The following is a 282,838-nucleotide window of genomic DNA, read 5'->3' as shown; positions in this document are numbered from 1 at the left end:
TGCGTTTGTACTGGCAAGGTGTCACCACAAAACTGTGTGCAAGAAACCAGCACGTAATGTCAGCAGCATTCAGCAAGAAGCATGGATTGAGCTCAAACATCTGGGGTTAATTGGGGCTCAGCAGATCTAGGCCAGGCCTGGCTAGGGCGGTTCAGCTTTGTTCCACGTGTCTCTTCTTCTTCCTGGGACCCACGTGTCTCTTCTTCCTGGGACCAGTCAGCTGGTCTGGCTGTGTTCTTGTGGACACAGTACAAGCAAAAAGAGGGGGAATTAACTTCCCAAGTCCTGTTCAAGCCTCTACCTGTGCCTTATCTGCTAACAACCCATTGGCCAAACAAGTCATTGGCTGAGCCAGAGTCAGGCAGGCATAGAAGGGTCGAGGGGGTATACCCTATTGGCTGGAGGGCACGGCAGAGTCATAGAGCCTAGGGTGTGGATATGTAACCCTGTCGTTGAGGAGAACATGAAGAACTGGGGCAATAAACTTACATCCCATAGAAGTAAAATGTATACTTTTCTGAGCAGTTGCATTTCTACTCGTTGAAGTTGGGTTTCAGGGTTCCCAGGTACATGGTCACTCGCCTGAGCCTCTGCCCTTCCATGAGTGTTCTAGTTTTTAAAACCCCGGGGCCACTGGTAGTGTGCCATGAGTTTGATGTGTAGGCCTGTGTGTTTCACTGACCTCTCTGTTTTCCTTTATTGTAGGAACAGCCAGTGTGGCCGGGGATGCGATTGCCACCAAGATTGTGGAGCTGTCCAAAAAGAACCGGGTGCTGACAGCAGAGTCGGAGGGGGCAAAAACCAGAGTGAAGCAGCTGGGCAATCGTGTCCGGGAGCTGGAGCGGGAAGTGAGGGGCCTTGGTCATTTTCTTGCCTCCAGTGGGGACTCCCAGGACCCTGGTCTACTCCTCCAGAGAGGGAGCCACATGTAGATGCTTTGGGTCCTTCTGAAGGGCTGGTGGGTCAGTGTTTACAAAGAGTTCCTCAGTCTTTGTCTTGTCCTGAGAGGGGAGGGAAGTGTGTCTAGAAGCAAGGGGGACACAGGGCACAGGGAGGCAGCCATCAGGGTGGTTAGGACTCAGATCTGGAGCCTGACCACCTGGGTGTGAATCTCAGTTTCATCACTAACCTGCTTTGTGACTTCCAGTAGGTTATAAATGCACTGTGCCTCAGCTTCCTCCATCTGAAACATAGCAGTACTAACAGTACTAACTTTAAGGTTTTTCTGCCCATTAGGAGATGTAACAGTGTAAAACGTTTCAACCTGTGCCTGGCAGGTAACAAGCACTAGGTAAACATTTGTACCTAGATTAACAGGGATCCTTGTGAGTATGCAGCACTCCAGCAGCTGGTCTCACTTTTGCCCATCTTCCTCTTTCTGCTGCCTCCTCCCCTCCCACTGCTAATCACAGACCCCCCTCCAGTCTTGCAAGGACACAGCCCAAGCAGTTCATGGTACCTTTGGAGCTGGGATGGAATCCACGTGCTAGAGAAAACCTATGTAGCTCCCTTATATGGCTTATATTAAATACTAATTAACTTAACAATAATATGACTATATTATATTAGGGGGCTTTCTTGAGTCACACAGCACGCAGTGGTGCCTCATTGTGACCCAAAGTCTGTGATCCTCCACAGTCCCCCTTAGTTGTTATATGCTGCCACTGAATTAGAACTTCATTATTCTGTAACAAATGGTCTGAGAACCACCTCGAGCTCTGTGCCAGGCCCTGTGAGGGGAGCAGAATAGGCATGGGCCTTGCCCTCCTCAGAGGCAGACCCAGCACTGAGGGCCCCTTAGAGGAGGGATGCACACAGTGGGTCCCTGGAGGGAGGGGAGGGGCCACACCGGCAAACATGTGGGATGTCCCCTCTGGCCCCGGTGCAGAGGGTTCAGCAGGCGCCAAGGCCCTGAGTGGAGACGAAGGTCTGAGAGGAAACCCAGGTGGCCAAGAGTAGAGGAAGAGGAGGTCAGAGGGGTGGGAGGGCAGGCCACCCTTGGCCTTGTTAGACGTGGTCTGGTCTTTGGGTGAACAACCGGGAAAGCTTTAAAGGGGCTGTTTGAAGCTCTGGGCTTGGCTCAAGGCCCTGAGCCAGTGGGGCAGTTTCTTAGCATCTCTGACCCTGTCTTCCTGTCTACCACATGAAGTCCATTATCCCTTTACACTTGTGCCTCCCAGATTATGGACGGAGCTCCAGGATACGGACCACGGCTGCAGTATTAAGTGTGAAGCTGTTAGTGAATTCTAGTATGTGACTGGGGAGTGGGCCAGAAGATCCATTAAACCCTCTCCCATTGCAGAGCTATTGGTAGGGCGAGTTCTTCCCTGAATGGTCCTAAAGTGAGCTGAAAGGTGAACCAGTGAGATTCAGTAACCACACACCCGGCGGTGACATGGAGCACTGCACTCAGGCCTCACAGTTGCCAAACAGAATCAAATATTAAGTGCAAGGTTTGTTTTGCAGCTGCAGGCAGCCCTGGCCAAACTACCAGCCACAGCGGCCACTGACGGGGGAGCCAAGGCGTCGAGGGCTCAGATGGGCGACAGAGCCTTGGTATGAATTCTCTTCTCTGCTGGGGAGTCTGTGAGGCAGTGATGGGCCTGGGCCTCCTGTCTTCTGTGGGAGTGTAGGCATCTCCGTCTGGGGTCCACCCCACTGAGCCAATGCCCACCAGTGAAAAGCATCCTCAGCATGGCCATCAGGGAACAGTAACCAAGTCTGTGGCCTGAGGACAGGAATGTCCGCAGTGGAGGTTAGTGAAGGTCTAACTGATTCAGTCCCCAGAGAGGGAGAATAGGAAGGGCCCGAGGACCCTGGAAACCTAGAATTTCAAGGCCAGCAGGGAAGGCCTGGTCCGAATGGCCTCCCACTCTCAGCTGTTTCCTTTGTAGCATCCTCACTGGGGAGACATCCAGCCGCTTACTTACCCCAGGACAGGGAGCACACTACTGCCCAACTGAGCCCTGTTGGGGATGAGGGGACATTTCATATTCTGAGAAGACTTCCCTTTTTGGAGCTCTAAATCTACAAAGTTGGGAATGGTGGCTTGTTCCCCAGATTCCATTCTACTCAGCCGGGGAGTAGGGCCTGGAACCCAGGCAATGGGAATTGCGGCTCCGTGAAAAGAAGGCCGTGTCTCTATAGGCTCCAGGAAGGGGCGTGGGGCCCGTGCCAGATAATAAGGAACCTCAGAGTCTTTAGAACAACCCAGAAGGCCTCCCAGTGGTGGTCTTGGGGATATAGGATACAAGGAGCCAAACCTTAGGACTCCCTGTTCAGTGCTCCTTTTCCAGCTCCACCTCCCTTTGCCTGCAACTCAGGATTAAGCCACCGCTTGCCTCTCTTGGGGAGAATTCAGCTTTCAGTCTATAGTGATAGGCCCCCAGAGTTCCCATGGGGGCAATCTAAGGGGATGAAGGCTAGTCTTGGGTAACTCTGTGTCATTGCTGGAGAGGTGATAGAGGGGCTCTGCCCTTGACAGGGGCTGTTCTGTAGAGCTTTTCCTGGTTACAGGGAACATTGCTAAGCGGCTCCCAGTTTATCCAAAACATTGAGTGTTGCCATGTCCCTGATAAGGCCGCCATTGACGGAAGGATGCTCGTTCAGTCACTTGTTGGGCATGATAGGTTTTTCTGAGCCTTGTGACACAGGGAATCCAAGACAGGGCCTCTTCCATAGGGGAGCCCAGGAAGGGAGATGAGTAGCCACACCAAAGGGAGGTGGGGACAGGGCCTCCGAAAGAGCCCCAGGGCCTCAGCGTTCACAGAGGGAGCTCACCCTCCCTGTGAGGCTGCCAGGAGGTGGGCTGGAGAAAGGGGTCCTGGGGTGGGCCTTGCTGCAGAAGGGGGAAGGTGTGGGAGGGCCCTCCAGCAGGAGCGGTACAGGCCAAGGCTGAGAGGCCGGTGAGCACTTAGTATCCCTATTCTGTTTGCTAGCTGGGTATTGGCTGGACAGTGTTCTGCTGCAGCCCTGGGCCCACAAGGGGAAAGGGGAATGTAAGCCACACAAGGCTAGGGTGGGGTCACCCACGGAGGGTGGCCTTGACTGACCGGCAGCTGGAGCTGGAGCTCTCAGCTTTGCTCAGTGGCCGCGGGGAGCCTGGCAGGCTTCTGACAGAAGAGGAGGTGACAGGCGACAAGCCTCCATTCAGCCGTACCCTGTGTTTTCCAGGGCACCTTCTGGTCAGAGAACCAAAGCAGCGTGCACCCTCACTTCCTCGTTCAGGGTAGCCCAAGTCTGAACCACACTTCAGAGGTCTATGCGGGGGCCAAAGCGCATTCCAGAGTGGAGCTGAATGGCCTGCCTCCACATGGCGTGGTGGGCGCGGGGCTCCCCGAGGCTGAGCTGCGAGAGCACTGGCATCATCTGTTCCCCCAGCACTGCGTTGCAGTTACTCCCTCACAGAAAATAGCCCAGGGAAGGGGAGGATTAGGCCCCACTCAAGGTCCCCCACAAAGCCTGTGGAATTTTACTCTGAGCTGAGGCAGCTCTGAGATGGCAGTGATGTGGGGTTGGCCCAGCTGTCCAGGAGGGGAGGATGGGGCTTGGCAGAGCAGAGGGGAGAAGGCTGCCACGCACGTGGGCCCAACCCTCCCTAGGACACTGACTAGCCACTTTGCCAGCTACCCCAGGCCAGGCCAGGCCAGGCCCCCAGCGTTGCCCTCTGACAGAATCTGTTTTAGACAGCATACTTCATGTGCCTCCTGTCCCAACACTCACAGGCCTCCTGGGCCCTGGGGTTAATATACCCCTATTTTACAGATGACGAGACCAGGCTCAGAGAGGGGAGTCATGGCCTGCGTTCTAGATCTGTCCACAATGCGTGCTCTCCCTGTGCTCTGAGCAGGATCACGGTCATCACATGGGACGCTCACAAACACAGTTCCTGCACCATGGCCTGTCAGGGCCAGCGGGCCTAGTGGTACCAAAGGCCCATTAGGCAGGCAGCGGCGGGGACAGGCATCCAACAGCAGGGAGCAGGAATGGCAAGCAGCAGTCAGATACAGGGACAGGGTGGGGGAGGACACACACACACACATACCTTATTTTTATTTTTTATTTATTTTTAAGATTTCATTTATTTATGTGACACAGAGAGAGATCACAAGTAGGCAGAGAGGCAGGAAGAGAGGGGGGGGGGGAAGCAGGCTCTCCACCAAGCAGAGAGCCCGATGCGGGGCTCAATCCCAGGACCCTGAGATCATGACCTGAGCCGAAGGCAGAGGCTTAAACACACTGAGCCACCCAGGTGCCCCTATTTTTAAAGATACATTTGTGTTTTATGTAAGTTGCCAGTTTATATTCTGTTCACACTGGGTATGCTGTTGAGCCTTGTGGTGGTGCTGTGAAGAAACAGGACAGAGAAGGATTCTTGTACCCATTCCATAAGTGAGGAAACCAGATAAAACTTCTCGGACTATGTGTCTGGTTCCCCTTTCCTTTCCTGATGATTTTCACCTGGGTTGTCCACAACCTCTGGGGACCAGCGAACTTCCCAGACCCAATATCTGCAGATCTGCCTTCCACACCAGTGTCCCTGGGAAGATTCTGTGTGTGCCTAGTGAGGAAAACTTAGAAAGTCGCTGCAGCACCTACCTGGCTTCCCAGAAGTTCAGCCTACCTGGTCTGTCGGGGCAGGACCAGATGGTCTTGGTATCATTGCCTGATGGGCTGCTCATCATCACCCATGATGCTGGGTGCCAGAAACAGCTTCAAGGGAGACAATCAGCTAGGGCAGGGGAAGGACCGGGCCCCTTCTAACCCGATTCATGTCATCCCCAACTGGCTGTGTGCCCCAGGGCAAGTTACTCCCCCTCCCTGGGCCTTATTTTTATCACTTATAGAAGGGGTTGCAATGGGCTAACTGTGGAATCCCTTTAATACCAACCTTCTGAGAGCCTCAGAAACTTCTACTGAAGACAGAGACATGGGCGGCACATTTGAAGAAAATTTACATCCAAGTAGTTTAAATCAAACATAATTAAAAAAAGAAAAAAAGACATGGCTAAGAGTTCCAGCAGGCAGAGTTTTTATGGTTGCTGCAGTTCTTCAAGCCACAGAAACAGAACATTTGGCAACGAAACTGGGTCCTTATTTCTGCTGCAGGAGCTCCTTGCCAGGAAGGAGAGCTCAAGGCCCAAGCTGATGGTTTCAGGAGAAGGAGACCCCAAGATAGGGTGGTTGTTGGGGGTTGCCTTCTGTGATGGAACTAGTCTCCTCTTTATTCTGAGTGGAGATTGTTTTGCTGTGATTCCACTCTCCCGAGCATAGCAGAGAGAGCCCACGCCTAGGGTGGGAGGGGTGGAAGGGGTGGAAGGGTCTGGAAGGGGTGGAGCTTGCAGGCCTCCTCCAAGGACTCCCCCTTGGTGGCCACCACCCTCGTCCCCGGTTGTGCAAGACTCTGAGGAAAGGCCTCAGCCCCCAGAGGTGGGCTGTCATGATACATGTCCCTGCTCCACCTGTCCCAGCCAGGTTCCCCGCCCCCAACCCAACTAAGAGGACTCCCCCCTCCTCTAGCCTCTGCTTTGCACATCTGGGGGAGGTTGACAACTGAACCCACCTCACAGACCTTCCTGATGATTCAATGACTTGCAGCACCTGGAGCCCTTAGCCCGGTGCCTGGCACAGCCCTGGGTGAATGGAACCAGGATTGTTGTGATGATTTCAGCAATAAGTGACCACTCTCTCCTCTGTCCTGCCCAAATAGCCAGAGACCCCAGAGGTGAAGGCCTTGCAGGACAGGCTGGCGGCCACAAACCTGAAGATGAGTGACCTCCGCAACCAGATCCAGTCCGTGAAGCAGGAGCTCCGGATGGCCCAGAAGGTATTCCAGAGCCAGCGCTCAGGTGTTGTTGTGGGGCTGGGACTGGGAAGAGCACGGCCAGGACAATGGGTTCCATTCAGGAGCACCAAGTGCTGGGCCCTGTGAGTATCATGCTCTGGGCCAGGCTCCAGATCCAGTAACTTCCTTCTGTCAACTCTTCCTACACACCATTGGTGAGTGGGGTTGCTGGCTTGCTGAGGGGCCCTTGTGGTGTCCTCCCCAGCCCGGACAGAGGAGGACAGTGCCCTCTACCCAGGGAGAGTCCTGCAGATTTCCCTTGAGCTACGTGCGCCCTAGTGGATCCTAGGTCTTTCCTTCATAAGGCACCTTGGACTTGGAAGCCTGCCCAGACTTGCCTCCTGCCCTCTGCTCTCTGTAATATTAGAAAATGAATAGGTTGTTTGTGTATTAAAGGCTCCTTTCAAAGGAAAATACTCAGACTTGGGACACAGTCCCAGCTGGTTCATTATTTATTTTTATTTACATAGTGAATTCTCTGGCATTTGTCTTCCCTGCTGGAACCACTCAGACTAGCCAAGATTTCCAAAACAGTGTTCTATTGTGGAAACAAGCGCCAGAGACTCGGGGCGCTAGATTGGTTCCCGTGACAGGCTTCAGGGGCCCAGGGCACCCACTGGAGGGTTTTGTTTCCACCTCAAAGCCTTGAGGTAGGGCCTGTGCCCCATTCTCCAATAGCCGCAATGTTGAAACTTTCTGGAATCAAACATCCCCAGTTGACATTTAGGGGTCACTCAGGCATGGCCGCTAGTCAGAGGCTTTTCACAGAGGGCGAGGAACTGTGGTAGCATACTTCCTGCAGCCATCCAGATCCAGAAGGATCTCAGTGAACAAATTAAGGAAGCAGATTTTGGTCAACTTTGTGGTTCACTCATCCCAGAATATGTCAAGACCAGAGGACCCCATCTGGGCACTGTTGGCAGTTCCTTGCCTGCTAAAAGCATCATCAAGAAATGCAGGGGACAAGGGGATGGCTACTTTCCCAGGGACCGCTGCTCTGAGAGCATGGTCTACTGGCCTTTGAAGCAGGTGGCCGGGGTGCAGATGGGGGGCCAGACCCTCTGGGAGCCCCACGCCCTCAGAGCTGCTTCTGAGGATGCACCAGTTTTAGGGCTCTCGTGGGGGCCCTCTCTCCTGGCCTCCATAAAGGCCCCTCCCTTTTCAGGTTTTGACCAGCGAGGTCGGCGAAGACGTGAATGTCCAGCAGCTCCTGTCCTCCCCGGGGACGTGGAGGGGCCGGGCTCAACAGATTCTCGTGCTGCAAAGCAAGGTGAGTGAACTTCTGTCAAAGGCCCTGAGCAGAGGGCTTGAAATACCCCCAGAAAGGTCATGCCACCCCACGTGAGAGACACAGAACCCTAAAAAGGCCCTTAGGCCCAGCAGAGCATACTTGCAGGGCTGTTGTTGAATATTCTCCCCCCCCACTGGCCTGATTTTAATTTGTTATTTGATGAACAAGCATTTATATAACACTTACCACGTGCCAGGCCCTGGCGCTTAACACATGCCAAAACCTTTGATTTATTTTACTCTAGGCATATTTTTCCCCCTAGTTCATGTAAATTCGCGTGACTGTTGTACTTGCCGGCTTTTTCCAGTTTTGTCCAGATGCTTATAGACTTTTGAAAGTTTGAGTTACCCAGTAAAGACTTAGCTTTGTCCCCCTCCTTATGTTCTAAATATTTTGGACCAACTTTAGAGGCTAAAAGCTGGCGCTCTGGAGCCAGGCTGCTTGGACTCAAATCCCAGCTCTCAACTCAGCAGCTGTACAACCTTGGGCAAGTTCCTTCACCTCTCTGTGCCTCAGTTTTCTTCTCCCTATACCATGGATAATGATAGGGGCTCTCCCACAGGGTTGATGGGAGGACCGAATGAGTCAATTGCATAAAATGGCCAACACAGTGCCTGGCGCAGAGCGAACACTGTACAAAGGTTGAATGTGGTTATCTTCTTCTTTCCCCTTCAAGCCAAGAAGCCAAGAGTAGGAATGTGACTTCCCCTATTGGCCAAGCATATGGCCCTCAGCCCCAGGGACTTCAAGTTCACAGTTCCTGGGTCGCTTGGATCCTTGGGGCCTCCTGTGGGATCCTTGAAGCCAACACGAAGAGGGGATGGCATCCAGAACACTGTGATGAATGACCGATGTGTGGCCTTGGGGTTCAAGAGACCCCAGTTTGAGTCTGGCCTCAGTCACTGGTCTACAGTTTCAGTGACCTTAGACAAGTCACTTTGGCCCTCTGCACCTCAGTCTCCTCACCTGCAAATGGAGAGTGTTGTGGGCTAAATGAAATAACATCTGTAAAGTACCAGCACAGTGCCCAGCCATAATAAGCACTGACACATTAGTTGTTAGTTGTTATTGTTAAGCTGTGTAAATAAACGATCGAGAGTTTCATACTGTGTTCTCTAATGCTTAAATGGAATTACCACACAGTGCCACACGAGGGCGCTGATACGTGCCTTCAAAACGATGGCACTGCCCTTTACTGGGGATCCTAGGGAATTTGGGCCCCGCACAGATTTGCCCAAGGTATTCCATCATTTATGTTGTATCAACATGGAAACCAGGATTAGAAGGACCCTAGGAGTTATTCACTTCTACCCCAGTGCAATAAAGCCATCGTTCTGTGGTGTGATATCTACCTGCCACTTGCTGAGAGCCTGTGAGTGCCGGACGGTGCTGAGAGCTTCACCTGGGCCATCTTGGGGTTTCTTAAAATTACCTAGCCCTAAAAAGTGCCCATAGGACTTGTTTAAAATGCAGATTCTCCATCCTTCCCCTGGAGCTCTGACTTGTTGGTCTGGAGTGGGCCCCAAGATTTGTCATCCCAAGAAGCATCTTGGGGGTTCCCAGACTCAAGTTCAGGATACTGAATCCTTACAACATTATGTGGGGGTAACCCATTTCACAGATGAGGGGGCCCGAGATTCAGAGAGGTTAAGTAAGCTGTGGGCAGTCACACAGCTAGTGAGGCTTTGAACTGGTCTCCCAGCTTTTAAACCCCGCCCTCCCTCTGAAGCGTCTCTTGCAAGAGGCCAGGACGCCATATCTCCCAGGGAGCGCACCTGGTTTTGGGCCAGAGAGTCCGTCCTTGTACTGAGGTCCTCCATCCTATTCCTCCCAGGTTCCTGGAGTCACATCTGCTTCTTGGTCTCACAGAACCCTTAAGCAAGGGGGTGATTTTTCTCATTCTCAAGCTAAACCTCCCTCCTGTCCTCCTCTGCTTGGCTCAAGATGCCACCTCAGACCTCCCACCCCCACCTCAGTGCCCCTCACACGGGGATCCTGCATCCACCTTGAATAGCAGTGTCCTCTGTCTAGTGGGGCTTCGTCGCACTCCTCAGGGCAGCCCCAGAGTGGCTGAGTCTGTGAGGGCAGACCTCCCGTGCGATGACGAGTTTTACCCCCTCAGGTTCGTGAGCTGGAGAAGCAGTTGGGACAGACCCGGAGCCAGTCTGCAGGAACACCCCGTGATGAGCTGCCTGTCTATCCAGACCCAAGGAAACTGTCAGCACAGGAGAAAAACCTGCTGAGGATCCGCAGCCTGGAAAGGGAAAAACAGGAGGGCTGGGAGGTAATGCAGGTCCAGGGAAGAGGTCAGTGGGGCCCATGGGACCGGGAGATCGTGACCACCTCTGCAGGGCCCTGAGGCCCATGTGGTCACGAGCTCTGAGCCACTCCTTAGAGGCAGGAGACACCTGGGGCTTGGGGGTCCCCCCAGTGCCTCTTCCTCATGTACTATCTGTCAATCCAGCTGGAACTGCCCGACTGGGTCATCAGTCCATTTCCTGAACTTCGGGTGTTCTGGAGATGCTAGACCTGAAATTCTTACCGTAGAAGGAGCAGAGATGGTCAGGGCCCAGAGTGATGATGGCCCAGGGACAGGGTTAGGTGGGCCTGAGGGGAGAAGAGCTCCAGACTGCTGAAAGCTGGGGGCCACATCTCCCTGACTATGCCAGGAGTGGCAGGAGCCCGACTCTACCAGGCTTGTGCGACAAACAGAATTGATTGGCTTGTGTAGATGAGTGGTGTAGAGGTGGCCTAGCTTCAGGCACAGATGTGTCCAGGGATCTGGGGATGCGGTCTTGCTGCCGCTTCTTCTAGACCAGCTTCACTCTCTCCCATGGGGACGTCCGGTAGTCCCAGCCTCTCTCTTCCAGCCTGGCCCCCACAAACCAAAGGCTGCTTTTTCCCAGTGGTTCCAACCCAGTCCCAGAATGAAGTGTCCTCTAGCTAGCTTAGGCCATGAGCCCATCCCTGAGCTGTTCATTGCCACTGACGGTCCAGGCTGCTCTGATCAGCCGGGCTTCGGATCCCTACTCCAGGTCTGGGAGCTGAGTCAGCCTCTCAGAAGTGGGGAGCAGGGCTTTCTCAAAGAAAGTAGAGGAAGAAGTGGGACGGGATGCTGGCAGGTAGTGAGCTTCCTAAGAGTGAGGCCTTACCTTTCTATCAGGGGACGTCCATTTGTGAGTGCAAATCCAGGACTAAACCCTGTGTTAGGAACATTGTGACCATGTACACATTGTGATCTGTAGTACACCCCCTAGTACACCTCCTAGATCATCAAGTGTCAGGAGGGAACAGTGGGCCTGGAGAGGCTGGCCAGGCCAGGTCCTCCTCAACCTTATATGTCAGCCAGAGGTTTGGACTCTTATTTGAAAGAAGTGGAGAACCACCAAAGTGTTTTAAGTTGTGGAGGGACATGGACGGCTGTGCATGTTGGAAAGGTCGCATGGTTAGGTGGGGGCAGGGACACCTAGGTTGGAGGACACATGGAAGGCAGAGGCAATAATCCACTTGAGACATGACCAAGGACCTGAGCCAAGGCAGTAGGACTATAACCAAAGGCCAGACACCTGCCACATTTGACGGTCGACTTTACAGGGCTCAGTGATGGGATAGAAAGGGGAGAAGCACAAGGATTGTGCAGGACTTCCAGTGAGTCTAACAGGTGGGTAGGGGAGACAGAGAGGGAACTCAAGGGAGATGGGAAATTTGAAATGCTGGGTTTGAAAATGTTGGATTTGAGGTGCCCCTAGCTTAGAGTTACACATTCACAGAGAATAGAATATATTGCGGTCATTGAACCAATTGTAAGCCACAACGTGGGTGGAGGGAAGTTATTCCCTGTGTGTCCTTCCTCTGCCAGGTGCCTGCTAGAGCCTAGAGTGTATAGACAGCAGAGCATCAGGTACACAATGGCTGCTTATGGCAAAGATCAGTGGTCTTCAGGATTCATCATCTACTATTTTTCATTTCTGTAATTCACTTCCACAAGGATCTGAAAACACTTTTCCAATGATAATTAACCCTCAAGACCAAAGCAGATTACATCACCTCTTGCCCAAAACCCTCCTCAGGGTCTCAGTCTGGGCTCCTGATGGTTTACCTCATCTAGTCTCTGCCCTGTCTGACCTTGCCCCTGACCTGTCCCCTCTGTCACTGTGCTCTAGCCACACATGTTCTACCCCAGGGCCTTTGCTCACCCTGTCACCTCCTTTAGTCTTCTCAGATGTCAACTTTCAGAAAGGGCTTCCCTGGCCATGCCACTGTCCTTCCCCACCCCATTCCCTTCTGCAGTTTTCCATAAGCAGAGCAACCGGTAAATAATGATAACAGGTAAAATGTTTAATATCTGTCTCCCCAGCTAGGGTGTTAGATCCTTGGGGACACACAGTTTTGTTCTCTGCTGTTTTCCCAACACCTATAACAGTTTAAAGCACACGGTAGCCCCTCAGCTGAGGCCTTATTTGAGAAGAAAGGAAGGAAGGGAAGGGAAGGGAGAAGGAAGGGAGGGAGGAAGGAGGGAAGGAGAGAGGAAGGGAGACTCTGAAGGCATGCCCAGCACTTGAGTTGCCCGTTAGTAGTTGACCAGAGCACGACACAGTCTGGGCTGACGTGCTGGACACGCACGGAGGAAATGAGGCGGCACAGCAGGGTGGCCCCTCCCTCTCTTTCTTGCTCTTGGTGGGGTGAGTCACTTCTGTTTGAACCCTAGACTTAGCCTACAGTTGGCAAGTGGGGCTCTTCTCATGTCTAACTCTGACAGAGCAAGGGCAGCTGCCTTGATGCCTGTGTTCTTGGGCTGACAGAGGAGTATTGTCATCTATTAGTGATGTCTGTCACGTACAGGGCAAGATCCCACCTGACACCCTGGAGAGGTGGGGCCCGGGAGCTGGGGTTCCAGCTCTGCTGCCTTGCTCTCCAGCCTTCAGAAGTTTCCTCCTGTCCCTGGGCCTCACCTGTGAGCAGGAGCCTGGGATCCCTTCAGCATCACTGCCCAGGACTCTCCTTTCTGATTACAGAAACTTGTGGCTGAGCGGAATGCTCTCCAGAAAGAGCTCGAAGAACTGAAGAAGAAGTTGGAGGGCGTCAGGTCCCGGAATAAGGTGCTATCCAGTGAAGTGAAGACCCTCAGGAGTCAGATGGGGACCCTGGTGGAGAAGGGCCGGCATGATGATGAGCTCATCGATGCCCTCTTGGTATGGCTCTGTCGCTCAAGCCTGACGAGAGCCAGTGCCCAGTGCCTCCAACACGGGGCCCCCAGCCCTCCCGGAAGCCCGTGACCCAGCCCCAGGCAGAGTGAGCCCTCACAGACCCCAGAGGCTGCCACTAGCATCCTTCAGAAGCCCATGGCCTCACCTGGGTGCCAGCCCCAAAGCCATGCCTTAGGGACAGGAGCAGCTCTGAGGCTGCCCAAGCACATGTACATATCGTGTTGTGTGGTGTCGGTGCTGGCTGTAACGTGTGAGAGCCTGGCACAGCCACTGGACCTGTGGACCCCAGAAGGGAAGAAGTGGGTTTGGGGGGAGGAGACGGGAGTACACACTGGGTCATTCCATCAAGGAACGAAAGGGACAACTGAACGTTCAGAACAAATTCTTGTCCATGTGACAGCACACAGTCCCTTCTGGGTACTTGGGGTACATGTGGTTCATAATGGTTAGTCACCAAGACAACCCCTAGGGTCATCTGTTCTAATCCCCTTTCACACCTGGGGAAACTAAGACTCCAAGATTAGTTTTAGACTAAGTCCAAAGTTGACTAGTTGGACTTAGTTGACTAAGTCGTCCAAGATTGTACAACTGAGTTCAAACCAGGTTGCTCTGACCATAAGGCCCACTGCTCTCCTGACTCCTAGCCTGGCCTTTTCTCTCTGGGATCTGTGCTGCCCCAGGATTTTGGTCTCTGAATCCCAAATTATGCCCCAGGCCCCCGGGGTGGCCATGCCTGGCTTGCCTGGGGGGCCTGGGTTGGTAGGTGGAGTACACCTCTGGGGATACCTCCCTGGGGGACACTAGGCCAGTGGCACCCCCTCTCTGAGCCGCAACTCCCGGTTTTTAAATAAGCTGTGGAGCTGCATGTCCTCGGCGATCGCTGTGTGCCATCATTCCATGTTACTGCAGATGGCAGGATGAAGGCTGCAGACAAGCCCCAGCCAGGCCATCCACCAGCACTGTGCCCTTGGGCTCTCTGGGCCTCAGTTCCCTCCGTGTTCCCAGTCTCCTTCCTGTCGACTGTCAAGTGAAGCCTCCAGACTGCTAGTGTCCTGGGGGCATCTGCAGGAGATGGGGGACCTCAGTCAGGTGCTGAGGGATCCCTGGCCAGGGGTCCAGGTACTGCCTTCAAGGCCATCTCCCAGCAGAGGGATAGGGTGTCTTCTTCCCCAAATATCTCCCCCACTGGCTGAGATGCTTTCTGTCATCCCGAGAGTCCCTTCGATGTCCTTCTCTACCCCATCTCAGAGACGGAAGTTGAGGACAGGAAAATGGCATGGTCCCCACCTACCTGGTGGGTCCCCCAAGGGCAGGCAAGGAAAGTCCACCTGCTTCTCAAAGGAACAGGTGGCATCCCACTGTTAGGGTCCTGCCGCAGCAAGAAGTGGGTGAGGGAAGGCAGTCTTCCCTATCCTGCCTTGTCCAGGGGTCATGGCTGACCTTGTCTGTCGTCTGCCCTCCTGCCTGGCCCTGCAGGACCAGCTCAAGCAGCTCCAGGAGATTCTGGGTAGCCTGAGCCTGCAGGAGGAGAAGACCCGGGCGTCGCAGCGCCACCTGGACCAGCGGGTCAACAGTGAGGTTCAGCAGAACAGCAGCCTCATCACCCAGCTACGGGCCATGGTGGCAGAGCGGGAGGCCAAGGTGCAGCAGCTGGAGGTGGAGATCGGCCAACTCAGTGTGCAGGTGAGTCGGGCGCCAGCCCGGCCTGACATTGTCTCCAAGTCCCAGAAAGTCCATCTACTGTCCAAAGAAATCTCAGCAGCTTCCTCTGCTCTCCACTTATCTTCCCTCAGGCCACACCACGTCCTCCCTCGCTCCGCTCTGGCCCTCAGCTTCCATCTGGCTTCCCATCCCTTCTCACATACCCTTCCTCTCTTTCCTGGTTGTCTCCTGCCTCTGCACAAAACTTGTCTGTGGCTCCCGGTCGCCCTTGGCTTCAATCCTTAGGGGTCCAGGCTCCCTCCTGCATCTTCCCAGCTGTGGTCCTCGTCCTAACAATCCAAGATGGTGGCTGCAGTGCCAGGCTTCATGTTCGAATTCCAGGCAGCGGGAGGGTGGAAAGGAAGCAGTACTCCACCCAGCTTGCAGGGCCCCACATGATGAGCTCCTGCTGCCTTCCCTACTGCATCCCCTCTTCACCCTCCCTTTCCTCCCACACTCTGGCCGCATGACCACCATTTAGCTCCTCACACAGCCCTGCTTTCTCCCCACTCCAGGCCTGTGCGCATGCCTGAAGCACATGCCTTCCCTTTCCTCCCCCACTGCCACTGCCTGGCCGGGGCCCCCAGCCTTTAGGCATTACCAAGTCATGAGCTCCTCCAGGGAGCCCTAGGGCCCCCAAGCTGTACTCCATGCCCCTCTTGGGCACTCTCCTAACTCCCTGTGAGTCCCCAAGACAAACTGTTTTCACCCTGTGTCATCATTTTCCTGCCCCCCACTCCCAGGGGCGCATACCTCAGTGCCTCCTGGCTTGGCCCAGGACTGGGCAGCCAGTAAAGGCCCACAAATGCTATCCAGTGAGGGAGCTCCTGAAGGGTTGGACCTTGACAGATGCCTTACGGGAATAGCCCAGGCTGCCAGGAGTCAGGCCCCATGGACTCTCTGCAGTTCCTTCTAGCGGTAGTGGTGGTGTTCAGAGGGGAGGGGACTTGGCAACCTTGACAGGCACACAAGACTCCCAGTGACAGAGAAGCCTCACAGCCAGGCTGACTGGTATAGCCCAAGGCATGTCACAGAGCAGCCCTGCCCTTTATTTCCAGGGTTCTACGATCCCCTCAAAAACATGGGAGCCCTGGAGCCCCTCAGCTCCAGCCGTGGGCTGGTGTTGTTTGGGGCTGGTGGTTTGTCTCCCTCAAGCCGTCCATCCCCTAGGACCCCGGTGGCTGGGTGGAAAATGCTGAAGTCCCCGAGGCTGAGGGGAGCCCAGGGTTATGTCAAAGGCCTGGGGACAGCGTGTGTGTGACAGTGAGTGGGGGGCACTGCCTCGCCATCCTTGCCCTGCTTGCTTCCCACTGGGAAGTGAAATCTGAAGGAACACACGGGAACATTCCAGTAGTTTCACCTCACCACTGTCCTGCCTCCGGACACACAAAAGAGAAGCACTTCTTACCTCAGAGATCATCAGCCAGCTGGGGACCAAGCGTGACCCAGCAGACAGCTGATGGCTGCGTCTCAGGGGAGCTGAGGCTGGGGGACATGCCGGGTGGGCTGGCTCTCACACCAACTGTCCACCCCTGCTGGGGGTCCTCGAGGGACTCCTTCTTCAATCCGGCCTCACCAGCTATCCGGAAGAAGGAGGTGGAGGGAGGAGGAAGGGGAGCCTGGTGAGCCCAGCCTCCACCCAAGACTGTGGCCCTTGCTGAGGCCCTGCCAACCTCTCTGGTTCTGGCTGTCTGCCAAGTCCAAGTGTCTCCAGCTGACAAAGGCAGCTGGGCTCAAGTCACACCTGGCATTCACCCTGCGTGGGTGAGGCTGCCCTCGAGAGGTGGGCCCACTCAAAGTCATCAGTCTCTGATCTGGCCCGAATCAAAGGCCGTGCACTTCCCTTTGGGACCTGAATGTAGAACAGCTTCCCGGCCCAGTGTCCCCCTGGCGCCATGTAGCTCCCTTTCTGAAGAGAGTCATTATTAGACGCCATTATCATGCAAGGAGCGCTTTCACTGCCTTCACCAAACAGGCCTGGCTTTCCACTCCTGAAAAGAAGCCTCTTTCATATCCCCTCAAAGCCCCTAGCTCTAGCCAAGGCCCCCCTCCTGCCTTCTCCAGGCCTCTGAGCCAAAGCGCTGAGAATCGACCCCACATCTGTTCCCTGCAGTATCTTCAGAATAAAGGAGTGGGCAAGGGGTCTGGAGGGACCGAGGTCAACACCGCCTACACCAGGTTCCTGGAGGACCCGGGCCAGACCAAGTCCCCGGCCTCAGCAGGCGAGCACATTGGCAGGCTTGGATCTTCTCGGTAAGAAAGAAAAAAAATGGGATAGAAGGGTTGGAAAATGAATATTAATTATTCAGAAGGAAGCCTGCCTCCTCTGGGAAGCCACAGGTGCAATTTTAAGATGACTGTGGCATTGTCCTTGCAATATGAGGGCCTCTCGTATTCCATTAGCCTGCATCTGCTTGGGGGAGCCAGCTAGGCCCAGATATTATTATTGGTGGCAGTAATAATTACTGGTGGCAGCTGCCTGTGATATCGTCTCTGAGCTGGCCTTGAAACGCACCTGTTTCTAGGACTCCCCAAAAGACCTGTGTTGGATTGCTCAAGGCTCTGATGTCTCCCGGTTCTGTCTCATTTTGAGCCAGCAAGAGTCCTGGAAAGAAGGGCAGCAAATCCACAGGACTACCCAGTCCAGGTTGCTTCCAGGGCTGGTACTGGCCTCCTCCTTGGGCTCCCCGGATCCCTGCTGGCCCCTGCTCTCCCCCCAGGTGAGGCCCAGCCTGCCTTCCTGGGTTGATGAGCCCCTTCTACCTTCACACAGCTCCGTGACCAGCCTGGGCCACACGCTGGTGGAATCTGCTCTCACATGGCCTTCTCTGTCCAGTCCTCATGGGGCCTCACCCAGGTATGAACCCGGGACCTCGGGGCCCCCATGGTCCCTCCCACCCTTGATCGCTCAGCCAGTACTGCCATCCCACTGAAAGGAGGGGAAACCGAGGCCAGGCCATGTCCAGGGACTCCTCCAAGTTTACATAAGGACGTGGAGGGTCAGGGAGACCCAGTGCCTTGTTGGAGGTGATAGAGCAAGAAGCCACTGGACCCGAGTCTTGGCCTCTGGCTTGCAGTCTAATGTCCCTTCCTGCTACCATAGAGTTAACACAAGGAACCTTCCAGGGCCTGGAGCCCAGCTCCCTTTCTTGTCTTCTCTTCCCCACAAGAATCAGTCTCTAAGGGAAAAATTTCATGTCATATGGGTTCCCAATTTAAGTCACTGATATCCCCTCAGCTCTCTGGCCCCCTCTTTGTTGTTAGAATCAAGCCTAAGGCTTCAATGGGCTTTTTGTTCTTCCTGCCAGCTCACAGACAAATGGTGGCTTTGTCCTGCCTCTGAGCCCTGTCCTGAGCCCTGCCCCCTGTCCACTGGAGCCATGCTCCTGCTGTCAGCCCCCATCCCCACCCCTTAGGCAGGTCAGCTCAGGCTCTGGGCCAGGCCTCTGTGAGGCCCGAGTCCATGTTTGACTTGCTGTATGGCTCCAGGCAGTGATCATCTCTGAGATGTTATTTCCCAAGAAGGGCTTGAGACACTTTTGGCAGCACGGGGACCGTGGGCCAAGACCAACCCTATGGCTGCCCCACCCATCAGCCTGGGGTCACCAGGGCATTTGGGTGAGAGTGGGCTTCTCTGAGCCACAAGGATTCATGCCACACTTCCCAAAGTGGGAGGCCTCCTGGTGCCCCATGGAGAATGGACAGGATCTGTCTCCCTGAGGTTTTAGTCACAGTAGTGGGAGCAGGAAGAAGGACAAGATGGTCCTCAAGACCCCTTCCAAGCCTCTGTGGCTGTGACCTTTGCCCTCCACAGGGAAGCAGGAGCAGATGTGCTCCTCGGCTGTCCAGACTGCTAGTTCCCAAACTTCCGTGTTGTACACTACACAGATGCTTGCTGAACCCAACCATGTGCCGGCCCTATCTCCTTGGAGCATACCATCCTCTTCGTCAGTGACAGGACAGGCAGGAGTGACCCCAGAGAGAATGTCTACTGGGGCTGGTATGGTGACTGTGATGGGGTGTCTGGGAAGAGAGCCCCTTTCTTCTATGCCCCCCACCCCCTCTCCCCCCATGAGAAAATCCTGGCGGTGAGATGACCAGAGATTTTCTGAAGGTCAGCATGCACATAGACCCACAGGCTATCTGCTGGGTTACATGTGGGCTCTGACTCGGCAGGTCTGGACCCCAGCTGCTGACTCAGAGACCATAGTTGGAGCAGCAAGGCCTTAAAGTGTATTTAGGAGTCAGAACACGGAAGGGTCTGCAGTGCCAACACCTCAGTGTTCAAAAGGAGAACCCAGGGCCAGAGAGGGAAAGAGACCCCTGTCCAAGACCCCAGACCAAGTTAACCTCTGGTCTCGCATGCTCCAGCCCAGCTCTCCCTCTGTCCTGTGATCCTAGAGGAGCAAACCAGGGCCACCAGGGTCTCAGGGGGAAAGGTGAGAGCAAGGCAGAGAGCAGCTTGGGACTTATATGTGCACTCTGGGGTGGGGGTGGGTGGGAGGCAGGGCTCCCCTTCTGTCTGGGCTCCAACCTGTGGGTAAGGGTCCAGTAGGCAGGCCCATTGATAAGGAAGGAAGCGGAGACAGGCTAGATCAGCACTGAAGAAAACTGACCAAGTCACCAAGCCAAGTGACCATGAAAGTGGGCTGGGCATGGGGCCAAGTCAGGGGCTACAGGAGGGCAGGGCAGGTTGACAGGGAGACAGAGGTTGGGCTCACCTGGCAATGGGCAGGGCAGCCAGGCCCCTGGCCACACAGATACCCAGGCCACCCTAGGCCCTCAAGGGCCAAATTCTATAGCAGCTAGCCCAATTCCAGGCCCCATACAGGGACTGGACGGACAGAGGTACTGATGCAGCTCTAGCCCCGGTGGGTCAGCTGTGCAACCAGCTGAGTGAGATCTGGAGACTTCAGCAGGCACAGGAATGATGGGCTGAGAAGAAGCCAAAGGAGGAGGACCAGCAAGCCCAGGAAGGACCGGACTGGCTTCCTTCTCTGTGGTTGTCTCTGAGGATCCCTGAATGTTCTTCCAATCCCTCCCACCATCACGGGTAAGTGTACATCTTCAGATAACCCCTCAGATGACTTTTGACCTCTGCCCTCTGCCCTACCCTGGTCCTCAGGTTCTCGGACTCCCCGGAACAAAAAGGCTGGCAGGCACAGGTGACAGAGTTCAAGGCTCTCTGGCAGGCTGCTCAAGTGGAGCGTGACCGGCTCACCGAGTTTGTCAGTGTCCTGCAGAAACGGTAACACATGGTGCCCAGGCACGAGCTACTGTGGGCCCGTGTGGGCTGGGGGTGTGACAGCCTGGCACAAGGCTTGGACAGGGACCTGGTCTCATCTTTGACTGGGTCCACCTTCCTGGAGAGTTCAGCTTCCACGGTGTGGGTCTAAAGTATTCCCATTCGCTACTTGTTTGCCTACCTAGGTTTCCCACAACCTTGGGGCCCTATTGTCATAAGTGCGGTTTTCCCTGTCCTACGTGTATTCAGTGGGACTGTCGCATGCATGAGGACGTGAGGTGGGAGTCTCAGGGGAGAGGCTCTCTGGAGCAGTTCTATCATTCAGATCAGTCCACAAATAATCAAAATCTCTGATGATCAAGACACCTTCCTCAGGGCACTGGGGGAGTTGGTGGGAAGACAAAGGCTTGACGCAGAGAGTTGCTCATAGATGGCTGCTGAGACTTCTCTGGGGAGAGGAAGGGAAGCGCGTGGCCCCAGGCAGTGGACCAGGAGGCATAGTTTTCTCCAAGGGGCTGTTGACAGACTTCCATTCAGATAAATCAGTGCTCCATGTTCAAGTGACCCTTTTGGCGAGAATTGCAGGTACTCAGGCCAACGCATGGCCCAACTGTGTGACCTCCACACTGAAAAATATAGAGGACACCACTGAGTTCCTGCCCTACCAGGGCATGTGGCCAGGGCTCTGTGGTGACAGACAGTAGAAACCAATCCTGGCTACATTAAGGGGAAGGCAGATTTTGGAAGGTGCTGGCAGGCTTCAAGGGGTGGGACAGGAGAGGAGCCCAAGAAGTCTGGGAATCTTGGAAGCTGGATGCAGTGGTAGGAACCCACACTGGCCGGATGGTTTTTGCTTCCTGTGCCAGTGGATTCTGGGAGAGAAGGTCTAGCTGGCCTAGGTCGCTCACAGGTCCTTCCCTGAATGCAGGCCAAGCACGTTGAATGGAAGTACCTACAGGTGCTCACAGAGTGGAGGAAGGATGGCTTACCAAAGGGAAAATCAGACTGCCGTTAGCAAAGAAGGAGTGAGGGCTGCTGGGAAGTGGTCAATGGATGGCCAGTACCTAAGCAGTGAGAAGGGACCAGCTTTAATGGATTCTTGTGTGTGTGTGTGTGTGTGTGTGTGTGTGACCCATGAAGACACGAATTGCAGACATACTCAGGGATAAGAGAAAGGTAACATTAATTATCTTTCTGTAACTGAAATGTAGTGGCTGGTACAAGCCTCCAACCTACCAAATGGAAGAAACATTCTCTCGTTTCCCTCGAGTGGAGCCAGAGTTTTGGGGGGTTTCGTGAACCGAGGTGACTTCGTTATGTACTGTTGTGTAACAAACCACTCCATACCTCGTGGCTTCAAACACGATGGTATATTCCTTCTCCTGGCTCTGTGAGTTAGCTAGGGGATTCTAGTCCACATGACGTCCGCATGACTCACATGGCCCTCCACAGGAAACTCCATGGAGGTGCCTCGCTTCTCCTTTACTGGCCTCTTTCTCCACGTGCTATTCCCTCTCCCAGGGCCTCCCCATGCAGAGCTGGGATTCGTGGGAGGCAAGCAAGGCACTCAGGGCACAGAATTTAAGGAGGCACTCACTAGGGTCATGCAGGTGTGCTTTTCTCTTAGCTTGATCTTTTTGGGTTCACTCTGCTGCTCTGTGTCATTTTAGGGTGCGGGGGACCTAGCTCTCGGAGGCTGTCCCAGGCCCATGAGCCAAGACACATGGCCTTTCCCACTCAGGGGCATTGCTGTCTCCTGGCGCTCTAACCAAGCATTCAGATGCCCCCAAACCTGTTTGGATTTCTCACTCTGAAGTATAGGACCTGCCCTTCTCAGAGACCCCCAGTTTTTCCACTCCCTTCTTTCTCTGGGGAGTCTGTACTGGTCTTACATCAGGGAGGCAGAGCTTCACCTTTCATACTCTGTCCTACCACTGCCAGCGGCCTCAGGCCCCCTGCAAGTCCCCAGTCTGTGTCCTTATCCCAGTGAGACTGCTGTGCTCTGCTTGGGGGTCCCTTTTCCCCCTCTCTTTGTGCAGTCAGCCTAAAAATGACAATAGAGCTCATCCTTGTTTCCGTTCTCTCAAGTCCTGTGCCCAGGGTTCATGGCCTCTCGTCCTGTTGTCCAGTGTCTGAGAACAACTTATTTCTGATATTTTATCCACTTTTCTAGTTGTTTACAATAGGAGGGGCTAGTGTGCTTAGTCTGCCATGACAGATGTCACTAAACATGCTTTTTAAAAGCATATAATTGGCTTTGTTTTTAGTTTTTATATATTTTTTTAAAATTTCATTTATTTATTTGAGAGAGAGAGAGAAGGTGTGTGTGAGAAAAGGGGGAGGGGCAGAGGGAGAAGGAGAGAAAGAATCCCAAGCAGACTCCCCACTGAGCATGGAGCCCCACCTGGGGCTGATGTGGGGCTCAATCCATAACCCTGAGGTCATGACCTGAGCTCAAACCAAGTTGGACACTTAACTGAACAAGCCATCCAGGCACCCCTTGGTTTTGCTTTGAAATTCAACCTGAGACTTGGTGCTTGATGAGAGTTTAATCCATTTTCATTTTTGTAGTATTTGGAAATAGTTTGATCATCTCAAGTAATATTTTCTATTTGCCGTGATTTCTCTGCTCCTTTTTCTCTGTTCTCCTTTCTTTTGGATAGGTAGGGTTTTATTTCCCTCTCTTTCATACAAGTTTGGAAGTCATACCTTCTATCTCTATTCTTTTAGTGGTTACCTATAACTTTTAACATAGAATTTAGCAAGTCTAAAGTCAGTAGATTTCTTTATTATCCCTTTGAGCAATAGGATAACCATAGAGGTTTTTGTTTTGTTTTAGTAATCTCTACCCCCAACATGGGGCTTGAACTCACATCCCCCACATCAAGAGTCCCATGCTTTTCTGACTGAGCCACCCAGGTACCCTGAGAAGTTTACAGTGTTTAACTCTGACTCCCCTACTTGTGTCTTTCACGTTACTGGTTTCTAAATTTCTCTAATACTGCATTCTTCTTTCTAAACCTTCTGACATTAACCCTCCAAGTTAATCTTTTAAAAAATTAGCCAGGGGCGCCTGGGTGGCTCAGTGGGTTAAGCCTCTGCCTTCAGCTCAAGTCAGGGTCTCAGGGTCCTGGGATCGAGCCCCACATCTAGGTCTCTGCTCAGTGGGGAACCTTCTCCCCGCCCCCCTTCTCCACCTGACTCTCTGCCTACTTGTGATCTCTGTCTGTCAAATAAATAAATAAAATCTTTAAAAAAAAAATTAGCCAGCGTTCACTTACTTTGGCCAACTCAAAAATGTCTCCTGTCACTCTTGCTTCTTGTATCTCAGTCTCCCTTCTGGGTTCAGCTTCCTTCTTACTGAAGGGCTTCCTTTTGTTCAGCTGAGACCACGTGGATGGTAAGCCCTCCATGTCCTTTCTTATTTTGGAATCTTTATTCTGCCTTTCACTTGAAAGAGAATTTCATTTGGTGTAGAAGTCTAGATGGTCGGGTACTTTCTCTCTGCACCGGGAGGCTATGACAGCTCACTGTCTTTGAGTGTCCGCTGTGGCCAAAAAGAAATCTGCTGTCAGTCTAGTTGTTGTTCCTTCCTAGTCACCTCTTTTCTCTCTAGATGTTTTTTCAGATATTTCTTTTGTCTTTAGTATTTGGAAGTCTCACGGTGATGGGTCTAGGTACTCTATCTCATTGTGTTTCTGCTACTTGGGAATTGGTGTGGTTTTTCATTCCGAGGTCTTCAGTCTGTATATTGCCAAGGGCATCTATCTCTCCATGTGTTGCCTCTCCTCATTGTTTCTTTTCTTCTCATCTGAAATGCCTAGTCAGCCCACTGTAGACCTTCTTCTTTTCTCTGCAGCTCTTAAACCTCCGTGATATTTTGGGCTGATAACTGCATGGTTTCTTCAAATCTGGCTTCCAGCTCCCTAAATCTCTTCAGTTGCACTTCCTCTGCCACGAAACCTATTTTAATAACTTATTTTTTCACTTCTAGCAGTAAAAAGAAGCCTTCATGAGGAAGACCTCTCCTTGTATTAATTTTAAACTCACTCATCCCTTTAGAGTTGCTCTCTCCTCTTCATTACTTACAACCCTAAGTAATGTCTGTTGACTTCCCCTCCTAGTGAACAATTTCTCTATGTGGTTTGCACTTTCGTGTTATTTCTGTGAGCTTGTCTTCTGTGTTGTTGGTTTATTGTCTTTTCCTGTGGGAGTTCTCGGGTTAGGAAAGTGCTCCTGTGGAATGGTTCTGCTTTTGTCTCTGTGGAGATTTGGGGTTCAGTGGTCTCTGATTGGTTCTTTATGCTAATTTATTGGTTTAGCGTTTCCTGAGCGCATGAGCACTGGCCTTGTGTTTCAGTTTTCTCGTAATTGGTGCTTCCCCCCTCCCACACTTAAGGCCCTGATAGACTACAGGCTTCCTTACCACTTCCCTGGCTTATGGGTGTCTCAGTCTTTTATTGCAAACGGGGAACTCTGGAGACTTCCAGAATCATTCAGGGAGCTTCCTTGCAGTCTGCTGCCTTATAGGAACCTGGGATTATAGCTTCTGCCCTCACATTGGCATCAAAATCCCTGCTCTATGCGATTGGAAGTTTTATTAGTTTTTCATTACAAATGTATTTCTGTTATTGTAAAAAGCCTTCTTTTCCAACCTGCAGTTCCCCATTCCCCATAGAAAAGAACTGCCAGAACTTCTAAAATGTTTTATTTGCACATCCAGAAATGTACCTGCAGATATATGTATATACGTGCCTGGACATATGTGTACATATGCACATTTTTATTACAAGATGAGCTCACGCTAAACACATCTTTGCATTTTTGCGAGAGTATATCACTGTCAGTTCCTAAATGGAATCACTGGATCAAAGAATGTGTACATTTAAATGTTCACAAATAATGATATATTGCCCTTTTAACATAAATCCATTTGCATTCCCATTAATAATGGGAACTAGCTGCCATCTCCCCATACCCTCACCCCTACAAAGTTTTATCAATCCATAACATGTTTCCAAACTAATAAAGGAACACTATTATCTCAGTTGTTTTGATCTATTTGCTATAACCAAAAGTGGGGATGGGTATATTTTTCACATGCTTATAGCCTTTTTTTTTTTTTTTTAAGATTTTACTTATTCATTTGCAGAGAGAGAGAGAGAGAAATCACAAGTAGGCAGAGAGGCAGGCAGAGAGAGAGGTGGAAGTGAGCTTTCCCCTGAACAGAGAGCCCAACATGGGGCTTGATCCCAGGACCCTGAGATCACGACCCGAGCCGAAGGCAGAGGCTTAACCCAGTGAGCCACCCAGGCGCCCCACTTATAGCCTTTTTAAAAAAGATTTTATTTATTTATCAGAGAGAGAGATCATAAGCAGGGGGGAAGGTAGAGGGAGAAGCAGGCTCCTGCTGAGCAGGGAGCCTGATGTGTAACTTGATCCCAGGACCCTGGGATCATTACCTGAGCTAAAGGCAGATGCTTAACAGACTGAGCCACCCAACTGAGTGCCCCGTTTATAAACTTTTCTGTTAAATATCTATGCAAACTATTGCACATTTTTTAGGGAGTCATTTATATTTTTTCTTTACATCCATAAAGAGCTCTTTATGAATTATGTATACAGTATTATGTATGTAGTATAATATTATGTTTGTTTTTCATAAGGGTCTTGTATCATTTATATTAAATTAATACCTGGGTGGGGGGGGGGTGCCTGGTTGGCTCAGTGGGTTAAAGCCTCTGATCCCAGGGTCTTGATCCCAGGGTCCTGGGATCGAGCCCTGCATCGGTCTCTCTGCTCAGCAGGGAACCTGCTTCCGTTCCTCTCTCTCTGTCTGCCTTTCTGCCTACCTGTGATCTCTGTCTGTCAAATAAGTAAATAAAATCTTTAAAAAAAAATTAATACCTGGGTAGGGGGACCTCCTTATCTGAGTATTCTTTGTCAGTATCCCCACACTTATAGCCCTCATGAAAACAAAATTTTTACATGAACATATTCACGAATGATTTGCCTTACTTAATATCGTTCACTTTAAACTACCACTGGGTCAGTTTGGTCAGACTTTTGAACTCTAATAAAAATCAATTACAAAGGGGCGCCTGGGTGGCTCAGTGAGTTGAGGCCTCTGCCTTCGGTTCAGGTCATGATCTCGGGGTCCTGGGGTCGAGCCCCGCATTGGGCTCTCTGCTTGGCGGGGAGCCTGCTCCCCTGCCTCCTCTGCCTACCTCTCTGCCTACTTGTGATCTCTGTCTGTCAAATAAATAAAATATTTTTTAAAAATCAATTACAAAGTAAAATGACAAAGGAAAAAAAATCTGGTCTGTCAGAAGTTGGATGCACATGGTGTGAGAGAGCTGGTAAGAGTCACCCTGAAGCCATGACAAGCATCGAGATAAATTAGCCCATTTTGTGATCGAAGAAGAAAAAAATCTGTGAGAATCAAGACTGGTCCAAAGAGAATAATCAGAATCCCAATGGGAAGACTTGATTAAAAAGTGAAACTGTGGGACACCTGAGTGGCTCAGTCGGTTGAGTGGCTGCCTTCGGCCTCAGTCATGATCCCAGTGTCCTGGGATCGAGTCCCATATTAGGTTCCCTGCTCAGTGGGGAGCCTGCTTTTCCCTCTCCCTCTGCCTGCTGCTCCCCTGCTTTTGCTCTCTCTCTGACAAATAAATAAAATATGAAAGAAAGAAAGAAACAAACAAACAAACAAACAAACTGTGGAGGCCTGGGGAGGAGCAGCCCCAGACCAGGTGAAGGAGGCTGGCCCCGGTGTGTGTGCAGAGGAAGAGCTGCAGGGCCTGTGGATAAATCAGAAGCCGCAAGCAGCAAGGAAGAGAGAGAAGGCAAGAGTGCCGCCAGGTGTTTAAGCTAGGCTACCGTATGGTTGGCGGTGACATTTATCAAGATGAGGAAGGCACATTTGGGAAGGAGAAACCAAACGTTTGGTTGTTCCTAAACTCTGTGGGAATCATCAAGTGCTTTCACATTACTGTGGTGTTTGCTGTTTGTTTATTTCCTCCAACACAAACAGAATACGAACCTCAGTAAAATGCAAACATCGCTGAAATACACGACAGAAAAATGAAAGCCCCTCACCCTTGCCCCGCTGTCTAGTCAGTAACTGGTGCACATCCCTGTTGTCAGCGCATTGGCTGAGTTTCCTGAACGCTGGTATCTATTTGTTTTTAAATTTTTAATCTGTTATAAAATTTTTAATTAGGTTATATATTATGCATAATCTTCTGCTACTTCATTCACTCAATAATGTATCGCAGACATCCTCTTCAGGTCAGTACATATTCTTTTTTATGGCCAAGGAGCATTTTTATTGTGTTAACCCACTATGATTTATTTTTCCTTTATTTATATAAGCGGCATCATATTGTACGCATTCTTGTGGCACTTGTTTTTCTTCTCTGATCCCACAGTGTGGAGATCTGTGTTTGTATATGTAGCTCTACTTCATTCCTTCTCGTGGCCAGACCAGTGCTGTCCAGCAGAACTTTCTGCGATGGTGGAGGTGTACTATAGCTCTACTGTCCAGTGCAGGGGCCGTTAGCCACATGTGACTTGGATCAGTTGAAATGGGGCTGGTGTGACTGAAGAACTGAATTTTTAATTATATTTCCTTTTCATTGATTTCAGTTGAAATAGCTACCTGTGGACATAGGGCTGGCAGCCACTGTGTTGAACCCTGCCCTATTCTATCACATTCCATGGTATGAATATTTACCACTTATTCTGTACTTCCTCTATTGATGGACTTGTAGGCTTATGTGGGTTGTTTTTTGTTGTTGTTGTTTTTGGGTTTTTTTGACTTTTGCAAATAAAGTTTCAGGGAACATGCTTGAACAAGTCAAGTTAGTAGCTGAATAGCTCTGTTAGTATACAGCTTTGTGTTGGTAGTTGTATGCTGTTGATAATTGTCACCATTCTGCTCCTTCTTCACTCTTCACTGAAGTGGAAGATCACTTCCTCCAACACTGTAAATTTCCAGACCTCCACTCTGATTTGCATGTGTGTATGCAACCCTTTGCTTAGGTTACATTCCAGGGAGTCCTGGCCTTCTAGCTGAATCTTTTGTATCATAGAAGTCTGAAATGCCATACCTACCCACAGGAGAAACTGTAACCCCAGCCTCAGTGAGATTAGAGACATCTTTCATGTGAAATGGCCAAATGGCAGTATCTTCAAGTCCCATGAATTCATGATGAGCATATGGAAAATAATAATAAGTCATAACAATAAATAATAATAAACAGAAGGCATTCACTAACCCCGAGAAAAGCAAAAAAATTAAATAAGAAAGAAAATGTGATCATTGCCACGCTCCATGTTTGAATAATTATTCTAATGTAACTCCCTGTGGTAGACAGGATTTTTGTCTCCCATGCCCTTCACTCCCTGCTGTTGTGTCTGAGAACACTTTATGATATATGGCAAAAGGGACTTTGCAGATGTAATTATAGTTATGGGCCCTAAAATAGGAAGATTATCCTGGATTACCAGGTGGGCCCAATCTAATCACTTGAGCTCTTAAAAGCAGAGAAATTTCTCCAGCTGGGGTCATCCAGAGAGATGCTACAGAAGAAGTCAGATAGATTCAGAGCATGCTCAGGGTATCTGTTTGGCCTTGAAGCTATAGAGGGCCAAGGGACCGCTAAAAGATGAAAATCACCCAGCCAACAGCCAGCGGGAAACTGGAACTGAATGCTTTTAAATAACCTGAGTAAGACTGGAAGTGGACTCTCCCCCAGAATCTCCACGTAAGAGTCCGGGTCAGCCAACCCCTCTGATTTTGGCTTGTGGAACCTGGAGCAGACTAACCAATAGAGCCTGCTGAACTTTGACTTTCAGAACTGTGAGATAATAAATGCGTGTTGTTCTAAGGTGCTAAGTTTGAGGTAATTTGTTACAGCAGCAACAGAAAACTAATACACCCCTTACTATTAATTTAGCTGAAAAATGGTATGTAATTACCTTGGGAGGTGGAGGGGTGATTCTGTTTGGTAAGGGCTGACTCTGTTTGAGAGGGCTAAACTCAAGCTAAATTCTCGTGTTGCGTGACAGGAAGTCTAAAGATTATATTTAAACCTTGGAAAATAGCAGTATGGGCATCTGTAGAAATACGGCAGTAAATATTCAAAGAAACAGCTCAAAGTGTTCTAAGCGATTGCTTCTGGAAAGCCGGAAATGGGAGTGGGGAGGAGTGTGAGCGGCTGGCAAGCTTTTCATTTTAAGCCTTGGAGAGAACTATATGATTTTTAAACACATGTTCCTGTGTTCCTGCAGTAAAAATAAAGGACAAGTCACACCACCACTGGTGTAAGATGCGCCTGCCTCTCTGAGAGCCAGAGCCGCTGGGGTGGGGGCTGCCCCTACCTGCCCTGGGGTACAGCAGCCCTTCCTGTCTGATCCCCAGGGTAGAGGAGAGCAACAGCAAGCTTCTGGAATCTGAGAAGAAGCTGCAGGAGGAGCGGCACCGCAGCGTGGTGCTAGAGCAACATCTCGAGAAGATGCGCCTGGAGCCTGGGAGGACGTCAGTCAGCCAGAAAGCAGCCCCCAGGAGCAAAACAGGTAGGGGCTGGACCAGGGGCCCCAGTGTCGGGGCGGGGTGGAGGCAGCCTTGCTGCTAATGGAGGAGCCCATCAGCAGCACCGCTTCAGTCCCTTCGAGAAGAACATGGGAAACAGAGGCCTCCATCAGGGTGGCACTCTGCCTGCCCGTGCTGCTGGGGTCCTCTTTCCTTGGCCTCCTGGTCAGAACCAGGAGCCCCAACAGGCTCGCACGTGGCCCTGACTCAGACATCTGCAAACCCTTCTGTGGGGTGACCGTGCCTCTGCTAAATGACCTCAGCTGCCACCCCCACCCCAGCCCTGAACCCTCTGCCCCAAGCTGAGGCTGTTTAGAGTTGGTCCCGGAGCAAAGTTGGCCTGCAAAGAGGCCTGGGCAGCAGTGGCTGACCAGGAGAAGACTCTGTCTCTGCTGCTGGCTGCATTTGAGCAGGGATGAAGTACGCAGGGGTGATGGGGCTTCTCCATAGGCCTGGGAACGGGGCTGCTCCATCTTCTGTCCCACCATGCCCAACATGCACCCTCCATGGTCTAAGATGGTGCCTTTAGCTTCCCCATCAGCAGCAGGAAGGAGAGGAAGGACAACCTGCTCCTCACCTTTTAAGGGCACGAGGCTAAGTCTGCTTGTGTCACTTCTGCCTTCATCCCTAGGACAGATCCTAGTCACATGACCATGCGTAGCTGCAGAGGGAAATTTTGTTGTCCTCAACTAAAAGATTTATTTCTCTAACACAGTGATTTTTTTAAAAAGATTTTATTTATTTATTTGAGAGAGAGAGCACAAGAGCTGGGTAGAGGGAATAGGGAGAGGGAGAAGTAGACTCCCCACTGAACCAGGAACCTGATGTGGGGCTTAATGCGGGGCTCAATCCTAGGACTCTGGGATCATGACCTGAGTTAAAGGCAGACGCTTAACCAACTGAGCCACCTTGGTGCCCCTAACACAGTGATTCCGGGTGTGATCCCCAGACCAGCAGCATCAGCATCTTATGCGGCTGGGCCGAGCTAGGGGTGCAGGAGGCCAGCACCAGAATCCAAGGAGGGAAGAATCTTTAGTACAGAGGGGCTAGACCTGCCTCCCTCTAATGTCCCCATCCCAATCCCCAACAGGCTCTGGAGTGGAGGTCCATCCCCCACTGCCCTGCCTCTCCACACTGCATTCTATCCCCCATCCCCTCCCTTAACAAGGACACTCAGACCTTTGTCCCCAGCCCAGATAAGATCATAATGCTCCAGAAACACATGTCAAAATGAGGTACAAAGCAGAAGTTGTGCACTTTTCCCTTATCCCATCAGCAGAGCCGAGAACTCAAGGGCCCTTCCAATAGCTGCTGAGGTCCAGGCTGGGGAAGGTCCCAATAGGTTAGCCCTGCTGGACCTTCAAGAATAGGTCCTCTAGGAATGTGGTGTCACTAGGTCTGGGGCTTATGTCCTGAGTAACCCAACCATGGGGTGCTCAGCCACAGCAGAACAAATCATTTTAGTTCTGCCTGGACAGCAAAGAGCATCTGCTTGACAGAAAGTGTCCTTGTGGTCTTTTCCACCTGCCGGCCTGTGATGTGGGCAGAGCACCACTACTTCACAGATTAGAGCACCACCACCACCCCCATCTGTAGAAAGAGGAGACCTGAGTCTGGAATTTGGTCCCTCCAATGGCAGTTACACTCCAGTGAGGAAGATGGGTAATTTACAAAAACAAAACAAAACAAAAAATAGTAAGAGATATGCTAAGTCAGATGGAGGCTGGGGCTGGGGCTGGCAGCTGAGGAGGGAATAGGAGGCACTGAGAGAGCAGCTGGTTTCCAGGAGGCCTGTGAAGACCTCACTGAGGAGCTGGCATCCACACAGAGATAGCAGGAGGGGCAGGCGATGAGGTGTACAGATACTTTACAGAAAAGCAAGTGCAAAGGCACTGCAGTGAGAGCTTGGCTGGAGGCTTGAAGGAATAGCAAGGCATAGCAAGTGAGGTTGGCACGTGGTGAGGGGAGGGGAGCATGAGGCAAGCTCAGAGAAATGACAGAATTCTGAGGAGCTGGTCTGATCACTTAGGGCCTCAAGGTAAAAAAATGAATTCACCCAGGCCTCACAAAGCTCTGGAGGCAAGAACTATTATCCTCGTTTTACAGATGAGAAAACCAGCTCAGAAAGGTTGATGGTTTACCAGAGGCCACACAGCAGGGGGTGAAAACCAAGTCTACTGATGCCAGGTGATTTTCCCTGGGCCACACCATCCCTAAGAACCACGCCACCTCTGAAGGCCTTTTCTGCACAGGCTTTCTGATGCCGGATGGTACCCAAATTCCTACCAGTCACCTTTGATTTCTTTTTCTGAGTATTCTGTGGCCTCTGGCCCTGGCCACCATGGACCCCCTATATGAATGTAGGGAGCCGGTCAGGGTAGGCCTTGGAGGCAGGGAGGAGTCAGTGGTATGAGGGCATAAGAGACAGTGGTGATCTAGACTCAGGCTCAAATGCAGAGCAGACTTCAGGCCTGGCTGCCTGCCAGAAACTTGTGAATTGCAAAGATGGAGACAGTCAGGAGAGGACCCACCTTAGTAAGCACAATCAGGACTGTAGAAGAGACCAAAGCGTGAGTCCAAGGGAATACAGAGCAGGCATCAGGGAAGGGAGGCAGCCCTTGTCCTGCATCTTAAAGAAAAAAAAATTTAATTGAAGTATAGTTGACACATAGTGTTAGTTTCAGGCGTAGTGATCTGACAACTTAATAGGCTATGTGCCATGTCCTCCATCTTGAAGGAAGTATAATGTTTCAGAAAGTGGGAAAGCAAGAAATAGGCAGTGGAGTGGAGAGGGGGGAAGGAGAGACTTTACACAGGGCCATGGCCTCATCACAGAAAGTGGCTGCTGCTGCCCCACAGGTCTGCCCACCTCCAACACCAGGCTCAACCCGAACGGGAGTGAAAGGAAGGACCCATCCTTCACCCAGCTCTCCAATGTGCCCATGGAAGCTCAGATGGAGGAGCTGACCACCAGGTGCTCTCCTGTCCCATCTTCCTGAGGGTGGCATTGTCTGGGTGGCTGTACTTCCATGGGCAGAAGGATCATGTCTCTCCCCATTTGGGTTGTTTGTCCAGAAGGCCGCTGCCTGCTGGTCCTGGATTCTAAGCCTGCAGTTCAGCAGCTGGCTATCAGAGGGCAAAGAGACCCAGCTGCATCTCTGATGGCCTCCAAGTTCCAAGAGTTTGACTAAGCCTGGGTTGCTGAAGCCACTTTTCTCACTCAGTTAAACTTTCAGGGTCAAAAACAGTGATGTTCAAGGAAGGGTGGGGGGACCCCTACAAATTAGTACTCATCCTTGAGGCAGCCAACATTTGGGGGAACTACAGGGTGCCAGGCCCAGGGCTGTGGGCGGGTACAGAGAGGAATCCCACATGGTACTCCCCCAGGGTCCAGGGGAGGAAGGGAGAGGTCAGAGAGCTGCAAGAGCAGCCGTGCCACCAGCCCTGTCCCCAGTACCCCTGTACACATGTGTGCTAGCACATGTATGCTAGCGTGGGCCACACTGAGCCCTTTCTTCACGTGGCCCAGGCTGGCCATCCAGGTGGAAGAGAATGAAATGCTGAAGGCTGCCCTGGGCAGTGCCCTGCGTGGAAAGGAGGAGGATTTCCGAATGTACCACGAGACCCTGGGCCAGGTGAAAGGGGTCTTTCTGCAGGCCCTGCGGCAGCAGAAGGCGGACACTACCAGGATGGTGGCCCGGGGTCAGCCTGGCGGGACGGGCAGCCTTAGGCCCGGAGAGGCCTCCACTGCTCCCGGAAGCCAACCTGGGCCAACCAGCTAAGCCCCTTCTCCTGGAAGAGGTTTCCCAAGGGTGGCCAAAGCCAACACGTCAGACCTGGAGGGCAAAGGAGAGGCCCAAGCAGAGCCCCGGAGGTGAACCTTGAAACTGGACAGGCCGGACAATGGCAGTGGAGGAGGTCCAGCAGCCCTCTCAGCGCCAGCAAGAGATTGGGATGGCCAGCCAGCTGTGGAAAGACAGAGGCAGCCCCTGAGGCAGGTGCTCATCGCCCTTGGCCCCAGCCCCAGCTGGGAGGCCCTGCAGTCCCACAGGACTCCATCTGCACGGGACAGTCTGAGGGCTCCAACTGCGAACCTCCCCCAGCCTCACCCCTCCACCTTCCTAGGGCATTACCCCCACACTCCCCCAGCTACCCCTCCATGGCTCCATCTGTGGCCACCCTGACCTTTGAAGCCTTGGCGGCACATGCTCCCCACCACTTTGTCAGCCCACTCTTCAGGGCTCTTCCTCAGCTGCAGACCTTCGGACTGATAATAATAATGACTATTTTCACAATCGTCACAGGTCCCCAGTGAGTGAGCATCTGCTGTGGAAACCTGACCCCGTCTAGTCTTCTAGTGACCCAGGGATTTGTCACTCTCTTTTGCTGATGAAGAAACGGAGGCTTTTAGAAAGGAGTTGGGCTAACATTTAACCCTGGGTGGGGGGGCTGACTACAAAAGCAGGGTCTTCCAAGTTGAGCGATTCGCTTACCCCCAGCCAGCTGCTCCAGGAGTCCTCTCCATTTGCTCCCACAGGCTGCAGCTAGTGGGTGCTGGTGAGGGGCGGGGAGCGCTGGGCAGGAGCTTCAGGCAGGGAAGGGAGGTTCTGAGGCAGTGAGTCCAGTCCAAGGCACAGTGTTCCTCTTTCATGGCCAATTAGGGGTGAGCCCCCAATGTCCCTCTGTCACAGCGTCATCCCCCCACCTCACTACATTCACAGCCCTGGGGAAGGGTGGCCCTAAGGAAAGTCACCCACAGCCGTACAGACCAACCAGACCTCTTAACCACACGTGGGTACACAGAGGTCCCCACAAAGCTGCAGGTGCACAGAAATACCTAGACCCAGGAGCACCCAGCAGCATGGTGCATACACGCGCCCCCAGACCATGTCAGCTCCAAACTCACAGGCCTGCCACATGGGCACGTGCTCACACCCCAGCACACGAAGACCAGTCACTTGCATGGTGACTCACAGGTGCGGGCATGCGGGCCATACAGAGACCTCCTGGAGGGAAGCCCTCTGGGGCTCCTGGGAACTCTCCGCTCAGGCCCTTCCTCAGGGGGTGGGGCTGTGCAGGTACTGTGCGCTGCCCACCCCCCAGCCAGGACACCCCTAACCCCATCTGGAGTGGCACAGGTCTAGAGGTACCCTGGCAAGTACAATGAAGGCCATCAGGATGAAGCCACAATGCTGATGGGGTCCTAAGTGTCCCAGGAAAGGAAGAGTTTATCTCTGATTCCTTGTGAAAGGAGCTGGCCAGGTAGAGCCAGAGAACTGAGAGGCCCTGTGCGGGAAGGGACAGTGTGTGACGGTGAGGAGTGGCCTAAAGCAGAGTTAGGGCACCAGACCGAATAGACAGTGCCTTCCCCTGCAGGCATGGGGAAGCCCCCACAGGGGGATCTGAGTGTGGGCAGTGCATGCTACAGCCCTCAGTGGGGTCCCTGGGAGGGATAAGCAGGCAGAGGACCAGCTGTCCTTCCTCAGGGAGGCAGAGGCAGGGCTCTCCTCAGGGAGCGCCAGGATGGCATCACACACATCCTAACCACTGGAGGGTCGTTTGGCTGCCCTTCCTGGCTCGGGGGGCATCTGAGAGAGAAAAGGACATCAAGTAACAGGGTCTGAATAGGTGGGGGTGCCTCGGGCACATCTCTTTCCCCATTCATCAGCTTCATGACCTTGGGCGTGTTACTTAACCTCTCCAAGCCCCCATGTCTTCATCTGTAAAATGCGGACAGGAATAGAAGCCTCCTTAAAGGGCTGCTGTGTCAGGCACGGCGGTGTCGGCCACCGTCTACTCAGCTGGCTGGCCATCAGGCAGTGAGTGCCACTGGCACACCAGCCTCTTCAGGCCTGTGAGGGGCCCAGAGGTCAATCTGACTTGCTGTTTTCAGGGAGCTCCTGGTCAAGTCAGATGGCATAAGAAGTAGGGCCACGAGGAAGCAGGAGGTTATGGGATGCAGAGACGGAATGCAGCCCCTCAGAGCCTCTCACCACCTGTGCTGAGGCTTCCAGGCTCATCACCCAGATTTGGATGGAGCAGGGGCTGTTTGTATTTCCCTGAGGGGTTGGGGCTCGGGGGTGGAAGGGGAAGGCCCAGGAGAGCCAGGGAGCAGAGCTTTCTAAGGCAGGGAGGGGTTGTCAGAGGGACTAAGGACTGGGGCCCTGAGGATCTGGATGCAAGTGGGCCAGGCATAGAGTGGGGCAACCTGGTCTGTCCAGCTTAGTGCCCATGGTCCCTCCCAAGCCGCACCACCTGTCCCTGGGACCCTTCCCTCAGGCGGCGGGGCAGTGGGTGGACAGCAGTTGGGCTGGACTTGCCTTTCACAGATGAGAACACTGAGGTCTGTGCCCAGAGCCAAAGGTCAGAGCAGGAGGAGGAGGAGAGGTGCTTGGAGAGCCGAGGGGCAAGGACAAGTGAAAGGGCTGGGCTGGGGAGAGGCCTCACGTGAGGACTCTCCCTGGCTGCACCTCAGGCAGGTGCGGGAGGCCTGGGTGCTCAGGTTCCTCCACTGACAGGTGTGACCTGGTGGAGCTGTGGGTGTGGCTTGGCCACCATCCCCACGAAGGCCTCCGGGGCACCACCACGGAGCTGGACAAGGTAACAGCCTGGCTTAGGCTGATTCAAGCTCCAAATACATTCCATTGTCATGGGACCCCTCCCTGCTTTCAGCAGCTCAAGGCAGGATGGCCTGCAGTGGTGGTCCTCTTCTGAGCCCGCATATGCAGTGCCAGGAACCAGCCTCCCCTCTCCCTCTGCACCACCAGCGCCAGCGAGCCCACAGTCACCCCACCCATTCTCCACAGGCACTGCCTGCAGTCCCCAAGCCTTGCATATACCCACTACTCTCCATGCATTTTTACTTCGAGCAACAACACACCGAGAAATGAAAAGAGACGCTGAGACCTGAGAGAATTGCCCTACCCCTGCCCATTACAGCTCTCCCAGGGGCCCTGGCTGCCTTCGAGATGCTGACCCAGGCCCTTGTGCTGGTCTAAGCCCAGTCTGCTTCCTCCCCTTGTTCTGTGGGCTGATCACGCCAGGCACCCTTCTTTGCCACTACCCTCATACAGGATGGAGCTGGCCTTGGACTGTCCAGCGCCAGGTCTAAGAGACCTCCCGAGCCCTCTATCCAGCCTGCCATCCCCAAATGCCAGGCTCCCTGCAGACGCCACTGTGCACAGCTCCTGCTATGTGAGCCCTGCTTCTCTGGGCTTCTTGGGTGAGACCTCTGTGGCTTTCTTTATGAGTAATTCAGTGAGCCATGCCCTTCATGGAGTGAGTCATGGAATCCCCCCAAAAGCCCAATGTCAGAGAAGGCCCATTTACAAATGAAGATCTGAGGCTCTGAGAAGCAGATCCCACCAGCGAGGCAGATCTGGGACTCAGGAACAAGTCAGCTGGCTGAACCTGGCTCTTGACTGCAGAGCCAAACCCCCCATCTGCTTCTCTGAGCCATTCTCTTTGAGTCTCATGGGCATACCAACTAGATGGCTGGCCCAAGCTGGTCACAACGTGCACCCAGGGTGGATGAGTGGGGTTCTTGCCTGCAGGGTTATCAGCCCCAGAAGCTTACGGGGCTGAACTTCTTGTTCATCAGCATCCTTTTCTATCAAATGGGGGAAATGGAAACACCTTCCCTTGGGGTTGTGGTGTTATTAAAAAGAGTAAGTCCATGTAAAGCCTTAGAACCATGTCCAGCTACTGTGATTAACTTACTGCCCTTCTAACAACCATTGACTCTACCTTGGGACTCTGCTCAGCTTCACCCCGATGCCCACCCCTATCCAGAAAGCCCTCCCTAACCCCTGTATTCTGGCTGAGGCATCCATCCCTGATGCTGGCCAACTCGAGTGCCCATGATTCCAACTGCCGCCCTCACCCAGCCTCTATACTGTGCGGTAATCTTGGTGTACACTTCTTGGGGGTGGGCACCAGTGATGAAGGCCTCCATGTTGTTCTGTTGTGTCGTTCTGATGCTGAGGTCTCCTTGCTTCTTCCTCTGGGCCAAAGGGTCTGCTAGGGAGGAATCTCATTGCCTAAAGGCATTGTGGGAGGGTAGGGGACTCTCCCCTTCTCAGATCTTGGTCAGGCTCTGGAAGTTCCCTTATTAGGGGGTGGAGGAAGGTCGCAGGGCACACCACCACCTTTCCCCATCCTCTGCTGAGCCCATGGCTGGAGTCCAGGGATCAGCAGGAGTTCCAGGACCTGTCCTGTGACTTGTTACAGTCACACAGCTCCTTCAAACCCCCAGACCCCATGTCCCGCTCACTGCACATGCCTGAATTGGCCCCCACAGAGAAGGCACAAGGACACCCAGCTCCCCTAGACTCTGGGGTCCTCTTCCTAAAGGGTGTTCTTGTCCTCTTGGCAGGTTCTTTAGGATATTCTTACCCATTGGGAAGGAGGGGCTGAGGCCTTGGGTGCCCCTTGCATGAATGAGGGACATGTCCTGCTGCCCCCAGAGGGCTTCTGGTTGGTTAGGGACATTCAAGAGATTCCAGTCACTCCAAGAACCTATTTAAGCCTTGCCAGGTGACCCTGCTAGCACCTCGCCACCTGGACAACTGCCTGTGGGACTGGGCTGGGGTATGGGACCCCCTCCACCACGTGTCTCATGCCAGTTCCAATCCTACCAGTCAAGCCAGTCCTCCCCCAGACACTAACACCTGGGCAGCAAGGATTCTTGATATAGTGAAATGAACCAGGACAGGGGACTGGATGGGACAGCCCTTGGGAGTTCCCATGTAAAGATGTGGGCTAGAGTATGGAGCTGAGCATGCAGTGTGCATGTGTGTGCATGCGATGGGGGCAGGGCTCACAAGAGGCCAGTGCGGGTTTCCCAGAAGACTTCCCGGAAGAGGGGAGTTCTGGTCAGCAGGGAGAGAAAGGCACAGGCTCTACAGACCAAGAGAGGCAGGCTGAAGTGAGGTCCAGGTGTCCCTGTTAGAGCCTATGCCACTAGCCACCCCTTCCCCCACCCCTGCCCCACCCCCCCACGATCCTCCCTGCGGCTCCCTGTGGCCAGCAGCTCTGCAGCGCTCCGCTCTGCTCCACTCTGCTTCACTCCACTCCGCTCCAGGAAGGCCACCTCCTCCCTGCCCTCCTCCACCCTCCTCCTGCTGTCACCACTCACCGCTCATAGCCTTGAAGGGGTGGGGACCCCAGGCCTGGACACACCCCACTGTGGCCCCAGAGCCTAGCTGGTCGGACGGACGCACGGTTGGACGCAGGACCCCAGAGCCCCGAGGTGGGCAGTGTGCCAGGGTCCCTCACAGCCTTCTCAAGGTCAGTGCCAGCGGGGAATTCAGCTACTCTGGGGTCCTTGAGACCCGTGGAGCCCACCTTAAGCCCCTCATCCCAGACTTCAGGTCCCAAAGCAGTCTTTACCTCAGGTGTGCCTGAGGCAGGCAGGATCAGGGGGCAGGGGGCAGGACTGTATCCAACGGGCCCAGGTCCGGGGGTCTATTGGAAGAGGTCACAGGCCAGGGGCCAGCCTTGGTCCTGCTCATGGAGGCCTCACTGGGGACACCCCGCACCGGCCATGGGGAGCTAAAATTGGAAAGTAGCAAGTGGGAGGCAGCTGACAAAGCTATTTCTCGGGCTCTTCACTGTGCTCCGGTTTCAAGCTCCTGCTCCATTAACCTGATCCTCCAGGCCTCCCTCCCCCCACCTGGCTGATGAGGAGACGCCTCAGCCCTCAGGCCAGCACTGCTGAAGTCAGTCTGGAGAGCCCCCTGGTATGGGCAGGGGCGGAAATGCTCTTCTCTTATCTGAGATTCCAAAGGGCTCCCTGGGAACACACAATCCTGTCCCATGCTCTCTGTGTGACCTTGACAGGTCCCCTCCCCTCTCTGGTCCATGACCCCTCTGTATATGAAGTGGGGAGAATGCTGACTCTGGGGGGCTGGGAGAGCTGGTTACAATGCTGGGAAAGGAAATTTGGGGGAGGAGGATCAGGGTGGGAAACCGGGCCATGCCAGCCACCTCTTGGCCCAGTCCAGCCCAGCCCAAGAAAGTGCTTAGACACATTCTTCCCTTTAATTTGGCCCTGGGTCTGTTACCCAAGGCACCCTTGGGAAAGCCCAAGTCCAGGCTGGAGCATAGGAGAGGCATACAAGGGGGTGGCCCATCCTGGAGACAACTAGGCCCTGGAAGAAGGGAGTGGCTAGCCTCACCCTGAGCCTGATACTGGTCAGCACCTTGGACAGAGGCCAACGCCCTCCCTGGGGCCCTGTCTGGCCCTGCCTGGCCCCACACCCACTACCCCAGGGCACCTCTTCAAATAGCACCTCCTCTAGCCAGTATCCAGGGCCTGAAGACACAAGCACTGAGAGTGGGCTGGTGTAGTCACGGACACAGGGCAGGGAACAGGGAATTGGCGGGCTGGGGCTCAGGGGCTGGTTGGGGCAATGGGAATCAGTGAAAGGCTGGAGGCTGAATGAGAGGTAAGAAAGCTCAATACTGGGGACAGGACCTGGGAGGCCAGGAGATCTCAGGGAAGTGAAGGCAGCTCTGGAGGGGTGTGGGAATCCGAGAAGAGGGCATGGGCGGTGGGGGGCGGGGGGCATTGTCAGGAACTGAAGAAGGTTTACTGAGGGGGTTGGGGGTCCTGGGGGTGAGAAACATGATTGAGGTGACATAGATGGAGTCCCCCCCCCATGTGAAGGTCACCTGAGGCCTTGGCAAGAACCGTTCAAGCAAAGGGTGGGGACCAGTCCACCTGAAAGGTATGAAAGGGTCAATGAAGGTAGGCGGGCAGGCTGAGAGTGAAGATTACGCTTTCAAAAGCCTTCAAATGGATGGGCGGGAGCTAGAGCAGCAGCTAGAAACAGGTACTAGATGTTATGGTGTCTGGGACTAGTGGGGGACTGGAGAAGTAGGATAATAGCTTGAGATCCCATATGGGATCCCCACCATCTCCACAGGGGACCATCAGGTAGGGCGAGGCAGGGCTAGGGGGCAGCAGTACCCTCACCCAATCTGTCTCCCCCAGCGCCACCCAGGCTATGGGCATCAAGACAGCGTTGCCTGCGGCGGAGCTGGGCTTCTACTCCCTGGTGCTGAGTGGGGCTCTGGCCTATGCTGGTCGGGGCCTCCTTGAAGCTTCACAAGGTAACAGCGGGCTCTGGAGCAGGGAGTGGGATGCTTCATCCCCTGCGGGCTTCAGGGTTCCACCCAGCAAGGTTATAAACTTCAAGGCTTCAGACCCAGGATATTTCCTAAGCCCAGGGGTTTGGGCTGAGTTAGGTGAAGTCACAGGGAGAGACAGATGCAGAGGCCCTGACAGAGATCTGCACACAGAGCCACAGAGAGAGAAAGAGAAACTCTGACCCTTGGAGGTATAGTCAGAGACCTGGCCGGAGACACACAATGAGACCCAGAGAGAAGTAGAAGCAGAGAGAGAGAGACTTAGACCCATTTCCATCTCCCCAGGATCATGGTCAGCCCAGCTGTAGGGGCAGGTGTGGGTGTGGGCGTGAAGTCCCCCCAGCCCCCACTGAGGCCACACTCTGTTTTCAGATGGGGCCCACCGGAAGGCCTTCCGGGAGTCTGTGCGACCTGGCTGGGAATACATTGGCCGGAAGATGGTAGGTCCCCCACAGCCCTGGGTCCCTGACAGAGGTCCCTGATCCCGATATGTCTCTCACATCCCAGACCCTTTCCAACTCTCCCCATTCCAGATGTTCCCATGTAACAGAGGGCTCACGGTGAGGAGGGTCTCTGGCTTGAGTCTCAGAGTCTTCTGTTTCTCCACTGGTCCACCCTGTGTCTTCCTGGGGCCACATCAAGCCTGCCCCCAGGCACTGCTCATTTAGGAAATAAATTGAGACATGTTTCAGCAGGGGCCCCCAGCACCGTCTTTCCCAGGAACAGTGCCATGAATGGTGGAATGTCAGGCAATATGCCGAACAGAGGGGCAGGGCAGCTCACACACCCCATCCGTCATTTCTCTCTACCTACCTGGCTGGTACTTCCCCCAGAGGAGAAGGCGAGGGCCTCCAGCCATGGCTGTCCTCTAATGCATAAGAATACGGAGGTTGGGGAGGTGCTGGGGCTCTACTCAGCCAAAGTACCAGCCCATCCTGCCCCACTACCCCTCCTTAACTGCCCCGGCCTGCCCCAGGACGTGGCTGACTTCGAGTGGGTGATGTGGTTCACCTCCTTCCGCAACGTCATCATCTTCGCCCTCTCTGGACACGTGCTATTTGCTAAACTCTGCACGATGGTTGCCCCCCAGGTGAGTTGAACCTGAGCCACCCCAACCTCCCTTGCCAGCTCCCCCTGAGCTACAAGTGTTGGGGGTCCCACCTCCATTTGTATGGATAGATAAACCATCCCTTCTCCCTGTCCACAGCTCCGTTCCTGGATGTATGCCGTGTATGGGGCCCTGGCTGTGCTGGGCACAATGGGCCCTTGGTACCTGCTGCTACTGCTTGGCCACTGTGTCAGCCTCTACTTGGCCTCACTCTTGGGCCAGCCCTGGCTCTGTCTTGGCCTCAGTCTGGCCAGCCTCGCCTCCTTCAAGCTGGATCCCCTAATCTCCTGGCAGGTGTGCAGTGGGGAGGGGGAAGGGTAGAGAGGGGGAAGGACTAGGACCCCAACTTCTCACCCCATCCAAAGCCCTCATTTCCAGAGACTCCCCAAGCATTTCCTTCACTTCCCACCTGTCTCCAAGTCTCTGACTGGGGCACATGCCTGCCCACAGAGTGGTCCCCTCCGCCACAGCGAGGACATGTCCTGCTTGTTCCCTGTGCTATCCAAACAGTTAACATGAATGAGCCCTCAGTGGCTAGTGTTGATTGGCTCTGCAAGAGAGGAGGGAGAAGGATGAGGCTGGGCCCCTGTGGGAAGCTGGGTGGGCTTCCCAGAGACAGGGGCAACTGGTGAGCTGGCGGCCTGTTCTCTCCCATCCAGAGCGGGTTGGTAACAGGCACTTTTGATCTTCAAGAGGTGCTGTTTCATGGGGGCAGTGGTTTCACGGTACTGCGTTGTGCCAGCTTCGTGCTGGAGAGCTGTGCCCACCCTGACCGCCACTACTCCCTAGCTGACCTGCTCAAGTACAACTTCTACCTGCCTTTCTTCTTCTTTGGGCCCATCATGACCTTTGATCGCTTCCACGCCCAGGTGAGTGGACAACCTGTGGGCTTCCAGAGCAGGGCTGGGTCTCCCTCTCCAGACAGGGGCTCCCATCTCAGCTAGGGCTCCCAGGATAGGTTGCGACCTCACCTTCAGTCATGACTCCAGGATGAAGCTGTAATATCCAGCCTCCTCAGACCCCAGCTTGGGGCCACATTCCCTGCTCAGACAGGGGTCACAAGCCGGGGAAGTGACTCCAGGCTCAGGGAGGGCCGCCAGGATGAAGCCACCTCTCCCCTCACCCACGGATCCCCAGTTGGTGACCCCCCCCCCCCCCATTCAGACCCTCCTCCGGCAGGCCTTGCCTCCCCACTCAGACACTTCGCATCTCCCAGATGAGCCAGGTGGAGCCGGTGAGGCGCGAGGGTGAGCTGTGGCGCATCCAGGCCCAGGCCGGCCTCAGCGTCGTGGCCATCATGGCCATGGACATCTTCTTCCACTTCTTCTACATCCTCACCATCCCCAGTGACCTCAAGTTTGCCAACCGCCTCCCGGACAGCGCCCTCGGTGGGTGCTCGTCTGGGCCAGAACACGGGGCTGGGAAAGACAGAAAGACAGACCCTCTGCGCCCCAGGGCGTCATTGCTGGGGAGCTGACAGCTGAAAGGGCACAGCACCGATCCAAGGGTGGGGGAGCCGGGATTTACTCTATGAAATGCTTGGGACTTGGAGTTAGCTCTGCTCTGTGAGGCCAGAGCGATAGCTGCAGAGCCTGCCTCGCAAGGGCCTCGGATTGATTTCCACTGCCCCAATGGGGTCTCCCTGGGGCGGGCCGTACCAGCTCCTCCCCCAGGAAATGGGGGTGTGGCCTCCGTGAGTGCGGGTCAGCTGCCAGGGCCTCCTCTACGACCTGACCTGCGGAGAGAGGCTGTAGGGTAGGGCCCGGTTTCCTGCCTTCCCACCACAATTTGGGGGATCCTGGGAGCGGAGACCCACATGACTCCCCCCAGGCAGTGACGACACCCTGTCCCCAGCTGGCTTGGCCTACTCAAACCTGGTGTACGACTGGGTGAAGGCTGCCGTCCTCTTTGGCGTGGTCAACACCGTGGCGCGCCTTGACCACTTGGACCCACCTCAGGCTCCCAAGTGCATCACAGCGCTCTATGTCTTCGCTGAAACGTGAGTGTGAGATCCGCGGGAAACACCGCAGGGATCCTCACCCTCCCGTAGCCTCTTTCTCCCATTCCCCCTGAGCTCTACTCCTGGCTGATTCACACCCATCCGCTCTCCTCCCACAGGCACTTTGACCGTGGCATCAACGACTGGCTTTGCAAGTGAGTTGGGGTGGGGGGGTAGGGTGGAGTAATGGTCACAGCCATCTCCTGAGGTGTGTGACTCCGGCAGTGCAGAGATGGGTCCACGTTTTAAAAGATTCCCTGAGCCAGAGGAAGCAAAGAGGGGGTTGTGGCAGTGGGCTAGGTGAAAGGGGTTTGGACATGAATGGGGGCACTGGAGGTGAGAGAAATGGTTGGAGTCAAGACACACAGCAGGGACCCTGGACAGGACTTGGCCATGGATTGCAGGGATCAAGAAGGAGAAGGAAATGGCCCCTAGATTCCTTTTTGCCTGGGAAGATGGAGGGGCAGCATTAGAGAGGGGTTTTATGTGAGAAATGGTTGGAATCCGGGAGATATTCTTGTGGAGGTTCAGGGAGGTTGCTGGGTCTGAGGGTCTGGAGTTCAGAGAAGCCTGGAGGACTGATGTAGCTCTGAGCTTTATGAGTGTGGGACGGTGGTCTTTAGTCCTTGGGAGTGCATACGTCCCAAGGAGAGAGAGTAAAGAAGAAGAGAGAAAGTGCAGCTGGGATTGGAGCTGGAAGGACTCCCACTGGGGGAGAGAGGAGAGTGGTAGAAGGGACTGAAAAGTGCGGTCAGAGGAGCAAGTCAGGACAGCATGACAGTCTGGAAACCAGGAAGACCACCCAGGCACGGTGGGGGCAGCTGGGTCAGATGCTGCTGGGGAAGCTAGCTAGTGAGGGGGAGACAGAGGAGTTGCTGAAGGGAGACGTGAGGTGTCTTAAGACAGCAAATAGTGGAACATGCCTGGTTGCTAAGAGGAAGTCTAAGTTTGGGAGGCAGGATAGAGAGGTGATTGACAGAGTGAGGTCTCCAAGGAGGGAGGAGGTGATGGAACCAGTGCTAGGCACAGGCGTGGCTTCAGGACAGGGAGGAAGAAGAGAAGCCAGCATCGGTGCAGGGTGGCGGGTTAGTGTCAAGAAGTAAGGGTCCACCTGAAGCCTTCAGTTTTCGCCATGAAATAGGAGGCAAGGTCAGCAGCTGAGAGATGCGGGGTTTGGCATGGAGGGAGGCAGCATCTTCATGGCCCCTTTCTTCTTGCCTAGATCCCCCCACCACACCTACTCATCACTGGGGGGAGAGATAAGGGTGGATTAGCCACTGCAGAGCATGGCAGAAGAAGCTGACTAGAGAAACCTTAGCACTGAGATCCCGGGTGGGGTTGGAGGTGGTGGATTTATGGACTCTAACACGTGAAGGTATGAGATATTCCTCACCAGGGCTTAGCTTCTTGGGTGCAAGTGAGGAGAATGTGGGTGATTGGGCTCTTCCCGTTGGGTGGGAAGAAGTGAAGGATAAGGGGTTTTAGGTTATTTATAAAGATGACTCATTGGATTTAAGCCAGTTAAAGAGGATGGTAAAGATAGGATCTCAAGGTGAGGAAGAGAGGGAGGAGTCTATGAGATCCCAGTTCTCCAAAAGAACTGGAGCTGGGGGCCATGTCAGGAGGGGGGGGGGTGGAGAATGGTAACTAGGACAGAATGAAATTTCAAGTGGTGACAAAGTTGGAATATGGTGTGGAGAAGAAACCATTGGAAATGAACAGGTCAAGGCATGGAGAAGTGTTACTCAATGGGTCTTCTACTGAATTTATTTAACAAATATTTATTGAGTACCTACTATGTGCCAGGCACTGTTCTAGGCACTGGGGATACAGCAGTGAACATGGCAAAGACTCTGAACACATGGAGCTTACACTCTAGTGGGGAGAAACAGCCCATAAACAGGTAAACAAAATATATATAAGATAATTTTAGAGAGTGGTAAGCATTATGAAAAAAAATAAAACAAGTGTGATGGGATAGAAGCTGGCCACAGGATAGAAGCTTCTATAGTTGTGGTCTGGGGAAGCCTCTGTGGGATGATATTTGAATTGAGACTTGAGTGATAAGGAAATCTAGGGAAGAGAATGTCAGGGAGAAGGAGCAAGTACATAGGCTTGAGGCCGGAACAAGCTGTGTATATCTGAGAGACAGGAAGGCAAGAATGAGGGCTAACTGGTGGGTGTGAGGTCAGGGAAGGAGGCAGAAACCAGACATCATGGGATCTTCTAGCCTTAGTAAGGAGGTGGTCTATTCTAATCGTAATGGGGAGCCTTGGGGGCACATTTGATTGTGGAAGTCCTATGATCTACTCTGACTGCCATGTGGAGAACGGATGGTAGGGGGCCAAAGGCAGAGGCAGGGAAATGACTTAAGAGACTCTTGCAATAGAGAGGAGAAGACATGCTGGACAAGTAGTGGTAGTGAGGGTGGCAAGCAGCAATCAGGACTGCATAGAACCCACAGAACTTGCTGGCTTGGATGTGGGGAGGGGAACTGACAGTCCAAGATGGTGCCAAGGCTTGAGTAGAGGGAAGTGTCATTATCTGAGATGAGGATGCAGCAGGTTTCGACAGGGATGGGGGACTCGGTCATTCAAATGAGATGTCTAGTGACAGTTGGATGTGTGAGTGAAGAAAGTGAACTAAAGACCTAGATCTGGGGCTCATCAGCCTAGAGACAGTGTTCAAAGTCTTGGGTCAGATGAGATTGCTTGGGGAATGGATGAGAAGACACCGAAGTTCAAAGCTGAGCCTTCCTCATTCTGAACTTGGGTAGAGGAGGACCAGGCATCTGAGATCAGGAACATGGGACATTCTCCAGGATGACAGTGTTGAGGAGGGCTGCCCTGTGGTATATTCTTTGCCTTTCTCCTACTTGCCCTCTCCCACACCCCCTGCTGGTCCTTTCTCCTGCCTTTCTTGCAGGTACGTGTATGACCACATTGGTGGGGAGCACTCCGAGGTGATCCCAGAGCTGGGGGCCACTGTGGCCACATTTGCCATCACTACTCTGTGGCTTGGACCTTGTGATATCGTTTACCTATGGTCATTCCTGAACTGCTTTGGCCTCAACTTTGAGCTCTGGGCACAGAAGCTCGCAGAGTGGGGGCCTCTAGCACAAATCGAGGTGAGTGGGAAAAGTTGGGGGCAGGGGTTGGCTGGGCCACTGGAGGGGGTGGCCTTGCTGCTCTCTGGGATCTTCCAGCCACATGTAGAGTTCCTGAAGAGTTCTCAATCCAGAACTTTCTCACCACGACTTCCTGGCTATCAGGGCAATGGCTCCCCCTGTGGGTATCTAGCACCCCCTTCTGTGGAGTGTGGACACCTGGGCCAGGCTGTGTCAGTCAGACCCTCCTCTCTGTCTGGTGGTCAGTATTCCCATCTTTAACAATGAGGGAGGGCTGCCCTGGGGACTCTCAGGCACCCAAGCTCATCCCCAGGACCTGGGGTAGCCATGTGGGCAGGGTCTCTGACCCATGGTGTCCTCTTTCCACTGGCCCTCTTGCCAATGCCTTCTTGGACTGGACAGGCTTCTCTGTCGGAGCAGATGTCTCGCAGGGTCCGAGCTCTCTTTGGGGCCATGAACTTCTGGGCCATCATCATGTACAACCTTGTAAGCCTGAACAGCCTTGAGTTCACAGAGCTGGTCGCCAGACGCCTGCTACTCACAGGTGAGGGATGGGGGTGTGGACACAGAAAGTGCCAGGCATTCACCTTGAGGACTGTGACCTCCTGAAATGCCGCCATTGCAGCCCAACACCCCGGGGACTCAGCAGGGAGGGCCAATCATGTGGGGAGAGGCATGAGAAGGAAAGCGTCGCTGAGGCTGGGGTCCTGCTCCCAGGCGTCGATGACCTCTTCCCCACACAGGCTTCCCCCAGACTACTCTGGCCGTCCTATTCGTCACCTACTGTGGTGTCCAGCTGGTGAAGGAACGAGAGCGAACCCTAGCACTAGAAGACGAGCAGATGCAGGACAAAGAGAAGCCGGAGTAGCTGGGAGGAGTAAGAGGGAAGAGGAATGGGCACTGCTCAGCTACTCCCGGGTCCGGCCCAGGTCAGGCCGGAGGGGGCCTGACCACTAGAATAAAAGACTTTTCTACCACAGTTCGGCTATTCCCTGTCCCTTCCACCAGCAATCTCCTGGCTTCTTGTCCATGCTGTATGAGGAGGTGGGGTCTCTGAGCCCCAGGGAGGGGGGGGGGTTAGGCTCTAGGGGCACCAGAATGTGGAGACAATACACCCATGGAGTGCGGAGGCCACTGCCCTGGGCAACCCAGGCGCTCAATCTGGCATCTTCAACCACCTGGTCACGGACTCCTGGAGGACCTGATTCTAGACCCTGAGCTACTTGCTCAGAAGGTACTTTATTCCTTCCCGGGCTGCCGAGTGTGCTGGAGACGGATGCTCCCCAGCTGACAGGCAAGGAGATGGGGTCCTGTGGGTACTTCCTCCTTGGCACACAGGTGGTCTGGGACGGGCCCAGAATGCAGCTTGGGACACCCCCCTGTGTCTCTGGTTCATGGAACAAGAAGACTGGGGAAACGGGGACCGGAGAGCCCTAAAGTTCCTGGACCCTGCCAGCAAGTCTAGGACTAGGCAGCGAGTTCTCCTCTGCTGAAGAGCACCCCCATGGCAGGACGGGATCCAGGTGGACTCTGGCCCCTCCCCACATCCTCTTGGGAGCCCCCAAAATCCAGGCTCGTGTGGCCGCAGAGTGGGAGGGGTACTCAGCTCAGGCCTCGGGGCTGGTCACATCTTGGTCAGGCGCAGCACGTTGAGCCGCACAGGAAGGAAGGTGGCGCCGGCTGCGTAGGCTATCTCCCGCAGGACACCCTCCCACTTCTTCTCATCCTCATTATATCTGGTGGTGAGAGGGAGGAGTGGGGACAGGGACACAGAGCTGGGTCAGCAGAGTGGGCCCCAGCGGGGAGGGGTGGCTGAAAATGTCCCTGAAGCCCCAGGCCCATCTCCAGAAAGGTCTGGTTCTGGAGAATTCTCATGCCCTAGGAAAGGACCCCCCAGCACAAGGCCCACCCCCCAAAGAAGAGCCACCCCACGTTCCAAGAAGGGTCACCTCTCAAGGAATGTCACACTCCTCCAGGAAGGCCTGCATCTCCACAGCACCTCCTCTGGAGAATTCTGTACTCAGCATTCCACATGTCCCCCCAAGACCCCCTGTCCACACGTAGCAGTGGGAATAAGGGCAGTTTCAGCAGGTGCCCCAGGTACCGAAACCTCTTCCCTCCACCCCCAGAAAGGGCCAGCTTGGAAAGTGATGGTTCTGGGCAGTTGGGGTCCAGCTTCTTCTCAATCCTGGCCCCAGCTTTCCCCTCCAGCAAGAGTACTCAGGACAGAGTGGGGAGGAAAGACCTGGCTCCCTCTTCAGGGCCCCCTCTACTCCCAGGGGCCCGTTTCCATGGGTCTGGGCCCTAAGCCTGGGCCAGCTCCTGGCTGCGGCATGCTTGAGCCTTCTCAGTCGGGTGTGGTCCCCTGTGAGCCCATAGACACCTTGCCAGTCAAACGGGAAAGAACCGGGCTGAGCCGGGCATGTCTGCTGTCCCTTCCCCAGGGGGCTCTCTGGAAGAGGATCACCCTATCCCCAGATGAGCTTCCCAGGTGTCACTGGGGGGCATCAGCCTTGCTTGGGGACTACCCTGGGCCCAGGCTCACCTCCAGATGTCATTGAGCTCTGTGGGGACCAACTCTCCAGACTCAGTCTCCAGCGTGGCAAAGCCACCGATGGCATACAGGGTGCCCGCCAGGCTGACCAGGCTGAGTGAGCTGCGTTCCTGGGGGAAGGCCTCGAAGGGTGCCCACCTGGTGGGAAGGAAGGGGCGTGAAGGGGTGTGTCACCCAGGGGCCTCGGCAGCCCCAGCACCCACAGCTGTAGCTACAAACCCCTTGGAAACCCGAATCCCAAGCACCCATGCTCCCAGCACAGCCTCCTGTGTCCTGACCCTGCTAGCACTGCCCTCTGGTCTTCCCCATTCTCCTGCCCCTCCCATTTCCCTTCACAGCTCCCTGGTCATAGCATCCAGTCTACCCTGTGCTATCCACCATGGATTCCCCCAGTGGCTCTCCTTTGCTCCTGAACTAATTCTTCCAGGGGAGCCGCCCTCCCCTGATGCCCGTGCCCCACCCTTCTTCCCCTCTTCACTGCCCAGTTATTCTCAGGGTCTCTTCACTCCGCTCCTCTGACCCTGAAATTGGGCCTTCATCCCTACGCTCCAAAACAGCTCTCCGGTCCCCAGCCACCACAGAACATAAAATCCAGGCACAACACACATCTCTGTTGATGTGACATTCTCAACTCCCACCTGCCCACCTCCCACCTGCTCTCATGTCCTCAGATTCCTTCCTGGATAATGCATCCACCCCCACAATCCCTGGGGCTTGGGCCTTAGCTTCTCCCTCTTATACTCTCTCTCCTGAGGGAGTTCATCCCCTCCGTTTACTGTTGTACCCAGATCTCTCCAGCTCAGCATTTCCTCCGCCCTGATGGGCTCCTCCTGGGCACTCCCAGGCCCCTCAAATCCACATGTCCTAACTGGACCCTCTAAGTGCTACTCTAAGTGTGACCCGTGGACCAGCAGCATCAGCAGCACCTGGGCTGGGATGCAGGGCAGGGAGGGAGCAGGGGTTGTTAGAAATATACACTCAGGCCCTTCCCCAGGCCCGAGAATAAGAATCTGCATTTTAACATGACCCCTAGGAGATTCGTGTGCACATCACAGTGGGAGATGCGCTGGCCATGTGCGTCCCCTCTGCCTCATCTCCGTGGTGCCCCATCTGCAGGCTACCACCCCCTCCCACTCTATGACTATACCCTTGCCTCCTGGGAAATCTCTAATCTGTTCTCTGCATCAGCTGTCACCTAAGACATACAGATGTGAGCCTAAAACACATCACAGGCGTTTCACCGCTCTCAGGATTAAGTCCCCCAGCCCTGCTTGCCCCCTCTCCAGCCCCAGTACCCCCATCCTCACTTCCCCATCCCCATCCAATCTTTCCTCCAACAGGCCTGCCTTTTCCCTCCTAACTGCCTTGGCACCAACTTTCCTTGGCCTGGGGCATCCTTCTCCCGCCATCCCTTTTGCTGGCGAAGTCCAGGTGGACTGCCGGTTCAGTTTTCCCCTGACCGCCCAGCACCAGACTCCTGCCCAGTATGACTCTGTACAAGGAACCAGGCGTCTCCCCCCGCACTCCTGGGAACTGTCTCTTGCAGACCACGCTGGCCCTAACCCTGGCCCCAAATCGTGGAGGAAGCCCCCCTCATGGCTGATCAGGAGAGAGAGGCTACTTCTGTGCTGATGTCCAGGGGCAGCAACCATGGTTCCTGCCAGGGCCATCACAGAGCGAGCCAACAGGTCCAAAGTCACACAGCCAGGCAGTCACAGTGGGGCCCTTGGTCTCTGGCTGCCTAGGGAAAGGGGCAAGAAACAGCCATACTTGTTGTCTGTAATGCTGTACACTTCAGCTGAACTGGTCAGCCCCGTGTCTGTGACCCCAGCGGCTACAAAAATGCGGCCATCGTGGACGGTGGCCCCGAAGAGGGAGCGGGCCGTCTGCATGGGTGCCAGCTCCTTCCACTCGAACTTCTTAGGGTCGTAGACGCACATCTTCTTCAGGCACTTCCTGGGGGATGGAGGACAGTAAGTGAGAGGGCAGAAGCCTGAACACAGCGCCGCTCCTCTGGTTCAGCCGCTCTGGATGCCTTGCCCAGGCAGCCCGCACAAATCCCCGACAGCCTGGGGAGACTGTGCTCCCGCTCTGGCCTACAACCCTGCTGCTGCCCTCGCTCCAGTCCCGAGCCTTACCTGTCACTGCCTTTGCCGCCAATGACGTAGACCAGGTCCATATGGGAGAGCACCGCGTGGCCGTACACGGCGTAAGGCAGAGGATCTGATTCGCCCCATTTGAACGACCTGGAGGAGACAGGAGTCGGGCGAGCGCCGGGTTCAGGAGTGAGCTGGGTCCCTGCCTCTGCATTCACCCACACACCCAACACATATCCGGGGTACACCCGATGTATTACCGGCACCTCTCGGGTGCCCGCTCCCACTCAGCGGCCCACCGCTCTGCCCCTACCCAAATCCGCCTCGGCCCGCAGCCCGGGATTCTGGTCCTGGCCCCGGCCGCCGCCTAGCCCCTCAACCCCGCCCCCGGGCCCCTCAACCCCGCCCCAGCCCCTGCTCGCAGGCCCCGGGCTCTGGCTCTGGCCCCCGCCGTCCTCTCAACCCCGCCCCCGGGCCCCGCCCCAGGGCCCCCAACCCCGCCCCCAGCCTCCGCTCTCAGTCCCGGGCTCTGGCTTTGGCTCCAGCCGCGCCCCTCTAACCCCGCCCCGGGCCCCAGCTCACAGACGGTCGTAGCACATGACCGAGTCTAGACTGCGCTCGCCGTCCTTGAGCTCTCGGCCGCCGACCACGTAGATGGAATTGAGAGCCTCTCCCAGGCCGAAGAGGCAGCGCGGCGAGGGCAGCGGCGGCATCCCCAGCCACTCGGAGTCCAGGTGGTCAAACTGCGGGTCAGGCGTCCAGTCAGCCACCGGCCCCACACCCCCCACTCTCCCAGCCCAGCACAGCACAGCCCCACCACCCTGGGTCACAGATGAGGCCGGGTCTCCAGGTAAGGCCAGCGCAACCTGGAGGCCATCCCTGGAGGCCTAACCTCCCTCCAGGATGAGAACCAGGGAGGGCCCCCGGAGGTGGGCGCCCAGAGACCACATCACAGCACCACAATGGGGCCCCTCACGCAGAGCCATGTCCCTTCCCCAGTACAGCTCGGGAACTGAGGCCTGCCTGCCCTCCGTTTTCCACCCAACCCCACTGTACAGAAAACTGTACAGCTCTACCAACCATACCCAAAAGTCTGACACCTCCACAGTCTTACATCCATATCTGTGGCTCAGCTTTCTGAGGGAGCAATGTGCCGATGGGCACTTTATAACCATCTATAACCTTCAAACAACCTTATCAAGCAGGAAGAATAATATCCCCAGTTACAAACTGAGGCCCAGAGAAAATAAACAATGCCCACGAAATACCTTGGCTGGAAACTGCTGGAGTTGCCCCCTTCCCTCCCTACCCCCCCCCCACGTTTAACCCTGATGCCTAGTTGCCCCTCAACATTCTCTACAATTGGTCAGGCCTCACCAAGCACACCACTCACTAGGCTCATTCCAATCCGTGTCCCTTGCTCACCATTCCTCAGGCAGAAGCGCCCTAACTTCCCTTCATGTGTCCAAATTCCACTCAAATGGCAAGACCCAAACCTACATGGCCAGTCACTAGGAAACCACGTCTGCCCTCTGAGATCCTGCAGTACCCTATGACTTGGACTGGTCACCTGACTCTACTGGTCCTTTCTGGCCCTCAGTTTTCTCATCTGTACAGTGAGAAGACTAGGCAGGATGGTCCCTGTGTATAGGACACTCTTATTCTATACTCCAGTCCTGGCCTCATGCCAAGGTCCTGCCCCAGACCCTTCCACTGCTCCTCCTTCTCACTTTGCCTGATCCCAATCCCTGTGCAGAGAGAGGGCCTCCAACATACTAGACCTCCCTGGGGCTCACATGCCCCTGAAACTGAGACATCAGTGTTACACTAATTGCCAGTTGCCTATAACTGTCTTCAACCTTCAGGTAAGTGGCTGTCAGTCAACCTCTCTGGTCTACATCTCATCTTAGACACAGTGGCACCCCCAACAAGTAGACACAAGTCTCTCATGGGCCCCAAAGCTGACCCCCGTTCCCAGAACCAGCACTGGCTGCTCCTCCCAGGGCTGGGCAGGCACCTGCAAGAAGTAAGCACTCATGGGATCCTCTTTGTTGTCCTCGTTGTAGAAAAGGCCCCCAGCCACAAAGACCTGGTTCTCCTTGGTCACGAGGCTGACATGGTTCTTGGGGATCTGGGTCGAGAGGGAGGCACAGTAACACTCGTTGGCTGCCGGATCATAGGCCACAGCCCCCTCCTCACTGATCATGAAAATGAGGTCCTGCAGGAACATGCCAAAGCGCAGAGTGTCATTGAGGATCCCGGGTAGGATGCGTTCCGCCTCCTCCTCCTCGTCCTCCGCCTTGGCTTCGCCCGCGCTCTTGTCAGCGGCCTTGGCCCCTGCTGCCTCCTTCCCCTTGTCCTTCTTCTTCTTGCGCAGCACGGTGAGGCGGCCCTCATGCGCGTCCTTCACCATCTGCACCTTGCGCAGCAGCTCCGGCTGGGCACGCACGAGAGGGTGTTTCTCCACGCGGCTCTCCAGAAAGGCCCGCGGCAGCAGGCGGCAGCGCACACTCTCAAAGACGGTGGGCAGCGCCCGCTGGCGCTCCTCCTGTGCCTTGGCGTCGCCGCTGCCCGCCCACCGCATCACCGCCTCGAACACGGCCTCTTCCTTCTCCACATTGAGGCCGTCACTGGAGATGATGGCGATGAGCTCGTCGGCCGAGAGCCCGAGGAAGTCGGCGTCGCGCGCCACCAGCGAGAAGCGCGCGCAGATGAAGTCGCGGGCGGCCACGGCCAGGCGCGCACAGTCCAGCAGGAGGCCGAGGCGGAAGACGGCCAGGCAGTTGGCGAGACACAGGCGCTTCTGTAGGAAGGACACGCAGATGGTGAAGATGGATGGGATCTGGAAGCGGTGCGCCGCGGCAAACAAGTCCTGCACGCTCGCCTCGTCCAGCGCAATCTCTGACGTGTACAGGTAGTGCAGCACCTGTGCCACCACGTCCGGGGACACCTCCTCCAGGCGCACCTCGCCCGCGTGCTCGGGCTCGGCCAGGAAGCGTGCGCGGAAGTAGGGGCTGCAGGCGGCCAGCACCAGGCGGTGGCATGGGAACTCGCGGTCACCCACCCGTACCACACAGTCGAGAAACTTGCCGTGGTCCAGCATGTCCTTGAGCCCGTCCTGCAGGAGTGTCTGCTGATACAGACGCTGCTCCTCTGCCTGCTCCAAGCCCAGCGTCATGGTGGGTGGCTTGGGGGTGCTGCTGTCTAGCCGGGGCCTCCTCTTTCTATTCCCCTGCTTTCCTTCTGGGTCACTCTTCGTCTACGCAGCTGTCTTCGCGGGGCTATATATAGAGGTGGACAGGGCCCTGTAAGGCGAGCTGCCTGGCTTCCTGCACATGACACAGAGGGGACAGCTGGGCAGGAGACCCCTCCCAGAGCGGCCTTGACTCAGCCCCGGGCGCTTATGGGACAGGGGTGGGGAATTTGGGCCTATGAGGGCCTCAATGCCTCATTTCTAAATGGAGCACAGCAAGGCCTTGACTACATTCCTTGGTCAGGCAATGCCCCTGAGGGGAGGAGTTGACCCAAGCTCTGCCCCTCAGTCCAGGGAGAGAGAAGCATCGGTGTCCCTCCCCCAGGATCTCCCTTGTTCATGCCTCCTGGGCCTTTCTGTCTGGGTGCTTCTGTGTTCCTCCCTGAGTATATCTCATCCCAGCCATCCCCGGATATAGGGGTTTCCTGTTCAATGAACTTGGAAAGGCATTCACTCATTGGAGACCTTGTTGCCATGTCTTTTAAATGGGAAGACCTTACCCCTTCCTACTCCAAATCTGAGACCCTCCTTAGACTGTGCAAGAAAGCAAGAAGGTGCCTTAGGATAAACTTGGTCACTACTTTTCTAAGGGCCTGCACAGGTCACATGGCTCTGTTGAGCCTCAGTTTCCCTTTCTACACAATGGGGAGTTTCATGAATTAGAGTCTAAGGACCTCAGCTCTGCTGAGGTTCAGTGTTCCTGGGAATACACTGTCTCAGGGTTTTAACATTGTAAGGTGTCAGACATGCTAAGAAAGTAATTTTCTAGGATTCAACTATTCTAGGTACTTAAATTCCCAGGGTTTTAACATTCTAGGGGAGGGACAGTCTGGAGTCTAATGTTCAAAAGTAACACTCTAAGAGTTTAATATTGCAAGATAGCTGTCTATGCTCACTGTTCTTGATTCATATAAGCTTGATCAGAGCCTACCTTGGCCTTGGGGCCCTTGCACCCTGTCTACCATCGAAGAGGTGTCAGGGTAAAGGCCCAGGGTGGCCAGTACTGATTCCCAGCCTTCTCTGGACTTACCACCCTTCCCCCACTACACACACACACAATCAGCCGCAGCCACCAAGATTAACTTGTTCCCAAAGTGCCAGAAGCTGCAGCTGTGGGTTAAATTTAGCCCCCAGGACACTAGTGTGAACTGTTATGGGGCATTCTCCCATCATTCCTCTGAGTCACTTGTTTATAACCTCGAGCTTGAGGGGTGGAGGGATTGGAGAGGAGACCAAAAGATGGCCCAGGTCTGAGTCACCTCCCCTTTTTTGATCTCAGAGATGTCACTGCCTGTCCCCCATGAGCAATGCCTTCAACCATCGTTTGTTCACCCCACCAACAGGTCTAAGAGAGGCAGCCGCTGGACAGATTCTGGAGGTGGTCCTGTCCCTCTTGTGGAAAGGGTCAAGTCTCACCCCAGGGCTTCCAGCCCAGCCCTGACTGTAGACCATTTCCAACAGGGACCATCAGTGAAGATATCAGGCTCTGAGGGGCTGAGCAAGTTGGTCAGGTCACATAGCTAGCAAGAGCCCGCGCCAGGCTTCAAAGCAGATGTGCTCACCTCCGGAGACTGTGGGAATCCCTCCCTACCATATTGCTTCCCACTAATTAACAAGAACAACAAAAATTAGCGGCTGTTTCATTTTCCAAAGACCAGGACAGAAAGTATATATGGAACAATTAACTTATGTTTATCAGGTGACTCAATGACATATTTTTAGATTATGATGACTCCCATAGTGTTCACTCCCTCCCAGGCATTCCACTAGCGTATTTATATGTAGCTCATTCATTCATCAAGAACCTGCTGTGCACTCTGTTCAGTGCTGAGGATTCAACAGTGAACACATCAGGCAGGAATTCCTGTCTTTATGGTACTTACATTCAGCCCAAGTCATGGGGGGAGTCAGCAACAAGTAGTTACACAGGATGTCAGATAATAGTAACTGCTAAATGACAAGTGGCAGAGAAGGGGTCATGGAAAAGGACAGGTGGTAGTGGTAATAATTTTAGTGGAACAGTCAGGATGAACTCACTGAAAGGATGCCATTTGAGCAGGTTCAAGCCATGGGTTAGGAGGATTCTGGGTGGGGGGGTGGGGTACAGCTTGAGCAAAGGCCCTGAGGCAGGAGTGCACCTGGCAGGTTCCAGTGGGGCTGGAACAATGAATGAAGAGGTGAGTAGGAGGGAAAAAGGACGGGGGGTTAGGGTGGGGGAATCATGTAGGGCCACTTGGGCCAGTTTTTCCTTTCAGTGAAATGGAGTGCCACTGTTTATTGTTTATAGTTATGAGAAATGCAAACATATCCATAAGTAAAGAGAATAATATGTCAGTTTAACATGTACCCACCTCCCCATTTCAGCAACTATCTAGTCACCAACTCATGGCGGATCCTGTTTCACCTCTGCCCACAGCCACTCTGGTAGTCACCCAAAGAGCCAGCCAGGGATTGGATGTGAGTACGGGAGAGAGGGACATAACTGCATGGCTTTTGGTTGACTTAAGGGAAAATGTCATCTCACTTCATCCTTTTAATTTTTACTCATTTATTTTTTTTTTAAGATTATTTATTTGAGAGAGAGAGAGAGAGCATAGAATCAAGGGGAGGGGCAAAGGGGGAGGAAGAAGCAGACTTCCCACTGAGCAGGGAGTTCAACAATGGGAGACTCCATCCCAGGACCCCAGGTCATGATCCAAGCCGAAGACAAATGCTTAACTGGTTGAGCCACCCAGGCGCCCCTCATTTTTACTCATTTAATCTTACCCAAAATTATATTATTTACCCCCTTTTATAGAAACTGAAATTTAGATGGCCAGCAAATAGTCTTGTCATGTTTTCTTTTTAAACAGCTTTGTTGAGGCAGAAGTGACACAATTAACTACATGTACTTAAAGTATAAAATTTGATACGTTTTTTAAAAAAGATTTTATTTATTTGAGAAAAAGAGAGCGCATGAGCATGAGGTAGATATAGAGCATGATGGGATTTGGAAGGCCCACAGAGGGAGAAGGAGAAGCAGACTCCCCACTGAGCAGGGCATCCAATTATGGCGGACTCTATCCCAGGATCCCGGGTCATGACCTAAGCCAAAGGCAAATGCTTAACTGACTTGAGCCACCCAAGTATCCCACAATTTGATAAGTTTTGATATATACACACACATACCCATGAAACTATATATATAGTTATATATAACTATATATATATGAAACCAGCACCACAATCACGTTAAAAGAATGTATTCATCAGCCACATGTCCTTGTGCCCTTCTTTAATCCCTCCCCCATCTCTCCCCACAACAACTCAAGCCTAGATAGTCACTAATCCACTCCATCACCGTCATTCATTTGTATTTTGTAAAGTTTTATATAAGCAGAATCATGGCGTCTGTCTTTCTGTTCTGACTTCTTTTACACAGATAACTATTTTGAGCTTCAGCGAGTTTGCCCACTCATGTTCTGCCTTCATTAGGGATCTTAGCACATCACAAGGGTTATTTAAGAAAAATGCCAAGTCAAAATCTTGAGAAAATTTACACGCATTTCTCCGAGGTCAGAGAACACCTTGCCAATGCACCAAGAAATTCAACAACATCTGCTGCCCTCAATGCATGAACAGGCCTCACCCTGACGTAGGCTTGTGGGGCGATGACTCAGCTGCTGAGTATTTGCTGGAGTATTTCCTGCTATATGTCCATATGTGGCAGACAGTTGTCACTCTTGGTGGTCTCCTCACATCTCCTAAGTAGTCTTTCTATGTTTGGGACAGTCCCACATCAGTGGTCCTTCCCCAGGGTAGAAACCAGAACTTTCCCTGATCTCTGACAGTCTAGAAGAAAAAAAAAGATATCAGTAACCAAGGGACCTCAAAGACACAGTGAGACCTATGTAAAGTGAAGCCCCCCAGTTTACAAGGCTGACTGCCACTGAGCTCTTTGGTGCTACAATAAACAATTTATTGAAAAGATGACTTCTGGCCTACACAATATGGGACTCATTTCTCCCCATTCTTCTCTGTTAAGTACAATGATAAACCATGGAGATATGCAAGAGGCAATTAAAGGGTAACTCAGAAAGATGGAAGAAGGATGACTAATTGGTTTGGGAATCTAAGAATAAAGGAACATCTCAGCAACAGGTGTCTCCCTCACACACACCCAGCAAAGGATGACCCGGGTGGGTTTATTCATCTCACAAATTGAACAGGAGTCCCAATGACAATACCAAACAAATGCAGCATCACCAGCAAGGGGAGTGTGTCAGAAGCCCACTAACAACAAGCAGCCAGGGAAAGGGCTGTCCTTCCATATCTGGCCTGAGACCCATCTCCCTGCCAAGGGACCCTGGGCAACCTGGCCTGGGGAAACTCCTTCTGCTCTCTCTGGCAGCAGTAGCAGGAACAGGTGGGAGCCCCAGCAGCACCAGATAAACCAAGCAGGTGAAAATAACACAGCAAAGTCTCTGAAAATTAAATTGTCGTTGGAACCACAGCCCACAAAAGTAGGCCAGCACCTGCATGCCAAACTTAAACAGGGCAACTGCCTGTTATAAAAAAAGAACCAAATAGAACCCAAAGTCTTCTAAACATAAAGCCAAAATGTCCAGGGTACAGTAAAAAAAAAAAAAAATACTCATCATAATAATAACCAGGAAAATCACTACTTGAATGCAGAAAGCATCAGCTGATGCCAACAGTGACATTAACCAGATGTTGACATTTTCTGGCAAGGATTTTAAAGCAACTATCATAAAAATGGTTCAGCAATCAATACAATGCTCTTGAAATAAATTTGGAAAAGGGGAAAATCTCAGTAAAGAAATAGAAGTTATATAGAAGAGCCAGATGGAAATAATAGAACTGAAAAATACAAGAACAGAAATAAAGACCTGCTGGATGTCCTCACAAAGAGAGGATAAAATCAGTCCACTTGAGGACAGGTGAATAGGGTTTACCCAATCCAAAGAACAGAGAAAATGGAGTGAAAAAAACAAAAAACAAAAACAATGGATGGCATCTTGGGGCCATGAGACAGTAACCAAAGATCCACCATTTGTATCATTACAATCCCAGAGGAGAAGAGAGAGGGACTGGAAGAGTAACTGAAGAAATAAAGTCTGAAAACTTCCAAAATTTGGTGAAAGACACAAATCTGCAAATTCAATAGCCTAAGCAAACCCCAAACAGGGATAAAGCCAAAGAAATCCATGCCAAAACAATCATAATTAAACTTCCAAACACTAAAGACAAAAGAAAAAATCATGGAAGCAACCAGAAAGGAAAAAACACATTACCTGTAGGGTAACCCTAATTCAAGTGATGGTGGATTTTTCATCAGATACCATGGAGGCCAAAAAGAAGTGGCACAACATTCTTCAAGAACTAAAAGAACTGTCAGTGGTGAATTCTATATCTGGTGAAACTATCTGGAATGAAAGATAAATAATTCCAGGCAATCTACCAAAAACAAAGAAAAAAAGACCTTTAGGAATTAATAAATAGCCTCAGCAATGTCAGAGGATATGAGATCAACCCACAAAAATTAACTGCATTTCCATCTGCTCACAATGAACATATAGAAACCAAAATTTAAAGTAATGCTATTTATAATCACTCCAAAGATATTGAAATATTTATGAATATTCCTAATAAACCACATATAAGAACCATGCTGAAAATTACAAAATGCTAATGAAAGAAATCATAGAAGACCTAAATAAAGGGAGAAACATACTATGTTCATGGATTAGAAGGCTCTACACAGTAAAGATGTCAGTTCTCGGGACACCTGGGTGGCTCAGTTGGTAAAGCAGCTGCCTTCAGCTCAGGTCATGATCCCAGCGTCCTGGGATCGAGTCCCACATCGGGCTCTTTGCTCAGCAGGGAGCCTGCTTCTCCCTCTGCCTCTGCCTGCCATTCTGTCTGCCTGTGCTCTCTCTCTTCCCCTCTCTCTCTCTGATAAATAAATAAAATTTAAAAAAAAAAAAAAAAAAGATGTCAGTTCTCCCCAAACTGAACTATAGGTTTAATTCAATGCCTATGAAAGTCCTAGAAACATTTTTAATAGACATATACAGGCTTATTCTAAAATTTGTATAGAAAAGTACATGACCTAGAATAGTAAAAACAATCTTGACGAGGAAGAATGAAGTGGGAGGAATCATTCTACCTGATATTAAGGCTTCCTATGTGCTCTAGTCATCAGGATTGTGTGGTATTGGCAGAGCACCAGACACATAGATCAATGGAACATAATAGAGGACCCAGAAAGAGATCCAAGTAATGTTCAACTGATGTTTGACAAAGGTCAAAAGCAAGTCAATGGAGGAAAGAGACTTTTAAACCAATGGCTCTGGAGCAATTAGACATTCATAGGAGGAAAAAATTTTTTCAATCTTAATCTTACACCTTATACAAAAATTAACTCAAAATGGATCATGGGCTTAAAATGTAAAACATCTTAAACAACCTTGAAAAAGAATAACAAAGTTGGAGGTCTCACACATTTTTTTTTTCAAAACTTAACTATAAACCTAAAGTAATCAAAACTGTGTGGTCCTGGAATAAATCAGACATAGAGACCTGTGGAACAGAACAGAGGGCCCAGAAATAAACTCTCACATATATGGTCAAATGATTGGTGGCAAAAGTACCAAAACCATTCAATGAGGAAAAGAAATATTCTTTTCAACAACTGGTGTTCAGAGAACCAGATATCCATACCCAAAAGAATGAAGTTGGACCCTTGTCTTAGAACCAAAGATAACCACAAAATGTAAGAGCAAAAACTAGAAAGCTTTTAGAAGAAAATATGGGTGAAACTTCATGACATCAGATCTGACAATTTCTTGGATACAACACCAAAAGCACAGGCGAAAAAAAAAAAAAAAACAGATTGAACTATATAAAAATTTAACAATTCTGTACATGGAAGAACACAATTGACAGAAAAGGCAACCCATGGGATAGTAGAATATATTTGTAAATCATATACAGTTTTAATATCCAAAAAATATAAAGAAGGCCTAAGAGTCAACAACAACAATGAAACAGACAACCTGATTTTAGAAATGGGCAAATAGGGGTGCCTGGCTGGCTCAGTTGGTAGAGTGTGTGACTCTTGTTCTCAGGGTTGTGAGTTCAAGCCCCAAGTTGGGTGTAAAGATTACTTAAAAATAAAATCTTTTAAAAAAATGGACTTGCCTCAACCTTTTTCTGAAAAGGTGTGCAAAAGGCCCACAAGCACATGAATAGCTGTTCAACATCACTAATCTCTAGGGAAATGTAAACACAAACCACAAGATACCACCTCACGCATTAGAATGGCTACTATTTAAAAACAAACAAACTAAACTAACAAACAAACAGATGTTGGTGGGGCTGTGCAGAAATTGGAACTCTCTGTACTGTTAGTGGGAATGTAAAATGGTACAGACACTGAAACTATGAAAAACAGTATGGTGGTTCATCAAAAAATTAAAAATGCAGTTACCATATGCTCTAGCAATCTACTTCTGGTTATAGACCCAAAGGTCTTAAAAACAGGTATACCTGTGTGAATTGCAGCATGATTCCCAACAACCAAAAGATGGAAGCAACCCACATGTCCATCAATGGATGAATGGAGAAATAAAATATAGTTTATACACAATGGAACACTACTCAGCCTTAAAAGGGAAGGACATTCTGACACATGCCACAACATGGGTGAACCTTGAGGACATTATAGTAAGTGAAATAAGCCAGTCAGAAAAAAACAAATACCGTATGATTCCACGAATGTGAGGTATCTAGCATAGTCAAAATCATGGAGGCAGAAAGTAAAATGGTGGTTGTGAGGGCTTGGTGGTGGCCTGCGGGAGCGTAGGGAGTTAGGGTTTAATGGGTAGAGAGTTTCAGTTTCAGGAGATGAGAAGAGTTCTGTGGATGGTTGGTTATACAACAGTGTGAATGTGCTTGCTGTCACTGACTATACACTTAGAAAGGGTTAAGATGGTGACTTTTATGTTATGTGTATTTTACCACAATAAAAAAAAAAAAAAAAAACCTATAGCACTGTTGGTCCCACGACTAAAGTTGGCTCCTAAAGAATAAAGTAAGTGAGCATCTTTTTAAAAAGTGTAAAACAAGGGGTGTCTGGGTTGCTCAGTTGGTTAAGCATCTACCTTCAGCTCAGGTCATGATATCGGGGTCCTGGGATGCAGTCCTATATTGGGCTCATTGCTCAGCGGCATGTCTGCTTCTCCCTTTCCCTCTGCTGCTCACCCTACTTGCATGCTTGCTCTCTCTCTATTAGATCAATAAATAAAATATTTTTTAAAAATTTAAAATGTGAAAAAAAACTAAACTTTTTTTTTTGGGGGGGGGGGGACCAACAACTGGAGAGTACCTTTGGTATTTGGCTAGAGAAAGAGTTCTTAGACCCAATACCAAAAACATGATCCATAAAAGGAGAATTTGATAAGTCAGACCTCATCAAAATACAAAACTTATGATCTGCAAAAGCCCATGGGAAAAGGCTGGAGAGACACGCTCTGGACTGGGAGAAAGCATTTGCAATTATCTAGACGCATAAGCAAATCTCAAAACTCAACAGTAAAAAAGAAAACCAACAATGCAACTGGAAAATACGCAGAAGACCCAAACCAATATTTCATCCAAGATGATGTACAGATGGCAAACCATCTCTGAAAAGATGTCCGATATCATTACTCATCAGGGAAATCCAAATTAAAACCACCATGTCACTGCACATCTGTCAGAGCATCTAAAATAAAAAATCGTGACAACACCCGAATGCTGGTGAAGATGAAGAGAAACTGTATTCCTCACATTGCTAGTGGGGGTGCAAAGTGGTACAGCCTCACAAAAGAATACTTTGGCAGTTTCTGATAAAACTAAACAAGCAACTATTTACATAACCCAGCAATTGTCCTCTGCGGCATTTATCCCCGAGAAAGTAACACTTACGTTCATACCAAACCTATGCAGGAATACTCATAGCAGCTGTATAAGTACTAGCAAAAAATGAGAAGCAGCCTTGTTCACCTTCAGCAGATCAATGTAGTACATACGAACTATAGAATACTACTCAGCCATACAAAAGAATGAGCTATTGATATACACAGTCACTTGGGTCAATCTCCAGGCAATTAGGCTGAGTTCAGAAAGTCAATCCCAAAAGATACCATACACATTAATATAACATTTTGAAACAATAGAAATTTTTAAATGACAACCACCACATCAGTGGTTGCCAGTGCTTAGGAACAGAGAGGGGGTTGTATATAGTTATAAGAGGGCAAAAAGGGCAAGAGATAGAAGCCCATGGTTCTGGAATGTTCTATCTCCATGGTGGTGGTGTATATGTGAATATACATGTATGATAATATTCTAAGAAGTAAATACACACACCAGTGAGAACAAGTAAAACAGGAAATCTGGAGAAGATTGGTGGAATATGACTGTCGATGTCTTGGTTGTGGTATTGTACTAGTTGTGCAAAACGTTATCAATGGGGGAACCTAGGTACAACGTATAAGAGATTTCTCTGAAATGAAACAAGATGGGATCGGGAGGGAGACAAACCATAAGAGACTCTTAATCTCACAAAACAAACTGAGGGTTGCCTGGGGGAGATGGGTAGGGAGAGGGTACTTTGGTTATGGACACTGGGGAATGTATGTGCTATGGTGAGTGCTATCTATGATAATGTTAATAAAAAATTTAAAATTTTTTTTAAAATTTAAAAAGAGGTTTCTCTGTATAATTTCTTATGGCTGTGTGTGACTCTAATTGCAGTAAAAATTTCTTTTTTAAAAAAAGATTTTGGGCGCCTGGTTGGCTTAGTGGGTTAAGTCTCTGCCTTCAGCTCAGGTCATGATCTCACGATCCTGGGATCGAGCCCCCGCATTGGGCTCTCTGCTCAGCAGGGAGCCTGTTTCTCTCTTTCTCTCTCTCTCTCCTGCCTCTCCGCCTACTTGGGCTCTCTGTCTGTCAAATAAATAAATAAAATCTTTTAAAAAAAATTTTACTCATTTATTTGTGATAGAGTGAAAGAGAGAGACAGCATGAGTTGGGGGGAGGGGCAGAGGGAAGAGAAGCAGACAGCCCACCGAGCAAAGAATCTGACATGAGGCTCGATTCCAGCACCCTGGGTACATGACCTGAGCTGAAGGCAGACGATTAACTGATTGAGCCACACAGGTACCCCTATTTCCATAAAAATTTCAATGAGGAAAGTGATCAAAGGTCACCCAACATTTAAGGAAAATCTCATTCTAAAAAAGTCTCATAAAAAACAAGTGAAAGGAAAGGAAATTAGAGGCAACAAAGATAAAAAATAGTTGGAAGCAGAAAAAAGTCACACATTGCTAGTAATAATATCAGAAAGATCCTTACATAAAAGGAAACATGCTATAAAAAAGGAACTTCCTAGGGTGCCTGTGTGGTTCAGTGGGTTAAGCCTCTGCCTTCACCTCAGGTCATGATCCCAGGAGGTCCTGGGATCGAGCCCCACATTGGGCTCTCTGCTCCATGGGCAGCCTGCTTCTGCCTCTCTGCCTACTTGTGTTCTCTTTCTCTCTGTCAAATAAATAAATAAAATCTTTAAAAAAAAAAAAAAAAAAAAGGAACTCCCAGAGAAACAAAGAACTTTTGGAAATTGAAAACTATAATGGCAGAAATGTAATACTCATTAGAAGGCTTGGAAAACACATTTGAGGAAATATCCCAGAAAGTAGAAGAAAAAAGATGAAGACCATGATACTGGGTAAGAGAATGAGAGAGGCTGCCCAAGGGGTCCAATATCTAAATGACAGGAGCTGAAGAACAGAGAAAAACAGAAAAAGACGGTTAAAGGCGTAATTCAGATAACTTTCCTGAACCGACAGGGCTCACTGAGTCCTGCGCTCACTGGGTGAGAAAAAACCCACACCGGGGACTTAGCTGTGACAGCTCACAATGCTGGAGGCAAAGCAGAGGCCCTGAAGGCCTCATAGAGCAAGAAGCAGGCCACCTACACAGCATTGGGGTCAAGACAGGATCAGGCTTCCCAACAGAAACACTGGCATCTAAAACCCTGAGGGAAGGGTGCCTGGGTGCCTTCGGCTCAGGTCATGATCCTGGAGTCCTGGGATCAAGCCCGGCAGAGGACTCCTTGCTCAGCAGGGAGCTTGCTTCTCTCTCAGCCCCTCCTCCTCTTGCGCTCTCTCAAAATAAACAAAATCTTAAAAATAAAATAAAATCCTGAGGGGAAAACAATTTTTAACCGAGGGTTCTGTGCCCACACGAAGTCATCCCTGTGTGAGGGTAGAATAAAAATAGTCAAGATCTTCAGAATTTCATTCCCTGAAGTGGTCCTGAAGAGAAGCTACATTTCAGGGTTAGAAAAAAAGTAGTCCACTAAGACATAAACCTTCTAGAGGTTAGTTTTCGGCAGTTAACTTGAAGGGATCCGGTCTCAGCAGTGTGACAGGGAATGTAGGTCTGGGGTTGTCCTTTTTTTTTTTTTTAAGATTTTATTTATTTATTTGACAGAGAGAGATTACAAGTAGTCAGAGAGGCAGGCAGAGAGAGAGGAGGAAGCAGGCTCCCTGCTGAGCAGAGAGCCCAATGTGGGACTCGATCCCAGTACCCTGAGATCATGACCTGAGCCGAAAGCAGCGGCTTAACCCACTGGGCCACCCAGGCGTCCCTGGGGTTGTTCTTAAGCAGAAGTGTCCTTAAGGGAGATGGCGTCACTTTGGTGCATGCCAGTGTCGTCTTGCCACCCTGCTCTCGAGTGGTGGTGATGATGAAGCCGTGTAAGGATGGTCCCTAGGTCTGCTGCCTCCTGTGCGACTAGGGAAGGACCAATCACATCGGGCCTGGCCACAGCTTTCCATGTGCCCATCAGCCCCTCCTCAGGAAGCCCCTGGAGGACATACTTCACTAAATTGAGGGAGCAAGTGCAGATCGAGGAAGATAGAGGACTCAGGGGAACGGGAGGTGCATCTAGGAACTGGCAAAGGGAGTCCTCAGGAGGGTGGGAGATCCCACCATGACAGTTGGGGAAAGTCAACCACTCCAGAGATGAGCGAGGGTTCTGGAGAGACACCGCCAAGAGGGAGATGATGGGACACCCGTTGTGTGTGCACTTATGAGAAGGAGAGTTACCCTTAGGGCAGAGTTTGGGGACATGGAAGCTGAAGGAACCACATTTTGAAGAGAGGAGGGGAACAGTTGTACAGGAAAGGGAAAGGAATCATATTCTATGATATGGCTTGATTGAGATCAGCGATTACATAGTCATAGTATTTACACTGCATGTTAATCTAACCCCAAATAATAATATAAATGTGCTTGGAGAAAGGAAAAGAGAAGCTGTGTGTGTGTGTGTGTGTATGTGTGTGTGTGTGTGTTGGGAGTGTTAAAGAAAGCAATCAATAAATTATACCTAACACTGAATCCATCAGGAAGTAGGAGTGAACGCATGATTTCATAGGCATGAAAGTCAACACCAAACATACCAATTGGATTGGAACTAGTTACCTACTTAGAGTGGGAAAAGAGGGTTTACAGGCCACTGCAACTTCTATTTAAGAGAAAAAAGGCCTTCCAGAAATATTTGACTTTTTCAATATGTCTAAGAAAAATTTTAATTGTAAAAAATCGGTATTTTCCCAGGGATCTACACAACACAGTGCTGTGTGGCATTGGGCCACACGTGGCTCACAGCATGTACTGGTCTTACCCTTCGCCCAGGAGCCACTGGTGCTATGGAAGAGGGGCATCACCTAGGGAAGAATCCATTATGGAACCTGCCCCGCGACTTGGCCTTGCCAGGCTGGGAGCTTCCTATAGGAGGCAGTATACTCCAGACCTGTGTCCAGAGTGTAGGCATGCACCACGGTTTCTCTTAGAATGCCTGGAGCCAGAACCAGGATTCGGGGTCGGGGAGGGGCTCTCTGTGGCCACCCCATGACTTTGGACCACCTTTTCCTGATCGCGAGCACTACCTGCCCGAAGTAGAAGACATGCTCGCCTTCCCCGCCTTCCCTGGGACTCAGGTGTAAATACAGGGCCCGTGCTCCAGGACATGAGGTATTAACAAGCTGTTTGGTCCCCGAGAGCAAAACCGGGGGAGAACGAGTGTTCCAGGGACACCAGCCATGATGCCCACCACCACCCTGTGGCCTTTTCCTCCCAGCCCAGTGAGACTCGTGCCTGAGCAACAATGGAGCAAGAAGTTGGGAACGTTACTAGAATGATTGGGGTGGGATGGGGTGGACCTGAAGGAAGAGACTGTGCAGAGAAGCGTCGTGCAAGCAGATGGTGGCAAGACGGGTGGAGAGCAGAAACACAGAAGCAGAATCCCGAGACTGGCGGGAGAAGCCAGGCCCTCAGGCTCACCTGCAAGCCTTGTTTTCAGGGTGACTGAAACTGAGTGAGCCCATTCCTTTTGGCCAAGGAAGTAGGGCTGTGTGGAAAGGCTCCCAGATTCTAGGACCTGCTATTTGGACCCCTATCCTCGGAGGGGTGGTGTACAAGAACGGGAAACCTGTCCTGGGACAGGACCAGCTCCCTCACACCCATCTCCAGCCTCACGGGATGGGGGGCACCTGCATCTTGTCTCTGGCTCAGGAATCTACCCAGCCCCTCCTGCTCAGACTCCACATGCATCTTGTGCCAAGGGTCACAAAGCCAGGGGTCTCATTCAGCACACAGTCCTGGGGGCCCAGAGTTCCATCCGGCACGGAGCCAGGATCCATGGATCACCTGCATAAGGAATTAATTCTTAGAGTCCCCACAGAGGACTGTCTGCTCCCTCTTTGAAGGCCACTAGCTGCCTTCCATCTGAGCTTTTGTCTCTCTGGTGCTCACGTCAGCATCTCTGATAGCAAGCGGCTTCAAACTGCCCTTGCCGGCCAACTGCTGAGCTCAGGAGCAGGAGTGGCCTGGGCTGTCCTGGAGCTCCCTGTGGGCTCTGGCCTTCTGCAGGGGCTGCCTTCAGGGACCTCAGCGTCAGCAACCCCAGAATCTCTCTCCTCCTAGAATCCCCTTCTGCATCCAGCTCAGGATCAAACATCAGCTTGGGGGGTACATCTCTGTTCTTGCCTCAGCTCCTGACTCTCGGTGTTCCTAAAGCCCAGGCCTATGGCAAGCCTGCAGGTGCTCTAGGTCTTTCCAGCCAGAGGAGAGGGTAGGCAATATGTAAAGAAGAGGCCGGGCCAAGGGACAGTTGTACTGACTTTATTCGCCTTCACTCTCGTCCTCACCCTCCTGCTATCCCCCACGCCCTTGGGGCCCAGACATCAAGCATCCACACACCTGGCACAGCCATTCTGCCATCACGGAACCCCCGCAGAGGGGTGCTGTGGCCTTACATGGCAAGGTCAGAGACTGCACTCTAGCCCCTGTTTGAGGCCCCGCTTCATCTCTCTGTTCACCCCCAGTAGGCCCAAGACCAGGGAACCCATGGGGAGCTGAGGAGGGAGCAGACCCAGGTTTCCGACCTGAGTTCTGGCCAAATGGGCTGAAAAGTCCATCTGGACTGAGGGGTTCCCCACCCCCAGCACATCTCCAGCGGGTGGTGATGGTCCCAACCCAGCTTCCCCGCCATCAGCCCCAGGAAGTGGGTATGCGGCCCCGGTCCCCTTAATCTCACATCTAGGTGCTCGTTTATTTATTTTAAAAATAAAAAGGAAATGTAAAAGCTGGTAAAATGAGAACCCCTGCCCACACTGGCACTGATGAGGTTCCATTATTGCTTCAGACCCTTGTGATCTGGCTGGAAAGGAGCTCCCACCCACACTGGCCCAAGTGGAAGAGAGCATTTAGCACCAGGGACCAGGCTCCTGTCACCGCTGGGACAGGGGCCTCCCAGGAGAGGGTTTGGCTGTGCCCACCCACAGCTACAATGATCATTGTGACCAGAGCCCAGCCTGCCACCTGGACCCCTGCCCTCAGAGGAGAGGTGTATTAGAACAGGGAACCCAAGTCATGGGAGAGGGTTTCCACACCAGGTATCCTCCCCTGCCCCATACCCAACTCGTCTCTGCTTATCAAAGTGTGGCCTCACAGGGACCTGGCCTGGCCAGAGCCCCCCAGGCTCTCTCACTAAGGCTGCAGTGGGGCTACCTGGTGATAAGGCCACCAGTCCCCATGGGAGACCCTGGTGTCAGTGACAGGGGTTGGGGAACCCATAGGGGTCCTGACATACAGCAAATCGGGGGAGATCAATTTTCTTGGGGAAAATGTCAGCCAGTTCTGAAGAGCTGCCAGGCACTGGGACCAGAGGTTAGAAATAGCAAGGAAAAGGAGGAAACGGAGAGTGTGTGTGTGTGTGTGTGGGGGGACCCTGAGGACATCATGGAAGCCCAGAGATCAAGGGGTGCAGAAGAGGGAGCTAGAGTACAGCGGGAGTCTAAAACCCCCAGCCTTGGGGTAAGGTAGCTACAGAACTGGGAGCCAGACAGGGAGGCACGCTTCCTCTCTCAGTGAGGGGCCCATCTTCTCTCTCCGAAGGACAGCAGGGTTGTTCTGAGGGTACATCTGGAGGCTCTGACTTGGAATACTCCTGCTGCAGCCCCAAATGCAACTAGGCCAGGGCACTGCCCCCCTGTGCATCCAGAGAACAATCTGGGGGTGTGTAGCTTGGATTATAAATCTTCAAATCACTTTGGGCTTCTTGGACCTGCCCACATCTGTACAGAATAAAGTGCTTCGTTTATTGATGATTAAAATGTCCCCAGCCCCCACCCAGCGCCATGGGCCTCACAAGGAGGTCAGAGGGGTTCCCACCCCCTCAGCCCTTGGGCTGATGGGGCCCAGTCCCCCACTCCCAACCCCGCCCCCTGCCACTGTCCTCCTTGGGCTTAGGCCTCTTCCCACTCCAGCCATGCTTGGGAAGGTGGTGGTGTGAGGGTAGTCGTGGGGGTTTAAGGTGCAGAGTATAACAAACAAAACTATAAACACAAAAGCAAAGAGCTTAACTAGGAAACAAGTAGCTTATGGAACCTTCCTCCCCATTTGTGAGGCAGGAATGAAGACGTTAAATGACAACAAAAAAGGGTGTCCTATTACTGCTGGCCTCATGGGGGCAAGTGTTGAGCACAGGCTGGGGCTCCCCCAGAACCCTGACCCCCCACCCTGGGGCCTGAATGTGTAGTTGCCTCTCATCACCAGTGCTACAGGCTCCCTGCCCATGGTGCAGAGGCCCTGCAAGGACAGGAAGGCCGCACACCAGCCCAGGAAGAAGACGAGGCCTCTGCCTTCAGAGCAGGGATGGAGACAGACACAAACATCTCCTCTGGCACCGGAGAGACAACCAGGGCAGCTCGTGAGGACCCGGGTGCGCTATGAATAGCTGCCCTGCCCTCTGCCCCACTGATAGCACCTTGAAACCTTCAAACATGGCCTCCTTCTCAGGGCCTGCCTCTGGGGTTCACCCAGTCACACGGATGTCTTGGACTGTAGTCCCCGGCATCTGGAGCTGCGGGAGCCAGCCCGTCTGCCCATCTGGATCCGAGCCCCCAGCACCCATGGCCCAGCAGCTTCTGGGGATATGTCTTCTCCTGGATTTAGGGACCTCGAGGCATCTGGTACAGCTCAGGGATCCCTGTACCTGCCGGCAGGGTGGTGGGTGAGAGAGCAAATGCATGGGGTCCAGCCCCTGCCGCCCCACTGCACACGGTGTGAAGTTGGGTCTGCAGCCTTCACAGTTCGCCACTCCCCCCACAACACACTCGTGGGCATCCACACTCAAGCCCTGCCTCAGTGTCCACAGCTCTCAGACCCGATCCACGACTCCTTCCAGGGAGGCTGACACCCCAACTTTTCCCCACAGCCTCCAAGATGAGGGAGCAAGTTAGGGGGCACAAGGGAAGCTGAGATGAGCCACTGAAGCTGACCCGGGCTTGCCTGGCCAACGCCCTTCAGCTCAGGCCTCAGGCAAGTGACCCATCACACTTGCTCCCAGGCCCGCCCTCCCTGCTGTACCGCCTCCAGCACCCCCCTCACCTGGAGGGCGTGCTGCAAATAGGTTGCTCTTTTCCTTTTCCTTCACTTCCAAAAAAAAAAAAAAGAAAGAAAGAAAGAAAGAAAGAAAAGAAAAGGCAAAGGCTTCAAGGAGTCACTGAAAGGGGGGGCACTTGGGAGTGAGGTTCCCCTCCACCCCGCACAGGGGGCTACCAGCCTGCACACCCCCATGGTCAGTGGCCTCAAGCGGTACAGGTCCAGCCACGTCTGGAGGTGGGGGTGGCCGGTGTCGCTGTCTGACCCCAGGCAGGAGGGGCGGGCTCCTCCCAGAGGCGGCCCCGGGGCTCCAGACCCCGCGTTTGCGCTCCTGCAGTCAGTTGTTGGCGCTCATCCTCCCGCCGGGAGTGGTAGTGGTAGAGAAGAGTGGAGGAGGGGGCGGCAGGTGAGGCGGGGGAGGCAGGGTCTGGGACAGCCCCGGGAGCAGGGGCAGCGTGTGCGTGGGAGGCTGGGCCGGGGCCAGGCCGGGGCCGGAAGGGGGGCCGTCGCCGGTCAGGGGGTGACTGACGCGGAAGCATTTCTCCTTGTGCGCCTTGAGCATGTTGGAGAAGCGGAAGCGCTGGCCGCAGACGTCGCAGGGGTACGGCTTCTCGCCAGTGTGTGTGCGCCGGTGCCGCTTCATGTTCGGGCGGCTGGTGAAGCTCTTGCCACAGATCTCACAGATGTACGGCTTCTCCCCTGGGCGTTGGCACGGGCAGAGGGGCGTCACCGAGAAGTCGGCGCACCCCGGTACCCGCGGGGCCTCCCTGCCCAGGGAGAGGCGCAGAGGACGGCGCTGAGCCCCGGAGAAGGGTGAATGGAGGCCCGGAGTGGAGAAGGGGCACGGCTGGGGCCATCGTACGCAGGCAGGCATCCTGTGGCAGAGCCGAGCCGGGGTGGGGTGGGAGGAACCCTGCAGCCTTGCACGCCACCCCCACCCCGCCGTCGGGAGGCGCAGGTACCTGTGTGGGTCTTCATGTGCTCATCGAAGTACTGCTTCATGTTGAAGTCCTTGCCGCACCACTGGCACATGAACTGCTTGTGGCCGATGTGGATGCTCATGTGGGAGCGCAGCTGGTACTTGTACTGGAAGCGCTCATTGCAGTTCTGCGGGTGGGGGGAGGGTGAGGCCCAGGCGCAAGGTGGGGAGCAGAAGGTGGGGAGCAGCTGCAGGGACTTAGGGGCCCAGAGGGGACACACACGGGAAGGGGCTCCTGGGGCAGGGGGCGCAGGGGCAGAGAAGGGGCTAAGGGCCACCAGGGCCCAGGCCCGGAGGGAAGGCAGGAAGTGGGGAAAGGCCATAGAATGGAGGGAGTCGTCCTGCATAAGGCCCTCCTGCGTAAGGCCAAGACCCCCCATCCTTGTTCCTTGTTGGAACACCGTCCCCCTCCACCACCACCCCCCACCCCACAGCCTGCAACCCTTTCACTGCTCTGCCTGAGATGTGCCTCTCTGGACCTCTCCAGACAGTCTATCTGTCCCCTGCCTGATGGCAGCCCAAGAGCAGGGCCCACCTTGACTGTGTGGGGGTTGGGTCAGGGAGGGCTGGCTGAGGGTGGGGGTGGGAGGGGGGCAAGGGGGCAGCAGTGGGGTCAGAATGCTGTGGGAGGTGGGGGCCACAGACACCAAGGGGGCCACCCCTCTTTCTGAATCCTGGACTTCACTGCCCCCAACTCCCTGGTTGTGAAACAGCTGCTGCTCCTGACCCCTGAGGGTCCAGGGTGGCCCCTGGGGCAGGCGGAGAATGGCACTCACCTCGCACCGGAAGGGTTTCTCCCCAGAGTGCTGCAGTGAGTGCACTTTGAGAGACATGCTTCGTTTGAAGGACTTCCCACAGGTCTCGCAGGTGAAGGGCATGTCCTTGGTGTGGGCTGTGGGGCAGGCCATTATGTCTCAGAGCGACCTCCACGGCTGCTCCTAGGGGATCCCTACCTGGCCACCTCCCATACTGGGCCTCCTGGGAGGCCCTTCTGCCTCACGGTCTGCCTCAGAGCCTTGGTCTAGCACCTGGGGCTGACTTCAGGGCAAGGACCCCAAGCAGTACTGGCTTCGGCTCAGACCCTGGCCCCGCCACTGGCTCTCTGCACTGCCTCTGTGCACCTCACAGTGTCCTATGGAGAGAGGCCAGGAGTGGTACTGAACCTCAAAGGTGGGCTTTACAGGGGATGACACTGGGCAGTCCAGAGGGAATGGCTGTGTTCCCCCCAAAACCACGGACAGATAAAGACAAACAAACTCTTCAAGGAAGGTCTTCGAGGAAGTGACTGGGGCCAGAGAGTTCCCCTTACAGCTCAGAGCTGGGGAAGCTGAGCCCAGGAAGACCACTGGTCCTGGGCTATGCAACATGCTCCTGGCCAGGACTTCCACCCCAAGGTCCCAGCTCCCAGGAGGCTAGAGAAAGGGGTAAGACCTGGCCCAGGGCCACACCTCTCTTGAGCCCCAGACCTGAAGCTGGCAAAGAAAGGAGGGCCACTCGAACACCAGACTGCCAGTCAGGCCCTCCTAGAGGGGAGGGACAGCCATCCCAAGACAGAGGAGGAGCCCAGCACACATTTGTGGGGGCCTCCTCATTTAGAGGAGCCTGAAGGCCTATAAGGGCCATAAGGTGAGAAAAAAATGAGAGGCACAGTTGTCATCAAACTGAGACAGGGCCTGTGTCAGCCCATTTGGCATTCTGTGTAATTTAGGAAAAGGTACTTCTTTCCCTGGTGGCCAAAACCCCATGCTAAGACACATAGTCTGCCAGCTGGATTCTGGGCGCTCCCTTCCATCTTGTCCTGGAACGCTTGCTCAGTGTCCAAACTGCCCAACCGTACATGGTAGCCCCAACCTCTGAGCCTATCCAGGTCACACCTGCCACTGCAACAAGTCTTCCCAGGCTTCCCAGTTGAGAGGGGCCTCCACACACCTTCACACTGCCCTGGGATGAGAAGTCCTTCCCAGCAAAACCAGCAGCTGGCCCAGCTCTGACCCCAGACCCCATTCCCTCCCGGGGCCAGACTTACCAACCATGTGCTTGCGCACATGGGCCATGGTGTAGAATTTCTTCTCGCAGATCTCACATGAGAACTTCTTCTCTGCATAGCCATGCACGATCTTGTTGTGCTCGTGGAGAGACCAGAGCTTTTTAAAAGCTTTGCCACACGTCACACACTGCAAAGGGAGAGGATGTTAGGCCCTGGGTCCTTCGTCAGGACTGTGTGCCCTGGACAATTTGCCCCTCTCTGGACCTCAGTTTCTGCATGTGGACTGTGCTGGAGGGAGAGCCCTCAATGTCCAACAGCCTGCCAGATCTGACTTTCTGGGAGTTGGGGATGGTAACTCCCTAAAAAGATGCCCACCTACCCTGGGCTGCGGCCTGGGGCCCTTCCTTGCCCTTGAACTGGACTCGGGTCGGGGACCCCCTATACAGGAAGCCCTGACTCCGTGCTCATTTCAACAAGGCACCTGTCTACCAAGGGGAAACACATAACTGGCCGAAGGGCCACAGTGTGTGAGGAAGCTGCACACAGTGCATGGAGAAGCCCTTCTCAGATCCCACGTCTGGCCTCTTCTCTGCTGGGATGTATGCCCTGACACCCTGGAGATCCCGAAGGAGAGAGGTGCCAAAGTGCTGGTTGGGTTTGGGAGCTGCAGGAGTCCTGGGTCCCATGAGGAAATGGGATGGTAGTGGGAACCCCAGGGGCCATGCTTCCCTCCTCCTCTTGTCTTCCCCATCCCCACAGGAGACACTTCCAGAGGGATGGAGCAGGTCAGGACTGGGGCAGAACTGGACTCAGGTCAAGGTGCCCAGGTCAGAAGAGGCCCATGCAGCTTTCCCCTCCAAAAGGAAGGTTCGGGTGTGTGCAGTGGAGAGACAAAGGGCAGCCCAGCAGGCAGGCAAGTGGGAACAGGTGCAGGAGGGCGGGGCAGGAGACCAGGTAACCCTCCAGGTAACACTTTCTCCACAGGGCACTGCAATTAGCAATTAGCTCAGGCAATTAGCACTCACCTACCTGCTGCCCCCACAACCCCCTCGTGGCCAGAAGGGATAAAAAGCAGCCTGGCGGGCCCTGTGCTGCCTGCACCCTGGGAGGCAGAGCTGGCGCACACTCAGGCCGACGAGTCCTGGCAGCCAGCCCAGCCCCCCTGCTTGGCCCCTGCAGCCCCTGCTTTTCCCAAATTTCTCATCCAATCCCTCTTCCCAAGCCCAGGCCAGCTGGCATCTCCAAAGAGCTGAAAGCAGGGGCTTCCTCCTCCAGGCCACCCCCTTGCTCTATTCAACCTCTATGCAAGTGGAAATGGCGCCCCCTCCGGGCAAACCCTGCCCCTCCTCGTCTGGGCTTCTGTGCGGAGCCCAGCCTGAGAAACTATGCATGGTGGCCCTGATGGCTTTCCAGCAGCCTTAGTATTTACCAAAACACAGGCTCACCCCTCCTCAGAGCTGGCTATCCATCAGCCTCAAGTACTCAGACAACTCCCTCCTCTCATCCTCCCCTCTGCCTCTCTGGCCAAGAGTACTGTTTGTTCCTGTCCGATCTGCACATGTCTCCATGTGCCAAGGTCTAGCTGCTTACTGCTGCTTCCTCCAGGAAGCCCTCCCTGGTGTTCTCCCCTGAGTGCTCACCACCCCGGGCCCAAGTTGGCCCCATGGGCCAGGGGTAAGTGTGTCTGGGCACGTCAGGCAGCAGAACCCTGGGGACGCGGCCTGGGGGGCCAGCCTTCAGCCCTCCAGCCCAGTCCTGCCCCACCCGCCCTAGGAGGAGCCCCCCAGGCCCACCTGGATGTTGCGCTCACAGTCTGTCTGCCGGTGCAGTAGCAGCTCGCTCTCCAGCAGGAAGCGCTTGCCACACTGGTCACAGATCTGCATGCGGCTGTGGGTCACGTTCATGTGCTTCTCCAGGTACCAACGGTTGTTGAAGACTCGAGGGCACTTCTGACACGGGTGGTGCTGCTTCTCTTCCAGCTTCACCTTGGCCCCCAGCCCGTCAGTGGCCTGTGGCCCTCGGGCCGCTGCAGGGGCTCCCCCTGGAGCAGGCTTGGGCCTCTTCCCACCCCGAGGCCTGGCCTCCTCGGGCTCAGGGGGGCCTCGGCGTCGGGCGTTCTCTCGAGACCGTGTGGCCATGCGGCTGTGGGGAGGGGGCTCTGCCCTGCTGCCCCGCCGCCCCGCTGGCCCCTGCCTGCTTCCTGTGTCGCCCCCTTCTTCCTCCTCTTCCTCCTCCTCTGAGCTCTCTTGATCCTGCTCACTGTGCCCTTCCTCTTCCTCATCCTCTTCCTCCTCTGGCTCACTGTGCCCTTCCTCCTCTTCTTCTTCCTCTCCCTGACTGCCACCCTCCTCTTCTTCCTCTTCCTCTTCCTCTCCTCCACTGCCGCCACCCTCCTCCTCCTCCTCCTCTTCCTCCTCCTCCTCCTCCTCCTCTTCCTCCTCCTCGTCCTCTGAGTGTCTCTGCAGCCCGTCCTCCCGGCCCAGCACCATGGTGGCCGGGCCTGTGGTGGAGCCTGGCTTGCCCTCAGGCCCCGTAGACACGTGCAGAGTCTGGTTGTTGAGGTTCACCTCCACGATGATCTGGGACTGCTCCCGGCGGCTGTAGGTGCCAGAACCCCCAAGCTCTTCCTCCAGCCCCTCCCCGCCCTCCAGCTTGCAGAGGCTGCCTGGGGGCCCACCAGCCTCCTCGGCACCACCCTCCTTCTCCTCCTTGAAGAAGGGCTGAGCTGGCCCGATGGTGGCTGGCACCGGGCCCCCCGCAGTCCCAGCCCCGTCCTCAACACGCACGGAGTAGGGGTCGGGGCCCTCACGAGCATAGATCTTGGGCAGGCCCGGGGCGTCTGCCTCCTGCTTGATGTCGCAGTAGTAGGGGGGTGCAGCCGGGGTGCAGCTCCCAGTGGCCGGCGGGGCCAGGGCCACAGCGCTGGGGCCCGGGGGACCCAGGGAGCGGGCGTCCAGCAGCTCCTGGCAGGACGCGGCGATGTCGGCCATCTGCAGCAACGAGGCGGCGCTGAGCACCTCGTGCACGTTGGCGGCGTTGACCAGCAGCTTGGATGTGTAGATAAAGTTGAGGATCTGCTGCAGGCCGCCGGGGGCCAGCGCCTCCAGGGACAGCTCCACGCGCTGCAGCTGCTTGTTCTGGGTGAAGAGCGAGTGGAAGAACTGGCTGTAGGCAGCCAGCACGCCCTTGTGTGCCGGGAAGACGCTGCGCTGGGGGACCAGCACCAGGTCCACGTCGCAGAGGTCGGGCTGGAAGAGGCGCTGCTCGTTCAGGCGGCCCATCAAGCAGGCAAAGTGCAGGGCCACGTCCTCCACCAGCGAGAACTCGGCCGCCGGTGAGTCTGTCGTCTTCTCAACCAGCAACTGTGAGGGGCGGAGGGGGGGAGCAGAGGGCACAGGTCAGGTCAAGGCCAGCAACCCGGGCAGTGCCTACCGTGCAGGAGGCAGCCTGCCCGGGACTCCAGTTTCCGTGTTCTAGAAAAGGAGCCGAAGCTCTGGCCAGGACGCGGGGAGCCAGGGCTCGGGCCCAAGCCAGCTGCCCCTCAGAACTCAGATTCCAATCACGACAGGCAGCTCCTGAGTGAGTTGGTTAACTTTTCTGGGCGTCCAGCTCTTCCCTGTGAGACAGGAAGTCCTCCTGGGCAGGGAAGGGAAAGAGAAGGGAAGAGGAAGGAACAGGGACGAGGGTCACTGGCATCCCAGAGTGCGTGGGACTTAGGGGCTTTCCATGCTAACACTGTGCCAGTCTGGGCAAACTGGGGCAAGGGGGCCACCCCAGAAGCAAGCATTCCTTCAGCAGTTCCTGAGCTCTGTGGATTCTCTCCCTCACACGCACAAATAAAGCCACGCCTGCCCGAACCCAGGCCCCTCCAGAATGAAAGGCTCACTGGCTCACTGGCTCACTCCTTGGCCTCTGGCTGCTACTGTGCCCCAGGAATAGTACCTAGGAACCCCTCACCTCACCAGCAGTGGGCCTCAAAGCCTGGACCTAAGGCTTTGCAGGGATAGAAATTCTTGGGAAGAAATCCAGGCCCAGACCTTGGTCTTCCTGCCCTGCTGGAGGAGGCTGGTGGGATCTAGGTAGCCCTTCCTTACTGGGCCAGGCGGCTGCCCAGGGCCTCATGCATGGCTGTCGACATCTCCCCCTCACACAGGGGTTCTGTGGAGGTAGAAGGACACTGCTGTGTTTTCTGTCCACCAGGCTTAGAGACGGGAGGCCCCCAAGGCCTGTCCTAGACCCTCTTCCCCCTAGGCCCCCAGAGCCCAGGTCAGGTGTGGTCCAGGCATAGAGGCTCGGAGATGGCCCCATCTTGGAAGCTGCGCTACCTGGGAACTTTGGAGCCCCAGAGAGGCCCTCAAAGTCTGATGGGTCAGATTATCAGGCTCCTGAGCCACAACGAGCCCCTGTGAATTGTCCAGAATAAGTGCTGGATTAATCATTCCTGGCTCCTCCACAGCAGCTTTCCCAAAAGATAGCCAGCACTGAGAAGCAGGCTGCCCACTCCCTTGCCCGGGTCCAGGGCAGAGTTTTTCAGTTACTGTCTATGGATCACTTGCCTGGCTGGACTAAGCCTGCACGTTCCAGTTTCTGGCCATCCTTAGGCCGTGTTGAGCTAGGTCAGAGCCTCCTATATTTGAGGGGTACCTTGCCTCACTGTCACAGAGCCATCAGTTTTTCTCCCCCAAGCACCTCCCTGCAAGTCCGTCCATCCACAGCCCACCCCAACCCTCCATGCTAGTCCTTCCACTGGTGGGGCAGCAGTGGTGGGCCCAGACTGGGCTGGGAGGGGGGAGGTGATATCTGGGTTCACCTTCTCAGTCGCCTGAATGAGAATCAGACTGGGGTCTCAGGATGAAGCTCAAAGAGCCTCAGGGGCAACCTGCTTCCAGATCTGTCCCTGGACCCCCACCCCACCACTGCATACCCAGCCACGCCCGGCAGCACCCACCCAATGCTCTCCAATCCCCGTCTGGCCACTCTTGACCATGGATGCTACCTCCCTTGAGTTCTCCTACGCCTCCTTCCCCTCGGCCAAGAAGCCACCCATCTGCCCCCTCTGTCTCAGGACTGCTGGCCTGTCCAGGCTGGGCCAATCTAACAGGGACATGGTGCTAAGTCCCTCCCACCTCTCTCCTCTGACTCATTCTGATTCATCTTCTGGGACCAAATTCTATTGCACAGATGGGGAAACCGAGGCTCAGACGGGAGGGTCGCACAATGGGCAGTGGCAGAGCCCCTACACCCCCAGCTCTGCTTAAGGCCAGCCCTTCCCTGCTGGGCAGGATTGGACACCCCTCCCTGTGGATGGATTTCTTAGCTTTTGATGCCTGAAAAAGCAGGAAGAGGCATCTGGGGAACCTCTGACTCAGAGGACCAGCTGTGCTTGCCGGGACCCCGCCATTACCCCCACCACCTGCAGGTCCTTGAGAGGGCAGCGTGCAACCTGGGCTGTGACGGGGCCCCTAAGGGCCACCAGGGGCCAGATAGGGGCAGAAGTGGCTTGGATAAAGGCCCGCTCAAGCCAGGTCTGTTGAGGGCAGCACATCCTAGGCCACAGGGCCCCCAGTCCTCTCTGCTCTCCCATCAAAGAATGCCCCCCCAGTGCCTACCTGGCACTGGGAAAAAAAAAAAAAAAAAAAAAGGCAGTGCCTGACATTTCTGTGTGCAGATCTGGTGCAGGGCCCCCTGATCTCAGCAGGGAAGGAGCCACTCTGCACCCTGGAAGGGCCCAAGAGTCTCCACCAGGCACCCTGCCTATTCTTCCTTGACAGGGCACACCCATGCTGCTGGCAGTCCATAACCCTTCAACTACCTCAGCAGGGCTCACCGTCCCCCCGAAACCCTGCCTGGCACCTCCCATACAAGGCCCACCAGCTGCACTGCCCACCCCCCCCCCCAGCCCAGCCAGATGGGCCAGTTCCTTGAAACTGCACACATGCCTCCCTATCATGGGGGCCAGCTGCAGCCATACACCCCACCCTCAAATCCAGCCCAGGAGGACCTGAGATGCTAGACCAGGGGAGTGGTTTGGACTCCCACTGCCAGGGGGTTTCAAGCCCTCAAACTCTATTTGCAAGCGACATTGGGGGTGGGGGTGGGGTGGGGAAAGGCCAGGTGCCAGGGACTCCTTCCTTGACGGCTTCCCAGGGCCAGAGCCTTCTGCTTCGAAGGGGTACCCTATCTCTGTGCCATGAAGCCCCACAGGCTCCCTAGCCTGCCCCAGTGCCTTCCTAGAGGCACTGAGATGAAACCTGGGCAGGCATCTGCACCACCTCCCAAACGCCCACGCCAATCCTTACTGCCCGGCAACCCGGTGTGGGGAGGGGGGCACCCATACTGAGCAAGGGGGCATAGGTTCATGATTCCCAGGCGCCTCCTTTTGGAGAAGGGGTGTCTGTGCCAGCCTCTTCTGCACTCATGGCCCCACTCCTTTCCCAGGACACAGGCCCAGAGAGGGCAGAGGACTGGCCCAAGGTCACACAGTAGTTTGGACAGGAGCTGAGGACGTCCCGCCCCAACACACCCCGCTTGGCCCAGTTGCCCCAAATCCCCAGGCAGGGCGGCTCCAGCGCCCACGTGGCCCAAGGCCCAGGCGGGAATCCGACCTCCCCCCTCCCCCCATCACCCAGTCCGAGGGCGGCGCCGTCCTAGGCTCAGAGAAGCGCCCCCCTCCGCGGGTGCAGAGTAAGACCTCAGCCTCTCGCGCCCGGGCCCCCACCCCAGGAATTTAACCCCCTCCCCGCCGAGGGCCGCGCCACAGAGCCGCATTCCTGGCCCGCGGGGACCCGAGAGAAGGGGCCGGGGAGACGCGGCGACGGAGAAGATCCCTCCAACTCCTTCACCTGGAGCCGGCGGGCCGTGCGCTCGGGAGGGCAGAGCGGGCAGGTGGGCGGATAAGCGGGGGGACAGGCAGGGCCTTGCGTACCATGGTGCCGTGGCGCTGGGGGCTCACAGGGCCCCGCGGGATCGCGCTGCCCCCGGCGGCCGGGCCGGGGCCGCTCCATGAAGCGCCGCGCTGGGGGCCGCCCCCGCGCAGGGCCCCGCGACCATGGCCCCCGGGGGCGCGGCCGGGCGGGCGGAGGCGCAGGGCCGCGGCGAGTCCAGCCGCCGAGCAGCTGCGGCCCCAGAGCCTCGGGCGCGGCGGGCGGGGGGCGCGGGGCGCCGATTGGAGCCCGCGCGTCAGCTGGGGCCGCCGTCTGGACGCTTAAAGGGCCAGGCCGCCCTGCGTGCCGGCGGGGGGCGCGGACACGCGTGGTGTGCGCGGTTCCACCGCAGCTTGCTCTGCCTGGGGCCGCCGGGGCCTCCAGCCAGGTCTCACTGCTCCCATCCCAGCCGATGGGCCCCGGCCTCACTCTCCTGCGCGGAGCCCCCTTTCTGCCGGGAAGTTCGTCCCAGAGTCTAATCTTGGTGCCTTCCAGCTGCGCCACAGAGGCGGGGTCGGAGTAGGAGGCGGCCCTGAAATCGTGAAGGGGGGCGCGCCCACTCCCCAACCAGCTGCCGAAAGCCTTCCACCTGCTCCCCTGAGCGACCCCAAGCTGAGAGACCGAACCCCCGTACCCTAGCCTCGCTCACCACCCCCACCCTCTGGCCTGGGCCGCTTTGACCTGAGGGTGAGTCTGGGATCTCCAGCTAGCCCGGCCCCTGCCACCCCTAGCCCAGGACAGCCCAGGGCTCATTTTGCTCTGTGCTGGTTGACCCATACCTACCTGGTGGCCTCCTCTGGCTGCTCGCGCCCACGCTAGGGCGGGAGGTACAAGAACTCAGACTACAGCAGCAGCAAGCCAGCCTTGAAGGTGGCGGGCCCAGGCAAGATGAGCGGAGTGAGGGCCAGAGGCGGGGGGAGGGTGGGCACTGCACCCCTCCCCCGTGTGACCCGACCACTGCTGAGTAGCCTCCCCGCTCAGCCTCTGCTGGGGAGATGCAGCCAGGCCGGCGGAATGCTGCCCTGGCATGGACACTAGTGGGGGCAGGGGGCAAGCCGTGCTGGCAGGAGGCTGCAAAGGAACGCTGCCAGCCTGAGCAGGCGGCAGGGTGGGGACCACAGGGCGCTGGCCTGGCAGGGCCGAGGTGGTAGCTGAGCCACCAGGGTGGAGAGGGAGCCTCTGTGGGCCTCTCCTGTGGCCCATGTTATCATTCCAATGCCCTCCTGTGCCCCCCACCCCACCCCAAGCTGGCTGCTGCCCCATCTCTGGTCACTCTGATAGTGCCTCACCCTGACGGTCCCCGCACCCCTCTGGGCACACAGGCCTGTGTGCTTACACAGCAGCCCCTGCCTGACTGGAACAGGCGCCCCTGGGGATGCCATCTTCCTCCTGAGTGGGCAGGGACTCTAGGGCCTGCTCAGAGTCACTTGGTTCTGGGTGCCAGGGGAGGAAATGGAACAGAGGTGAAGATCCCAGGCAGGCACCATCAGAAAGTGTGATGGTCTGCCCTGTAACATGGCAAGGGCCTCCTGACCCCAGGGCCAAGGAGAAGACATCTCAGGGGCATGGATGGGAGTGACCAAAAGAGTGCCAAGATTAAGGAGGAACACACAGAGCTAGATGGAACATGGGGAGAGCCCCTGGGGAATAATGGCGTGGGAGGAGAGTGGGGGCACAGCCAGGGACATGCATCCAGTAGGAGCTACTGCAGACATCCCTCGCTTCTGTGGCCATGGTAAATGCACAGACAGCTGGTCCAGCTCCCGGAGGCCTCAGGCTGAAACCAGGCCAGAGTGGCCTGCATGCCTGACCAAACTTGTCACCCCCAGTGCTGCTTTCTGCCTCGTCCTCTTTCTGCCTCGTCCTCTGTTCTAGACACAGTGAGCTGGGAGGTGACAGGGAAAGGATTGTGTACCCATTACTTGTACACAGTGAGGCCCAGAGCAGGACAAATCACGCAGCGGGACACCAGTGTCAGGAGCTGGGGAAAGGAGACTTTGGGAGGGAGTGGCCTCCCCCGAGGGCTAGGAGAAGCCTGGCTGTGTGGACGGCTTTGGACACTCCTGGGCCCACTTCCAGCCAAGGCTTGGCCAGGGGGCGTGGCCAGCATTACGTAACCAAGGTAGGTCTGCTGGCCTCTTTGGGATTGGCCTTGCTGCAGCCGTCAAGCCAATGAGGGGCTGGAGGTTGGGGTGAGAAGAGCGGGAACAGGGGTCTAGCTCCCTGAAGACCACAGCTGTTCCTCTCTTGCTTCTCTGGTCTCTAGCCCATCTACTAGGGGAGCCCAAGGGCAGAGGCAGCTCTGGGAGAGGTTGCTGGCACTTGGGTCCCATGAACCAGGCCGGAAGGGGCTGTTTGAAAAGCCCAGTATGGTGGGCTCAAATGGGGCCACTCAGAGTTTAGGACTGACAGTTAACTAACTAGAGCAGAGGGAGAAAAGGGGTACTCCAGGCAGAGAACGGCACCTGGAAAGGCCAGGAGAGCGGAGACAGGATACCATCTGCAGGCGACTAGAGGCGATTTGATATAGTGGAGTCAAGGTTCTTGTCGGGTGGGAGTGAGTGGCTGGATAGGGATGGCAAAATTGCTCTTGGCTTTGGAGAGGGCCTTGCCCTGGGCACTTCACTTCAGTGTTGGTCAAGGCAGGCTTTCTGGACTGGGTTATTGGGAATGAGGATCCCAGGTCAAAATCCCAGGCCCCACGGGTAATCCAGTTTGTGGAGACAGGTGCGGAGCTGTGTGATCCTTTGGACACTTGGGGCTGGGTGCTGGCAAGGTCAGCAAAGCCATGCCTCTGCCTTGAGAGGTCAGCTCATGGGTGTCCTCATAAATTCCCGAAGCATCTAGCCTGGTTTCTGTCCCGTGTCGAGGACAAACTGTGCTAGGGCAGTTCCCAGGCTTGCCTGGGGACACCGGACTCTCCCCTACTGAGCCTAGAAAGAATAAACAGCCCATGGTGGGATTGTGTGTGTGTGTGTGTGTGTGTGTGTGTGTGTACATGCAAGTGTGCCTAGGACTCAGCCTCCTTAGGCAGTCAGGAGGCTGTATAGCTGCTGTAGCTGCGACAGGACAGTAGAGTGAACAGTGTCCGGGAACAGAGGGGGACAACACAGCATTAAATCAGTGGGATGGTAGGGTTCGAGCTACCCACTAGGGGCTGACTCAGGTCCCTTCAGGGTTGGAGAGCATGGAGCTCTGGGTGTGGAGCTGGGGGTATTGCTCCTGTGTTCTGCCACCACTGAGCACCACACTAATAGGCTACAGCTGCTGGGTGGGTGGGGGCCTAATTCAAACCAGCAGGTTGCCCAGTTCCCTCCTGCTGTGTAAACATCATGGCCTTGGCATTCACATTCGAGGCCTCCCCAGAAGTATCTTCTCCCACCCTTTTGGTTCAAGGGACCCTGGGCTTCTCAGTAGTGATTGAGCCTGGCCCTCCACATGAAACCTGTGGGTTCCTACCCTCCTCCTGGAGGCAATCCCAGGGGCCAGCATCCCTGGACCTTTGATGTATCCTTGGTTCTGAGCATTTAATTCTCACTACTTCTAAGGAGGAGGCTTGGTATCCCAGATTTTCAGATGAGGAGCTGAATTATAAAGGTCAAGCAAGTTATCTACTCACTCAATTAGGAATTGACAGAGTAGAACTTGAACCCAGGCAGTATGGCCTGAGTCAAATCCCTTAAGGACTATACCATAGAATAGTTGCCAGAGAGGTCTTAATTCAAAATAATATCAAATTAGGCCAGAGGCACTGAGATTAGTGGGGTCCTTCTCAGCCCCCTTCTCTGGGAACCTGGCCTGCTGGTAGAGATGCTGGTTGCAAGAGGACCTGGGTAACCCCCTGTAGGCCAGCTCCTCACCAGACAAGCCTGGGAAGGTATGGGCACCACCGATTTCCATGTCCAGCTTCGCCAGTTGTGCACACCCTCCTTCAGGGCTTGTGGGCTTGTGAGCCAAGCAATGGACAATCCAAGTCCTCTTAGTACAGAGCAGTCAAAAGGCTCAGGGTCAGGACTCCAGAGGTGGAATGTAGGTATCTCTGCTGCAACCCCGTGTCATTCCTTTTTATTTCCTTGGGGCTCTAGGCCAGTTGAGGAGACCCAACAGTGCTCAGGCTAGCCTGTGGAGCTATGAATGGTGGGCCCAGGGTCTCCACGAGGCAGAAGTACTTAGCCTCAAGACTGGCACAGCCCACGGTGGCCGGGTGATTTACAGGGGTTGGGGAAGGGGCAAGGAAGCACTGCCTCTACCAAAACCTCTAAACAGACCAGTAGAGCCTCCTGCCTGCTTTGTGTCCTGGCAGTGTGCCCTCCCCCACCCCCACCCCTTACCCCGCACCCAAGGACTTCTTCCGGCCCAGGATTCCTCTCAGCTTGCGTTCCAACTCATTCTCTCACAAGTCTCTCCTGGGACTTTCTAGAAACCTGCCCTCTCCAGTCCAGGCTCTTCCAGCGAGTGAGGCAGGCGTGTGAGGCGTGGCTTCCAAGCCTCACCTGGCCAGCTAATTTGCCATCACTAGCTCAGCAAGTTTCTCTGCACCAACTACAGCTTCCCTTCCCTCCCCAACAGTGATGCCAAGCCAGTGTTCAGGGTCACTTGTGATAGGGGCATATTTCTTGAATTCTCTTACCTCTTATTTAATGCCCAGCTAATTCAGAACAGCCAGACCAAAGTCTCTGACACATTTCCCTCTAGCACCGCCCAGCTGATCAAAGCGATCATTATCAGAATGATAACATGAACAGAATCAGAATGTGAACAGAATGATGGAGCTCACTAAAAAAGAACCTCACTTGGGGACTCCCCTACAGCAAAAAGACTGAAATTTCCTTTAAATTTTACTGGATCTAGATTTGACTCTTGTCAGGGACGTCTACCATTAATTCTGAAAATTGAATCTCTTCAAGTCTGTGACAGGTTATGTTGTATTCACTAAGAAAATACATATTCCTCTGAGTTCTGAGGAGAAAAAAGTTAATTGTACTTGCCCTGCAAATTCTCATGTGGACACTAAAAATATCACCATGAATGCTTTCTCAAGGAACGAGTGCCGTGTGCCCAGCGAACCGCTGTCAGGGCGGGAAGGTGGAGGCTGTCCGGGGTACGGACAGCTAAGTGTGCTATCCCAAGGCAGCAGCTCCCAGATGAGATGGGACCCGTCCGTCCTCAGCAAAGGCATCTGTAGGCAGGTCACCTCAGCTGAATGACCACAAAGCCGGGGGGAAATGTGGAGTTTGCAAGGGAAGCGAGACCAAGCACCAAGCACGATTCTCTGGGTACTGAACATCCCCATCTCTGCCTGAGGTTCTCTCCAGCTCCACCTCACGCCCCACCACGAACACTCAGCCACAGGATGGAAATGAGCTGCAGAGATGAAGTCTCTCTACTGGCTGGATCAGCAAAGAGACCCCACGGTTCCTTTTCTGCTTCAGAGAGATCTGAAGTCTGGACGAGCAAAAGAAAGATGAAACAGGCACAGATTTAGACTAAGTATGTATTTTAATTTTTACAAGGTCCCCCTTTCAAGTTTTAGGAACATTTAAATGAAGTGTATACAAATTAGACATTGCCGGTATGTACAAAAGTTATTTTCTACAGGTTTTGAACAATACCAGCTATATCATGTTTCATTTGCAGTAAACAAGACGTTACAAAAACAGTCCAATAATACATTTTCTATTAAGAAGCACAATACACAACATAATTAAATTTTATTAAAAAATAACTTAAAATACAGAACAATCCCCTCTAGGCAGAAAAGCTATTTTTGTAGTTCATTCAGTAAACACACAATTGAAGCTGCGGCTGAGGGCTGTTCTTTTCCATGGAGGAAACAACTGAGGCTTCTAGGGCCTACCTTTTTGGGATGAAACTTCCCCAGAGTGGGCAGTTATTGTCTGGGTTAGGTGGGGTTCTAGAACAGCCTGCACCCACCCCCATCCCAGGACCCTGCACCTATGCAGCCACTCCTGTGATTATGTTGTGTTCTATGGCAGAGCTGACATGAAAACAGGGAGACTTGATCAGTGGGCTTGATCTAATCATATGAACCTTACAAATGATGAGGAAGCCAGAGGAATGGGAAGTATAACAGGCCACTGAGGGTTTGAAGATGGAAGGGAACGGTCAAGAAGAGCATGAGCAGCCTTCAGGAGATGAGGGAGAAGCCTCTGGCTGACAACCAACAAGGAACCAAATGAACTTGGGAGTAGCTTCTTCCCGAGAGTCTCCATAAAGGAATGCTGCCCTGCTGATGCTTGATCTCAGCCTCATGAGAGACCCTAAGCAGAGAATCCAGCCATACTGTGCCAGACTCACAAGCTACAGAACTGTGAGCTAAGAAATGGGTGTTGTTCTAAGCTGCTAAGCATGGGGTAATTTGTTACATGGCAAGAGAAAACGAGTATTGTCCAAGGGTAACTTTTCTTAACCTAGTTAGATTTGGCAATTTGTTTGAGTTCTGAATGTAGTTTTTTGTTACAAAGAGTATTACAGGCAACTTTTGGAAAACCCTTCACATGAATCACATATTGTTCTGCATTCACTAGGAAGTAGGTCTAGTTGACTTGGGTCCTTTTTTTCTAACGTATTCTTGTCTATCAACCTGGCGAACAGCTGACCATTTAACCCTGTTTATGAACCTTTTATGGGTGATGGTTTTAAAATATCCAAGGTCACCCCTCCACCCATCAAGGGCTGTCAGATCCCTCCAACTGAGGGCTCTTTCCCACTTCTCAAGTACCCTAAGCAAGGCCTGGGGAGGGTGTACAGAGTTCCACATCAAACATCCAATATGAATTTCTTCTGCATAACTGGCTTAAACTGGCACTAAGGTGATTAAGTACACTTGGGGGAAAAACTCAAAAGATTCAACACACACACACACACACACACACATTTTTACAGGTCAAATCATTTTTGGAGGAACCACCCAAAGCTGAAAATGTTGTTGTCTGTGCAGTCCTGTATCCCTCTTCCCCTGGTGTCCTGGACTTACTCATGTCTTGCGAGCATCACTGAGTCAGAGTGGGTCACAGTAGAAAGAGGAAAAACATGCTGGTGCTTAGAACAGTTCAGCTGCTGCTGGGGCAGATCCCTCTGACTTGAAAAATTTAAAAGCCCCCCAAAATGTCTCCAGGATGGTGGCAATGAGGTTCTGGTTGGTACTTAGAAATCTACTCGTCAATCCACTCTTCCAGAGGCACAGTGCCAGTTGTGTGCAACAGCCCCGAGGGGCCACACAACACCATGTGCCAATCCTGCCTGCTCCAGGGGACCCTAGGCCACACCTGAGCTTAAGAGAGACCCTCCAGATATTTAAAGTGAATACAGCTCAGAAGAAGGAACCATGCCTGGTTACCAGCGAATTTAAAAACAACAAAAAAATCACTTCTCTCTCCTCTGAGATTCTACCATGACGTATACTTGAAGAGGCACCAAAAGGTACCAAGCACCAAAACAGGAACTGGAACAGAATTGTTCTTTTACAATCTAAACTTCTGAGAGTATGTATTACAAAGCACATAAAACGTTAGGGCCTTAGAGACAGTCCAGGTATTTGTAGTTAAGGCTGATTTATTCTTCCTAACCTCACCCACCAGGCAGGAGTAGTACAGATAGATGGTGGGCTGTATGATGACCACGTTCCTGATCCTCTGAGAACAACCAAGGAAGGAAGGAAGGAATTAAGAACTCCAGAGCCACTGCCTCAGACTCCTGGCTACCATCAGTGACAATTCTGGGTGGTTTGTTTTTAAGAGCACATATGTATAACACGGTGTAATTGGTATATAAATATTTGGCCACCTTTAACAGTTCTTCACAGTTCTGTGCTTGGCAGCATATAGGCTAAAACCTGAAAAACGGGCAAAAAGAATCTGTATTCTAAGGAATACGTGAGATGGAAAGAAACAATCTAAAATAATATTGCAAATTATCCTTAAAATTTCATGACTTCTTGATTCAAGAAAATGAAATTCATTTCTATAGTTGGCTACTGTAAAATGTGGCATAAAAATATTTTTAGGAGACATATCTGTATTTTAAATTCTATGCACATGTAAATGGACAATAACAATTTAGAAGTGCCTATTTTTGAAACTTATCTCTAATATTGAAATAGAACAACAGACTGCCATTAAGTTTCTTAAACTTTTAAGTTACCAGATATTTACAAACAAGATATAATTTGTATCAAAAAAGGGGACATTTTCAACTATATGTGCTGCTTTCACTGGGGCTCCGGTGATGAGAGTAACTTCGGTCACTTTCACTGTCAGAACCATAAGATCTACAACTCCTGTATAACAAAAGAAATATATACACACCTTTTAACTTCAACCCTTTGAATTCCTCTTGAAGCTTCTTTTTTGATACAAGTGACTTGAAAGCAATACTGATGGGGCATAGCACAGTGGGTGGATGAGTGGGGTCCTGCCAGCAGCAACAGTGCAGACTTTTCAAAGATGTTTTAAATGACAGATGGCAATAATACCAAGGTTAAGATGAAACATCGCATCTTGGGAAATTACTTAAAATCCACTCATGCAAATGAGAATAATTTTCCATGTTACCCAAAATGAGTATCAATATTTAATTAGATGGAGGAAGCGAGGGATTTAAAAAAGTATAAGAAGAAATTCATTAAAAATATGGAAACCAAAATGAGGACCCCAATGAGGGGTGAAGGTGGGGCAGGCATGGACAGGACCACTGGGACAGTGCATCTGGAGGACCTGGCAACGGTAACCAGTAATTTTGAAAAATATTAAAGGAGGTCACTTTACTAGATGCTAGAGACATATACAGTAGACAAAACAAAGTACAGTTTCCTGGGACTCATGGACCACACAGAATAGTGGACAAGACAAACAGGCCACATCATGGGGAGACGGGGGTGATATAACTCAGGGTTATCAGTCAGGATGGCCCCCTGGGGCAGTGGGTTGCAGCTTAGACCTATAGGGTAGGTAGGTGGGAAACTGGCCATCTCAAGAGTCGTGTGTATCTCCAGGCAGAAGGAGAGGTTCTAGAGGGAACCTCTAGAGGGTTACCTCTAGAGGGAACCTCTAGAGGGTTACCTCTAGAGGGAACCTCTAGAGGGAAGACAGAAAAACCCCAGCTGGAGCTGGTAGGTAGAGAGGACTTACATGCAATGCTGAAGAGCCTGAACCTGCCCCTCTGGGCAGTAGGGAGCCTTTCAAGAGTTTCAAACAAGGGAGGTGTCTATATCACACTGACATTAGACAAGGATCACTGACTATAGTTGCAATGGATGGGGGAAAGGTAAGACCAAAAGTGACCAGGAAAGGGACATTACAAAAAGTTGCCATAAAGACTATGGCAGTACCAGCCCAAAGCAGTACCAGCCCAAATAGTTCTATAAAATGTAATACCTTTAAATATCTGTAATTTATATATTTTTACTAAAACTGATGCTATATACCTCAACCCTGCTGTTGAAGCCAATGATGACATTTTAGTATACTTTTTTTTAAGTTTAAAAAACTAATAAATTGGTTTAGTTCTTTTTAGCAACTGGCCCTATTTAAGGGAGTGGGACATGGTCTAGGCGGCCTTCTCTCTTTACTCCTTCCAAAAAAACTGTGTGTCCAAGGGAATATAAATATTACAAAATCCATTTTAGATTAAAATATTAACAATAACCAACAAACTTGACCAGCAACCCTTAATACAAAAGCCACTTCTTGTGGGTTGCTAAAATTCAAGAGAAAGAAAGATTTCTGACCTCAGACGATTATGCTCTCTTCTATGAGCTGTTCGTCACCTCCCACACCAAGTACCCACAGTACCGTGCAGCGCCCTGAAGGAGGAAGACCCACCTGGATCGCCTGTTGTAACTTCTGCCTCGGTGGTAACTGTCACTCCTCTGGCTCCGGCTCCGACTCCGACTCCTGCTATAGTAGCTATCGTAAGTGTAGGACCTGCTTCAACAGCAACAAAACACACTATAGTTCCCCATTCAAATACTCACAGGCTTCCATTTCTTTTTATGATCTTCTCAGTGTTCTCTGAGAACATGGGCACATCTGCACAGCAAGTACTGGAGACATTTAACAAATGCCCCAGTGAGGCTTACCACATGCAACAGAAAAATGTTCATTTCTTTTCTGCATTGAAAAATATCACAAAGTTAACACACTAATTTAGTCTGACTGAATCTGGTGGATCTTCTTAGGCCATTACATTCAATCAATACCTGCCATTACAACTGGACATCGACTGTCACTTTGACACTAGAGTACGATGGGCGAACAGCCATCCAAAAAAGCCTCATGTAGGGAGAGATGGTTTCATGAGACAAATACTTGTGTTTCAACTTTTCAACAGACTACAACACTTTTTAAAAGGGAATGAAGGGTTTTATGAAATTCAGCTTTTCAATTCTGTCCCCATAGGTGGTTCCCCACCCCGTCTGTACCTGGACCGGCTGTGGGGGTCGTACGAGCTGCTCCTGGATCTGCTCCTGCTGGATGTCCTGATAGGAATCACATGAGAGACCATCATTTTGTGGGTCAGGACATGTTATATCAAAAATCAAGACACATATTTGCCATCAAGGAAAAAAACAATGAAATCCAGTAGCTGTATTTATTTCATTTCTTTATCAAAAGTATGGTGGATTTTTTAAAAGCATGTTGGATTTCATTCTGATTAACTTTGATTCTTCTATGAGGTGCACATAACCGAAGTCACTGGGGAGGTTCTAACTGGACAGGGAGGGGAAGTCTGCACAGGTCAGACACCAATAGGTAAAATGAAGCTGCAACAGTAGAACATATCTGAGAGGCAAAAGAGGGTTTGAGGAAGCTGGGAGAAATACAAACCTGGGTCACCACCCCCAACACGCTCCATTCTGTGGCCCCCTATTAACAGTCCTCCTATCCCAATCCCTAACCCAAGCTAAGAGGTGACTACGGATGTGAACGGAAGTCAAGGAAGATATACTGGAGTAGGGTGGGAGGAGAAGATGGGCAGGGCCTTTTTAAAAAAGATTTCTGCTGCTTCTCTTTCCTCACTCTGATAAGATCACATCCTGAGGATAGCCAGTGAGACTCTGACAGTTCCTAGAAAGAAACAACTAGACGAGACAATAGGCCTGTCTGGTATTTAGCAATGACAAGATCCTTCTCAACAGCTCCCCCACTCTGTCAGTGCAGGACTTGAAAAGCAAACAGGATGCAGACCATGGTAGGGTGGGGTTCCCACACTCACCTGTGACTTTTGTAACTGCGGTAGGAACTGCTCCGGCTTCTTGTGCGGCCTCTGCTGTACCATCCTCTGCTGCGACTTCTGGAATAGCTTCTTGATCTACAGTTGAAAGTGAAAAAACAGAATTATATTAACTCACCATGCTGTTCAAATGAATCCTAGTAGTTCCGGAAGGGGAGAACACAACAAAAGGAAAGGTCATTCACAAACTCTTCACAGTGGGTTTGAAAGTGACAGCTAATGAGGGTTTAAATTAAAGAGAATCAAATAAACCAGAAAAGGCTGGTAAAGGTATATTCACTGGAGCCCTATTTGTTAAGACCAGAAGAAGAAATAATCCAAAGTTTCATTAAATATAGAATGGGGGAGGGGAGAAGCACAGATATGCAGTAAAATATTCTCAAATAGCAAAATGAATGAAATACAGCTACATACATCAACAGAGACATCTCTTGGAACATAATGTTCAGTGAAAAATGCATAGCTAGAACACATATGTAGGTATGTATATCTGTAAAGATTCTGTTGGAAGACATGCAAAAACACTATACAAATAGAAATATTTGTGGCAAAACTAAACAACAACAAAACTACAACAAAAATTTACAATAATGTTTAATTCTAGGAGAGAAAATAAAGTAGACTGGCATTGGGTAGAGACATAATCAGGATGTCAAAGCTCTATTTTTAAAAATCTAGATGACACTTTAAATTATTTATACCTAATCATTTAATTTTTTTCAATCTATTTAATATTTAATAAAACAAGGAGCTCAAGTTAAAGTACAATTCTGCCCCTCTGCATTCCCTTGGCTCCCCACCCTTCTCCTCCGACTTTCCACCTGTTGTTTAGGACAGAACCATATCCCTATGTCTAGGCAACTTATGAAACATCTTCATAGGTTTTATTTTATTCACTATGTACTTATGTTTTAGAAGGCATGATCTACTTCCAGTTTACCTATAAGAGAATGAACACATTATGTTCTCACAGTCTAGTCAGTTACTCGATAAATATAGAGCAGATTCTGTGAGGTAACGAAAGATGAGTAGAAAATGGCCCCAGACTGAAGTGATATATCACAGCCTAGTAGGAGAGGCAAGGTTAGCTGCTGGTCTACTACGCATTCATGGCATAACTTAAAGCAAACTCCTCAGGCTTTCTAACCCTGTCTTCATTTATCAAGCGAAATGCCACCCAAAGGCAGCAGCAGGAATAGAAGAAGTGGCCAGCAGTTTAGAACTGTCAAAGCACGAATGGAAGGCAGATGTTAAGCAGACGGGCGGCTAGAGTCGCTCAGTAGTGCCTGCATCTAGCAATATGAACCTAGAGAGAACAGGCCAGGATTTCCCAGTTCTCTGGGCCAGCTGGGAGTCAGGGTAGGAGGACGGAGAAGAGCCCACAACATAAGCACGGAATGGTCTGAGAGGGACGAGGAGAGCTAGCAGCAGATTCCAGAAGGACCAAAAGGACTGAAAACATGCCCTGGCACTCATATGAGGTACCTGCCCTTTTAGGAAGAGGCAGGGGAGGGAAGATGCAGCAGATAGACTACAAGCAGCTAAAGAGTAAATGGGAGACAGTTACTACAGATGGCAAGTGTTGGTTCTTATTTTTAAAGAAATCTGGGTGAGAAAGGGAAGATGAATAGGAAGGGGAAATTTTGAAGATTCTTAACTGTACTTTAGGCTCAAGTGATGAAAAGCAAAAACTGTATACTAAGGGATATGAGCAATTAAGAAATAGGTAAAACTATGAAATATTCACAAGGAAAAAAAAGGAGTACAGATCACTTATTAACATATCACAACACTCTTTTTCTTTAGTTTATAAAAATTCTCATTCTCTGCACAATCCAGTCTATGCTGATGACAAAAGTTTGACCCAACTTTGAAACAAAATAAATCAATATAAAGATGATGGTTTATATCATGTTCCTCCCCACTAACCCCTGAATAAAGATTAAACAGATGTAGGTCTTGGGCAGGTTAACTTGGCCTCTGTGGCCCCAAGCTTCCATTTGTGTAAAATGGAGGGTTATACTAATGATCTCTCAATCCTACATAATTCTGTAAATTCAGGATTTCCTTCTAAGGCACCGAAAGGTGGGAAAGCAGTGTCACACCATTAGAGACAGACTTGCCACCTATCATGGAAATTCATGTCTACTGCCAGAGAGCTTTAATTAACAAGCAATAGTTTTTGACACTGAGCCCAAATTTCTTCACCTAAAACCCCCACTTCCTATGTCCTCCATTGGCTCTCTCAGTCACTCAGCACAAGACTTCCTCTTACTCCCTTCCAGATATTTGGAAATAGTGATCTTGTCTCTAATTCTGATGTTCTTCCAAGTTAAACAGTAACAGACTCTTGGGGGGAGGGGACTATATTGCTCACCGATAGGATGACGTGGAACTTCGCGATCGACTTCTTGAGTGACTATAGGAGACAGACCTTGTTCTGTGTCTTGATTTGGTTTCCGACTTACTTCGAGATCTGCTCGGACTCCTGGACTGGCTATCCCCATCCCGACTAGGTGTCTGCTCCTCACTTGAACTCTCCTGATTCCTTGGCCGCCGGTTTAAGCGTGCCGTCTTTCTTACCTCATCAAAGAGAGACCCAGGCCGAACTTTATTTTTGCTTTTAATTTCTATCCTCAAACCTTGTGGCTTCATCTCGGGGGCCGCAGTCAGCGCCTTCACCTCCACGGCGCTAGATGTGGGGGTCACCGGTACCGGCAGGTTCCCCACCCCTTGCAGGGGCTTCCACTTGTTATCCAGGACACCAAGCTGGCTCTTCTCAGCCCCCTCTCTCTTCAGAGTGCTTTCGACAGTGCACGCCAGGCTAGCAGGGCTGCTGTCCCGTTTCCCCACGTCCCCCATCATTTTGCTTTCCGACGTGCTGCTTTCCTGTTTTACCTCCTCCGTCTCAGGCGGCTCCGTGTGCACATCCTGTTTTAGAACAATGTTTACGTCTGGGGCAGCCAGCCTTGAAGGTCCCTGAGGGGATGCCTCCTTGGCTGGGGAGCTCCTGTCAGGAGTGCAGATGTCCATGTTGTCATCTGTCTGCAGGATATCCTCCAGTCCGCCCGGGACACCTTCTGCAACATGCTGAATGCTGGAGGAAGAAGCAGCAAGCTCCTCAGGACTGAAAGCCGTGGGAGAAGTGCCGAGTTTACCATCCTCTTTAGGAGGCTGATCGGTATCTGACGAAGTCATGACTGGATTACGTTTACCTGAGAGGATGCCCTCTTCACAGGACTTCTCAGGGTGTGGAGTATTTTCTTTCACAGTTTCACTATTTTCAGAAACTTGTTTTTTCTCTTTTGGCTCCTGAGTAACTTGTTTTTCACTCATCTCCTCCTCCTCCTCCTCCTCACCAAATTCTAGTGGAGGCTGCCAGTGAAACGCCTGTTTTCGTTTTGGAGCCTTGTGCTTTTTGTCTTTTTTCCCTTTTAATTTCTCCTTTGCTTTTTTGGTCTGTTCCCTTTTAAGATTTTCTTTTGACCCGTGTTTATGCTTCCGTGCCTTTCTTCTAGTGTTTTCTGAATTGGAATAGGACCCATCGGAATCAGAGGTTGAAGACCGCTGCTTACTTGATTTCCAAGCACCATTACCATCAGGCAGTGAAGTACCTGCTGAAGATTTCTTTGGGGGTTTGGCTTTGCTGTGTATTTCACCAAAATCTGACTCAGAATCTGATGTAGCTTCACCTTCCTCCTTATCAGAAGATTGCCGGGAAATACTCTGACTGTTTTTAGTTACGTCTCGTTCAGAGTTTGACTCAGAGTCCCATTTACTCCCAGCGTAATTCTTCCTTTTGGGCTTACTGCCATTTCTCAGGTGATCAGAAAGATTGTCCTTCGAGGCCCTTTTCTTTGAACGAGAGCATTCCTGTTCAGGCTTGGATTTCTCTTTATCTCTGTTTTTCTCTTGCTTACTGTGCATTTCCATTTGGACCCGCCTCTCTTTTTCCTGAGCTGACTGTGTAACCTGAACACTTGACCGTTCACTGTCTGAAGAATAATCTAAAGACGACCGGCTTTCGCTGTACTTTCTCTGACTCGAACACTTGTCCCTGCTTTTCACATATTTATTGCGAAGCCTCTTCTCAGAGCTGCTGCTGTGCCTCTTATTTGAAGTGTTCTTTTTTTTCCCACTGGATCTGAATTTTCTCTTGGCTCGTCTTCCATCATCACTGCTAACAGAAGAGTATGACGAAGATCTACTACATTGTGAATGATCACTGTATTTATTTCGTGAATGGGATCTAGATGAGGCAGACCTAGATCTTGAACGTGAACTAGCTAGACTTCGTGACCTTGTGTATGATCTGGAATACGATCTACTCCTAGAAGATCTGCTCCTTGACCTTGGGGAGCTTTCCGAACTTCTATCACTGTATTTTGAATAAGCACTCCGATCACTTTCTGAATTTTTTTCTCTTTTATGGTAGGATGATGAACTTCCAGTCTCTTTGATATTTGCTAAACTGTAAGTGCTCTGGAGGGGCAGCAAATGGGTTGTTTTAGCTTTCATTTCTTGAATTCGCTCATAAGAGGGCTTCCAGGGCTTTTGTCCAGGCTTCCACCTTGAAGGAGGGGGACTGTCACTCAATGGTATCACAGGAATATTTTCCGCCACCACTGGTTGTACTACAACGTTTTCGTTTTGTGGCACTGTTGCTCGTAAAGGTTCCGTTTTAACTGGTTTATTTTCACTTATCTGAGAGGTTGTTCGTCTTGGTGATTTTGATGTTGTCCTTTGGTGCCCTGACTTGGAAGTAGATCTGGACCTTGATCTACTTCGAGAATGTGATGAGGATTTTGACGGAGTCCTTGATCTTGAGCTTCCTCTAGAATAAGACTGTGAGTGAGATTTAGATCTGTAGGAGTCTCTGCTGGAATGGGTTGAAGAGCTCTGGTCATCTTTATCAGATTTAGACCAGTCCCTTTTTGATGAGTGATGAGATGATAATGAGGAAGAACGAGATCTCCTTTCTCTATCACAAGAGGATTTCATTCGTCGGGTGGAAGATTTTGAGGATTCTATGTCTGACGGTACAATAATCCTTCTCTTCTTAGTCTGCTTGTGTCTTCTGCAATGTTTTTGCTTTTTAGCTTTCTTTTTATGTTTAACCTTTTTCTCTTTCCTGCGTTTTTTATGGTGACTGTCAGAGTGTCTTGCTGTACTAAGGTCTGAATAATATCCATTATAGGACCATGATCTGGATCTCTGCGACAAGCTTCTCTCATCCCATCGGCTTGAACAGGGGTCACTTAATCTATTGAAAAGGATACAATATGCATGCAATTATTTTAAGCATGTTTTCTATGCTTTAAGTTGAAAACACATTTGTTTTCAATACAAATGCTTGACAAAAGCCTAGTTAAAAACAAAGTACTGACTCCAATGACATTTTAAGCACATGTAAAAGGATACATCAAAGGGTGATAGGCCTCATCTGAACCTCTTAATTTCAGAGATACACACTGACAACTACTGACAGATTCACTTATAAAAGGATTTTTTTAATTAAGCAAAAAACTTCAAATTTGACAGAAAAACGGTTTTGAACCGAACCACACTAAACCAATTCATCACGAGAGCACTGCTGACATACTGAGTTCCTTGGCTAGGATGTTCATGACATCTAGACATCTCTGCCTCCTCGAACAATTTCTGAGGGAGGGTCAAATCAAATTCCCAACAATCTGTTGAATCCCTGCAGATATAGGACAGCTGACTGAATTCTAAAGAGGAAGCCTCTTAAGAAGCTAGCATGGCTATTGTTTTATTTCAGCTTCACAGAGGTAATCAAGACTTTCTCTTAAGGTTTTAGTTAAATTACTTCCTACAGAAATTGAGGGAAAAGTTCAGGAAAATAGATGCAGGCTTTATAATCTTAGTGGTAATGGGTTAATGTCAGGGCTCAAAATTAAGAGTTCTCTATACCACTGTGTCTAAACCACTCTCACAGAGCAGACACATTCCCTCTTCTGACATCTAACCATTCCCCTGGACACCCACAAAGAGGCGGCTACTACCAGTAGGAACAATTACAGAGGGTCCCATTGGTGTATTTTTCACTAACTATTCTGGAGCCAGCCCATTTCTACAACAGATATTCCGCTGGGGGGAGCGTTACTGAGGGTTAGGAGAAGGGTACACTTCTGAAGAACCAACAGTCTGTGGGGTCAGAAGTTAATGCACATGCTAGGTACAATTTTCCTACCTGCCAATTCATTCATCAGTGTCTAAGAGACCTGGCTAGGAAAGAATCCGCTATATGATTTTTAAGCCCTGATTATTTCTAAAATTGTATTAAGATTATCTTTGAGAGATTCAGTGGTTTTATACTTTTGTGAGGGAAGACCAAATTTTGATTTAAAAGCACCCTGAAGCCAATGAGCCCTCCTACATAATAGCTCTCTTCCTGCCAAGTATTCCCAAATGGGAATTCTCTTTGGTCACAGTTGAACTTTTAATGGAAAGTCCAGAAGTCAGTCTCTGGCCTTGTAACACGTAAAATCTAGTAGACACAGGATTGTGCTCATACTCAAAGCTCTTACTTATCTCCTTTACTCCATTTTTCTCCACTAGGTGGTCTGTATGCTCTTAATCTCTGCATTTCTTCTTTCCAGTGAGGAGGAGTTTCACTGCTATCATCATCGTCTGATTCAGAACATGATCTTGACCTTGGAGGAGTGTGATAGCGCTTCAAAAACAAAGGAATAACTGTTTTTAAAATACTGCTCAATTACAGTCTGCTACAGGAGAGAGTTAGGTATAAGACCCAATTCCAGATGCGATTCAAAAGCAATAATGATTAAAGTACAAAAGGATGATATGAAGTTATATCAAACGTAAGACACTAGAAGACATGGGACTGGGGCGCCTAGGTGGCTCAGATGGTTGAGTGTCTGCCTCTGGCTCAGGTCATGATCTCTAGGTCCTGGGATCAAGCTCCATGTCAGGTTCCCAGCTCAGCTGGAGTCTGTTTCTCCTTCTCCCTCTGCCCCTCTCCCTGATTGTGCTCTCTCTCTCAAACGAATAAATAACATCTTTAAAAAAGGAGGGGGGCAAAAAAGAGAGAAAGAAATGGGATTTTTTCCCTTTGAAGTCCTAAGGGTTACATTCATTAGCCTAGATTATTAAACATACTAAGATTTCTCACCACACTGTTTCACATATCATTTCATACTTAAAATGCTCAATAACTTTAATCTAATAGCCATACCCTCATATCCCTATGGAGAATACAACTAGCTCCTTCAACAGATCTTGGACTATATCTAAATTTAAAGCTAGGATTCTGCCACTTAGATAGTAATTTGAAAAAAAGAAAAGTCTTAACACACATACAATTGTGCCCCTTCCTTTAATCTTCCGTCCAGATTTTGATACAGATGGTTTCTGATCACTTACAATGGGTGTAACATCAGGAATCTTCCTGGAAAAGAAGATTGAAAAGTAAAACTAAGCAAATGCTAAGCAGTTTTCTCAATATTTAAATGCAGAATTCATGCTCCTATAATACAGTCATTTCATTTAGATCCAACACTTCTGTAGAATGAGGCACTCTAAGTAACCTGATTTTCTAGGCACTTTTTAAATGCCAAACCTTTAAAATAAAATAAAAAAAGGTAACCCAACTGGGTAGAAATGTAGGTATGAACTGTGCATCTTTTTAAGCATAGTACTACTTTTAAACAAAATCCCTTTTTATCAGTCTCTAAGTGATGTTCTAATGGAATCCTAAGATATTTCTGACTCTGATACTTAAATTGTTTTAAAAACTTTATTATTTAAAAAAAAAAAAACTTTATTATTTTATGTTTTTAATAATTCATTTGTCTCCCCAACTTTACAATAAACTGCCCCTCCTTCAGGGCTCTGAATCTACTGCCATACAGTAATTCTAAGACTACAGACTTGGTGGCAGCTACCATTCTCCACAAGTGAGAAGTCTTCATACCTCAAGTTTTTCCCTGTTACTAGCATGATGGATAGCTCTTACTGAGTACTTACTACGTGGCAGATACTATGTTAGTAAGCATTTTAAACGTAATTGAGTCAAACATGTATAACGTAATACTGGCCCTTTTAGCTAATTTTTATAGTTCAGTGTATTAATGAATTACACTGATGTTGTGCAACCATACTACTATCTTTCTTAAACTTTTCCACTAACCCAGACCCACTCCCCCCATTAAGAATACCTCGCCATCCCCCCAAACTCCCTCAGCCTCTTGTAATCTCTCATTTATGGCCAAATAACATTCCATTGTATGTACACAACACATTTTGTTTATCCAACCATCTGCTGGTGACTGGGATTGCTTTCTTTTTGCTACTGTGAATATACTGCAAAAATATACCTAGCCATGGAATTGCTTGGTTACATGGTTAAATCTATGTTTAACTTTTTGAGGAACAACCAAACATTTTCCACAATGTCTGAATAATTTTAGACTCCTGCCACCAATGTGTAAGGATTCCAATTTCTCCATATCCTTGCTGACACTAGTTTTTTGGGGGTTTTGTTTTAAAATCCAAAAGTTATAGCCATCCTGCCAGGTGAGTATTATCTCACTGTGGGTTTAATCTGTATTTCCCTAATGACTAATGACGTTAAGCACCTTTTCATGTGTTTACTGGCCATTTGTATGAAACATCCATTCAAATGCTGTGCCTATTTTTAAACTGAGTTGTCTTTTTATATTGTTGTCCATGCTTTTGGTGTCAAATATAAGAATTCATTGCCAAACCCAAGGTCATAAAAATTTACTTCTATGCTATCTAAGAGTTTTATAGTTTTAGTTCTTATATTCAGGATATGGCCCCATTTTAATTTTTATATATTATGTGAAGTAGGGGTCCAGCATTACTCTGTTGCATGTGGAAATCCAGTTGTTCCGGCACCATTTATTGAACAGACAGACTTCTTTCTCAACTGAATGTACTTTGCAGTCTTTTCTAAAATCAATTGGCCATACATACTGCTACACGTTTATTTCTGGACTCTCAAATCTACCCCATTGGTCTATATATATTTATCTTTATGCCTGTACCATACTACTTTGATGACTGTAGCTATGTGTTAAGTTTTGACATCAGAAGGTATGAGTGCTCCAACTTTGTCTTTCTTTTGTCTTTTTCCAAGATTTTGTTTATTTATTTGAGAGAGAGAGAGCGAGCATAAGAGGGGAGGTCAGAGGGAGGAGAAGCAGATTCCCCATGGAGCTAGAAACCCAATGCGGGACTCGATCCCAGGACTCCAAGATCATGACCTGAGCTGAAGGCAGTTGCTTAACCAACTGAACCACCCAGGCACTCAACTTTGTCTTTCTTTTTCAAGATTGTTTTGGCGATTTGGGGCCTCCTACAATTCCATATGATCTGATATTGACTTTTCCATTTCTGCAAAAAGGCTGTTGAAATTTGACAGTGATCACACTGAATCCAAAGCTTGCTGTAGTGACATATTAACTATATCAAGTCTTCCAAACCATGAACATGCGACATCTTTCCATTTATTTAGGTATAAATATTTTGTAATTTTCACTGTATAAGTCTTTTACCTCTTTAAATTTTTTCCTAAGTATTTTATTCTTTTAGCTGTTGTTTTAAATAGAACTGCTTTCTTAATTTCCCTTTCAGACTCTTCATTGTTAACATTTTGTTAACAAGCACCTGAAAGACATTAATTCATGGAATTCTCATAACACTGTGAGGTAGGTACTATTAGCATCTTCATTTGAAAGAGAGAATTTTAAGATTAAGAGGTTACAAATCTTGCCCTAAGTCACATGAAGAAATACAACTTGACTCTTAAAGCCAATAGGGTTTTCTTTTCTTTCTTTTTTCCCTGATTCATAATTTAATGGCTGTGCAGGCCTTGGTCTCTTATTTCTGCTTCTTGCGGGCCCACTGCTCTGCGGTCAGAGTTTTCTGCTCAAAGGCATGAATGTGCAGAAGCTCTTTGGCGAGGCATGTGTACACCAGCTGGTGTCTCTGAAGCAGTGACTTCCCCTTGGGCCAACAAGTTCAGAGGGGAAGCTGGACGCGCAATGGTTGGGAGTCGTGTCTTCGACTTCAATAAGCTCTGTCTCCGGGTCCTGCTGCAGCTTTTCCCAGAGGCATTCGGCGCTGAGTTCCAATGTGGGAGCCCAGAAGGGGCGACAGCCCAGTCGGGATGGAACCCCAGCTCCAACCCAGCCACACTGCTTCAGCCCTTCCAATAGGGTTTTCTAAGACTCTAGAAATCAAGCTCCAAATAAACATACAAAACAACAACAACAACAAAAAAAAAACAATTCTTCTACAGAAGAATCTTAACTACAAAGTATACATATAGTGTTTTTCAGTCATTTCATGACGTTACTTAATTCTCACAGTGAGGTAAGTTGGTACGTTTGGTAGGCAACTGTTAACCCCATATTCCTCATGAAGAAAAAGGACTGAACTCACCTCTATGAGTTCAGCAAAAATTAACCTTTACCTGGGAACCTTTTAGGTACTAATCCAATGCTATAACCTTCTACCTTCTCCCCAGAACATTCTAATTTTATTTGCTGTATGGCCCAGAAGTTGGTATTTTCAAAAGCCTGTAAATTATTCTGAAGTACCTCTAAGGTCAAGAACAAAGAAACTGCAGTCAAGTGTGGAACCCAAATTCCACTAAGCAAATTACAAATCATAGGAGCTTAACTGCTGGTAAATCAGCAAGGTGACAAGTTCACTATGGCTGATGACCCCTGCTTCTTATCCTTACATATGCTGAGTTCTTGAAGCACACTTAATTACAGCTCCCAAACAACTGATCAAAATCTCAAAGATCCTAATAAAATACATCAATTGTGCTATCTTTGTATGACACAACAACCATCCAATTATAATTTAAAATAATTCTGCACAAAATAACTTCCAAGAACATTATTATGTGACCAAAGAAGAGTAATGACCGAACAAAATTATCAGCACTTTTCAATCACAAATGCAATCACCTGTTTACCACTACCAGTTTAAGAGAGGTCAGCCAACTTTTTCTGAAAAGAATCCGAGAGTAGTAAGTGTTTTAGGATTTGTAGGCCAAGAAGAAAATTAAGGCTATTAGATAGGTACTTAGATAACAAGAAAACAAATTTTCACTGATATTTTATCAGTAAAATTTGAAACATGACACCTGAGTATCATTTCTTTGTACTTAAGATCCAATGAGAGGAATTGAGTTCTTTTGCAGGGGGCAAATAACATTTCACTTCAGTAGGATTCACAATGCTCCCTATAAAAAGAGATAATGCTGTTCATACGGTAATGCTAATCTGTAATGGGACTATATGTATTTTATCTTTAAAAATATATTTTCAGGGGTGCCTGGGTGGCTCAGTGGGTTCAACCTCTGCCTTTGGCTCAGGTCATGATCCTGGGATTGAGCCCCACATCAGGCTCTCCACTGAGCAGGGAGCCTGCTGCTGCTTCTCTGCCTGCTCCTTTGCCTACTTGTGATCTCTGTCAAATAAATAAATAAAATCTTTAAAAAATAAATAAAATAAAATAAAAATTAAAAAAAAAAATCTTTTCACATACAGGTGTTATACACATAGTACTTGAAATCCTGGAGAGCGGTAATGGTGTCGCTGTGAGGCCTAGTGCACAGAGCAGCAGTATAAAGCAATGGGGCTGCGGCACAGAAACTTAATTTATGCACACTGAAATCTGAGTTTCATTCAATTTCCACACTTCACAAAATATTACTCTTCTTTGGGACGCCTGGGTGGCTCAGTGGGTTAAGCCGCTGCCTTCGGCTCAGGTCATGATCCTGAAGTCATGGGATCGAGTCCCCCATCGGGCTCCTTGCTCGGCAGGGAACCTGCTTCTCTTGCTGCCTCTGCCTGCCTCTCTGCCTGCTTGTGTGTACTCACTTGTGCGTTTTCTCTCTGGCAAATAAATAAAATCTTTAAAAAATATATATTACTCTCCTTTTTGTCTTTTCTACAAACATTCAATCATGTAAAAACCATTTTTTTTAACTTCACAGGCTGTACAGGTAATAGACCAAATCCAGCCCATGGATAACACCCACCACCTGACAGAGAAAGTGACCTTTCAAGTTCCCTGACTTTTGAAAGCCAAACAGATTTGACCAATGAACTTGGTGTCTTGTCCCACTAAAATTTATTAACAAGCCAGAATTTGAAATGAAGACATCAGCATGTTAAGCTTTTAATTCAAAGATACATCTCATTTCATAACAGCTTTTTAAAATAAGACAATATTAGGATTTAAAAATGTTTAATGTGGGGCGCCTGGGTGGCTCAGTGGGTTAAGCCGCTGCCTTCGGCTCAGGTCATGACCTCAGGGTCTTGGGATCGAGTCCCGCATCGGGCTCTCTGCTCAGTGGGGAGCCTGCTTCTTCCTCTCTCTGCCTGCCTCTCTGCCTACTTGTGATCTCTGTCTGTCAAATAAATAAATAAAATATTTAAAAATAAAAATAAAAAAAATGTTTAATGAACTAAATGATTACCTTATGTGGAAACCTGACTGTAAACAAAGACCACTTCTAAGCCTCCAACAGAACTATTCACAGGGAACTTATCAATGATATGCCACATTATGGTATTTTTGTTCAAACAACATTTTTTTTAATAATTCTAAACTTGAGGTAACACACAAAATATACTACATAGTATTTTTTGAGACCAAATCTACACATTTGGTCTCAAATGTGTAGCTCTGTAGACCAAATCTACAAATCTACACATTATCTGTCCAATTCAGAGAAGTTACAACTTTGCAAGTCAGCAAGAGTCACATATTTATGATACTAAACTGTATCCCCAAACACCATGCAATTAATTTAACACTATTCGAAATGGACCACGTTTTATCATTCAACTGACTCCAAACAGTTCAACTGACCCTCTGTTCTGACAACCTAATCTCACTTTTAATGAAAAGCCAAGGAAAAAAAAGTTAGTAATGAAATCTTTCCAGAGCTCCAGTAAAAACTTCTCCCCTGGCCAACTTGCCCACACAACCCCCTTTCCCTACTAGCAGAATGAGAATTCTGCAAGATCAGGTACATGTCATTCATTAACCTAGCACCTCCCACAGTACCATTCAAAGTGCTTTGATTATAGATCATGCTCAATAAATGTGGAACTGCAACTAGCTGATGGAATTATCATTCACAGAATGAAAAAACCGTGGTTAATCACCCTACTTACGGTTCAGGTTCCACCGTGACAAGAGGCATGTCTCTTCTCAGTAAAAATCGGTTCTCAGGAACTGGAGGAATCTCCTCTGGGCGGACCACAGGCTTCTCCCTTTTAGCATTTGAATCAACTGACCTTTTTTCATTGGTATAACTCCTCTCGGAGTGACTTGGAGAGAATAAAGCATGTCACCAATTAAAATGTTTGCATTTCACAATAATATTAAATAATATTACATAATATTAATAGCAATAAAATAAATTTAATAATTACATATCTCACTCAAAAGGTTTGTACAGTTTTCACAAAGAGAACATATAAAGCATGAACACAGTACTAAAATTCTGCTATCAAATTGTCAAACGATCCTAACTTTTTTCTTTTTAAAGCACAGCATGTAGAGAACCTGCAAACACATAGATCTTTGATATGGAATGTCTGTGCTACCCCTAGAATAGTCAAATTTCAAATTAAAGTTTAAAAAATATTAACCTTTATTAGCAACAGGTTAAAAAGCTAAGTTTACACAGCTGCACATGCTTTCCCCATTGGGGGGTGTGTGTGTGTGTGTGTGGTTTTTTTTTTTTTTTTAAGCTTAAGATTCCCCTGGTGTTTCACACTTACCCTTTTGGGCTCATAATGTGTTTAGTCCTTGGTTCTTCTGAACTGCTTGCTTCCTTTCGTCTCTTTTTAGAATGTTTAACTTTTGGCCGCCTCTTATGTTTCCTTCTTCTGCTTCTCTCATGTTCAATTTCACTTTCTGAAGAAGATTCTGAAGATGAAGAGGAATTGGAAGAGGAATCCGAATCTTCTGAATGAGTTGGTTTCTTCCTTTTTTTCTCAAAAACTTTTAAGAAATATTAACACGACTATTAGTACTGCATTTCAGTGCTTACTTTTCAGAGTAAAACATGTGACTACCTAGTACAGTAAAGCACGCTTTATCAACAGAAAACTGAAGACAAAATTTAATACATTTTTCTTCACGTTGATAATACAATGTGCTGTTGAGATTGTAAAGTAACAAAGCCCTTGCCCTCGTGAGGCCTATATTCTAGCTGGATCAGGTAAGAAAATAAGTAAGTGCATAATATGACAAATGGTAAGTGCTAGGACAGAAACACCAAAAAAAGCAGGGTAAAGGGAATAGGTAGAGTCAGGGGGTAACTGAAAATTACATTCGGGGCTGGCTGGGTGGCTCAGTAGGTTAAGCCTCTGCCTTTGGCTTTGGCTCAGGTCATGATCTCAGGGTCCTGGGATCAAGCCCCGTATTGGGCTCTCCGCTCAGCCGGGAGCCTGCTTCTCCCCCTCTCTCTGCCTACCTCTCTGCCTACTTGTGATCTCTGTCAAATAAATAAATAAAATCTTAAAGAAATAAAGAAAAGAAAATTACATTCCAACAGAGACCTGAAGGAAATGAGCTAAGGGGTCAGGTAGATATCTGGATGGAGAGTGCTACAGAAAGAGGGGACAGGCAACACAAAGGTCCCTGTGTGTTTGGCAGGGTCAAACATGGTCACATGGCTGGGAAGACAATGAATGAGGGGGAAGAGGTGAAAGAAAACTGCAGAGAGCAGACTGCCTTACAGACCAAGTAAAGCTGTTAGCTTTGGCTGACTGAGAAGGGCGCCCCTGGAGAAGATCACTCTGGTTGCAGAAGATCAAGAGTACAAGCAAGGAGACCAGTAGGAATTTACTACTGCTGAGAAAAGATTATAAAAAAGAACAGAGGTAAACGAGCAGGTATGAGGTTACTACAATCATCCAGGTCTGGAACAAGGCTGACAGCAGGGGGAAGTAAAAAAAAAAGGGAGATTTGGTAAGATTTGTGCATGGCTGGGTAGAAGGTATGACACAGAAGCATCAGGCTATTGCTATACAACTTGTATAGTTTCCTCCACTACCAAAATCCAAGAGGTATGTTTAAGTTATAGTCTTCAACACGTTTTACTGATATCCTAGCTCCCCCCACTACCCCAAAACCCTTACCATCTTTTGTTGATTTTGTGGCAAGCACTCCACAATCAATAACTCGCACATCTGCATAAGGTCTGCTTGCAGCATCTGTTTTCAGATTTTCAATCTGTTCAATTACTTCAAAACCAGAAATAACTAATCCAAAGACGACATGAACCCTGTTATAATACAAATTCGAGAAAGAACTGGTTTGCTGACAAGCCATAAGCAGTATTCACAACTGTTATAAATGACTGGTCTACAGACCTCAATATAAAATAAAGTGTTTGATGAATGAAACAACTGGAAGGTAAGTAGAACTTGAAATGTGCTTCATAAAAGGAACAAACAACAAAAATTACTCAAATTGGGACTCAGTTTTCTGCCTAAAACAATATCCTTTACCTATTTTATGGTAGAGTCTGAGAACAGACTGCCCTTGATACTCAAACTATTGCTACAGGGTCACTAAATTCATGACTAGGAGGTCTATCCATAAGCCCAGATAAAGACCCCACTCAGTGACACAATAGCTATGAGGTCTCAAGACTGACTAAACTGGGATCCTTAAGGAGGGGCTTGGCTTTGAGATTAACCGAGATCAAGAGCGCCCCCTTGTGGTTTATCCATGATTCAACCTGTATTGCACTGGCCACCCAAACAACTCCCCAAGGTAGTGAAATGTCACTCTTACCCATCCAGGTGTGGAGCAGGTTTTGTGGTACTGTGTAATAAACATCAACACAAAGAAGATGGCAAAAACCAGGTGTTCAGGTGAACAGAGCAGAAGGGTTTAAAGCACAGCATGTAGAGAACAAAAAGGTAAAGATAAAAAGATAGGGAAAAAGTTAAATGTGGTAAACTTCAAACTGAAAAACCTTTCAAGCAGCAATAGTAGCCATTTTACTGGTAAAAAAAATCACTCAAGATTATAACAAATTACAAAGTCGTATTTATTTCTCCAATATGAAGACTATTCTTATATATATGTATGAAACAACTTGGAAATAGAGAGCATAAAAATACATTAAAATTAAAGTTATTCCCGAATCCAAAACAAACTCAAAATTTATCAAAATAACTAGAATAAAAAACACTATTGTTTGTCCTAAGGAAAGAAAAGCGTGATTGATACCTGCACCCCACACTTAAATGAGTTCTCCTATTTGTTATTTCTCATACTGAGTCAGTCTGCATCTTTTAGGTAGGCAGATGGAGGTAGGCCACAGAAGTCCTGTTTTCAGAACTTCCTGCCACTCCCACCTAAGGTGAAGCTCTGCCACTCAGAGCGACCCTGAAAAGGCACTAGGGAGCGAACCTTCCCTTTGTCAACACTTCTAACAGCAAGTAAGTAATGAGAGATAACCTTATAGACACTGCATTTCTCTGGCCCAAAAATGCCCAACCTGCTTCTTCTACAATCACCAACTGGCAGATAGTCACTTTTAAGAAGCCTACAGGATACATTTGGTTAAAACATTTTGAACCAAAACGGGTTGTTTCCCATAGCATTTTCACAAATCTTCACACTATGTGAATTGCAGTGAAAAAATTCAAAAGCAGATAACTAGACTCAGAAGTATATCCACAAAAATCTTATAGCAGAATTTGAGAAAGGACACTGGATTATCAGGCCATGTTTAAAGCAGTCAATTGTGCTAGGAGCTCCCATATCAATTTTTATATTCATTTTAAGGCAATTCTAAGACATGTAATTCAACAAAACACAATTTTAATCTTCACAACAATGTTAAAAATCATTATTCTACAAGGAATGGTAGCATTTGTACTTACGTTAAAAATATTCAGTTGTGTAAAAGCAGAACAGAAATTTTATTTTAAAAAACGTCAATTTAAGAAGTTCCAGAATTTTAAAAGCGATCTTGAGTTTTAAAACCACAAAGTCTCAAATTCTTCTTAGAAGACTGAGAAGTTGTAATTCAAGCCAATAAAATAGTAAAAATGAGAAAAAAACAGGCAGAAGAAAAAAAAAATCTGGCAAGCAGGTGAGGAAAGGAACTAATGCTTAAATAATTAAACTAGCTTCCAGAAACTACTCTGTATAATAACTTTAAGATGGAAATGTACTTCCCATATATAGAAAACTTTACCAAAGCACACTTATGATAGGAAGAAATTAGTACATATGCTAGACAGTGATTCCACTGTATGAAAGGTCTAAGAGGTAAAATCGGTAAAGGTAAATGTCCTACAATATTAAGGGACAGATTTCAAATATGTAGCAGTGAAAACAAGGAGTGGTTTATTGATTAAGGCATATTCCTCCTTCTTCCTTGTTGCTTTTTCTCACAACTCTCAGATTTTTGGAGGAAAAGCCCACAGATTTTTCTAAAACACACAGAACCCAATTCAATTTGCCACAGCGGCTAACCAAGGAGTCCTGTAAAAACCACCTTATGGCAAAACTCTGGAGCAAATGGGAAGATGAAAACACTCTAGTTAATGCAGTGAGGTAGCAACGTACCACTTGAGACTCAGTCTGAGATGGAATCGCTACCTTTATGACAGATTCCAGTTTTGTTTTGAATTCGAATGACAACTGAAGACAAAAAAACTTGGGTCTTTTACTGCAACAGTGGGGAAAACAAATGAAGACAACAATAATTTCAGGGACAAACTTCAGGGGGCCTGCTGTGCCTGGAGTGGTATGAATAATTAAATCCATCACTCGCATCCGCAATTCAGGAGGCAGACATACAAATGTGCACTTATATCGGGCTGGATTGCATATTAAGAATACTGAAAGTAGGGGCACCTGGGTGGCTCAGAGAGTTAAGCCTCTGCCTTCTGCTCGGGTCCTGTTCTCAGAGTCCTGGGATTGAGCCCTGCATGGGGCTCTCTGCTCAGCAGGGAGCCTGCTTCTGCCTCCCTCTCTGCCTACTTGTGATCTCTCTGTTAAATAAATAAAGAAAGAAATAATCTTAAAAAAAAAAAAAAAAGGAATACTGGAAGTATCTTAACAAAGAAGCCCCTCCGGGTTCTCAGCCTACATTCCAGGAGCCGAAATAACAGTGTAAAGCAGGCATACTGGCCCTAGGCTGACACCAGACATGGATAAAGAGAGGACACTGCCAAATGGGCAGAGAGGAATGATATTCCTGGTCCAAGCTATTCAGTCCTACTCAACTGGACAAAGAGATCCCATCCCACCAAATCTTAATTGCACTGATCTTTCAAAACTATGCAGTTTTAAAGACCCATGCAGGGCTGACACTCAAGTAAGTTCAGACCTTAAGGCCAAAGACTACCATCAATATGTAAATTTATACAGGCTTATGAAAACATGCCTGAAGGAGAAAGAACCATAAAACATTTCAAATCATAAAAGCTTTCAATATTTTCACATTTCCATTTTCTCCTGTCACTTAGACACTGATTTTCCAGTTTCCTCCGCCCCTGAATGAACTTTAAAAATACATGCATAAGGATTCATTTAAAGTTTGTAAATCCTAGAAATTGAAAAGTGTCACTGTTACTCCAAAAAACAATCTACATTATTATACCATTACCAAAGAAGCTTTTGGCCTTATACAGAAATTAATAGTTCTGTACCGAAATGAAATCTATACCATTATATACAATATACCCTCTTCCCTGCCCTCCCCCAGAAGAAGTGTGGAAACATGGTGGCAACAAGCCACTGAAATGAAAATATACTTCCCAGGATTAACTACGAACAATTTAACTACAAACAATAAAACACACTTGTTTATGTACTGCTGCCATAAATCAAACAGAAAGCTTTGCTTAAAATGGTTCAATGCACATAACAATAGGATTAAAGAGATAAAAGCAAAGAAAGAAAAAGAGAGCCTTAGAGTAATGAGACATTACCTTTGGAGCGCACGATGTAACACTCTTTCTGTAAATTTTACACAAAAATGGCAAGAAATAAATTGTAATACACTTTTAAGACAAGACTGAATCTATGTTTTAATATCAATATAACTTTGAAATTAAATATTTTCAAGTTTTATGCAAAGCAAGAAAGCTTTTTTTAAAATGGAGGGCTCTAAATTTTCTTTCACATAGGATATGTATGTAGAGACAAACTATGCTTAAGAAAAACACCGTGGTAAAAATGGGAATCTGCTCAGAGCCTTAATACTGTTAACACTAGAGTGTGAGGAACCAAACAGTATATTTCGCTTTGCAAATCCTACAAACTAGTTAAGTAAACAAACATCTTTCTCAACAAGAGAGTAATGTATCCCAAGTACATACATGAATATAAAAATCTGAATTCCCAGGAGGAGTTACTACCAATGGAAAGCAAAAATTTCAATGAAAAGGACAGAGTTAAGATAATTCAAAACAACATTTCAGGGAACTTTCTCTTCTTTTTTTAGTAATTCACTTCAAATAGTTAAAAATCTTTCATGTTTCTACATCTGAAATCTTTTCATCAAACACAACAGACCACTATGAGGAATAAGTGAGCAAAGTTTGGACTATAGTTTCTGTTCAACACTTCTTTGGTTGTTAAGTCCCCGTAAATAATAATAGTAATAATAATGCATAACTAGAATTTTAAGGATCTTCTCAAAGGATAAAAAGGCAAGAGAGATGAAAGTATAGAAGTATTCTGTCAAATTTTGGCCACGATACTTGCCTAATCTCTGATTTTCCCCATTGTAAAAAAAATTAAAAAAAAAATACACAGTCTAAACAACTTTATTATACTTTAAACATATCTGTTATACTCAGACCAAAATCCATGTCATATATAGTGGATAAAATTCTTTACAAAGGTTTCAGACTATTGAATCTTGAAATACTTAAAAACAAGCTTTAATTTCTTATAAAGGATTGATACATGAATTACTGCCAAAAAGAATACAACATTTCAAATAATATGGTGTTTTCAAAGAATGTTGTAAAAAAAAAAAAGTGACTCCAAGTGTAAAATAGTATGAACGTAAAGATAACCGATTTCTGTCTAATGTAGCTTTGAACATGCAATTTTTTCCTTTAACTCCTGACACTACACATCATCATGAAGAGGCACCAAATGATATAGAGACACACAGCTTGTGTAAGGGCCATGGAAACTAACCAAGCCATGTTACAGAGCTCTCCCTGTATGTTCCAAAAGTCACCAAAAATTCAGCACTAATGTTAACATAATATGTAATACACATCAAACACTACTAGATACAAAACTCCTTCCAGGTTGCTAATACATATGTCACAAAACACTAAGTGATTTTAAGACTGGATGTTACAGATGACACTTGAAACTCAGAGAATTTGGTTTATGGTTAAGTTTCACCAACATCTTGTTGATGAAAAATCTTGCAATGTACACATATAGATACTACACCCCCCCCACCGCTGGCCAAAAGAAAGAAAAACTAGAACCTCCCAGGTTACTGACACTTACTAGCATTTATTCTCATACAGATTCATGAATATGTGGAAGGAAAAAGCATTTCTGCCCAAATTTACTTTTGCTACCCCAAATCGCAACATAGCTTTATAAACCCCTTAACCCAAAACCACTCTTCACCTCTCCTTGCTCTGCTCTGAAACAATCAGCACTTCTCTCCCACTCAGGAAAGCAGCCATTCCCAAGTCTGGTGAGAACATATCCTGGAACTACTTTATATTTTCCTCCTATAATCCTATTTATACCTGTTAACACTTTTTGCTTAAAGTTTGACTTTTCTGCATTATTTTGTTTTCTTAAATTTTTATGATTATCATGACCACTGACAGTGGCCAAAAACAGAGACTGTTCACCAAAGCTCTGCAGGTCTTTCTACTCCATGGCTGTACATAAGGTTGCACAGACCAAGTGAAGGAAGACAAATGTAACCACCACGTCAATGTTCTGTTTGCAGCTGATGAAGACTGCTGCCTAATTTAAGCAAATGAGCCTGAAGCTTCTTTGCAGCACCTTTCAGACTGATGGAAATTAGGCAATTACAACTATTTTCCTTTAAGCAAAATGATGTTTGCACACAAATCATTCCACATATTCAGAAACTGAGGATCAACCTACAAAACACCTTCTTCCTTTTATGTCCACATTTTCATATCCAAATGTTTACTTTAAGAATGGGATAGATAATTCATAAGCCAAAAAGGAAAGACAAAACTAACTCAAGGTAAATAGCCAATAGAACTAGAACCAAGGTCTCCTGATAGCCAGAACAGTAGCTCTAACCCAAGTGATAGTTATTTATACAAAGCTATAAACCACCTAGTCATTTTAATGACTCCTTCATGCAATACCTTCTTTATCTTTTCAATGAATGTATAGAAAAACAATGAAAATTACAGAATTAACACAATGTCATTACTAACAGCCAAAGGAAAAGAAAAATGTTTTCAGGTGTCATTTTATCCTAGCATTATTCATACAAGGAAAAGGTTGGACAAGATGATCTTGAAATCCTTTTCCACTCTAAGACCTCATAATTCTATAGCTTTTATTACAGTTTCTTCCTAGTGTTTGGTTTCAACAAATAATAAAAGGAACAAAATGACTAAATACCAAGTTAACTTGGTTACTACTTTGGTTCTAGGTCTTTCAATTCTTTCAGAAATACCTCAACATGAACAAACCATTATTTCCTCAGTTATATATGGGGACAGTGCCGTCTATCACTACCTCCACGTTTCTTGAGCAGTACTATTTCAAAAAAAATAGTAGGCCCCCCCAAAGCAAAATCATCATGATTAAAATAGCAGATAAAAGCAGTTACTGCAGAAATCATGAATAGCTTTATAGAAGCAAATCTGGTTTTTACCATATACATAAATTGTTTCAACCAAAGAAAGCAATATATGCACAATTACATTTAATAAAAATGATGCATGCCTTAGGAAGGGGAGGTTTTAAATGTGTCAGTAATGAAGACATTACTTCATTAGTTACTGAATGAAGCACAAGAATCTTTGAGGAATATTTTCATATATACTATGACATCAAATTTCCTCCTTAGGAATTACAAGATAGTTTATTTAGAATATGAAATACAAATATGATTTTGCCAAGGTTGTATTAAAAGTCCTTGTTAAGCCTATAAAACTAGAAATATAAAGGCAGTTGTTGGTGTTTTACCACCCATTCTCACACTACCCTCTCCTGTCTGGAATGCAGAAGAGATGTTTGAGGCACCCCAGCAAGGGCTGTGGTGAGAGGGGAAGTGCACCACCACCCTTTGGCGGCCCTTGTAGGCCCAGCTTTTAGAATGCTTAGCTGGGATGACAGACAAAACCTGGAGACAGTACATTATACTTTTTCATACTTCAGCTCCAAAATGATCTGGGCTTGCAAGACAGAGATTTTCAAAGACTTTCTTTTTATGGGCCATCATCATTTCCATTTTCCCTTATTATAAAAGCAAGGAAGTGGGGCACTTGGGTGGCTCAGTGGTTTAAAGCCTCCGCCTTTGGCTCAGGTCGTGATCCCAGGGTCCTGGGATCAAGCCCCACACTGGGCTCTCTGCTCGGCAGGGAGCCTGCTTCCCTTCCTCTCTCTCTGCCTGCCTCTTTGCCTACCTGTGATCTCTGTCAGTCAAATAAATAAAATCTTTAAAAAAAAAAAAAAAAAAGCAAGAAAGTATTTTGTTTAGAAAGGTGATTGTTAGCTTTATTTTATCCTTCAACCGTGGGAAACCAGTACTTTGAGCTAGCATTAAAAAAAAGGACATGCTACAAAAAGCTCTTTTAAAAAATAAGAGAAAAAAAGGATTTTTTTTGTATGTACAAAAACACTATTACTTTTAAGATTTTTAACTACAAACTCATTTCTAGAAGTAAATTTCAAACTAAAAGTAGGAAATTTTATTTCAACACAAGTTCACAGTGATTTTAGTGCCATCTACAGTTAATTATGAAAACAAGCTTAAAACTTTTAATCCTAATTCACAGATGCTAAAATTTTCATTTGGCACTCCTTGCCAGGAACAGCAGTCCAAAGTAAAATTAAACTATGTAGAAATAGCAATGGCCGCAATTTTGTTTGATACTAAGCATTTCTACAAAAGACTTAGGCAAGTACTTTTCTGAAGGGAGAATTTCATCATACACTGGATATTAATTAATGTATGTACCTGCACTGGATTTTACTCTTAACATTTGATTAAACAAGCTAACTGGTATGTAACAATGGAAAGAAGCTGCTGCTACCTGATAAATTCAATGTACTCGTATTTAAAAAAAGGAAATCTAAAAGAAACTTTAGAGCCCTCAGATGGTAGCTTCTTGACCAATGAATTTCATTAGTTTATCATGTTCACAGTTCAGATAAGCTTAAAAATGGAAATGGGAAACCTCAAAGAGTAAATAGCTTTATATTAAATTACTATAAAAAAAGTTTTTCAAAACATCTCCCACTATTTTTTTTTTTTTTTTTGGCCTTTAAAAAGGTTAAGGAAAGAAAAAAATACTCTAGTAGAGAAGTATTAATAATTACTGCTCTATGGGATCAAAACAAATCTAGGAACAAATGTTTTTGGTCTTTCCTTTTTTCCTACACAGCTCCAGGCACTGTCATCTTCCATCAGCTTTCCATTTTTAGGACATTCTTATGAACAGAATGCCCCTTATCTGAACTTTATCAGATCATGTTGGAAATCTATTTTGCAGACAAATTTAAAATGTGAGATTTATTTTACATGAATAATTTACTCCATTAACGACAGGGAAGCGCCATTCATATTTGTCCATTCAGAAAGATGACAAGAACTTTTTCTGGAAAACCATCAATAAAATATTTCTCCAACATATACAGTACAACTATGGAGATTTACTTCCAATCAAAAGCATTAAATCTTCATGCTAGCCAATTATCTTTCCTATTTTAAATCCTGGGATTATAATAAAAATTGGTTTTACAGTAGCTTTAGATAAGAATGTAACTAAAAAGGGGAACCTGGGTGGCTCAGAGGGTTATTAAGCCTCTGCCTTCAGCTCAGGTCATCTGGGATCAATCCTCGAATCAGGCTCCCTGCTTAGCAGGGAGCCTGCTTCCCCCTGCCTCTCTGCCTGCCTCTGTGCCTACCTGTGATCTCTCTGTGTCAAATAGATAAATAAAATCTTTAAAAAAAAAAAAAAAAAGAATGTAACTAAAAGTATGCCAAGTAAGGTTTTGGTTGTGCCTGTATATACATGAAAAGGTGCTTGTTTTTTTTAAAAAGCAAATACAGCATTCTGAAGTTTCCTGAGTAATAATCTCATAAACTTTGGTGGAAATGATAGCAATACTGGGTTAATTCAATTAACCATAGAAATCACAAAAGATTTAAGTTTTTTTTACAATGCTGATGCAACAACCAAGTTACTTATCTCTGTACAGTATCAGAAAATAATGGTACCTCTCTCAAATTAGCTCAAAGAACAACAATAAGAGAAAAAGCAACCACACCATGGTTTACTCAAAACAAGTGTTCTCCAGGCCAAGGGCACATCTAGTCCTAGTTTATGAACAATTTTTAAATGCTGATCAACAGTTAATGTTCCAATCTAGTTTTGGTAAATTGACCCTCCAAACTTCTTAAGTCAAAGCCAATTTCTTTTCTTAAGATGACAACATACTTTGAAATTAAGATTCATCTTCAAGTTACATCTTTTAAGTACCATCCTTCAAATGGGGGATATATGCTGAATGCTGAGGCGGCTGTTAGAGCTGACCAGTTTCTGCAATGTTAGAAATTAATAACAAAGTCCAATTTGACAGAATTCTAGCATTTAAACTTGGTTTAACTATACCATCTTTCTCATGAACAGCGCTTCTCTGTTTAAGAAAACCTCATCTCTGAATTATGCCTACTCACATGAAAAACTGGGAACCATTGGTATGTTTCCCTCGATTTGCCATTGACAAAAGGAACGCTCTGTCATGTTTGAGAATAAAGTTTTCATCTGTTTGAAGAAAACACAAATTTGTCAGTCTCCAATTATAAGACACTTTTAAAGTGTAATTAATGTTCACAGTAATAAATAGAAAACAAAGGATGAAATTCCTCTTCTGGTCAGTATAGATACTTGTCTGAATATTTAGAAAAAAATTTTTTTAACTAATCAAATACAAAAGCATAAAAAGATCAAAAATACTACTTAAAGCCTTGAGGAAAAGAATATACATTTAATGTTTTATACAAACAGCCTTAGAACAGTCACTTTTAATAGTAACATACTTTTGCTAAATGATAATGTAAACTATTAACTTTCAGAGAAAACCAGTAAAGAGATTTTAGAAAAATCTCTCCAGTAAAGCTCATTTTCTTCAACTTTCCAATTATCTTAACACACTATATATGGGAGAAGTTTAATAATCTTATGTGCCTAATTTCTATATGGTAAACTTATTATTCAACTGTATTGAAGCTAGACTATGAGAGCAAAAAATTAAAAGTTACATAAATTAAGTTTAAGGTTGTATGTAAATTAAATCAAGTATACAGACTCCTAATAGATAGGATCAAAAATTATCTAAGGAGGAAAGTCCCATAAAAACAAAAACTTAAAGGGCAAAATATAATTTTAAGATACACAAGTATCTGCCACAGGGAACCACCACATTAAAGTGGCCTACAACATTAGCTTCCAATTGCTATAAGCGTATAGAACCAGCTAATGAACCTTCTTCTTACTGGTTCAAAGGAAAAACTGTTACAAAGATCACTCAAAGATGATTTTAATTCCAGCAGAAATATCTTCAAAACTAATTTAAATTTCCTTGTAACATTCATACAAACAAATTTTTCTTTAGAACAAACAGAAACATAGAAAACTTTAAAAAATGATTACCTTGGGAACAGGCTTCTGAAAAAGAGTAGTAATCCATTTTCCCCCAAAAGAAATATAAAAGACTATTATAACACTGAAGCTATCATGGCATTAAAATCTAGTAAGATTGGATCCCATTTTAAATCTCTGCAACTGACTTTTCTAAGGCTTTTTGGGGCAAGTGCAATAGTTAGACTTAATGCAAATATTACTACTGTAGGAATAAAACACAATCATATAGTTCTAGTATACAAAAGAAAACATACAAACCTTTGAGAAGGTAGGAAATGCCAACTTTTATTAAAAGAAATTGTTTGGTTTAGGGGGGAAAAATACAACTAGAATTTTTTTCCCTGATGTAGAACTAATAACCCATTGCGAAAAGAAAAAAGATACAGATGCATGTATGAAACAGTATACAGAATTTTCCAAGTCTTCAAGCAATTAAAGAAATCCAGCCACAACCTAACCCAGGCTCTCCATAAATTTATTAGGAAGGGTGCAAGGGAACAGAATTGGAGTTTGTGTTACTGAGCTTTGTTCTCTTACCTTTTCATTTTGCAAAAGACCACATTCTCTATAAACAAAAGAATATGTTGACAGTTTTAGGCAGGAAGATAGGAGTTTTCATGTATATAGTTGCCTAACCTCCATGCTGAAAGTCATGTTTAACCATAAAGTTAGCCTTAATTAATCTTGTCAATTACAAGTTACATATTACAATATAATTTATCCCCAAGTTCATGCAAATAAAGTATTTTCATGCAGCATTAGTTTCATGCAAAAAGTGAACTATAAGTAAACCTCTCCTCATTAAAAGTACATGATCAAATTTGCTTTAATATCAGAACTGAAACAAAGGACCATAAAATATTAAGCCTTACCTTTAAAATATCCACCATAAATTGATTCTCCACCTTTTCCATTACCTGCAAATAATAAGCTACATTAAATTATAATGAAAATTAAAAATATATTAATACATTTAAATTATTTTTATGCTTTCAATTTGCTGAAGAAGCTAACACCTTGTGACTGCTATAATAAATTCTACAAATCTTCAGTTAACCTCATCTTGAAAATAAAAGTCCAAAAAAGAGACCACTCCTATTATAATAAACACTATTAAAAATTATCTCTATAACCCATTTATTTCAAAAAGTAATCACACCAACAAAATTCAGGAAGAATAAAAATAATCCACAAGTACTTGGCGTTCATTGTAAGGGAATTCACCAACTGTTTATATTATTATTATTAAAAGTATATAAAAATAAAATGGCTTAGTATTTTGCTTTTCATACATTGTTGCTCTACACATCTACTCAGTGACCACTTAATATTTACATCACACTGTGACACAACACTTATAACAGTATAATAGCTTAAGAAACTGATGGATGGTTATTAAAAGCATAACTTTAGCTCTACCTTCGCTGAAGTCCCCACCCTGAATCATGAAGTTTTTAACCACACGATGGAATGTAGAACCTTTGTAACATAACTTCTTCCCAGTTGTTTTTCCAAGGCCTTTCTCTCCTGGGGAAAAAAAAAAGAAGTGAAATTTAGCTATAAACATCTTTCCAAGGAAAGAACCATCCAATTAGTCCTTTGTGAAGTCCCTCCCATACATGTTGGCACTGTAAGAGATACAAAGTATGAGGCAACGAGGAAATGACACACAAAATAAAATAAATATCAAGCACCATATAAATGTTAAATTGTGTGGCAGAGACTCTACATGCCAACAGGAGAAAAGAGGGATTAGAAATAGTTATTACTCCAGTAAAAGAGGGCAATCAAGGAATTGGTGCAAAGCATATATGTATTTAAGTGTATCCAAGCAAGGATTTAAAAATTTAATGCTATTTTAAAATAACATTATACATGTTTTTATTTTTTCTACTTTAAAAAATATAAATCCAATTAAATATAACGAAGAACAGCCATATTATGTTTTGTCTACCTTCTAATACTAGAAGTCTTGTGAATCTGGAATGGTAAATTTGTTCAAAACACTGAAATTTAGAATTTATGAACTACAATGTTTACAGATGACTGTTACACACAGAGGTACTTTCTTTTTTTACTTTTGAGGCCACTTCTTTGTCGTCTCTATCCTTATGCTTCCCTGATTTCTTATCAGTGAAAATAGCATTTTTAATGCCCTAAAAATTCATTTTACGGCCACTTTTTACAGAAAATATCTACTCTGAGAAGCAAGATAAAACTATAAGCCACAACTTCTCATTGGAAATAATTTAATAATTCATTTACCTGAGCATAGGCAAAGGAAGTTTTTGCATGTTTTTGGACATATGTCTGAGAAGAGCTGAAACATAATGCGACCAACTGAAACAAAACACATTAAAGAAAGGTAAGCAAGATGATTAAATATGCCACATTTTATATGGGAGAAATAGACAGAATTAACAAACTGAAAGGCCCATTTTTGTAATTTAATTTTTCAAAAGACTTAACTGGAAAAAACTTAACTGAGCAATGCCAACTAACAAGAATTCCACACAATTTGTTAGTGTCAGAATTCACAGGCAGCCTAAGTGGTTTCAGCCCTAAAACTGCAAGATTTTAAGTGTCCTGTAAAGGGGCTTTACATGATTAGATCCCTTTTAGTACAGTTACCTACCAGAACACTATTAATTTGCTTTAAAATAAGTCTCAATAGTTGTCTAATCTATGCCTGAGCCCCTCCAGTGATGACAGCACATCATATCACAAGACAGTCATTGTGGCCCATACTGTCAGAAGAAAGTTCTTCTGTCCTCTATATCTAGCTTTCTACCTTTATGCAAGAACTATTTAGAGCCAAACTCCTGAATTGCGACCCACAACTAAAACTCACCTTCTATTCCCTGAGAGAGCATAAAGAGAATACCTTCGGTTCCTAAAAAATACCCAAAACACACTCAACAGACAAAAAACATACAATACACAGGAAATGATAAGGGGCAAGCCTACAAATTTATGCCACAGAAAAGTGCTTCACAAATGTTCTGTTCTCAGGACTCCTTCTAACTCTTAAAAATGATTGCACTTTTACAATGTGGGTTATGTCTATTGCTATTTACTATATTATAAGTTAAAACTCAGAAATTTTTAAAACACAAGAATATAAAGCACATGTTCTATCAGCAGTCACAGTGGTGACATCATTACTTATTGTGTAATCTCTGGAAAACGCGACTTGTGAATGAGAGCGCAACAGGCAAATTTTATTATTATAAAAGTAGTTTTGACTTTGCAGGCCTCACGAAAGGTTCTCAACAAAGTAAAAAATAATATTCTGATTTACAATCACTTTCCTGTGTCCCCTTTCACTTTAATCTAAAGAATCTTTTCCATTAGGAATAAACATTTTTATTTATTCAAAGGGACTTATAAATAAATCAAAATTAATTGTGGACCAAATATAAGTCACTTTCAGCCCAGACAAAACTGATTTGATTTATTCTCTGTCACTAAGAACTGAATTTATTCTTGGCCATGTCAGTCAGTTCCTCTGAGGAGAAAACAAAGCTACAAAACTACTATATAAAAGACATCCTTAAGGGATAAAAAGTGGAATAATGGCATCATACAAGACTTTCTTAGGTCATTGTCTATAGCTTCAATGGAGCCAAAATTTTAAAGCAATTTCAAAATGTTCTAGCTGATCTTTGTATCTAAAAGAATGAAGAAAAAGGAAATCAGAATTTTAAAGACTGTCTTTATTTTGGGAGAGAGCACTCACGGAGGCACATGCATGGTGGGAAGGGGCAGAGGGCGAGGGAGTGAATCTCAAGCAGACTCCCCCACTGAGCAGAGAGGCCAACTCTGGCCAGTCCCACAACCCATGACAGCCTGAGCCCAAATCAAAAGTCGGACATCCAACTGAATGAACCACTGAGTCACCCCAAGAAATTGGAATTTTAAAAAATGCATATAATAGCAGTAATATAATCCTCTGTAATTACATGGAAATATTTTACTAGTATGAAAAAAGTATTTTCATCAATCTTCATAAACCCCTGGGAAATGGCTGGCTAGGTTGGCATCAAGTTCAAAATCATCTAACTTTGCAAACATATTTAGATATTTGGGATCCCTGTAAGATGGTTACTTTCCTAGATAAAAGGTATTATCTAAACAATCAAAAACTCAGCCTTTTAAAACCACAGTGATTTCAACATCAAGTTTTTTTTCAAAACCTTTAATGCCTCCAAAAGAAAGCTGATGAAAGTTTCAAATGTTTCTAGTTTCTCCTTTACAGATGATTAGAAGTTTTGAACCCTCTAGTGCTTTAATACATTTGAAAACGGTTAAATGTGATTACATTTCCAGGCCTAATATTCAAAGAGGGATATCAAACAATGATGTTTTTTGTTTTTTTAATTTCATTTTTAAAAGATTTTATTTCTCTATTTGACAGAGAGAGCAAGAGAGCACAAACAAGCAGGAGGGTGGCACAGGGAGCCAAGCAGGGAGCCTGGTATAGGGCTTAATCACAGCACCCTGGGATTATGACCTAAGCCAGCAGACGCTTAATCCACTGAGCCACCCGGGCACCCGAGACAATGATATTTTTTAAAACACACTCACCTCTAATATCTTACCCTCTAACTAGGTGAAGAAAAGAAGATTCTATTGACTGACTTCTCAGTCTCACAGGACAGGGCTTAGAGCAGAGGTTCTGTGTCCTTTACAGCATTATGTTGTTAAGAGTAAAGAAAAAAATAAAACAAAACCACATTGTTTTGGTCTCAATACCATGATGCAAGGCTGGAAACACTGCCAAAATCAGAAAAATAACTTAAAAATCTACAGAAAGAATAGATTAAACCAACTGGGCTTGCAAGACATGAGAAAGGCTATGGACATTCAGACATTGGTTGAGACTGTCTTCTTAATTTAAAATGCCCACAAATGTTCAATCTGAAGAGTCTAGAAAGAAAAGGCAAGGTCAAAGTTTTCTATCGGGAAAACACAAAAAGATCTCTACCTACAAACCAGTACACTAGTATTAATTCCCTCCAAATTGAATAAAAAAAGTTTTAAAGTGAACACTATAAGACACATTCCAGCAAATATGAGCTTGAACTAAATAAGGTCATTAGCAAGATAAACAAGTTTTCAACATATGTTTTTCAATTAAATTGCAATAGCCATTTTATAGAAAACAGATACTTTTTTGAAAATCAAAACAGAAAATATTCTGATGTATAGTCTTTAAGATAAAAAACAGGGTGCCCGGGTGGCTCAGTTGGTTAAGCAACTGCCTTCAGCTCAGGTCATGATCCTGGAGTGCCGGGATCAGGTCCTGCATTAGGCTCCCTGCTCAGCTGAGAGCGTTGCTTCTTCCTCTGACCTTCCCCTTCTCATGCTCTCTCTCTTACCTTTCTCCCTCTCTAAGATAGGAAGAACGCAAGCAAGCAAGCAAGCAGTGTGGTTAAGTAGTTGTTTTCAAAGGATAGCAGGCATGAACTGTGATTATAAAACACACTGAAAAGAAAAATGTAAACTAGTTTAAGGAAAAGACTGAAAGAGAAGATTCTCTGACTCCCCAACTGATTAAAAAAAAAGGATTATGATAGCAACCCCATTTCCCAATAGTATATGCCTGAGGTTTACTGTCTCCTATAATAAATTAACATGCTCTGCTGATGCCTCTTCAGAAAATGATGATGCCTTTGAATGAATAAGATCTCAGGATACTGTTAACACTACTTATACTTTAGTGGGATTTAGTAATCTTTGGTAATCAGTCATTACTGTCAATAATATTACCTTTTATATGTACAAAGATTTCTTCTTAAGGAACTACCACTGTGCCAATGAATACACACTCCTCTATAACTCTCAAACTAAATCTGAAACTGGTTTATGTTTAGCATTAGCTTGTGTAAGCATCAGTATGGTGTTTTTAGGGCAAAAAATTCATGATTAAGGACAAAAATTACAGAACAAGAATGGCTTCTGACTTTAATCCCAATATACCAACATGCAGATCCTTTAAAAGAGCCATGACAGGGGAACAATACTGAGATTACTCAGATAATATAAACACATTTCTTAAAAAAGATTTTATTTATTTGGCAGAGAGAGAGAGAGAGAGAGAATACAAGCAGGGGCAGTGGAAGAGGCAGAAGCTGACTCCTGGGTAAGCAGGGAGCCTGATGCAGGGTTTGATCCCCCGACCCTGGGATCATGACCTGAGCCGAAGGCAGAAGCTTAATGACTGAGCCACTAAGGTGCCCCGATAAACACTGTTTTTAATCACTGGCTACAGACTGAAAAAGCCAAGACACACCTATGTCATGTTGTAATCCCGATTTCGCCACTAGGTGGCAGGAATAAAATCAGCAAGTACCCCTAATCTGCATAAAATCAAATATCACCTTTCAATATTATTGTTTCTTGTTCTTAGAAACACCTGCACTGGAATTAGAGGTGCATTAGTGAAAAAGGAGACACATATCATAGACATAAAAGATACAGTAGCTGGAAAAATGAGCACTGGTTAGAAAAAAAGTTTTAAGAAATGGTATATTACACAGGACAAAGAGTAACTACATACAAGTAAGGGATGAGGATTAAGAACAAAGGTATAAACAGATCATAGTGGGTAGGCAGACAGCAAAACCTAAGAGGAAATTAAGGAATGGGTGCACCATTTCAACAAAATCAGGCCAAGTATTTACCCATTTAACTGAGCTCCTCCCCATGTGTCAGTTTGTTTAACAGTATATAAGACACTGTGCTTGTTTGGGGTAGCTCACAGCTTAGCTGGGAATGACAGCTACAAATCTTAGTGTAATAAGCCATGAGTGGTATGAACAAAATGCACTTATATCTACCTTAAGCCTGACGTGTGCGAGGGCAGAGGGATAGGGGCCCTATCTGTTTTACTCACCATTCTATCCCCACTGATTTGTACAGTGGTTGGTACAGAACAAGTACGTAATAAATAACTGAACAAAAATAAGAACACCTGAAACCACATTATTCAAAGATAGGGTTTAACAAAATATAAACAAAGGAATACCTAGATATACAGATAAAAAGTATTCATTAGGGATGCCTGGGTGGCTCAGTTGGTTAAGTGTCTGCCTTCGGCTCAGGTCCTGATCCCAGGGTTTTGGGATCCAATCCCCCATCAGGCTCCCAGGGAGCCTGCTTCTTCCTCTGCCTGCTCTGCCTGCTGCTCCCCCTGCTTGTGCTCTCTCTCTGACAAATATATAAATAAAATCTTTTTTTAAAAAGTATTCATTATATACCAGGAAAAGTTATTACAAGTGGCATGACATCAAGACATAACTTAATAAAATCAATTTTCAGATGTATAAAGGAAAAGAATCCTTCTAGCATCCAGGCAATAAAATCATGTCACCTACAGAGAAAAAGAAATCAGGCTGACTTCTGATACTTTACATTAGAAACTGGAGACAACAGAACACTGTCTACCATCTTAAAGGGACTAATAGACTGTAAGCAAAAAATTCTATATATAGCAAAGGAAATACATTATTGAGATTTTATCATGAAAAACCTATCTGAGGGGTGCCTGAGTGGCTCAGCTAGTTAAATGTCTGCCTTCAGCTCAGATTATGATCCCAGTGTCCAGGAAAGGAGCCCTGCTCTCAGTGGGGAGCCTCCTCTTCTCCCCCCTCCACCCTCCCCACCCCACTTGTGCGCACGCTCTCTCGCTCTCTCTCATTCTGCTCTCAAATAAATAAATAAAACCTTTAAAAAAATCCATCTGAAATATAAGCCTGAGATAGGACTCAAAGAACTAATGAGAAAAGAATGAGAAAAAAAAAAAAGGCACTGAGCACTAAATCCATTACAACACAGAATTAAACCTAAATAACCATAGTAATTATGGTTACAAAATATAAATGTTACAACTACTGGGAAACAAAGTATGTATTAGTAAATTTTTTTTGTTATTTTTAAGAACCTTCTAAAAATGTTCTTTTTCTTTTGAACAGGCAATGATCCAAAAATCCAACAGCAGAAAAAAGTAAAGAGTGAGAAGTCTTTTTTTTTTTTTTTTAATATTTTATTTATTTATTTGACAGAGATCACAAGTAGGCAGAGTCAGGCAGAGAGAGAGAGAGGAGAAAGCAGGCTCCCTGCTGAGCTGAGAGCCCGATGTGGGACTCGATCCAAGGATCCTGGGATCATGACCCGAGCCGAAGGCAGAGGCTTTAACCCACTGAGCCACCCAGGCGCCCCAAGAGTGAGAAGTCTTATTCCCACTTTTGTCAACAGGTAATCACTTTCATCAATTTCATGTGTATGTTTCCAGTCTCTTTGTACACACAGGCAAATATTGATATATTCTTATTTTAATACGATAGCATAAGTTTGCTAAGAGAGTAGATCTTAAAAGTTCTTTTTTTTTTTTTTTTTAAAGATTTATTTATTTATTTGACAGAGATTACAAGTAGGCAGAGAGGCAGGCAGAGAGAGAGAGAGGAGGAAGCAGGCTCCCTGCTGAGCAGAGAGCCCGATGCGGGACTCGATCCCAGGACCCTGAGATCATGACCTGAGCCGAAGGCAGCGGCTTAACCCACTGAGCCACCCAGGCGCCCCAAGAGTGAGAAGTCTTATTCCCACTTTTGTCAACAGGTAATCACTTTCATCAATTTCATGTGTATGTTTCCAGTCTCTTTGTACACACAGGCAAATATTGATATATTCTTATTTTAATACGATAGCATAAGTTTGCTAAGAGAGTAGATCTTAAAAGTTCTTTTTTTTTTTTTTTTTTTAAAGATTTATTTATTTATTTGACAGAGATTACAAGTAGGCAGAGAGGCAGGCAGAGAGAGAGAGAGGAGGAAGCAGGCTCCCTGCTGAGCAGAGAGCCCGATGCGGGACTCGATCCCAGGACCCTGAGATCATGACCTGAGCCGAAGGCAGCGGCTTAACCCACTGAGCCACCCAGGCGCCCTTAAAAGTTCTTATTACAAGAAAAAAATGTAAGGGAAGTTATCACAAGGCAAAAAAGAATTTTTTAAATTTTATTTATTTGACCGAGAGAAAGATCGTAAGTAGGCAGAGAGGCAGGCAGAGAGAGAGGGGAAGCAGGCTCCCTGCTAAGCAGAGAGCCTGATGCAGGGCTTGATCCCAGGACCCTGAGATCATGACCTGAACCAAAGGCAGAGGCTTTACCCACTGAGCCGCCCAGGTGCCCAAGGAAAATAATTTTAACTGTGTGGCGATGGATATTAACAAGACTTCCTATGGTGATCATTTTGCAATATAAACACATATACCAAATCATTATGCTATATACTTGAAGCTAAGATGTTATATGTCAATTATATCTCAAGTTTAAGATAAATAAAAACAAGCAGCTCCTAGGTTTAAAAAAATAAGTGGCACATTATGTACACTGTAATATACTCTGCTTTATATACTTAATGAATATATCACGAAGATATCACAGTACATTAAAACCAACGAGAGGGGATGCCTGGGTGGCTCAGTTGGTTAAGCAGCTGCCTTCGGCTCAGGTCATGATCCCAGCGTCCTGGGATCGAGTCCCACATCGGGCTCCTTGCTCAGCAGGAAGCCTCCTTCTCCCTCTGCCTCTGCCTGCCATTCTGTCTGCCTGTGCTCACTCTCTCCCTCTCTCTCTCTGATAAATAAATAAAATCTTAAAAAAAAAAAAAGAAAAGAAAAGAAAAATAAATAAAACCAACGAGAGGGTGGAGTTGGTTAGAAAAAGTCAATTTCCTCATATTTCATAGTGGGAGTCAAGCGGTAAAGGAAATATGGTTTAGTAATACTTAAACATATAATTCACTTGCAGAGCTAAAAATCTATTAAAAATCTTTCAAATTATTGTGGCAGAGTAACCCATAGTAAAAAGATATAAAACAAAGCAAAGCAAATAGCAAGAGAATACAAATAAGATTTAAGACCAAACAGTTCTATAGATTTTTTTTGGCACACAGAACTTTTTTCATGACAGGTCAATCACCCAGGTAAGGTATCCTGCAGATAGTACCAGCAAAAACTCAAGAGAATTTATTGGCTCATGTAGTTGACAAGGATATGGGCTGAGATCAGAGAATCAAAGAATTCTAGGAACCAGGATGTCAAGGAGTGAGGCCAGATCTTAGAACTGCCAGGTTTCAAAAGGCAAAAGGTTCTGAATACCACTCCTTTGTCCCAATGAATGCATACAACTCTGTATTTTCATTAATGATTAGATAAATCAATCACTCAAATGAAGATAAAAGCAGTAAACAAACCTAAGAAAAATGTAAAAAAGCTTTTAATGAAAGTGCAAGCAGAAATAAATTAGAAAACAAAAATATTAGACTTGACAAATAAATTCCAAAGCTGGCTCTTTTGGAGGAAAAATAAAAAGGAATACCAAAATATAGAAAAAAGAATTAAAAGAATGTATGGATTACAACTCCATGCCAACAGAGATTAAAAAACAGAGCCAAGAAAGAAACTAAAATGCTATCCAAAAGAGCATTGTTAAATATTAAGTGTAATGTCACCTCACTGTCACCTCATTGTCTTCATATTCAAGTGTAATGTTACCTCAACTGTTTCATAGCACAGCAAAAGATGAAAAGCTTAACATATTTTATGAAACAAACTGATACCAAAGCCTAAGAAAGATGATATAAAACAAACCTTAAAAGCCGATATATTGGGCCACCTGGGTGGCTTACTCTGTTCAGCATCTGCCTTTAGCTCGGGTCATTATTCCAGGATCCTGGGATGGAGCCCTGTGTTGGGCTCTGCTCAGCAGGGAGTCTGTTCCTCCTTCCCCTCCCTGCCCACTTGTGCTCTCTCTCTCAGGTAAATAAATAAAATCTTTTAAAAAAGTATATATATATATATATATATATATGTATATATATATATATATATATATATAAAAATCTCATTTTTAAAAGATACTATTAAATATTACAATATTAAATATTAAATACTAGGAAGTCTGGGGCACTTGGGTGGCTCAGTTAGTTAAGTATTCAACTCTTGGGCTCCTTCCCCATAAGCGGGTATATGCATGTTCACTATTAAAATAAATAAAATCTTAAAAAAAAATTTAGGAAATCTATTATTTTACTAAGTGAAGGAAGAACTCTATAAATATCCTAAGACAGAAACCAATAGACCATTTGATGAAATTAACATTCATCCCTTAACAAAAACACAAAAATTATCAGACACCCTTCCAATCAATAGCCAGCATTATGTTTAATGGTGGAGCATTAGCACTGCACTAATGTCATTAAAGTAAGAACAAGTTAAAAGTGCTTGTTAGCATCACTACTGGGTTTTTTTTTTTTTTTAATTTTATTTATTTATTTATTTATTTGACAGACAGATCACAAGTAGGCAGAGAGGCAGGCAGAGAGAGAGGAGGAAGCAGGCTCCCCACTGAGCAAAGAGCCCTGAGATCATGACCCGAGCCTAAGGCAGAGGCTTTAACCCACTGAGCCACCCAGGCATCCCAGCATCACTACTGTTTAATGCCATTCTAGAAATTCTAAGCAATGCAACAGACAAGAGAACCATATGAGAAGTATACATAACAAAGAGTAAATTTATCATTATTTGAAAGACATACCTGTACATCTAACTAACCTACAAAAACAAATTGAAATATTAACAGAAACATTAAAATTGATATTTATCTTATGATCAACAAGAACTAGTAAAAATCAGTTAAAATCACATTTTAAAAAACAGTTAAAATCACATTCACAACACCAATAAAAAACATTCTAACCACTTAGCTGTAAAGGTGCAGGACTCAAAAAAATTACAAACCTCTGACAGACATAAAGGTAACTTGAATAAAAAGAGGGCATAACTTGTTCTTAGACAAGAAGACTCAAAATTGTAAATGTGTCCAATTTTCCCTAAAGTAATCTACAGTCATTTAATTGCAACTCCCCAAAGTACTGAGAATTCTAGAAGAATTTAACAAAATGACCCTTGAAGGTTATCTGAACGAACATGCGATGCCCTTCGCCCCCCCACCGTTCAAACTTAAAATTAAAGATATTGTTATGCTTCACCCTAGTTACTTCTGTATGTACTCCTAAAGAACAAAGACATTCTCCTCCCTAGCCCCAATAACATCACCACACCATGTTAATGATTAACACCACAGTCTCATACAGTCCATATTCAAATTTACCCGAATGACTCCACATGTCCTTTATATTATACTTTTTTTATTTTTTAAAGATTATTTTGGAGAGAGAGAGAGACGAGAGACACCACACATGGGGAGGCAGGCGAAGGGAGAAGGACAGAGAGAATCCCAGAGATCCCTGCCAAGCATTGAGCGTAACACAGCTCCTCAATTCCACCACCCTGAGATCATGATCTCAGCTGAAACCAAGAGTCAGAGGCACAACAAACAATGCCACCAAGGCTTCCCTATACCTCTTTTTATTTATTTATTTATTTTAAAGATTTTATTTTTTCATTTGACAGATAGAGATCATAAGTAGGCAGAGAGAGAGGAGGAAGCAGGCTTCCCGCTAAGCAGAGAGCTGATGCGGGGCTCAATCCCAGGACCCTGGTCTCATGACCTGAGCCGAAGGCAGAGGCTTTAACCCACTAAGCCACCCAGGCGCCCCCCTATACCTCTTTTTAAAATCCAAGACTCTAACTGCAGATTATACACTGATTTGGTTGTCATGCCTTGGTCCCTTTTAATCTAGAACAGTCCCCATCTCTACTCATTTTTTTTCTTTTTGCATCCCATCAGGAAGCACAGGTCAGTTTGACACATTACTGGCAATGCTGAAATATTAACCAGATCTGTCAGTTATAAAAGAACTTCCCCCCACTTTTACACTAGTAAGTGGAATGACATTTTGAAACTTAAGAGCACACCGTGTTCTATAACAACTTTTCACCCAATGGTTTGGCCACTGATGATCCTTTCCCAAACCAATCATACTGAGCAAAATGTTTCTTCTAATTCCATCATTTCATCTGTATTTATCCAACTTGAGTTTTTCAGGTAAGAGCTTCATCCAGCCATCTACCCTAACACAGAGTTATTAAACAAGACAAAAAAGCCTGGATCCCTGATACCATCAGGCTGGATCTGCTGGGAGCCATGTAAGAGAAGAACTTCTGTCTTAAATTTAAGCCCCCATTATTCAGCCTTTATATTTAGCAACCATCACTTTCATACAGTCTAACAAATACAGATATTTTCATATGATGGCAAACAATATAACCACTAAAAGTGATCACATAAAGCTCAATTTATTAAAACAGAAAAAAGTTGAGAACACCCTCTTTAACAGAAAGAGGCAGGACCAGAACAGTATGTAGCATATACTATTTTTAAAAATTGTGTATGAACCAGTATATACAATGGAATATTACACCTCCATCAGAAAAGATGAATACCCAACTTTTTTATCAGGACTAGAGGAGATTATGCTGAGTGAAATAAATCAAGCAGAGAGAGTCAATTATCATATGGTTTCACTTACTTGCAGCACATAAGGAATAACACGGGAAGACATAGGGTGAAGGAAAGGAGAAGGGCACTGGGGGAAATCGGAGGGGGAGACAAACCATGAGAGACTGTGGACTCTGAGAAACAAACTGAGGGTTTTAGAGGGGCGGGGGTTGGCGAATGGGTGAGCCTTGTGGTGGTTATTAAGGAGAGCACATATTGCATGGAGCACTGGGTGTGATGCATAAACAATGAATCTTGGAACACTGAAAAAATAAATTAAATTGAAAAAAAAAATGTTCAGAAAAGGTTGTGATTACCTCTCCATGGCAGGATTTTAAGGCAGGTTTAACTTTTTAAATATTACTGGAATTTTTATAATGAGCATGTACTATTTTTACTAACAGAAAAAACAATGAAGGCCTTTTCATCTTAAAATGTGCCAAACAGATGCAGCAAGAGTTCAGGTCACATAGTTTAGAACTTGTAAATTAGATTTAATGACTGTAATATTCCTTTCTTTTCCTAAAGTGTCATTCATAAACACTGGCAATCTCGGTTTTAAATCTTATATGTTTAAAAAGCCACCTTTAAATTGGCAGTTTGGAATATGGAAAACATTTTCTAACCAACAGTGTTGTAAGTGGTGATTAAGTTCGGAGGACAGCCAAGAAAGCCTACCTGTTCCATAATTTTGATGTAATTAAGCAAATAACTAAGAGTATTAGCTAAAATTCTAGGAAGGGAAAAAGAAGTAAAAGGAGTTTTTCATCCCTTCCTGTATACAATGATAATGGAAGATACATTTCAGAAATACTTTTTTGTTTAAGAGTTCCCTACTGCCATATCCAACCTTCCCATCTCAGGTGCTCCATTCCCTGGCCAACAAATATCCTAATGTACCCTAGGACTCAGCACTCCCCTCTAATCTGCTCTTCAAGGAACATCACAACACTAGGGTGCCCAGGTGGCTCAGTCCGTTAAGCATCTGCCTCCAGCTCAGGCCCTAAGCCCAGGGTCCTGGGATCGAACCCCGCATCCAGCTCTCTGTTCTGCAGGAAGCCTGCTTCTCCCTCCCCCACTCCCCCTCTGCTTGTGTTCCCTCTCTCGCTGTGTCTCTGTCAAATAAATAAATAAAATCTTTAAAAAAAAAAAAAAAAGAATGTCACAACACTAATTCCTGGGTTTTGCACAGCAGCCATGGTATAATGATAAGAAAGAAAACCTAGGCTAGAGACCTGGCTTTCAATTTCTAGCTATATGATCTTGGATCAAATAGTCTCTCTTTGAGTTTCCTCATTTGTAAAATGGGTATAAATCTTACATCATAATATTGTGTGGACTAAGGCAACCTAAAAATACACGGTTTTGGGGCACCTGGTGGCCCAGTCGGTTAAGCGTCCAACTCTCAATCTCAGCTCTGGTCTTGATCTCAGGGTTGAGTGCAAGCCCTGAGTTGGGCTCTACACTGGGCATGGAGCCTACTTAAAAAAAAAAAAAAAATTACATAAACACACACACACATACATGTATTAGTATTATCATAGCTATTAATAATGTGACTTATGAAAAGCCATCTATATAGAAATGAGCAGAGCAACAGTCTGGTCTTCTGAGTCCTCAACCAGTGCTCTTTTCAATATACTCAGCTGTCTTCCTAGGTTCTAACATCACTGGCTTTCCCTTGCCCCACACACACTCCTGGACTGGCTCTCTCATTGAGCAACTGAAGAAAGGAGTCTTGCTGCATGAAGTTCAGGTCATGTATAAAAACAAATCTTCTTAGAAATAATAGCATTCTTTAAAAGGAGATGCTTATTTGCCCAAACTGATCTTAATTACTTCAGTGTAACAGAACTGCAGTACGCATTTAACAGTTAAGTGGAAAATTTCAGGCTCTCTGGGAAAGATGATTGTCTTGGGCCAGAAGCTAGGTACCCTCGGTTTATTTCTGCTCTTCAGTCTCCTTCTTCTACTCCCAGAATTAGACTTCTAGAAAAAACACCAAGTTTTTCAGGTGATCACAACAGCTAGGTAAGAGAGCAGGGAGACAGGCAGAGAGCAGTAGTTGTAGTAGTTCACACCGACTGGGCTGTCTGGGTAACTTCCAAACTGCTAATGTCACTGCAGTTTCTGATGAAAACATCAGGGTCTTCGTATTAATTACATTACCTATGGAGCTTAATTTAGGGACATAACTCTTCTCTTTTCCCCCATCATATGGGGTACCCAACCTGAATACAGAGATCTACCCTTTTTAGGCCCTCTACTCATACAAATTACCTAATTAAGAGTAAGGCTTCAGTGATTTGTGCAAGTCTGTACGGACTGGAAACAGGAATTTGGGATTTCACCAAATAGCAATCTACTTAAGACACAGTCTCTTGGAACACAAACTAAAATAGGGAACTACCTGTAGCAAGGCGTACAGTCAGGCATTCACAGCTAGTGGTTCTGAATGCAATTTCTGAGATAATTTTGAAAGCATTACCTCAGTTCTAGATAACTCTGTCAGTCACCCAAGTCTTCCCCTTTTTAGCCCGAGTTTTTTTCTGCCTATTTAAAGAAATCTTTTTAGTTTCCATCTGCTTTTATTCCCAGTAAGATAAGTGTTTAATGAACACCTGACCGTCTGTGTAAGTGCTAAGTTCTACCAAGGATTCAGGCTGAAAGATATATTCTGGGAAGTTTTAAGACTCCATACATGCTGCAAAAAGAGAACTGTAAGGAATGGTACTGGACAGCTAGTTCATACCACTAATGCCAGTCACAATTCCCTGGCAACAACACTGACAAACATCAACAAAGGTAGAAAAGTAACAGAAAAGCACAGGGATTCAAGGGGGAGCAGTGGCAGGAGGTACGAGTTAAATAAGGAACAGTCATCTTATGTTAAAGGCAGAAAAGGGGGAAAAAAATGTTTGTATATTTCACTTGGGGTTGAGGAAGAGAAAGGGGAAGGAAAGGAAGGTGCTATGAAGTCAACTTTCTCCTCTCAAAGTCCCTATAAAAACCCATGTGTCTGCCTTCAAAACCATGCAATCAGGCCTTGTGTTATTACTGCATTCTTCACACCCAATTTCTGAATGAATGAATGAACAAACCAAAAAAGGGGCAAGAAACCACACCAAACTCTTTGCTTACAGAAACCTGAAACAAGTCTTTTTCCTAAAATGTGAACAAAAAGGCTTAATCTTTACAAAGGTCAGTCTAAATACCTTAGTATGAAAGCCATGTACTCAACTCAGGGTACATGCTCATGTTCATGCACACACAATAATTAAAGAAACTTAAAAAAAAAAAAATCATGTCAGATACCATGCCAGATTCTTTACAAGTAACAGTCTGCTCTGCAAGTAACAGGAGAGCATTTAAAGAAACACTGCATTATCAAAAATCACATATAAAAACAATGGTTTCTATGGGAAAATGGGAGGTGAAAGACAAGGGAATTTTAAGATTGCAGTTAAGAATGATTTTTTCGGGGCGCCTGGGTGACTCAGTGGGTTAAAGCCTCTGCCTTTGGCTCGGGTCATGATCTCGGGGTCCTGGGATCGAGTCCCGTGTCAGGCTCTCTGCTCCGTAGGGAGCCTGCTTCCTCCTCTCTCTGCCTGCCTCTCTGCCTACTTGTGATCTGTCTCTGTCAAAGAAATAAATAAAAAATTTTTAAAAAATGATTTTTTCATTAGGAGTATCACTAATAAAGGCATGTTTTTACCTATAAGCGTACACTGTCGTACACTGTCAAACTTCCACATCACTGTGGAAATCCTACAACTGATCGCACCTCACTCTGTCCCCTTTTCCCAGCACTCTCAGTAGCATAATCCTTCCGGTGGTTTTTCAGATTAGTTAGGACTGACATGAATAACTTAAGAAGAGCAGTGCTGCTCAATTGCCTTTGTTTCCTATATGACTAGCTCCCTACCTTGTTATCTGATTGTTACAACACAAACGGCAGTCGGCCTAATTAAAACCATGCTCCTTAATTAACCCATGCCATCATAATAAATTCCTGTTACAAAAATACAATCTGTAAGGTAGCTGGCTGCATTATTTTATTATTCTTCCCAACAACTTTACTACACAGGCACCACTACACTGGAGTCCTATTTAATTTCTGAGTATACAAAAAGGGAAGAAATTTTCTTAATAGTGGAGAGCACTGCATCCAGTCACTCTAGTCACAAGCTCAGGACCAGGGTGAGGTTGAGATAGCAGATGCCTTTCTCCTATTCCCTTAGTACATACCAGATCCCCACATGCCTCACTCTCAAAGCAGAAACTATCTTAAATATGATGACTCTGATGTTTAAAGGGAAATTCTGAATATAAGCAAATTTTGCTGTGCTACCTTTAGAGCCACATTAAGACAAAACTGATAGTATTTGCATTCTACAAAGAGTAGAATTCCATTACATCAACATTTATGTAAGGTATTGTGGCTTGCCCGAAGTCACAAGTAGTACTCCATTTTCAATTGTTTCTTGGATCCATGTGAATTTTAACCAATGAAGTAGAAACATCAATTTCAGATATATATTTTTATCTATTATATATTTTATCTTTACCCATTTTTATCTATTTTGATGAATTGCCAGGTTTTTATAATATTGCTCTGAGGCCTACATTAAAAAAAAAAAAAAAATTCCAAAGCCAATCATTCCTCTTAAGAAATACCCTGATTATCACTTTTGAAAACAAACTTCGGGGAACCTGGGTGGCTCAGTCTGTTAAATAACTGCCTTTGGCTCCGGTCGTGATCTCAGGTCCTGGCATCGAGCCCTGCCATGGGGCTCCTTGCTCATTGGGAAGTCTGCTTCTCCCTCTCCCTCTGCTTGTGCTCTGTCAAATAAATATATAAAATCTTCAAAAAAAAAAAAAAGAGGAATGGCACTGTATTCCTCTAAAATGTCAGTGTCATAAAAGAAAAAAAAATAGAAAAAAGGTATAAAAATGGAGAATAAAGTGACATGGCAGCTGAATGCAGTATCTGATTCTAGACTAGATTTTGTATTGGAAGAGAAAGAATACTATAATTTACTTCTTAGGCCCAATCACAAAAATGGAAGGAACACAGAAATGGTAGATTAAAGTATCACATCAATGCAAATTTATAAAGTTGATAATTACATTGCACTTATGCAACATCTCCATTCTAAACAAATATGCTAAATAAAATACACTGATTTATGAGTAAAGAGCCATGATGTAGGTAACTTAACCTCAGATGATTCAGAAAAAACTGCATGTGCAGAATAAGTAAGCAAATGGAATAAAATGTAAAGAGGTGATTCTGTATAAAGGACAGATGGGTGACTTTTATTAATTTTATTTTTCAGCTTCTTATAAATGTGAAATAATTGCCAAAAGAAAATTTCAAAACATCTGTAACTAAAGCCCAATGCTTGCATTCTGTGAAAGCATGTGTCTAGAACAGCAGTTCTCAAACTTTTTGCTTTTGGAACCTCTCTCTCTCTCTTTCTCTCTCTCTCTATATATATTTTTTAGATTTTATTTATTTGAGAGAGAATGCAAGAGAGCACAAGCAGAGGGAGATGGAGAAGCATATTTCCCAATGAGCAGGGAACCTGATCTGGGGGCTTGATCTCAGGACCCTGAGATCCTGACCTAAGCCAAGGGCAGCCACTTAACCAACTGAACCACCCAAGTGCCCCACCCCTCTATATTCTTAACAATTACTGAGGACCTTAAAGATTTTTTGTATGGGTTGTATCTATTGATATTTACCATAATAGAAATTAAAATGGAGAAACTTTAATATTAATCAGTTTTCAATAAACTCATTATATGTTAACACAAATTTTTTTTTTTAAGGTCTTATTTATTTAACTATCTGACAGACGGAGATCACAAGTAGGCAGAAAGGCAGGCAGAGAGAGAGGAGGAAGCAGGCTCCCCGCCAAGCAGAGAGCCCAATTCAGGGCTCGATCCCAGGACTCTGGAATCACAACCTGAGCAGAAGGCAGAGGCTTTAATCCACTGAGCCACCCAGGTGTCCCAACACAAATATTTTAAATAATTTATATTTTCAAAAATGAACAAGAGGTTTTAATGTGTCGTCATTTTACATTTTTGCAAATCTCAGTTATGTCTGGTGTAGAAGACTGGTTTTTTTTGACTGCTCGTGAATTATATCTGTTGCGTCATCAGAGTGAACATATGGTTGTCTGACACCCTAGGGCCTAATGAAAGCCATCTTGCAATTTGAAAACAAAAGGCCTGTATCATTTTACTACTATAATGTAGTATAACTATAATTTACTTTGAAATACCTTACATAAATGTTGATGTAAAGGAATCATGAGAAAAAAAAATAAATGATGAGTTTTTAAATTAAACTTTAACCAGAAAGAAATACCCTCTAATAGTGAGAATCAAAGGCCACACCTCAGAGATGGTTACTAAAAATACTTTTGCTATCTTTATCTCTGATCAACCTGGGGCTTTATTACTAGCAACATGCTCGTTAGAAATGGGTTTTTACTGGTAAACCAGTGATGTTCAGAATTAGTGATATACAGACAGAACAAAAATACCTGGAGCTATTCCATACCCTTACATTAACAGGACAAATGAATCTGGTGGGTCACCAACTGGAGTAGAACCTGAGGTTGGGTCTACCAAAAAATCCCGAGGCTAGCTTCATGTTTACAGTATTCTGGTACCTGACAAACATTTGCAGGACAATATTCAAGAGCAGGAAATCTTTCACGTAAGAAGTGCCGGGAGCACTGAAAGAAAACAGAACTGGGACACCATCAAACTTACAGAACTTTTTTTTTTTTTCTTATGTGTGGGCATACTTGTTTGCTAATGTCTAGGTATGGTAAAATGTGACTTTTGGTGTACCCTCATAGCAAGGTTGTGATAAAGGCAACCTATGACCCTCACTTAACTTACTGATGACTCCCTGATATGTACTTAAAAAACCCATAATGGCCACTCTTGACTAACCTGGATTAAATCAGTTTATTGGCTGATATCTAAGACCTGGTTCTTTGGACTCCAGTTTCTTAGTACAAGGATCTGAATGATAAGGCAAGGAAAACGCAAGCTTCTGAGGCACCAAAGAGGGAAAAACAAGATTACTATTTCATGCCCACCCTGGGAGGCTCTCACTAACCCTAGATAACATTTAACCAGAGAAGGTTAAGATTAAGTCTGTCAGAAAAATGAAGCTGTCAATGTGAAATCACAATGAGGATATCATATATACACACACACACTTCCAAACTGGGTACCACATTTCATACAAAAAGTAATGCCTTCAGAAAACAAGAGTTTATTTGTAAAGACAATGAAAAATGACTGGCTAATTTCTGTCAGTTAACATTTTTAGAAATTTATAAGGAATTCCAGGTTTAATAAAAATGGAATAAATATACTTCACCCTTAGTTCTCTTAGTTCTCACTGAAAGCAACTAAGAAACCTTGGACAGAAAGCATGGAACAATTATCTAGCACTGAAAAAAAAAAAAAAAAAATGGAAGCAGGCAGACTGGGGAAGTAACACAAAAAAAGTCCACCGAATTAGTAATGAATTTTGCTTTCCTACCTTATCTTGTGGCCGGGAATCAAAAGCAATCTGAACCCTGGAACTGCACTCTGGGTACAGAAGAGCTCTGAGGATAGTGACAGTGAATGGGGGACATCTTGTTTTCTTTCCGTTCTTTCCATTCTCTAGTTCTAGCTCCTAGGCAATTACACAGGGATGGTGTCAAGAACAGTGGTGGCCGGACAAGCACATAAAACTTCAAGGGAGGCAAAGAATCCTTCTGACTAGAGGAACTGTGCTCCCAAGAGCACAGAAAAATCCCTGCTGTTCTTTAACTCCCAATTCTCTTGCCACTTAGTCTCAGAGACAGATATATTTACAAAAAGCACATGGTAGAGTAAGGAAACTAAAACCCTGGCTTTCTGGCTGGATGACCAAAAAAGGGAGTCCCTAGGGCCAGAATATACTGGGGAAATCTCAAAGAAGAGGGAGCTCCCTCAAGAAAACAGTCCCATGGTGTTATGAACTCCAAGGCTCATCCATACATTATGCATGTGTGGGTATGACTCTTAACAGGAGAAGGTGGTTGCTGGCTAAACCTAACCAGGCTTACTGCCTGCTATAGAATCCTCATCATCATCAAAAGTGAGGGCTCTCCACAGGATTTAAACTAGACCCAGGGTCATGTAAAGTAATACACAAAATGTCCGAGATACAATTCAACATTTATTGTCATTTAAAGAACTATGAAAATCTCATATTCCATAAGGAAAGGGCAAAAACAGCAACTATATGATAATACCAATGCTCGAAATGGCTAGACAAAGCCTTTAAAGATTTTATTTATTTATTTGAGAGAGACAGCGTGAGAGAGAGCACAAGAGCGGGATGAGGGGCAGAGGAAGCAGCAGACTCCCCGATGAGCAGGGAGCCCAATGTAGGACTCAATCCTGGGACTCCAGGATCATGACCTTAGCTGAAGGCAGCTGCTTAACTGAGCCACCCAAACACCCCTAGACAAAAACTTTAAAGCAGCTATTTCAACCACACTATGTTAAGTACAAATATTCTTAAAATGAATGGAAAAACAAAATCTCAAGCAAAACCACAACGGAATTAAAAAAATAAATAAATAAAATGGTCAAAATTAAAAATTCACGAGATGGGCTCAACCATACAATGAAGATGACAGAGGAAAAAGTGAACTTAAGACCAATTAATAGAAATTACTCAATGTGCAAAACAGAGAGAAAAAAAGACAAAAATAAAAACTGAACAAAGCCTCAGTCTTCAAAAAATACATCAAAAGATTGATTTGTGTCATCAAAGTCCTGGAAAGATAGGAAAAAGAGTGTTGGACAGAAAACTATCTGGAGAAGCAGTAGCTGAAAATGTCTTGTATTTCGCAAGAGACAAAGATTCAAGATCAGAAACCCCATAGAGAATAAACCAAAGAAATTCACACCCACACACATCACAATAAAACTGCTGAAATCTAGAGACAAAATAAAAATCTCAAAAGCAGTCACACCAGAACACATTACATATGGGGCAACAAAAATCTGCATAACTATAGATTTTCTCATCAGAAACCAAACTGACCAGAAGGAACATTTTTCAAGTGCTAAAAAAAAGTAATCATCAACCCAAAATTCTCTAACTACTGAAAATATCTTTCAAGAATAAAGGCAAAGTTGGGGTGCCTAGGTGGCTCTATCAGTTAGGCATCTGATTCTTGATCTCAGGTGTTGATCTCAGGGTGGTGAGCTCAAGCCCCTTGTTGAGCTCCATGCTAGGCATGGAGCCTACTTTAAAAAAAAAAAAAAAAAATGAGAAGAGGGGTGCCTGGGTGGCTCAGTGGGTTAAAGCCTCTGCCTTCAGCTCAGGTCATGATCCCAGTGTCCTGGGATCGAGCCCCACATCGGGCTCTCTGCTCAGCGGGGAGTCTGCTTCCTCCTCTCTCTCTGTCTGCCTCTCTGCCTACTTGTGATCTCTGTGATCTGTCAAATAAATAAATAAAATCTTAAAAAAAAAAAAAGAGAAGAAAGGCAAAGTAAAATTCTCAGGTGAAAAACCAAAACCAGAAAACCAATAAAGAGAACTTATTACCAAAGTTCTGCTCTGAAAGAAATGCTTTAAACAAATTCTTCAGGGGCCCCTGGGTGGCTCAGTGGGTTGGGCCGCTGCCTTAGGCTCGGGTCATGATCTCAGGGTCCTGGGATCGAGTCCCACATTGGGCTCTCTGCTCAGGGGAGAGCCTGCTTCCCTCTCTCTCTGCCTGCCTCTCTGTCTACTTGTGATCTCTCTCTCTGTCAAATAAATAAATAAATATTTAAACAAATTCTTCAGGTGAAAGGGGAATGATACCAGAGGGAACCTAAGACTTCAGAAATGAACAAAAAAGAATCAGAAATATAAACACGTAAGTCAATAATGAGAGTATTTTTTCCTCCTCTTAACCTAGTATGTGTGACGTTTGAAAGCAAAGGCTTTCAATGTTTGTAGATGTAATACATATGACCAATACAACATAAGGTTGTAAAGGGTTATTACATAGTGGGATGGTTTCAACATTTCACCTGAAGTGGTAAAATATTAATTCTAAGTACACCGTGAAAAGCCAAGGATATATATTATAATTTCTAAAGCAACCACTAAAAAGACCATATAAAGATCATCAAAAAATCAACAGAAAAATTTAAAAGAAATACTAAAAAATATTCAAATAACCCAGAACGCAAGAAAACAGAGGAAGCAAAAACAATTAAGACAAATCCAAACAAACAATAGTTGCACTAAGTGTAAAAGCCTAAATATACTGATTAAAAGATTATGAGAATGGGTTAAAAAAGCAAGACCCATCTATTTACCATGTGTAAAAAACCCACTTTATTTATTCAAGGTTTTTTTGGGGGGAGGGGTGGCAGGAAGCAGAGGGAGGGAGAGGGAGAATCCCAAGCAGGCTCAACACCCAATGCAGGACCCCACTAGCTCATGACCGGAGCTGAATTCAAGAGCTGGAGACTCAACCGACTGAGCCACACAGGTGCACCAGATTTTATTTTCAAGTATCTCTACATCCAACATGGAGCTTGAACTCACAATCCCAAGATCAAGAGCCTCGTGCTCCACCAAATGAGCCAGCAAGGTACCCCAAGAAACACTTTATATATAAGTTAAAAGTAGAAGGATAGAAAATAACATACCAGATAAACACTAACAAAAAAATGAAGTAGCAGTACTCATACCAGACAAAGCAGGTTTCCAAGCAAGAAAAATTACCAGGAATAACAAGGGTCATTACATAACAATAAAAGGGTCAATTCGTTAGGAAGACATAACAATCCTAAATGGATATGCATCCACCTAACAAGAGAGCCTCAAACAAAATGAAGCAAAAACTAACAGAACTGAAAGAAGAAATTAAATCCACAATTATCGACGGAGACTTCGATATTCCTCTCTCAGTAAACAATAGAACAAGAAGACAAAAAATTCAGCCAGGATATGGAAGAACTGAACACCATTAGCCAACTGACTCAAGCAGAATATATATTCTTTTAAAGTGCACATGGGAAATACACTAAAATAGAACATATCAAAACTTTAATAAATTTAGAAGAACCGAGATCATATAAAGTATGCTCTCCAACCATAATGGAACTAAAGTAGAAATCATTAACACAAAAACTGCAAAATAGCCAAGTACTTCGAAATTAAAACACTTCTCAATAATTCTTGAGCCAAAGACTAAGCCTCAAGGGATAAGAGAAAATATTCTGAGCTGAAAGAAAATGAACAATATGTCAAAATTTGTGGGGTCCTGCATATAAAGGAAATTTATAGCATTAAATCCTTATACTGGAAAAGGGTCTCGAGTCAACAATACAAATCTGCACTTAAAGAAACTAGAAAAAGAGCAAAGTGACCCAAAGCAAGCAACAGAAAAGATATGAAAAGCAGAAATCATTAAAACTGGAAGAAAATAGGGGAAAAAGATGAACAAAACCAAAATAGTTTTGTTTTTTGTTTAGTTTTCTGAAATGATGATAAGTATGACAGTGATAAACTTCTAGCCAGAGACCAAGGAAGAAAGACAAAGGGCACAGATTATCAATATTAGGAACGAAAGAAGAGCTATCACTACAAATCCCACAGATAAACTCACTCAAGAAGAAATAAGATGAGCAGTTCTGCAACTATTGAAGAAGTTAAAATCTTAATTAAAAACCTTCTGAAGAAAAATCCTGAAGTATAGTCCTGGAATTATTTCAAAGAGGAACCAACTTATTTTATTGGATTCACAGAGAAAAACTCTCTATACAGATACCTTCCTCTTCTAATACATACTTAAAACTCATTTTGTAATTCAAAAGTCTTGGTAACTTCCTATAAAACATACAAATTTCCCTGGATAGTAACGGAAAACAATACATACTGTGCTGCATTCAACTCAATTTCTATCAGAACTTTTTAAGATTTTACTTATTTGAGGGGCGCCTGGGTGGCTCAGTCGTTAAGCGTCTGCCTTCAGCTCAGGTCATCCTGGATGAGCCCCGCGTTGGTCTCCCTACTCAGCAGGAACTCTACTTCTCTCTTCCACTCCCTCTGCTTATGTTCCCTCTCTCGACATCATTCTGTCAAATTAATAAATAAAATCTTAAAGAAAAAAAAAGATTTTACTTATCTGAGAGAGAGAATGAGAAAGATCGAGAAGGGGAGGATCAGAGAAAGAAGCGGACTCCCTGCTGAGCAGGGATCACCCCCGCCCCCACGAGGCACTCCCAGGACTCCAGGATCACGACCTGAGCTGAGCCACCCAGGAACCCCTTATCAGTACTTCTTAATCTCTCATTAATGTGGTCATTAAGGTCACTCCTAAAGGATCTTTGATACTACTTTGTATTTACAGCAAGTAAAGTATTAACAACACAAGAAGTGAAGAATATCACTTGGCTAAGTACTCAATGACATACTTACTAATGGTTAAATCCTACAAAGCAGGGTACCTCAGCAGAATGGTTAAATCCTACAAAGCAGTACCACAGCTGAAGTGATCCTTAAAAAGTTGTGTAAAAATCAAGTACCTACTATTTAGGTAATACACTGAAAAGTGCTTGAAGTATTATATAGGAGATTGAACCATATGAAATTGCCAATTATCAACTGGTTTAACGCAGAACAGTATAAGCACGAAATTCGTTCTACATTTAACAAATGTATCCTGGAGATTTTTCATAACAAAGGTTATTTGCAAATCTAGGATATGCATACTTTTCATAAGTCTATTTTTAATCTTTTTTGACAGTGGGAAATAACTTTTTTATTTTACTATGTTCAATTTGCTATTTTTAATTCTTAAAAAAAGCAAGCCCTGTTATCTGAAGCACGGACTCACTATATGGTAAGGATTATGATCAAGGCTCAAAATATTAAACACAGAGAATGCAACCATATTTCTAAGATCACAACATTCCTTTGCTCAAAATCCTTCCATATCTTATCTCACAGGGTCAAAAGTCCTTATTGTGGTCTATAGCCATTTCCTCCTCCTCTCATCCCTCCTCTACTCCACCCTGGGCTTCTGGCAGTTCTTAAAACACCAAAGCACACTCCCTCCCCAGTGCCTTTGTACTAACTTCCTTGGCCAGAAATGCTCCTCAAAGACATCCAGGAAGGCGTACCCCCTCCTCTGCTTCAGATGTTTGCCAGCCATCTCAAAATAGCCTTTTCTGACCAACATATTAAAACAGTACCCCCCTGGGGCGCCTGGGTGGCTCAGTGGGTTGGGCCGCTGCCTTCAGCTGCCTTCAGTGCATCGGGCTCTCTGCTCAGCGGGGAGCCTGCCTTCCCCTTTCTCTGCCTGCCTGTCTGCCTACTTGTGATCTTTCTCTCTGTCAAATAGGTGAATGAAATCTTTAAAAGAAGAAAAATAAATAAATAAATAAAACAGTACCCCTACTACAAGCCACTCTATTTTTTTCCCCTTGTTTATGGTCTGTCTTCTCCCAGCAGAAAACAAACTGCAAGGAATAGAGTCCTTTGTTTTATTCATCGCTATATCCCCAGAGTCTTGGACAGTAGCAGGCTCTCAAGAATCTGCTGGACAAGATGCTGCACAAAGACTGCATATTTATTTCCAACTAAAACTTATGTCACAGATACAAGAAAAAAAAAAAAAAAGGTTAAGAAAACAGTTCGGAACCCGGCAGGCTCTGCTATTTAAAATAAAACAACTACCATTTAGAAGAAAATATTTTATTTTCAGTAATATATATTAAGGAACGGCTGGATTCCTTGAAAGACGAAGTATTAATGCTAAATGCATGCGTGCTGCAAGTCTGTTTGTACAGAACACTTCGCTTTATCACATAAGACTTTCACTAAGTCATTTGCCCATGAACCAAGAAATTCTGGCTAAAGATACTTAAGGAAAAATAAAGGTGGGAGTTAACCTACTGATATACAAGAATTAGGAAATACAGAATATACGAATCCAAACCTCAGAGCAGAGAAAAATACCAGAAATAGGAATTGGAGTGATTGTCCCCTTACAGACACTGAGACAGAAAAGTCCGAGACAGATTGCACCCTTTCCCTTTGGCGCCAGGAATGGTACGAACATTCAGTCCGGGGGTGCAAGGCGTGACTCTCCCGGCAAGGGGCTTCGGAGGGTGAGACCCGGACCCTGAGTGGGATGGGAGTGGCGGATTCCGGCCGCTCTCCTCTCCCAATGATTTTCGCTCAGGAGCAAAGGTAGTGCTGACTGCGCCTACCCACTCCCAAAAAGGGTTGGGGGAGGGTTGATGAGAGTAGACCCCTCCCCTTCCCCAAGGATGGTCCAGGCCCCCGCAGGAGCCCAGCCTCCCGCTCACCCGGCTCCCGGTTGATCTCGATGTCGAAGTGGCACTGCGGCCGGTCCTGCGCCCCCATCGCGACCGAGGCGGCGGCAAGATCTACGAGAAAGGGGGAGGAAAGCGATCAGGGCGGGAGCTAGGGCGGGGGCTGGGGCGGAGCCCGCGCCACGATCGCCTCGCGCCGGCCTGTCGCGATACCATGGGAGGCCGAGCCGGGGTTCCCTCCAGCCCCGGGCCTCCCGACTCCCAAAGAGCGCCCACACATGCGGGCGAGCTCTTCACCTGGTTGGCCTCCAGCCTGAGCAGCTCTCCGTGAGCGGAGGGGAAAGCGCTGCCACCGCAGCGGCCGGAGCCCAACGCCACTAACGGACCACCACCCCCTCCCCCGGGCCGGCCTCCCTGTGCCACGCTAAACCCCGCGAGAGCCGGGACAAATACCGCGAGAGCACAGCCTCGAAGTGGGTGTTTAACCGAAGAGTGCGCGCGCAGGTGGGCGTGTCTGGGAGCTCTCGAGGAGCTTCTAGCCCGGCGCTCCTATACCTGAGCTAGTCTTCTTTTGCCCCGCCCCTTTCCTCGCGTTAGAGTCAGTCGCCCAATCTCGGCGCCCTGATCACGCATGCGCTGTCTGATTCCTCTGATCCTCCCTCAAGATCTGTGAGTGTTAGTGCGTTTTCCGGTACCGCGATGCTTCCGTGTTGTCTACACCTGCGAGCAAGCCGTGAGAAAGGAAGTCGAGGTTCAGTGAACGGACGGATCGTTTGGCCTGTTTTCGTTTTCTCAAGGCGTAGTTATGACACTCTCTTCCTCTTAGACTGTTTGACTTCAGAGGCCTTAGGTGTGCGTCCGTCTTCTCTCTGGCGTCAGCATCGCAGGGGCAGTCTTTGTTCAAGCCCATCATCTTTTGTGAAGTCAGTTCAAGACCTTTGCCCATGTTGTATTCGTGTTGGTCTTACCATTGAATGCGGGAGTTCAGAGTACAAATGTTTTGTTAAACAGGTGATATGTGTATGTTCTAAATACAAATCTTCTGTTATATAGAATTCCGAGTATTTTCTCCTGAGCTGGGTCGTTTCATTATTTTGGTGGTGGTTTGTGCAAAGCAGTTAATTTTAGTAAAGTTGCTTGATCAGTTTTTCGTGTGGTTTGCTTTTTCTGTGCTAAGAAATCTCTGCTTACTCCAAACCCCTGGTAATTTTTCTCTTGTGTTTTCCTCTAGAACTTTTACGTGTAAGTCTAGAATATATTGGAATCTTTCATCGTGGTGTCAGGTAGAGGTTGCGGTTCGTTTTTTTGTTTGTTTGTTTGTTTTGGTTCCCAGTATGAAAACAGAGGAGTTCCACCACCATTTGTTTAAAAAAAAAAAAAAAAAAAAAAAAAAAAAAAGAAACAAGGAAAAAAAAAAAAAAGAAAGAAAGAAAAAAAAAAGAACCCTGCCTTTTGTTGAATTACCTTCGCTTTGCGTGTTGCTGTTTCTGGACTCTATTTTGTTAACTGTTCTATGTATCTTTATGTTAGGGCCAAACTGTTTTGTTTTTGTTTTAAGTTATTTTCTTAAAACTGTAAAATACACACTAGCAAAATTATCATTTAACTCTTTTTAAGTGTAGGGTTCAGAGTCAGTACATTCACATTGTTGTGCAATTAACACCACCATCTAGCCACAGAACTTTTTTCACTTTGGAAAACTGAAACTCTGTATCCATTAAACAATAACTGCATTCTCTCTACCCAGCTTCAGACAACCACTCTTCTTTTTTTTTTTTTTTAATTTATTACGGTAAGAACACTTTATGAGATCTACCCTCTTAACAGATTTTAAGATTTTATTTATTTATTTGACAGTGCTTGAGTGAGTAGCAGGAAGAGCAGAGGGAGAGGGACAAGCAGACTCCTCACTGACTGGGAGCCTGGCATTGGGCTCGCAGCTGGATCCCAACCCACAGAGCCACCCAGCTTCCCCCACCTTAACAGATTTTCAAGTGTACAACATGGTATTTTTATCAATAACCCAATGCTCTAAAGCAGATTTCTAGAATTCATCTTGCATAGGAGAAATTTTATAACTTTTCATAGGAACTACTTTCCCTCTCTTCCCATCCCCTGGCAACCACTCTTTTACTCTTTGCTTCTAACTTGCCGTTTTAGTTAACCACATATTAAATGGAATCGTACAATATGTGTCCTTTGGTGTCTAACTTGTTTCACTTAGCATAATATTCCCAAGTTTCATCGATGTTCTCACATATTGGAGGATTTCCTTTTTTTAAGGCTACACAATACCCCGTTGTATGAATATACCATAATTTCTTTATCCATTCATCAGCAGATGTAGACTTGGGTTGCTTCCATCATTTGGCTATTGTGAACAATGCTCCTGTGAAGATGAGTGTGTAAATATCTCTGAGATCCTGCTTTCAATTCCTTTGGGCATATACCCAGAAGTAGAATTGGTAGGTCATAAGCTGTTTTAAATTTCTTTTTTTTTTTCTTTTTCTTTTTGTTTTAGGGCACCTGGGTGGCTCAGTCGGTTAAGTATGTGCCTTCAGCTCAGGTCATGATCCCAGGATCCTGAGATTGAGCCCAGCATCAGGCTCCCTGCTCAGTGGAGAGCCTGCTTCTCCCTCTCCCTCTGTCTCCTGCTCTGCCTACTTGTGCTCTCTATCTCTCTGTCAAATAAATAAAAACTTAAAAAAAAAAAAAACTTTTTTTTTAAAGATTTTATTTATTTATTTGAGAGAGTGAGAGGGAGAGATAGCAGAGGGGCAGAAGGAGAGAGAGTTGGAGAAGTGGACTCCCCTGCTGAGCCAAAGGCAGACACTTAAGGATTGAGCCACCAAGGCCTCCCAAGCTAATTCTGTTTTTTTATAGAGAACTGCCATTCTGTTTTCCATAGTGACTGAACTATTTTACATTTCCATCTGCATTGCACAAGGATTTCAATTTCTCAACATCTTCACCAACACTTGTTATTTTCTGTTGGGTTTTTTTTTTAATAATTGCCATCCCAAAGAGTGAAGTGGCACACTGTTTTGATTACTGTAGCTTTATAGTAATTTTAAAAATCAAGATCACTTAGGTAGTTTCTAATCTGTGCATCTGTGCCACCTTGTAAAGTGCAGAGACTTTCTGCACCATCATGAAAGTGCTATCCTTGTCGGAGGTTGCCAGTTCTACCTCTCTGTCTACAGTATCAGAGCAACAGTCTCCTGGGTTTCACCTTTGTAACCTAGGCTGAATTGAGAAGCTTGTGGTCCTGGGTCTGATTTTGCTTACACTGTTACAGCTAACAATAGGTTTGGAAAAGATGAAATGTACATACCTAATCAGAGATGAAATGGGTTGGTAAAGCTAACTTCCATACAGACTTGTGAAAGGAAGAGAACGGGAGCATTGCCCAGGGAAGTGATTTGTAATTACTGTGCTTTGGGCATCTGGCGTCAATGTAAATTGGCTTTAGAGCTCTGGAATGAAATACTTAATTTGGGGAGTATTTAAAATATTTTAAATCTCCTGAAAATCATTTTTTTTAAGATTTTATTTATTTAACAGACAGAGATCACAGGTAGGCAGAGAGGCAGGCAGAGAGAAAGGAGGAAGCAGGCTCCCTGCGAAGCAGAGAGCCCGATGTGGGGCTCGATCCCAGGACCCTGGGATCACGACCTGAGCCGAAGGCAGAGGCTTTACCCCACTGAGCCACCCAGGTGCCCCCTGAAAATCATTTTTGTCTTGACACTCCACTAAAGTTTCTTTCCTGCCACTGATTATATGATGTAGGGCAAATCACTTTGATCCTGGAGTTCAATTTCTTCATCTGTAAAATAAGCAGGATGAAATACTTTCTAAGTTCCCTCCTTGCTCAAAATTCTTTTATTCTGTCCTGTGAGTTGAAATTATATTTCAGATGATTTGAGGATAAGGCATGCTATTTGGTCTGTGGTTAAGGTGAAGAAGAAACTACTGGGACAAGGCAGGCCTAGGGCTAGCATCCACCAAAAGGACTCAATACCCCCTCCCTCATCATCAAGAGTAGTAGAAAAATAATATCCAAGCAGTTTACAAACTCAGGCTTAATTTGGAGAACGCTTTGTAGGAGGAATTTTCAGGTAATGATTCTGGGTGTTAAGCCTTTTAGAATGGGATTACACCAGCAATTGGCACTTCAATGGATAGAGCTCTAGCAAAACTAATCAGGAGTACTAGTGGGGAAATTTGGATGAAACATAATTTTCTAGAAAATAGAAATTACCAAAGTTGACTCAAAGAAATAGAAGGCCTAAATAAACTAGCAACCTTTGAAGAAATTGAATTAGTAATCCCTACTCCTTCCAAACAACTGTGAAGGACATTTTGATATAACCAAGTAGGAAATTTGATAATGATCTAGATATTAGGTGAAATCCAAGAAATATACTTAATTTTGTTAGGTACCTAATAATGAAGATAAAGATAATGAAATTTTGGTTATGCAGGAAAATATTCTTAGTTTTTTTATATAATGAGTGAAACAAATGTGGCAAAATCTTGACAATTATTGTGTCTAGGTGAGAGGTATATGGGGATTTTTCAGATATGTTCTCTACTCTTTTATTTCTTTGGAATTATTCATAATAAAATCAGTAAGAATAAACAGTCTTCCTTTCCAAAAACACAGGTTCCACATTGTTTCATGGGCACATTTTACCAGACCCATAAGTATCAATAATCTTTTCTTATTTAAAATATTTTAGAAAACAGAAAAATACAGATTCCTAACTTTCTTGTGATACAAATACCAAACAAAGATAGGACAAGAAAGTTATAGACCTATCTCATTATAAACATGGATTTAAAAATCCAAACAAAATATTAGGAAATGGAGTTTAGCAACATTTAAACCCAAAATGTTCATGGCCTAGGTTGGCTTTAACTCAGGAATATAAAGATGGTTCAACATCAGAGAATCTGTTCCTATAATTCACCATATTAACAGATTAAAGAAAAGACATATGATTATCTCAATTGTCCCACAGTTTAGCCTCAAGCAGGGATCTCTACCAAATTGACTGTTACGTTTTATGTCCTTAAGGTTAGAACAAAAAGGTAAAACAAAAGGAGAGAAAAGGAATCCAATGAGAAGATACATATGTAATTTTGTCTTATTTGCTTACACCATTATAAAAGGATATCCTGTATCTTAAATGGTAAATTGTGCAGAAAAGAATAGGTCCAAGACTGCTGTCTTTGGAAAAACCTGCTTAAAAGGTTGTTCTCTGGATAAAATCTGGGAATCTGTATGGTAGTCATTTTCCTACACTTATAGAAAACTTGAGGTAAGTGATTAGAGTGCTTCGCTCTGCCTAGACTATTTGAGCAAACAATATGGTTTATGCTGAACACCTGCTTTCCTTCTGGGAATCTGGAAATTTTGTGTGTAGGTAGAGGATGTGTACATATGTGACCATCCTCCAGTAAAAACTTTGGGCACTGAGTCTCTAATGAACTTCCCTGGTAGACATTTCTCATGTGTTGTTATAATTCATCCCTAGAGGAATTAAGCTCATCCTGTGTGACTCCATTGGGAAGGGGAAGCATGAACCTGTTTTCCTCTGGGCTTTACCCCATATGCCTTTTCTCCTTGGCAGTTTGCTTTATGTTCTTTTGGTATAATAAATCATAGCTGTGAGTACAGTTAACATGCTGAATCTTATGAGTCCTCCTAGCCAATCATCAAACCTGAGGTAATCTTAGGACCTATAACACAGCAACAAATATTACCAGAATTTGATAAAAATCTGTATTGAAAATTTGACAACATTTTTCTTAAATGCTAGATTTCTTTTTTTGTGGAAAACAAGAAGTAGACCATTTCATTTTGCAGAAAATGTGTATTTTGACAGAATAAGTCTCATGCTATTAGTCAAGAGCAGATGGGCTTTCTCCATGAGGGTCAGGAGACAAGGCCATAGCGGCTCCAAGCACACATCCTTATACCTGGGGAAGTCTGAGGGGAAAGCACATATCCTGCCAGCACCAGTGAGAAAAATCCCAGCGAGAGATTTGATTGACGTGATGGGGTTCATATCAGTCTTGACCACCATAATAGTGGGTAGATCCCAAGGCTGATCAGCTTGGGGTGGGGCTAATAACCAAGAGAAGGATGAGGGTATGGCAGCACAGAGATGACCCTTTGGGCAGTGACTGACAACTACTAAATCTAAGAAGTCGAGTTCGATCGGGAGCGGAGAGCCGACCCCACAGAGCTCTAAGTAACCCTACTGCCACCACCGGCCTAGTAACCATCACACCCCAGGCAAGAGCTGCAGCCAGCCACAGCCACCATCCCCACCACCATGAGCAGCAGGGTGGAGACAGCCGCCGCAGCCCACCCACCCCAGCGCTGCCTGAACCAAGCCCCGCACCACGGGTGGCCTCCCATCCGCGGCACCTGCTGTTGGGGACAGGAAGGTCGTTGCAGTGAAGGTTTGGGGAACAGTAAAATGATTCAGTGTAAGAAACAGATATGGTTTCGTCAACAGGAATGACACCCAGGAAGACGTATTTGTACACCAGATTGCCATAAAGAAGAATAACTCCGGGAAGCACCTATGCGAGGAAGATGGAGAGAGTGTAGAGTTTGATGTTGTTGAAGGAGAAAAGGGTGTGGAGGCAGCAGCTGTGACAAGCCCTGGTGGAGTTCCTATGCAAGGCAGTAAACATGCAGCAGACCTGAACCATCACAGACGGTATGCATGTCCCAGGGGTCCTCCACGCAATTCCCAGCAATTACCAAAATAGTGAGAATTCGGAAAAGAGGGAGGATCTGAAAGTGCTCGCAAAGGCCAGGCCCAACAGCGCTGGCTCTACGGGAGACAGCACCTTCTACATGGGGAGACCCTAAGGGCTTCGACCATTGCATTCCAGCAGTTCTGTGCAGGGAGAAGTGGTGGAAGGTGCTGACAACCAGCATGAAGGAGAACAAGGTAGACCAGCCAGGCAATATGTATTGGGGTTATAGACCACAATTCCGCAGCGGGCCTCCTCACTAAAGACAGCCTAGAAAGGATGGCAATGAGGAAGATAAGGAAAACCAAGGAAATGGAGACCCAAGGTCAGCAACCACCTCCACGCTCCCATCACCACAACTTCAATTACAGAGGCAGATGTCCACATAACCCTAAACCACAAGATGGCAAAGACACAGGAGCAGCCAATCCACCAGCTGAGAATTCGTCAGCTCCCAAGGCTGAGTAAACGCCGGCTTACCATTTCTACCATCATCCAGTTTAGTCACCCGACACGAAAAAATGAAGATGAAATTCCAGCAATAAGAAATGAACAGAAGAGGGACACCTGGGTGGCTCAGTTGGTTAAGCGACTGCCTTCGGCTCAGGTCATGATCCCAGCTTCCTGGGATCGAGTCTCACATCAGGCTCCTTGCTCGGCAGGGAGCCTGCTTCTCCCTCTGCCTCTGCCTACTACTCTGTCTGCTTGTGCTCGCTCTCACTCCTCTCTCTCTCTCTGACAAATTAATAAATAAAATTAAAAAAAAAAAAAGAAGAAATGAACAGAAGATTGGAGCTGAAGACCTTAAATGCTTGCTTTTTGCCTGTTGGCCAGATAAGAAGAACTAGATGTGGCATGGGGTTTTTATTATTTTAACCTAAAGATGTTTCTTTTTGGTAATGACAGACGTGTTTTGTTTTGTTTTGTTTTTTAAAAAGCCTGATTTTTGTCAATACAGCTTTGAAGGTTTTTATATTGTTTCGTATCTGGGCAAGTTGAGATTTTTAAGAACCTCATTTTTAATGTGCAATCAAAGTTTACAACTTGATTTCTTTTTAAAATGTCAACAAACAGCAAGCACCCATTAATAAAGGCCTTAAATAATTAAAAAAAAAAAAAAAGAAAAGAAAAAAGGAGTTACCTTAAATGTGGATAATGCACCCATCTTTTGGCCTTTTAGGCAAGTGACTTTTTCCCCCCACTAACTTGCTTTAAAGCATGACTGTGGGGTGCCTGGGTGGCTCAGTGAGTTGAGCCTCTGCCTTCGGCTCAGGTCATGATCTCAGGGTCCTGGCATTGGCCTCTCTGCTTGGTGGGGAGCCTGCTTCCTCCTCTCTCTCTCCCTCTGCCTGCCTTTCTGCCTACTTGTGATCTCCCTCTGTCAAATAAATAAATAAAAATCTTTTTTAAAAAAAGCATGACTGGGGGCGCCTGGGTGGCTCAGTGGGTTAAGCCGCTGCCTTCGGCTCAGGTCATGATCTCAGGGTCCTGGGATCGAGTCCCGCATCGGGCTCTCTGCTCAGTAGAGAGCCTGCTTCCTCCTCTCTCTCTCTCTCTGCCTGCCTCTCTGCCTACTTGTGATCTCTCTCTGTCAAATAAATAAATAAAAAATCTTTAAAAAAAAAAAAAGCATGACTGTGTTTTCACAAATGTCTAAGGCTTCATCCTTGTTAGTGGGGAGCTTGGATGCCATCAAATTCATATGAAAAACTTACTACAATAAGCATTTCTTGTCAGACAGGTTCCTTATTCTGTGTTGATCATCTTTTTCTCTCATTTCAAACTCTAAATTGTCCTTGGCTCTGATGTCTTTTCTAGACACCCGTTTTTTTGCAAGTAGATTGGGTTTTGGTAAAAATTTTTCATCTGCTGTGGGGCTACATTTGCTCAGCCAGTCCATCTGGGTCTATCCACCTAGGATATGGCATTAAACAACTGGTATCTTGGCTATTTCTCTCAGAAGAAGACTCTCAGACAATGGTTTGAGTGCAGGTTGCTTATTTTAGACACGGCCCTAAGAAACTCGCATCTGGAGGGTGAAGAAGTGAACAAGGAAGATAGGCAGTAAAATGTGTGCTATTAAGCCAGCTACCATAGTGATGATTAGAACTTAACCCTGATGGGGGAACTCTGGCAACCAGTACAGAAGAAGAAACATTTTGGAATTGTCCCTATGGATGGGTGAGGTTGCTGGGATGTTAATACTCCCATCTATTGAGTCATTAGTTGAGAGCTGTTCCCAGCATTGTAATCCCCAGGTTCTTCTGATCTGCTATGCCTGGGCAAGGCAGACTTCCAGTTTTAGAAAAAAGTCCTCAGGATGGAGATATGGATATGAACTGTTGGGAGTCAGATGCAGCACAATTAAAGGAATAAACTTTAAGGAATGAGTGTGGAATGCTGAAAACTGCAGCAACTGGCAATTTTTTGTTTGCAGACAAAAGTGCTCAATCTATGCTTTTCAGCATAGACTTTTCCAACTATATAATAAGAAGCACTTGAGAGGGGCGCCTGGGTGGCTCAGTGGGTTAAAGCCTTTGCCTTCAGCTCCGTTCAGGCTCCCCGCCCCCCACCCTGCCTGCCTCTCTGCCTACTTGTGATCTCTGTCAAATAAATAAATGAAATCTTTTTTAAAAATGCAACCTTCAGGGGCGCCTGGGTGGCTCAGTGGGTTAAAGCCTCTGCCTTTGGCTCGGGTCATGATCCCAGGGTCCTGGGATCGAGCCCCACATCGGGCTCTCTGCTCTGCGGGGAGCCTGCTTCCTCTTCCTCTCTCTCTGTCTCTGCCTGTCTCTCTGCCTACTTGTGATCTCTGTCTGTCAAATAAATAAATAAAATCTTAAAATATATATATATAAAAATGCAACGTTCACATTAAAAAAAAAAAAAGCACTTGATAACTTAACACTTGGAATCCCTGCAGCTTCAATATCTGGACTATTTCTCAGCATCTTGGGCCCTGCATAGTTCCCTGGTCTGTGGCTGGGTGTGGGTCCCTTTTGACTTGCCAGGTTTATTAGGAGCTCCCTGAAAGCAAGTCCCAGTGCCCCTTCTCTATTTTCCTCACTGTAGAGCCCAGCACAAGACCTGGTCAAATGAGAACTCATGTTATAATTGAGTTGATGATCACATAGGCAAATACTGCTCTATAAATGGATGGGGGAGAGAGAGAGAGAGAACGCTTTGGAACGCTTTGCATAGTTCTTGCTTCTGCCTGCACTGCTAGTTCCCTTGACTGTCACATGTCAGGTTCCTTGTTATTCAACTCTTAGCTGTCATGTTACCTCCTCAGGTCATTCTTGATTCCGTAATTTGAAAGTAGCCACCCAGACACTCCCTAGCACATGATCCTGTTGTAATTCTCTGTACTTATTACCATGTGAAGCTTTCCTTGATTGTTTCTATTTTATTGCTTGTCTCCCCCATAAATACAGGTTATTTGTACTGTGTTGTCTTCTTTATATAAGAATAAAGTTTCCCTGAGAGCAGTGGCATTGTCTGACTTCCTCACTGTAGTACCTTCAGCACATACTAGTGGATCAGTAAATATTTTTTGGATGAATGAGTTTATCATAAACAGAAATGAAAACAACCTCCCTTTGGACCCTAGACTCTTACTAAAAAAGATTTAGGAAGGAAAGATCCCGGTGAAGGAACAGAACATCGAGATTCCAGAGGAATCTGTAGGATTTTCATTGGGAAAAGAGGTAACAGATTAATTAACTTCCTAAAACTGCTTATATTTTTTTAAAGATTTTATTTATTTATTTGAGAGAGAGAGCACGATAGGAAGGAGGGTCAAATGGAGATGCAGACTCCCTGCTGAGCAGGGAGCCCGATGCAGGACTCGATCCTGTGACTCCTGGATCATAACCTGAGCCAAAGGAAGTTGCTTAACCCACTGAGCCCCCAAGCTCCCCAAATTGCTTTTATTAGTATGGAATCAAAACCATATTAGGTGTGAGGTAGAGTAACAACAAAATGAAGATACTATGTACCCAGCTTAAGAAATATACTCAGGATCACTTTTTTTTTTTTTTTTTCAGGATCACCTTTAGTAATGGAAATTTATTACAGAGGTTCAAGAGCATATGAAATAGCCCTGAACATCATTTCCTCCCCAGCCATATTGTTACATGGGGTCCCCAAAAGTCAGACTCACTGTCAAAAAGCCTCACGAGGAAGTGGAAAAACAGCTTCACATCTTGTGGAATAAACCTGACCTCAAATTATCTGCTCTCTGTTTTATCTGCCTTATCCTCATCTCAGGAGAATGTGATAATGACAGAAGTAAATCACAGCTGCAAATCCTGGGAAGCAGGCTTGGAAATGCCAGAGAAAGGCTCAGGCCCCGTGTAGGCTGGTGGGAGATCAGCTTGACCCTGAGAGTTGGAAAAAGGTAGACAGGCTCAGTAGAGGCTTAATGTTGAAGTAGGAGGTCCTCTGAGAAGAGAAAGTGGATAATACATTCTGGTCAGGTTTGGTCTTTATCTTTTTAAATCACCTTTCACCAACTATATTGATTTCTGGGTGCCTTAAGAGGGATGGCAGATACGCTTCAGGTTGTCTCTGAAGCAGACAGGTAGAGGTAAGCTGCGGCACGGGTGAGGACAGCTAACTGGCCTGCCCCAACTTCTCCAGTGTATTTCCCCAGAAAAGGGCCCTCTGGAGAGTAGGGTAAACTGTGGCTTCAATCACCTCGGCCATTTCCAGAGGCCTCTGACTGGCCCTGCTTCAGTCCTCTACACATGGACTGAAATACCTTCCAAGAGACAAAGGGAGGGAAACACGCAGGTCACAAAACTCCTTCCCTCTGAGGGAGAACTGAACTTTGTCTTCAAGGCTATTGTCCCTGCTACACTTACCTCCCATAGGCCCTACTGGCTTGCTCAGAGCCCATAGTGGAACCTCTGACGCTAAGTCACAGACCCTCGCCTACCTTGCTGGTAGTGGAGAGTTTCTACAAGGTCAGACTCAGCTCATGCTGGCAGAAGCCCACCTCAGGGGCCGCCATGTGGTTTTTTATTTTCTCCTCTGACATCTAAGGCCGACTTGGCTACAAAGGCTGCTTGTTAATTCAGGGGAACTAAACCCCTGTAGGCAACCCCAAATCAGGCAGACAGTTCTGGGACATTTATATGCGTTTGAGATCATCGCCCCCCACCTCTTGCCCTCGGCGACTGAGTCCTTATTGCCTGTAGCAGTGACCTTGGTAACACATACATTTAGTGGATTTTCCTCCTCTGTCTCACTCTCCTTGCGGCCCTATTCCTGCTTCCTGGGATCATCTCGCAAATAAACTATCTGCACCCAAGGCCTTGTTTCGGGCTTGTTTTAGGCGAGACCCAAATTGAAACATCAGCTGGTGCTCTCATTCCAGCTAGAGCCAAGCCATATGTAAACAAGTCAAGCTGCCCAATAAAGGGAGACAGCTGCCCAGTAAAGGGAGACAGCTGCCATCCAACTCCAGCAGTTGCCATGGGGACCTGCAGGCCCAGCATTGCTAGAAATGGGAAATCCATTAATGGGAAATCCTTTCTAAATGTTAGCAACTAATTCAAAACTAAAAGCATTGCATAGTGCCCATAGTATCTGCTCATCAGGTTAGGCCTGTGAGCAGCCCACTTGGCATAGAGTATGGGCACCAACCCCCTGAACAGTTGGGATGGGGGAAGAGTCCACTAATAGGCTAGAACCCTAAGGATGGAAGAATGGGTGAGGGAGCAAAGACCAGCCTTCTTCCCAGACTTGAGAAGAGCCCAAAAGGCCAGAGCCCTGACATCATATATTAACACACACTGTTTACTTCGTGCCCTGCTCTCAATCTTACAACCTCAGAAGGCAGATACTACTTTCATTATCCTCATTTTATAGGTGAGGAAATGAGAGCTCTCAGAGGTTGTGATTTGAACTGGGATTCAAAATGAGGTCTGTCTTCACTATTTACACATTATAGTCTCTCTGCGTTGCAACCTTGATTCCTTAAAAAGGAGCCAGGTTCCGGAGGTTCTAATTTTGTGTTCATTTAGGAAAATCTCCTTGCCTCATTTTACAGGTAAGTCTCAAAGACGGAAAGTTCTTTATAGATCAAAGCTAATTCAGGCAGAAGGGATGATAAAATAGGAAATCACCAGAATGCAATCCCTAATGAAGTAATAGATCAAAACTAGGTAGATCATAACTTAGGTGAAAGGCTGTTGGGCACCTGATTAATAAATTGGGTCATTCCTGATGTGATGCAAAACCAAGTATCTCTTACCTCTCATGATGTATACTTGCCAAAAATATTAGAGTTGGGAGTCCAAATGAACCTCTACCTCTACCAGTTTACAGGAAAAGTGGGCAATAGTGGGATATATTTAATGACACCACAGGGATACAACTAGGTAACTCTAGAATATGAGAAATTTTAGGGCAAATGACCTAGTTTTCCCAACAAATGGCAAAGAAGGGGAACTACTAAGTATTTTTATTGAGACTTAAGGGACATCAACATAATGTAGTGTATGAATCTTGTTCGGATCCTGAGTTAGAGAAATCAACAAGAAGACATTCTATGGGGACGCCTGGGTGGCTCAGTTGGTTAAGCGTCTGCCTTCCACTCAGGTTATGATCCCAGGGTCCTGGGATTGAGTCCCACATTGGGCTCCCTGCCTGGTGGGGAGCCTGCTTCTTCCACTGTGTCCTGCTCTCCCTGCTTGTGCGCGCTCTCTCTCTCTCTCTCTGATAAGTAAATAAACAAAATCTTAAAAGAAAAAAAAAAAAAAAGACATTCTATGATAACTGATGGGGCTCAGGACATACTCCTCCAAACTATGGCACCTTGGCTTACTGGACATTTTAAGCTGAAGATCGAGAAATGGCAGATGTTGGAAGCACTCTCTGACCTCCCATGAAGCAGGTCATGAGACCCTCATGTGAGAGGTGCCCTCCTTATACCCAGAAGAAAGGATCATCCTTCTCTCTTAAAATGGAGGGATACTGAGAATTTGAATGAAAAGGCCATGCTAAGTTCCCACAATTTACTACACGTAGCCCATATCCTTCTGTCCTCTCAGTTTCCCACAGCTTTCCACTTTTCATCTAATCACATATAAAAATGATCAAGTTTAACTGTTTCTTTGGGTCTTCATTTCTTTATGAAGGGCTCCTATGTCATATAAAACCTAAATTTATATGCCTTTGTTAATCTGTCTTTTGGTACAGAGCCCCAGCCAAGAACTTTAAAAAGATAAGAGGAAGAAGATATTTTTTAAAAAGTATGTTAAAAGATATTATTAGATGATATCAAGTAATAATTAAGAATTACTATTGATTTTGTTAGCAATGATAATGGTGTTATTACATATATATTTTTTAAGTCTCCACAGTTTTTCCGGAAGACCAAATGGAACACTATATGCAAATCTCTGTACTTGAAATGAGTGTTTCATGGAAAGACAGGCTTTATTTCAAAGCAACCCAAAAATGGCCAGGTCCACAACTACAAACTGGAGGAGGGGGGAGCACACAATTACACATCCATTAGGCAGGGCCTCAGTCAGGAGTCTTGCCAGTTCCTCTTGATTCCCCACCACCTAATCAGTTTCCTCTTCAGGCTGAAACTGAAAAGTAGAATTGAAGATGCCCATGATATCTCTGTTATCCAAATATGCCTATTTCAGGAAAGAGGACATCTGGAGCTTAATTATTAAAATATTTACACTGAGAATATAGTTCACTTAGTAGCTTTCTTCCCATTTTCACATTTTTAAAAGAGCCACAGAGGGCTCATTCAAGTTTTAAGCATTTCAGTTGGTAAAGATCCTGTCTTTACTTCATAGGACATGGATTATAATCAGTAAGTCCTCAGGACAGCCAACTGAAAGATTATTCCATTGCTTTTGAAGCACTGGTCGGGTTGGCATCTGCAATGGTAGCCAAATAAATGAGATTTCTGTGTAACACATGCTGGTACCTATGGGTGAAAAGAGGCAAAAATTAGAGGCTTTGTTTTGATGAACATGAACAAAAGACTGGAAAGGAATTTACGCACTCAGTTGGAATGGCTCATCTCTTGACTAGATGATTCAGTATCGTCAACCTCCTTGTTTAACACCAACGAAAATATATCCAGAATCTATCTGTTCTCACGTATCACTTTCATAGCTACCTCTCTGGGTCAAGCCACTATCCTTGCTGTATTGGACCAGTCTCCTAGCTGGTCTCCCTGCTTTGCCTCTGCACTCCTACTCTACCCCCACATAGCAACCTAAGTGATTATTGTGCAGTTTAAGTCAAGACTTGCCATACCTCTAATTAAACCCTCCAAAGGCTCCTATTTCATTCTGAGTAAAGCTGAGCCCTTCTAGCCCTTCTGGTGGCCTACAAAGCTCTACATGATTGGGGCCTCTAGTCATCTCTCTGACCTCAGCTCCTACCACTTTCCCTTCACCCACTGAGGTCTGGCTGAGGTCTGCCTACAGTGTCCTCTTTGCTGTGACCTGAAGCTAACTAGTGTGCTCCAGTCAAGGGGGCTTTTCCACCTAATGCTGTCTCTGCTTTATATATCTAGCTAGCTCAGCACTCCTTCTTGCCAATTAGCCTGCTTTATTCTTACTTAAAGCACTTATTAGTATGTGCCTACTTGTATGACTTCCTCCCTCTAGATTCTAGGCTCTAGAATGTAAAGTCCATAAAAGCAGAGCGGGCACCTGATTGGATAAAAAGCAGAGCTGGTTTTGATACTGATTCCCCAGTAGCTGATACAGTGTCTGGTATTCAGTAGTAGTTATAAAGTATTTGTGGAACAAAATTATAGAAGGAACAAGGCACTCTTATGTTATCATATGAGCTTACTATAGTAGTGATTCTCAATCAGGGGGTACAATTTTCTACCCAGGAAGACAAATCAGACTGGGGACTTGGGCAGGAAGCATGGCCCATGCAATGTGAAAAAGCCCACCAGAAAATTTGGTAACTTTCTTACCCACAGGTTGAGAATCACTACACCAAAATAAATATTTTGCAACTATTTTCCATATTGAAAAATGAGAGTTTACTATAAACTGCAAAAAAAGTAAACTACCAGATGCCAGAACCGAATATAAAGACTTATGCAAAGATGGCGATCTCTACTTTTCCACTGAGCTGTTCGGTGAGAACCTATAGGTGATTTTTTTTTTAGGGGATGGAAAAAAGCATGGTTTTCTTAAAGATGTCTTCAGTAAAAATGAAATAATGTACTTTTCTATAATAAATGGAGCATAATTCCTAAAAGAGACTATTTTCTCTGATTTTGGTATATAGCTAGATAGCACATTCAATTACTGTGCAGAATTTGACTTCGGCCTAATGTGGAAGTCTTTTATTGGTCCCTGTGTGCATTACAGACCAACTGCAAGTTAGAAAATGAAGGGGGTGTGGCACCTGGGTAACTCTGTCGGTTAAGCCTCTGACTCTTCATCTCAGCTCAGATCTAGATCTCAGAGTGGTGAGTGCAAGACCGGCGTTGGTCTTAAAAAAAAAAAAAAAAAAAAAAAAAAGGAACTCAGCAGTCGAATGGTCTGACCCTCTCAGGAAAAAGATAAGCTGGGGATCCATGAGGAGAAACGGGCCAGAGCTCACATCCCCTGAGACTAGTTTCCCATGTGTTTCCTTCCCCATCCCTATAGTCCTCAACTGACCCGTCTACGTGAAGGAGGTTTGCCATGAGCATAAGTCAAATTTTGAAGAGGGTGCCACGTCTAACTCCAGGCTTCATAATGTGCTGTCTGTGTAGTTTTTGGCGGGTAAGTAACCTCTCTGAGCCTCACCGGCGATCAATCACGCAAGACTCCTAGTTCAGGGCAGCTGCTGTATCACCACACTGGTTTCACCCTACACTCAAAAGCCGGGGGTTGGAGCGGGTACTTACTGGACACACTCATTCGCCCGGCCTTTGTTCTGATACTCCACTATACAGCGGATGAGCTGGTCATTCTCCTCCAAAAGCTGAAAGACCAGAGAAGGGGTCACTGCAGAGCGTAATCAGGACGGCCGAGAACACTGCCCTCCCCCAACTCTCTCCAATGCCGGGCTGTCCTGCTCCAGTCCCTTTGCCAACTTCGTTCCCATCTCACTCCAAACCCCTGCAAAGTCATCCCCCTACGCACACCACAAGCCTCAGCGGGGATTCCGCTCACTCCAGGAAGATTCCCGCACCCACCCGCAGCCCTTGGGATCTCAACTAAGGAACATCTCTCTGCCCGAGTTTGCGCTCACCCGCTGGATCGTCTCCTGATTGACTTCCGCCTTGCCTTTCAGCCAGTCCGGTACGAAGGCCACCGACATCCCGGGAAGCCAGGTTGGACTTGGGCCTCAAACCCTGCGGACCCCGGCACATCTAGATCAGAGCCTACCAGCTAAACGCACTACGGCCGTAGCAGGGACCCACGATAGGTGGGGCCCACGCTCTCGGCGTTGATTGGGTTCTCCCGTTGACTGGGAACAGGCGGAACGTCATTTGTGATTGGGCGCGCAGGAGCAATGCTTAGAGCGTCAGTCTCGGCCCCGCCCCCGTCCCCGGGGCTTGGAGCTGTTTGCCCCTCCTTTGCATTTGCGCAGTCCTGAGGGCTAGCCTCGGGGGCGGGGTCTGGCAGGAGCAGCTCGCCTCTTAGGCGCGTTGTCCCGTCTGTCTGCGGGAGTACCTTGCCCAGGGTCACGCAGGAATCGTGACCAGGAGAGGCGGGGCAGTCATATAAGAAAACAGAATTACTGAGAAAGCAAGACAGAAGCAATTACAAAGGCTGTTGAAAGGTCAATCAAGGTAGAGACTAGAACTTTGATGTCCTTAATGAAGGAAATTTCAGTGATGTGTCGAGGCAGCAGTGAGTATTGCCAGGGACAGTGAAATTCAGGAAAGGTGGAGCAAATGGGACCTTTAGAGTAGGCCCCTTTCCCCAGGAAGTTTGGATGTAAAAGGGAAAAGGGAATGAAGGTGGTAGTTGGAGGGACAGAAGTTAGTGGGAGCTGAGGACTCTCACTTTAATGGTTGCTCTTTCCTCAGTGAAGGAGGCATCTGGAAAAGGGAGGGAGATGTAGAAGAGTGAAAGATCTGGGGAGCATGTGGGAGATTTCGAGGTTGGCTGTGGGAAAAATTGGAGATAGGCAAACATAGGATGCTGGACCATATTGAGGACTTGGTGGAGGTGGGCAATGTACATACGTAGCACTAATCTGTATGGCTTTGAGATTTTTTTCCAGCAACACTTACAGCTCAGGAACAGATACAGAGAAGCCAGAAGGTTGGATTTTTTCCCCAGAGTTGGAGTGCTGCCAGGCAGGTGTGACAGAAGAATTACTGCACAGTGGAGCATATTGGGAAGAAGGTGATGGAAGTGATAGACCTTGGACTTTCAGCTGATGGGAAAGAGTGGAGAGATGTGATTGGAAATAAACTTTGGAGAGAGGTGATACACAGGACAAAGTTGAAGGCCAAGTGGACTGGAGGCTTCTGCAGGCCAGAGAACAGTGGGCAGACTTCTGGGAACAGCCTAGGGACAGTCAGAGATCAGGTGTCTGCATTTGCAACTTTGGACATGGAGCTCTTCTGCGGTGATAACAGCAGTCCAGGGTGTAACCCTGGAAGTGGAGGGATGAAGAAGCCCAGAAGAGAAACCCTCTGGAGTCAGAATGGCCAGTGATTGGAGAGGAGGGCTAGTACTTCAGATGCCACATCACCTCTGTACCCAGTCCACTGAGATGCCAGGACCACACTAGCTGCACCAGTCAGAAGGCACAAAGCCCTATTATAAAGCACTCACATTGCAGGTTCTGAGAGCCCGAGCTTCAGAACCTCTGGGTTTTTGTGGGTTTGGTGCCAATTTTTCCTTCCCCATCCAAGCCAGAGCCTTGTTTTCATGACTTGTGGTGAGAAGAACCTATCTTCATTCACTTGTGAATGCACTTTGAGGGGGAATCCTAGCTTCTTCCCAGGCCCATTCAGTGAAGGGGTTTTCAATCTCCTTTTCAGTCTCCTTTGTCAGTCCCCAAAAATCCCATTGATTTTATCCTTTGTGCCTTTTATGACCTACGCTCATGATCTTTCGTCACACAGGCCAACACTGACTCAGTGTGGGAGGGGACTACACAAGAATGTGAATACCAGGAGGCAGGGATCCCTGGAGTTTGTCTTGGACTCTGTCATAACTCTCTTCTGTTTCATTTTGTAATTTTTCTCTGTCTATGTAATTGCCCTGCTTCACCACCCATGTGGTGGTGACTTTCAAAAGTCTATGTCTATCCCGGACTGGTACATGGAATGTATATTCATGTATACATTATATATTCAACTGCCTACATTGACATCCCAACTAGAAATCTCAAAGGCGCCTCAAATTCAGTTTGTCTAAGATGGAACTAGTGGTCATTCTTCTTTCCAAAATCAGGACCTCTTCCAGTGTTCTTTATGTCCTATGAATCCTTCCAGTATCTACCCATTCACCCAAGGCTGAAGAGTGGCATTACCCTTGAAGATACTTTGTCGCTCTTCCACATCCAAATCACCACCACGTCTTGTTGATTTTGCTGCTATGAGTGTCTGCAGACTGGCTGCTTCTCTTCCTCCTCATTGTGGCTCCAGTCCAAGCCCAAGCTCTAGCATCATCCTCTCATGCCCAGATGGCTGCACTGGCTTCCCAGCCAGACCTGTCAGAGCTTCCATGAGCCTTCTTCATTTTGTTCTTAACTACAGCAGCCAAAGTGATCTTACTAACGCAAGTTTGATCAGTTTCCCACTGTCCTAAACTTTCTACCGTGGCCTATAAGATCCTACAGACTTAGCTCTTCTCTCTAGTGGTTCTCACCCTATTCCTTACTCTCTAAACTCTTGAGTTTTTCCTTCCATGTCTTTTTTTTTTTTTTTTGGTGGCAAAATATACATAACATAAAATTTACCAGTTTAACCATTTTAACTTTTATTAATTTTTTTAAAAAATATTTTATTTATTTATTTGAGAGAGAGTGAGCAACAGAGAGCACGAATGGGAGGGGCAGAAGGAGAAGCAGACTCTCTGCTGGGTAAGGAGCCTGACATTGGGCTCACTTCCAGGACCCTGGGATCATGACCTGAGCTGAAAGCAGATACCTAACCAAGCCACCCAGGCGCCCCCACTTTAACCATTTTTAAATATACATTTCTGTGACATTTAAAATTTTCCGTTGTTGTGCAGCCATCCCTACCATCCATTTTTCAGAGCCTTTTCACCTTCCCCAGCTGAAATTCTGTGCCTGTTAAACACTAGGTTCTCACGTACTACCCTGATTCTTTTCATCCCTCCAAGGAACCTCCCTATTCTTTAAACATACTCTACCCTCTGTCTGAAACACTCTTCTTTCCCCCTTTGCCTAGTTAGCTACTAGTCAGCTGGTGTCACATTCTGAAGGAAGCCTCTTCCTACTCTGAAGTTCAGACCAGAACCTCCTGTAACTTCCCTGAAAAACCTTGTTCTTCTCTGAAGAACACATACCTCAATTTGTATTTGAACATATGTGTAATTGTTTGTTTGATGGGTGCTCTCTCTCTGCCCTCTCTTAACATAGTTTTTAGTGTCAGGAGTTCCTCGTTGTGTCCCCAGTGCCTGGTAGAGTGTCTGGCGCAAAGCAGGTGCTCCAAATTTGTTGGACGAAAAGTAAATGGACGAATTCTGCTCCTCAGCACTGGACCATCCATCTGTGATATGAATGTCTCCATCCCCAGATTGGGATGTGTCCCTCGGGGTCGGACTTTAGCACCTCATCCAGTGTGGCAGGAGGCTGTGCTCTTTGGTTTGCCTATCTTGCCTATTTTGCTTCCCGCCCAGGGGCGCAGACAGCGGAACACACACACAGCTGGGGCGTGTCGCGCAATTACGCGGAACCTCCCTGCCTCGGCACGTCAGTTGCGGACTCTACCCCGGCAGGAATCGTGCTTAGACCGAGAAGTCTCCTGGCACCTCCGGACGTGGGAATTACAGGCTTGGACATCAAACCCAGGACGGTGAGAGCCAGGAGATGGGAATTAAGTTGGGAGGCGCGCGCGCCCCTGCCACACCCCCTCTACATTTGGGTTGCAGCCCTTTAAGAACCCGCTCATTCAAGATTCCTCCGGGACCGGCGGGGAAAGCGCTCCGGGATTGGTCTGTTCGGGTGAGGGTGTCGCTTAGCAGCAGCGAATGGAGAATTCAAGACTTGCGCATGCGTACCACCGCCTACCTGCGCCTGGGCCGCCAGTGACCTGGGCCGGGTCCGCCCGGTGGGCCGAGGTTGCAGAGGCGGCGGCGGATGGTACCGCGGCGAGGCGGCGAGGCGGCGCGACGGGCGGGCGCCGACTCCCGGAGGCCGCCGTCCGGGCGAGGTGAGGGCTCGCGGGCGGAGGCGGGCGCCGCGGCCCGTTAGCCTAAAGCGGGCGGGGTCGGGTGTGGCGCAGGGCGGGCCTGGAGATGGAGGCGGCCCCGGGCCCGCCCCGCCCTCTGGCTGGGCTTAGCCCCACCCGGCTTCGTGGGGCTTCCAGGGGCCGTCTGCCCCCCTGTCTTCCTCCCCCGGCTGCTCTCTGGACTCAGGGAGAACCGAGGCGCGCGCCTTCAGGAACCCTCAGCTGACAGATGCGCGTCGAGCGCTGCTCCCAATGGGATGAGAAGGGGTGTGTCTAAATGAGAGAGGGGGCGATCGTTCCCTTGATTATCCACGAAGCCCCTGTCAGAGTACTGTTTAATTTTAATAGCAAAGTTTCCTTACCATACTGAAATTATACGATTTGGGTTACCAAATACTGGGTGCATTGGACCAACTTTTCCGAACTATCAGGTGTAGGAGGTGATGTACATCTGTGTCTATTATAGACTTACATCTAGACCCTCAGGAGACGGAAGGATAAAAAACAATCTGGGGAAAAAGGTTTTTAGAAATCAGAGCCACAAAAGAATATTCCCAGTGGCCAAAAGTAATTGGTGATATTTGCTACAGGATCAGAACAAAAAAATAAGCTTCAGACTAATGGGTAACGTAATTTTAATTAAGGTTTACCAAGGAATTCATCCTGATAAAGGGAATTTTAGTAAAATTAGAATGTAAAAAAATTGAAAGCGGTTTAATATTGGTAAATCTAATTAAGTTGATATAATAGAATTTGCTCTGGAAAATACATTTTAGACGATGGTTATTATAGATCTGTATGTGTTGACAACACAGAAGACATCTGGAGTCGGAAAGTTTTATTCTTAGAAAGAGCTTCAGAAACCAGCTGCATCCAAAAGGTGATTGATGGTCAGGGAGGAAAACTGACTTATTCAAAGAAACACAATGAGTAAGGAACAATTGTAACAAGTGTAAACCTAGGCCTCTGTTCCTTCTATTAACAGGTCTCTGATTAGTTGAGTAGTAAGTAATGCTCTAGCAGAAAGTAAGTGTAATCCCAAAGACTGGATTTAGAGAGGCAGAATAAAGTGAAAAGGTTACACAGGCTTTTGAATATTTTGAGTAAGGGAAGTTTGTTTTTGAATCCTGGCTCTATCACTTATGCCTTTGAAACTACAGTTTTCCCACCTGTTCAGTGTAGATTATGATTATTAGATTATCTACCTCATAGATAGTTATTAGCATTAAATAACATTATCAGTTTAAAAGTTCCTAGCATAATGCCTCACATTTAATATTAGCTGCTATCAAGTTCAGTCCCCTACTCTTCTTAGCTCCTATCAAAGAATTGACCTCAACCCACCCACCCCCATACTGTCCCCAACCAACATGGTACAAAGGAGCCTGAATGATCTTAATTGGGTAACCAGTTCTCAAGTCTTGTGGCTGAAGATGAATTCATTAAGGATGATATAACTCAGTATTGTTTTCTGCATTGTATATTCGAGGAGTGGGTAGTATGCCTTATGGTCAAGACTTTGTTTGAATATTTGAGTACCGAATAAAACTTTTTTTGTTTGTTTTTGTTAATCTTTTGCAAGGCCTGGTCATGACTGGGTCATTTAATGTTTTTCTTTCACGTTTTCTTTCTCTCTCTGTTTTGGAGGGAGGAGGAGGAGGAGGAGTATATGTGGTAGGGATTTGAGAGAGGGCTAAGTGTAAGGGGGGAGGAGAAAAACCAGTGGGAACAAGGGTGGCTTCCAGCTTGGTACAAAGTCTTTGCTGGTAGAAGAGGGATAATCTATGACATGAGCAGTTTATAAATAGATGCTGAGAAGAGGATTTAGGGAAAGGGGGATGCAGATTACGATATAATTTTCATAAAGCCTAATAGTAACTTGGGTGCTGTAATTGTTTACTAATTCAGTTTCTACTTTAAAAAAATCTATTTATATAAATTTTTTTTCCTCTCTAAGTAAAAATTTATTGTGGAACAGTGCTCAAAATATGGATCAGAATATGGCAAGATCTGAAAACCCACATTTCTTTTCCCAGTGGGAAAAAATAAAGCAGCTTTTAGGTCATTCATTCATTTGCTTAGCAGTTTTTACTGAGACCTTCCTCATGTGTGCCAGGCATGGTGTCAGGTTATGAGGCCTACTGACCTGTAGAAGCAGCTGGGAAGACCTGGAAGACAAACTAGTGTCTCTGTGTGAGTACTCCGAGGTTACTTTTGTCTTTATATAATGGATAATATATTTTTTTTCTTTAATTGTGGCATGATTTTCCAGATTTATACCACTACTTCTTGTTTTTTAAACTGAATACAAGTTATTGGTAAACAGCTTTTATTTTAATTAATTCTCAGATTAGAGTACCTTCCAGTTTGGAAATGTCATGTAGTTATGGAGCTGCTCACTATAAAACATGTTTTTCTTTTTTTTTAAAGATTTTATTTATTTATTTGACAGAGACACAGCAAGAGAGGGAACACAAGCAGGGCGAGTCGGAGAGGGAGAAGCAGGCTTCCTGCCAAGTGGGCAGCCTGATGCTGAGGCACCATCCTAGGACCACAGGATCATGACCTGAGCCAAAGGCAGATGCCTAACAACTAAGTCACCCAGGCACCCCATAAAACATGTTTTTCAACATTTGCACATAAATCATTGAAACTATAGTTAAGTAGCAGAAAAGATTATTGTCTACTTATAGAGATATTTGAAAATGACACTTAAACATAAAAAGCCTCATTTAAGTAAATGGTATAAAGACTTTAAGTTAATACTTTTTTCTTCAAATTTTATTTAAAAGTAATTATAAGAAGTTGCCAAGATAGTATCGGGAGGTCCCATATACCTTTTACCTAGTTTCCCCCATTGGTTACATCTTACATAATAAGGATGGTACAATATCAAATCTAGGAAATTAACATTGATATAAAGTATATATAGTTCCATGCCACTTTACCACATGTGTAGTTTCCTATAACCACCATCGCAGTCAAGATACAGAATTGTTGCTTCACCACAAAGATCTTCCTCGTGTTCTCCTTTCTAGTCACACTCATTCCCCTCCTCCTCACCAACTCTAACCCTTGGCAACAACGAATCATTTCTCCATCTCTGTAATTTTGTCATTCTGAAAATGTTACATAAAAGGATTCCTATGATACGTGACCTTTTGAGATAGGGTTTTTTTGTTGTTGTTGTTCCACACAGTGCTTTTGAGATCCATCCGAGTTGTTTTGAGTTTCAATAGTTTCTTTCTTTTTACTGCTGAGTAGTATTCCATTATATGAATGTACTGTTGTTGTTTTTTTAACCGTTCACTATTTTTAGGATATTTAGTTGTTTCCTGTTCTTGACTGTTATAAATAAAGCTGTTAAGAACAATTGTATACAGGTGTTTGTGGGGACATAAATTTTCATTTCTTGAGATAAATGCCCAGCAGTGTGATTGATAGATCATTTGTTAATTGCATGTTTAGTTTTAAAAGACACTGCCAAACTACTTTCCCCAAGTGGCTTTTCTGTTTTGTAGTAACATATGAGAGACTCAGTTCCTATGCATGCCTTCCCAGCATTTGATATTTTCACTTTAAAAAATTTTAGCTGTTCTCATTGGTATGTAGTATTATCTCATTTTGATTTTAAGTTACTTTTCCCTTAATTGCTAGTGATGCTGAACATCTTTTCATGTGCTTTTTTGCCACCTGTGTATTCTTTTTGGTGAAATGTCTGTTCATGTACTTCACCCATTTTCTAATTAGATTGTTTTTTTACTGTTGAATTTTGAGAGTTCTTTATAGATTCCAGTTATATAGATATCTGTATATCAGATATGTGGTTTAAAAAATATTTTATCCCGGGGCACCTGGGTAGCTCAGTGGGTTAAGCCGCTGCCTTCGGCTCAGGTCATGATCTCGGGGTCCTGGGATCGAGTCCCACATCGGGCTCTCTGCTCGGCAGGGAGCCTGCTTCCTCCTCTCTCTCTCTCTGCCTGCCTCTCTGCCTGCTTGTGATCTCTCTCTGTCTAATAAATAAATAAATAAATAAATCTTAAAAAAAAAAAAAAAAATTTCTCCCAGTCTTTGGATTGCCTTATATCCTTTTCGCTGAAGGTTTTGCAGATTGAATATTTTTAATTTTGATGAAATCCAATTTACTGTTTTTTCTTTTGTGGATTATGCTTTTGGTCTCATGTATAAGAACTCTTCTTCAAGTCCTGAAGATTGTCTCTTATATTTTCTTCCATTTTTATAGTTTTATTTTTTAAGATTTACATTTATGACCCATTTTGAATTGATTTTTATGTAAGGTGTGAGGTTTAGGTCAAGAATTTTTTTCCTTATAGATATCCATTGCTACAGCACCAACTATAGAAAAACTGTCCTCACTCCACTGAATTGGTTTTGCACCATTGTCAAAAATCATTTGGCTATACTTCCGTAGGTCTATTTCTGTATTGTCTATTGATCTTTGTTTCTGTTCCTCTGCCAGTAGCACTCAATCTTGACTAGTATAGCTATATAATAACTCTTGAATAGGATAGCATGGTTCCTTCCACTTTATTCTTTTTCAAAATTGTTTTAGCTATTTTAGTTTCTTTGCCTTCCCACATAAATTTTAGAATAGGTTTATCTATCTCTACAAACTATCATTCTGTTGTTTTTATAGGAAGTGCATTTAACCAGTGTATCAATTTGGGTCAGAATTAACATCTTTACTACATTGAGTCATCCAATCCATGATCATGGTATTTTTCCTCATTTATTTAAGACTTTTTTGATTTCTTTCAGCAGTGTTTTGTAGTTTTCAGCATAGAAGCCCTATAGATGTTGAGTTAAATTTATACCTAAGTATTTTATTTTAAAAATTATAGCTTCATTGAGATTTTTTGGGCATAATTGTTTTTTTTTTTTTTTTTTTTAAGATTTTATTTATTTAGGGCGCCTGGGTGGCTCAGTGGGTTAAAGCCTCTGCCTTCGGCTCGGGTCATGATCTCAGGGTCCTGGGATCGAGCCCCATATCGGGCTCTCTGCTCTGCGGGGAGCCTGCCTCCTCCTCTCTCTCTGCCTGCCTCTCTGCCTACTGTGGTCTCTCTCTGTCAAATAAATAAATAAATAATCTTTAAAAAAAAATTTTTATTTATTTATTTGACAGAGAGAGATCACAAATAGACAGAGAGGCAGGCAGAGAGAGAGAGAGGGAAGCAGGCTCCCTGCTGAGCAGAGAGCCCGATGTGGGCCTCCATCCCAGGACCCTGAGATCATGACCCAAGCCGAAGGCAGCGGCTTAACCCACTGAGCCACCCAGGCGCCCTGGCATAATTGTTTTTAATTTTGTTTTCTATGTGTTCTTGCTAGTTTATAGAAATAGTTGATTTCTTTTTAAAAAGATTTATTTATTTATTTATTTGACACACAGAGAAAGATCACAAGTAGGCAGAGACAGGCAGAGAGAGAGAGAGAGGAGGAAGCAGGCTCCCCGCAGAGCAGAGAACCCACTTCAGGACCCCATCTCAGGACCCTGAGATCATGACCCGAGCCAGAGGCAGAGGCCTCAACCCACTGAGCCACTCAGGCGCCCTACAGTTGATTTTTGTATGTTGATCTTACATCTTGCAACGTTTTTGAATTCATTAGTTCTGGGAGGTGTTTTGGTAGGCTCCTCAGGATTTTTCATGTAGATTGTTATGTCATTGGCAAATAGGAGTAGTTTTGTTTCTTCCTTTTGTATCTGTATGCCTTTTATTTCTGTTTCTTGCCTTATTGCACTGGGTAGAACTTCTAGTAATATGTTTAATAGTAACTGTGAGCACAGACATCATTGTTTGATATCTGATATTCGAGGGAAAGCATTCCGTCTTTTTTTTTTTTTTTAAAGATTTTATTTATTTATTTGACAGAGAAAGATCACAAGTAGGCAGAGAGGCAAGCAGAGAGAGAGAGAGAGGAGGAAGCAGGCTCCCTGCTGAGCAGAGAGCTTGATGGGGGACGGATCTCAGGACCCTGAGATCATGACCTGAGCCGAAGGCAGTGGCTTAACCCACTGAGCCACCCAGGTGCCCCTTTTAATTTTTTTTTTAAGCATTCCGTCTTTAACCATTAAGTATGATGTTAGCTGTTAGGTTTTTTGTAGATGTTCTTTACCTCATTGAGGAAGTTCACCTCTCTTTGTATTTTGCTGAAGATTTTATCATCAAGAAGTGTTGAATTTCGTTAGATGTCCTTTCTATATTAATTGATATCATTATGTGATTTTTTTTTTAGCCTGTTAATATAATGGATTATAGTGACTGATTTTACTATGTTTACCCAGCCTTACATCCTTGGAATAAATCTCACTTGGTTATGGTGTCTAATTCGTTTTATTATATTGCTGAATTCTTGTTGCTAATATTTTGTTAAGGATTTTCACATATAAGTTCGTGATGATTATTGGCCTATAGTTTTCTGGGTTTAACATCAATGTGATACTGTCTTCATAAAAAGAATTTAGAATTGTTTCCTCTTTTATTTTTTGAAAGAGATTGTGCAGAATTGGTGTTAATTCTTCATTACATTTTTTACACATTCAATAGAATCCTCCAGTGAAACTGTCTTGGCTTGGAGATTGTAGAAGTTCTAAAATTACAAATGAAAATTTCTTAATAGGAAATTTGGTTATAAGATTGTTTAAATTACCTATTTCATATTGGGTGAATTGTGGTAATGCTTTTTGAGGAACTGACTATTTCATCTACATTGTCAGATTTATGGTTGTAGAGTTGTCTATAGTATTCCCTTGTTATTTTTTCTAATATTAGGATTTGGTGCTATAAATTTCCCTCTTAACACTACTTTAGCTGTATCCCACAAATTTTGATAAGTTTTCCTTTTTATTCAGTGTATTTTTAAATTTCCTTTGACACTTCCTTTTTGACTCATGCGTTATTTAAAAATGTGTTGTGTAATTTGTAAGTGTTTGGAGGTTTTTAGTACCTCTCTGTCATTACTTTTTAGATTGATTATATTGTGGTCTCAGATCACACTCTGTATGCATTTTAAAACATTTGTTGAGGTTTATTTTATGGCCCACATCTATCTTGCTGTATGTTCTGTGGGTCCTTGAAAGGAACTCTCTTGTTGGATGCAGTGTTCTTTAAGTGTTGATTACATACTTTGGTTGATAGTGTTGTTGAGATCTTCTGTATCTTTGCTGGTTTTCTATCCATTGTTGAGAAAGTAATGTTGAAGTTTTTAACTGTAGTTGTGGATTCGTCTATTTCTCCTTTAACTTTATCAATTTTGCTTCACCTATTTTGTTTGGTGCATATATGTTTAGTTTTATGTTTTCTTGGTAGATTTACTCTTTTATTATTATGTAATATTCTCCATCTTTGGAATTTCCTTTGAAGTGTACTTTATCTGATTTTAATGTAACTCATTCTTTATTTTATTTTATTTTGAGATTGTGAGAGAGAGAGAACATGGGCTGGGGCAGAGGGAGAGGGAGAGAGAATCCTCAAGCAGATTCCCTGCTAAGCACAGAATCCAATGCAGGCCTGGATCCCAAAACCCTGAGATCATGACCTGAGCCGAGATCATGACCTGAGCTAAAATTAAGAGTTGGATGCTTAACTGACTGAGCCACCCACATGCCCCACTCTTTCTTTTGATTAATATTTGCATGGTATATTTTTTTCTATTCCTTTACTTTCAATTTACCTATATTGTTATATTTGAAGTAAATTTCTTAGAGAAAGAAATCATTGGGTCATGTCTTTTATCAACTCTGTCAATCTCTGTCTTTAATGTATATTTAGACCATTTAGATTTGATGTAATCATTGATATATTATAATTTAAGTATGCTCTTTTTTGTTTTCTGTTTATTGTTTTTTGATCCTGTGATCCTGCATCCCTGTGAATAATTCAAATGTCTTTTAGAATTCCATTTGTATTTATGTATAGTGTTTTTAAGGGTATCTCTTTTTATAGCTTTTTCAGTGGCTGCTCCTATATACAGCTACAGTGTACGTATGTATGTAATTATATGTATATGCATGCTTATATACATATACATGCTTATACATGCATATATATATATGTCTACGTGTGTGCATATTTATGACTTAATCATAGTCTTCTGAAGTTAGCATTTTACTATTTCAAGTGAAGCATAGAAACTTTACCTCCCTTTGTATCTCTGTACCCCCTAAACATTTCCTCTGAAATATTTCATCTCAATACATTGAGAGCACCAGAAATGTTATAGCCATTGCTTCAATCATCAAACATAATATACAAAACTTATAAGAAGGATAGTGTCTTGTATTTTCCCATGTTTTTATTCTCTCTGTGGTGTTTTCTTTTTTCCTAAGATTCTTTCTTTTATTATTTCCTTTCTGTTTAGAGAACTCCCTTTAGCCATTCTCTTAGAGCAGGTGTGTTGGTAACAGATTCTCTCAGTGTTCTTCATCTAAATATAGTTTAGTTTTCCTTTCATTCTTGAAGGATATTTTGCTGAAAATACAGGATTCTAAGTTGGCAGTTCTTTTAGCACTTGAGAAATATGTTTTCTTTTGACCTCCATGGTTTCTATGAGAAATTTGCTGGCATTTGAATTGGTCCCCAACCTACCCCCCAATATTTTTTCTTGCTGCCTTCAACATTTTTTTTGTCTCTAGTTTTATCAAGAGTGACTGTTGTATTTGTTGGCATGGATTTCTTTGGGTTTATCCTTTTTGGGATTTATTCTGCTTTTTGAATCTGTTGGCTTATATTTTTTGTCAAATTTAGGAAATTTTCTGATCTCTCTGAATACTTTTTCCGTCCTGCTCTCTTTCTCTTGTGCTCCAGTGACATGTGTGTTAGGTAATTTGTTATAGCCCTACAGTCCCTGAGGCTCTGTATAATATTTTTCAATCTAATTTCTCTCAGATTGTTCAAATTAAGTATTTTTTTTTTGTTCTGTCTTCATGTCTACTGATTTGAATCATTCTTCTGTCCCCTCCATTTTGCTGTTGAGCTCATCTATTGAATTTTTTTACTTTTAGAATTTTTTAAATTCTGAAACTTCCATCTGGTTTTTATATCTTCTGTTTCTTTGCTGTGACTTTTAATTTTTCATTTGTTTCAAGTTTGTTTATAATTGCTCATTGAAGCTTTTTTATGATAGTTACTTTAAAGTCTATCATCTTGTTGTTAGCTGATGGTCTCTTCTTACTCAAGCTGAGATTTTCCTGGTTCTTAGTATGGCCAGTGAATTTTTATTGAAACCCAGACATCTTGGATGTTATGTTACAAGACTCTGGATCTTACTTGGATCTGTTTTAGTTGGCCTTTATGTTAGTAGGGAAGTGGGAACACTATCTCATTACTGCCAAGTGGGAATAAAAGTTCAGGTTTCCCCACTGGGCCTCTTTTTGGCTCCCTGGAGGAAAGGGGCTACTCATTATTGCTGGACAGAGATAGGAATTCTGTCTCCTTAATGATACAGTGGGAGAGGTTGGCTCTTTGCTACCTGTAGCTCCCTGCCTGGTCTTCTCTGACATGCCAGCAGCATGGAGAGTTGTGGGGGGCACCTTATTAGTGCCAGGTAAGAGTAGAAGTCTGGGCTCTTAATTCAGCCTTTATTGTAGATATATGATGGCTACAGTTTTTCTTTGGTGTTTAACTGGAGTGGAATGTTTTTGTCTAAAACTTTTCTGTTTTGCTGGGCTGCATGCACCTTTCCTGCTTCGTTGGATAGAGGCTTTTTTTTTTTTTTTTTTTAATTGTTGGGTCTTTTTTTTCTCCTCCTCCTTCTTTTTTTGTCTTCATTGGCATTTTTGAGTTGCCAGCTTCTCCAGCACCAAGACCGGGATATATGAGGCAAAAAGAAAACTGAGCAAGCTCACACAACTGTCATTTCCCAGTTCCCAAAGTCCCTCGCCAGTCTGCCACCTTCTCTCCACCTTTCAGATGTTTATGTTTATCTCATATATAATGTCCATGGTTTTTAGTACTATTAGTGGGAGTAGGAAAAAGTACTTAAACGCCACCTTCAGAAGCAGAGGTCCTCAGTTCATTCTTTTCGAGCAGTGATCGATCTCTTATCCAAGTATAGACCATCTCATAATAGCTCATAACCTGAATTTGCAAACACCAGATCCCTACAGCATACAAAGCTCTTACCAGGCCCTGCGAAGACACAAAGATGAGCCTTTCCTTGTTTGTATTAAGGTTTTTTTCATCTTTTGGAATACAAAGTACATGTCACAGAGGAATAAAATGCTCTTTTCTCTGTTCTTAGACACTTCCTCGGCCGTGTGTAAAATCCTTCCATGCCTCAGGTAGCTGCCGTCCTATATACTTACACACTCATACATGTACACAAACACAGGTGGCCCTTAATATCAGTGTCCCCTTCTTGTAAGCATCATAAAAATTTTAAAATAAATGGATGTGGGTTTCATTAGTTTAAAGTACTACTAACTTGATAGAACTGACCAATGGTTTTATCTATCTTGAATGCTATTGTTTGAGGAGAGGCAGGTTTTATCACCAAAAGGATCAAGAGGGTGAAGAAAAGAGCCTGGAGGGGATGTTTGGGTCCTTTAGAGAGTGGTAGAACTGGTTCTTCAATTACTATCACTTGGAAAGTTCACTGTTTTCCTTTTTTACTGGTTTAAATCAATACCTGGCACATAGTAGACGTTCTATAAAAATAGCACTAGAGAGGATATTGGAGGTTGACAGTTGGAATACATGCATACTGTTTTCCCTTAAAGAGCTCAGAATTTACTCAGCCCCCTAGAAAGTACCTTTCTTATTTTACCTTGGGGTGTTTCTGTCCCGTCTCTGACTCTCTTGGTATTTCATGGATTCATATTCTCTCTCTCTCTCTCTTTCTCTATCTCTCTTTCTCTCTCTCCTTTATTAGGTTGGTGGTGGGGAAGTGGGGAGGGTGGGAGGAGTACTCAGCGTCTTTAAATCTTGGCCTAGCATTCTTGTTGAAGTTGTTGTTCTTTCTTATCAAGTAGTGTGCTCAGAAACATCTTCATTACAGGGATTCTTAAACACTTGTCTACATGCATTGCAGAATGGCTGTACCTTGCATTCACCAAAATAACACTGTTGTCAAGGTAACAAGCAAGTTGCGGTTCTTGTTTCGCCACTAAATCCTAGTCTCACATTGATCTTTTATTTATTTTTTTTTTTTTAAAAGATTTTATTTATTTATTTGACAGAGAGAAACCACAAGCAGATGGAGAGGCAGGCAGAGAGAGAGGAAGGGAAGCAGGCTCCCTGCTGAGCAGAGAGCCCGATGCGGGACTCGATCCCAGGACCCCGAGACCATGACCCGAGCCGAAGGCAGCGGCCTAACCCACTGAGCCACCCAGGCGCCCTCACATTGATCTTTTAGTCTTCCCCTGTCTCTATCAGGGATTTGTGCCCATAAATCTTTAAAAATTTATTTCTAAATTAAATATTTCAAACATTCATGAAAGTATAAGAAGGTAACCTCCATACATCCAAGCCCTGGTGACCTCTTCCGTGCTTGAGGTCTCAGAAGCAGAAGTATTGGCCAAACAGCTGTGGTATAGCCCACAGGGCCTTCTGGTCATTGGCCAGGCCCTGCTAGCCCTGCTGGGAACTTAGCACTTTTGTGTGTGGAGGCATTTTTCCTGGGGCTTTTCACATTTTTATTCCTCAATGGAATATGTGGGGAGATGGGACAATGGACTTGGTAGGATCTGTTGGCTTATAGACTAAGTTTTCTTTTTGCCTTCTCTTGTTTTTATACCATTGCAGTCTCTTCATGGGTAAAATGGGAATAATTATTCGTTTATACATTCTAGATTTGGTCTTTATTCTTAAAACTTACACTTAGGTAATAGAAATGCAAATTAGAAAAATAGAGAACAAAGAGATAAGTAGATGTACTTCTGACTGGACAAGTCTGGGAAAGATTTCATGGAAAGGGTGGATTGGAGACAGTCCTTGACCTGGATTTGGATATGAGGAGATCAGAGGAGTAGCAGACACAGGCAGAGAATACATCGAGCCACAGAGGTGAAGAGAAGAGTGTGCATCAGAGGGGTACCCCTTCCTTCCTGCTTATAGGAAATGAAAGGTCAAATGAGGTTACATCTTTGGAGTTCTTTGAAAGGAAAGTCTACCAGCATCTGTATCTATTAACAGCCCATCAGGTAGAGGACCTCACAAACCCAGTCTGGGAAACAGGATGTGTAGGTGCATGGAAAGAGCCATTAAAGCTGTAGTGGCCACCTCACTGATCTCTGGTGGTGGGGCTACCATGGCCTGCGTGTGTAGGTTATGCCCTGTGCCAGCATCTGCAGAGTTAACGGCTGGGGCTAAAACCTAGCCAGGCTCTGTTAGCAGAACTGGTCCAGGCTGTTTCCACCCTGAGAAGCACCTTGTTCTGATTTGCCAAGGGCACCATGAGGGCTCAGAATCTATTTCCTTTTGTCTCTTACTAGTGCCCACATATTGTGACCAAATATTTAGGATCTCACTGTAATATAATTTGCTAAATGACTTCCTTTAGCCATCTGTAGGGACTCAGTCATCATTTTGAAGACTGGCTTGGTATCAGATGTTTGCAGAAAAACAGGAGGACATACTCTTTCAGTTCCATTTTTGCCTTCTGTTCTCCCCACCACCAACTCAGGTTGATGATCAGAATCCCTTTACTGCAGGTGAGGATAAGACAACTAAACTGTTCAACACCTACTTCCCCGGGTGACCTGAAATGCGCAGAGCACTGGACCCCACCCCTACTGCTTCCAGGTCAGGTGCCTCCAGTCCCTTTGGGGCCATCTTGCTACCCGTGTCCCGGCTACCCACCTGTCATTGCTGTTGCTCCTGAGCCTTTCTGGTGAAGCTTCCTTGCTTCCCTATTCCTTTCTCCCTCATCCTAGTTGGTTTCATTCTGGAAGGGGAGAGATTCATTAGAAGGAAAAGCAGGGTTACAGGTGAGGAAGAGACAGGAAGGAAAATGAAGGAGGAAGATAGGGAGCAACATAAGCAGTAGAGGCCAGGAAAGTAGTAATACAGGCAGCATCTGCAATTCCAGTGGGGGTGAGGGTGAAACCACCAGAATGAGGTTTCAGGCACAGGGATGTTTCTGTCACTATCATCTGCCTTCAGTAACAAGATGACCTTGCTTTCCTCAGGTGTCCTCATGACTTCCCCTGCAGACCATGTCTATGATCCTTTTTGCCTGTGTGGTGAGGGTGAGGGATGGACTGCCTCTCTCCGCCTCCACTGACTTTTACCACACCCAAGATTTTCTGGTATGCCGGAGACAGCTCAAGACTTTAGCCTTGCGACTGGCCCAGTACCCAGGTCGAGGTTCTGCAGAGGGATGTGACTTCAATATACAGTAAGCAAGCATGCTCACTTTTTCAGAACACCTGCAAACTTCGGTTTACTTTGAAGCATGTGTGGGGATAACATTAGGTGATCACATGCTATGTCACGAGTGGGTCTGCTGTCAGATAGTGGTCTGAGGTGGTGTGGATTTACAGCCAGAAAATTAAGGGAGAGTGGTTGCCCCCCCCTCGCCCCCCACGGAGCTGCTGCTCCCACTCTTGCCCTTCTGTTAGTGTGTGGGCTCCGGGGGCTCAGGGGCAAAAACTGAGCTGTACCTGAAACCACCTTCCTCCGTGTCCCTTCCTCATTATGCTCTGATTATCTAACATCCTATGGGAACTTGGTGCTGGACTGCAAATGGGAAAACTTTTCTCTGATAAGAAAAAAATAAGGTCTGTGACTTCAAAGGACTTTCCCACAGTTACCATTAATAAATTACAACATCAGGAATTTATTCTCTCACAGTTCTGGAGGCCAGAAGTCCAAAATGAAGGTGTCGGTAGGGGCATGGGCTCTTGGAGGCTCTAAGGAAGACTGCCTCTCTACCACCTTCTAGTGGTTGCTGGCAGTCCTTGTCATTCCATGTCCCGTGGAAGAGTTACTCCAGTCTCTGCCTTCTTGGTTACATGGCCTTCTTCCCTCTATCTCTGTAACGATATTTCACACCAGTCATTGGATGGAGGCTACCCCAATCCGTTATAACCGAATTTTATCTTGATTGCATCTGCAAAGACTGTTTCCAAATAAGGTCATAGTCACAGGTACTGGGAGTTAGGACTTCAGCATATCTTTTTTGGGAGACACAGTCAGCCTACAAATAGGGATTCTCTTTCAAATAGAAAATGCCCACCCTAGACAGACTTAAGCCCTCTGGAAAGTTCCTTGTATAAGAAGGAGATTATCCTTTTTTTTTTTTTGATTGACATATTTTTTATGTAGAAAAGATGATAGAACAGTATAACCTAAAAACTCTTTGACAAAAACATCCTGAAATGTGGGTAAATGTATATGAGAAATTGTTTTCAATGTGTAGCTGAGCTCGAAGGAAAGAATTCCCAAGGTCCCAGAAGTGATGGGGAACAGGATATCAAGGTGCTAAGGGTGTGGGCTGACACTGAGGCTCCTGGGGAACCAGTCAGGATCAACTCAGGCCCTGAGTTTCAGCACGCACAAATAAAGGGAGAGGCCTGTGGGCATCCGCTGGGTGAGGCGTAGGAACAAGACCCCAACATGAGGAAGGTCTTCTGGTTAGGCAACAGCCCTGGTGGAACCATGGGAAATAGCCACCCACCAGTACAGGACTTGCTCATCTTTACTTGGCTTTGAATGGGAAGGAAAAACAAAATCTCATCTAAGACATTGGATCCCTGCTTCTGTGCCTCATGTGGGACTGGAGTTTAAGTCTAAACCAAGGTTCAGTGATTGGTATTGGTTCCAGACTGATGACACTCCTGGAGTAGCTGATCAGAGCAAATGGAAATCTTCTCCAGATGGTGTGTGCCACAACTCAGTCCTTGAGAGAGTCTTACAGGGTGGGGGGGGGGAGAAACTCCACACTGGTCCCTCTCACCAAAAATTACAGAACACCAAAGGAGCTATTTTTCAATGAGTGGGAGTCAGTAGACACTACAGAGAGAACTTGAGTCCCCAGAACTTGAAACGGTAGCATGATAGTCTGAAAAGTAGTGGAAGAAGGAGAAAAGCTTGCATCAGTTTTATGAGACCAGAATAACCCCAATACCACAACCAGATGGAAGACAGTGCAAGAAAGGAAATGACATAGACACAGAAATCCTAAATAAAACATTAGCAAACTAAATCTAGCAGCTGTGTGTACATGAATATATATGAATTGCCCCCAAGAAGGCTTCATTTCAGTATGCCAGGATGATTAAACATTAGAAAGCTATCAGTGTCGATTAAAAAAGAAGAAGATTTTGCTCTGTAGGCATAGAGAAGCCTGAGGCTACCTCTCCCTAGTGGAACGTGCATCCCTCGTGCAGGAATCAAAAAGAGCGATCACACAGTGTCAGTGGCAAATAGCTGCTCCCTAGTTTAGAGGAAGGACGAGAAAGGCAAAGTGCCAGGTAGGCCCAGCCGAAGAGACAGTAGACACGCAGCAAACAGCTACAGGGCTGCTCAAGGCCAGGCAGGTGCTGGGCACAGGCATGGCTGTGTCTGAGTATGGGGCAGGAATACAGGAGTCAGCCCTCCACTAATGCAGGTGTTGCCCCTTTGTTTCAGTTTCTCTTCTTTGCGGGATGTGGCTTGCATGGCTATCTGCTCCCGCCAGTGTCCAGCGGCCATGGCCTTCTGCTTCCTGGAGACCGTGTGGTGGGAATTCACAGCTTCCTACGATACCACCTGTATTGGCCTGGCCTCCAGGCCATATGCCTTTCTCGAGTTCGGTTTGTAACCCTCTCTCTTATATATTGCTCTCTCTTAGGGCATTGTGTGTGTTGAACTGATGGTTTAGATTTGGCTTTTGGCCATCAAGGAAAACCTCTGGAGGTGCTGTAGCATGTCACTGGAGGTCAGCCTGGTCCCCTGAGATTTCACTGTGATTGACGAGGCCCAGAAAGCTTCAGGGCTTAGTGCTGGCTTCCCATCTCCTCAGAGCCTGAGGCAGGGTTGGGGAATGGTGAAACCCATCTTGTTTTTCCCCAGAGTCCTCTAAGCATGGGTCAGCAAACTGTGGTCTGAGGGCCAGGTGCCTGGGTTTTTTTTTGTTTTGCTTTAATAAAGTGGAAGTCAGCTACGCTCATTCTTTTACGGGTCACCTGTGGCTGTTTTGTCCCTCACCAGCAGAATTGAATAGTTGTGACAGAGACCATACAGGCCCTAGAAGCCAAGAATATTGACTATGTAGCCCTTTAAGAAGACTTGCCAACCTCTCCCTGCTCTAGAGTTACTACTCAAAGGGTGGTTCCCTTATTGTGAGGTTGGTACAGAAAGTGAGAATAACAAGTGTTTAGAAATTCATACAGTAATTTGACATTCCTGCAGTCTTTTTGTTGCCTTTTATCAGAGTATCGGTCTGCATCCATTTGGAAATAAGAAAAACTGGGCCTTTACTCAGAGGTCAGAAGTACTCCTTTGAAAGAGGGTAGTTTTTTCTGAGCATTGCCACAGAGGCCTTGTAGAGGCTTGATAATTACAGCGTGTGCTCTGTTTTTCTCAGGTAAGTCAAGTCATCCTGAGCTCTCGGGAGAACAGGAGTTGAGGTGGGAGTTGGGGGGCCTTCTGTGGCCTCTGTGTAGACAGCTGCTGTCTCCGTGATGCTCTCAAATAAGGGACTGGCAGCAGTTGGTGGGTGCAGAGAAGTGTTGCTTTCTGGAACTATTGCCAGAGCCCTCAGACCCCCTCATGTGGCCCACCAGCTGGCATTTCTTTGTCACCTAAGCGGTGCTGGGGAATCCCTGGGATACAGGCCTCTTGCCTGGCAGACCTGTGACACAGACAGAAGGTTCTCCCCAAGTCTCCCTGTAAGACCTTGTTCACTGCTGCTCTCAGCCCTGCTTCTTCCTGCAAAGAGGGCATGCTAGCCCTGGACAGACCATAGCTGTGGAATCCCTTGGCTGTCAGTCCCTTAGCAGCTGTGGACTCTGTTCTTCTCCCCGCCTCCGTGCTGCATGTGCCTTCCTGCTAAAGCGCTGTGCATGCTCTGACAGCAGACCCTTCCCCAGCATCATGCGTGCCCCCTGCTGAATGGAAGGAGAATATCATAGTAGCTATTCTGTATATGCCTTATGCATCAGTTTGCTTTGCCAGTGTGTTTGAAACTACTTCAGATACTTACTAAAACTTGGTAATGGATTAATACTAAGGTAAATACAGTAATTAAAACCAATGCCTTTCAAATATAGAATCTTAGTTTATATAATCACATTTATTTTCATTTTTTTTCTCATATGCCTTTTTTTGGGGTAATTAGTTCAAAATAACTGTCTTCCCTTGTTAAGCTTTGACATTTCAGTGAATTGCCCTGGACTGTGCTATCAGAAGTGGCTGAGCTAAGACTCAAGCCCCTATCCTTTGACTCCCTCATCGCTGAGATGCTGGAGAGCATCGTTGCCTTCTCTGTAGACATGCAGACATGCGTATTTTAAGTATTATGCACTGAAGAGATTGATAAGACCGGTAATGACACGTAGTAGTTGTTTGACGGTTAGGTATGTCTCAACACACTGGCTGACTTAGTAGCTTGCTTAGAAACATGAATTTCATTTTGTACGTATTGTTCTATGAGATCCATTCCCGTGCAGCTGCTTAACTTGGGTTGCTCTCTTTTTGCAGACAGTACCATTCAGAAAGTGAAGTGGCATTTTAACCATGTAAGTTATGTTCAAATGGAGAGCAGCTTGGAAAAAATTCAGGAGGAGCTGGAGTTCCAGCCTCCAGTGGTCCTCACTCTGGAGGACACCGATGTGGCAAATGGAATAATGAACGGTCACACACAGATACACTTGGAGCCTGGTAAGTGGTTAGCTGTGCTCTGGTGTTGATGAAGATGGCATGACACTAGGTGTTTCAAATGGACATTGACCTTTTTTTTTTTTTTTTTAATCGGAGGCTTTTTGGGGGGTAGGTGATGAAATATATGGGGAAATATATGGACTGATCCTGTTTGCAGGTGACTGTTAGAAAACACTTGACTCTTACAATAGCGAATTGATTGCGGGAGTGGGCAATTCGTAATGACGTTCAGAAGAGTGACTTGGCAGATTGTTTCCTTTACTGGGGTGAAGTCTACAAGTGAAGTCTACAAGTTTCAACATGAGGGAAGTTACTTACTAAACTGTAGATTTATACATGTTCTTTCTCTTTCTCTCTTTTCTATTTTTCCCTTTTATAGGGAATCCTTATCTTTTTTTTTTTTTAAAGATTTTATTTATTTGACAGAGATCACAGGTAGGCAGAGAGGGAGGCAAAGAGAGAGAGAGAGAAGCAGGCTCCCTGCTGAGCAGAGAGCCCAGTGAGGGGTTCATTCCATTCCAGGACTCGGATCATGACCTGAGCTGAAGGCAGAGACTTAACCCACTGAGCCACCCAGATGCCCCAGGGAATCCTTATCTTATCACTTAGTGCAACATTGCAAATCTCCACTGAGAAACCCTTGTGTCATTTAACAGAGGGAGGGAAGGGCCTGGGGATGATAGCAGGCAGGGCCATAGCTGCGGCTTCTAACTTTCTCACTGTTTGGTTCCCTGTGAGCCCTGGGAACGTCCATCTGTCCCTGTGGTTTACCAAGCTGAGTGCCCCGGCATTCCGTGACATGGTCTGGCATTAACACCATTAGCCACTAAATACCTATCATGTAACAAAGCATGATTTTTTGTTTGTTTGTTTTCCTTGTTACAATTACACACAAGCCAATTTTTAATTAAAGTGGATATTTACATCCTAAGCCTTCTGTAGTGGTGTAAGAACTGAATCCTTCTTTGAAAGATAGAGTTGTCTCCACTATAACAGTCTAATTATCTTAACAGTTTTTATACTGAGCTCATTGGTTGAAATTTAAAAGTGGTGTATTAAAAATGTTCATATTTTTGGCTTACCTTTGTGTTTTGATTTAATCTATTTCAACCAATACTTTCCTGGATTGGCTCTCATGCCAGTCAGTAAGTGCTCATTTATATTGGGAATGGACTTAACTTTCATAGCATGGGGCATTTGAGCCCTAAGCTGCTTCTTTTGCCTTATGTAAAGATGGGATAACTTTGTAATATGTGTTTTGTTTTTTTAACCACTTAGACAAGAGAAGCAAATCCAGAAAATGTCAACTTGCTTATCTTTCTAGGACATTTTACAGTGGTTTGACTCACCCTATTGTCCCGAGGCTAGAATCTTTACAGGTAGCATGTTCTGTTCTAACAGGAACTTTGATAGCTCAGTGGAAACTCTAACACACTAACAACATGCATCAGTAGGGTTGTGGCTAGATATTAGTGTGTATGTGTGTGTGTGTGTGTGTGTGTGTGTGTGTGTGTGTGTGAGAGAGAGAGAGAGAGAGAGAGAGAAATGTAGGACAAGAAGGGATGATTTTAAAAGATCACAGTAAGAGAATGGGGGTGGGAAGGAGTCACCATTTAATTGTGTGACCTGGAATCAGACTTAGCAGATATCTTTGAAGAGAGAATGATCATTTGTTTTAGAGTTCCAGAAACAGCTTATAGCTCAAATAATCAATGTTTCCCTCCTCTTCCCAGTTATTTTAGAATTTAAGAAACTGCATTTGCTGTGAATTACTTTAGAAGCACAGGAGACACCTAATACTGTCCTTATTTAAAATTTGAGAGTTGAAGTATGTGATAGAAATGCTGTCAGAATTTGACAACCAGTTTACAGATAAAGCCATAAATTGCTTTAAATCAGGATTTCTCAATCTAAGCCATATTGACATTTTGTACCAGATGATCCCTCATTGTGAGTGGCTGTCCTGGGCATTGTAGGATGTTCAGAAGCCTTCATGGCCTCTACCCACTGGATACCACTGACACCCTGTTTGCAGTATTGACAACCCAAAATGTATCTAGCATTGCCACATATCCACTGAGGGGTTAATCACTCCTGGCTGAAAACCACAGCTTTAAATAGAAAGAAAATCAGGCCCTGAAAAACCTGTGCTTCCTTGGAGAAGGACCTCTTTCTGGAAGAACTCACTTCGGATTCCCAGATCCATTCTGTCCTTCATTTCTTGACTTTTTTGCTAACAGCAGCTGCTTTTAGTTAATAGGTTTGTAATTCTGTGTTTAACATACTGAGCCTGCCATTAGTGGAGGTCTAGTTAATGTCTATGTTTATTTTTCTTTCATATAGAAATTATGTTCACTAGACACTTATTTTTTTTAATTGTGAAGCTCCTAATTTCCGAATGGAACCAGTGACAGCCCTGGGTGTCCTCTCGCTTATTCTCAACATCATGTGTGCTGCTCTGAATCTCATCCGTGGGATTCACCTCGCAGAACATTCTTTACAGGTAACCTTTCTTTATTGTACTTTACATTGAAGGACCTATAGTGTAGGAAACTGGTGGAGATCCACTTCACTTACAAAGTTATTATGCACAAAGATTTCAATTTTTGTTTAAAAGATTATTTATTTATTTATTTGACAGAGAGAGAGAGAGAGAGAGACACACACACACACACACACACACACACACACACACACCAAGAGGGAACACAAGCAGGGCAAGTGGGAGAGGGAGAAACAGGCTTACCCCTGAGCAGGGAGCTCTTGGGGCTTGAGCACAGGACCCTGGGATCATGACCCTAGCCGGGGGCAGACACTTCACAACTGAGCCACCGAGGAGCCCCAAAGATTTCAAAATTTTTAAATTAAAATATGATTTTTTATATTAAAGTCCATTCTTTATAGTTGGCTGAACAAATATGAGACTTGCTTTTTTGTATCTGTTGTCCTCAGAAGCCCAAGGGGGAGCTGGTGAGAACTAATATGCTATAGAGACATCCATGGGGCCCCAGGATTCACGCCAGGGGCCCGATGGCTGAAGAGCAAATTTGATTCTACAACTTTGAGGTTCAGGCTGTGTCCCCCTGGGAAAAGTTCCTCCTACTCTGATTTATATTATGCAGATGCTGCCCTCCCTGTGTCTTTGTCAGAGAGCTGTAGCACCAGGAAGCTGATTTGCCAGCCTGCTCCAATCAAAGCAACCTTCTATTTCAGTGCTTTTAAAACATTTTTTTCTAAATTTCAAGTATTTAAAACACTTAAAAAAATTATTTATTTGACAGAGAGACAGTGAGAGAGGAAACACAAGCAGAGGGAGTGAGAGAAGGAAAAGCAGGCTTCCTGTGGAGCAGGGAGTCTGATGTGAGACTCGATCCCAGGACCCCAGAATCATGACCTGAGCTGAAGGCAGACACTTAATGACTGAGCCACCCAGGTGCCCTTTAAAACACTTTTTAAGAAGTACAGAATCACTGTAGGTGTAAGCAGATAGATACTACTTTTAAAAATAGAGCCTTAATGCTCACAGCCATGATGGTGGTAGCCAAAGTCCGAAGCACAGCTGAGGCTGGGTCTCAGGAGACTGATGTAGGCTCACCTGTGTGGAGAGGGGCAGCAGTGACTTCCTGTCACCATATCCTGTCTTCAGCCAATGTGTGCCATGGTTCCCACTCTTGTTTTTCATGGTTATTCACACCCCGATACTTAACCAAGCATCTGTACACACTACAACAGGTTCCTAGGTTCCTGGCCAGCAAGGTGGTAGAGTGTGGTGATGTCACTCAGGAGGTAGTGGTACCTGGGGGTGGGCAGAGTTAGGGAAAACTGAGTGCTGACAGAAGCGTAGGATTTTGAGAAGTGGTGGCATTGGGGGGCAATCCAGCTTGGGCACTTAGCACAGAAGCACAGGGACATGAGGGCACGTGGTGCACCCAGGCTGTTGAAAACAGTTGCATGCCAACCCTTGCTCTGGTAAATAAACGGGGACTTAATGTGTCCCCCAGCCAGAGATTTTGTATTATCCACCGTACCAGAGCTAACGAGGTATGAAGGGCTTCATGTCCTAGTGTTGCCATTCATCTGAATATTCCTTTTCTTGTATTTGTTTCTTACATTTGTTTTAGGTTGCTCATGAGGAGATTGGAAATATTCTGGCTTTTCTTATTCCTTTTGTAGCCTGTATTTTCCAGGTGGGTAAAACATTGATACTTTGATTAATGGGTTGAACTCGATGGACTTAATTTGTCCTTCTATTGGAATCATCAACAAGTTTCTATATGTGATTTTGTTCCACCAAGGCATGTCATGGACTAGGTCCTTACTGGAGGGACCCTAAGCCCATCCTGCCCAGTTGTTTCATTTTACAGAGGAAGAATTTTGGGCTCAGAAAGGGAAAGCCACTTGCCCTAGGCCACAGAGCCTTTGACAATGGCTGAACAGAAGCCAGAAATTTGGACTCGACTCCCAAGAAGGGAGGGATGAGACTGCCGTGGGGATTAGGTTGGGCCTGACTAATGTGGGTCAGGGTCTTACTTATAGTCAGGGCACTCCAAGTATAGATTTGTCCTTCTGCAGAAGTAACCATTACTTATATGTATTTTTTTTTTAAACCCAGGACTAGATTAAAAAAAAAATTTTTTTTAAGATTTTATTTATTTGAGAGAGGGAGAGAGAGAGACAGGACATGAGTGGGAGGAGGGGCAGAGGTAGATGCAGACTCCCTGTGAGCAGGGAGCCCCATGCGGGGCTCAGTCCCAGAATCCTGAGATCACGACCTGAGCCAAAGGCAGATACTTAACTAACTGAGCCACCCAGGTGCCCCTCCCCAAAACTGTTTTTAATAGTAATGCCATCTGATTCCAATCTGTCCTTAGGAAATGAGATAAACATTGCAACATTAATAGTGAGCTTTGATTATTATTTAGTTATTTTCAAGTAAGTGTCATACTTAAGGGGTGGAGTAAAATGGAGCTCTTGAATCCCCTATAGGCAGAGTTCATTCTAGTAAAAAACCTGACTGTAATTTTCTTTCCTCATTCTCCACAAAAGGCAAGGACTTTAGTACCTTCTCCACATTCTTAAGCTTTTTTGTTTGTTTTCCTTTCAATTAAAGTTTCTGTTCTCATGATACTTCCTCTCTTTTTTCTGCAACCGTCCTAGAATGGTCTATTTTTTAAGAAGGACATGATTGTCCCAAAAGAAATTTTCGACCTAGGATTGAAAATACACTCATTTTTGAGAAATCAAGACTCCAGAGCCTTGGGTGTTGCCATTTGAGGTGCTCAGAGCCTGCGTTTCAGGCGGGGTGGTCTTATCCCTCAGCCTTTGTTATCTCAGCTGTATTCCTACTTGGATAGCTCTTTCAATTGGGAGCTCTCCCCCACCCAGTGGAGCTTAAGCCTTTGTTGAATTGCTCTGGGTTTTGAGAATGTGCTTCTTGTGCTCGCTTCAGCAGCACATATACTAAAATTGAGAATGTGCTTCTTGTTTTTTTCAACTTTGAACCAAAATGCTACTTTTTACCTTTTGTAGAACAAGAATGGCCTCTTTTCTCTGTGATAGCCCTATACAGCCCTATATAGCTCTCACAGCTCTCCTGGCTGTGAGATTTTCCCTGTTTCGGAAATGTTTTTGAAGACATGATAAGGGGGATGTCTAGGGAACATTGGTCCCTGATGTAGTTGTAACTCAGGAAAAAACAAATGATAAAAGATGGCTCCTTTCACTGGGCTGTGCTGCCTGTCATGACTCCCCTGAAGGAAGAATTTAGTTGGAGGCCAGTCAGCCTCGTTGGGGTTTCTTGCCCTGGCTCTCTTCCCCTTACCTGCATCTCTTCTTTATCCACAGCCCACAGCTGGGGCAGTGCCCTCTATGTTTCTTAAACGTGTTAAAGAGTGTCGTGTTTTCATTCCTCCTGTGATATCTATGTCACTTCTCTTCTGTCTTCTGAATCTTCACTTTCATCCAGTGATTACCAGCAACTCACCCAGTGCGTCCAGGTCGCACTTAGTAAATTCGGTTTAATAAGCTAGTGCGCGTGCGTGCAGGGACGGGACCTGCCTCTTGTGTCCGACCGGTGGCTGTTTCCTCGTCTCTGATTGGACTGTCTCTTCTGGTGTCATTTCAGTGTTATTTGTACCTGTTCTACAGTCCAGCCAGGACTAGGAAGGTGGTGCTGTTGCTGCTCTTTATCTGCCTGGGCAACGTGTACCTGCATGGGCTGCGGAATGTCTGGCAAATCCTCTTTCACATCGGGGTGGCTTCTCTGTCTTCGCATCAGATACTGACCAGGCAGCTTCAGGAGAAGCAGTGCGACTGTGGAGTGTGAAGTCGACTCTGTGTGACGAATGGATCCTTTGGCTTTCTTAGGAGGGTATCTCTGTTTCCCTTCTGGCTTCTCCACTTCACCTTAGATTTTCACCCTCGAAGTTCCCTTCGACCAAGCCAGGCGGAGAGCGACAGTGGGGGATTTTGAGCAGGTGCAGCGGGAGGCAGGAGGTGGCTTGAGACCCAGGCCCGGCTTTGTGCTGAGCGTTACAGCAGAATCTCCAGGTCAGCACCTCTCCTTGGGACAGCAGAATTTGGGGGCTCACCCCCCAAGGAGCATTACTGGAAGATCAGAACGGAATTGTTTTGGTCTTTTCAATCGAATGACACAATAAACCACGAGATCCAATAACACTAGTTTTAGTAACTGGCAGTTGTCTCTGAGGAACCACTTTGAAACCCGAATCAGCTTTTCAGTCTAAATGTGACTTGGTTAGTTTCTTGTAGAGAGTCAATACAGGGTGAATTAAAAATTTTAAAATGTGGCTCAGAAATATAAGCTAGATAAATTTTGTTTACATTTTTTGATAACTTGAGTCCGGTATGGTACCTTTAGAATATTTAAATATATTTTGGATATAAATTGAACTTATCTTCATTTAGGGAAAGGGTAAACTTAAGCTGAGAAAATGGTTAAGAAAGCTGAATTTATTTAATTTATCTACAACTTTTTATGGTAGTGAAGCTGTGTGGGTATGGAAGTGTTTTTATTTATTTATTTGCAGGGCATATATATGAGTATTTTAGAAATTGAGTAACCAGTGCTACTGGATCATAGATCGTGAGATGACCATGAGCTTATAAGCCTGAGAATTTAGTGGGCCACAGACTGGATTCACATAGAGGCACTTTATAGATGCAGGGGGCATTATAAACAAACAAAAATGCTCTTGTCATCAGCTTTGTACATGGCAGCTGGGTACCCATCATTTTAATGATGAGCAATGCCTGACCTTGTGTCCCTGTTCCCAGAAGTCCTCCCAAATTAATTACTCCTTTACACCTTTCCCAGTCATCTTAATTAGATCGAGGGCCTCATTCTTTATGAACAGGAGTTAAGTAGGTGTTAATTTTTTTAAAACTTCATCAAGGTATAACTAACCCTGTGCTCTGCAGTTACATTTTTTGTCTCATTTTCAAAATAGTTGATTGATCACAGCTTTCCAAAATGGGGCTCTGAATAAGGTCCCTAAGGTCTCCAGAAATTTCAGCCTGAGTTGTCCAGTGCCATTCAGGAGACCGTTTTGGGAGCCTGCCCTTTGGATTCTTCTTGGTAGAAATCTGGAATCTGAATAGATCAACGTCAATTGCATGGGATTTAAGGTTGAATTATGTGATCTTGATAAATTAAGAAATCCTACTTTGATAGTTTTTAAAAAGTTGGAAACCATTTCAAGAGTTATTGAGTACGTGGGGGAAAGCAAGAATATTATTTTAGGGAATTCAGTTGTAGTTGGTTGTTACTGTTAGTGTATTGCTACTGAGCTACCTTGATGTCACTTTAAGAAAAACAAGTTTATGTGACTGGAAATTGTTGGGAAAATGTTGCCGCGGTCATTTTATTTTCTTATAATACAATTTTCTATTTTTAATCAAACACTATCTGGCTGTGAGAGGTATATTGGCACTATCCTCAGATGTCAAGTTCATTGTTGGCTGTCCTTCTATTCTGCATCTGCATGATTTTCTGCATACCCAGCAGGTGCATCTAAAGGCTTTCTGGGACATAATTTTGAAGAGATGGTAAAATAGAATGGGAAGTCAAGGAGGGGAGACAAATCCTTGTAAATTAGAAGCACCAAATAAAAAGGGGGGGGCTTTAAAAGTTGATAAGAACAGCTTACAAGTGAATCGTAGGTTTATTTAGTTGTTTATTTTGAGCCCCTGTGTTACTGGTGTTGCCGTGTAGCCCTGTACCCCAGATGCTCTTGCTCTTGGGGTCTGAGCCTGTGATCCACATTCAGTGGACAGTGGAGAACCATCCTTGAAGAGAAGTCCCTCCTGGTGAATGCTTCTGCAGCAGCGGGGATGTTATCTACCCCTGGTTGAAAGTGGTTGTCATCAATTAGCATCTACATGGGGTTTGAGATTGGTTTTTGCAAATAAAAGGGAAAAGATGCCCTAGCCAAACAGTACATAAGCATTGTTTAACTAGAATCCTGCTGAAAGAAGCATCAGCTTATTGGAGGAAGAGGTAAGTGATAGGAAAGAAGTTATGGGGATATTGTCCAAGGGAAATCGCAGGCTGGTTCAGGCCTGGAGTTTTGTGCCTCCCCTCCCCCCCACAACCCCGCGGTGCCATCCTTGATCCCAGGAAGCTGCTCCCTGCCCCTTTGCAGGAGTTATCCTCACTCCCCCACAGACTCATTGCTGTTCTAGCACTTTGTTTTCCCAGGGGTAAAATACTATCTGCCCAACGGACCTCCCAGGGGTGGATCTGGGAATAGATGAAATAATGTTGAAAACAAACCTTTGAAGTGCCTTCTGGGATCAGATGCTGCAAGATCTTAAACATCGGAGTACGTTATTCCCATCTACTGTATTGGGCTGGCAATGTGGCTCAGCACTCTTGACCAGGGTTTCCCAACCAAGAGGCCAAGGCCCGAAGGGTTTTTCCCTTCCCCAAGTATTCTGGTCAAAGAAACGCACAAACTTTGGTTTTCATTTCTCTAGGCTAGCCTTACTGTGATGAGGATCATTCCTGAGTTTCTTCTTCCTGGCTGGAGACAGTTGGGGGCATATTTGGGTTGGCACTTCCTCTCAGTACAGGAGGCCCTACCACCAGCAGCAGGAGGAATGTGACGAGAGGCTCCTGGTTTTGCTTCTCAGGCTTGCCCCCTGTTACTTGTGAACTCTTGTTGCAGGCATGGTGAAGCGAGGCCCACCATTTTAAAGTTCCTTAAGGATCAGGCCAAAGGGTGTCAAGAAGAGTGCTGAAATTCAAACATTTGCCATCCTCTGGAGCTCCCGGTTCCTTTCTTAGGTGCCCCCATTCTCCAGTACTCCTCTGCCTCTTTCCATGTCTGTCCCATGCAATCTAGCCCTGAGCACAGAGGCTGAACCTGGAATCTCTGGAGGGATGAGAAAGCCATCTTTGATTGTAGTTGCTGGGCTGCCCTGAGGCCCAGCTCTCTGCTTCTGTGCTGCTAGAAGCTTCAGCACACATGTGGGAGTTCACGCTTAGTGGGGAGGTGCACTTGGGTATTAAGCACTGCTCACAGTCAAAGAGGACACCCAGCAGGGCCGGCCGTTGGGGTCATGGGAAGCAGGCCACAGGTGGGGAGCAGAGCCGGGGGTGGGGCTCAAGCAGCTGTCTCTGGGCAGGTGGGGCTGCATTCAGGGCTGATGTTTGCTGTTCCTGAAAGGAATCAACCCTTCACTGTAATATGGGGAATGGGTGGCCCTTAGGAGCCTGCTGCTGTGCATGCCCAGAGCAGCACCGTGAGGACCAGGAGGTCCTCACAAATACAGGAGTATTTGTGGAGATAGATGTGCTATGGTTCACATTCCCGATGTTCCCACACAGAATCCTGCCTAGGTCCAGAGAAGTTCCACTGTGCACTGTGTCCATGGTGGAGGAAAAGAGAGGAGATGTGCCCGTGAGAGATGGGGGAGGCCTGGGATCGGCTTGACTCTTCTACTCAGCCCTGCACTGGCAGGGGCAAGTAACACCCACAGGCCTCGGTGTCCTCAGCTGAGCAGTGGTGGGAACAGCCTGCTTCCCCCTGCATGCTAGCAGAAGGATAAAAGCCTAGTAGCGGAGAGTGCTGGGTGAATCCCTTGGTCATGTGCAGGAGGAGAAAAGCCTTCACCTGATACAAGGAGGTCCAAGCTTCAGGCAGCATGGTGTGGCTGTGTCTTCTTACAGTAATGGGCATTTTATGAGACTGCAATGTAAATGGACTCATTCTTTCACTCTAGAAAGGTAGTGGCTTCTCTTTCTCCTCATTAAATCTGCCTCCTTCCTCAAGTCACAGAGCTCTTGGTACCATTGGCGTTGAAGCCTCCAGGACCCAGGGAGGCTGGTTCTGCGGGTTGAACCAAACCCAGGGTCTGTCCCCCACCCAAATGAGGAGAGCTCTGATCCTCCCACCTTCTCCCATCAGGGAAGCAGTGATGTCAGACCTGTTTCTGGGGAACCGTCTTGGCAGGAAACCTGTGGAAAAAGGCCTCATCAGTGTGATCTGGGAATGGTCGGATATGGAAACATCTGGCCATGTGTACTGATGACAGAGCTGCTGCCCACAAGCGCCTTTTATTTAGGGTAAAATGATCAAATCCATTGTTCTAACCTGTGCTTGGTACATATGACCTTCTTTAACCCTCGTGTGATTCTGGGGTTACATCAGAAGTATTATTTCATGAATTATTCATATGATTTGACCTCCCCACCCACCCCCTTTAGAATTCTATTCTATTTAATAGACTTTTCTACTAAAAGCATAAAAGATTGAGGCTGATTTAGCCAGGGCAAAAACATTGACTTCACATCTTAATTTTGAAAGCTTACTGTCCATGTTGTACAAGCTTCTTACTGTTTTCATGTAATAACAAAGATCTATTTTGAATAAATGATGGCTATGTTTTAACAAACTCTCACACAGTAGTAAAGCCCAAACGTGTTAATGTATGTAAAGAATACTGTTTAGCCATTTATATACTATGTATATATAAATCAAATAAGGCGGCTTCAGAAGTGAGAGGAGAATAAACCCAAGGTGCTTATTAATGTGCATGTATTCGTGTAAAAAAATTCTGAGCAACAGATCTGTTTTCCTAGAGGGTGTGAGGTGGGCCTTGCATAATGGAGGGGGGATGTTGAGAGAAGTGGAATTCAGTCCTTCCTGTCCAGTGTCTGGACAGGGGTGCCGCCTCAGTCCTTAACACTAATGCCTAGACTCTGGAATGATCATGGGTCCAGGAGAGACCTTGGAAAAGCCAACATGGCAGTCACAGGGAGCAGCCCTGGGTGGAGGCAGGCAGGGAGGCCTGCCTTCGCTGCCCACTTGGCTTCTGCTAATCTGTGCCTGTAGCTGGCGTTTACCCTGCTGTAGGCTCTGAGCTCCTGTCTACGCTCTGAAGCCCATTTGGTTTCCATCTCCCAGGACCAGCCCTGCCACAAAATGGCCAGCAGGAGGTGCAGCCGCTAGCGGGTCGTCAGGCTCCAGGCCCAGGGGATGGCACCCTTTTGCAGAGATCCTTCCTGAAGCAGCTGACAGAATTCCCAGAAAGGAAACAAATGCACCAGGCTCTCCTGCCCATATCCCAAACACATCGGGGGAATTCAAACTCCACGATTCTCTCCACCATCTGTCCCAAGTAAAAAACTTCTGGGGGAGGGCAAAATATTCCAAAATAAACACAAAGGTATTGGGTTCAGGATTTGGGAGTCAGCAGAGCCCTGGGACATCACCCGGTTCAAACCCCTTGTTGCTCAGGGGGGGAAGTTGAGGCATGTCCTAGGGAGCCAGTGACAGTGCAGCCGAGGGCTCTGTCTGCAGGGCTGGGAATAAGGTTCTCTCTGCCATTGGCGGCACCGCGGAGTAAACGGGGAATCTTGGCCCATGAAAGCTGCCCTTTCTGCGCCAGGAGGGCTGGGTGCCAGTTCAGGCTGATGAACTGCCTTCCTTTTTCTTGGGCTCTACCCCCTAATGAGGCCCGAGAGCAGAAGTGCTACGGGACAACTGTCACACATCATTGAGCAGTGCCTGTGAGGAGTGAGGCTTGGAGAGGAAGGGGTCCCCCTCAGTGCCCCTGGCAGGGGAGCGCTGCCTGGCTCTGCAGTCAGCTCTCCCATGTTGCTGGGTCGGATGTGCAAGGTAAACACTAGAAAGCTCATTGAAGAACAGGAAGGAAAGTTCCTTTGTGACCTAGGATAGAAAAGTGCTCCTAAAGTAAAAAGTTACAGGTACAATCTTTGAGGCAAAATGCTTGATGAATTTGATTAAATGCAAGTAAGAATGTCACAGGCAGAGTGAAACGAATGCGAGATCTTTACAATGTCTGAAACCGGTAGAGATCACTACATAAGCAATTCCTGTAGGTCAGCAAGAAAGACAGCAACCTCATAGAAAAACAAGTTGTAGAAGAGAAAACCCAAAAGGCTAAGAAACATAGGAAGATGTTTAAAATCATTAGGAATACAGAGAAATGCATATTAAAACAACAGTAAAATATCACCTTATGCTACTAGTTGGGTGAGACTTAGAAAGCTGGATGGCAGCAAGTGTTGGAGGCTGTGGGGGGGATATAGGACTCCACGCACAGGCCACCGGAAGGGCAAGGCCACTGCCATGGGCTGAACTGTGCCCTCCCCGAATGCATATGTTGAAGTCCTGACCCCCCAACCCAGTAACTCAGAACGTCTGTGTTTGGAGGAAGGGAGAAGGCAGCCAGCTGCAAACCATGCAAACCAAAGAAAGAAGCCTCAACCCTGCCGACACCTCGATCTCAGACTTCCAGCCTCCTGACCGTGAGAAAATAAATTTCCGTCATTTAGGGCCGCTTGGGTGGCGCCTGGGCGGTGCAGTCGGTTAAACATCAGACTCTTGGTTTCGCCTCTGGTCATGATCTCCGGGTCGTGAGATTGAAACCCACATGGGCCTCCACACTCAGCATGGAGTCTGCTTGAGATTTTTCTTTCTCCCTCTGCTCCTCCTGCTTGTGCTCTAAGTAAGTAAGTAAATAAATAAATAAATATTAAAAAAAATTTTCTGGTGTTTAATCACCCGGTTTGTGGTACTTGTCATGGCGGCCCTCGCAAAGGAAGATGGCTGCCTACCCAAATTTCATGTGCCCACACCTCATGTTGTGGATCCTGCACTCACCATACAGCCGACAGAAGTACCCAAAATGCAGCAGCATGGATGGATCTCTAAAATGTGGAAGCAAGTAGAAAAATAACATGCATTGGATTAGAAATACATGCACATGAGATGATAAAATACTTAATAAGACTATATTGTAACAAATGTGTGTTAAATACATTTGAATGGTTGCCTACAACGGGCGGGGAGCCTGTGAGTTAGGGATAATAGGAATTTGAAGAAAAGAGAGAACGCTTGCTAGAGTCAGCAGTCAAGTCTGAGAGCCCTAGGTGAACCCAGGGGGCCTGCATTAGAGCCTCCCGGCTTCTCCCGTGGGCGAGCTGGGGGAACCGGAACCGAGGCCAGGGGCTGCCATGATCAGGGAGGGCTTCGGGAACCAGGGGCCCGGGTTGGGGGAGGGCAGAAAGCAGAGAGGAGGGGACTCAAGATGGGAAAGTAGATGGGTGAGCCAGCTCTGGCCGCCAGGGACTCCCTCCCTCCCAGACTCTCGCTGTCTGACCAGTAGTTTCCTGGCGAAGACTCTTTCCCACATGAGGCACTCAGCCGAAGGACTCTCACAGGGGATTCTCAGGGAAAAGGGAACACAGCTGTAGGAGGGACTGAGGAGCCTCCAAGGCAAGGTCTTTCTCCCACCCCAGAAACACTGTTCTGGCCAACAGAGCCCACGGCCTGAGCCTGGGGACGGGAAGCAGGAGGGGACTGGGTCTGGGACGGTGAAGCTAATCAGGCCCACCATTGCCCTGAGGGGTTACTCTAGGCACATTTTCTGAGGCCCCAGGGGTAAGAGCAGGGGCCAGAAGTAAGGAACACAGGGCTACCAGAAGGATGAACTTTCTCACACAGGGCCGGCCAGCAGGGCTCAGGGAGATAGTGAGCGCTCCACTGTGAAGGTGTGCAAACCGAGATCAGATGTGTCCCCCTAGGACCTTGGAACACGCTGTCCCCATCTCAGATACCTTGTCTCATCCCGGGTGCTAGTGTCCGCAGGGACATCTGCCTATCTCCCATAGTACCTCCTGTCGTGTCCATCCCATGGGGGTGAACCAGACGCCAGTCGTAGGAAACAGCTTGTGCCAGCTCCCGTTTGAAAGAGTAAATATTAGTCTTTTCAAGAGCTGCCTGTTCTCTGTCACTGGGCATCACAGGGGACACTGAACGGGATTTGCAAGCATGGGAGGCGGGGGCTCTTGGTGCCCAAACCCAGACGGAGTCTGTGGGCCTGACTGGTCACTGTTGTAATCGAGGGCAGCAAGAAACAAGCCTCTCCATCCCCTCCCGGTCACTTGGGAAGCAGTGAGCTCCCGAGCCCCCAGGAGGTACTCTCCTCCCGTATGGCTCGGGCTGCTGCTACAGAGGTGTGAGGGGGCCTGCCATGTTTTGAACTGGACCTTAAGGTCCTGGGCCCTGACTCTGGTGTCCCTGCTTTATAATCCCCTGATCTTGCGGCATTATCGGGAAGGGGGAATGACTTACTTCTGCTCCACTGTCGTCCCTTGGGGAGACTTCCTCTGACCCCTCCAGCTAACAGAGCACCCCCTTACTCTAGCCTTCTTCCTTGTGTAATTTTCCTTATCTTACATCTTACATCTTGCCTTCTTCCTTGTGTAATTTTCCTCACTTATTTTTTGTGAGCATTTAGAATTTTTTATTTTTGATTACTGAAGTGTCGTTGACGTCCAGGTGTTCAACATAGTGATTCCACAGTTCTGTACATTCCTCGGCACTCATGGCAGTAAGTGTCCCCATCTGTCACCATACGTTATTACGATATTATTGACTACATTCTCTGTGCTGTACTGTTCATCCTTGAGGGATTTTCCGCACTGATGATCTGACTTCTCTGTTAGGGGGCTCAGTGCCGGGAGGGCAGAGCCTTGGTCACCTGGTCTTGCTGCTCTGCGCACGCCATCCATGCTTCGTAACTTTTTGCTGAATGAATGTTATGGCCTCCACACCTTGAAAATAGTAAAACCAATATAATTATTATCTCCTCACCCCTGAAATTGTATTCCTCTGGATCCCCTCCATCATTACGACCTGGGGGTTGGGACAGGGTGGGCGATGAATGTCATCTCAGAGAGCAGGAAGCGAGGGTGGGAGTGGGGAGGAAGGAAAACCCATTTCAGCTGGCGAGTGGCAGGACGGAGAAGGGGAGGAATCTCCCAGACATGTCCTGTTCTCATCCTCTGGGATGAAATCTTGAAGGCAGGGGGACAAACCCTAAACTGTGAAAATAGAGGGGGCGTGTGTCCCACTCTGCACTTAGAATCAGCCAGCCACGCCGTCTGTGTCCCTTAGGTGGCCTTACTGGGCAAAAATGGGAGAGCCTTGGATTTGATGGCAAGAAAGTCACAGTGAGTGCCACCCAGCCTCTCTCAGCTCCCAGAGGCCTGGAAGGGATCCAGAAGGTCTTGCCATGGGGCATGAGGAAGATGGCTGACTTAGAGCTGCTGGGCTTGGCATGGTGGTACTGCGATGGCCAGTGGTGAGGGGAGGGGGTCTTGTACCCTGGGCTAGATAGGGGCTTGGCTGAGGGGCCAGAGTGGGCCAAGGTGGGGCTGGATCTGCTGGGGCAGGCCCTGGGGTCACAGCCAGGAGAGCAGGCTGAGTGTCCCTCGGCCATGGTAAGCATCCATGAAGAAACCCTAGTACACAGCGTAGCACCAGGACCTTTGGGCTAGGCTCCTTTTCTCTGCCAGGGAAGGCACCCATTGTATCCTATTGACTTCCTTTTTCCAGATCCTGCAGGAATAACCCATTTTCCACCTCAGCTATCACTTTCTGTCTGGAGTTCCTCTGAAGCCACATTGAGAACCCACATGACAACTCGCGCATGGAAGACTTGGGGTGCTGCCGTGGGCGGACCTTGAGCCCTAGATGATGGGAGCCAGCAGGTCATGCTCTCCTGACCCTTGGGAGGGCACTTGTGAGGGGCTCCACCTGACGGGTGAATAACCCACCTTCCCTTTGTCTTCCCCCATTTCCCTGCTTCCCACTTCCCTGTCCCCCATTCCTTTGTCTTGGTCACAGACTTTTGTCTCAGGCTGTCTTTCTGGAGACTCGGGCTACAAAGCCACCTGAACCCCTGTCTAGAAATCATCCATTGCTAGCTGGCACCCCTCTCTGCCCCTTCCACAGTCCCATGCATTGCAGGGAGGCTAGAGGCTACCTTTTCCAGCCCCCCCTGGCTGCTGGGGATCTGGATGCTGCCTAGGCTCTGCCAGAGGGATGCACCGCAGGAGAGAGTTGGGAGGCAGAAAGGAGGTGGCGACCATTCTCCTTATAGTGCGGTGGCTGCTGGGTGGGAACTGACAGACGTGAGTTTCTGCAGCAACCGGACACAGTGTTCCTTCTACTTTCTTGCCCTTAGCTTCATGGATGTGCAACTAGGAGGTCAGCCATAATTTCCTACAAGGTGGGAGCTGGGGTGGCATGACCTATCATAGGGCAGAAGTACGCCCTAACTTCTATTCCTCCAAACCTTCCTACATATAGTTCCCTACATTAAATATCTTTCTGCACAAAATACCTAGAGTGTCTTCTGTTCCTCTCCCCAACCTCCTGCGCTTAACCTTGACTGATTGGGCTTCCTCACCTCTACCATATGCTATACCACCAGGCTCGGGTGGAGGGAAGCCGAAAGGCCACATACTGACCCAAAGAGACATCCAGAAAGAGACTGAGAGTCAGCAGTCACTCCCTCCTTCCTTATTAGATCAACTTTCCTTTTGGAAGTTGGAGACAGAGCTTGGGTATGTGAGCTGGTCTGGGCCCAGGACCCTGAGGAAAGTGTGCAGAAGCTGGGTTCTGGCATAGCTTATCCTTCTGATAAAAGGAGTCACACAGGAGACAGTCTCTATGCCACTGCATGGCATTCTGTGAGAACATGATGCTTGGGGTACTGGCAGCCATCTTGGAAGCATGAGGGGATACGTCTATGGATGCAAGTCAAAATACTGAGGATGGCAGAGGAGACGGACAAACTACTGGGTTGAGCTGCTGCATTAACCTAGGAGCTGCCTATGTTTAGTAGGCATCACCCAGGCAGGACCCTTGCCCTCTGAGTCATGTAGAGGCTGGTTCACAATGCTTCAGTTTTTTCCACACTGACACGCTGCAACCAAGGGATGCTGGGACCTCTGGGAGCTGGGCTGGGACCAGGCTGAAGCAAGTGAGGCCTTAGATGCAAAATTTAAGGAGGTGGCAAAAAAAAAATTCAATAAGCTGGATAAATACCATTCTAATGCAATATTTTTTAAAAAGCTAATGCAAAAAATACACAAGGAACAAGATACCGAGATTTTTATAAAGAGACTAAAGATTGGTGTCCTCTGCTGGGTCTGCTCTGCTTGTGTTTCCACACAGGGCACTCTGCGTGAATCTCATCTGTGGCAATCCATATGACGAAGCAGGGCTCTGGGATTTGGAGACTTGGGTTCAAGTATGGATGTTGCCAATGACTTGCTGGGGAGAAGTCCATTCTCTTCTCTGGACTCTGGTTACCCCAGCCGTCCTGCGTGGAGACTAGGGCATTGCCAGGATGGCCTTCCGACCTGTCTTCCTCATCCCCATGGCCTGCAGAGGTTACTGTCCCTCTCCCTGGGATGCTGTGTCTCCTGGGCCATTGACTCCTGGCTATTAATATCTCCGCCATCCCTGGCCTGATCAGGGTGTTTAATGACTGCCAGCTGTGGCTCCAGCCCTCCTCCCTCGGGAGAGATAAGAGCAGTTCCTGTTCCCACATGGGGGGAGTGGGGGGAGGCAGGGTCATTGCTCAGGAAATGGGCCCTGAGCAAGTGGTGGGAATGGAGGGGCTGACACTGACTCCTCACTGCACTCAGCCCAGCACTGCCGGATGGGGATGTCTGCAGATATGGACTCCCAGTGGCCCCTCCCCCATGGGAGCTGTCCTGGTCTCCCCACCTCTGACTGTGCCTTGTTGCTTTAGATCCTGGCTCAGCAGATGTCCCCAGACATCCCACAGACTTTACAGAAAGCCTCTCCCAAACTGGGTCATCAACTCCCCAAACCTCCTCCTCCTCCTCCCTCACCTGGATGGTGGATAGGCGTCTTTTCCTCAGCTTACCCTTGGGGCCCTTCTCAGCAGCCAGAGCAGCCTACCCCTTGACTCATCCCCTTGGCCTCATTTAAGGAGCTTTCACTGGGTTCCTGTTGCTCATTTGGATTTGGGTGTCCCTGCGTCCATCATGGCTCCCTTGGGACTTAGAGATGCCTACTTAGTCCTGAGACAACCCAATGTCTCTTTACCTGGGAAGCTGCTCCTTATCCATCCAGCTGGTTCACTGGCCCACCCTCGTTGTTCAGCCTGTGCCCTAGAATGGAAGGTGCTGTCCACATGGTGGCTTCTACCATCGATTGATGGTGGCCCTCTACACCAGGATGGTGGGCAGCTCCCTGTGCCTCTTTCCAGGAGGCACCCACCCACCTGAGTTAACTGGACTTTGCTTTCAGGAACTGGGGTCAGGGCTCAGTCAAGGGCCAGGGCCTAATCTGTCCCTGAGGGGCCCAGCTCTGCAGTTGGAACTGGGACAGGGATCACTGTATGCCACAAAATTCAGGGGCCTGGGTCTGAGGGCCGGGATGTCTCTAATCCCACACTGTCTCTGGGCTCACCAGGCCTGTGGCCTCGCTCCCACTTCCCTCTTGTATTTCAGTCTGAAATGGAGCTGAGGAGAGAGGCCTGCCCTCTGTGTCACCTGGCCTCCTGGGGAGTGGCCTGAACCCTGGTGTTCGGGGCCCAAAGGCCAACCTTGGTGAAGTCCTTGAGAGACCCACTAGGTGGCGACAGAGATGAGCTGGACTGGCCTGATGAATGCCTTTGGAGGCCTGGCAGGGGTGTGTGTGTGTGGGGGGGGGGGGGGGGGGAGATGGGCTGGAGGGAAGAGGGAGCACAGGAAAAATTCTGTTCCTGGTCACTCCCACTCCACAGACAGCTTGGGATGTCTGCCCATGATCTCTGCTGGCCTGAGGCATTCTTTCAGCTTCTCTCTGTTCCCAAATGCCCAACACTGGGCTTTTCACCTATTGCCACCTCTCAGGGCAGGACCCCACCGAGAGTCCTCCCTTTTGCTGCCCATGTCTTGGGTCTCTCCATGGTTGTTTCACTTGCTGCCTTTCTGGCTGAAACATCTGGTCTCCCCTGGGCTCTCTCCTTATCCTGATGCTATGACACTAATGGTTGATTTCAGGCGCTGTGGTGGACAGGCGGGGTCCAGCTTGATTTGGTGCCTTCCCATAGGCCAGGGAGCCTATAGGTTCTTTGATTTGGAAGCTGGGGTGCTGCCCTTTCCTCTGAAAATTCTCTGCTTCTAGAATCTGTTAACTCTTTCCATTTGTTTCCCCTGCTCCCCTCCCCCTCTCCCACCAGCCTGAACTCATCCCTCAGTTCCAGAGAACTGTTCCTTGTTCTCTCATAGCCTCTGTCCTCTGTGCATACCTTGTTCCTAGTCTGCTTAGGGGTCTCCCTCCAGTTGCTGTCGACACCGAGCCCAGAGGATGGAGCGGGTGACAGAGGGCTCTGGGAAGCCCCTTCCTCATTAACTGCTCATGCCTTAGCAGGAGCTAAGTCTAGCCATCCACCAGGTGAGCTGAGGACCAGAGAGGGATGGGGAACTGCTCAAGATCTATGAGAATGTCTGGATCAGAACTGGGACTAAAAGATTAGGGCTGGGTCTTCTGAACCTTACTGGTAGACAATGTCTCTGGAACCATTTCAGAGAGGAACTGAGTTGAAAAGGGGAGGAGGGAAATCAGAGTGAGTGACATGGCTTAGCTGGGTGAGAGGAGCATGGCCATCCTGCCTGTTCCCTCTCTCTTGTCCCCTGTGCCTTGGAGTAGTAGGGATGGGAACTCTCAGGGAAGAACAGAGCAAGTTCAAGGAGACCCAAATGTACCCTTCCCTCCACTCTCCACCACCAGCACCCCATCAGTGGTCACCACTGTTTGTCTGGGCAGGGGAAGAGATGGTTAGTGCCAAGAATATTCTCTCCAGCAAGCCAGAAAGTGCCTGAAACCAAAGCTAGGAACATTGCCTCCTCTGTCCTACAGCTGACCATGCACAAGGCAGGCATGGCATGTGAATCTAGATGGAGTTTGCGCTTGCCAGACCTCCTGTGCCATTGATCCAAGGGTATGTGCCTGGGGCTGTCCGTGCTCTGGGTCCAGCCACTCTGACCTTGGGCTAACTGCTCCTGAGTTGGGCCTCTGCAGGGTGCTGGTATGCGACTGTCGTTTGTTATGGGTCCTGGGTTGTTTCTGAATAGGACAAGGCTTTTAAGGACCCTTGCAAGCAGATTTGAGCCTTTGGCAACCTATACTAGCTGCTGCTGCTTCTTCTTTTTCTTCTTCTTCTCCCCCCACCCCCACCTTTTTTTGGTACCAGTATGGTATCCCTCTTCTTCCCCCATAGCAGGACAACCTCCTTGCAGGTTTGCAGGAAGTAGAAGGCATGGGGTCAGGTCAGGCAATGGCTTCAGAGACTTCTTGCTAACTGACACTGACTTCGCCCTCCTGCCTCTGCGTCTAACCCTTTCCATTAGTCATATTGGCTCTGTCACTCATTTTGGTGACATTTGCTCTGTCCTCTACCTATCTCCTCTTAGCCAAACTCTGGGCAATGTCGACATGGTCAGCTCACACCCCCTGCACCTCTCCCTGTCTGCAGGAATCACTTTGGTCTGGAAAATACTCCCTCTTAACCATTTTGGGGACCACAGGCAGCTCTGTCAGCTGTTTTGCAGTGATCCAAGAATAGAATTGTCTCCTCTGGGCTGGATTTAGAAGGTCAGGAGACACGATGATGACCTTATACTAGGTCTTCTCATTGAGGGTCCTCATCAGAGAGTAAGGACCTTCATCATTCTCAAAAGGCAGAGGATACCACTCAATGGAACATGAGTTGAAAGCCTTTAGAACCATGTGCTTGTCACCTGGGAGTGCAGGATTCCCATCCAAAGCCCGAATGGTGGTGGCAGCTGGCTACTGTGACCTCCCCTTCTTCTCAACCTCCCATCCTCTGAATGGAGTGTGTGGGGGGGTACTGCTGTATGTTGGAAGCCACGCGGGAATATCATCCACCAGAGAAACCAAGCCAATTCAACCCACCATTTATTGTTGTCCAAACCTGTTTGCAGAGCTGAGGGGGTCTTCTGGCTGGGGCGTGGGCAGGAAGCCATGGGGCTACAAGGTGTGGGGTAGACCCAGGATGCTACGGCCCACAGGCTTTGGTTTGGATGATATCAGAGCCAGAGGACCCCTCAGCCACACTCCAGGCTGGGTGGTAACAATATTAGCGGTGATACAAATAACCAAGAGGATTCAGCTTGTTACAATATATAAAATGCAGCAGTTAATTTCACTTTCCCTGTCGGTCAGATCTGAGATCAAACCCTAGCTTTGTGACAGGCGAGGTCCGGCGCTGGGAGACTGTTTCCCGATCTGTGAAATGGGGTCCGTTGTTCACACCTTACTGACGATGCGAAGATGAAGAGGTTCATCAGTGCACGTCTCTGAGCCTGGTTTGAATAGTTGGCACATGTGGGAAACTCCCACAGCCCGTAAGGCAGTCTCAACTCTTCCAGCCGACCCGGGACCACTCCACTTCTGCGGAGACTATGGAGACACCTGTGCACCCCAAACTAAACTCTATCAGAAGCGCACCTGCCTGAGGCAGAGGAACTCCTCCACCGGGAGGAGCTGGGCGTCTTGGAGCACGACGATGGGGGAGGGGATGGCATCCCAGAAGAGATGCCTGAGCGTCAATGTTTCACCCAAAGGAACTTGACAGCGACCACGGGACTTCAGGCCCTGCCGAGGCGGCGGCGGCGGCGGCGTGTGACCTTTAGGAGCAAGATCTCTGTCCTCGGCGCTCTCCACGTTCCCACCTACACGGCGCAGAGGACCCGCGGTGGCCTTCCTGGGCTGGCTACTGAGAGCGGGCGGGCGGGCGGGGCGCAGAGTCAGGTGAGCGTGTATGGATTCCTTGCCCCTGATTGGCGGAGGGGGCCTTAGCGGGGAGGAGTCTGACTACTGAGCTCCACCCCAACATCTTCCCGGGAGGGAGCATCCAGCGCGCCAGCCTGCAGAGAGGTTAGACTGCTCCCGCATCCTTGCGCCCTCCCCTCCTCCGGGAAAACGCCAGGGCAGAGTTCTCTAGGGGCGTCTGGACAATGGCCTGGGGGGCGGGACAGCCTCCGAGCCCGGGGCTGGGGCTGGCCTCGCCCGGGCAGGCCTCTGTCCCCAGTGCCACCCCGGGGTGGGTGGTGCGGGCGGGAGGGGCCCGCCCTGCGCCCCCGGGCGCCTGGCGGTCAGACCAGGGAAACTTCGGCCTGGAAGCTGGAGGAACGGCGCGCGCCGGGACTGACGCGGGTCAGCATGGACACCTGCGTGCTGCACGTGGCGCCGTTGCTGCCTCCTGAGGGATGCTGGTATTTGAGGCTCGAGCCCAAGATGCCTTTCAGGTGCCAGCGCCGCCACTTCCGCCGCAGCTCCGCCTGCACCTGGGGGAAGGGAGCCTGGTCAAGCCCGCCCCTAAGAGGCCTCTTCCACTACTGACTGGCCTGCTCCGTCCGGATGGATCCTCCCTTGGCCAGTGCACAGTTGGGACCACATAGGAATGGGGGGGTCAAATCAAGGCTTTGGAGTGGGAGGAGGTAGGAGGCAGAGAGGATTAGAGGGTGCAGCCCAGGGAGGGAGGGGTTGTTGCCTGGGGGTGGCTGTATCCCCCTTCTTCTGTTCCCTGCCCTTCAGCTCACTTAGGCTCATCTGAGTGGATGGAGTTCTGTGCTTTGTAACCAGGGCTGTACAGCAACTCAGCCTCTGATGGTGGGTCCCCCCCACCCCCACCGACTTGCTGCATACAGCTGCTTAACAAACTGATGGGCCCACGAATCCCACATCTGTGTATGCGTGTATGTGTGCGTGTTTGTCTTAAAATACACATGGTAAGTCAGCAGGTCTGGGAGGCCAGGTGGGGGCAGAAATCAGCATTTTTAACAAGGTCCTAGGTGTGCACCTCCACCTGTTTTCTGGTCTGAGAACCACACTCGGAGTAGCAAGACTGAACTCATCATTGCTTTGCACATATCCCATCACTGTTTCCCGACCCTGGGCCAACTGGAGTGTTATTGCCTGGTCCCCAAGATCTGGGAGGGGCTTACCTCACCATTGAGGAAGCAGTAGAGGATGGCCACCACAAAACCCTAGGGAAGAAGGGAGCCAGAGATGTGAGGCAGACAGACTCCAGGAGCCCCCAGCCCTGTACCACCCATGGCCATGACCCCTGTGTTCCCCTGGTTAACCAAAGAGCAAAGCATACAGTAGGGGGTTAAACAGTACAGGGAAAAAATTGGAAGCCACTGGCAAAGGGCCAAGGCCCCAGGTTGAACTCCCTTAAAGCCCAGAGAAGTATGCAGCCTTTGGTCATTGGTTCATACCTGGAAAGACCCCACGACGAGCTCAAAGACCATTTTCACTTCAGCTTTAAAGTTGTGGGGAAAGAAGGCAAACACGAAGTAGTGCACTCCAAACAGGGGGATCAGCAGAAGGGTGGACTTGGCCAGCCTCCTGGGGACAGGAGAGGTGCAGACGGTGGGCATGGGAGGTAGGGATAACAACGGGGAAGTATGAGCTTGGGTTGCTGGCCCCTGGAAATATTGTGTTCACCTCTGTTCCTGCTTCAGATCTGCGGTGCCCATGCCTTCATGCCCCCCAGCTCTCCTAGCCTGGAGACAAGCATGAGGGAGAGGGAAACTCTATTCTCACCCTTCTGGAGGGGAGTCTATAAACAAGGCCAGTATGAAACCCTGAAGATAAGATACAGTATTTCAAGTTCTGTGGCAGGAAAGGGAGAGATGTTTTCAGCCCACAGGAGATCCTAGTTCCCCCTCGCCTGGTGTCAGATTCCCTAATCCTCACAGTGTGGTCAATGTCTGCTCAACATGATCAAATTACAGAGATGCCCACTCTAAATTCAGAAGTGCTTTTGGGGCTGTGAAATGTGTTGCTTCCACAAGAGACTCATTCTCTACTGGGGATGAGGACATTTGGGAAGGAAGTCTCTGTAATTGGGGTGCTGACCCCATATTCCTGAGGCCACTTGGGAGGATGCTGGGCACTCAAGTTTATGCCTGGTTTAGTATTGCTCTCTGTCTCTGGTTTCTCGCCTGTCCGCTCCTCTAGGAGTTGCCACCTTTTCTGGAATCACTTCCCTCTCTTCCAGCCTCCCCACACCGATACACACACTCCCAGCAGGGCCAGCCCCTCCTTTGCCAGCCATGTGTGCACAGCAGGGCTGATCCTCCTTCCAAATGACCCTCCTTCTCCGATGGAGCAGGGCTCACCCTGCCAGTCCCCTGACCTCACAGCCAGTCCGGGCAGCTCAGTGAGCCCATAGTTCATTGGCTGGGAGAGGTCTGAGGGCCAAGGGGTCTCTGCCTTTATCTCTTCTGCCTTGGCAGTCAGTCCAGGGAACCCTAGTCCTGTGTCTGAGGTCCCATAGCTGACTGGGGGCAGAGACTGGGGCCTTGCCCCTCCAGCTCCTTCCTGGACCCGGCTCCCAGCCATTCCAAGATCCTGAGCACTGCCCACCCTCTTGGGCCACAAACCTATTCCCCATGCCCAAGGCTGACAGATGGAGGCTTTCTTTAAATTGAAGGCTTATGGGGAGGTGAAGAGTGGAAGCTGACGGCCCCTCAGTGGGGAGCTCCATCTTCTATTCCCCCCAACGCTTCTGCCTGCTGACAGCTGTTTGGTTTCTGTCTCACCCACGGAGACCTGGTGATGACCAGCTCTCTTTGCTTCTGCTTTGAGCCCTTTGGAGCAATTGTGCATTGGGGAAAACAGGGCCCCACAGGCAAAGGGGAGGATTAGGATGCACAGGCCTGATGTGCTGCCCCCTGGCAGACACAGATCCCTTCAGGGCCTTCCGTTCTCAGACTGGAAGGGAAGCTCCTCCTACGCACCCAGCGTGGGAGAATGTCGTCACACGGGTGGGGGGGGGGAGCGTGAGCCTTAGTCTCATCGGAGAGAATCACAGGATTCCAGAATAGAATCCTAAATCCAGCAGCTCGTGACATTCTAGCCAAGAATCTTAGAACCACAGCACAAGACTCCCTCAAGAGAAGCCGGGCCAGGAACAGTCCAGAATCCCAGGACTGAAAGAAAGGCCCTTATGGGACGTCTCAGGGTTGTCCGGTTTCTGTAGCACTGAGAAGCTATCTCTTATTCCCATCTGTAGGCAGGCAAACCCCTACTCACCTCCCCACAGCCACCCTGTCCATGTTTCTTTAGTTCTGTCTTTGAGCCCTCTCATTCTCATGAAACCCTGCCTGGTTCTGCAGTCCTCCCAGGAATAGAGAGCAGCCCTTACACCTTGCCAAGCAAGGAGCATGACTGCTGTCCCATGGACACTGCGCCCTCCCCTGCCATGGCCATGTGCTCCCAGAACCTTGAAGAGAAGGGAGCACGTGTCTGTTTCCTCACTTGTAAAATGGGAACAGTTGATAGGGGACAGTGTGGATGACATAAGATGATGTTCAGAAACTCCTTACCACACGCATGGCACTTAAAGCACAGGTGTTAGTATTACTGGGGGCGGCTGCATCCTGAAGGTGGCTATCTCACTGTTCACCTGGGGGCTCCCCCAGGGCATGCATCTACCGTGCATTTACTGGGTCCTTTTTCTGTGCCACATACAAGCCAGGGACTGGGCATGTGGTATGAATAAAGCACAGGTCATCTGTTGTCTTTCAAGCTCCCTGGCTTAGCAGCAGACACATACCTGGCTCAGATCACTTGCTAGGTAAGAGATTGCAGGAGAAGCAGACCTGTGGAAGGGGGAGCCTGGGGCAGGCAACCCTTGTGGGCTGAGCCAGGTCATGGGGGCAGAGGTAGGCAAGAGAAAGGTGGCTGTCTCATGACTCCACTCATCAGAGTTCCTGGAGAACTTCCAGGAAATGTGGGTAGATTTGAAGTCTAGGGATGGGGACACCGGGGTACTCGGCATACTCACGAGTATGGGCTGCTGTCACTCTTCCCAACGTCTGGGGACCGAAGTTTCTGTACCAGAATTCGGATGATGAGAATAAATAGGATAAAGTTCACCTGGTGATGAGGTCAAGGTCAGTGGTCAGAGAGGGGAGGCCAGGGTGTCCAGGTCCCTGGGCTGATGGCCTGCCCCCCCCCCCCCAGGACCCTGCTGCCTGTCCATCTTATCTCTTCCCTGGCTTTTTCCTTTTGGGCAGGCCATCTGGGAACTCTACTTCACATCTCCAAGGACTGGGCCTCCCAATCCATTTTTTTTTACCCTAGAGGAGGAACTGATGGGGTAAGGGGTGGGGACAGTCCTGCACAGGCACTGGGAAGCCTACATTTCTGTTCTGACCCTGACATGAATCTCCTGTGTTGCCAAAGGAAATCGACTACCCAAGCTGGGCCTCAATTTCCCCATCTCTACATGGCGGGAGGAGGCCTTACCAAGATGGAGGTGAGGATGGGGGCCTTTATGATCCACCAGAATGAGGAGTTGATGGTGTCCCAGCATCTGGACAGGGCATGGTGGGGAAGAATGAGAGTAGTTGTCCTCAGCCGGAGTTAGAGGCCCTCTCTGGTGTTCCGGCTCTGCCCCTGTACCCATTAGAAACTACAGGCCCAGGCTCTGTTGCTCCCAGTTTCCCTCATCCCTCCCAGGGGACCAGCCCCAAGTGATGGCAGCCAGGGGGAGGGGGTGGGGCAGCAGCTCACCCAAAATCTTCAAAATGGATTGTGATGATGGTCCACACAATGGTGAATGTGCTGGGCACCCCTGTCAGGGCCAAAGGCGAGAGAAAGAGAGGAGAGGGCACAGGGAGAGGTTTAGGAGAAAGAAGCAGAAAGAAAGGAAGGGAGGGAGGGAGGGAAGGAGGGAGGGACGGAAGGAGGGAAGAAAGGGTGGGTTGCCAGGGCTGTCACCTGCGGTTACATAGCTTGTGCACTGAGCAAAGATGCTCACTCCACTGAGGGGGTGGAGCTCTACTCCTCAGGGACTGTGTCCACCCAAAGGAAGAATCTTTTTCTAACTTTGATGGAGGTATTTTACAGACTAGCAGGGACCCTGTGTTTCAGGGGCTGAAGCAGAAATGGATGCTCACAGAACCCATCTCCCAGATCAGCCCTAGGTGCAGCTCCAGCATGAGGGCACCTGCCCCGGGGTCAAAGGTTTGAGGGACTTTTATCAACCCTTGGCTGAGAGCCTGGCAGGCAGGACTTGCAGCCCAGGGAGACCGAAGAGTGCAAGCAGGGTTGGCACCCACCCCCTAGTGAGCTTCCCAGGCCTTGCCCCTTCTGTCCCCAGCCTGGAAGCCCTCCCTGGTACCATACCCCAGCCGATGAGTATGTACCCCCAGAAGTACTTCCGCTCAGAGAAGAAGGAGACGGCAAGCAGGGTGTGCAGGTAGAGGCCCTCCACCAGCAGCCAGAAGAAGTTGGCCATGACACAGTATTGGAATAAGACCATGGCTGTCTTACAGCTCACCTGTAGGGGGAGGACAGAGAAGGGGCTCACTGAGGCTCGAAGTGGTCCCCCACCTGCCCCCGGTCTGTTTGGGGACAACAAACACAGATGCAGCATGGCCAACTTAATCTCTCTGTTGTTTTCGCACTGTCCCCTTAGAAATGTCCCTGGTGGTTTTCCCATTATCTTTGATTTTAGATCCTCCAATATTCTGGGATAAGCTTGCACTTTCCCACCCATCTATCCATTGCTTTACCCACTAGATATCCACTACCAGCTCACCTATCTTTCCATCCACCATACACACATCCACTGATCATTTATTCATCTCTCCATCTATCAGTCCATCCATGCATTCACCCATCTATCTCTCCATTCTTCTATCTTTCTACCAACTAGACACACACAAGCATCCATCCACCTAGCCATCCGGGCATCCATGCATCCATCCACCTGTCTACTGACCCAACCCCCTACCCGTCATCTATTTATTTTTTCTTGGTTTACCCATCTAGCCTTCCACCTACACAGCCATCCACACACCGACTTACTCAGCAGTCCATCTACCTACCCATACACTTAAGCCCTCCCCCACATACTCATCCACCTTATTTCAATTAGATGGAAGGCAGCTGGAAGAGGTCTGAGGGAGCCTTCTTGCCTGAGTTTGCAAGAGTTGCCTGAATGTGTGGGGCTATGGGCTATGGGCTATGGGCTGTGGACTGTGGAGGGGGGCCTTATGGAAGTGTTGGGGACAGATGGGGGCAGAGAAGAGGCAAGAGGAAGAGGAAGTAGAGATGAAGAAGAGGAGAGGGAAGGGATGGTCATTCCTCCTGGGGGCAGAGGAGCTGGCAAGAGAGTGCGTTCCCCAGGCAGGTGAGGACAACAGGAGAGTCAGGGGGATCCCTGAGTATGGCAATCAGGTGTTGCAGGTGGCCCGCCTGGCAAGACTGGAAGATCCCCCGGGCCCTGTCCTCTCCCAGAAACAGTCTTCCATTTCAGATCAAACCCAAGTAGCTGTGAGGCGGAGCTTAAAGCTATCCCCCTCCAGGAAGCCCTCTAGATTTCACTCCTCCCTGGAACACAGGTTCCCACCCTTCCTTCTTGTGCCCTTGGCTTTAAGACATCCTCAGAGAGCAGCCTGCCCTCCTGTCCCTCTGGCTGCAAGCTCCTTCCTCAGGTGTCACTCCAGTTCTGCCAGCTATAGGCGGGTGGTGTCTCCCATCCCCCCCCCCCTCACTTTACAACTAGAATAGCTCATCTCTTTAACAGGACAATTAGCTGTGCTTCCTGCCTTAGAAAAGCTTCAGACAGTTGCTAAACAGGTCTCCGCAATTATCCTTAACAGGTGTGCTGGAGGCTTCCTGGCTTTGTAGCTCAGAAGTCCCAGCTCCTGGGTGGGGTCCTCTGAGGAGCTCTGGGATTGGCCAAGGTGGCCACTCTGGGTTTTCCCTCCCTCTTGTCAAGATGCCTGAGATTCATCATCACAGGTTATTCTCTGGGGAGAAGGTATTGCTGACCCCAAAATAATGCAGTGCCTCTGAGGTCCCTCATGAAGCAATGAGTCACTGGCCATAGGAATAGGTGGGAGCCAGGGCTGGTCTTGAGCTCTCTGTCTTAGGTCTTGGGCCCTCAGAGATGGGGCCAGTGCTCATGATCACTTGGAGATGGACCCCTTAGTGATGGGCAATAAATTCCTTAGATACTCTCTTGAATGCCCTTCCTGAGGAAGCCCCAGAACAGGGCTGATAGCAGGAAAAGAAGGAAAGAGAAGGGCTGTGTGTTTGGACTGGCTCCAGATGATGGTGATGAGGGAGGTGGAGGAAGGAAGCTTTGAAGTCCTTGCAAGATAGGGAAACTGAGGCAGGGAATTTCCGAAGGTCACTTGGAAGTCAGCAATAGTGGCAGGATGGTGGTGTGTGTGTTTGGGGTGGGGGTGGGGGGGACTGTGGACTCTGGCCACAAAAATGGCACACTTCCACCAAGGAGAGGCCCTTGTCACAGGCACAGGCAGGTGTGAGAGCTCCCAGGCATCTGTGCACCATCTCCTGTAGCTGGGAGGGAAGTGGGATTCAAGGAGCTGCGGATGGTGGCACATGGGGGGGTTGGCCATCCTGGGAGAGAGAAGAGGAAGGGGGAGAGGGGAAAAGGGGAGAAAGCGGGAGAAGAGGGATGTGGTGTGAGAAGGTAAAGAGGGAGACGAGGCGGGCTGGGCAGGGTTCTCACCGAGCCCTTGGTGCAATGGTCCAGCTCCTCGCTGTCGAAGAGGGTCAGGTCTTTGATGAAGACAGAGGCAGCCCTCAGGATGAAGGATATGAAGAGGTGCACGTGGATGTAGTTCCGTGTGCAGTGGAGCTTCCTGCGCGAGGCGGGCTGAGCTGGGTGGCTGCGGGGGCTCGGCCACCCGGCCCAACTGCGTGGTCCTGGGCTCCATGTGAGGGCAGGGCAAGGGCAGCCTGTGGCCTCCAAGTGCAGGCCCCGCCCCCGGGTAGCCCAGTCCTGTGGGCCTCGGCCTCCAGGGCCAGCCCCACCCTCTGTGCCCTATTCCCAGGTTCAGCACCATCCTGTGGGGATGAGGCTGAGACAGGTGGATCGCTCTGAGCAGCTTGTTGTCTCCTGGGGAGGTTGGCCTAGCTGGGGGACAGAGACAGGGACTGTGTGCTGCGTGGGTTGGGGGTGACCGGGGAGGGGACCAGAGCATGACTGGGCCAGGCAGGGCTCGAGGAAAGAAGTGAACTGACTGGGTCGGCTTTGAGGCTTGCCCTGGGGCTAGACCTCACCTGAACAGGCTCAAGATGGCTGTGGCAATGAGAAGGGCAGCAAGGGACAGGCTGTAGCCAATGGTGTAGCCGGTCTTCACGGAGCTGTAGAACATTGACCGCTGCTGCTACAGGGGGGAGAAGAAGGGTTGATCTTAGGTGGAGGTGGGGTGGGCTCACCTAGGGGGTGCTGGCAGGGGTGCGTGCTCTACACACCCTGCCTCCCATCCCTGCCTTGGCAGGTGAAGAGGCCCAGGAATTGGTCCCCCCAGTGGTCCAACATTCTGGCCCTTCAGGCTCCATCTGAGGCCCTTACACTGTGCAGCAAGGGAGGCACACAGGAAATTAGGATGCCAAAGAAGACACTGGGGGTAACTTGCCACTGTGGGCTCTCAGGGGCAGCGGTCAGCAGGATGAGGGCAATCTGGCCTTTCAGGGGGTGGCAGGACGAAGCTAGAATCCAAGAGCTTCTTGCTGGGTGCCTCTCAGTGCCCTCCCCACGGACACACGTGCAGAACCTCGGTCACTGCGCCCTCCCTTCTTGCTCGCCACATCCCACCCCTGCCAGAGCCCAAGCAAGGGGTCAAGTGGGATTTAGGGGGTTTAGATCCTGCCTGAGGACCTGGTGGGCTTTGAGGGCCTCTGAGGAAGTTGCCTTCGTGGGAACATTGAAAGCTCCGAGCAGTGTCTGGGGTGGGACCAATGTCACAGCTGACAGACACACACCTGTGTCCCCGCACCAAAGCAATGAGGGGCTCCTAGCTGAGGACTCCAGTTACACTCTACCTTCCTATCAGAATCTTTCCCTGGTTCCTAGGCCCACATCCATACAGCGAGCCCATCTTTGCCTGCTCCCGGGTGTCCCTGTTCTGGGACTCAGGACCACAGTCCTGTCCCTGTTCCTGTCCCTGGCTGGCTGCCTGGTATCTGAGGGTGGTTCCTTCCAAGATCTCCTCAGTTTCCCCTCTGCATGAGACAGGGAGATGAGGCCTGCCTGGCCTGTCCCCCTCTAGGACCGGAGCAAGGTGCCCACGAGGTGGGGGAGTGTGGGTGGGGTGAGGGTGGGGCGGGGGGGTGGCCCGGCTGGAAGGGTGAAAGCCCCTTTCCTGTTCCGGGTCAGGGAGAGACAGGGAGATGAGCCCCTGGAAGTGCAGGTGTGGTGAGGGAGGAGGCTTGAGAAGGACCCCACCCCCACCCGAGTCCTGGCTTCCACACCAACAGCAACCTTACTCCTTGCTGGGAGAGAGTGGAAAGAGCCTTGCAGACCGAGGCACTCTCGGGGAGGAGGGGCAGGGGTGCACAGAGGCCCACCTGGTCCAAATCTGATGCCTTGTCATCCCAGCCACAGGCAACAGGGTAGGGGCCGGGCTCCAGGTGTGTCCAGCCCTCGGTGGTGCAGCCACGGCTCACGTTGAGGCCTGGGTGGAGGGCAGGGGCCGAGAGGAGAGAGGTTGAGGCTGGGAGCAGGATGAGTCTATGGAGTAGGCGTGGGGCCTGGCTGTCCCTGAGCTCACCTTATCCCTGCCACCCCCGGTGGTGTTGGGCTCCAGCCACCTTGCCCTAGACCCTAGGGCATCATGGGGGACTTGGGGTGGGGCAAATCTCTTCCAGGCTGCCAGGGGGACCCTCCAGCATGAGGGACAGTCACAGCAGACCTTTCTGGGCTCAGCCCTGCCCCTTGCCGTGTCTAAAACTGACCCCCGGGGCAAGATAGATAGTGGCTCTTGTCACAGCCTGGATTCTTGGTGCAGAATGACCCGTGGCCCTTGTCACAAGCTGAGTGCTTGTGACCCTGGTCACAGGGCCAAAAGTGCTGGAGTGGCTGAGGGTTTCTTTGCCCCATGGGTACAGACAGCTGTCCTCTGGCTGTCCCAAGGGGCTCCTCCTGGCTCAGTCTGCCTGGGCCAATAGGCCTGTTTTCCTCCCATACCCAGTATGGCTCAGATGTGCCACTGGAGCGGGATCAAAGGTGAGGCAGGAAGGACACCTGAGAAGGGTGCAGGTCTGAAATACTAAGTGGGGAAGCAGGGAGTCCTAGCTGGGGAGCCTGCTCAGACAAAGGCACATGGGAGAGGGGATCAGGCAGCATGGCCCCACAGCGTCGTGGGGTTGAATTTTGCTGCAGCTGGGCCTCTGGGACTGTGGCACCCTCCACTGTCCTCAGAGGCCCAAAGCTGAAGCAAAGCAACAGGACCCACTAGGGGGGGCCCATGATGTGAGGGCTACCCTTGTGGCTGCTGGCTCTCTAGTCCTGGGCAGGGACTGAAGGGGAAATGGGGGAGCCAGAGAAGATCCCAGGACTCACTAAAGAGGCACCTGGGTCCAAGTCCAGGTGAGAGCTGGCTTGTTGGGGTGGGAGGGAGGGGGGAAGAGGAGGAGAAGGAGGGGGAGGAAAGGAATAGAGAGAGGAGGACAAGAAGGCAGAGAAGGGGCAGGAGGAGGAGGGAAATGGATGGAGGAGGAGGGAGAGGATGATGAGGTGAGGAAGTGAGGGAGAGCTGAGAAAGAAGACGGGTCCTAACGTCCTTGACCTATATAGCTCCTTCCTCACACTCCAGGCGCTCTCACTGGGGTCACCATCATTGCCACCACCGGCATCACTTTCGTCACCACCCCTGTGTCATCACTGTCCCCGGCATCACCACCAGCGCCATCACGGTCACCACCAGCCTCACCAGCACAACCACTATCATCACCATCAGGGGTCTCATCGCTGTCACCAGCACCATCACTGGCAGCATCACCATTGAGAACCTTCGTTTGTCGCAACTGGACAGAGTACTTGAGGCCCAGTATCTTACTGGATCCCCTCAACCCCCCAGCGAGGAAGGGAAGCCCATTTCACCTGGAGAGGCCAGGCTCCCAGAGGCTGGTCACTTGCCCCGAGAGGCTATGGCAGCTGTGACCCCAGGAGTCATCCTGGGTAACCTTGCCCCAGCCTGCACTGAGGGGGGCCTGAGAGCTTGTTTTGGGTGTCCAGGAGCAGAGCTGTAGGAGGAATCAAGCTGTCCTGAGAGCTCAGGGAGAGTCACTCTGCATGTGCATTTAATATTTCTAAACTTGGCTTGGAATACACCCAACCGGGTGATTCCCTGCCCGCTATTTCTGTAAATCCTCCAGGCCGCCCTTTGAAAGAGGTTCTTGCCACCTTGCCTCAAGGCTGGCGAACTGAGTGACAGCCAAGGACAGACTCAGCAGCTGGGCCAGGGTCTCTTTCCACTGCGAGGTCTGGAGCCAGCAGGAGACACTCTACTGAGACAGGGGTGTTGGGCGGGGCCAGTTCCTGACTTGGCAGCCCTTCTCTGGGCCAGTTCCCAACCACTCTACTGCAAGGGGCTCCCAGCGCAAGAGAGAAGTACTCACTTAGCCCCTTAGCTTTCCACCCACCCTGCCCGTGCAGCCTGGGTAGGCTTCAACCAGGCCCTCAGTAAAACCACAGGCTTGCCTCAGCCCCAGATCTCAGGTGCTCACCGAGGTTCCCTCCCAGGATCTGATTCTTGTGTGGACTTCCCCCACCAGCTGGGGTGGGAGGGCAAGTCCAAAAAGGTGACAAGCCCAAGTCAGCCAGCCTTGAGGTTGGGACACCAAGGCCTCGAGTTTTGAGCACCCCACTGGCCAGAAGGACTAGGGCTTGGTGAGGCCAGATGTGACACAGCAGGCACCTGGTACCATCATGAATTAGGGGACCCACCAGCATTCACACTGCAGGGGTGGGGGGCAGCAAATGGGACTGTGTTAAAGCTAGCCATTAGGAGTTATGATGAGTTCCACTAAAGGAGGGGACTGCCAAGGTCCAGAGAGGTCGGGTGACTTGCCTATGGTCACACAGCAAGGAGGCAGCAGGCTTGGGATACAGTTGTGGGTTGGCCTGTCTCCACATCTTTCTGGGCTTCTGGAGGGGCACCCTGTCCCCTGGAAACCTGCCTGCCCCACATATCGGGGGAAGGGAGTGGATAGTGGGTCACCTTCAGAGCTGGATGGCCTCTTTGTACAGCCCCGGGGTTGTGCCCCAGGTCTCAAAGGAAACATTCTTGAAGAGAGATCTCAAGGGTGGCCACCTGAGACCCCAAGAAGCAGTTCAAAGTCTCTCTCCAGACGGGCCTGGGAACCAGCACAACTTGTATGTGTTGAGGGGAATACGGAGGGCGGGAGGGCGGGTCTAGGGACTTTAACCCCACAATCTCCCAGTCTCCTGTGGCTCACCATGTCACACAAAGAAGTCATTGCCTCCCCTCCACGCCTCCCTGGGCTCTCCATGAGGAAAGCACAGCTCAGTGACTGGAGGTAGAAATGGTGGAATTGCTTCCCCACACACCCTGCCTCACCCTCTCTCCCCTTCCCCATCAGTCACCAGCCCCTTCATCCCAGCCTCCCTTCCGCACTACCGCCACCATCTTCTCTCCCTGGGATTAGGCAAGAGCCTCCTGATGACTCTCACTGCTTTCCTGTCCCTCCAACCCACTCCCACCCCGAGATAGTTGAAGAGATTGTTCTCAACCCTAGCTCTGAGTATGAGCGCTCTCCTGCTGAAATCCTGTCTGTGGTGCCCCGTCCCAGTGAGCCACAGCAAACATCTCAGGTTGGCATCAAGACTTTCTTACCTATGGCTTCATGACGCAGGGGGTCGGGCAGGGAGGTGTCCCACAGACCCCACAGACACATTAATGTAGCCACTGTTGTCTTAACCAAAATGGCGATCCTAGTCGTCACTCTTAAAAAATGTCTTTACAAATATTTCATGGTAAAAACACCACAGATGAAAGACATGCAGACCAGGAATCAAAGGACTAGGCCCCCATGGACATTTTGGTGCCTTGATGAGCAGTCCCTTGCCTGAACAACACTCCTTTCCCAGGGTTTTTTACCCAGCCTGGGGAGATGACTTCTCTCTAACTCTACAGTCTTTATTCTCTTCAGGTGTCTTCAACTTTCCCTGTAGAACTATATCCCTTCCAATGCTTCCAGGGAGGACGCTCTTTCCCCAGTTCTGTTACCCAAAGGGGTGGGAGTTGGGCTTGGCACTCTCCCCGTTCTACACTCGCCTTCTCACAAACCTCCCTCTCTGGAGTTTAAGGCTCACACCTTCTTCCCAGGAAAATACACCCTCTTTCCCTTCCATTTGGAGCCCCTATGCTGGTCTCTTATTTCTCTCCATCATTTTCAGAGGCTAAGGCCGCCAGGTACAGCTATGTAGGTTGTACACTGCACAAGGGCATCTGGCTAATAACATGGGGACCAGTCTACCTCATATTCAGCTTGTCATTAGGTGGGTTGTGGTGGGTTCTGGTGAGAGGCTGACTCTGCCTGAGGAGGGACTGCCTTCTTCTCATCTGCACAAAGGCACCATGGTTCTTAAGGGAAGGAACTGCCTTGTCAATTCCAGCAGGGACAGAAGGAAAAGCCTTCAGGAGGAATGCAATTAGAGGACTGTCAAGGAGGAACACAAGTAGCAGGCACTTCCAGGGATCTGATAGAAGGCCGGGTGCCAGGCTCTGTGGACTGGACGCATGAAAGCTGCCGGAAGAGTTCATCACCTACCTGTCCAGGTATCGGGCTCCCCTGGAAAGCTGGGCTAGGTGGGAGCTGGCCTGGAATACGGATGTCTCTGACTGCTCCCAGACTCCACAGGGAGGGCACCGACATCTCTCTCTCACTGGGGAAGTCACAACACTGAGCACTGGAGGGCAACACCAGCCTGCTCCAGAGTCCCTTTGGCCCACCACCTGTCCCTATTATACACAGAGATAGGTCCAGAGAGCGAAGGGCCATCTGGAATAAGAGATGCCCAAGAGTCTTTCTGCACAGCCTCTGAATTCTTATCTAGAATTCCTCTTAATCCTTCCCCCTCTAGACTTGCTCCTCTCTCGGGTCCTCTCCACTCTAGACCTGCTCCTCCCCGGAGTCCTTCCCACCCTAGATTTGCTCCTTCCCGGAGTCCTCCCCCAACCACACCTGCTCCTTCATTGGGTCCTGCCCCCTCCAGACCTTTTCCTCTCTCGGGTCCTTCCCCCTGCAGACCTGCTCCTCCCTTAGGTCCTTCCCTCTGTAGACCTGCTCCTCCCTTAGTCTTTGATGAGTCTCCAGCTCATCCAACCTAGACCTGAGGTGGGCATGCTGGATCCCTCCCTCCCTGCCAGGAGTCCCATGCATCCTTCACAGACAGGGAAATTGCCCACTTCTCTCTTCTGCCATGCTTGAAGTCCAAACCATTACCACTTCTCACCTGCCTTGGGACTGGATCTTCCCACTGCACCCCCAGAATCCTTTCTTTTCATGGAAATCTGAATTATCGATTAAGAACCTAAACCTCGGGACGTCTGGGTGGCTCAGTTGGTTAAGCAGCTGCCTTCAGCTCAGGTCATGATCCCAGCGTCCTGGGATCGAGTCCCACATCGGGCTCCTTGCTCCGCAGGGAGCCTGCTTCTCCCTCTGACTCTGCCTTCCACTCTGTCTGCCTATGCTTGCTCTTGCTCGCTCTCTCTATGACAAATAAATTAAAAAAAAAATCTTTAAAAAAAACCCAAAAAACCTAAACCTCAATTGGACTGGTCAGTCCCCAGCTTAATGTCCCCAGTGGTTTCTCAGTGAACTTAGGAAAAAGTCCAAGGACTCAGTCGGCGCTCAGGGCCGGCAAGGCCTCTGCCCCCTGTCTCTCTGCTCTCTTCCCTCCCCTGCTCAGCCTGGGACCTCCACAGCATTTCCTCATTGTCCATCCCACAGGCTGCTGATCCTCCCTCTCCACAATCCCCGCCCCCCTCAGGATCTTCCCCACCTCCAGGACTTCAGACTGCAGCTGAAAGGTCACCCCTCCATCCACAAACACCTGCCTTAATGTTGTGCCTTACCCCCTTCTCCCTCCCAGGACTCCTTGACGTTTACAACACGTGTTTGTGTCCCTGCTGAATGTCTCTTCAGCTAGAGCCAGGCAGACAGCATGGCTGGTCTAATGCTCCCCGCCCTGTGTTTGTCTAGCCCATGCCTGTCATACTAGTAGATGTTTAATAAATGTTCACTCAACGAAGAATGGCTGAATATACACTGGAGGCTTCCTCAGTGAGTGGATGGCAAGAAAGCCCAGTTCCTAAAGAGGCTCCTCCTCTTCTGCCTTCTAGAGAACATTTGTTGAAGCAGAACATGACAAGGTGTATAAGCAAAGCCCAAAAGGTCATCGGCTCCAGGCAGTGAAAGACAGTCATGACCAGACAACGGGAACACAGGAGCCATAATCTAATCATGCATCTGTCAATCAGTTATCAATTGCTGAACAAATATTTAGTGAGCCCTTCCCATGTGCTTATCTTTTATGTGAAGAGCTAATCAAATCCTGTGGATCCTTCAAAGACCTAGTGCCAATACACTCTCTTCCAGGAAGCCCCCCCACTGATTGCTTGAGCCCCTCTGACCACTGTCTTTTGCCTGCTCTCTTCCTCAACAGGTGGGGACCCACTCCAGCTGGTACCGCCTGAGCTGCCCCAGCTCCCTGGCTTTAACCTGGGCCTCTTACCTTGAGTTGAGGAAAGGAGGTTAAAGATGAGGGGACAGGCCAAGACGACCACCTGGCCCGGAGGGGTGGCTGGCCAGCAGGTGAGGTTGTCCCACATCTTGCTGCAGCCTGAGGGGGAGGGGGGAAGGCAGAGGACACACTGGTCAGCACAGTCATCAGGTTCTTCCAGCCTTGGGACCTGAGCCCACCGGCACCCATTCTTCTTCTTCCTCCAGTGTACCACCTGGAGGAACCTCCAGTGTGAGAGAGCTGGCATCACCCTGCCCAGGCTGCAAAGGGCCTCTTCAGATGGGTGGCAGGACTACAGCTCCGTTGTCCTCAGTGAGGGATGGAGCTCCCCCTGGGGATGTTTTGAACAATGGTGGGGATTTTGTTTGTTGCAGAAATTAGGGGTCTCACCTGGCATTTGGAGGGCAGGTCCCAGGGATGCCAGGAAGACATCCTGCAAGGTGTCACATGATAATGAACTGTAGTATTGTAGTATTCTGCAAGACTTTCCAGTGAGCCCCTGGGCATTTGTGTAGGTGAAAATGTGTTGTAATGACAGAGCCTAGATTATTACTCCATTTTCCATATAAACACAAGGTACTTCCTGTATAGTTTTAACATACGTGGGGTCTTCCAGAAATGCAACTGAGTAAAGGGAGGGATTTTGTTGTATGTCGAACATTATTTTTTAAAAGATTTTATTTATTCGACAGAGCGCACAGCAGAGGAAGCAGCAGGCAGAAAGACGGGGAGAAGCAGGCTCCCTGCTGAGCAGGGAACCCAATGCGGGACTTGATTTCAGGACCCTGAGATCATGACTGGAGCCGAAGGCAGATGCTTGACTGAGCCATCCAGGTGCCCAGTATGTTGAATACTATTAAGAGCTGTTCAAGGTTTTTAGAAAATCACATTACCTCTAACAATGCTGCCCATGAACTGGAGTCAGGGAAGCAACCACTGTATAGATCAACCCACCCATTGCATTTCCATGTACAAGTACATTCCAGGCTTCAGACTATGACTTCTTATTTGTCAGTGTCATCGTGCCTGAATGTATGCGTAGTATTTCATTACAAATCACTTTCCTTTTTATTTTTCTTTTACAACCAGAACTTCATTTAAAAAAAAAAAAGAAAAATGGACGCACATGTCCTGAATTTCGTAAAGGAGACATTAGAAAATATTTGTCATAAAAGGAGGTGTTGGGTATGATGGGGTGGTGGGTATACTGGGATTTAGCTAGGTCTTGAGGAGTCTTCAGAAAATTAAAAAAGTAACACCTATGCCCCCAAATTAGTCAAACTGTGATTTGTGCTATGGAGCGGTGGTGTTCAGGAGGTGAGTTTGGAGAAAGCCCTGCCCTGCAGGCTGTGTTTTCCACCTGTACCTATGAGCCCTGAGGGCTGGCTGGTGAAGGTGCACAGTGGGGTCCCTAGGCAGTTGATCTAATAGGCAGATGCATGATTTTACCTCCTCAGGGTCTGGGTGTCCGTGAGGGACTAAGACTCTTTTGGATCCCCTTCCCTGGGGGAGTTTTCATTGTTTCTTTGCAACACTGCCAGACGCATAGATTTTCTCAGGAAACCCAACCCCCAAGCCAAAGTCAATGCCAGCTGGGCCCAGCCCAGCCCAGCCCAGGTCCGAAGGTTCATAAATTCTCAAGAAGGGGGCCTGGGAAGAGGAGGTAAAAGGACATCCCCAGCTGGGGAAGAGCCCTGGGAGCCTGAGTGCTAGAGTAGGCTGGCACTGGGGAGGGGCTTCTGGGGCTGCAGCAGCCAGGTGGTGGCAACGGCTGAAGGCTGAGAGCATCTGCGTTGACGAGGCCGTGCCAGAGAACACAGTCTCCCTTTCTCGGGGCCCCCAGACGGAATCTTCAGTCCACTTTGTCTTGAGGCTTCTGTGGCCTCCCTCTGGCTCCCAGTCCTTCCTCCATTCCTGTGCCAACCTCTCTGGAGGCCCTGGAGGGACCCCCACAAGGCCACCACATTCTGCTTGCCATTTAAGACTCTGTTAGTAATAGCAGCAAACAGTTATGTAGCCTTTGTATGTGGGAGGCACGGCTCTACCCTCTTTAAATAAACAACTTATTTAACCCTCCCATTTTACAGATAAGTAACTGAGGCATGGAGACATCAGGTAACTAGCCCAAGGTCCTATTGCTGGTGAATGGTGCAGCCTGTTCACCCATTCCCATGCTCCCTCTCCAGCAAACCTCTCACACTTCTCCCATTCTGAAGGGCTCCAGGCCCATTTCTTGGGGGAATTTTGCTCTGCTGGACTCTAGCCCTCTGACAATGCTGGGCACACCTTGTTTTGTAGGCCAATTATTGCATCTGGGTCCCCGCCAAACTCAGCTCTATGGTTCTCAAGTTGCGGCACGGGTTGAAGAGCAGATTCAGAGCTGGGTCCTCAGCCCTGAGCTCAGCTTCCCCAGAAGCAGCACAGGGAGAGGGAGACTGGGCACTGCCCTTCAGGAGGCTGCACTTGGTCTCAAGGACTCTAAGCACCACCAGGACTGGGCTGTGAACTGTGACATGGCAGGGGAGCCAGGGAAGGAAAGCCACTGAGGGCATGTAGTCAGGGAAGCTTTCTGGAGGAGGCAGTAGGTTCAGGAAGTTGAGAACAGAGAGGTCGGTAAGACAATGCTAGCCATCTGGAGAGCCTCTTGTCTGTGTGTGTGTGACCCAGAGAGGCCCCACAGACCCCACCACGTATGTCCCTAGGCCCACAGAGATGCAGGGTGCTGGCTGGCTGTGTGTATTCACTGGGGACTGCCACCTGAGCAAGAAAGCAAGCCTGGGGCCTGGGGTGGGAGCGGGGGAAGCATAGGTGGCTTCTGTGCCAGTTTATAGACACGTGTGCACTGACAGACACATATAGACACTCACTCCCAGACACAAAGAACCACAGACATATGGGCAAATACATATACATGTATGCTTATGTGGACATAGAAAGACCAGACACAGCAAACAAAGGCACGGAGTGATACATGCAACTCACAGCCACACAAGCACAGAGAGGAACAGGCACACCGCAGATACACACACACACACACACATCCACAAACCACCACACAGAGACGCCGCGCACCGGGCAGACACATCCAGGCCTCTCCGGGCTTACAGACACACATGCGCCTGACACACACAGAGACACTTGGAGTCTGACATGGGGCTTTACAGGTCCCAGAGGCACACGCAGCTCCACACCCACGTGGGCCAAGAGCACACATATGGACATGCACAAACACAGAGCCCCACGCAAGGTCACTGGCAGACTCATTGCCCACAGACCCATACTTGCCCTCCTCTGGATCCCAGGCCGTCTTCCTGGTGGCAGGATGTTGGCACCCGGCAGGTGCCCTGTGCCAGCAATGATCTCATGGAGATCACGAGGGTGGCTTGCCCTCGGGGCCTAGGAGGCACTGCAATGGGGGCCTAGATTCTGGGGTCTGGGCCTCTCTGGGCTGCCTGCAGTCCCAGATCCTGCTGCTAGGGCCTGCTGGGGCCGGTGTGCAGTGTCTCCTGCCTCCCTGCCTTGGAGGGGGTGGCAGTGCATAGATAGTGGGTGGTTTGGCCACCTCTCACCCAGGTCTTAGTCTTAAGGCTCCAGGAGGCAGGGATCTGTCCTTCCTTAAGAGCCGGAGGAGGTAAAGGCCCTCCGTGAGGCTACAGACACTCACTTATGGTGCAGGAGGCAGACACTCTGGGCACTGGGGCCAAGGAGGGATCCAGGAGGGGTTGCGTAACTGTTAGCCTCAGAGAGCTGAAAGGAGACTGGGGAGCCCAGGAGATGTAAAGATGTTCCCTACTCCTGGGCAAGGCTGTTCTGTAACCTCAAGTTTGGCCTCAGGGAGGTGGCCTGGCAGGGAGGCCCAGAGCAGACACAGCCAACCAACTGCTCAGCCCTTCTCCACCCTTAGTGAGCCTTGGGCTCCGTACCCACCCCCACTCCCCGTAAGATGTCTGCTGAGGCACCTCCCACCTCCCCAGCCTCTCTCCTTCTCCACGTCCTCTGGCCCACCATTCAGAATCTGGCTCAAGGGTACCTTTCAAAGAAAGGTCTCCATAATTCCTCCCATGCCTTCCCCAGGGCTGCTGTGCCAAGTGCGGGGCTCCCGGGGTGGGAGAGTGGGGAGTAGAGGATGCTGTCTGTCATCTGATGGGATAGCCCTGCCAGCTCTAGGCAGCTAGGCAGCCTTGGTCTGTGGGTACCCATGGCATCACCCTTCCCACCATGAGGCCGGAGCTTCCCCACCACCCCGTAGGAGGAGGAGCCAGGCCTTCAAGTGCTCATCCTCCAGGTTTGACTGTGACTTGTCTCATCAACTGGACAGTGCATGAGCTGCTGGTTCATCTGGCCTACGGAAGGTGGGCTGGGATGGGAGGGAAGCATGTGCGCCTAGGGGCTGGTATGCGTGGTGGTACCTCTGGGAGCAAAGCCTGGGGCTTGGAGGAAGGAGCTGAGCCTCAGAACCCCCAACCTAGTGTGTGCTCCTTGGTGAACTGCAGGGAGCTCCCAGTACTGGGGCAGGGGATAGGATCAGAGAGGCCTGTTAGGGTTTCCTGTTTCCATCTGGTCCCCCAGCTTCTTCCAGCATCCTCTTCTCACCTCTGGCAGCTCCATGGTGCCATCCCCACCCAACACGTGTGGGAGGAATGTGCCTGGATCTGGGCTCACGACATGATGAGAGGCGGGGCTCTTTGGGGGTCTGGGGCCCTCTCTGTCCGCTGGGCCTCACCTGCTGTGTCATTCTCCAGCCGGGCTTCCTCTAGGCATTTCTTGCGTTGCACCTCGATCATCCGCAGATGGTAACATTCCTCCTCCCACTGCAGGCTGGTTGCCTGGCCACCCTGGGGGACAGACACAGGGAGGGGACCCATCATCCTCATTAGCTGCCTACCTCGCATCCACAGACTCGGAACATGAGGCCAAACAAGGCCTGTCACTTGACTGATCCAAGTTCAGACAGAACCACAATCCCAACCCCAGACTAAAACCCGACCCAGACCTGGATCGGACCCGGAACTCTTGTTCACTTGTTCCCACAGCTGGGTCTGCCTTGAGGGTCCTGTCATGGCTTCCTGGTGGCTTCCAAGACTGCTGGAGCTGTAACTTGGTCATTTTTGGGGGGGGGGGGGCCACAATGGTATTACTTTGGACGAAGGTTGGAGGGCTTCTCTGTGGGGCCCAGAGCTGGCCCTTGGGACTCTGCCACCCTCCAGCCTGGGTTGGGAGTTCTGGATCCTTGCCTCATTCTCTCTGGGTGGGAGGGGTCTAGCTAGTGCTACCTGATTATGAGGAGCTGGTCCCTGGAGCCAGACCTGGGAGGAATCCAGGAGTCTGGCTCCATCTTCCAGGCTCTGTCCCCATTCTGGGAGCCTGTACTCAGTCTCCTGGGTCACAAGGCTGGGAGGGGGCCACTGGCCCTCCTTGCCCAGACCTCACCTACTTTCTTTTTAGCTTCTAAACAATTCCAGCTATTTCAGATCTAATGAAGGAGGGGAGGTTTCAGGAAATAAGAGAGGCCCCCCTAGGAGGGTTTGCCATCCCACCACACCCCAGGGGCAGGGGCAGGGGCCGAGGCAAAGGAAGTGTGGTGGGATGGGGGGAGAAGGGATGGGGAGGCCCAGGCCTCCTGCCTCCCCTTTCTCACACCCTGGCCAGGGATCAGGGATGGAACCAGACCTGCGTGCTGCTTGTGGGGGCTGGGCAGGCATTGGCACTGGGTCTAACATGTGAGTATGGGTGATTGTTGCACAGGGACAGACAGGAGAAAAACAGGTCTTGGGAACCACTGGGTGGGGGAAGGCAGGTGAAGGCCTCCACTGAGCTGGTGGAAACTTCTATGAGTCTCTTTGGCTTTAGGAAAGTGGCTGCCACCCCTGGGCAACCCCATATCAGTTTCCTCCTCACTGCTCAGGGAAGAGAATGCCATGGCTTCCCAACAGGGCCATTGGAGAAAGTTCCGCAAGGCAGCTCTAGAATCAAATACTCTCGGTTGTCTGTTTCAACTTGTCCCTCCTGCCCTGGGACAAGGTCCTCAATTCCCTCAAATAGGCCCCAAGAACCTTCCCTGCTGACTCAAAGGCGTGTTGCCATGGGGCTATGGAGGAAAGCATTTCCTTCCTTCTGGCCTGGTACCAAGGGTGTGACTTTGGCCACTGTTCTAAGGTGACCGCACAGAGGGATAAGGATCCCACTTGCCAGAGAGCTTGCCATTGCCTGCTGTGGCTATACATTGTTGCCTTTGCTGTATAAGAAGGGGGTCCAAGCAGAAGCTGGCCAACTCAGTGTTCAAGAGGCTGCAGAGTTGAGTCTCTTCCACTCAATACTCTTGTCCCTTGTGGAGGCCTTGGTGGAGCCTCATTGTCACAAAGGTCCTCAATGTCCAACTTCCCCACACGCAGCTAAGCACCATGGATGGCCTAGCCCAGGGGCAAGAAAAGGCCTCATTGTCTGGGATGCCTTTCAGACTTGCCAGCACCCAGACCTCACCTGCCCATGTGCCATGGGTCTGGAAGCCCCACAGTGAACCTGGGTTCCATCTTGGACTGTTAATTTTATCAGCCAAGGGAGGGAAGGACATGAGCTGGTAAATCATTAAAAACTTGGTATATGGAAAGCAACACAGATCTACTGTGGAGCAGGATATGGTTCTTCATATAACTGTTTCAAAGAAAATACATGGGATTTGAAGGAAATGTGCTGTGGTCTTTCTTTGGAGTCACATGTTTCCTTTCTTGCCCAAAAGCATTACTCAGACTGAAACACTCGAGATGCTCTGTCTTCAGTGATCTGAGACCAGCTTATACTGCCCAGGCATGGGAAGAGGGGTGGCCAAAGGACCCCAGAGGTGACTTCTGGAAGTCACTGGCTCATGTCTCACCATTGGTCTTGCTTGTCTGGAACACGATTCTCCCCAAAGTGCCTTCTCAGCCTTACTGCTTTCCAGAAACGCAGATTCTCCCTCCCAGCCTCACCTATGTCTCCTGCCCATTCTCTCCTACCCTGCTCCCCACAACATGAACATGGGATGGATGGGAGTAGATATCTGCTGTTGCTGCCTTCCACCATCCCTTATCCTCCTCTGGTGCCATGTCCTCATCTCCACCTGGGAAACTACCTCCTTCCCCACTCCTCCTTCTTGGGGTTCTGATGAACAGTCTTCTGAGAGATCAACATGTCATCAGACTTGAGCCCATCAGAGCATTCCTGGCCTTAGTGCCTTGCACATGGCCCAAGTCAGGCTGCTCAGAGCCAGCAGGCTCATTCCTGGGATTTTGGATTAAGAGATTAGACAAATAGATTTGGTCTTTCCAACTAGACTGGAAACCTCAAAGCGTGCAGGGGTTGGAACTACTGCTACCATCTTGTTTCTTCTTGTATTCTTGTGGAACACAACAATGAAGGCCACACAGGTAAAGGCTGAATAAAAAGATGGAGAAAAACTGGGTCTTCTTGACATTATCTCTGTCCCTGGATGCAGCTATGCCTGAAAGTAGACCTGCTTCCAGCAACATGAGTCAATATCTTTGTTAATTGCTTGAGTCTGTTGAGTTTTCTGTCCCTACAACCAAAAAAAGTCCAGATTTGTGCTCTGAGGACAGGACAGTGGATGCCCCCATTTGCTAGGTCCTTTTTTTTTTTTTTTTTTGAAAGAGTACACAAGTCAGAGGGAGAGAGAGAATCTCAACAGCGTCCATGCCCAGGGTGGAGGCAATGCAGGGCTCAATCTCACAACCCTGAGATCACAGCCTGAGCCAAAATCCAGTCAGACACTTAACCAACTGAGCCAAGTAGGGACCCCTTTGCTGGGTCTCTTAAGCCAGAACTGTGGCCACACTCTTTGCCAAGAGATCATTCTCTTTCAGTCACCAAGGGCATCATAGGGTTCCTAGCAGTTTCTGCTTACTGCTCTTTGAAGATGGAAGGCTATTGGGTCAACCTCTCTAGCCAACTCTGTCCATCCATCCCACCCAGCAGCAGAGCTACAAAGTCTTTCCTGAGAGGCAGTTTGCAGAGGAGTGGGCAGGAGGCCCTGGGGTAACCTGGCAGTATGGGCTGTCTCTGAATAACCTGAGGGTAGTTTGGAAGATGAGCTCTGTCTTTACCCCAGTTTAGCTGAGTGTTAGACCCCATCTGCAGAAGGGTAGAGGAAAGAGAGACCCGAGATCCCCTAGCAAGTACACATTCCTAGATGGGAACTGCATCTCTGACCACTAGTCTGGACTACATCAATCCCTGTCCATGACCTTGCCTTGGGCCATCTGGTCTACCATTGCTCTTTGGGGGACAGGGCCAGGGCAGCTCCCTGTAGCCCTTATCATTGAGGAATTCACGCAGACTTTGAACTTCCTCTTCCACTTATTTCCCTATGCTAAACATCCTCATTATCTCTCTGGACTCCAGACACACTAAGCTGGAAAATTCCTAGCCAGATGCAACCAAACCTACTGATTCTAGGAAAGCATTCCAGGGTGGGATATAACTGGGGTATGGGCTTCACAGAGAATGGGTAGTAGAGATGCATCTTTGAAGAGGTGTAAATTTGACCATTAGAGATGGAGTAAGAACATTCCAGAAAGCAGGAGCAGTGTGTACAGAAGCATGGAGGTATGAAAACGCCTAATACATGCAAGGTTGCAAATACGCGGTGAGGCAGCAGCAGGGGGTCCTGAGGCATCAGGGGACAAGTTGTGGGACACAGGCAGGGGCCAGCCCTCATCAGGTCCTGCCTGGACCAGTATACTAGGTTTCAGCCCCACCACCTGCAACCCAAAGTCCCCAGGAACTAGGAGTCAAAGCACACACTTCAAAACTGGCATTCAAGGCCCTCCCTATTTCTACTACTGCCTGCATTTCCCAACTTGTCTCCTGATGCCCCACATGGAGAGGAGAAATGAGGGCTTTCTCTCAGGCCCTCACCAATTCCCCTGGGGGGCTGAAGTCACCTGATCCTGAGGGTGGGTTGAGGTGGGAGTTTCAGGCCAGATGGAGACCCCAGCACCTTCTCTACTGCAGGAGTTCCTGAGTGCAGAAGAGGAGACCCAGGCAAGTCTATAGCCTGCCTTGAACCTGAGTCTTTTTCCCTCCTCTGCCATGGTACTGTCTGGATAGGGGAGGTGACGGACTGGCTGTTGGCAGGAGAATCCGGAGTCTCTGGTTGGGGGCAGGGATTAACCCCAGCCTCATTATTCTGCCTGTTTACCTGAGTCCCTCCTCTCTATCCTCACTGTGAGGGGCTTGGGAGAAAGTCCTGCTTTCTCTTGCATATGGGGCTCCCTGAGATCTGGGGTAGGATGCAGATGCTGGGAGTTGTGGCTATTAGATGCTAGGGGCTCTGAAAGATGGGATGGGGGCCTGACTCAGGTTTTGTGGGTGCCCTACCCACCTCTCAAGGGGAGCTTGAGCTCACAGCTACTGGCCCAGAATCAGAATTCCCAGCCTCTTCCAGGGCCAGAGAACTATGGCAGGAGAAGCCAAGGGAGCGTGGTGAAGGAGGAGGAGTCCCTCTGAGGGGTAGCTGGCTTCTGAGAGGGGTCTAAAATGCAGCCGACTGGATTAGGTGAGAGAGAAGAAAGAACTTCCTGCCTGCAAATTACCAAGCTCTGGAAGGCCACTCTGAATGATCTGTGCTTCTGAGGCTTGCCCAGGAAGGCCCTTTGCCCCTGACAGGGATGGCTGGGGAATGGGGGAATAAAAAGTAAGGGTGGTCCCATTTACCACTCTCCCATCACCAGCTCATATCCCATGATTTATTTAGGCCTTCTCCTCCTGCCATTGAAATAATGGGGCAACAGAATCACTGGGGGAAACTGAGGATCCTGAGAGAAAGCTGAGGGGTCAAAGGCACGCAGGACCCCAACCCAGCTTCCCAGACTGTGCCCCTCATTCTAGCTTTTGTGTTAGAATTGGTGAGGAGATAGAGAGAATGCAGTGGGGGGAGAAGCATGAGGAGACAGGGGCAGTGGGGAGGAGGGGGCACACAGGAAGGTGGGGTAAATCATGGGATCCAGAAATCACAGAAAAAGAGGGGAAGCAAGTTCCCAGCTTCTCAGAGGAAACTCCGAGAAGTTGAAATAAGGCCTCATCCTATTGGGAAGAGGCACAAGGGAGATGGCTGGGGTGATGGGAATGTGGGCTAGTTTGATCTGGGCAGTGGCTACACAGGTGCGCACACATGGGACAACTCCTGCACGGTCACTGCAGATTTGTACATTTTATGAATTAAAAAATGTCTCTGAAGTCCTGAGGCAGCCTGCAGCAGGCTATTGCTGTTTTGGAAGAAGAAACTCCTCTTGGTGAGACCACAGATTCCAGAATCAGACTGCCTGCCACTTCCTGGCTGGGTGACCTTGGGCAAGTCTCCCCACCGCATCTGTAAATTGGGGCACCATCTACTTCCAGGGCTGCATCCAGGGTCACATGTCAAGGACACCAGGGGACCACCAAGAAAGGTTAGTGGTCATTGACAAAGGCCCAGCCAGCCCCTTGGGCCAGACTGGCCTTGCCGTCTGCATCAGGACCTGGGCCTTGCCACTGCCTACACGATCTGCAGAAGGCGGGGCAGTCTGAAGTTCCTGCCAGCTGCCACGTGGGCGCTGTGTCCACCAAAGGGGAGGTCTCAGGGCAGGGATTCCCTCACCCCCTACTGCTGTTCAATTTCTTCCCCCTCCCTGTATTTTTACATTCTTTCGCCAACAGTCTGATGCCTCTGCTTTCTGAATATCCAAATTTTGCCAACCTACCTCCTCCTGGGAGAGGCCGAATTCTGGGTGGTATGTTGGGGGTGGGGTACAACAAAGAGGAAGACACAGGAAGCAGGTTTGGGCATGGGGCATGAAAGAACTTTCCACATCTCAGGGTGGTCCCAGAACAAGGGCTCTCATTATAAGAATACAAGCTTAAAGATGTTCCGTCTGGGGCTAAGCCTGGCCCCATCTAAGGGCACTTCTTGTGGACGTCTTTAGGTATACGAAGCCTCTTGGGGATTCTTTGTAGGGGATCATTGTGGCAACGGCCAGTGAAGCAGGAGCAGCAGGGACTCAGGTTTAAATCCTCTGCCTCTTGAAAGCCATCCTGGGCACCCTGGAGGGAAAGAGGACTCAGTTTACACACATGGTGTGTATGTGGGGGGCCATGTTGGTGTTGGGGCCACGTGCTGAGAACTGAACACCAGCGTGGGCAGATGACAGGCTGAGCCTTCCCTACAGAGTCGGTTGGTGACCTCTTGTCCTCTTCTGATGATCGGCTGTGCAGGAAGAACTTGTTTTTCAGATAGCGGGAGGCACTTCCTGAGAGACATGGACCCTCACATCATGAGCTACATGAAGCCAGGGTACAGATAAAGACTGGGGCCCCATCCAGGGAAGGGCTGGACATTCACCCACCCACCAGCTTGCTTTACGGGCTCATCACAACCCAGGCCAGAAGGATCCTTGCAGTCAGACCCCAACCCCTAGTAGTATCGCCACACTGCCTGGGGGTGCTGGACCAAACCACGCTATTTGGGGATGTCCGAACAGCAGATATCAAGGAATTCCTGTTTGTTTTGTTTAGTGAGCTGGGGGTATCGTAGTGGTAGAGGAAAATGTCCTTTGGTTTTAAAGAATGCACCTTAAAATCATGTGGGGTGCAAGGTCACAATGTCTACAATTGATGTTAAAAGACTTCAGCCAGAAAAGGGAAATGATGCCAATATTAATTGTTACTGGCTATCAGTTGTCAAACGTAGGGCCTGGGAGGAGATGGGCACTGGCCATTCCCATACTGCCATTGTGCTGACATCACCCCAAGGACTGAGTATTTCCATGCTCATTACATTTTTCTCTGTCTCTCTCTTTCATATGTTTGAACATTTTTTTCCACAATAAAAAGTTAATTTAAAAAACCTATAATGCGGTGGAGAGATGAAGCTGTGTTTCTTTGACTTCTGAAATACATCTAAGGTATGTGAGCAACTTTGGGCAAATTATACAATTGTGTTGGGAAGTCCAGCTGGGGAGGGCCGAGTGTGGGAGGCTGAGCAGCAAAGGCAGGGAGAGAGGGGCAGGGCTTCCTCTCGTCCCCTGGCCCCATGCCGGCATCCCTGGCCAGAGGGGCCAGTGAATGGTCCCTGCGAGTAGCAGGCGTGGTCTACATTAGGTTGCCCCTGAGGCTGCCCACCATGGGAGGAATTATGTTGCCTACCTCCCAGTCTTCCCTGAGATGACCCCTCACCGACCTGGGCCTGGAGCCTCACCCCCACATTGCCTGGCTAGCTCATGAAGTCCCCTGGGCTCCCAAACTTGGGATCAAGTGAAGAGAAGGCCTATCCCAGGTCACACGGCTCTTGGTCCTCCCTCAAGCCTTGCAGAAGGGGGGACCAGCACTCTCTTCCCATTTCTCCTGCACCAGAGAGGGGGAGGCCAAGATTCCCACCCTCCCTTTTGTGATGAGGAAACCAATACCCTTCCACAGAGATCAAACATGCTCTCAAGGGCAACTGGCCATTGGCATGGAGGAAGGTGAGGACCAGGTCGCATGGGCTCCAGAAACATCAGGGAGGACTGAGACTCAGGGCACCAGGATGGGAGGTTGGAAATTTCTGAGGAAAAAAGTTCACTCTTCCAGCACAGTCCCCTAGGGCCCTCAGGTGGCTATGGTTGTCATTCTGCTTGAGAAGGAGGGAGGGCTGACCCCACTGTAGCCATGTTTCCCTAAAGCCCCCAAGGTGGTCTGCTGGGGGCCAAGAGGGCCAGCCCAGCCGTGGACTGCCCCTGGAGAGGCTGAAAGCAGATAGCTAGGGCAGGATGGCTATGGCAGACTGAGACCTTCAGGAGTGGGTGGGCAGCAATCTGCATCAGAGAGGAGTTAGGAGAAGCCAAACCTTTCCCAGCCCCTGGGCCATCCCAGCTTCTGGGGGTGGGGTTGTGTGTGGGGGATCTGGGGGCTTCTTCCTCCTTCTGGGATCAGGCCTATTGGTCCTGCCAACAGAGGCTCTTTTATAGTTTTTGGTGGAATGTCGGCCCATTTTTCCAAACTCTTTAGGGCATTGTCCTGCCTCCCCCAGGGAGCCTTCCCCTGACTGTTCCTTTCAGTGATCCTTGCTTCGGTGCTGGTAAACTGCACCCCATAGCCCCCTGGGCTCTTCCTCCTGGGCCACTGGCTCTGTTCTCCCTGACCAGCCTGAGAATCTTCCCAGGGCAGGACCTGGGTCTGTTCCTCCTCTGACACCCACTCTCCCCGTTCCTGAGCTGGGGATTGCCCTGAGTAGTTCTGCTACCAGCGAGGTGCCCCTGTGCCTGCTGTCCAGGGGGTAGGGGCAGTAGAAGTTCTGACAGGTGGCCTTGGGGCAGACTTCCTCTTCTAAGACACTAGAGGTTTTCTTTCCTCTTTTTTGCTTCCCTGTTCAGAGATTTCCCCTTCCCTGACTGAGGTTAGGGCACCATAAACAGGAGTGATAAGGCCTTGGGTCTTTACACTGAACTTTGCAGCTGCCATTTTATGACTCTGATAACGTCAGCTCCCCTCAACCCTGACTTTGGCTGGAGCGAGATTGCCTGGTGTCCATTTGGTGTGGGAGCTGGTGGAGAAGAGGGAGAAGTGGACAAGGATGTGGGGACCCCTTCACTCCCAGCTGTCTTCACCCAGACCTGGGTGAGTCCCTTTTCCTCCCTCTGCGGCCCAGACCCGCACAGTGCTGTGAGGAACAGTGAGGAGGACAGAACTCAGCCTGTGCCATGGTCTGAAGAGCCCAAGCTGGGAGGTGGGTAGGGCTGAAGGGTGGGGTCAGAGTGGGAAGGGCTAAGTGGGCTGGAGCAATCAGGGAAGGCTGTTTAGAGGAGGTGATGGAGTAGGGTATTAAATGAATAAAATGTAGACAGACAGGGGAGGGTAGTCATTGGAGGAGCCAGGCTTTGACTGCCTCAAGAGGTGGGGGGCAGATGTGGCTGAGAAGAAAGGGAGACCCTGTTGAAAGCAGCCTGCCCTTGGGCTGAGAAGCCTCCAAGGCTGGGGAATGGGGTACTAGTGGTGGTCCCGAGAACCCTGGCTCATCCGAAGAGAATTTGAGTGGTCACCCAGTGGGGTGAGCCAGAGGGCTGTGGATAAGGCCTGGACACTCCATGACACTGAGGGGCTCTAAGTGACGCTAGGGATCTGCAGCTGTGGCCTTAGGGCCAGAACCTGGTGAGGCTTTGAGTGCTCAGGAGGTGGGTCTCATGACCCTCCGTGAGAGTAGGGAAGGCTCCCACCAATGATTATCAACTCCTGCTCCCAGGACAGCCAATGAGCTTCTCGTCCCTAGTATGTCAAGACATTAGCTAGATGGAAACACAGAGAGTCCTGCTTCAGTGGAGGTGATGGTAAGGGAGGTAATCATGGGATAGAAAACTCTAGGTGATCAGTATACTCTACCCACCCACCAGCCAGCCTGGAGCTGCTGTTAGATCTGGGACCCACTCGGGTTAGGCTCCGACTAAACAGCAACCCCAGATTCCTCAAGTCCTGTGGTAGGCAGACAAAGAAAATCAACCTCAGTCCAGGGCTGATTAGTGGGGGACAGGTGTCTTCCGGACTTATTTTGCCCATCTGTAAAATGGGCTTGGGTGGACTCCATGAGTTTTGAGGTCTTCCCTGATCTTAGAGGGAGATGATTCATGCATCTTCCACCCGAATCAGCATCTGCCCTGCAGGCGAGCCACCCGCAGCAACACATGAGGGCACGGCCACGCGTGGGGCTCACCAGCACACATGCCTTAAAAGCATACACACATCTTGTGGGGTTGAAGCAGAAGCTGAGAAAGAGGACGCCCCGGCTTCTTGGCTGTGTGCACCTTGCTCAGCTTTCTTCAAGCACACGTCTGGCTCTTCTTCACCACCCACCACCTTCCACCTTGGGCTCTTACCTTTCAGCGCGGCTCAGTGCGAAGGCACAGGAAGGGCCTGCCAGTCAGCCACCTTACGCCAAAAGCCCCTTCCTAGCGCTGCATCTGCTGCTGAGACCTCACTCCTACACGTAACACACATCGCCCCACCGCTACTTCCAGTGGGGCCCAGCACACAAAGACGACCCCCGTAGACTCCCTCACTGCCACCTACTGTCCGCCAGGCCTTCCATTTCAATCGACCTAGTCCCCCCACCCCGCCTCCGCTGACTTCCCCGCCCCACGCACAAAGCAGCCACTACACCGAAGGCAAGTTTATGGAGCACGCTCTCTCCTGGCGCCCTTCCACCGGTGTCCCAGCTCGCCGCTCTGAGCGGGCTCTCAGCGGCTCAGGGAGGGACTAGGAGCGACCAGGATCCCACCCCCTCGGGTCTAGATCCGGGCGGAGGCTGAGCTGGGAGGAGAGACCCGGTGCTCCGTGCCCCTCATTCCGCTTCCACAGACGTGCGCATAGACGGCCGGGCTCCCGCCGCCCCCACTCCACCCGCGGCGACCGGGACTCCGCGCACTCCGGGCACTCACCGCGGGGCCGAGGGTGCAGGCGAGGGCGCTGGCCAGCACGCAGAGCCAGCGGGCGGGCGGCGAGCTGGTCGGGCGCATGGTCTGCCCTGAACCCGCGGCAGGCGGCCCGGCGCCGGGAATAGGCGTGCGGGCGGCGGAACTCGCAGTCGACGGCGGGGAACCCCGCAGAGTGGCGCGGTTGCGGTGGCCCCGGCGCGAAGAGGCGCAGCTCGGGGCTGGAGGCGGGCCCCGGGGGCTCGTCTGACGGGCGGCGGCTCTGGCCAATGGCTCGGCAGAGGCGGGACCGCCGCTCAGGTGTGGGGCGGGGCTGGGGGGGCTCTCCCGCCAGGGGGGTAGTCCCTGAGCTCAGTCCGCGGATCCCCCGCCCCACGTCAGTCTTCAGCCGCCTGGCTTTTGCAAACCTTCACCCCTTCCGACCTCATCCTCGGCAGTCTCGAGACCCCAACACGCTTGCCTGGTTAGCTCACAACGTTTCCAAGCGCCTGGATACCGTCTCCCACGCCCGCACGCCCCCTCAGCCCCACCCCAGCCAGGACGCTCTCCACGTCCACCTTCAGGGCCACCTCCTCCGGGAAGCCTCCCTGCCAGCCTCCCCATTTCCCATGTCTGCGCCTCGGAGGACTAGTGCTGGAGGGCCGGAAAACGAGACAGGACCTGTCACTTCTTATCCCCCAGGCTGTGCGCTGCGGCCTGCGTAGGGTCCTAGGTTGTCAGCGACCCAGAGGTGAGGCACGTGGTTTAATCCATTTTCAACCGCCCCAGCTCATCCCTCGTCCCTACAGGCCGAGAGAGGGGAAACAAGGGCACGAGTGAGGCCCTACCCTGGGTTCCTTGGTGCCACCCCTGAGCCTAGGCGACCAGGCAGGGCGCGTTTGGCCCTTGCTGGGCTCCCGGGCCCTTCACCACCAGAGAGTGAGGTGTCGTGCTGTAGGGAGGATGGCACGTCCGCGTTCTCGCGCGTCTCGGCTCAGGCACCTCCCGAGGGAGGCTGGGCCGAAGTTCCAGCGCCCCCGCGCGGGGAGGGAAGATCTGTCCCCGGTACTCCTGACCGGGCTGCAAAACCCACCTAAAATGAAGCGGGAGACTTCATCCTCCTCTTCCTCCCGCCTTCTCTGTTTTACAGCCCGGGAAGCTGAAGTGTAGAGAAAGGGCTGCACTCGGGCCGCCTGCCTCTGGTGCCTCGCTTCCGTCCGCCGGGTGACAATGGATCAGCTTGCCTCCACTTCGCGTCCTCAAGGCTCAGTTTTATTCGTCCCTAAAAGGAGGTGATTGTTCAACCCGCGCCGCGCCCCGGGAGGTTTTCTTATAGACCAAGAGCAGGTGGCTGCCTTGCCCTCTTTCCCAGGACTCGGAACGGTGTGATCTAGGCTGGAGGTGGCGCTGGTGGTGGCAGAGATAGGGTGGAGGGTGGATGGATGTGATAAAGGGATGACAGTGTCCAGTGGAGAGGCGGGGAGGACTGGCACGACCAGGGCTCCCAGTGGGAAGCAAGGCTGCTTGAAGGAGCTCCACCAGGCTCCAGCTGATCAGCAGGTGCCTCAGAGTTCCCCGCAGACACACCCGGGCTTCCCTCCTTAGAGCTCAGGGTTAGGGTTAGGGAGTTATGGGGAATCAGGGAAAAGCCTGAAAGGGATGAGCTCCCAGCTCCTCCCCAACTTAGGTTTATTTGGGGTGCTGGCATTTGCTTCCCCCTTCTCTCCCCTTCTCCCTCCCTCTCCCTTGCACACACAGAGGTCGGTAAGACAGGGGGACTTCTTGCTGGGGGGGAGGATCTGGAGAGCTATTGTACTCCCCACAATTTCCACCTCCTTCCAGATGAGCCTGAACATAGACCCTTCCCCCACAGGGGAACAGTGGAGATGCCTGTGCCTCCAACTTGGCCATTCTAGGGTTGGGACCCAACTGCTTAGTGGGGGACTTGTTTGAAGAATCTCCAGGCTTCTCAGCCATCTCCACTTCTGGGGGCCAGGTTAGGCTCAGGAGCCAGGCATCCTTGCCTCCCCTTGTGACCCTAACAGAACCCCTTCTCAGGCCTCAGTTCTTCAGCAGGACAGTGGAATTTGGTCCCAGTTCTGGGGAGTCACCTCTGCTGGCACAGCATCCTAGGAGTCCTAGACATGAATGGCAAATCCATGGGCTTTGGATCTCATAAACCCTTGCTCACTACACACACACACACACACACACACACACACACATGCACACACGCATACATGCACACATGCATGCACACACGTACATATACCACCTAGCCAGCCCTAGAATGCTAAAATCCCATCATTAAAGCTTATCTTTTGATCTGTTGAAGTTCTGCCCTCTCTGAGGACAAGAATCTTTGGTACTTGAAAGTACTTTGTGAGGGGGTGAAGATTGGGGAAATTAGGAAGGAGCCAGACCCCACTTTGCCACCTGATAGCCTGGCCCAGCAGGTGCCTGGTGGGAAGGGAGGAGACTGAGGGATCTTAAGGCCCCCAACCAGAGATGGGCTGCTTTTCCCCTTGCTCTGGACGGTGGTCCACAAGAAACCTCTTGACCTTCCTGGGCAGGCTAGAGACCATGAAGGTGACTGGCAGGCCCTCTTTACTCCCCAGGCGGTCCCTGGCTCCTGGGAAGGAAGCAGGTGACTACGGAAAAATACTTTCCCCACAGATTCTTTGCAATGAAAATTACTCCTTTGTTCTTTCTGGATTGTTCCCCTGGGAGACCCACCCTTCCTTACATATCAAAAGGCACAAAACAAATTCAGAAGTGAAAGAAAAGAGCAGACACAGACGAAAAATTAAAGAATTCAGTCCAGGTTAGATTTGACCACGTGTTTACGTGTTTACGAATGGTTTTGGCTTATTCAGTTCTGTGTTCCGAGGCCCAGGGGGCATCTCCTGGGATCTTCTGGAAAAGCCATCCTTTCACCTGTCCCCTGGTCTGGGAAGTCTTCTGGTGGGGAGGGGGCTGATATCAGAAGCCCAGGGTTGGGTGGGAAGGGCAGGCTACCTGAGGGGGTGAGAAGCAGAGACTTGGATCTTTGTTCCCCATCTGGAGTTGGCCTTTGTTTCAGCAGTCCAGGCTTGGGGAGGGGGCCTCAGCTCTCCACTCCTCTGTGTCCCTTTGCACTGATTCCTGTTCTGAGTATCCCTTCCTGGGTCTCTGAAATCTGTCCCCTGTCTGTGGCCCAAACCCCAGAGCCCTTCCGGCTGCTGGCTGCTGGAAATCACAGGGGTGCAGAAGATGGGGGAAAAGAGGAAGAGGCAGTCACTTGCCATTCCCCGTGACGACAGGCACGGCAGGAAAGAATCTGCAGTTACTCATTTGGAGCCTGCTTGGCTTCCTGGCTGCCTGCCTCATTCCCGCAGTGAGTGCCACCCTTGCCTCCCCCAGTCCTTCCCCAAGTCCCTGAGTCGTGTGCTCACTGCTTCAAGGCTCCCAGCTCAGGAACTCACTAGTGGTGAGGTTCTGCAATAGAGTGGGAGCAGCCCTGGGGACCACAGTCTAGATTTGACCTGCATGGGGGATGGGGGTTAGGCAGGCAGGGATCTGGCCTGGGGAGTCACTGCTCCAGGATTCCCCTTCCAGAGCCATCCATATCTCTGTGTAGATGCAGCCTCTCGATGCTTCTGCGTTGCCCTTCTTTGGGGCCCATTCTTCCTGTGAGAAGATGCATTCTCACTCCCAGCTGTGGTTTGGGGGAGGACAAAGTGGGACCCAGACAGGTATTTAAAGAAGCAATGTTCTCTCCATCCCTTCCCTAACAGTAGGGAGCAAAGAGCATCCCTTTATCCCCTATACTGGTGCTGTCACAGCCTTGGCCACAGGCCACCCCTCTAGGGGAGCCTAGTGCTGTTTGAATGAGGTACTGGGGGGAGGGGCACTGATCTAGGGAGAAACCAAAGTTCGAGGGAGTACAGGGATGGGGGGAGGAGAATTGTCCAGACTTGACAGGCGGGGACCAGTTCTGCAATGGCCTCTACCATCCTTTGGTCCTGGAAGCCAGGGCTTAGAGGGAACAGAGGGGACAGTGCAAATGTTAGGGGTTTCCTTTCAGGTCCTTCCGTGAGCAGACACTATGATGGAACATAGCGTGGAAGTTGGTGGGATGGCAGGGGAACTCTGAGAACTCTGAGAAAGATACTGCCGAGCTCCTGCCAACCGGCTGGAGAGCTCTAGGAGACTTCGTAATTTCACTGAGCTCAGTAATTTCACTGGAGCTATCTGGGAAGTGCAGGGCCTCTGCTCCAGTGCTGGGGTAGGTCCTGAAAGAAAGGTAGATCTAGAGGCCAGCAGCTCACTGCATTCCTCACACCGGAATGGCGAGTTCTTTCTTGAGGGGAGGTCCAAGGGACGCACATCGAAGGCTATCACAGAGGGGAACCAAGGCATGGTAAATGAAGGGTGTGGGAGCACTTCTGCTCCAGGAGTCAGAAAGAGGAGACTTAGATCCTACTCTCAGGGAGAGCAGAGTCTGGGCCCACAGACAGATGACTGGAGAAGGAACTCTTTTCTTCAAAGTCCCAAGGCTCAGTTCTGTGTAGGCCTCAGTAGTCTGTCATTGTGCAACTTGGCATGTGGGTTATGGTGTGGTGATTCTGGGAGACTCTAGAAAGGGATGACCCCCCCCCCCCCGCGCCCATTTGTTCTCCAACAGCAGCCAGTCTCTTGGTCAAATACTTACTGTAACGTCTTTGAGAATGCGTGTGCACGTGAGCGTGTCCATCTACAAGGGCATGTGACTGTGTGTCCTTGTGTGTAGGCACATCTGCTCCCAGCTGGTGTGTCTGAGAATAGGCCTTGGTTGGGAGGTGGAGTCAGGGGCAAGGTTCTGGGTAACTAGGGGCTGAGAGGGAATGAATGTCATAAAGGGCAGCCAGGACCACAGTCCCAAGGTGTCTCTCAGAGTTCATTCCTGGGCAGTAGACTCCTGTAGGGGTTGGAGCACTCCCACCCCAGGGAGAGCTCAGACTCAGGAGATCACCTCCCCACTTTCCAGCCCTGTGTTCCTGTGAATCGGTGTGTAGCTGATCTCAGGCAGAAATTCTGGAAAAGGAAAATAATGTGGGTGAGACAAGATAGACATGGGGGCTAAGTAACGTAATCGATGTCGTGAGAGATTAGTGTGTGTGTTAAAAATGTAAGGGTATCAATTAAAAAAAAAAAACAAAACCAAAACCCAGAGATCTCTATGTAACTCCTAAACAGCTAAAAGAAGGAAAAATTAAGAAAACTCTACCAAATCAATAAAAGATCATATGTACGGAAAGAAGGTAGATTAGGGACAAGAATATGTGGCAAATAAAAACACAGAATCAAAGATCAGGAATAATTACAAACACTGATTGCCACAGTCCATGTGAATGAAGGAGAATTTAAGATGAAAAGTTTAAGAGAGATAGCTCATATTATTAGAATGTTCAGTCTATCAGGAAGATGTTTGGGATTATTATAGGAGAATTCTAAAACCTGTAAGGAACAGATGATTTTTATGTAATCAAACTGCTCGACAGCAGCAAAGAAGACAGACTGTTTTCCAAGATATTTTATGGGGTATCATCATGCTGATAATAAAACAAGGCATGGAGAGCACCAGAGAAGACGACGATAATTCTGTTTTATAATTTGCTGGATGTTAATAAATAAAGAATTTTATGAATTATGTTAATACATAATTCAATTTCACATTTAATGTTTAATTCACATTCCTACATACACATAGAAGCAGGAATGGAAACAAGGGAGGCACACCATGGCCACTGGGGTGGGGAAAGGCGGGGGCAGGCCTGTTGTCAGCTGACATGCCTCAGACAGGACCCTGCCCGCCACTGCCTGGTGAAGTGGGGGTCCTGCGGGCCCAGGAGGTGTTTCTGCAAAGGCCTGTCTCACCTGCCAGGTGGGAGCCGAGACAGGAGGAGGAAACCCCGACTGGTCACATGGAGGCTGGTCGCTGAACCAGGTGTTCCCAGAAAAGGATGGGCCCAAAGTTGGGCTGATGTGGGCCATAGAAGACAGAGCACAACCTGGGCCTGGAAAATGTCAGGCACAACCATTATCCTGGTCCTTGCAGGGCTGGGGTGAGAGCATCCAGCTGGCTTCCTTTGTCCCATCAGTGGGACATTTGGTCTGACCTGGGGCCTTGGCTACAGCCAGTGTGTGACTTCCAGACTGAAGGGTGGGATCCGGGACTGGGGCTGGGCTGCGGTTGAAGACTGGGCAGGCAGAGCAAGGGACTTAGGGGAGGTGGGGGCAGCCTGTCTCTGGTCCCTGTTCTGTCCCCCACCCCAGCCACCGATGTCTAGCAAGGAGGCCTCTGGGGTCTTTATGGCCTGACTCTGCCCACAGGTGGATAACCATACTCCTTAAATGCATCTTGTTATCATCTTTATTACTGTTATTATTATCAGAACCCCAACCCCAGGCTCTGCCCTCTGATTTCTCTGGGACTGTGTGTGAACACCCTTCCTGTGGCAACAGGCGATATCAGGGTTCCCAGGCCCTCTGCACCTCTCTGCATCGGGTGCAGAGACCCGATGGCAGCCCACATGCTGAGAAGTAGGCAGGTGCACTGTCCCGGGGCAGGGTCTGAGGTCTGCAGTCTGGTGTCAACCAGCTGGGGCCTCCCCGGGAAGCTCCTCCGCTCTCTTCCCTGCCCTCCCCTTCACGTGGTGGGGGGGGACTCTCAGTCCCCAAAGGCCTAGGTCCATGAAATACAGCTTGTCTTTATTTTCTTCAAATTAAATTAATATTGACTTGATCCCCTCATCACAGCAGATTGGTAGAAAATGCAACTTCGGCCTTTCTTCGGTTCCCCAGTGCCTGGTGCTGGGAGAGTACTAGGGAGCCCTTTCCTTCTCTATGCGCCTTGGTTATTGGGCCTTATTGGTTGATTCCAGAACTCTCTTATTAGCCCAGTCTTCGTGGTGCTGAGGTTTTGGGGCCCGAGAAGCTTGGTGGGGCCCGGGGGTCTTTTGTCCGGGGTCCAGCCTCCCTGTATAGAGTGCACCCCTTCTCGAGGTGGGGAATTATGGGTGCAGCTGGGGAGTTTAGTGCTGCTCCAGGAAGGCAGTCCCAGGGAATCCCAAGGAAGTCTTCCCCTTTTCCTTGCCCCTGCAGGGTCAGCTCCCTCCTAGCTTCAACTCTGCCCTGTTGGGAGACATCATCTGCCCAAGAGAGAACTCCCTTCCAGGGAGAACAGCAAAAACCATGTCACGGTCTCCTTGCCAAGTTGGGCCCCACCCCGCCTCTCCCAAGCAGGGCCAGAACTGCTGAGGTGACTGTTTGGAGGAGCTGTGAGTAGCTCCTGCACCAGCCTTTCTTCTCTGGAAGACACTTGGAGAGGGGGTAGCCCTCGGCAAGGGGAAGAACAGGCCTGGGGGGCTGGAGGGGGGCTGGTGACTGGCATCCCCAATGCAGAGAGGAACCAGCTGGGCGGGACCACCTGCGCAGGGCTGGGAACCAGGCCAGGAAGATGCTAGCTGGAGGAGAAGGGAGGTGGGAGGAAGAGAGTTGAGGAAGGAGAAATGGGGGAGGAGGAATGAGCAAGGTTGTGTGTTGAGGGGTGGGTGGGGAGACTGTGCTTAGGAGGCAGGCAGAGGAAAGGGGAGGGAGGAAAGGGATGAGGAGGGCAGGCCAAATGCTGGAGCCGGGGAAGTCTTGTAAAAGGAAGTCTTCTCTGGCAAGCCCATCCCTGCTACCCCCTTTCCTGTTTCATTCAGTTCCTCTGCATTTCACTCCTCCCCTGCTCAGGACAGTAGCTTCCTCATAATCTCCAGCTTCTCCCTGGCTCCCCACTCTCCAATCTCAGCAGCCAGGTTGATTATTCTTATTTTTTTAATTTATTAAGAAGAGCTTCAAAATATACAAAGTGGATAAAATAATGTCATCAGCTTCCTCGTTTCCCCCCTCACTTAGTTCGTTCCCTATGTCCCCACCCCAACCTCGATCATTTGGAAACAAATCACAGATCTATCATTTTATCTGTGAATATGTCAGTATGTCTCTCCAAAGGAATGACCCCAGTAGCACAATACAATTTTACAGCTAACTCTCCATTCTGTAATAGCATTAAATATGCAGTTGTATTTAATTCTATTTTTTGCCTTATAATTTTTTTTTTCTTTTAAAGAGAGAGAGAGAGGGGAGAGAGAAAGAGAGCATGTGCAACAGTGAGGCATGGGAACAAGAGGGGGAGAGGGAGAGAGAGAAAAAATCTTAGGCAGTCTCTAGCATGCATGAAGCCTGATACGGGGCTTGATCTCTCGACTCTGAGCTGAAATCAAGAGATGCGCGCTTAACCAACTCAGTGCCCCTAAATACTTAAAAAAAAAAAAAAAAAAAAGACATTTGTTTAAAGCAGGTTCACACATTATAATTTAGTCTAGAGGTTCCCTCCATCTCTCCTTCCCCTGCAAACTCTCTTTGGAAGAAACGGCGTTGGTCCTGTCCACCTGCTTCCCACAGTCCAAGTGTGCCGATGGCATCCCTGTGCTGTGGTTTAACTTATTTCTCCAAGACTGATGATTTTAAAATACATTTGAAAACAAGCGAGACCCTGTTGCTCTGCAGTTCAGGTGCCTGCGGACCCTGAGTGAGTGCCCCATTGCTGTCCTTCCCCTTCTGGCCTTCTCTCCTATCACACTGGCCTCCCTGCCTTTCCAAGAACCCACAACTAGCCCATTCTTGCTTTTTGGTCTTTACACTGGCTGTTCCCTTCATTGGCATTGCTCTTCTCCGAGTATCTGTCCTGAATCCAAGAGTTCTCCGCCTCCAACTCCTGGGTCCCAACTGGTCTACTTTCCTCCATGATTCTCCCTAAAACCGATAGCTGGTATTACCCTCTGCGTCTCAGCTTTCTAATGCCACCTACTCATGGCTCTAGGGGAAACCCATCTTCCCCCTCCTTAGCCTGGCCTTGGAGGCTGGTCCTGCACCATCCAAGCCTTCTAGAATGCCGTGCTTTTTGTGCCTCAGTCCCTTTGCCTGGGCTGTTCCTTCTGCCAGGAATGTTTTCCTCCACACATTGCTCCATTGCTCGGAGGTGACTTTCTCATGCTTTTGGGCTTGAATTCATATCAGTCATCCCTTCTGGGGAGACTTCTGGAGCCTCTGCTAGGGATGACAGGTTCAGAGTGGGTGTCAGTGAAGGCTGGTTAGCAAGAGAAACGGAGCTCCTCTAGGCCTTTTCTGCTTAGACTTTTTCGTGACTCTAGGCCAGAGCTGACCCTTGACCACAGCTGATCTCTAATTGTGGTCCTGGGCCTCCACCCAGAGCTACCCATGACCCCAGACTGATCCCTGACCCATCTGACCCTTTACCCTTATTATGGGTCTTGACCCAGACTAACCTTTGACACTACTCATGGATCCCAGCCCAGAGTGACCCATGACCCCAGGGTGATATCTAAGTCTGATGACAGGCAAGCTGTCCTAGCTCAGCTTGACTTCTGACCCAGGCAGACCCCTGGCTTAGCTTCTGCTGCAATCCACACTGCCTACCATAGGTTGTGAGAGTGTGTGGCTCACCACAGGCAGGTGGTGTGGGAGCTGCTGAGCCACAGCAGTTCTCCCCCGGTTGAGGGAGAGAACCTCAAAGCTGGGAGCCTTGGGACACCTGGGGGCAGTCCTTTGCCCATCCTTCCCCTCTGGTTCCCAACTCAGGGGGTGCTACTGACCTGGCAAGACACTTTGAGGCCAGGCATCAGGGAGGGGAAAACTGGCCGGACCAGCCCACACCTCTGTTTGCACAGGTCTGGGTAAAAATAACCTCAGCTATGCAAGCCTCTCTCACTTCCTCCTTATCCTGGATCCTGCCCAGGCCCAAGTCGCTTGCCAGCTGTATCTGCCCGTAGGTCTCTTCTCGCCTGGGATGGGACAGGGGTCCAGGCAGCTTCAGTAACTCTGCTGCAGTCCATGTAAACCCTGACATCTGCTGCTGCCTCTGAGAAGCCACCCTGGGTTGACTATTAGCTCTCAGTTCATGGTGGTTCCACGTATGAGACGTATCTCCCCTTGGGTTAAAAGTGACATATCTGTCCTCTGCCTTGAAGGAGGAGGATTTGGTTGGGGAGAGGAAGCAAGGAGGAAGCCCAGCCCCTGCCCTGGGATCCCCCAGGCTGGCCGGAGAGACCAGAATCTTCGATAGGGATGAGTCTAAGTGGGGGCTGCAGGCTTGGCCAGGCTTGGACTCTTGGGGTGGTGCAGACTAGAGGGAGGGGTTCAGTGGGAACCATGCACTGAAGGAAGCGGAGGACCAGGGAGGGGTGATGGGGGAGGAGTGTGTGAGTGTGCATACGCCTGTGTGCACGCGCATGTGTAACCTACAGTGGGGGAACAGGAGGAGCCAGAGAGCAGAGGCCTTGTGGGTTCGAACTGAGACCACATCTGAGGGTGACTCGGCCCCACCAGAGGACTGTGAGGGGGTTTCTGCCCCAGGAAAGTACAGAACTGTGTGTATTAAAAAAATGTCCCACCCCCCGTCTAGGGAAAGTGTCAACCGGCTTCACCTGGGGCCAGAACCTGGTTGGGGTCTTGGTCCCCCGTCCACATGGAGGGGCTGGCTGTGTTTTACCATGGCCAGGCTGCTCTCACCTGGCACCAGTTGGCCACTCAGCTGCCGCAGTCATTTCCTCAGTCGTCCGACCGTGTGAGAGAACATCCATGTAGGACACACCCATCATCATCCAGTGGCTTGCTGGTAAAAACCCCTTGGTTATTGGGGTGGAAACCGCAGCTTCTCTACTCTCAGCCTATGTGGTTCAGTGATGGGATGGAGCTCATCCGCCATTCTGGCTCCGGGCGTGGGTACTTGGCCCAGACCTGGCCAGTGAGAGCCAAGCTGGTGGTCACATGCTTCAAGCTGAGCCAATGAGCATCAGCCCTGGAAACTCTGCCAGAACTTTAGGAAAGAAGGAAGCTTTTTTTGGCTATTACGCCAGGAAAATATAAGCCCTCTGCTGCGGTGGCCCTATTTACCTGCTTGAGATTTGAGCCAGTACACACAAAATGAGATCCAAGAGATGGTGAGATAGATTTCGGATGACATTATTTGAGTGCTTGGATCCAGCTGTACCGAAAGCTCGTCTCTCCGTGGACTTCTAGGTTTCTGAGCTATACATTCCTCTTGGCTTAAGGCAATGTCACAGGAACCAGAAAGAATTCTAGTACTTCAACCCCGCCTGCTCCTAGTGCCCTAATTGTTCAGGGAGAGCAGAGCACAAAAGCCCACCCTGGGGGGGTTGGGGCAGGGGAGAGTGAAATGTGCCTGTGGCTTGTTTTAGCTCTAACCAAGAGACACATTGCCTCTGAATCTTCATGTTGGTCTCTGCTCCTGATCTCTGGAGCCTCTCCTGCATCTGGTACTTTTTCTTTTTTAATAGTGAGAGGCTCTGCTGCATCGCCATAGGGGGTGGGTAGGGCCGGTGTTCCCCAGTGCCTCTCCCTTAGTTCTGCCTGGACCTGCTGCCCTTACATGGTGAGGGGAGTGGGGAGCTGGCTCTCCACGTCTTCTCCAGCCCAATCCCACCTGCCTGTCAGGAGGAAGAAATGCTAAGAGTCTGCGTGTGGAAAACAGTCAGGCTTCCCATGGATGAGAATGCAGATTTCCATTTATTTATTTGGCGGGAATCATTTCCATATGAGTGGTGGAGAGAGGGAAGGACAGGTGGGAAGAAAGTTTTATTTATTTCTTAAATTTTTTATTAATATTTTTTCACATGGGGAGGAAGTTGTCCGTGCTGGATTAATTAGGATAGGGCTTCAGCTGCGTGTGATAAAGACCAAAAGAACAGTGACTTAAATAAGATGGAAGTTTGTTTCTTTGGAACATGAAAGCCAGAGCTGGTATGGAGGTCCTTCCTGAAATGTTAAGGGCCCAGGATCCTTCCATTTGGCTGCCCTGCTGTCTCTTGGCTTTTAGCTTGGTCAGTCATGGCCATTAGTTTGTGAGAGCTGCTATAACCCAGGACCACAAACTGGGTGGCTTTAACAACACAAACTTACCATCTCACAGATCTGGAAGCTAGAAGTCTGAGGTCAAGGCATCCTTGGGGTCAGTTTCTTCTGAGACTGCAAGAGAGACTCTGTCCGATGCCTCTGGCCTAGCTTCTGGTGGCAGCTGGCAATCTTGGGCATTGCTTGGCTTGTTGAAGCATTACTCCAATCTCTGCTTTTGTCGTCTCCAGGTGCTCTCCCTGTGGGTGTGTCTGTCTCCAAATTGCCCCTTTTATAAGCACACCAATCATATTGCCTTAGGGCCTATGCCAATGACCCCATTTTAGCTCAATTATCTCTGTAAAGACCCTGTCTCCAAATAACATTAGATTCTGAAGTATTAGGGGTGGGACTTCAGCCTATGAATTTTTAATTTTTTTATTTGTTTTTATTTGACAGACAAAGATCACAAGTAGGCAGACAGGCAGGCAGAGAGAGAGGAGGAAGCAGGCCCTCTGCAGAGCAGAGAGCCCGCAGAGATGCGGGGCTCCATCCCAGGACCCTGGGATCATGACCTGAGCCGAAGGCAAGGCTTTAACCCACTGAGCCACCCAGGCGCCCCTCAGCATATGAATTTTGGGTGGATGCAATTCAACCTATAACAGTTATCCTATGTTGTATAACAAGTTACCCCTAAACTTAGTGGCTTAGGGAAATCATTTATTATCTCTCCTGGCTTCTGCAGGTCAGGAATTTGGGAGCAATTTGGCCAAATGGTTCTGGCTTGAGATCACTCATGGGGCTGCAGTCATCTCCTCCCTTCCCCCATCCCTCCCAACCTTCCCAAACTACCCCCCCACTCCCCAGTCCACAGTGCTGCTTGACGGATCCTCAAGGCACTGTGTCTCACTTCCCCCAGGGTGAGGGGTCCAAGAGACCAAGACGGAGAAAGCTACCGTGCCTCTTCTAACTAGTCTTGGAAGTCACACCCAGTCACTTCTGTCACATTCTATGGGTCATACTGGCCCCTCCCGATTCAGTGTGGGAGGAGGCTGCACAGTGGCTTGCACACAGGAAGTGAAGATCCTTGTCCACATGGCCGATGGCGGCTCACCACCACTTCTGCTTTTTACTCAGCAGGAAGGACCGAGCACTCCTTCCTGGTGACAGAGTGACTTGGAGGTAACCTAGTCCCCTGGGGAGACATGTCTTCGGGCTTCCTGTGGGATATCACTTGCCACAACTTAGTCATGGCCACACGCAGTGCAACACGCAGCTGGGAAATGTGGCCTTTATCAGGGCAAGCATGTGCCCTTGCTTCAAAATTCTGTTACTGTCTTAATGTGAGTTTCTCTGAGAGCAGAACCTGGGACAGTGGATAGAGAAAGCCAGTTTTTCCCTTGTCAGTAGGGAAAGCCCCAGTCCTCTACTCCTTGTGGGTTTCCCTTACTACTCAAGCAGAGCACTTCCCTTCGGACGCTTTTGGTCACCAGTGTTCTGGGTGGGGTTTCCCTACCAAGCAATTTTGTGACACCAGCTGCGTGTCCTACGATTTAACTCTGTTTTGTCACTTCCATTTGAAGATAGCCTCAGATCCCACTGGTTAAGGCTCCGTCCCATGAGAACACCCACCACACTTCCGATGCCAATTTGCCCGGTTCAGGTTGTCACCTCGGCTTTTCCTAATCACCGTTCCTGTGCCCTGTCCTTGTGTTATATTAAATTGATGAAGTGCTCACAGAACTCAGGGAAACACTTTCCCCAGTTAGTTAAAGAATATGACAAAGGATTCAGATGAACAGCCAGAGGAAGAGATAAATAGGGCGAGGCCTGGGAGGGTCTCTAGAGCAAGAGCTTCTGTCCCCGAGGAGTTGGGGTACGTCACCCTATGGGTCCATGGATGTATTTGCAAACCCAGGAGCTATCCTGACCCTGTACTTTTGGGATTCTTACAGAGGGCTCCTCACATGGGCATGATTGATGGATCATTAACTCCATTTTCAGTGCTCCTTCCTTCCTTCCTTCTTTTTTTCTTTAAAGATTTATTTATTTATTTTTTAGGGAGAGAGAGCATGAGTGGGAGGGACAGAGGGAGAGGGAGTACGAATCTTAAGCAGATGCTGCACCATGCAGGACTCGATCTCACAACCCCTGAGATCAGGACCTGAGCAGAAACCCAGAGTCAGACGCTTAACTGACTGTGCCACCCAGATGCCCCTCAGTGCTCCTTCTTAAGAACATGGTGGGCAGGGCTGAAAATTTCAAGTTTCTAATTATGGCTTGGTCTCTCTGGTGAGCAGTCCCTATCTAGGAGCCATGCAGCCACCCACTGGAGTTGTCACACCAGCACAGGCAGGAAAGTTGGGTGCAGTTTATTTGGGAGGTGATCCTATGGGACTGGAGGAGGAGGGCAGAGAGTTGGCTCTTGAGGCCTCTGCTTTAGGGGATGGGGGCTCAGCTCAGCAAAGACCTCCCAGAGAGGTCATGCTGGAGGTCGGAAGCTGGGCTTTCGATGTGGGCTCCAACCTGGGAAATAACTCTCCTGTACTTCCTAACTCTACCAATCCCCCCCGCTCCCGTCTCCTGGCTCCATGGCTTTGGAGACAGTGCTGAGACAAAGGGAGAGATCTCTGTGCTTTGGAAGTGGGATGCTAAAAGCTTACCCAGGACTGTCGACCACAGCTGTGGCTGTGATCAGAGGAGGGACCCCCCAAAGCACCTGTTCCACCATAGAAGAAGTAGAGAACAGTTAGGGGAGCCACTGTGGCATCTTTGACCGAGATAGTCTGCTGATTTTGCCTGCGTGCTACCCAAAGTGCCTGAGCACAGGAATCTATCTGGGCTATGAGGTTTGAGGGGCTGCTGTTAGCCCCTGTCTCCTTAGAGCTGGCGCTGTAGGCTCACTCTAGTTCCTGTCCTGGGGCTTACTTCTTGGCCCTGTCTCACCAGCCCTAAAGGACAGCCGATGTGGACCACCTCCAGGAAACCCTGGAGCTTGATCAGTCCCTGGCCCCCAACAGGAAAATTGAGGGCTTCTTTGTGGGACCAAAACCCCAGTCCAGGGGACCACAGACATTCCCCTTAGGATCTCACCTTCCACTCCATCCAGCTAGGGATCCTCTTCGGCCAAGATCCATGCTGGGCATAATGGAAACATTCAGAAATGGAAGACAGAGTACAAGTTAAAAAAGGTAAGGGAGGGGCACCTGGGTGGCTCAGTGGGTTAAGCCTCTGCCTTCAGCTTAGGTCATGATCTCAGGGTCCTGGGATCGATCCCCGCATTGGGCTCTCTGCTCAGCCGGGAGTCTGCTTCCCCCCCAACTTCTTTCTGCCTCTCTGCCTACTTGTGATCTCTTTGTCACATAAATAAATAAAAATCTTAAAAAAGAAAAAAAAAAGGTAAGTGGAAGGAAGAGAGGGAACAAAGCCTTCTCCTAGTCTGACTTCCCAGCTCCCATCCCAGAATGCTCATTTCTAGCACTCCTGGTCCCTCTCCACAAGGGTTGAAAGAGGACCCCTCCAGGTTGGAGTTTACCCCTTCCCTCTCCCCTGGGGAGTGGGGGTCACTCTGTGGCAGGGGCTGGAATCTTGTCACTGTCATGGACCCTCTGGTGAAGCCTGTGGACTCTGGTTAGGGTGATATTTTTAAAACATTAAAAATAAAACATAAAGGATTGCAAAGGAACTCACTTGAAATAAAACACAAATTGGTGTCGTCATCATCTGTTCCCTGTATTTCTTTTTTTTTTTTTTAAGATTTTATTTATTTATTTGACAGAGAGAGATGACAAGCAGGCAGAGAGACAGGCAGAGAGAGAGGAGGAAACAGGCTCCCTGCTGAGCAGAGAGCCTGATTTGGGGCTCAATCTCAGGACCCTGGGATCATGACCTGAGCCGAAGACAGTGCTTAACCCACTGAGCCACCCAGGCATCCCTGTTCCCTGTATTTCTTAATTCACATATCAAATGACAAGACCTAGCAACAGGCTCAATAGCTGCAGTGACTAAAAATATTTTTTAAAGATTATTTATTTATTTATTTATTTATTTTAGAGTGTGTGGGAGGGGCTGAAGAAGAGGAAGAGTGAGAATCTGAAACGGACTCCATGCTGAGTGTGGAGCCTGATGCAGGACTCAATCTCATGACCCTGAGATCACGACCTGAGCCGAAACCAAGAGTGGGATGCTCAACCAACCAAGCCACCCAGGTGCCCCTTTTTAAAAATTGTTTTTCAGAGATTTATTTATCTGAGAAAGAGAGAGGATAGTTACTTTATTTATTTATTTTTAAGATTTTATTTATTTATTTGACAGAGAGAGGTCAAAAGTTGGCAGAGAGACAGGCAGAGAGAGAGGGGGAAGCAGGCTCCCTGCTGAACTGAGAGCCCGATGCAGGGCCCAATCCCAGGATCCTGAGATCATGACCTGATCCGAAGGCAGAGGCTTAACCCACTGAGCTACTCAGGCACCTGAGAGGATAGTGACTTTAAAGCGGGGATGAGAGTGGGTGACATTTTGAGGCCTCTCCGCTGGCGGGGAAGTGAAATGAGAATATTTGGGATTTCTGTTAAGTCACAGCTCCTGCAGGTACCACTGTGTGTTCTTGCCTACATGCATAGCGGAAGAAAATGCTGAATTTCAGTTAAAAGTTAGGGGGAATAAAGTTGCCATTTTCTCCCACCCTAAAATATGGACCCCCCTGATTTCTATTTATGTATTCTTTGGGGGTCAGTGGACCCAGGGGTAAAATGCCCTGTTCTCTGGGGAGCCTCACCCAAGATGGGTCGCCTTCTCAGGCCTCGTGGACCCTTCCTTGCCTGGACTGGTTGTTGTTGGTACGGATGAGGTCGGAAGAAATTCTAGCCCGTGTGCATCCAAACCATGGGGCTGGGTGGGAAACTCTAGCCTCCTGATCCTCATGGCTTCTAGGCAACAGCAAAGCTAGCAAAGTCAGCCCCGCTTTGGGCTGGGAGCTCAGTCGGGAAGGATAGTGCTGTTGTGGAAGGTGAGTGCAGTCAGGGCCGCCAGAATGCTGAAGAGCCTTAGGGAAAAGAGAGAGGGCATTTTTGATGGGCTTTAGGAAGGTGTGGCTGGGACACTGGCCTGTGAGAGTCAAGTGCGATTTGCATGGTGGTGGAGGATTGCACCAGCAGGAGACACAGCATGTTTCTGTGAGGCCACTGCTGGAGAGTCGGGAGGGCGGGACAGTAAGAAGGGAGGTCGGGCCAGGCACAGGCACAGAGATGAGCAGGCAGGCAGGCTGGGCCCCAGCTCCACAGTGCTGAGCCCGCAGGCATTTCCTCATGTGGACACCACCGGGAGAGCCGGTCCGGCCACCAGTCTGCATCTTGGCTTTAGGACAGTGAGATGCAGAAGTGCCAGCTGCCAGACCCTCTAGCTGGAAGCCACTGCCCTCATTAGCTAGTGTGGGATCAGCTGCTTTGAGGCTCAGCAACCCACATGTCTTAGAGTTTGTAAATCTCCAGATTAAAAAACGAGTTGCAACATTTGCCTTAAGCCTGGCTCATGCATGTCCATGTCCGGGCTTGTGGCATTTCTTGTGGGGGCTGTGGAGGCGAGTCCCAAGGGATGTGGGTGGGGTGTGTGTCCTGGGACCCTGGCTATGCCTGCCCCCACTGTATGCATCCTTGAATGCATTTCCCAGGAGTCTCTAGAGGAGTAGAGAAGAACAGGCCCCGGGACTGGCTGGAGGCTGTGGACAGGAGGCCCAGCCTCCTTCAGCCTCAGCATCCCCTGAGAGGGGTCAAGGCTCGACCAGACTGGATCACTTCATTCCAGTCCTGACCCCAGAGATGCTTGCTGGCCTTGGTGGCTCTTTATCAGCATCTTGGCTCTGTCTCTTGTCCACTCCCCAGCCCATTGTAGATGCCTGGCTCCAGATGTCCTCTCTGACACCTCCGTCCTCCACAAACCGCCCCAGCCCCCAAGTCTTTCCACAGCCTGCCTCCCCACCCTCCCTACTGCCTGTCAGAGAGGGCTTTCCAGAACATACAGCAGATGGGGCCACTCCTCTGCCCCTCCAGTCGAGGTCTCCCACTGCCCAAAGAACACAGTTCCTTATACTGACATCCTAGCTCCCTTGCTTTTGAAGTCACGTAACCGAACACTTTATCATGGGGGGGGGGGTGGGTGCATGAGGGAGCAATGCAGTAAGCCTTCTCGGCTTGAGTTTCAACTCTACCACATGTCAGCTGTGTGACTTTGGGCAAGATGCTTAACTTCTCTGCACCTCAGTTTCTTCATCTGTAAAATGGAGACAGTTAAGAGTCCCCGCATCTGGGAGTGGGTGAGGATTAAATGAGCTAGCTTATGTAAAACATGTAGCACTTTGCTTGGCATATAGTACGTTCTCTGTAAAAGGTAGCCCTTATCACCGGCTTCAGGCTGCCCTCCTTCCACTCCCACTGTGGCCCAATATTCTGTCACCTGCTAACTGCCCTCAATCTCCCAATGACTAGAAGTTCCATCAAGACTTCCCAGTGCTGGGACACCTGGGTGGCTCAGACGGTTATACATCTTACCTTCGGCTTAGGTCATGATCCCAGAGTCCTGGGATCGAGTTCCACGTCGGGCTCCCTACTCAGCCGGGGGTCTGCTTCTCCCTCTCCCTCTGCTCCTTCCCACTGCTCATACTCTGTCTCTGTCTCTCAAAGTAATGAATAAAACCTAAAAAAAAAAAAAAAGAAAAAGAAAAGACTTTCCAGGGTAGCCCTCTATTTGTTATCTATAGCTGTGTGACCAATGACCACAAACTTAGCAGCTTAAAACAATGAATATTTATTATCTCACAGTCTCTGTGGGTCATGGGTCTAAGCATGGTTTGCTGGGTCCCTCCTAACTCAGGGTTTCATGAAGCTGTCAGCCAAGCTGTCAGCCAAGGCTGTGGTCTTATCTGAGGCTTAATTGGGGAAGGATTGACTTCTGAGAGTGCAGAGTTGTTGAAAGGGTTAAGTTTCTTGTAGCTTGGGACTAAGGGCCTCATTTTCTTGTTTGCTGCTGGGGGACCTTTCAGGTTGCTAGCTAGAGGCTGTCATCAGCATCTAGAGGCTGTCTGGGTTTCTTGCCACACATGGCTGCTTGCTCCCTCAAAGCCAGGAACGGAGAGAGACAATAGCAAGATGGGCACTATATTCTTTTTTTTGTTCAGATTTTATGTATTCATTTGAGAGAGAGAGTGTGTGCATAAGCATGAGCGGGGAGTGGGAGGGGGTGGAAGGACAGAGAAAGAGGGAGAAGCAGACTCCCTGCTGAGCAGGGACCCCCCCCCCTGCCCCCACAATGGGACTCAATCCCAGGATCTGGATATCATGACTGAGCCGAAGGCAGACACTTAACTGACTGAGCCACCCTGGTGCCCGCAAGATGGGTACTATAATCTCATTTTACACACTCACACACTTTCCACCACTTTTCCTATATGCTATTAGTTAGATGCAAGGCACAGGTCCCACCCAAACTCACATGGAGGGGATCACACAAGGCATCTACACCAGGAGACAGGGGTCTCGGGGGACCACCCGTCTGCCACAGGCTCCCACGTTCTCTCTCTACTCATGCAGCTCCTTCTGTCAGGAAGTTTCTCTGCATTCCTGGGTCCAACTTGCTCCCTCCCTCCCAATGTTTCCTGAGCACCTACTCCGTGCCAGCATCTGGGCTGGATTCTGGGGGTACCCACATGACTGAGACAGTCCAGCCCATCAAGTTTTCCCTGCCCAGAATTCTCAGCTCAAATGTTTAATACAATACTTGTTCCATTGCTATGCATAATGCCATAATTGCACAATGAATGGTGTAAACACCCTTCTTAATGGGCTCAGATTTCTTTGGGGTCATGGCCTCTCCAATGTCAGAGCCAAGTCTGGGTCAGGTTTGGGACTTGGTCTCAGGTCAGACTTGAGAATAGAGCCCTGACTACGTTAGAAAGGGGCTGGGCTTTTTTTCCCCCCAGGTCTACCAATGAGAATGGATCAATTTGTTTTCAGCAACTAGCACCAATATTTTCAGAAGCAGTGTGTCCAAAGCTGTTGAGACTCTGTGTTCTGGTCACGAAATATGGTGGCTGCTAACTGCAGGGGAATGGAGGTCCAGTCCAGCTGTCAGCAGGGTCTTATTTTTCATACTCAGCAAAGCTCTCTACTGATCAAGGGGAATTGCAAGTTATTCAGGGACCGTCCAGTCCCTTTGCCCCTTTTGGCTCAGAAAAAGGAGTGCAAAGTTCCTGTTGGACCAGAACTTTGTAGGTGAGGGTTGTGTCTGGGCTTGATCATCTCCATTAAGATGGAATTTCACAAACTCCCTGTGAGAAGGGGTCTGCTGGTCCAGTTTTCCCTGTGGTGTGAGAATGAGTAGAGGGTGACAGATCAGGGGACTGCTAGGGCAGGGAGCAGAACTGAGCAGGTGTTAAGGGGAGCTTAGGCCAGGCCCTGGGCCATGTGTATGTTTGTGCCCATTATACTGGTGAAAGAACTGAGGCTAGGGAAGGGAGAAGGTCCTGGGGAGGGTCACATGAGGAGTCAGGTTGAACTTCCCAGTCCCTTCTCTCACTCCTGCTTTGTGATCATGGCCCTTAGACCCTCCATATACTTGGCGTTTTTCTACCATTCTGGGGAAATAAGATGAGGTTGAGAGATCCTGGTGGCCTCAGGACTGAGAATGCCTTTGCGAAGGTACAAGGTGTCCCCGTTTTGGAGAGGGTTGGGGGCTTCAGGTCCCAGGAAGACATCTGGTGGTTTGGAGGAGGGTTTAGCCCCCAGACCCCATGCCACAGAGCTGGAGCATCCTTGGAGGAACCAACAGAAGGCAGACGTGAAGAGCCAAGGGGCAGTATCCAAATGAACAGCCGAAGAGATTGTCTGCCCACCTCTGAGGAAGCCGAAGCCCACGGAGGATTCAGAGCTTCAAGTACACAGAGTGGGGCTGGGCTAGGACTTGGGGTTCTTTCTTCTCTTGGGATGGACTTTTGGAGGCCCAGGGGCCCAGGATGGCCCTACAAGCTCCTGATCCGCACATGAAGGTTCTCCCCATTGGCTGATGAGGTTCTGGGTAATCGAATGTTTTGGTTAATGGAGACCCATCACTTCAACTATAGATGAACTCAGAGCCCCACAAAGCCTTACTGACCTGGTGGATGGCCAAGCCATTTCTGTGGCGGTGGCCTGGTCCCATAGCACTGGGAACATAACCACCTACTGCCCTGGGGAGGTGTGCCAGTGTGGTGACATGCCAGAGGGTAATTGGTCCCTGTCCTCTCAGAGCTCCCTGCTGAGGCCTGGAGTGTCTGCCCTGAATAAGAGGGCACACATTTCTGCCTGGGAGAGCGGGGGTGCCGACCAGCCCCACCACCCACACCCACACAAAGCCTGGGAGTTGTGTAACAGCTTTTCCTTGGAGCCTGAGGGAACCGGCAGGAAGGACAGGGAGTAAATTAGCTTTGTCACAGAATGGGTTGTTGTTTTTTTCTGTCAAAGGCCCAATCGGAAAGGATCAGAGGCAAACCCACCTTCCCAGGAGCCTAGTTCCAAGGGCTGGGCGCTCCTTAGTGCCAGAGAGGAGTCAACAGGTCCTTTGTGCTCGGGAGTGGGACGCTGCCTGGGAGGGAGGCTCTCCCAAGAACCCGGATGAAACTGGATTGTCCAAGAACAGGGGTGGTGGAGACTTTAGTCTGAGGGTCAGGCTGGGGGTTGGTGACTGCAGGGAAGTGCTGACTTTTTGGGATCTGAAGCAGTGGGTCAGCCTCAGGGTGGGGCAAGGCCAGTGTGCAGATGTGAAAACCAGAAGTGAACACCCTCAGACTTAAAATGTTTACTCCATCCATGGGACTTGGAGGTCCCAGGGATTTGGTGATTCCAGGGGCAGGAGCCTTAGTTAGCTGCACTGCATGATGGGGTGCCCACCCAGATCCCCTTTTTCCTTCCATCTCAGCCTCTGTAAATGGGGTTCTGATGGCTCGTAGCCTTCTCTGGAGAACTGCCTTACACCAGTGGGAAATATATCAGAGCGTTATACCTCCCATCCCCAGGAGCTGTTCGGGGCCAAAGACCAACAAATACAGGGGATTAAAAAAATAGTCTGCCTTCTTGACAAGGGTGGGACCAACTCTGGTGCATTTCCCGCCCCAGTGCTCCTGTGGGGTCAGAGTGAACTTGAACCTGTTGAAACCATCCTAGCTCTGCTCCTCCCCTGCCCCATCCTGCTTCACCTGTTTCCCTTCTCCTGAGTCCCTCCCTCAATAAACCCCATCTCAGGCTCTGCTTCTGGGGACTCTGACCTGACATTGACCAATATGACTCCTTACCCATCTTCGTGAGCGGGTTTGAGTCAGAAAAGTAGTGAGCATGAATTTAAAAGAAAAAAAAAAAAGAACTCTGAAATCACCACAGTGATCCAGCAGGTCATGGCTTGATTTGTGGCTATCTCAGATTGTAGGAGAAACTTACAGCCCTAGGATCGTCTGGTTGATCATGGGTGGCTTTGAGATGGTGGGTTTTTTGCGGGGGGTGGGTGGGTAGGAGAGTTGAGATCCTTAAAAAGGAGAGTTTCTGGTGTTTGAGAGCTCTTGACTCCTGGGCACCAAGAGGTGTACTGCTTTCTGGAGGGGCCGGGAACACATAGGCCATTCCCCATATCCCTCCCGGGAGGTCTGGTCTTGTGCTGTGTGGGCTTCTGTCCCAGTGGTCATAGTGACTGTCATCTAAACTGGAGTGAGCAGCCTGTCAAAAGCCAGAGCAGTTGAATTCTGAGCCAAGATTCCTGTTTCCCACTCCAGTGCAGGGACTCTCCTGAAATTAGAAGGATGGGCTGGCTCCGGGCTCTGTGGTTATCTTGGCATTGCCATTGGTGCAGCTTCCACCCCTTCTGGACCTCATCATCCTCACTTGTGAAATGAGGGCATTTAAGGGAAGGAGAGATGGCGGGAGGGAGGAGAGAAGAGTTACAGTTATCGATCTGCTCAGCAGAACCCAAGTTCCCTTGAGCTATTTGTTGGCTTGGAATTTGACCCATTCATTGGCAGGTGAGGTAGAGGGCATGCCCTTGCTTGTCAATGGGGGGATATCTGGTTTGGGGCTCAGGGCTCTGATATGGAATATATGGGGGAAGGGAGGATGTACGGAGGTGACTAAAAGTGGTACTGAAGTCTGTTCTGAAAGCACCTCCACTATCTCTGCCTCAGTGTTTGAATTCAATGTCTCAAGGTCAATCTTGCCCTGAATTCTCAGGCATGTGGGATAAGGTGTCCAAACTGGGACACTTAAAAACATTTTTTATTGTGATAAGATACATAGAACATAAATTTTATCATCTTAAGCATACAGTTCAGTGATATTAAGTACTTTCATGATGTAGTATAACCATCAAAGCCATCCATCCCCAGAACTCTTTTTATCTTATAAAACTGAAATTCTGGATCCATTAAACAGTGATCCCCTCATACTCCTAACCTGGCAACTACCATTCTTTCTGTTTTGACCACTCTAAGTATCTCACATATGTGGAATCACACTTTTTTTTTTTTTTTTTTTTTGGTGATAGACTGATTTCACGTAGCATAATGTCCTCAAAGTTCATTCATGTTGTGGTATAGGTCAGAATTTCCTTCCTTTTTTAGGCTGAATGATATTCCATTACATGAATATACCACATCCTGCTTATTCAGCCATGCACTGATGGACACTCGGTTTGTTTCCATGTTTTAGCTGTTTCAAATAACCCTATTATGCACATAGGTGTACAAATCTCTCTTCTAGGTCCTGTTAACAATTCTTTTGGGTACATACCAGAAGTCAAATTGCTGGATCCTACGATAGTATTATTTTTAGTTTTTGAAGAACTGCCATACTGTTTTCTTTAGCAGTTGCCCCATTTGACATTCCCACCAACAGTGTGCATAAGGGATCCAATTTCTCCATATTCTTGCCAATCATCCTGACTGGTGTGGGGTAGTATCTCATTGTGGTTTTGATTTGCATTTCCCTAGTGATCAGAAATGTTGAGCACCATTTATTGGTCACATACATAACTTTTGGGGAGAAATTTCTATCCCACTCCTTTGCCCATTTTTGTGAATTTTGGGGGGAGGGAGTTCTCTATATATTTAGGAGTTCTCTGTATATTCTGGATCTTAATCCCTTATCGCATATATGATTTGTAAATATTTTCTTCCATTTTGTGGTTTGCCTTGTTACTCTGTCGGCAGTGTCTTTTGATGTACTAAATTTAAAAATTTGCATGAAGTTCAATTTTTCTATTGTCATCAGTGCATTTAGTGTCATTCATAGCCGAGAAATCACTGCCAAGTCCAACGTTGTGAGGCTTTTTCTCTGTGTTTTCTTCAAAGAGCTTTGTAGTTTTAAGTCTTGTATTTAAGTAAACTGGGGCAGTTTAGGGAAATAAAAGATTTATTTATTTGAGAGGGAATGGGGGTGGTGGGAAGGACAGAGAGAGAGAGAGGGAGAAAGTGTCCCAAGCAGACTCTGTGCTGAGCACGGAGCCTGACACAGGGCTCAATCTCATGACCCTGAGATCACCATCCGAGCTGAAACGAAGGACAGAATGCTTAACAGACTGAGCCACCCAGGCACCCCAAACTGGGACAATTTTGAGACTGAACAGGGATGCTTTTTTTTTTAAAAAAAGTTTTAATTCACATATGATTAAGGTACAGGGTTATATTAGTTTCAGGTGTACAATAGAGTAATTCAACAATTTTTTAAAAAAGATTTAATTTATTTATTTGACAGAGAGAGATGACAAGCAGACAGAGAGGCAGGCACAGAGAGAGGAGGAAGCAGGCTCCCTGCCAAGCAGAGAGCCCGATGAGGGGCTCGATCCCAGGACTCTGAGATCATGACCTGAGCCGAAGGCAGTGGCTTAACCCACAGAGCCACCCAGGCGCCCTAATTCAACAATTCTATACATTACTTAGTGCTCATCATGATAAACATACTTACTCCCCTTCACCTACTGCATCCATCCCCCCACCCATCTCTCCTTTGATAACCACCAGTTTGTTCTCTATAGCTAAGGGTCTGTTTGTCTGTCTCCATTCTCCTTTGCTCATTTGTTTTGTTTCTTAAACTCCACATAGGAGTGAAGTCTTACACTATTTGTCTTTCACTGACTTATTTCACGTGGCATTATACTCTCTAGCTCCATCTGTTGTTGCAAATGGCAAGATTTCATTCTTTATGGCTGAGTAATATTCCATTGTATACATATATCACACCTTCTATATTGAAAGGGAAGACTTTAAATGGTGATGTATTTAAAATTATTTATGTATTGACCAACAAACTGATTCTATTTTATCGGCAGACCCATTTCATTGTCATTAATGGATTAACTTCAAATATGAATTTCTCTCTAAAAGTAACCTATGTCCATGTTCATTAAAACAAAAACTTCATATTGATTATGTGAACATTAAAAATAGTCTAGGGGTTCCTGGCTGGCTTAGTTGGTAGAGTATGCAACTCTTGATCTTGGGGTTGTGAGTTTGAGCCCCACGTTGAGGGTAGAGATTACTTAAAAATATAGCATATCCCTCCCAACATCTGGGGCTGTCTCCACATCCATTGAAGCTGTGGGAGCTAGAGTGAGTGCCCAAGTAGAAAGGAGCACTCTTTCAGCTGGATATTCCCTCAGAAAACCAACCATATTCTCACCCTATCATGGTGCATGAAATGGATTTCACTGCTGGAGATGCTAGTGCTTCCAGCACTTACCTAATACAGTGTTTCAACACTATGTGAAAACAGCTTCCTGGTGCTTAAAGGACAACCATGAAAAATAGTGGAGATGTAAACTTCCCAAACTGGAAAGTGGTCCCACCAAGATTCACCTAATTGGAATCGACATTTAAATGGCAGAAATGGAAGATATTTGCCCTTCTACTCCCAACATGCACATTCTAAATATTAAGAGACATGATTATCAAATATGCATGAAACAACAAAAAACTAGGGGTTCCTAGGCGGTTCAATGGGTTAAGCATCTGCCTTCGACTCAGGTCATAATCATGGGGTTCTGGGATCAAGTCCCTCATTGGGCTCCTTGCTCAGTGGGGAGTTTCTCCTTTTCCCTCTGCCAATCCCTCTGCTCATGCTCTCTCTCTTAATTAAATAAATATAATCTTAAAAAAAAAACCCACGCAACTTATGAAGATAAAAAAAGGTACCTTTAGAAAGACAAAACCTGGGAGATACCACCTTAGCTAAGAGATCAATGTTAACATCACCAGTAATGGGAACAAATTGGCATCTTTTACCTCCTGATGTGATCTTGGAGACCTATCATTTATGTAGTAGTCTTGCCAGTAAACACATTACCTGAATCATGAGGCAACAATCAGACAAACCCAAACTAGAGGACATTCTGCGCAGTGAGCCCGTACTCTTCAAAAATGTCAAAGACACAAAAAACAGAGTGAATATTGCTTACAAATTCGACTAAATACACATGGCAGCTAAATAAATGATCCTGAATTGGATCTAAGAGTTGGGGAAGAAATTGCTCTAAAAGCCAGTATTTGCCCATTTTGTAGACAAAGATGAGTCTGAGCAGCATTTTGGAAAGAAGCAATGTTAGAACAAAGAAGCTCAGTCTCAGATGTTCTGCTCTAAAGTAACTTATTACTGCTTTTTAGAATAACTAGAGACGAATGAGAACAAAGACACTCAGAAACACATTTTCTTCTCAACTCTACCTACTTGTGACATAGGCAAAGGAAGATGACTCAAACTGCATTTGAGAAAACAAACAGTTATAAGTGGAAACAAACCCAGTCTCTGAAATTCTTCTCAAAAGTAGCTACTTACTGTTTGTCAGAAAACAGATCTGAATGTAAGCTTTATCTGGGCAAGAAAGCTAAGAAACACATTGTTAACTAACTTTTAAAAAATTGTGAGTTAGAGCCAGTTACGATGACTCTAGATAGCAATTTTTATTTCGGTATTTGAAAATGTTTTATTTCAAGATAATTACAGATTCACATGCAGTTGTAAGAAAGAATACAGAGAGATCCAGTGTACCCTTTCCTTTACCCAGTTTCCTTCAATGGTAACATCTTAAAAACCTAGGGTGTGCCATGATATTGACCTTGATCCAGTTTGTCCATCCCGAGAATCTCTCCAGCAGCCCTTTTAAAGCGACACCCACCTTCCTCTCTCTCCCCATCCCATTCCTGATCCCCATTTCTGGCAAGCACAGATCTGTTCTCCATTTCTATAATTTTGTCATTTCAAGAATGTTATATAAATGGAATCATACAGTACGTAACCTCTGGGATTTTTTCCCCACTCAGAATAATTCCCTGGAGATTCATCTAAATTGTGGAGCATATCAAAAGGTCATTCTTTTTTTATTGCTGAGCCATATTTGAAGGTATGTATGTACTAGAGTTTGTTTATTTATCCACTCATTGAAGGACAGGAGGGCTGTTTCCAGTTTGGGGTGGTTATAAATAAAGCTGTCTGAACATGTGCATATAGGTTTTTCTGTTAACATCAAATTTTACTTCTCTGTGATAAATGCTCAATACCGCAATCGCAGGATCTTTCAGTGGTTTCAAGTTTAATATCATAAGAAACTGCCAAACTGTTTTCACTGTGGCTCTACCATTTTGCATTTCTACCAACAGTGTATGAGGGATCCAATTTCTCTGTGTTTGGTGTTATAACTTTTAAAAAAAATTTTAGTCACTTTTTTTTGTTGATGTCCAATTGCTCCAGCATCATTTGTTGAAATAATTTGTTTGTCCCTTTCTCCAGCGAATTGCTTTTGTGCCTTTGTAAAAAATCAGTTGGGCATATGTGTGTGGATCTATTTCTGGATTCCCTCTTCTGTTCCTTTGATCTACATGTCCACTGGTCCCTAATACCCTACTGGCTTGATTACTGTAGCATGCCTTGACATCGAGTAGAGTGAATCCTCCCATCTTCTTCTTTTTTCAAAATATTTTAGCTGTTCTAGGTACTGTGTCTTTCCATATACATTTTAGAATAGACTTGTCTATAAAACACTTGCTGGGAATTTTGACAGGAATTGCATTAAACCTATTTTAATATGTTGAGTTTTCCATTTCTGAACATAGTACATTTCTCCACTTCCTTAGGACTTCTTTAATTTCCTTTGTCGATACTTTAAAATTTTCAGGATATATCCTCTGCATGTTTTGCTAGAGCTATATCCAAGTACCATGTTTTCTTTGGAATGATTGTAAGTGGTACTGTATTTTAAATTTCAGATTCTACATGAGCATTATTGGGATATAGAAATACAATTCTTTTTTGTTTATTTATCTTATGTCCTGTGACCTTGCTTAGCTCATGTATTTGTTCACAAAGTTTGTTTTTTGTTTTTAGATTGTTTGGGATTTTCTACATAGACTATCATATTTTGCAAATAGGAACAACTTGATTTTTTTCCTTTCAGTCTGTATGCTTTTATTTCTTTTTCTTTCCTTCCTGCAGTGGCAGAAATTCCAGTAATGCAATAATTGGCAGTGGTGAGAGCAACACCTTTATCTTGTTCCTGATCTTAAAAGGAAAGTGTTAGTCTTCTACCATTAAGTAAGATGTTAGCTGCAGGCTTTTTATAGATGTTCTTTACTGAATTGAGGAAGTTCTTTATTCCTAGTTTTCTGAGAGTTTTATCATGAACGGGTACTGTATTTTGTCAAATGCTCTTTCCATATGTATTGTTATAATCATTTTTTAAAAAGCTGATTGAACTATTGGGTATTTACCCTAAAGATACAAATGTAGTGATCCAAAGGGACACATGCACCCGAATGTTTATAGCAGCAATGTCCACAATAGCCAAACTATGGAAAGAACCTAGATGTCCATCAACAGATGAATGGATCAAGAAGATGTGGTATATATACACAATGGAATACTATGCAGCCATCAAAAGAAATGAAATCTTGCCATTTGCAACAACATGGATGGAACTAGAGCGTATCATGCTTAGCGAAATAAGTCAAGCAGAGAAAGACAACTATCATATGATCTCCCTGATATGAGGAAGTGGTGATGCAACATGGAGGCTTAAGTGGGTAGAAGAAGAATAAATGAAACAAGATGGGATTGGGAGGGAGACAAACCATAAGTGACTCTTAATCTCACAAAACAAACTGAGGGTTGCCGGGGGGAGGGGGTTTGGGAGAAGGGGGTGGGATTATGGACATTGGGGAGGGTATGTGATTTGGTGAGTGCTATGAAGTGTGTAAACCTGGTGATTCACAGACCTGTACCCCTGGGGATAAAAATATATGTTTATAAAAAATAAAAAATTAAAAAAAAAAAAAAGAAAAAAAAAAGCTGATTGAAATGGATTACATTGAGTGATTTTTTTGATAGTTTTTTTTTTTTTAAGATTTTATTTATTTGACAGAGAGATCACAAGCAGGCAGAGAGGCAGACAGAGAGAGAGGGAGAAGCAGGCTCCCCGCTGAGCAGAGAGCCCAATGTGGGGCTCGATCCCAGGACCCTGAGATCATGACCTGAGCCGAAGGCAGTGGCTTAACCCACTGAGCCACCCAGGTGCCCCACATTGAGTGATTTTTTTTTTTTTAAGATTTTATTTATTTGACAGAGAGAGATCACAAGTAGGCAGAGAGGCAGACAGAGAGAGAGAGAGAAGCAGGCTCCCCGCTGAGCAGAGAGCCCGATGTGGGGCTCGATCCCAGGACCCTGAGATCATGACCTGAGCCGAAGGCAGCGGCTCAACCCACTGAGCCACCCAGATGCCCCCACATTGAGTGATTTTTGAATGTTAAACCAACCTTGCATACTTCAGATAAATCACGCTTGACCTTGATGCATATTTTTGTACATGTTGGATTCAATTTGTTAATATTTTGTTGAGAATTTGTGTAGTTATGAGAGATTGATTTGTAGTATTCTCTCTTGTGATGTCTTTGTCTGGTTTTTATCTCAGGGTGATACCAAATTCATAAAATAAATTGGAAAGTATTCCTTTCTCTTTGATTTTCTAGAAAAGATCGGCATTCTGATTGGTGACAATTAGAAAAATGGGCCAGATTCTCCATTGAAACCATCTGCATTGGATATTTCTTCTTTAGGAGCTTCTAAATTACAAATTCTATTTCTTTAGTGGTTATAGGACTATTTGAATTATCTATTTCACCTAGTTAAGTTTTGGTAGTTTGTGTTTTTAAAAGAATTGGTCCATTTCTTCTAAGTAGTTGAATTTATGAACATAAAGTTGGCTTTTAGTATTTCATCTCTGATACTGGTAATTGGCATCTCATTTCTTTTTAATCTTTGTCATTCTTGTTAGAGGTTCATCTTAATTTTGTTTTTTCCAGAGGCAGCTAGGTGGCTCAGTCAGTTAAGTGGCTGCCTTTGGCTCACGTCATGATTTGCTATTTTGTCACATGTTTTCTGTATTTCTTATTATTTACTTGTCTTTTCTTGGCTTATCATGCACAATGTGGACATTTTTTAAAGTAGGCTCCGCTCCTAGCATGAAGCCGAATAGGGTGCTTGAACTCATGACCCTGAGATCAAGACCTGAGCTGAGATGAGGAGTCACATGCTTAACTGACTGAGTCACCCATGCATCCCCGAACATTAAAATTTTTTAAAATTTGAACACTGTAAGTCTTCCATCTTGATTTATTTATAGTGTTTTTGAGTATAATGCTCTCTATAGTTTTCTTAGTGTTTGCTGTAAGTAGAATATTCTTTTAGCACTTGAAAAATGTTGTGTCATTTTCACCTTATAACTTAGTTTCCAAGTGAGAAATCTGCTGTCATTTGAGTTGGTGTTCCTACATTAAGTAATGCATTGTTTCCTTCTGACTTCTTTTAAGATTTTTTTTTTCATCTTTAGTTTTCAGAAATTTAATTATGATGTGTCTTGGCATTTGTTTCTTTGGGATTATCCTAGTTAGAACTTGTTGAATCTGTAGATTTATGTCTTTTAGTGAATTTGGGAAGTGTTCAGCCATTATTTACTCAAATACTTTTGCATGTCCTCTCTCCCCCTCCTCATCTTATGGGTTTCCAACAGTATGATGTTATGTCTTTTGTTATCAGACCCTAAGTCCCCTCCCCCCAATCTATTCTCTCTGTTATTAATACTGGGTAGATTCTATTGATATGTTTCTATTTTCCCTCAGCCCCACTCTATTATTGAATCCCTGCAGCAATCTTTCCAGTTATTATTTTCCAGTTCTGTAATTTTCATTTGGTCCTTTAAAAAGACCTTCAGTTTCTTTTGCTGAGATGTTTACTTTTTCTTTTGTTTCAAGAGAATTCATTATTGCACACTGAAACTTTTTTTTTTTTTTTTTTTTTTAATGATAGCTACTTTAAAAATCCCTGCCTGGTAATTCTGACATTTGGTTTGCCTCAGAGGTGGAACCTGGTTATTGCATTTTCTCATTCATGTTGTGATATGCTTGGTTCTTGGTATGATGATAGAGTTTCAATGGTCTCTTGGATGTTTTGGCTATCATATCATAAGATGCTGGGTCCTTTCCCTCAAATATTTATTTATTTATTTATTTGACACAGAGTGAGAGAGAGAGAGACCGAACATGAGCAAGCAGGCAGAGGGCAGAGGGAGAGAAACTCAAGCGGACTCCATGCTGAGAGTGGAGCCCAGTGGTTGGCTTGATCTTATGACCCCAAGATCATGACCTCAGAAGAAATCAAAAGTCAGATGCTTAACCAGCTGAGCCATCCAGGCACCCCTAATCTTTTTATAATCAGGGAGTCCCTCTATTTACATGTAGCACACAGTCTGGGAGAGTGTTATGTTCAGCTTCCCACTGGGCCTGGATCACATCCACCTTGACAAAAGTGGGGCACTGGCTTGTTACAGAGAGAGGGGGTGGAAGTCCAGTTTCCCCTGTACCTCATTGATGCAGAAGTGGGGTACCAACTCACACTATCTTGTTGCCTCTGAGTGGGAGTTAAAGTTCAGCTCCCCTCTGGGCTGCACATCTATGAGGGAGTGAGGGACAATGAATTGACCTATACCATTTTATTGCCACAGGGTGGGTATGAAAGTTCAACTTCCAACTGGGCCGTGATAGCACTTGGGAAGGTGGTGTGGGAGTGCTGACTAGCCCTGCTTTGCAATCCTTCCTTCAGTCTCACTGCTGCTGGGTACATGTGGAGATACAGTTTGCACCTGTACCTCCCTGATAACCTGGAATGAAAGGAAAGTGGAGGGATGGTTAGCTTCAACTTGCAGGGCCTTATTGATGCCAGGTGTGGGTGGATGGAGGCTGAGCTCATGGCTGGACCTGGTTGACACCACCTTTGGAGGGAATCAGAATGCTGCCTGCTTCTGCCAGGCAGGGAATGGGATATTAGCTCCTTGCTCAGACTTATCAACACTGCTGGCAGAAAAATCAGATTTTGCCTCTTACTTCTGTGGAGTGAGGGGGTAGATGGAAGATCAGTCCCTCTACCCCCTCATGTTTCTGCTCAATTTGCCAGGGAAGGTTGTGGTTTTTAAATTGGTGTTTGATTAGAGTAGGGAAAATATTGCTGAAGTTTTCTCTTGTTTCTTTTTTTGGGGTGGTGATGGTCCTTTAGCTAGAGAAAACAGTATTTTCTTGAAGTTTTTATGGCTGTGCCTGTTTGTAGTTCTGGATTGGGAGCTTGTGCCATACCTGTCCAGAACATGTGGGAGGAGGTAAGGAGGAAACCAATCCAGGGGACTCACCATGGTGTTGATAAAATGTAGGGGTCTCTAGGCAGTCTGTTCTCTTCTTTCTATCCTTCAGAGTCTTCTTATGCTTGTTTGTTGTATTGTGTCCAGGGATTTTTTAGTTGTAAGAAGGAGGAGCAGGGAGAATGGGGCAACTCCATCTTCACGGAGCTGGAAAACTGCATTGCTGTTTTGAAACAGGATGGTATTAGTACAAACAAGTTCAGTCTCAGAAACCCTTCTCCAGAGTAACTTCTTATTGCTTAGCAAAATGATCTGTAAGAGGCATCAGCACTACATGAGCAAAATCTGAAAATACACATTCCTGTCAACTACACTGATAAATCTCAGCAGTATATGTGAAAACAAGCTCAGAGTCACACAATACTCTAAAAAGGAAACTCATTTTGAGTTAGAACAAACAAGATAAATCCATGCAGTATTTGTGAAAACTAGCTCCAAGTCACACAGTGTTCCCAAAAGTTCTTATTGAAAGTTAAACCAGGTTAAAACAAATCCAACCAGTATTTGTGCAAACAAGTCCAAATTAAAATTAGTTTAAGTAGGCTTTGGTATCTGGATATTATACTGGACATCATAACTGGACCTGTATCTCGGGCACCATCCTGGTTCTCACGGACCTTGGACCTGGATTTAGACCTTTATTTTGTCATAGGCTTGGACCTTGGATCAGCATCTTTAATCTTGGAACTAAAACTTAGGCCCATACCTCTGATCTGGACCTTGATCTGAACTTGGATATGGACTTTGGCTCTTTACCTTGAACCTGAGAATGGACTTTGGACTAGAATTTGGACTTTGACATCTAAACTTGGAGTTGATTTCAGACCTGGACATTAGACCTGAACTGACACGTGATTATGGATGTGGATGTTGGACAAGGACTTCTTTATTTTTTTTAAATTTTAATTATTTATTTGACAGGGAGAGAGAGAGAGAGAGAGAGATCACAAGTAGGCAAAGAGGCAGGTAGAGAGAGGGGGTGGGAAGCACACTCCCTGCTGAGCAGAGAGCCTGATGTGGGGCTCAATCCCAGGACCCTGAGATCATGACGTGAGCTGAAGACAGAGGCTTAACCCACTGAGCCACCCAGGCACCCCTGGACAAGGACTTCTGACATGAATGTCAACCTTGGATCTAGGCTTTTTACCTTGTTCCTGAACTTTAGTAATGGAATTTTGACTTTGTTCTTGGACCTTAGTCTTGGACATATTCCTCAGATCTAGGCCTCAAACCTGGACCTGAACCTCAAATGTAAACTTTCTATCTTGAAGTTGGACCTAGGACCTATACTTTAGATGTGAACCAGGACTTGGACAATGAAGCTTTGGCCTGGACTTCCAAACCTGGACACAGATGTGGTTGTTGGATCTGGGCTTTGGACCTCTGTAATGGATTCTGATCTTGGATCAGTAACTGATACCTGACCCAAACTTTGTACTTGAAACAAAGACCTAATCCTCAGACCTAGGCTTTGGTCTTGGGTCAGGATCTTAAAGATGGATTACTTACTTACTTTTATTATACCAGACTTCAGCCTCTGAACTGGATTCTGAATCTTAGTCCTTGGCATAGCCATTAGATGCTGATTTGGGTCTTGGATTGGACATAGGATCTCAATTTTGGCTCTGGAAATTTCTAAGACAGAGAACCTTCAATTTTGTCCTTGGCTATGGATTTTGGACTTGAATATTTGACCATGACATTGACCTTGATCTTGGAGCTCAGACCTGGACTTGGACATAATTCTTGACCTTGGAACTGGTACTCAATCCTCGATCAAGGTTGTGGACCTGAACATTGGACCTGGATCTTAGACGTGAACATTAACCTGGTCCTAGATGTTGAAACTGCTGTCTGATGTGGATATGAATTAGACCTGCGAACTTGATTAAGACATGGACTTTGGAACTATCTTGGACCTCTAAACCTGGGAGAAATTTCAGACCTGGCATGCATACTTGGACCTGGTACTATCCTGGGACACTGATTTTGGACCTGGAATTTGGTCATGGACTTTTTCCATTTCCTGGACCCACTCTTAGACTTGGAGCTTGAACCTGGATTTGGTTCTTACACTTAGATATTAATCTAAACCTAGACAAGGACTTGGACCTTGTCCTTGACCCTCTGCTGTGAACCTGCATTTGGGTCCAGGTCCAAGATCTTAGAACTAGACTTGAACCTTGAAAGTCAACCTTAGATCCTGGATCTGCATTTTAGACCTGGACTTTTAAATTAGACTTCAAACCTAGACTTTGGGTCTAAACTTTGGATTGCAGCTGCAGACTTTGAACTTTGTTTTACTTTTACTTTTATTTTTATTTTTTTCACCTGCTTTTATACCTGGAAATTGGACCTGAACCTGAACCTGGACCTTGGACCTGTATCATGGACTTTGACATGAATCTTGACCTTAGACTGAGACTTAGACTTTGGATCTCAGTCCTGGACTTGCATTTGGGTCTGGACCTGAAACTGGACTTAGGCCTTCAAAGTTAATCTTAGACCTTGGCCCTAAACCCAGACCTGGACTTTAGAATAGTACCTTGACCAAAACTTGGATATAGTTCTGAATGTGGTTATCAGAATTTGGACATTGATCCAGACCTCACACTTAGAACTTGTACTTAGATGTGCACCCTGAACTAGGATCTTAGACTTTGATCTTGTCCATCGATCTGGATATTAGACTTTGACTTGGAAATCAAACTGGACTTTAAATCTTGGAACTTGACCTGGATGTTGAACTTGGACTTTATGGGAATTAGAACTTGGCCTTGGACCTGCATTTGTCCTGTACCTTGGACCTAGACCTGGACCTGGACCTCAGACTGAAATATATATTGGACCTTGGACTTTGTCTTGCACCTTCAGCCTGGTATTAGGTTTTGACCTTGAACCTATATCACTGACCTCATACTGTTGCTCAGCTTTGATCTTAGAACTTGGATATTCAGTTTTTCTGGACTTTGGAAGTGTTCCTTGCATCTTTGACCTTGGCCTTGGACCTGGACTTCTGATCTAGACATGGGTGTTGGACCTGGACACTGAACCTTGGTCTTACTAGTTACATGGGTATGACCTTAGAGCTGGAACTGGAATGTAGGTGGACCTATATCTTGGATTTGGACCACTAACCTCAGATGTTGATCTGAGGCTTACACTGCTGTCATGGACCTAAACTTGACCTTGGATAGAGATGTGGAATGTGAACATGCTATATTCATTCCTTGGATCTGGATCTGGATGTGGGATATGGATGTGGACCTTGGACCCAGTCTTTGGAATAGTCTGTCTGGTTCTTTGGATAATATCTTAGACCTGGAAATTAGACTTGGAGCTAGACATTGGCCTTGGACCTTGGCTCCATGTCTGGCTTTGAATATAGGACCTGTAGCATGGACCTGGACTTCAATTCTGGACATTGGATCAGTAACTCTAATCTTAGACCCGGACTTTAAGCTTAGATATGTTTTTAAGACTTGTACCTAGAACCCTTGATGTTGGATCTCACTTTAGCTTGAATCAGGCCACATGCTAGACCTGGAAATCGGACATAGACCTAGACCTTTGACTTTGATATTAGACTTGGACTTTGATGTTGGTACTAAGGATATTACTTTGATTCTGAGCTTGTTTTCTTTCTCTCTGTACACTTACTTTCATGTGACTTGCAGTGAGACTATACTTTGAGAACAGTTTATGAGACTAGCTTGTTTACACATTTGGGGAAGTAGGAAAATGATTTTTTTTTCCCATACACTGATCTGATTCATCTTAATTGGTTCTAACTTGTAATAAAAAAGTAACTTTAAAAAAAAAAAAAACTATGTGTGATATGGGGTGCCTGGGTAGCTCAGTCAGTTAAATGTCTGCCTATGGGTTGAGTCATGATCCCAGAGTCCTGGGATTGAGCCCTGCATTAGGTTCCCTATTCAATGGGAAGTTTCCTTCTCTCTCTGCCCATCACCCCATGTGTGTTTGCTCTCATGCTCTCTCTTTTTTCATAAATAAATAAATGAATAAGATTTTTAAAAACCTAATGTGTGATAATGGCTCTTTACATAAATACTGCTTAGATATACTTTAACTCACTCTAATTTGCAATAGGAACTGTTGAGAATTCTAGATCTAAGGTCCATTTCCACTGTCCATCTCCAGATACATGTCTAAGGTCCTGGCAATTCATTCTCAATGATCAAGTCCATGACTATAGACGAGATAGTCTGAGGTCAGATCCAAGTATATTCAACAGCTAATATTCCAAACAGAAAATCCACAAAACTCTATTTCTGCCTTTTCTGACAATTCTATTTTTCTTCTTCTTTTTAAAATTAACATATAATGTATTATTTGTTTCAGGGGTACAGGTATGTGAATCATCAGTCTTACACAATTCATAGCACTCACCATAGCACAGACCCATACCAGTGTCCATAGCCCAGCCACCCTATCCCTCCCCCCCGACCCCCTAGCAAACCTCAGTTTTTTTCATGAGATTTTAAGAGTCTCTTATGGTTTGTCCCCATCCCCGGGCCCATCTTGTTTCATTTTGTCTCCTCCCTTTCCCCCATAATCCCCCACCCTGCCTCTCAAATTCCTCATATCAGAGAGATCATATGATAATTGTCTTTCTCTGATTGACTTATTTCACTTAGCATAATACCCTCTAGTTCCATCCACGTTGTCACAAATGGCAAGATTTTTTTGATGGCCATATAGTATTCCATTGTGTATATATATCACGTCTTCTTTATCCATTCATCTGTTGATGGACATTTAGGTTCTTTCCATAGTTTGGCTATTGTGGACATTGCTGCTATAAACATTCGGGTGCATGTGCTCCTTTGGATCACTACATTTGTATCTTTAGGGTAAATACCCAGTAGAGCAATTGCTGGGTCCTAGAGTAGCTCTATTTTAAACTTTTTGAGGAACCTCTGTACTGTTTTCCAGAGTCGTTACAACAGCTTGCATTCCCACCAACAGTGTAGGAGGGTTCTCCTTTCTCTGCATCCTCACCAACATCTGTCATTTTCTGACTGGTTAATTTTAGCTATTCTGATAGGTGTGAGGTGGTATCTCACTGTGGTTTTGATTTGTATTTCTCAGAGTCAAGTGCTGTGGAGCACTTTTTCAAGTGTCTGTTGGCCATTTGGATGTCTTCTTTGCAGAAATGCCTGTTCATGTCTTCTGCCCACTTCTTGCTTGGATTCTTTGTCCTTTGGGTGTTGAGTTTGATAAGTTCTTTATAGATTTTTGGATACTAGCCCTTTATCTGATATGTCATTTGAAAATATCTTCTCCCATTCTGTTGGTTGTCTTTTGGTTTTGTTGACTGTTTCCTTTGTTATGCAAAAGCTTTTTATCTTGATGAAGTCTCAATCATTCATTTTTGCCCTTGCTTCCCTTGCCTTTGGTGATGTTTCTAGGAAACTTGCTACGGCTGAGGTGGAAGAAGTTGCTGCTCTGTTCTCCTCAAGGATTTTGATGGATTCCTGTCTCACATTGAGGTCTTTCATCCATTTGGAGTCTATTTTTGTGTGTGGTATAAATGGCCCAGTTTCATTCTTCTGCATGTAGCTGTCCAATTTTCCCAACACCATTTATGGAAGAAACTGTCTTGTTTCCACTGGACATTCTTTCCTGCTTTGTTGAAGATTAGATGACATAGAGTTGGGGGTCCATTTCTGGGCTCTCTATTCTGTTCCATTGATCTGTGTGTCTGTTTTTGTGCCAGTACCATACTGTCTTGATGATGACAGCTTTGTAACAGAGCTTGAAGTCTGGAATTGTGATGCTGTTAGCTTTGGTTTTCTTTTTGAACATTCCTTTGGCTATTTGGTGTCTTTTCTGGTTCCATAAAAATTTTAGGATTATTTGTTCCCTTTCTTTGAAAAAAGTTGATGGTATTTTGATAAGGATTACATTAAATGTGTAGATTACTTTAGGTAGCATAGACATTTTCACAATATTTGTTCTTCCAATCCATGAACATGGAATGTTTTTCCATTTTTTTGTGTGTGTCTTCCTCAATTTCTTTCATGAGTATTCTAGTTTTCTGAGTACAGATTCTTTGCCTCTTTGGTTAGATTTATTCCTAGGTATCTTATGATTTGGGGTGCAACTATAAATGGGATTGACTCCTTAATTTCTCTTTCTTCTGTCTTGTTGTTGGTGTATAGAAAGGCAACTGATTTCTGTGCATTGATTTTATATCCTGACACTTTAATGAATTCCTGTATGAGTCCTAGCAGTTTTGGAGTGGAGTTTTTTTTGTGTTTTCCACATAAAGTATCATATCATCTGCAAAGGGTGAGAGTTTGACTTCTTCTTTGTCAATTTGGATGCCTTTTATTTCTTTTTATTGTCTGATTTCTGAGGCTAGGACTTCTAGTATTATGTTGAATAGCAGTGGTGATAATGGACATCCCTTCCATGTTCCTAACCTTAAGGGAAAAGCTCTCAGTTTTTCCCCATTGAGAATGATATTCGCTGTGGGTTTTTCATAGATGGCTTTGAAAGTATTGAGGTATGTGACCTCTATCCCTACACTGTGAAGAGTTTTGATCAAGAAAGGATTCCATACTTTGTCAAATGCTTTTTCAGCATCTACTGAGAGTATTATGGTTCTTGTCCTTTTTTTTATATTAATGTATTGTATCATATTGATTAATTTGTGGATGTTCAACCAACCTTGCAGCCCAGGAATAATTCCCCCTTGGTCATGGTGGATAATCCTTTTAATGCACTGTTGGATCCTATTGGCTAGTATTTTGGTGAGAATTTTTGCATCCATGTTCATTAGAGGTATTGGTCTGTAATTCTTTTTGATGGGGTCTTTGTCTGGTTTTGGGATCTAGGTAATGCTGGCCTCATAAAATGAGTTTGGAAGGTTTTCTTCCATTTCTGCTTTTTGGAAGAGTTTCAAGAGAATAGGTATTAGTTCTTCTTTAAATGTTTGGTAGAATTCCCCTGGGAATCCATCTGGCCCTGGGCTTCTGTTTTTTGGGAGACTTTTGACAACTGCTTCAATCTCCTTCCTGGTTCTGGATCTGTTCAGATGTTCTATTTCTTCCTGGTTCAGTTTTTGTAGTTTATACATCTCTAGGAATGCATCCATTTCTTCCAGATTGTCAAATTTGCTGGTGTACAGTTGCTCATATAATATATTCTTATAATTATTTGCATTTCTTTGGTATTGGTTGTGATCTATCCCCTTTCATTCATGATCTTATTAATTGTGGTTCTTTCTCTTTTCTTTTTGATGAGTCTGGGCAGGGGTTTACCAATCTTATTAATTCTTTCAAAGAGCCAGCTCCTGCTTATGTTGATTTGTACTCCTCTGGTTTCTATCTCATTGATTTCTTTCTTTCTTTCTTTCTTTCTTTTTTTTTTTTAAAGATTTTTATTTATTTTTTTTGACAGAGAGAGATCCCAAGCAGGCAGAGAGACAGGCAGAGAGAGAGGAAGGGAAGCAGGCTCCCTGCTGAGCAGAGAGCCTGATGCGGGGCTCGATCTCAGGACCCCAGGATCATGACCCGAGCCGAAGGCAGAGGCTTAACCCACTGAGCCACCGAGGCGCCACACTATCTCATTGATTTCTTCTCTGATCTTTATTATTTCTCTTCTCCTGCTGGGGTTAGCCTTCCTTTGTTGTTCTTTCTCCAGCTCCTTTAGATGTAGGGTTATATTGTGTACTTGAGACCTTTCTTATTTCTGGAGAAAGGCTTATATTGCTATATACTTTCCTCTCAGGTCAACCTTTGCTGTGTCCCAAAGATTTTGAACAGTTGTGTTTTCATTTTCATTTGTTTCCACGAATTTTTTAAATTATTTAATTTCTTGGTTGACCTGTTCATTCTTTAGTAGGATGCTCTTTAGCCTCCATGTATTTCAGTTCTTTCCTACTTTCCTCTTATGGTTGAGTTCTAGTTTCTAAGCATTGTTGTCTGAAAATGTGCAGAGAATGATCCCAATCTTTTGGTACCAGTTGAGACCAGATTTGTGACCTGGGATCTGATCTATTCTTGAGAGTGTTCCATGTGCATTAGAGAAGAATGTGCATTCTATTGCTTTGAGATAGAATGTTCTGAATATATCTGTGATGTCCATGTGGTCCAGTGTGTCATTTAACACCTTTATTTCCTTGTTGATATTTGCTTAGATGATTTGTCCATTTCAGTGAGGGGGGTGTTAAAATCCCCTACTATTATTGTATTATTGTCAGTGTGTTTCTTTGATTGTGTTATTAATTGGTTTACACACTTGGCTGCTCCCATGTTAGGGGCATAGATATTTAAAATTGTTAGATCCTCTTGTTGGACAGACCCTTTGAGTATGATATAGTGACCTTCCTCATCTCTTAGTATAGTCTTTGGCTTAAAATTTAATTTATGTGATATAAGGATTGCTACCCCAGCTTTCTTTTGATATGCATTAGCATGGTAAATGGTTTTCTACCCCCTCACTTTTAAACTGGATATGTCTTTGAGTCTAAAATGAGTTTCTTGCCAATGGCATATTGATGGGTCTTGTTTTTTTAATCCATTGTGATACCCTGTGTCTTTTGACTGGGGGCATTTTAGCCCATTTACATTCAGGCTAACTATTGAAAGATATGTATTTTGTGCCATTGTATTGCCTGTAAGGTGACTGTTACTGTGTATTGTCTCTATTCCTTTGTGGTCTATTACTTTTAGGCTCTCTTGTTGCTTAGAGGGCCCCTTTCAATATTTCCTGGAGGGCTGGTTTGGTGTTTGCAAATTCTTTTAGTTTTGTTTGTCCTGGAAGCTTTTTATCTCTCCGTCTATTTTCAATGATAGCCTAGCTAGATATAGTTTTCTTGGCTATATATTTTTCTTGTTTAGTGCTCTGAATATATCAAGCCAGTCCTTTCTGGCATGCCAGGTATCTGTGAATAGGTCTGCTGCCAATCTACTATTTCTACCATCATATGTTACAGACCTCTTGTCCCAAGCTGGTTTCAGGATTTTCTCCTTGTCATAGAGACTTGTAAGTTTAGATGACAGGGTGTTGACCTGTTTTTATTGATTTTATGGGGGGCTTCCCTGTGCCTCCTGGATTTTGATGCTTGTTCCCTTCCTTAAATAAAGAAATTCTTTGCTATAATTTGCTCCAATATACCTTCTGCCACTCTCTCTCTTTCTTCTTCTTCTGGGATCCCAATTAGTCTAATATTGTTTCGTCTTATGGTATCATTTATCTCCTGAATTCCTCCCTTGTGGCCCAGTATTCATTTATCTCTCTTTTTCTCAGCTTCTTTATTGTGCATCATTTGGTCCTTTATATCACTAATTCTCTCGTTGGCCTCATTTATCCCAGTAGTAAGAGCCTGCACTTTTGATTGCACCTCATTAATAGCTTTTTTTACTTCAACTTGGTTAGATTTTACTTCTTTTATTTCTCCGGAAAGGGATTTTATTTCTCCAGAAAGGGATTCTCTAGTATCTTCCATGCTTTTTTCAAGGTCTGCTACCACCTTGATAATCATAATTCTGAACTCTAGTTCTGACATCTTACTAATGTCCATATTGATTAGATACCTAGCTGTTGGTACTGCCTCTTGTTCTTTGTTTTTATTTATTTTATTTTTATTTATTTATTTTTTTTGAGGTGAGTTTTTCCACCTTGTCATTTTATCCATATAAGAATAGATGAATGAGAGAACAAAATACCAAAAGGGTAGCAAAGACCCCATAAAAATATCCACTAACCAACTTGGAAGAGACCCAAAACTGAGGGGAGGGGAGGAGAAAGAAGAAAAAAAAATATGTGTGTGTGTGTGTGTGTGTGTATGTGTGTGTGTGTATTAGACTGGTGAATATGAACTGGGCCACACACTTGATTTTGGGTTTATATTTTGGTCTTTTAGAAGGAACTGCCTCCCAAAATTTTAAAGAAAGAAAAACGTGTATATATACAAAAAGAAGGGTAAACACAATGAAAGGATGGAATATGATTGTAAAGAGGAAAATTTAAAAAGATTCTAAAAAGGGAATTTATAAGATAAGAAGTTGGTTGAAAAAAGAAAAAAAAAGAGGAAGAATGTAATTAGGTTGGAGACTAGAACAAAGCCATGCACTAGATTTAGGTCTGTCCTATATTTAGCTATGTGTTAAATATATATATTTATTATATATTTATATATTTATAAATATATAAATTTAGCCATGCACTAAATATTTATATTTATATATATATAAATATATATTTAAATAATTATATATAAATATATATTTTTATTAATACAAATATATTTATATATATTTATAAATAATTAAAATAAATAAATAAATATATATATATATATATATTTTGATCTGTTAGAAGAAACTGTATCCCCAAATTTTAAGGGAAGAAAAACCTTTTTGCATACAAAAAATAAGGTCAAATACAATGAAGAGATAGAATATGAGTATAACAATAAAAATGTAAAAAGATTTTTAAAAAGGTATTGATAAGATAAAATAGTTAAAAAAAGGTTAAAGTAGGAAAGAGGAAAATTTTTAAAAAATAGAATAAGAAAAAAATAAAATTTAAAAAATTTAACTTTTTAAAAAAATTTCTTTTCAGCTTAATGGTATTCATTGTTTTTGCACCACACCCAGTGCTTCATGCAATACGTGCCCTCCCTAATACCACCACCTTGTTCCCCCAACCTCCCACCCCCCGCCCCTTCAAGACCCTCAGGTTGTTTTTCAGAGTCCATAGTCTCTAATGGTTCACCTCCCCTTCCAATTTCCCTCAACTCCCTTCTCCTCTCCATCTCCCAATGTC

At 47.5% G+C, this 282,838-nt stretch overlaps 8 protein-coding genes and 2 pseudogenes across 33 annotated transcripts in view; 4 read left to right on the top strand and 6 right to left on the bottom strand.

The window, feature by feature from the left end:
• Positions 1-34,193, top strand: part of CCDC13 (coiled-coil domain containing 13) — a 51,550-nt gene extending 17,357 nt beyond the window's left edge. For both annotated transcript variants that reach the window (XM_059162354.1, XM_059162355.1), the window contains exons 4-16: positions 706-848; positions 2,467-2,556; positions 6,710-6,826; positions 8,010-8,114; positions 10,258-10,419; positions 13,151-13,327; positions 14,819-15,025; positions 17,157-17,296; positions 17,817-17,900; positions 20,169-20,291; positions 29,716-29,870; positions 32,746-32,860; positions 33,416-34,193. In XM_059162354.1, the coding sequence (XP_059018337.1) occupies positions 706-848; positions 2,467-2,556; positions 6,710-6,826; positions 8,010-8,114; positions 10,258-10,419; positions 13,151-13,327; positions 14,819-15,025; positions 17,157-17,296; positions 17,817-17,900; positions 20,169-20,291; positions 29,716-29,870; positions 32,746-32,860; positions 33,416-33,668 (1,871 nt within the window). In that variant the 3' untranslated portion in view covers positions 33,669-34,193. The remainder of the gene's footprint in view (positions 1-705; positions 849-2,466; positions 2,557-6,709; positions 6,827-8,009; positions 8,115-10,257; positions 10,420-13,150; positions 13,328-14,818; positions 15,026-17,156; positions 17,297-17,816; positions 17,901-20,168; positions 20,292-29,715; positions 29,871-32,745; positions 32,861-33,415) is intronic.
• HHATL (hedgehog acyltransferase like) lies at positions 29,760-48,250 on the top strand. Of its 4 annotated transcripts, none has more exons than XM_059162361.1 (12): positions 29,760-29,870; positions 40,883-41,001; positions 41,410-41,477; positions 42,014-42,127; positions 42,245-42,439; positions 42,805-43,014; positions 43,362-43,533; positions 44,000-44,144; positions 44,264-44,299; positions 47,070-47,271; positions 47,674-47,815; positions 48,015-48,250. In XM_059162361.1, exons 2-12 carry the CDS (start codon positions 40,896-40,898, stop codon positions 48,137-48,139), a joined length of 1,515 nt encoding a protein of 504 aa, XP_059018344.1. In that variant the 5' UTR covers positions 29,760-29,870; positions 40,883-40,895; the 3' UTR covers positions 48,140-48,250. The 4 variants fall into 4 exon arrangements, with proteins under 4 accessions (XP_059018344.1, XP_059018345.1, XP_059018342.1 ...); XM_059162359.1 differs by lacking the exon at positions 29,760-29,870 and adding an exon at positions 35,986-39,174; XM_059162360.1 differs by lacking the exon at positions 29,760-29,870 and adding an exon at positions 39,212-40,334.
• Positions 45,910-55,202, bottom strand: KLHL40 (kelch like family member 40). Of its 2 annotated transcripts, XM_059162357.1 has the most exons (7): positions 54,986-55,202; positions 53,939-54,724; positions 52,504-52,664; positions 51,964-52,071; positions 51,596-51,781; positions 49,817-49,963; positions 45,910-49,007 (listed from the first exon to the last, which is right to left on the bottom strand). In XM_059162357.1, exons 1-7 carry the CDS (start codon positions 55,097-55,099, stop codon positions 48,896-48,898), a joined length of 1,614 nt encoding a protein of 537 aa, XP_059018340.1. In that variant the 5' UTR covers positions 55,100-55,202; the 3' UTR covers positions 45,910-48,895. The 2 variants fall into 2 exon arrangements, with proteins under 2 accessions (XP_059018340.1, XP_059018339.1); XM_059162356.1 differs by having other exon boundaries at positions 53,939-55,202.
• A 14,188-nt stretch (positions 55,203-69,390) lies between these two features.
• Positions 69,391-83,030, bottom strand: ZBTB47 (zinc finger and BTB domain containing 47). Of its 2 annotated transcripts, none has more exons than XM_059162353.1 (6): positions 82,842-83,030; positions 76,929-78,497; positions 75,175-75,322; positions 73,925-74,040; positions 73,132-73,276; positions 69,391-72,868 (listed from the first exon to the last, which is right to left on the bottom strand). In XM_059162353.1, the coding sequence occupies exons 2-6, from the start codon at positions 78,414-78,416 to the stop codon at positions 72,507-72,509; spliced, it is 2,259 nt and encodes a 752-aa protein (XP_059018336.1). In that variant the 5' UTR covers positions 78,417-78,497; positions 82,842-83,030; the 3' UTR covers positions 69,391-72,506. The 2 variants fall into 2 exon arrangements, with proteins under 2 accessions (XP_059018336.1, XP_059018335.1); XM_059162352.1 differs by lacking the exon at positions 82,842-83,030 and adding an exon at positions 82,061-82,226.
• Positions 83,031-87,538: 4,508 nt separating this feature from the next.
• Positions 87,539-148,367, bottom strand: NKTR (natural killer cell triggering receptor). 6 transcript variants are annotated; one of them, XM_059162346.1, is made up of 17 exons: positions 147,357-147,514; positions 147,093-147,173; positions 121,505-121,579; positions 120,659-120,766; positions 120,112-120,156; positions 118,273-118,360; positions 109,161-109,190; positions 108,500-108,645; positions 107,135-107,357; positions 106,523-106,678; positions 100,656-100,743; positions 99,863-100,008; positions 95,689-98,574; positions 93,294-93,389; positions 92,500-92,556; positions 91,901-92,002; positions 87,539-90,357 (listed from the first exon to the last, which is right to left on the bottom strand). In XM_059162346.1, exons 2-17 carry the CDS (start codon positions 147,148-147,150, stop codon positions 90,270-90,272), a joined length of 4,392 nt encoding a protein of 1,463 aa, XP_059018329.1. In that variant the 5' UTR covers positions 147,151-147,173; positions 147,357-147,514; the 3' UTR covers positions 87,539-90,269. The 6 variants fall into 6 exon arrangements, with proteins under 6 accessions (XP_059018329.1, XP_059018330.1, XP_059018331.1 ...); XM_059162347.1 differs by lacking the exons at positions 121,505-121,579; positions 147,093-147,173; positions 147,357-147,514 and adding an exon at positions 119,777-119,804 and having other exon boundaries at positions 120,659-120,705; XM_059162348.1 differs by lacking the exons at positions 118,273-118,360; positions 120,112-120,156; positions 120,659-120,766; ... (1 more) ...; positions 147,093-147,173; positions 147,357-147,514 and adding an exon at positions 112,322-112,337.
• LOC131826031 (bolA-like protein 2) lies at positions 101,123-105,907 on the bottom strand (annotated as a pseudogene).
• Positions 147,274-157,324, top strand: LOC131825551 (Y-box-binding protein 1-like; annotated as a pseudogene).
• Positions 157,325-161,263: 3,939 nt separating this feature from the next.
• SS18L2 (SS18 like 2) lies at positions 161,264-164,269 on the bottom strand. Its single transcript, XM_059162375.1, has 3 exons — positions 164,079-164,269; positions 163,732-163,808; positions 161,264-161,793 (listed from the first exon to the last, which is right to left on the bottom strand). Exons 1-3 carry the CDS (start codon positions 164,145-164,147, stop codon positions 161,706-161,708), a joined length of 234 nt encoding a protein of 77 aa, XP_059018358.1. The 5' UTR covers positions 164,148-164,269; the 3' UTR covers positions 161,264-161,705.
• A 3,349-nt stretch (positions 164,270-167,618) lies between these two features.
• On the top strand, positions 167,619-199,046 carry SEC22C (SEC22 homolog C, vesicle trafficking protein). 11 transcript variants are annotated; one of them, XM_059162369.1, is made up of 9 exons: positions 167,648-167,832; positions 170,324-170,400; positions 180,875-180,965; positions 181,352-181,560; positions 183,795-183,958; positions 185,847-186,026; positions 188,411-188,529; positions 190,148-190,213; positions 192,151-197,079. In XM_059162369.1, the coding sequence occupies exons 4-9, from the start codon at positions 181,379-181,381 to the stop codon at positions 192,349-192,351; spliced, it is 912 nt and encodes a 303-aa protein (XP_059018352.1). In that variant the 5' UTR covers positions 167,648-167,832; positions 170,324-170,400; positions 180,875-180,965; positions 181,352-181,378; the 3' UTR covers positions 192,352-197,079. The 11 variants fall into 11 exon arrangements, with proteins under 11 accessions (XP_059018347.1, XP_059018357.1, XP_059018346.1 ...); XM_059162370.1 differs by lacking the exon at positions 170,324-170,400; XM_059162368.1 differs by lacking the exon at positions 180,875-180,965.
• An 8,241-nt stretch (positions 199,047-207,287) lies between these two features.
• VIPR1 (vasoactive intestinal peptide receptor 1) lies at positions 207,288-240,579 on the bottom strand. 5 transcript variants are annotated; one of them, XM_059162342.1, is made up of 14 exons: positions 239,393-239,645; positions 228,682-228,793; positions 223,950-224,057; positions 217,757-217,863; positions 216,467-216,573; positions 215,913-216,045; positions 213,554-213,707; positions 212,939-212,999; positions 212,672-212,738; positions 212,208-212,299; positions 209,632-209,761; positions 209,356-209,397; positions 208,579-208,695; positions 207,288-208,124 (listed from the first exon to the last, which is right to left on the bottom strand). In XM_059162342.1, exons 1-14 carry the CDS (start codon positions 239,468-239,470, stop codon positions 208,122-208,124), a joined length of 1,311 nt encoding a protein of 436 aa, XP_059018325.1. In that variant the 5' UTR covers positions 239,471-239,645; the 3' UTR covers positions 207,288-208,121. The 5 variants fall into 5 exon arrangements, with proteins under 5 accessions (XP_059018325.1, XP_059018326.1, XP_059018324.1 ...); XM_059162343.1 differs by lacking the exon at positions 239,393-239,645 and adding an exon at positions 240,459-240,579 and having other exon boundaries at positions 207,288-208,695; XM_059162341.1 differs by having other exon boundaries at positions 207,288-208,695; positions 216,467-216,570.
• Positions 240,580-282,838: the final 42,259 nt, after the last annotated feature.

This window comes from Mustela lutreola, chromosome 2 (genome assembly GCF_030435805.1).
Source record: "Mustela lutreola isolate mMusLut2 chromosome 2, mMusLut2.pri, whole genome shotgun sequence".
NCBI lineage: Eukaryota > Metazoa > Chordata > Mammalia > Carnivora > Mustelidae > Mustela > Mustela lutreola.
This window is presented reverse-complemented; position numbering and strand designations above follow the sequence as displayed.

Coding starts and splice junctions, on each gene's coding strand:
- SS18L2 (XM_059162375.1), bottom strand. CDS start 164,147: ATGTCGGTGGCCTTCGTACCGGACTGGCTGAAAGGCAAGGCGGAAGTC. Junction 163,809..164,078: donor ATCAGGAGACGATCCAGCGG/GTGAGCGCAAAC, acceptor CTGGTCTTTCAG/CTTTTGGAGGAGAATGACCA. Junction 161,794..163,731: donor CGGGCGAATGAGTGTGTCCA/GTAAGTACCCGC, acceptor TTTCACCCATAG/GTACCAGCATGTGTTACACA.
- HHATL (XM_059162361.1), top strand. CDS start 40,896: ATGGGCATCAAGACAGCGTTGCCTGCGGCGGAGCTGGGCTTCTACTCC. Junction 42,128..42,244: donor GCACGATGGTTGCCCCCCAG/GTGAGTTGAACC, acceptor CCCTGTCCACAG/CTCCGTTCCTGGATGTATGC. Junction 43,534..43,999: donor CCTCCCGGACAGCGCCCTCG/GTGGGTGCTCGT, acceptor CCCTGTCCCCAG/CTGGCTTGGCCTACTCAAAC.
- ZBTB47 (XM_059162352.1), bottom strand. Junction 74,041..75,174: donor TGTGCGCAAGCACATGGTTG/GTAAGTCTGGCC, acceptor CCTGCCCCACAG/CCCACACCAAGGACATGCCC. Junction 73,277..73,924: donor AGAAACCCTTCCGGTGCGAG/GTGAGTGCCATT, acceptor CCCCACCCGCAG/AACTGCAATGAGCGCTTCCA.
- VIPR1 (XM_059162340.1), bottom strand. CDS start 239,470: ATGCGCCCGACCAGCTCGCCGCCCGCCCGCTGGCTCTGCGTGCTGGCC. Junction 228,794..239,392: donor CCTGCACCCTCGGCCCCGCG/GTGAGTGCCCGG, acceptor TCTGTCCCCCAG/GGTGGCCAGGCAACCAGCCT. Junction 217,864..223,949: donor CCTCCTTTCCTCAACTCAAG/GTAAGAGGCCCA, acceptor CCCTCCACCCAG/GCCTCAACGTGAGCCGTGGC.
- NKTR (XM_059162346.1), bottom strand. CDS start 147,150: ATGGGGGCGCAGGACCGGCCGCAGTGCCACTTCGACATCGAGATCAAC. Junction 118,361..120,111: donor TTATGGTGGATATTTTAAAG/GTAAGGCTTAAT, acceptor TTCTTCAAACAG/ATGAAAACTTTATTCTCAAA. Junction 100,744..106,522: donor GTCACGGTGGAACCTGAACC/GTAAGTAGGGTG, acceptor CTTCTTTTCCAG/GAAGATTCCTGATGTTACAC.
- SEC22C (XM_059162370.1), top strand. CDS start 181,379: ATGTCTATGATCCTTTTTGCCTGTGTGGTGAGGGTGAGGGATGGACTG. Junction 186,027..188,410: donor ACAGATACACTTGGAGCCTG/GTAAGTGGTTAG, acceptor TTAATTGTGAAG/CTCCTAATTTCCGAATGGAA. Junction 188,530..190,147: donor TCGCAGAACATTCTTTACAG/GTAACCTTTCTT, acceptor CATTTGTTTTAG/GTTGCTCATGAGGAGATTGG.
- KLHL40 (XM_059162356.1), bottom strand. CDS start 55,099: ATGACGCTGGGCTTGGAGCAGGCAGAGGAGCAGCGTCTGTATCAGCAG. Junction 52,665..53,938: donor TGAGTGCTTACTTCTTGCAG/GTGCCTGCCCAG, acceptor CCTGACCCGCAG/TTTGACCACCTGGACTCCGA. Junction 49,964..51,595: donor TACAGCATTACAGACAACAA/GTATGGCTGTTT, acceptor CCTTCCCACCAG/GTGGGCACCCTTCGAGGCCT.